The 249971-nt window shown below is 42.8% G+C and overlaps 3 protein-coding genes across 5 annotated transcripts; all 3 read left to right on the top strand.

Moving 5' to 3' along the window:
* The first annotated feature begins 61948 nt into the window (after nucleotides 1–61948).
* On the top strand, nucleotides 61949–113310 carry ABCB10 (ATP binding cassette subfamily B member 10). Its single transcript, XM_049881188.1, has 13 exons — nucleotides 61949–62617; nucleotides 84985–85185; nucleotides 86044–86246; nucleotides 88412–88546; nucleotides 89259–89405; nucleotides 90337–90472; nucleotides 92975–93070; nucleotides 94707–94916; nucleotides 98095–98174; nucleotides 99553–99733; nucleotides 102241–102284; nucleotides 110801–110835; nucleotides 111295–113310. The coding sequence occupies exons 1-13, from the start codon at nucleotides 62092–62094 to the stop codon at nucleotides 111524–111526; spliced, it is 2226 nt and encodes a 741-aa protein (XP_049737145.1). The 5' UTR covers nucleotides 61949–62091; the 3' UTR covers nucleotides 111527–113310.
* Nucleotides 113311–119640: 6330 nt separating this feature from the next.
* Nucleotides 119641–179620, top strand: NUP133 (nucleoporin 133). Of its 3 annotated transcripts, XM_049881186.1 has the most exons (27): nucleotides 119915–120004; nucleotides 120900–121166; nucleotides 121682–121800; nucleotides 126978–127081; nucleotides 128354–128461; nucleotides 130018–130152; nucleotides 130744–130914; nucleotides 133309–133464; nucleotides 133607–133677; nucleotides 139015–139162; nucleotides 140471–140618; nucleotides 141633–141790; nucleotides 143358–143449; nucleotides 148924–149087; nucleotides 153878–153972; nucleotides 155736–155960; nucleotides 157292–157414; nucleotides 158191–158290; nucleotides 158815–159066; nucleotides 160183–160316; nucleotides 163558–163716; nucleotides 164348–164483; nucleotides 167799–167917; nucleotides 170505–170585; nucleotides 173306–173370; nucleotides 174667–174755; nucleotides 178929–179620. In XM_049881186.1, exons 3-27 carry the CDS (start codon nucleotides 121698–121700, stop codon nucleotides 179063–179065), a joined length of 3273 nt encoding a protein of 1090 aa, XP_049737143.1. In that variant the 5' UTR covers nucleotides 119915–120004; nucleotides 120900–121166; nucleotides 121682–121697; the 3' UTR covers nucleotides 179066–179620. The 3 variants fall into 3 exon arrangements, with proteins under 3 accessions (XP_049737141.1, XP_049737143.1, XP_049737144.1); XM_049881184.1 differs by lacking the exon at nucleotides 120900–121166 and having other exon boundaries at nucleotides 119641–120004; XM_049881187.1 differs by lacking the exons at nucleotides 119915–120004; nucleotides 120900–121166; nucleotides 121682–121800 and adding an exon at nucleotides 127580–127724 and having other exon boundaries at nucleotides 126995–127081.
* A 4412-nt stretch (nucleotides 179621–184032) lies between these two features.
* On the top strand, nucleotides 184033–187004 carry ACTA1 (actin alpha 1, skeletal muscle). The gene is made up of 7 exons (XM_049881183.1): nucleotides 184033–184111; nucleotides 184890–185030; nucleotides 185141–185465; nucleotides 185780–185941; nucleotides 186033–186224; nucleotides 186320–186501; nucleotides 186616–187004. Exons 2-7 carry the CDS (start codon nucleotides 184902–184904, stop codon nucleotides 186757–186759), a joined length of 1134 nt encoding a protein of 377 aa, XP_049737140.1. The 5' UTR covers nucleotides 184033–184111; nucleotides 184890–184901; the 3' UTR covers nucleotides 186760–187004.
* The last annotated feature ends 62967 nt before the right edge of the window (nucleotides 187005–249971 follow it).

Raw genomic sequence — 249971 nt, 5'->3', positions numbered from 1 at the left:
TACCTCTTACAGCTGAATTTCTTATGAGAGAACCAAGTGAAGATACCAAGCAGGTAATTGGATAGACGTGACTAGAGCCCAGAAGAGATGTCCGGATTTGAGATATTAATTTGCAAGTTGTATCCATTGGAATGCTTTCTGCTATAAGGAACAGAAATCTGACTGAAGGTAGATTTAAAAATAAGAGATTTTATTGGTTCACATAATTAGAAGTCTAGAGGCCAGGTGGGTTTCATATGCAACTCACTAAGGGCCCCACCTCTGTTCTGTAACTCAGCTCTACCCTCTGCGGTTGGCGTTATCCCCAGGCTGGCTTTTACTGTGGTTTTGAGAGGACTACCAGCAGCAACTACGGCCGGAGACTCCCTCACTCATGTCTAGTGGAATGTGGCTCAAATTCAAAACCATCTGTCCTTCAAAAGACACCACAAGAAGAATGAAAAGACAGACTACTGAGTATGAGAAGATACTTTAGCAAGTAAGCAACAAAGGACTAGCATCTGAATAGCACTGTCCAGCAGAATTTGCCGTGGTGATAGAAGTATTCTGTAATTCTGCCCTGTCCAGCAAAGCAGCCACTAGCGACATGTGACTGTTGAGCACTTGAAATGTGGACTGAATTTTTTATTTTATTTGTTAATTTAAATTTAAATAGCCACCTGAGGCTGGTGGCCACCAGATTACACTGAGTAGGATTCTAGAATATGTAAAGAACTCCCACAAATCAATAAGATAAACTCACAATCCAATGAGAAATAAAGGGCAGAAGTCTTCAATCAGAGAGGTACTTCACAAAAGAAATTCAAATGTCCAGTAAACAAAATACTACTCAACCTCAGTAAACATGGAAATGCAAACTTAAAACAATAGGAGACCTCCATACGCTCATCAGATTAGCAAAAAATAAAAAAAAACAACAATGTCAAGTGTTGTGAAAGATATGGAGCGTCAGGAGCTCTCATACGCTGCTGGTGAGCCTGAATTTGTGAGTACTTTGTTGTTTTTTTTTTTTGGCAAACAGCAGTATTACACAGCAAAGTTGAAGAAAAACACTCTGTTCTAGGCAGCAGTTCCACCCCTGGGTCTAGACATGCATGCTTATGTTCACCAGGATGCGTTTACAATAATGTCCATGACAGTGTTGCTCATAATTCCCCCAAAGCGGAAACAAACTAAATGCCCCATCAGTAAGAAGGGCAAATTATTGAATATTCCCGTAACGGTAAAATTTACAACAAAAGCGAACAGTTTAGACCTACAAGCAACTACATGAATGTATCTTACAATGTTGAGTGGGGGAAAAATTTCTACAGAATTCTTTTACGTAGAGTTCAAAATCAGGCAAAATTATATATATTTTTAGGATTCTTACAAACATGATAAAGCTATAAAGAAAAGGGAAGAGCAAGGGGCTTGGTCAGGAAAGGGTATTTCTGGAGTACCAATAATGTCTATTTCTGGACTTAGGTGCTGGTTACGCCAGCATTTGCGTTATAACTGTTAAGTGGTACTATGTTAAAAAGTTTTTTTAAACAGTAAAATGGAGATGAGGAAGTAGAGAGTGGCAATAGCAAGTACAGACAATTCTTCTGAGAGCTTGGTCATGAAAGGAAGCAGAGAGAAGATACGGCCCAGACTCTGTTAGCCCAGAACCGAAACCATTCCTCTGTTAACCCAGAACCAAAACCATTCCTAGATTAGAGTGGTTTGTAAGACATAAAATGATACACGTGAAGAGAGTGCTTCTTAGCTCAAGTAGATCCATGAGACTAAATGGGCAGCTCCTGTCCAGAGGCGAGATGAGAAGGCAGAAAGGGACAGGAGCTGGTTGAATGGATATGGGAAACCCAGGGTGGAAAGAAGGAGCGTGCTGACACCTTATAGGGAGAGCAACTAGGGTCACATAACAATGTGTATATAAATCTCTGCATGAGAAACTAGTGCTGTAAACTTAAAGCACAATTAGAAAAAAAAAAAGGTCACCCCCAGACACACTTTTAACTCAGTAATGAAGTCACTCCTGAACATCACCCTTCAGCCGAAGATTAGACAGGCCCATAAAACAAAACAAGACTGAATGGGCACGCCAGCCCAGGGGCAAAGCCAAGAACGCAGGAGGGGACAGGAAAGCTGGTAGTGGGGAGGCCAAACTCCAAAAGGGGAGTGTTGACACGTCATTGGGTTGGCCACCAATGTCACAAAACAATATGTGTATTAATTGTTTAATGAGAAACTAATTTGTTCTGTTAACCTTCATCTAAAGTACAATTTAAAAGAAAATACTAAAAAAAAGGTGCTGGTGGCGGGCCCAGCCTCAAATTGCAGGGGCCGTTCCTCAGTGTTTCTAGGTGGGAAGAAGGGGCCAAGGGAGGGAGGTTGTAAATAGAAGGATACGCTTATGAACCAATTAGGCCAACACTGACTTAATAACCAAAGTGATTTATTTTGGTTCGGTTGGATTAATATTTCTTCATTAGGTTGTTTATAGCACTTATTTTGGACCACAGATACACTGACTGGAGCAAGCTATTTAACCTCTTTGAACTTGAGATTTTCTCTTCAAAACATAAAAAATTATATTAAAGAAAAAAGCCCTATCGAGAGAATTCATCTAATGCTGGCCATTTTGCCTGGGCAGAATGACAGCGCTCCTGACCCGCTCAGCCGGGCGAGACAGTCCCATAGGCCAGCAGCCTTAGGAGAGTCAGTAGGATGGGCAGCGTTCTCCCCACAGCAGGGCAGACTCTTACTTCGGATGTTATGAACTGCGCCTGTAAGAAAGTCTTTTTTTGTGGGGAGAGGGTTATTTAGTGGGTTTTCTTTGTTTGGCAGGTACACAGTAGTATGGATTGATTTGTGTCTCCCCCCGCCCCCCAAAATATGTGTTGGAACCCTAACCCCTATACCTGAGAATGTAATCTCCTCTGGGAATAGGGTTTTGCTTTGTTATGCTAATGAGGCCTACTCGTTTAGAGTTACAAAAGAGCAGATTAAGCCCAGAAGCCAGCACAAACTGGGGAAGATAAGAAAGCCAGTGAAGATCGCCAAGGAGCCCAGGGACACTGGGGCTACAGAAGCAGAGACAAGGCTCTTCCCCAGAGCTGACAGAGAGAGCCTCGTCTCAAGCCAGCAGCCTGAATTCGGACTTCTAGCCTCCTTAATGCTGAGAAAATTAATTTCTGTTCTTTAAAGCCACCCACCTGTGGTATTTCTGTTCAGCAGCATTTGCAAACTAAAACAAAAGGGGCGGGTCCCAGTTTTTATTTGCAGATTATGGAGCACCGAGGCATGATGTAGTGTGACTATTCCTCTATTTATCCATTTACTGATGAGGATCCTATTTCTTTAGTATTAATTTAGTATAACTAACTTCCAATTAGTAGGCTTTGGTAAACCCAAAAAGAAATAATTAACCTTATAATTACGCTACTAACCAATACTACACTAACATCACTAATAGTTCTAATCGCATTTTGGCTACCTCAGACATACGGTTAAATCCTAGCTCCAGTGAAGTGTGCCATGGCCTTGAGTAAGTTACTTGACCTTTCTGAGCCTGTTTGCTCATCTATAAATGTGCATGTATTTATACCTAATGAGTTTGTTGGCAAGATTAAATGCAAAAAAGTATATAAAGTGCCCAGGCCATAGAAGGTACTTACTGTTAATTTTTCCCTTCTTCACAGTGACTAATCACTTGGAGTAGCTTTTTCAAAATGCAGGTGCCAAGTGACTTCCACCAAACTGTCCCAGAATGGCCCAGAAGGAGGAGAGCTTGCCAGTTTCAAACAGGCTCTCTAGGGGACTGTGATGTCCCTCCTGACTTTCCAGGCCACTAGACAAGATCTCCCGCTGTATTCACCTATCTGTTCATCAGATGTTTGGGCACCAGTATGTGTCAGCATCATCCTAGGCAGTGGGGACACAGTGGAGGGCAGAATCAGCCATGATCCCTGTCCTCCTGTCCTCGTATAAACTACAGGCTGTCTCACCCCTGCCCTTGGTGCTTTGTTTTATTCCTAGCTGTGTCTGAAGATGTTCAGTGAGAATTGACAGTGGATTTGGGAAGCAAAGAGAAGTGATGCATCTGTGAGAAAATGAAAAAGCACAACACTTTTAAAATGATAAAGCAGCCTTCAAATGTATGTATGTAGTTATTATATAAAGCCCTCTATTCTTCCTTCCTTCCTGAATAATTTAGCCCACAAGCCACTAAGTAGGTTTGAGCAAGATAGGCATCCGTGTGCCAGCAGATGGGGGTGGGGGGGTGGTGATAACAACAGGAGTTTGATTATGTGAATAAATATATTGAGAATAATGAGGGCCAGGTTTCCAACTGTTGGAAAAGAGAATTACAAATATGCAAACAGGGAAGACTAGAATGAACTGTGATGTTGAATTGGAAGTGTGAACTCATGGTTTTTTACCCACATACACAAAAACACACACATAGGTGTGCATGTTATGTAGGTAGGAGGGTAGTGGATGGATGGGGTGTGTGTGTGTGTGTGTGTGTGTGTGTGTGAGTGCACGCACACTCCATGTATATATATAATCCCTAGCGTAATCAGCTGAGGGGACTGGGTTCAGGAACACTCCATAGCAATGTGTAACCTGGTGCTTATATCTTGGTTTCTAAATACCATTCTTCACCAAAAAGAACAAGCATTCCTTGGATAAATGGCTAATTCCAGGGCTGGATCAAGGAGTGTATAAGATGAGCCTGAAACATCTCATGCCAGAAAGACAGGAAGTGCTTAAAAATGATGGAGACATGTCAAGAGGACACAGAGGCCAGCTGGAAGGGGCTCACACCAGCTAAATCTGGGGCAATTTGAGCATTCAAGTAAATAATAAATATAATAGATTATAATATTTTAAATAAACAGAAATTCAGGAATTCATGACTTGTCTTTCCTGGGGAGAAGAGAAAGTCCTTCCTTATAGTAAAATGCCAACTAATAGTTAGAAAAATATTTGGCAGCCATTGTAGTAATAATGCATCCAAGAAACCTAAATGGATACTAAAACTGTCATTGTTAGGTGCCATCAAGTCAGTTCCGACCCATAACGACCCTGTGTACAGCAGAATGAAACACAGCCTGGTCGTGCGCCATCCTCACAATCATTGTCATGCTAAAACTAGGGGGTGCAATTTTCATGAGAAACTCAAAGTACTTCCTCACAAAATACATATTAATTATACAAGGAAAAAGTAACTTTACACTAGAGAAATCAGTCAGGCCTCGTCTTAACCAAGTAATCAATAACAGGCAAATGGAAATTGTTTACCCCCAGAAGAACACGGCATCACTTCTGTGATACTCCTGCCAAAAATGCACAGCCAGAATCTAATCATGGGAAAACACCACACAAACGCAAACTGGGAAACATTCTACAAAATAATTGGCCCATAATCTTCAAAAGCGTCAAGAAAAGACTGAGAAACTGTTTCAGACTCAAGGAGACAAAATAGACTTGACAATGAAGCATAATATGTGATATTACTTTGGATACTTTTGGTATAAATGATATGTCTTAGTCTGGGTTCTCTAGAGAAGCAAACCAGTGAAACATATATATAAACAGAGAGAGACAGATTTACTTCAAGGAAATGGCTCGCCCAATTGTGGGGGCTGGCAAGTCCCAAATCCACATGTCAGGTGGCAGGCTGAATAATTCTGCTGGCTCACGTGGCTGCAGGGGCTCAAAATCTGCAGGTTAGGTGGCGGGCTGGAGGCCTCTGCTGGCTCAAGGGGTTGTGGTGGCTGGTGAATCCAAAACCTGAAGGTCAGGCAGCCGGCAGAAGAATTCTGCAAAGCTTACATACCAAGAACTGAAAGTCATGCAATGAGAAGAGTCGAGAGACAAAGTGTGCATTGCCAGAGCATCCATTTACATACTAGAGGTAGGCCACACTCCCAAGGAAACTCCCCTTTCATCTGATTGGCTGATCACATCATGGAAGCGATTACATTATATTACATTATGGAAGAGCAATAAGTCCATTGTTGACCAAACCGCTGAGAACCTAACCAAGATGACACATAACATTAATCATCAAAGTCTACCCCTTTGCAACTTAGCACCTAAACAAATATGCTCAAATCATACATAATCTCCAAATACAGACAATTATAAAGCCATACTTGCACCTAACATGATACAACTAAAATCCGTACAACCAAAAACATGCTAACCTGTTTTATAATAAATAATGAGATAAGGTAGGGAAGAAAACACATATATATGTTTATATATATTATATTATGTATATGGAAACCCTGGTGGTGTAGCAGTTAAGAGCTAAGGCTGCTAACCAAAAGGTCGGCCATTCGAATCCACTAGACACTCCCTGGAAACCGTATGGGGCAGTTCTACTCTGTCCTATAGGGTAGCTATGAGCTGGAATCAACTTGACAGCACGCAGCAACAACATTATGTATATATACATACATATATGTATGTGTATATATACATGTACATACATACACACATACATATACCAAAAGAAGGAATAAACATCACAATTACAGCCCTTGTTTCTGCAACTGATCATGTGGTCATAACTGGTATTTAGAACTACCTCCTTCCACCACCCATTTCACATTCCCTTTGCCCTCAGCAAGCACTTCAGGCGGTCATGGTTCTTTGCTGGTGAGGTGAGCCACACCTCCATTCCTGATGGGTCTGGGCCATTAGTAGTCATGCCTGAATTGGGTTGTTGTAGTTTTCCATTGACTTTAATCACAGGACATGGTAGCACTAAGAGATGCCCGAAAGGATCTTCTGCATTCCAGAATACTCTTCTTTACCTCCATTACGTAATAGCGTCCAATTTCCCCTTGGTAATGAGGTTCAGTCACACCAGCCAATATGGTAACTCCCTTCTTTGCCTGTTAATTCAGAGACATGAGATGCCCAAAATGGCTGTGTGACATTCTTAATTCCTAGTTCAATGGAATCACTGTTGTGTTTCCTGGTAGGAGCATTCCTCCCTGTAGAACTAAGACCTCTAGACCTGCAGAGCATAGAGCTGTGGGACAGGAAGCAAAAATTTTGCAAATGGGTCACTATGAGTAATGTTGAGTGGTGCCGCTCCCATTTCCATCTCTTGATTCCTGGACCCGTGGATCTTGGCTATGGGAAAAGAACACCATATATTGGATGCTGATTTATACAGCCTCCTGGAGAACATTACCCCAGCCCTAGCTGGCACTATAATTGAGTCTTTAAAAGACCATTCCATGACAGGGAGCACAACAGAGAACCCCTGAGGGAGCAGGAGATCAGCGGGATGCAGACCCCAAATTCTCATAAAAAGACCAGACTTAATGGTCTGACTGAGACTAGAGGAATCCCGGCGGTCATGGTCCCCAAACCTTCTGTTGGTCCAGGACAGGAACCATTCCCGAAGACAACTCATCAGACATGGAAGGGATGGACAATGGGTAGGAGAGAGATGCTGATGAAGAGTGAGCTACTTGCATCAGGTGGACACTTGAGACTGTGTTGGCATCTCCTGTCTGGAGGGGAGATGGGAGGGTAGAGAGGGTTAGAAACTGGCAAAATTGTCATGAAAGGAGAGACTGGAAGGGCTGACTCATTAGGGGGAGAGTAAGTGGGAGTATGGAGTAAGGTATAAAAATATATAAGTTTATATGTGACAGACTGACTTAATTTGTAAATGTTCACTTAAAGCTCAATAAAAATTATTAAAAAAAAAAAAAAGACCATTCCATCCTTCTATCAAACCACCTGCTTCAGAATAATGCGGAACATGGTAAGACCAGTAAATTCCAGGAACATGGGCCCATTGCTGCGCTTCATTTTCTGTGAAGCTAGTTCTTTGATTCAAGGCATGCTGTGTGGGATACCATGGCAGTGGATTGGGCATTCTGTAAGTCCACAGATGGTAGTTTTGGCTGAAACATTGCATTAGGGAAGGCAAATCCATATCCTGAGTAAGTGTCTATTCCAGTAACAACAAAACATTGTCCTTTCCATGATGAAAGCAGTCCAATATAATCAATCTGCCATTAGGTTGCTGGATGATTACCCCAAGAAATGATGCTATATAGGGGACTCCATGTTGATCTCTGCTGCTGGAAGACCGGGCACTCAATAATAGCTGCAGCCAAGTCAGCCTTGGTAAATGGAAGTCCACATTGCTGATCCCATGGGTAACCTCCATCCCTGTCACCATGGCCACTTTTTTCATGAGCCCAGTCAGCAATGACAGGAGTGATTGGGGGGAAAAGCTGACTGGTATCCATGGAACACATCATTCTATCCAGTTTGTTGTTAAAATTCTCCTCTGCCGAGATCACCCTTTGGTAAACACTCACAGGAGACAAAAATTCACTTCTGTGGCACTTTGAGAGAGGTCTATCCACATACCTCTTCCCCATACATCCTTGTCTTCAATTTTCCAGTCATGTTCATGCTAAGTCCCAGCCAAACCATCATCCACAGCCCATGAATTGGTATACAATCACACACATGGCTGTTTTTCTTTTCAAGCAAAATGAACAACCAGGTGTACTACTCGAAGTTCTGCCCACTGGGAGAATTTGCCTTCACCGCTGCCTTTCAGGAAAGTCCCAGAGAGGGGCTACAGTGCTGTAACTGTTCACTTTCAACTGGTGTGTGCACCTCACACAGAACCATCTCTAAACCAGGCATGAGTTATCTCTTCCTCAGTCGACCAATCATGAGGCCATAGGTGCAGAATGGGAGAGGGAAGGTAATGTGACACGAGTGGCGGCCAGAGGAATTGGACCACTTCCTCATGTAACTTACCTGTGCCTTCAGGGCCTGCTTGGGCATGATCTCATACTTAGCACTTCCATTTGATGATGGAGTACTGCTGTGCATGTCCAACTCTATGACTCTGTGAGTCAGACAACACCCAGTTCATGATGGACAGTTCAGGCTGCATGGAAACGTGGTGGCCCATGGTTAAGTGTTCAGTCTTTACTAAGGCTCAGTAACGAGCCAAAAGCTGTTTCTCAGAAGTAGACTAGTTATCTGAAGAGGATGGTGGGGCTTTGTTCCAAAATCCTGAGAGTCTGTGCCATGATTCATCAATATAGGCCTGCCAAAGATATCAAACAGCATCTCTATCTGCCACTGACACTTCAAGCACCATTGAGTCAGCTAGCTCATACAGCCTGAATGGACAACACCTTGAATGGCAGCCTGAGCCTGTTGCAGAGCCTTCTCTTGTTCTGAGTCCCACTCAAAACTAGCAGCTTTTAAGTCACATAGTAAACAGACCAGAGCAGCACACCCAACTCCCATGCAACTGTCAGTTTTTCATACTGTGGAGGCTTGCGTGTTGCCCTGATGCTGGAAGCTATGTCACCGGTATTCAAACACCAGCAGAGTGAACCATGGTGGACAGGCTTCAGCTGAGCTTCCAGACTAAGACAGACTAGGAAGAAGGACCTGGTGCTCTAATTCTGAAAAAAAAATTAAACAGTGAAAATCTTACGAATAGCAGCAGCACATTTTCTGATACAGTGCCAGAAAATGAGCTGCTCAGGTTAGAAGGCTCTCAAAATATGACTGGGAAAGAGCTGTCCTCTCAAAGTAGAGTCAACCTTAATGATGTGGGTGGAGTCAAGCTTTCGGGACCTTCATTTGCTGATGTGGCACGACTCAAAATGAGAAGAAACAGCTGCAAATATCCAATAATAATTGGAACATAGAATGTACGAAGTACGAATCTAGGAAAATTGGAAATAATCAAAAATGAAATGCATAGACATCAATATCCAAGGCATTAGTGAGCTGAAATGGACTGCTATTGGCCACTTTGAATTAGACTATATCATACAGTCTAGCATGCCAAGAATGACAACTTGAAGAGGAATGGCATTGTATTCATCATCAAAAAGAACATTTCAAGATCTGTACTGAAGTACAATGGCATCAGTGATAGGATAATACACATAAACCTATTATTCAAGTTTGCACACCAACCACTAAGGCCAAAGATGAAGAAATTGAAGACTTTTATCAACTTCTGCAGTCTGAAACTGATCAAACATGCACTGATAATTACTAGTGATTGGAATGTGGGAGTTGGAAACAAAGAAGAAGGATCAGTAGTTGGAAAATATGACCTTGGTGATAGGAATGACGCTGGAGGTCACATGATAGGATTTTGCGAGACCAATGACTTATTCATTGCAAATACCTTTCTTCAACTACATAAATGGCAACTATACACATGTACCTCACCAGATGGAGTACACAGAAATCAAATCAACTACATCTGTGGAAAGAAACAATGGAGAAGCTCAATATCATCAGAATAAGGCCAGAGGCCAACTGCTAAACTATCAATTGCTCATACACAAGTTCAAGTTGAAGCTGAAGAAAATTAGAGCAAGTGCACAAGAGCCAAAATACAACCTTGAGTATATCCCACCTGAATTTAGAGACCATCTCAAGTGTAGATTCTATGCATTAAACACTAATGACTGAAGACCAAAGGGGTTGTTGAATGACATGAGGACATCATACACAAAGAAAGCAAGAGATCATTAAAAAGTCAGGAAAGAAAGAGAAGACCAAAATGGATGTCAGAAGAGACTCTGAAACTTGCTTTTGAATATCAAGTAGCTAAAGTGAATGGAGGAAATGGTGAAGTAAATGAATTGAACAGAAGATTTCAAAGGGCGACTCAAGAAGACAAAGTAAAGTATTATCATGATGTGCAAAGACCTGGAGGTAGAAAACCAAAAGGGAAGAATAAACTTGCCATTTCTCAAGCTGAAGTACTGAAGAAAAAAATTCAAGCCTTGTGTTACAATACTGGAGGATTCTATGGGCAAAATACTGAATGACACAAGAAGCATCAAAAGAAGATGGAAGGAATACAAAGTCACTGTATCAAAAAGAATTGGTCGACATTCAACCATTGCAGGAGGTAGCATATGATCAAGAACAGACGGTACTGAAGGAAGAAGTCCAAGCTGCACTGAAGTCCAAGCTGCACTGAAGACATTGGCGAGAAGCAAGGCTTCAGGAATTGACAGAATACCAACTGAGATATTTCAGCAAACGGTTGCAGTGCTGGAACTGCTCACTTGTCGATGCCAGGAAATTTGGAAGACAGCTACCTGGCCAACCAACTAGAAGAGATCCATATTTATGCCTATTCCAAAGGAAGGTGATCCAACTAAATGCAGAAATTATCCAACAATATCATTAATATCACACAGAAGTAAAATTTTGCTGAAGATCATTTCAAAGTGGTTGCAGCAGTACATCAACAGGGAACTCCCAGAAATTCAAGCTGGGTTCAGAAGAGGACATGGAGTGATGTCAGATGGATCCTTGCTAAAAGCAGAAAGTACCAGAAAGATGTTCACCTATGTTTTATTGACTATACAAAGGCATTCAACTGTGTGGAATGTAACAAATTATGGATAACATTGCAAAGAATGGGAATTCCAGAACACTTAATTGTGCTCATGAGGAACCCATACTTGAATCAATAGGCAGTCATTCGAAAAGAACAAGGAGACACTGAGTTTAAAGTCGGGAAAGATGTGTATCAGGGTTGTATCCTTTCACCATGCCTATTCAGTCTGTAGGCTGAGCAAATAATCCAAAAAGCTGGACTATACGAAGAAGAATGGGGCATCAGGATTGGAGGAAAATGCATTAACAACCTGCGATATACAAATGACACAAACTTGCTTGCTGAAAGTGAAGAGGACTTGAAGCACTTACTGATGAAGATCAAAGACTATAGCTTTCCGTATGAATTACATCTCAGCATAAAGAAAACCTGGACCAATAAGCAACATCATGATAAATGAAGAAAGAATTGAAGTTGTCAAGTATTTCATTTTACTTGGATGCACAATCAACACCCATGGAAGCAGCAGTCAAGAAATCAAATGATGCACTGCATTGGGCAAATCTGCTGCAAAAGACCTCTTTAAAGTGTTAAAAGCAAAGATGTCACTTTAAGGAATAAAGTGCGCCTGACCCAAGCCATGGTATTTTCAGTCATCTCATATGCAAGCGAAAGCTGGGCAATGAGTAAGGAACACCAAAGAAGAATTGACATCTTGGATTATGGTGTTGGCAAAGAATATTGAATATACCATGGACTGCCAAAAGAACAAACAAATCTGTCTTGGAAGAAGTACAGCCAAAACCTCCTAGAAGCAAGGATGGTGAGACTTCGTCTCACATACTATCAGGAGAGATCAGTCCCTGGAGAGGGACATCATGCTTGGCAAAGTAGAGGGTCAGTGAAAAAGAGGAAGCCCTCAGCATGATGGATTGACATAATGGCTGCAGTAATGGGCTCAAGCATATCAATGATCATAATGATGGTGCAGGACTGGGCAGTGTTTTGTCCTGTTGTACATAGGGTCACTAGACGATGGAACTGACTCACCGTCATCTAACAACAGCACACCCAAATGAGGGATAAGTTGTCTCCAAAATCCAAAGAGGCCCACCAGGTGTTGTGTCTCCTTTTTAGTTGTAGGAGGGGCCAGGTGCAACTACTTATCCTTCATCTTACAAAGATCATCTCCATAAGCCCCACACCACTGAACTCCTACAAATTTCACTGGGGTGTAAGGTGCCTGAGTTTTTATCAGGCTTTATCAGGTACATTCTCCAGCATGCAAATGCCTTACCAATAAGTCTAGAATTGTTGATAGTTCTCCCTTACTAAGTCCAACCAGCATAATGTCATTAATGTAATGGACTAGTGTGATATCTTGTGAGAGGGAAAGGCGATCAAAGTCTCTGTGGACTAAATTATGATGTAAGCCTGGCGAGTTGATACACTGCTGGGGTAGAACGGTAAAGGTGTATTGCTGGTCTTGCCAGCTGAATACAAACCGCTTTTGATGGTCTTTACAAACAGGTATTGAGTAAAAGCACTTGCCTAGTGGTTAAGTGCTATGGCTGCCAACCAAAATGTCAGAATTGACTCGACGGCAACAGGTTTGGTTTTTTTGTTCCAGATGTGGTTTCATTGCTTGAGCAAATTAATATATCTCCTGGTACCTGGTATGCAGCTTTGATCTAAAAAAGAAAAAAAAGCCCGTTGCCATAGAGTAGATTCTGACTCATAGTGACCCTGCAGGACAGAGTAGAACTGCCCCATAGAGTTTCTAAGGAGTGGCTGGTGGATTCAAACTGCCAACCTTTTGGTTAGCAGCTGTAGCACCTAACCACTACACCACCAGGGAACAGCAGCTGCAATTATAGTAACCATCTGGTTAACTTTATGATAATCCACTGTCATTCTCCAAGATTCATCTGTTTTCTGCACAGGCCAAGTAGGCAAGTTGAGTGGAGATGTGGTGGGACTTACCACCCCTGCATCCTTCAAGTCCTTGAGGGTGGCAGTAATCTCTGAAATCCCTCCAGGAATGTGGTATTGCTTTTGGTTTACAATTTTCTTAGGTAGGGGCAGTTCTAATGACTTCCACTTGGCCTTTCCTAGGATAGTAGCCTTCACTCCATGTGTCAGGAATCCAATGTAAGGGTCTCCTGGTTGCTGAGTATGTCTACTCCAATTACGCATTCGGGAACTGGGGGAATCACTACAGGATGGGTTTGGGGACTCCCTGGACCCAATGTGAGATGGGCATGAGCTAAGACTCTGTTAATAACCTGATCATCATAGGCCCCTATTCTGACTGTTGGACAACAGTGGCTTTGTGGGTCTCCTGGAATTAGTGTCTGTTCAGAGCCAGTGTCCAATAATCCCTCCAAAGTCTGATTGTTTATTTCCTTTTCCCCAGTGAACAGTCACTCTCGCAAAAAGCTATAGAGCCCTTTGGGGAAGGCTGGAAGAAAGATGAACAGTATAAATTTTTGGCAGTGTTGTGGGTCTTTCCTCAATGGGACCCAGCCTCCCCTTCTTTCAAGGGGTTGTGGGTCTGTAAACTGGCTCAAGTCTGGAAATTGAGGGGCCACGACTCTCGATTTTGTTGATTCAAATTATACTGCCATCCACTTCAACTAAAATTATTCTGCTTGTACAGATCAAGTAAATATTTAGTAGGCTTTCTATCTATTTCACTTCTAGGGACACCATGACTGAGTAGCCAATGTTATAAGTCCATGAGTCAGACTATTCTGATTACTGCTCTGACTCTGCTGTCCATTACGGTAACCATGCCCATCTTGTCTTTGGTGATTAAGTGCACCATTTGTCCCCTGCTACCCTGGTATCCAATCATCCCCATTGTAGTTAGCCTGCCCAATTCAGTGAGGGCATCTCCCACCGTAAAATCTAACCTACGTAGAAGAGCAATCACAGCCATCTTCAAGGATTCTGGGGCTCCTTCACAATTTTATTCCTTACAGTTGTGGTGAAAGTGTGTCTTCTGGGCACTCCCTGGGTGGGTTGATGGGCCCCGATGTGATAAATCCACTCCAGCATTCCAATTCCCTTAGCCACTGGATATCTTCTTCTACAGTATACCAAGGTAGTTCTGGCATTTCAACTTCATTTAGTACAGCCCTCCTTTTGATTTCAGTCAGCCAACCAAATAAACTCTCAGATCCTTTTCTAGCCCCTCAGGCTGAAACACTGAATGAAGAATCTCTGCTTAGTAAGCCCACATCAGTAAACTCAGACTAATCCAACTTTATGTTCCTTACATCTTTATCTCACACCCTTAATAGCTATTCCCACACATATTCCCCAGATTTCTCTTTGTATACATTAGAAAAATCAAGCAGTTCTTACGGAGGGTAGTGTACCTCCTAATGGGTCACACTTTGTACCTCACCTCTTGGAGTTGCAGGGACTTGAGTCTAGTTATAGGCCTAGAACCAAAACTGGTGAGTCCTGGGGATATTCAACAATGCCTTGCAAAGCATCTGTCTCAGGTGAAACCCTCAGGCAATGACCCAGACAATGCCCCAGGTGATGCCTCAGGCTAGGACTCCTCAGACCAGACACATCTGGGTTAGCCTCATCACATGGGGTTGGGAGGGCTAACTTTGCTGGCAAAGGTGATTTAGCATACAAGGCTGGGTTAACCTCTTCAGATGGTTGTGGAAGGGTTAGTTCTGCTGCCAAGGGTGACTCAACAGAATTTAGGGGCTCAGTGTCCCCTGCTTTATTGATATCTGCCCATACATCTACATCCAATTTTCAGGATCCCATGTCTTCCCAATCAATGCCCACACTTCAACTTCAGATACATTTTGAGGTTCTCAATCGGCCATGTAATTCAGCCACCCTTTGAATAAGTCTCTGGGTTTGGTTTTGGGTGGTATCAGCTCTTTTAATACAAGAAACATAAGGATTTCTTTAAGGGCACAATTAGCAACTTTCGGATCCTTTATGTGGCACTTGAGCTGGTAATCTGAAGCCCTGAGCTCTTCCTTTTCTTTCTAAACTTTGTCTAGTGAAAGTAGGACCTTCAGCCAGCTTCATTATACTTCTCAGTTTTACAAAAATATTGAAAGGTATCAAATACATGATCACCCAAAGCCTGGTCCCTCACAAACATTTGATCCATGGTGGTGATATTTTGTGATGGCAACAGTTTTGGTTATTGCCATACCCCACCATGGATTAACAGTGACCTCTTTACTACTGGAAATAGAATCATTAGTGCCTTTAAATCTAGCCAGACTTGAGAACCAGGTCAGAAAACTCTTCCTTAAGATTCTATTCATCTAGACCCACACTTGATTCCAAATGTCTCCTCTAGAGGAGCAAAACCAGTGAAGCATAGCTGGCAATTTCCATATCCATGAATCAGGCAGCAGGCTGAAGACTTCTGCTGGCTCTCATGGTTGTCCTGGCTGGCGAATCCAAAATCTGCAGGTCAGGAGACAGGCTAAAGACTTCTGCACGCTTACATCCTGAGAACTGGTGGCCAGGCAATGAGAAGAGAGCAGGGTCAAGAGACAGATCAAGCCTTGCTGGATCATCCATGTATATACCAGAGGCAGGCCACACCGCCAGAGAAACTCCCCTTTCAACTGATTGGCTGATCACTCAGATCACATCATGGAGGTGATTACATTATAAAGAGCAACCAGTCAAATGTCTGCCAAACCACTGAGAATCATAGCCCAGCCAAGTTGACACATAACATTAACCATAGCAGGACATCATTGGGGCACTTGCTGGAACTTGAATGGGAGCTGTGATTTAGATTATAGTGATGTGTTGATGTTGATGTCATGATTTTTGATGTTTGTCTTGTGGTTTTGTGGGATACTGTGCTTGTTTGTATCAAATACACACTAAAATATTCATGAGTGATGAAGCATCATGATGGCAACTTACACTCAAATGGTTCATTGAAAAAAGTTATTTGTTCCATTCTTACAACTTTTCTATAAATTTGAAATCATTGAAAAATAAAACCCTTTTTTTTTTTATTTCCTTAGACCATATGAAGATTAAATTCACACTTGGGGATAAAAAAAATTGAAATAACATTTAAAAGAGTTACATTTTAACAGTCAAGAATGTTGCAGTTACATACTTAGGTATGTTAAGTGAAAAATCTCCCATATCTCTTAGCAAAAATGTGGAAAAGTCAACAAGTTTGCCTGGAGGAAACAACTTTTAAATCTGATTTGAAAGTGATGAAAATGCTGTAAATTAGATAAGCTGGTGGTTGCACAACTCTGAATATATTAAAAACCACTGAGCTGTATACTTAGAATGGGTGAATTGTGAGATATTTGAATTACATACAGAGAAAGCTGCTACCGAAAAAATTCAGAAGGTAAGATACTGCCTCCAAATGATGTACCTGGCCTGTGGTTAGCACTCAATGCTTATTGAATGACAGATTAACAAATGCATAGCAAGTGGCAGCTACACATTCATAGGATAATACGACAGTCTGGGTCCCTTTTGACTTTGAGAAGATTTCAACTAAACTACCTGCTGGACTTAAAAAAATGAATTTACTGGAGAATGGTTACAAACATTAACTAAATGCATCAAGTTTTGTATTTTTGATTGTTCTAGATCCTTTTGGTGTTTTAAAAATGAGATTTATGTTTCCTAAAAGTGTCTTTAAAATTTTTTTGAAATGCTATTTTTGATTAAGCCAATAGTCTCTGTCTATAAATAGTCTCTGTCTATAAAATAAAGTTCAAACCTGAATTAACCTGCAAGTCATTCTGATGGCTCCTGAGTTTATGTTTGTAAATACTTTGGTCTCTCAAAATAAAACCATGGGTAACCACGAGAAGGGACAAGATGCTATAAATTCTATTTGAGATAAAAATCATAAACTGATGTGGTGAGATATTAAGCTATCAGCGAATGCCCAGAAATGCATGACAGTGCACTGCACACTTAATCTACTCCACTCTCATCAACTTTGCTCTGCTAAGGGCTAATTATATAAAGAGACAACAGAGAAGTCAAGGAACCCATTTCATAAAAGACAGAACATTAATGTCTCCTTAATTATAAATGTTTAATTATAAACTTTATTTAATCTTCAAAAAGGCTAAGATTCCTAGATTCTAGTGTTACTGAGAATCCGTCACACCCAAGGTTTAGCTCACTCCTTTTTCTTTTTTATTTAATAATTTATTTTACTTCGTTGTTGAGAATATACACAGCCAAAAATAAAACAATTCGAATTTCTATACGTACAATTCAGTGACATTGATTACGTTCCTCAAGTTGTGCAACCGTTCTCACCTTCCTTTTCTGAGTTGTTCCTCCCTCGTTAACATAAACTCACTGTCCCCTAAGTTTCTTACCTTATTTTTCTAGTTGGTATTGTCAGTTTGATACCATATAGATAGATCTTAAAGAAGCGTAATGCTCAAGGCACACATTCTTTACTAGTCAAGCTAAACCATAGAAGAGTTCAGGGAACGCTTTTGATTTCAGGTTTAAAGTTTATTTTAGGGCAATAGTTTTGGGAGTTTATCCAGCCTCCATGACTCTGGAAAGTTTGGAGTCCAATGAGAATTTGAAATACTGTCCTGTATTTTCCCCTTTTGATCAGGATTTCTCTATGGGATCTTTGATCAAAATGTTCAGTAATGGTAGACAGGCACCATACAGTTCTTCTGGTCTCATGGGAAAGGAGTCAGTTGTTCATGGATGCAATTTGCCACACATTCCTTTTCCTTCTCCTATTCCTGACCCTCCTTTTCCCTCTGTTGTTCCAGGCAGCTAGTGACAAATTGTTGTGCCTTGGGTAGCCCCTTACAAGCTTTTAACACCCTAGGCTCTATGCAACAAATTAGGAGGTGGGACAGAATCAAATCCCAGGAGATGTTTGGTTGTACATAAGCAGCTATTCTTCTTCTTCTTCTTTTTTTTATGTCTTTGTTGTAAATGTATCTATCACACAACTTTTACCAATTCAATATTTACAGCTGTACGACTTATTGACAATAATTACATTAATCCTCTGTGCAACCCTACCCTTAATCAATGCAATTTTTCCATCACCATAAACTGAAACTCAGTATTTTATAACTGACAACCAGTGGTGTCACTGGGAAGGGTGGGGGGGGGGGAAGGGGAAGGAGGAGAGGCCACATTGGGTGACACTGTCAAAGGGGTGATACTAAAATAAAAAAAACTGTCTATAAAATACCGTGTAGTTAGTTATATCACCACTTATCTGACAGTTTATTGTACCATGGTGGCTTGCATGTTTCTGTGATGTTGGAAACTATGCCACAGGTATTTCAAATACCAGCAGGGTCACCCATGGTGAACAGGTTTCAGCAGAGCTTCAAGACTAAGATAGACTAGGAAGAAGGACCTGGTGGTCTACTTCTGAAAAAAAATTGACCACTGAAAACTTTATGGATAGCAACAGAACATTTTCTGATACAGTGCCAGAAGATGAGCCCCTCGGTTTGTAAGACACTCAAAATACGACTGCGGGAGAGCTATCTCTTCAAAGTAGAATTGACATCAATGACATGGATGGAGTCAAGCTTATGGGACCTTCATTTGCTGATGTGGCAAGACTCAAAATGAGAAGAAAAACCTGCAAACAACCACTAATAACCAGAAAGTGGAATGTGTGAAGTAAGAATCTAGGAAAATTAGTAGTAGTCAAAAATGAAATGGAAAGGAGATGGGGCTAAGATGGGGGAGTAGTCAGATGTTTCTTGTGGTCCCTCTTACAACAAAACCCCCAAAACAAGTGAATCAATTATATATGACAATCTAGGAACATCAAAGAAAAAGCTAAGGAATTGGACTGAGTGGCAGGGGGAGGACGAGATGGTTCAGAAGCAGCGAGGAGTTACCAGACCTGACCCAGCCAGTACTGGCACCCTGCAGGCTGGATTGGCTGGCATGAGTGGTGAGGCAAGCAGTGGCCCTTGGGATGTGTTTTCCACATGGGGAGAGACCAAGTGGCATAAAGTTGTCTCAAAACTCCAGAACCAGCAAGAAACAGCACTCAGTCAGTGAAAGATGAACATCTAACCTACCATGTGGATCAAAAAAAAAAAAAAAACTTTTGGAAAGTACCTCTCCCCCATTTACCAGCCCCCCTCCCTGCTCTGATCTGGGTCCATCTGCTCCAGCAATTGCTGTACTTCCTGGGCCAGAATTAGGACTCATCGTGCACCCTGTGCCATTTTCCCAGTTTGGAGAGGGAACAAATTAGGAAACAGGAAAAAACAATCTGCCAGCTCCCCTAAGCCAGGAACTCAGGGTACACACAGCCCCTTTGCAGAGGCACAGGCATAAGGGGTCCATGGACTTTGAATGCCTTTCACCCTCTCATAGACCTGTGTGGGCCCATTTCAGCAGTGTAGGCCCTCATTAGCACAGTATAAAAGATACAGATACAGGTTTTATCTGTATCTGCTAAAAGGGGGAGTAGCAGATTCATTACATTTTAAACCATGCTACCTATTAAGCAGGGTCCTCAACTACCCACATCAGGGGCCTGAGGACTGATGGCTCCACCCACTCCACCAAGCCACCCAGAAGCAGGAGTCCAAGAATAAATGGTGATTCCCAGTCCTTACAGCCAATGGTATTGGGTGCGTATAGTCTGGCTACAAAATCCACCTACCTACATGCTGTAGGGAACAAGGGCATGCCTTCCACCCATCACTCAGGGGTACAAGTCAGCCCCCTGCCTTGATTAGCACATGGACTCCCTACTGCAACCAGATACGTGTGCCTACTCCAATCACCCTTGCCCATCTAAGGCTGTAGGTGAGAGCTTGCACCACATACTCAGTGACCAATGACCTGGACACCTGAGCTGAATCCACACAAGAAAATTAAACAGACTCCTGGGCTCACATATGTAGTAACAGCTCTAGCCTCCTAGAGACAAGAAGTGACAACATCAAAGACACCAACAATCAAACTAGCTTACATGACCAGCCTATTTGGGCATATCAAAACAAAACAAGAAGGTAGGACACAGTAAGCAAACATAAAATAAATAAACATAATAACTTATTGATGGCTCAGGGGCAAGTCAATATCAAATCACATAAAAAGGCAGACCATGATGGCTTCAGCAAGCCACCAAAACAAAGAATCAAGGAACCTTCCAGAGGAAGATAACTTCTTGGAATTACAGGAGGTAGAATTAAAAAAACTAATATGCAGAGATCAGGAAGGAAATCAGACAAAACACAAAACAAGCCAAGGAGCATACAGAAAAAGAAATAGAGGAACTTAAGAAGGTTATACAAAAGCATAATGATAAATTTAGCAGGCTGCAAGAATCCATACAGAGACAGAAAACAAAAATCCAAAAGGTTAACAATAAAATTTCAGAACTAGACAACTCAATACAAAGTCATAGGAGCAGAATTGAGCCATGAATTCAGAATTAGTGAGATTGAAGATAAAACACTTGACACCAACTTGTTTGAGGAAAAATCAGATAAAAGATTTTTTTAAGTGAAAAAAACCTTAGGAATTATGTGAGACTGTATCAAGAGGAATAACCTATGAGTGACTGGAGTAACAGAACTGGTGGAGTAACAGAGAATACAGAGAGAATTGTTGAAGATTTGTGGGCAGATGAGAAAATATCTATCCAAGAAGCTCATCAAACCTCACATAAGGTAGGTCCCAAAAGAAAGTCACCAAGACATATTATAATCAAACTTGCCAAAACCAAAGATGAAGAGAGAAGTTTAAGAGCAGCTAGGGATAAATGAAAAGTCACCTACAAAGAAGAATCAATAAGACTAAACTCTGACTACTCAGCAGAAACCATGCAGGCAAGAAGGCACCAGGATGACATATATAAAGCCTTGAAGGAAAAAAAAATGCCAACCAAGAATTATATATCCAGCAAAAATGTGTCTCAAATATGATGGCAAAATTAGGACATTTCCAGATAAACAGAAGTTTAGGGAATTTATAAAAAACCAAACCAAAATTACAAGAAACACTAAAAGGAGTCCCCCAGTTAGAAAATCAATAACATCAGATAACAAACCAAAACTAAAATACAGGAGAAAGCAACCAGATACCAACTCAGATAGGGAAGTCAAAAAATAAATCAAAGCTAAAACACTAAAAATAGGGAAACAGACGTCAATATGTAAAAGATGACAATGTTAAAACAAAAAAGAGGGGTTAAAAGATGTAGTCATAGATCTTTCATATAAAGAGGAAGTCAAGGCAATATAAGGAAATAAAAGATTGGTTTAAGCTTAGAAAAATAGGTGTAAATATTAAGGTAACCACAAGGGAAACTAACAGTCCTACATATCAAAATAAAAAACAAGAAAAACCTAAAGACTCAGCAAATACAAAGTCAACAACAAATGAAAAGGATGAAAAGAAAATACATTTAAAAAATTGTACTCAGCATGGAAAATTAAGTGGAACAAAGTATCAACAACATATGCAAAAAAAAAAAGAAAACCATCAAAACGACAGAATGAATAATTACACTGAATGTAAATGGACTAAATGCACCAATAAAGAGACAGAGAGTGGCAGAATGGATTAAAAACATGATCCGTCTATATGTTGCCTACAAGAGACACATTTTAGACTTAAAGACATGAACAACCTAAAACTCAAAGGATGGAAAAAAATATATCAAGCAAACAACAACCAAAAAAGAAAAGAAGTGACAGTATTAATCTCTGACAAAACAGACTTTAAAGCAAAACCCACCACAGAGGATAAGGAAGGACACTATGTAATGACTAAAGGCTCAATACACCATGAGGACATAACTGTAATAAATATTTACACACCTAACGACAGAGCTCCAAAATATATAAAACAAACTCTAACAGCAATGTAAAGAGAAACAGACAGCCCCACAATAATAGTAGGAGACTTCAACACACAACTTTTGTTGAAGGACAGAACATCCAGAAAGAAGCTCAATAAAGACATGGAAGGTCTAAATGCCATCATCAACCAACCTGATCTCATAGACATATACAGAACACTCCACCCAACAGCAGCCAAGTATACTTTCTTTTCCAGGGCACGTGGAACATTCTCTAGACTAGATCACACATTAGGCCATAAAGCAAGCCTTAACAGAATCCAAAGCATCCAAATATTACAAAGCATCTTTTCTGACCATAAAACCGTAAAAGTAGAGACCAATGACAGAAAAAGCAAGGAAAAAAAATCAAATACATAGAAATTGAACAACACCTTGCTCAAAAATTACTGGGTTATAGAAGAAATCAAGGATGGAGTAAAGAAATTTACAAAATCAAATGAGAACGAAAGCACATGCTACCAAAACCCTTGGGACACAGCAAAAGCAGTGTCAGAGGTCAATTTGTACCAATAAATGCACACATCCAAAAAGAAGACAGGGCCAAATTCAAAACATTAACCCTACAACTAGAAGAAGTAGAAAAAGAGCAGCAAGAGAAGCCCTGGGGCACCAGAAGAAAGCAAATAATAAATATTAGAGCAGAATTAAATGAAATAGAAAATAGAAAAACAATTGAAAGAATTAACAAGACCAAAACTTGGTTCTTTGAAAAGATCAGTAAAATTGATAAAACACTGGCCAGACAAAAGAAAAACTCGAGAGGAAGCAAATATCCCTAATAAGAAATGAAATGGGTGATACCATGACAGACCCAACTGAAATTAAAAGAGTCATAACAGAATACTGTGAAAAATTGTACTCCAACAGATTTGAATACCCAGAGGAAATGAACAAATTTCTAGAAACACACTACCTACCTAAACTAACACAAACAGAGGTAGAACAACTGAATAAACCATAACAAAAGAAGAGATTGAAAAGACAGTTTTAAAAACTCCCAACAACAACAATAAAAAAAAAGCCCTGGCCTTGATGGCTTCACTGGACAGTTTAGCCAAAGTTTCAGCTAAGAGTTAACACCAGCACTACTAAAGTTGTTTCAGAGCATAGAAAAGGATGGAATACTCCCAAAATCATTCTGTGAAGCCACCATAATTCTGATACCAAAACCAGGTAAAGACACCACAAAAAAAGAAAATTACAGACCTATATCCCTCATGAACTTAGATGCAAAAATCCTCAACAAAATTCTAGCCAATAGAATTCAAGAACATATCAAAAAAATAATTCGCCATGACCAAGTGGGATTTATATCAGGAAAAAAAAAAATTTTTTTTTTTTTATGCAGGGATAGTTCAACATTAGAAAAACAATGTAACCCATCAGATAAATAAAACAAATGGCAAGAACCACATGATCTTATCAATTGATGCAGAAAAAGCATTGGACAAAGTCCAACACCCATTCAGGGTAAAAATTCTCAGCAAAATAGGAATAGAAGGGAAATTTCTCAACATAATAAAGGGCATTTATACAAAGCCAACAGCCAACATCATCCTAAATGGAGAGGGTCTGAAAGCATTTCCCTTGAGAATGGGAGTAAGACAAGGATGCCCTTTATTACCACTGTTATTCAACATTGTGTGGGAGGCACTAGCTAGAGCAATTAGGCTAGACACAGAAATAAAGGGAATCTAAATTAGTAAGGAAGAAGTAAAAGTATCCCTATTTGCAGATGATATGATCTTCCACACAGAAAACGCCAAAGAATCCACAAGAAAACTACTGGAACTAATAGAATATTTCAGCACAGTATCAGGATACAAGACAAACATTAAAAAATCAGTTGGATTCCTCTACACCAACAAAGAGAACTTCAAAAAGGAAATCATCAAATCAATACCATTTATAATAACCCCCCAAGAAGATAAAATACTTAGGAATAAATCTAACCAGAGACATGAAACACCTATACAGAGAAAACTACAAGGCACTACTGCAAGAAACCAAAAGAGACTACATAAGTGGAAAAACATACCTTGCTCATGGATAGGAAGATTCAACATCGTGAAAACGTCAATTCTACCCGAAGAGATCTGCAGATACAATGCAATCCCGATCCAAATTCCAACAACATTTTTTAATGAGATGGAGAAACAAATCGCCAACTTCACATGGAAAGGGAAGAGGCCCCAGATAAGCAAAGCATTACTGAAGAAGAACAAAGTGGGAAGCCTCACATTACCTGATTTTAGAACCTATTATACTGCCACAATAGTCAAAACGGCCTGGTCCTGGTACGACAACAGATACATAGACCAAAGGAACAGAATTGAGAATTCAGACATAAATTCATCCACATATGAGCAGCTGATATTAGACAAAGTCCCAAAGTCAGTTAAATGGGAAAAGGATAGTCTCTTTAACAAATGGTGCTGACATAACTGGATATCCATCTGCAAAAAAAATGAAACAATACCTGTACCTCACACCATGCACAAAAACTAACTCAAAATGCATCAAAGACCTAAATATAAAATTTAAAACAATAAAGATCATGGAAGAAAAAAATAGGGACAATGCTAGGAGCCCTAATACACGGCATAAACAGAGTACAAAACATAACTTACAATGCACAAACACCAGGAAAGAAACTAGATACCTGAACGCTCTAAAAAATCAAACACTTATGCTCATCAAAAGACTTCATCAAAACAGTAAAAAGACAACCTATAGACTGGGAAAAAAATTTTGGCTATGACATATCTGATCAGGGTCTAATTTCTAAAATCTATAAGATACTATAAAACTTCAACCACAAAAAGACAAATAACCTAATTAAAAAATGGGCAAAGGACATGAACAAGCTTTTTGCCAAAAAAGACATTTAGACGGCTAAAGGATACATGAGGAAATGCTCATGATCATTAGCCTTTAGAGAAATACAAATCAAAACTACGATGAGTTACCATCTCGCCCCAACAAGGCTGGCATTAATCCAAAAAAAAAAAAAAAAACACAAAACAATAAGTGTTGTAGAGGTTCTGGAGAGATTGGAACACTATACGCTGCTGGTGTGAATGTAAAATGGTACAGCCACTTTGGAAACTGATTCGGCACTTCCTTAAACAGTTAGAAATAGAAGTACCATATGATTCAGCAATCCCACTCCTTGGGATATATACTAGAGAAATAAGAGTCACCACACGAATAGATATATGCACACCCATGTTTATAGCAGCACTGTTCACGATAGCAAAAAGATGGAAACAACCAAGGTGCCCATCAACCGATGAAAGGATAAACAAACTATGGTATATTCACGCAAGGGAATACTACCCAATGATAAAGAACAATGATGAATCTGCAAAATATAACATGGATGAATCTGGAAGGCATTACGCTGAGTGAAATTAGTCGCAAAAGGGCAAATATTCTATGAGACCACTATTATAAGAACTCAAGAGTTACTAGGGTGGGGAGGGAGGGAGAGGGGTTCTGACTAACTGGATAGCAGATAAGAATTGTCTTAGGTGAAGGGAAGGATATCACACAATACGGGGGAAGTCAGCACCACTGGGCTTAATCAAAAGCTAAGAAGTTTTCTGAACACAACCAAACACTTTGAGGGACAGTGTAGCAGGGGGGAAGGTCTAGGGACCATGGTTTCAGGGGACATCTAGGTTAATTAGGATAACAAAGTTTATTAAGAAAATACTCTGCATCCCACTTTGTTGAATGGTGTCTGGGGTCTTAAAAGCTAGCAAATGGCCGTCTAAGATGCATCAATTGGTCCCAACCCACCTGGAACAAAGAAAAATGGAGAACACCAAAGACACAAGGAAAATATTAACTCAAGAGACAAAAGGGGCCACTTAAACCAGAGACTCCATCAGCCTGAGACCAGAAGAACTAGATGATGCCTGGCTACCACAAATGACCACCCTGACAGGGAACATAAGAGAGAGTCCCTGACAAAGCAAGAGAAAAGTGAGGTACAGAACACAAATTCTAGTCAAAAGGCCAGACTTAATGGTCTGACTGAGACTGGAGGAATCCCAGAAGACATGGCAAGATGAGAAGACAGAAAGAGATAGGAGATGGTTGAATGGACACAGAAAATCCAGGGTGGAAAGCAGGAGTGTGTGTTCACATTATAGGGATAGCAGTTAGGGTCACACAACAATGTGTGTATAAATTTTTGTATGAGAAACTAACTTGAGCTGTAAAATTTCACCTAAAGCACAATAATAAAAAAAAAAAAAGAATTGGAAAAAAAAAAAAGAAATGGAACACATAAACATTGAAATCCTAGGCATTAGTGAGCCAAAATAAACTGATATTGCCCAGTTTGAACCATACAATGATATGGTCTACTATGCTGGGAATGACAAATTAAAGAGCAACGGCGTTGTACTCATCATCAAAAAGAACATTTCAAGATATATCCAGAAGTACAATGCCGTCAGTGATAGGACAATATCATACGTCTACAAAGAGAACCAGTTAATATGACTAATATTCAAATTTACACACAAACCACTAATGACAAAAGTGAAGAAACTGAAGATTTCACCAACTCTTGCAGTCTGAAATTGATCAAACATGCAATCAAGATGCACTGATAAATATTGGTGATTGGAATGCATATGCTGGAAACAAAGAAGAGGGATCAATACTTGGAAAATATGGCCTTGGAAATAGAAATGATACTGGAGATCATATGATAGAGTTTTGCAAGACCAACAACTTACTCATTGCACATACCTTTTTTCAACAACATAAATGGAAGCTATATGGGTGGACGTCGCCAGAAGGAATACACAGGAATCAAATTGACTACATCTGTGGAAAGAGATGATGGAGAAGCTCAGTATCATCAATCAGAACAAGACCAGGGGCCAACTTCAGAACAGACCTTCAATTGCTCATATGCAAGTTCAAGTTGAAGCTGAAGAAAATCAGAGCAAGTGCACAAGAGCCAAAATATGACCTTGAGTATATCCCACCTGAATTTAGAGAACATCTCAAGAATAGATTTGATGCATTTAACACTAATGACCAAAGATCAAACGAGTTGTGGGATGACATCGAGGACGTCATACATGAAGAAAGCAAAACGTTATTTAAAAGACAGGAAAGAAAGAAAACACCAAAATGAATGTTAGAAGAGACTCTGAAATTTGCTTTTAAATATGCAGTAGGTAATCAACTGCAGAAAGACAAATAACCCAATTAAAAAACGGGCAAAAGATATGAATAGACACTTCACTAAAGACGACATTCAGGTAGCTAACGATACATGAGAAAATGCTCTCGATCATTAGCCATTAGAGAAATGGAAATTAAAACTAGGATGAGATTCCATCTCACTCCAACAAGGCTGGCATTAACCCAAAAAACACAAAATAATAAATGTTGGAGAGGCTGTGGAGAGATTGGAACACTTATACACTGCTGGTGGGAATTTAAAATGGTACAACCACTTTCGAAATCTATTTGGCACTTCCATAAAAAGCTAGGAATAGAACTACTACCATACAATCCAGCAATCCCACTCCTTGGAATATATCCTAGAGAAATAAGAGTCTTTATACAAACTGATATATGCACACCCATGTTTATTGCAGTACTGTTTACAATAGCAAAAAGATGGAAGCAACCCAGGTGCCCATCAATGGATGAATGGATAAATAAATTATGGTATATTCACACAATGGAATACTATGCATCCATAAAGAACAGTGAGGGATCTGTGAAACATTTCGTAACATGGAGGAATCTGGAAGGCATTATGCCGAATGAAATTAGTCAGTTGCACAAGGACAAATATTGTATAAGACCACTATTATAAGAACTTGAGAAATAGTTTAAACTGAGAAGAAAACATTCTTTTGTGGTTACGAGGTGGGGAGGGATGGGGGGTGGAAGAGGGTTATTTACTGATTAGATAGTAGATAAGAACTACTTTAGGTGAAGGGAAAGACAGCACACAATACAGGGGAGGTCAGCACAATTGGACTAAACCAAAAGCAAAGAAGTTTCCTGAATAAACTGAATGCTTCGAAGGTCAGCGTAGCAGGGGTGGGGCTTTGGGGACCATGGTTTCGGGGGACATCTAAGTCAATTGGCAAAATAAAATCTATTAAGAAAACATTCTGCATCCCACTTTGAAGAGTGGCATCTGGGGCCTTAAACTCCAGCAAATGGCCATCTAAGATGCATCAATTGGTCTCAAAGGAGAATGAGGAACACCAAGGACACAAGGTAATTACAAACCCAAGAGACAGAAAAGGCCACATGAACCAGTGACTACATCATCCTGAGACCAGAAGAACTAGATGGTACCCGGCTACAACCGATGACTGCCCTGACAGGGAACACAACAGAGAACCCCTGAGGGAGTAGGAGAGCAGTGGGATGCAGACCCCAAATTCTCATAAGACCAGACTTAACAGTCTGACTGAGACTGGAAGAACCCAGTGGTCATGGCACCCAAACCTTCTGTTGGCCCAGGACAGGACCGTTCCCGAAGCCAACTCTTCAGACATGGATTGGACTGGAGAATGGGTTGGAGAGGAATGCTGGTGAGGAGTGAGCTTCTCGGATCAGGTGGACACTTGAGACTATGTTGGCATCTCCTGCTTGGAGGGGAGATGAGAGGGTGGAGGGGGTTAGAAGCTGGTGAAAAGGACAAGAAAAGAGAGAGCGGAGGGAGAGAACGGGCTGTCTCATTAGGGGGAGAGTAATTGGGAGTGTGTAGCAAGGTGTATATAGGTTTTTGTGTGAGAGACTGACTTGATTTGTAAACTTTCACTTAAAACACAATAAAAATTATTAAAAAAAATAGAGAGAGTATGTAAAGAGAATGGAAGAAGTAATGAAGTAAAAGAGACGAGCAGATTTCAAAGGATGGCTAGAGAAGACAAAGTAAAGTATTACAGTGAAGTATGCAAAGACTTGAAGTTAGAAAACCAAAAGGGCAAAAGATGCTTGGCATTTCTTAAGCCGAAATAAATGAAAAAATTCAAGCCTCATGTTTCAATATTGAAGGATCGTATAGGCAAAGTATTGAATGACCCAGGAAGCATCAAAAGAAGATGGGAGGAATACAAAGAGTCACTGTACCAGAAAGAATTGGTTGATGTTCAGCCATTTCAGGAAGTAGCACATGATCAAGAACTGATGGTATTGAATGAAGAAGTCTAAGCTGCACTGAAGGCATTGTCGAAAAAGCAAAGCTTCAGGAGTTGATGGGATACCAATTGAGGTGTTTCAACAAACAGATGTAGGATTGGATGTGCTCACTCATCTGTTAAGAAATTTGGAAGACAGCTACCTGGCCAACCAACTGGAAGAGATCCATATTTGTGCCATTCCAAAGAAAGGTGATCCAACAGAATGCTGGAATTACCAAACAACATCATTAATATCATACACTAGTAAAATTTTGCTGAAAATAATTCAAAAGCAATTGCAGAAATGCATCAATAGGAAACTGCCAGAATTTCAAGCCAGTTTCAAAACAGAATGTGGAATGATGGGATATCTTTGCTGATGTCAGTTGGATCTTGGCTGAAAGTGGAGAATGCCAGAAAGATGTTTTTCTGTATTTTACTGTCTATGCAAAGACATATGACTGTGTGAATCATAACATATTATGGATAATATTGTGAAGAATGGGAATTTCAGAACACTTAACTGTGCTCGTGAGGAACCCGTACATAGATCAAGAGGCAGTCGTTTGAACAGAACAGCATGGTTTAAAGTCAGGAAAGGTATGTGTCAAGGTTGTATCCTTTCATCACGGTTATTCAACAGATGAAATAGCCAGCTTTTGCCAGGAGCCACCAAAGAATTGGGCACTGAAATGAAGTGATGATAGTGGCAGTGACAGATGCTACACATGGGTTCAACAGCATGAACTCCACCCACCAAGGCTGATCTAGCTCTTGCTGCCCCCAAATGTCCACCCTACCAGCAATGGAAAACATCCAGGAAATTAGTGGCAAGTTTATCACATTATCACATTCAACCTGGAAATTCCAGCAATTTGTCCTCACAAGAATAAGTACTTATTCCACACAGGTTTGCCTTTCCTGCCCACAGAGCCTTAGCCGGCACCACACTTGGGGATTTAAGAAGCACCTCATGCACATAGCACCCAACCAGGGGACTCAAGACACCACGCCACCCCATTCAGAAGCAGCTGGCATGGCTGTGTGCAGGAAAACGTGCCAACAGCACATATGAACTACCAGCTTGGAAGTCACCCTCTTCATTGCCATCTTCCAGATTATATGCTCTGAACCAGAGACCTCTATATGGCACTGTGTCTCCACTAGGAAGAATGCAAGGGTTCAAGAACCAAAGGGTGGAATGGGAGTGGCCCATTCACCATTATTCTCAGTGATCATGGGAAAACTTTGTGTTTCCCATGCCTCCTACTCTGTACTCTGCAGTGTCAGAGGTCACAAAGGGGCACGCTCTTACCAGGAGACACAATGAAAGTCCATTAAATACAGCTATGGCTGCTACCTGGTCACCCTGTACTCCTGTGTTCAGAGACCAGAAGGCACCAACATGAGTGACCTCAACATTGACTCTGATCATTAGGAGGAATTAGAACACACCATGGGCAGGGCTCACTCAGGTGGCCCTCTTGGGTACCATGAATACTCCTTTCCCAATTGTGACTGTGGATGATCAAGTGCAGCAACCTTGACTGAAGAAAGTTATGGTTACCAGAGAGCACATCGCAGGAATGAGAGTGTGGTCACACCACCAACTAAGCCACGAAGACCAGTAGGAATGGGGCTGTGGACAAGGGAATTTAGAATAGACAGTAAATCATGAGTATCTTTTGTGACCCTGAGATCAATAGCAGTGATGGGTGCAGTGTTCACTCCATTACTCCCCTTCCCCCCATCTTTTAAGTGCCAACTCAAGAGGAATGTACCACAGAACCCCTGGAGGAGTTGCCTCCCAAGCACATGTGGAAAAGTGGGGCCATGTGGCACAGAGATGGACTGTGGCAACCATGGAGACATGCCACATGGACCTTCCTGGAGAAAGAACTTGCTGTGCAGTTGTAAAGAGGGCAGTTAGCTGGCAGCCTCCAGCTTCTATGTCTTCAGAATCCACCTCAGTTTTCAGTCTGAGGCCATGCTCCTACTGGGCAGCCCCAGACAATTACTGAGCATTGTCCTTTTGCACAAAGTGAGATTTCCATAATGGACCACCTTGGCTCAGAAGCTCCACACTGTGCTGACCAGTTTTATCAGATTTGCATCACAGTTTACAGCTCTTCCTGCCCAATATTGCTTTCTCCCCATTTTTCTTTCACATGTGTCAGGCCTGCCTTGTAATCTGAAAACTTCCCCTGCTCAGTTCTGCCTTCTCTCCTTGCATCTTATACTCAGAAACTTCCCAAAGGTCCCAACATACACATAAAGTAAAAGGTAGATGGCTTAGTTTCCTAGGGCTGCCATAACAAAAAATACCGCAAGTGGATAGCTTTAAAGAAGGGAATTTATTGTCTCATAGTTCGTGAGGCTAGAAGTTTGAATTCAGGGCATCAGCTTTAGGGGAAGATCCTTCTTTGCCTCTTTCAGCTTCTAATAGCTGCCAGCTATCTTTGGCATTCCTGGGCTTGTACATACACCTGAATCCATCTTCACATGGCATCTTCTCCCTGCTGTATGTTGTTGTATCTGTACTCTCCTTTATAAGACACCACTCAGAAGGGATCAGGTTTAGAAGTTGCTCTATGCTGTTATGGCCTCACTAACATAATAAGAGAAAACCCCTATTTCCGAAATGGCACTGGTCAAAAAAACATTACAAGTGTTGGCGAGGATGTTGGCGAGATTGGAACAATTATCCATTGCTAGTGGGGGTGTAAAACGGTACAACCACTATGGAAAACAGTATGGCATTTCCTTAAAAATTAGAAACAGTTCTACTTTATAACCCAGCAATCCCACTCCTAGGTATATACCCTAGAGACCTAATAGAAGTGACACAAACAGACATATGCACACCTATGTTCGTTGCATCATTACTCACAATAGCAAAAAACTGGAACAGCCTAAGTGCCCTTCAACAGATGAATGGATAAGCAAAATGTGGCACACATGTACAAAGGAATATGATACAACCATGAAGAACAATGATGAGTCTGTGAAACATATTATAACATAGATGGATCTGGAGGACATAATGCTAAGGGAAGTAAGTCAATCACATAGGACAAATGTCGTATGATCCTACTTTTCTAAGAAGGCAAGAACAGATATATATACAGAGACCAGTGTTCATTGGTGGTTACCAGGGATGGGAGGAGAGGGGGAATCACTGTCTAGATCGTAGATACTTGTTTTTCTTTGGTGATGGGAAAAGTAGCACAGAATATAGGTGTAACGAGCACAGCTTCACCAAAGTAAATGATGCCACTAAGAAGAACACAAGAGAAAAGGATATTTGTGCTAAAGAATATGACATGTAAAATTAGGCAACAACACAAACAATAACCAAAACTTGAGTATATGGTCATATATGTGTGTGTATAGGCATATATGTATATGGGTAGGTAGAGGTGAGTACATATGTGTACATAAATAAAAGTATTGTATCTGTACATATGGATATGTGTGTGCACACACATATATTCATAGAGGGCACAGTTGCTGATACTTCTCAGACATAACCACCTTGCAAGATTGGTTTTCTGTGTTTGACGGCTTAGGACTTTAGTCTCATGGGTCAACTCAGTCAACTGGCATAATATAGTTCACAAAATTCATGTTCTGCGTCCTAGAGAGGTGAGTAGCACCCGGGGTCTTAAAAGCTTTCTAGCAGTCATCTAAGACACAACTATTGGTCTCTACTCATCAGGAGCAAAAAGAGAAAGAAGGAAACCGAAGTCTCAGAGAAGAAACTAGCCTACAGAGCTAATAGTCTACACAAGCCACAGCCTCATCTACCCTGAGACCAGAAGAACTAGATGGTGCCTCGCTACCACTACTGACCATTCTGATCAGGGCCACAATAGGTGGACCCCGATAGAACCGGAGAAAAGTGTGGAACAGAACTCAAATTCATAAAAAGTCCAGTCTTACTAGACCAGTAGAGACTAGAGGACTACCTGAGACTATCATATTGAGGTACTCTTTAAACATTGAACCAAAACTATCTCCTGAGGTCACCTTTTAGCAAAATAATAGATTGGCACACAAAATAAATAATATTACTGGTGAATACGGTGCTCCACTAAAAAACCATCTATATGTGGCCAAAAGGTCAACAATTACTCAAAAGCAAAGATAAAAAGATAAGGGGCAGGAAAACTAGAGTACTGAAAACAGAACAACAAGAATGCAATTAAAGAGAAAGTTGACACATTGCGAAAAATATGAATAATGTCGCTGAACAATTTGTATAGAAATTGTCAGATGGGAACCTAATTTGCTGTGTAAACTTTCCCCAAAAATACAACAAAATGTTATTTAAAAAAAAAAAAAAAAGCCTATTTCCAAACAGGGTTACATTCACAGGTACAGGAATTAGGACTTTAACATATATTTGGGAGGAAAAAAAATTCAATCAGTAACAGTAGGAAACACGTCATGGTGTTTACATGGTGGATTATTTAATCTTCTAGAAGAATGCATCTGTGTTTGAATTTGTTATTTATTACTTGATTTACCCCAGACAATGTGAAGCACTTTGAATTGTAGATTTCTGTCGGATAGATAAGATAACCCCAAAAGTTACAATGTTAATGCCCTGTAGGATTTAACCAGATGTGCATCTATTAGCAAATTTATTTCAGCACTCTTTGACTTACTATGTGTGACGGTTAAGGTTGTGTGTCAACTTGGCTGGGTTATGATTTTCAGTATTTATGTGTGATCAACCCCATGATGGAATCTGCCGTGAGTAGCAAATCAGTTGAAGGGGCATTTCCTTGGGAGTGTGGCCTGCATCCCAATATAAGCATACATTCTGGCTTTTTGCTTGCTCTGGATCCTGCAGCTGCCTCCTGTTCGTCTGACCTCTGGCTCTTGGAACTTGAGCTATCAGCTTATCTGTGAATCTTGAGATTCATCGATCTTCACAGCCTGAGAGCAGGAACTCTGCTTTCTGACCTGCAGATCTTGGGTTCGCCAGCCCCTGTGGTTACATGAATAGCCTCTATCCTGATCCACAGACTTGGGACGTTCCAGCCTCTACAATCGTGTGAGCCGTTTCCTTGGTATAAATCTCTCTATATATATATTTATACACTTCACTGGTTTTTCTTCTCTAGAGAACCCTGCCTAAGACACTATGTAAATCTCCATTCCTCAAATTCTCCTTTGAATCAGACTTGTCAGTTTACAGGTTCCCTCATTAGCTATTGAGTTGAATAAAACCTTAGACATGCATTCTTTTTATATTTGTTTGAAAGTCATATTTTATCTTTTTGAAAATTTAGACTTTAACATCCCCTTGGGTCTCCTTATGACCATGAACTCACCACGTGCCTCCATTCATCTCTCCTCCTAGGATTCTTTGGCAAACCAAACTGAAAGAACAAAATTCTCTTGGCTAGCCTTGCAGAAAAATCACTAGACCATAGTCTTCACACTATTAATACTTTATGACAGGGTATGAGATAAACACATGTCCATTGTGTTTTAGCATCCGCCAAATCTACGAGGTTGATGACTAATAGGAAATTAAAGAAGGCAATGTACAGATTTATTTGTTCAGATTCACAGATTTTGTCTGCTAGAACATGAGCTACTTACATTTACAGAGTGCTGTACTATCTAACTTAAACCTCACTGTGAGAGGCATTACACTCATTTTTTTTTAAATAATTTTTATTGTGCTTTAGGTGAAAGTTTACAAATCAAGTCAGTCTCTTACATAAAAACTTACATACACCTTACTACATGCTCCCAACTACTCTCCCCCAAATAAGACAGCACTCTCCCTCCTTCCAGTCTCTCTCCTTGTGACCATTTTGCCAGCTTCTAACCCCCTCTACCTTCTCATCCCTCCTCCAGGCAGGAGATGCCTACATAGTCTGAAGTGTCCACCTGATGCAAGTAGTTCACTCCTCATCAGCATCTCTCTCCAACCCATTGCCCAGTCCAATCCATTTCTGAAGAGTTGGCTTCAGGAATGGTTCCTGTCCTGGGCCAACAGAAGGTTTGGGGACCATGACTGTTGGGGTCCTTCTATTTTTCATTCAGACCATTAAGTCTGGTCTTTTTATGAGAATTTGGGGTCTGCATCCCACTGTTCTCCTGCTCCCTCAGGGGTTCTCTGTTGTGTTCCCTGTCAGGGCAGTCATCGGTTGTGGATGGGCACCATCTAGTTCTTCTGGTCTCAGGATGATGTAGTCTCTGGTTCATGTAGCCCTTTTTATCTCTTGGGCTCGTAATTACCTTGTGTCCTTGGTGTTCTTCATTCTTTTTTGATCCAGGTGGGTTGAGACTCATTGATGCATCTTAGATGGCCACTTGCTAGCGTTTAAGACCCCAGATGCCACTCTTCAAAGTGGGATGCAGAATGTTTTCTTAATAGATTTTATTTTGCCAATTGACTTAGATGTCCCCTGAAACTATGGTCCCCAAACCCCTGCCCCTGTTTCGCTGACGTTTGAACCATTCAGTTTATTCAGGAAACTTCTTTGCTTTTGGTTTAGTCCAGTTGTGCTGACCTCCCCTGTATTGAGTGTTGTCCTTCCCCTCACCTAAAGTGGTTCTTATCTACTATCTAATTAGTAAATATCCCTTTCCCACCCTCCCTCCCCCTTCTCATAACCACAAGAGAATGTGTTCTTCTCAGTTTAAACTATTTCTCGAGATCTTATAATAGTGGTCTTATACAATATTTGTCCTTTTGCAACTGACTAATTTCACTCAGCATAATGCCTTCCAGGTTCCTCCATGTTATGAAATGTTTCACAGATTCCTCACTGTTCTTTATCAATTGTGTGGATATACCGTAATTTACTTATCCATTCATCCGTTGATGGGCACCTTGTCTGCTTCCATCTTTTTGTTATTGTAAACAGTACACTCATTTTACAGATGATGAAACTGAGCAATTTAATCAGTCTCAGAATTACCAAATGGCACAGCAGGAACCTAAGTCCATATTTCCAAATTAGTTCTCTTTGATGTGAAGATAATCAATGAAAAAACTACACCTGCTGTGTACTTGGAAACCCAGGTGGTGTAGTGATTAGGAGCTACGGCTGCTAACCAAAAGCTTAGCAGTCTGAATCTACCAGGGACTCCTTGGAAACCCTGTGGGGCAGCTCTACTCTGTTCTTTAGGGTCACCATGAATCAGAATTGACTCCATAGCAATGGGTTTGGTTTTGTTTTTTGCTGTGTAGTTACCTTTCTGAAAGTTGTATATAACATATGTTATATCCATGTTGGAGCTGTGTTTGTGAATCTAATAATGATGTTTATACAATATGACATCTAGCAGGAGTTTATAAAGTAAATACCAGCATTCTTTTTCTATATCTCAGCGTAATGTAAATCATTATTAACTCTAATTTTTTTAATAAAAGGGTAAAATATTCCACAACCCACTTCTTTGATCTGTGAATATGTATGGGTGTGGTAGTTGTAATTTAGCCTCTTCACTCAAGAGCTGTTTAATAGAAAAGTTTTTTTTTTTTTAATTTCAGATGGAAGTGTCCTTTTACTTGCTTTTTTTGTTATTAGTATTGAACTTTATTGCATTGTAATCATAGACTGTAGTTTGTAACAATTCTATTTTATGGAATTTACTTATGCTTATGTTTTCCGATGGACAATGAATAAGGAAGATGGAAGAAGAATTGATATCTGTGAATTATGATGTTAATGAAGAATATTGAATACACCACGAGCTGCCAGAAGAATGAACAGGTCTGTCTGTTTGTCAGCAAGATAGATCTTGGCTGAAAGCAGAGAATACCAGAAAGATGTTTACCTGTGGTTTATTGACTATACAAAGGCATTTGACTCTGTGGATTATAACAAATTATGGATAACATTGTGAAGAATGGGAATTCCAGAACAGTAAATTTTATTTATGCAGAACCAGTACATAGAACCAGTCACTTGAACAGAACAAGGAGCTATTGAGTGGTTTAAAATCAGAAACGTTGTGTATCAGTGTTGTATCCTTTCACCATGCTTGTTCAATCTGTATGCTGAGCAAATAATCCGAGAAGCTGGACTAGATGAAGAAGAATGCAGCGTCAGGATTTGAGGGAGTCTCATTAACAACCTGCGATATGCAGGCAGATGACGCAAACTTGCTTGCTGAAAGTGAAGAGCACTAGAAGCATTTACTGATGAAGACCAGACTACAGCCTTCAGTATGGATTACACCTCAACATAAAGAAAACCAAAATCCTCACAGCTGGACCAATAAGGAGTATCATGATAAATGGAGAAAAGATTGAAGTTGTCAAGGATTTCTTTTTTCTTTGATCCACAATCAGCACCAAAAAAGGGGCAGTCAAGAAATGAAATGATGTATTGCATTGGACAAATCTGCTGCAATACAACTCTTTAAGGTGTTAAAAAGCAAAGATGTCACCTTAAGGTCTTAGTTTCGTTTGACTCAAGCCAAGGTGTTTTCAAACGCCTCATATGCATTCAAAAGCTGGGCAATGAGTAGGAGAACTGAAGAATTGATGCCTTTGAATCATGGTATTGATGAAGAATACTGAATGAACAAATCTGATTTGGAAGAAGTATATCCAGAATGCCCCTTAGACGCAAGGATGGTGAGACTTCATCTCACTTACTTTGGACATGTTATCAGGCGGGAACACTCCCTAGTGAAGGACATCATGCTTGGTAAAGGAGAGGCTCGGCAAAAAAGAGGAAGACACAGTGGCTGCAACAATGGGCTCAAACATAGTAACAATTGTGAGGATGGCGCAAGAACCAGGTAGTGTTTAGTTCTGTAGTACATAGTGTCACTAGGAGCTGGAACCAACTCCATGGCACCCAACATCTATATCTATATAAAAATATATATATATATATATACACACACACGCGGAAACCCTGGTGGCGTAGTGGTTAAGTGCTGTGGCTGCTAACCAAGAGGTCAGCAGTTCGAATCCGCCAGGTGCTCCTTGGAAACTCTGTGGGGCAGTTCTGCTCTGTCCTGTAGGGTCGCTATGGGTCGGAATTGACTCAACGGCAGTGGGTTGGTTTTTGGGAATATATATATACATATATATGAAACCCTGGTGGCATAGTGGTTAAGCTGCTAACCAAAGGGTCAACAGTTTGAATCCATCAGGTACTCCTTGGAAATTCTATGGGGCAGTTCTACTCTATCCTATATGGTCGCTATGAGTCAGAATCGAATCGACGGCACTGGGTTTTTTTTATATATGTACATAATGATTTATTTGCTGTTTGTCTACAGAATGTGTTTACTTTGGTTTTTTTATCTTAAATATTCTTGTAGGATTTAGAAAACTTTGCAGTTTTTAATAAGAGGTTACTTTTGTACTTCTACCTTTTCTGATGTTCTTAGATCCTCTTCTACTTTCTGCTTTGTCAACATGTATTGGCATTTTTGACCCCTATACAATGACCAGTGAGCTTCTTTCATTTTCCTCTCCCTTCTCCTCTATTTTACTTGCTCAAATTTTTACTTAGACCAAAAAACATTTATATATTACTATTTCACCTTCATTCCAAACTTTGTTTTAGCCTTAAATTTAAATTCTTATTAAGCACTCATCATCAGTCCTTCTGCTAAAGTTTTGTCTTAGTTTTTTAAAGCTCGTCCTCTAATAGACTCCTCAAGAAAGGTTTATAAGTGATGTATTTCTCTTTTCGCATGTTCAAAACTGTTTTTCTATAGCCTTAATAATTAAAAGGCAACTTGAATGGCTATAAAGTCTTCAGTTCACACTTTCTTTCCTTGAGTTTCTTTAAAAAAGTATTGCTCCATTGTTACCTCACTTTGTATATTGCTTTTGACAAGTCTAAAACCAGTGCAATTCTCTTTCCCTTGCAAGTTACTTGATCTTTGGCCTGGAGACCTTGGAGATCTTTTTTTCTTTATCTTTACAGACTAATAGTTTTACTAGGATTATGTCTCAGGACTGATCATACCCTGTCAATTTCCTCAAGTAATTGGTAGCTAGATTCAGGTCTTTTTCTTATTTCTATTTATTATTTATTGGATTATAGGTTTAAATATTTGTTCTGGTCTATTGTTTTGTTTTTCTTCTCCAGGGACTCCAGTTATATGGATTTTGGGCCTTCTTTGCCTATCTTCCTGTCTTAGTCTGGGTTTTCTAGAGGAGCAAAACCAGTGAAATGTATACATAAAAATATAGAGAGAGATTTTCTTTGAGGAAATGGTTCACACAATTGTGAGGAAATGGCTATACGATTGAAGGGAGCTGGCAAGTCCCAAATCCATGGTGCAGGCATCAGGCTAAAGACCTCTGCTGGCTTACATTCCAAGAACTGGAAATCAGACCATGAGACTAGTACAGGGTCCAGAGAGAGTAAGCTTTGCCAGAAAACCTGTTTATATACTGGAAGCAAGCCACACTCCCATGGAAACTACCCTTTTAACTGATTGGCTCATCACATCAGACTACATCATGGAGATGATTACGTTACGTTACATAAAGGGAGAGCAACCATTCCAGTGCCTGCCACAACCACTGAGAATCATAGCCTAGGCAAGTTGACACATCATATTATTAACCATCACACTTCCATTTCAGCCATTTACTCTCTAGCCCTTTTTACTTCTTTTTTTTTTTTTCATATTTTTATTCTCTTGATTGTTTTCCTGCCTGTCTTCAATGCTACTTACTAAATTTTTATTTAAAAATATTCTTCCTTGGGTACGTTGCCATTTAGTCTTCAAGCCTGATACGATTGTTCATTTTTTTTTCCTGAGTTCAATCAATACTTATTTCCTTTCTCCTTTTCCTTCTCCTTCTTCTTCTTCCTGTTTATTTGTTCTTAGTTTATCAATTTCTAATACAAAGTGATTTTTGTATCCCAAAATGCTTATTTAGAGATATTTAATTCTATTTGGTGTATTGAATTAAAATATTCTTCAGCTTTGTGGTTATTTTAGGGGGAGAAAATTTTATCAGCTGAAATATTTTTAGTTACCTCCTCTTTGTTTCTTTTTTTTCACTGTGCATTGGGTGAAAGTTTACAGAGCAAATTAGATTCCCATCCAATGATTTGTACATAAAGTGTTTTGTGGCCTTGGCTTCATTCCTGACAATGTGTCAGCACTCTCCGCATTTCCACCTTCAGTTCCCCATTTCCTTTTGTCTTAATTTTCTACCCCTTCCTGCTTTCTCATCTTTGCTCTTGGACAAATATTGCCCTTTTGATCTCGTATAATTGATTGTTCAAAGGGGCATGTTCCTCTTGTTTTTGATTATTTTATGGGCTTGTCTATTGTTTGGTTGGAAGGTGGTCCTCTGGGAATGGTTTCAGTTCCAGATCAGAAGAGTATCTTAGGGCCATAGTTGTGGTGAAAGGTGTGTTCTCTGGGCACTCCATGTGTGGGTCTGTGGACCTAACCTGAAAAATCCACTCTAACATGTCAATTTCCCTAAGTCATTGAATAACTTCTACAGTATACCAAGGCAGATCTGAAGAATATGTGTGGGAAAGACTATTAAGGGTATAGGATAATGGTGCAAGGAACATAAAGATGGATCAGTCTGAGTTTATTGATGTGGACCCACTAAGCACAGATTCTTCATTCAATGCTTCAGCTTGAGATGCTAGTAAACGATCTAATAGCTTATCTGATTGAGTCACTGAAGTATGGATTATGTGGTGGCCTGCACTAAATCAAGTTGAAGTACCAGATCTGCCTTGGTCTGGAGTGCCCAAAGGACACACCTTTTGCCACAACAGTGAGGAACAAATTTGTGAAGAGAGCCCCAGCATCCTTGAATATTGCTGTGGTTGCTATTTTATGTAAGTCAGATTTGACAATGGGAACTGCCCTAACCAAATCAAGACACCTAACTACAATGGGACTGATTGGACCCCAGGGTAGTAAGGGCCAAGTGCAGCGTTCAATCAACAAAGATAAGGTGGGAGTGGTTACCATAATGAACAGTGGAGTCAAAACAGTAATCAGAATAGCCTGCCTTGTAGGAACTTATGGCATTGGCTACTTAGTCATGGTGTCCCTAGGGGTGAAATAGAAAATCTACTAAATATTCACTTGATCTGTACAAGTGGAAGAATTATAGGTCAAGTGAACAGCAGTCTAATCCAAACTGCCAGAATAGAGACTCACAGTCCCTCAATCAATTTCCAGACTTCATCAAGTTTATAGACCCACAACCCATTGAATGAAGGGGACTCCACTACACTGCCAAAAATATTTACTGTTAATTTCTCCCAGTCTTCCTGAAAGGAATCTACAGCCTTTTATAACAGTAACTGTTCACTGGGAAGACAGAAATAATCAGACTTTGATGGGATTACTGGATACTGGCTCTGAACTGACACTAATTCCAGGAAACCCAAAACATCACTGTGGCCCAGCAGTCAAGGCAGGGGCATATGGAGATCATGTTATTAATGGAGTCTTAACTCATGTCCGTCTCATAGTAGGTTTGGTGGGTCCCTGGACTCATCCTGTAGTGATTTTCCCAGTTCCAGAATGCATAATTGGAATAAATATACCCAGCAACTGGTGGGACCCCCACATTGGATCCCTGATAAGTGGAGTAAGGGCTGTTATGATAGGAAAAGCTAAGTGGAAGCCATTAGAGCTGCCCCTAGCTAGGAAAATAGTAAACCATAAGCAAAATCGCATTCCTGAAGGGATTACAGAGATTACTGCCACCATCAAGGACTTGAAGGATGTAGGGGTGGTGATTTCCACTACACCCCAATTCAACTTGCATATTTGTCCTGTGCAAAAAAGAGATGGATCTAGGAGAATGACAGCAGATTATAAAAAACTTAACCAGTTGGCGATTCCAATTGCAGCTGTTGTTCCAGATGTGGTTTCATGGCTGGAGCAAATTAATATGTCTCCTGCTACCTCATATACAGCTAATAACCTGGCTAATGTCTTTTTCTCCATACCTGTTTAGAAGGACCACCATAAGCAGTTTGCTTTCAGCTGACAATGCCAGCAATACACCTTCAGTGTCCTACCTCAGAACTATAGCAACTCGCCAGCCCTATGTCGTAATTTAGTCTGCAAGGATCTTGATCACCTTTCCCTTCCTCAAGAGGTCACACTGATCCATTACATTGATGACATTATGTATTGGACCTAGTAAGGAAGAAGTATCAATGATTCTGGACTTATTGGTAAATTAATCTGACAAAAATTCAGGCACCTTCCACTTCAGTGAAATTTCTAGGGGTCCAGTGGTGTGGGGTATGTTGAGATATTCCTTCTAAAGTAAAGGATAAGTTATTTCATCTGACCCCTCCCACAACTAAAATGGGGGCACAATGCCTGGTGGGCCTCTTTGGATTTTGAAGGCAATATATCCCTCATTTGGGTGTGTTACTCCAGCCTACTTATTAAGTGACTCAGAAGGCTGCTAGTTTTGAGTGGTGTCCACAGCAAGAGAAGGCTCTGCCACAGGTTCAGGCTGCCATGAAAGCAGCTCTGCTACTTGGCCATATGATCCAGATGATGCAATAGTGCTTAAAGTGTCTGTGACAGATGGAGATGCTGTTTGGGGTCTTTGGCATGTCCCTATTAGTGAATTACAGCACCAGTCCTTAGGATTTTGGAGCAAAGCTCTGCCATCTTCTGCAGATAACTACTTCCCTTTTAAGAAACAGCTTTTGGCTTGTTACTGTGCCTCAGTAGAAATTGAACGATTAACTATGGGCCATGAAATCACCATGTGGCCTGAACTGGATGTTGTCTGACCCACAAAGCCATAAATTTCAACATGCACAGCAGCACTCCATCAGTGGTATATACAAGATGAGGCCCAAGCAGGACCTGAAGTCTCAAGTAAGTTGCATGAGGAAGTGCAAAAATGTCCATGGTCTCCACTCCTGTCACATTACCTTCCATCTCCCAGTCTGCACCTATGGCCTCGTAGGGAGTTCCTTATGATTGCTTGACTGTGGAGGAGAAAACTTGTGCCTGATTTACTGATGGTTCCGTGCAATAAGCAGGCACCACTCAAAAGTGGCCAGCAGCAGCACCGCCTTTTTGGGACTTTCTTGAAGGACAGTGGTGTGGGGAAGTCCCCCCAAATGGGTAGAACCTTGAGCAGTGCACTTGGTTGTTCTCTTTGCTTGGAAAGAGAAATTGCCAGATATGTGATTGTATACTGATTCATGGGCTGTGGCCAATGGTTTGGCTGGATGGTCAGTTATTGGTAGGAACTTGATTGGAAAATTGGAGACAAGGAGGCATGGGGAAGAGGTATGTGGCTAGACCTCTCTGAATGGGCCAAAGAAGTGAAGATACTTGTGTCTCCTGTGAATGGTCAGGAAACCCTGGTGGCATAGTGGTTAAGTGCTACAGCTGCTAACCAAGAGGTTGGCAGTTCAAATTCACCAGGCACTCCTTGAAAACTCTATGGGGCAGTTCTACTCTGTCCTATAGGGTCACTATGAATCAGAATTGACTCGACAGTAGTGGGTTTCATATTTGTTTTTTTGTGTGTGTGTGTGAATGGTCACCAAAGAGCGACTTCAACAGAGTAGGATTTTTATAATCCGGTGGATAGGATGACTGTGTAAACCATTCTGTTTCTCCAATCGCTCTTGTCATTGCCCAATGGGCTTGTGAACAAAGTAGCCATAGTGGCAGGGATGGAGCTCATGTAGGGGCTCAACAACATGGACTTCCACTCACTAAGGCTGACTTGGCTAGAGTCACTGCTGAGTGCCTAATCTGCCAGCAGCAGAGACCAACACTGAGTCCCCAATATGACATCATTCCTCAAAGTGATCAGTGAGCAATCTGGTGGCAGGTTGATTACAATGGATGGTTTCCATTGTGCAAAGGGCAGCATTTTGTTCTTACCGAAATAGACACTTACTCTGGGTATGGATTTGCTTTCTCTGCAAGCAGTGCTTATGCCAAAACTACCATCTGTGGACTTACAGAATGCCTTACCCACTATCATGGTATCCCACACAGCATTGCCTTGGATCAAGGGACTTACTTCACAGCAAATGAAGTACGGCAATGGGCCCATGCTCATGGAATTCACTGGTCTTACCATGTCATCTATCATCCTGAAGCAGCTGGCTTGATAGAATGATGGAATGGCCTTGTAAAAACATAATTACAGCGACAGCTAGTTGGCAATACCCTGCAGGGCTGGGGTAATATCCTCCAAGAGGCTCTATATGCTCTAAACAAGCATCCAATATGTGGTGCTGTTTCTCCCCTAGCCAGGATTCATGGGTCCAGAAATCAAAGGGTGGAAATGGGAGTGGCACCACTCACTGCTACCCCTACTAATCCACTCATAAAATTTTTGCTTCCTGTCCCTGTGACATTATGCTCAGTGGGTCTATAGGCCTTAGTTCCAAATGGAGGACTGCTCCCACCTGGGGCACATGTCACTGATTCCATTGAACTGGAAATTAAGAATGTCACCTGGCCACTTTGGGCTTCTTATGGCTCTGGATCAACAGGCAAAGAAGGGAGCTACTATATTGGCTGGTGTGATTGATCCTAATTACCAAAAGGAAATCGGACAGATATTACATAATGGAGGTAAAGAAGAGTATGTCTGGAACGCAGGATATCCTTTAGGATGTCTCTTAGTACTACCATGCCCTGTGATTAAAGTCAACGGAAAACTAAGCAACCCAATTCAAAGATGACTGTTAATGACCCAGGCCCTTCAGGAATGAAGGTTTGGGTCACCCCACCAGGCAAAGAGCCACGACCGGCTGAGGGGCTTGCTGAGGGCAGAGAATACGGAATAAGGTGGTGGAAGAAGGTAGTTCTAAATACCAGTTAAGACCACGTGTTCAGTTGCAGAAATGAGATTGTAATTGTTATGAGTATTTATTCCTTGTATGTGTGCATCAAGTATTTTTGTTTTCTTCACTTATAAAACATAAGATGTAAATAGGGCTAGCGTGTTTTCAGTTATACACGTGTTAGTTGTATCATGTTAGGGCAAGCATGACTTCATAATTGTCTTTATTCAGAGATTATGTATGGTTTAAGGAGATGTGTGTACATGCCAAGCTGACAATGGGTGGGCTGTGATCATTGATGTTATGTGTCAGCTTGGCTGGGCCATGATTCTCAGTGGTGGCAGCTATGACATAGTTTGGTGGTTGGATAATGGTGTAATCACCTCCATGATGGGATCTGATATAATGTGATCACCTCCCTGATGGGATCTGCTATGAGTAGCCAGTCAGTTGAAAGGGAGTTTCCTGGGGGATGTGGCCTACATCCAATATGTTTGAACTTTCTGTCAAAGCTTGCTGGTTTTTGCTGTGCTCTGGATCCTACATTCAGCTTGTAAGCATCTCACCCCCAGTTCTTGGGACTTGGGCCAGCAGCCTGCCTTCTTACCTGCTGATCATGGATTCGTCAGCCTTTGGAGCTGTGAGCAAGCAGCTGCTGTCTGACCTGTAGATCTTGGGATCATCAGCCTCTGCAGCTATGTGAGTCAGGAGAAGCCTCCAGCCTGAAGCCTGATGCCTGACTCATGGACTTGGGACTTGCCAGCCTCTACAATCACGTGAGCCATTTTCTGGATATAAATTTCTCTATATATATACACATATATATTTTTTTGTGCTTTACTTGTTTTGTTTTTATAGAGAACCCAGCCTAAGACAAAGTGACAAGCATCTCTGCCCCAGTGGACACCCAGTCCCTCTGAGCAGTATGCTCCAACTTCCGCCATTGCCCTGCCCCCCTGCCTGGACAAGATGGACTGCAAGCTTGGGCTAAGAGGAAGAAATGTACTAAGTGGGGTCAAATTACTCCCCATCAGATCACAGGCCACAGGCCAGGGAGAGTTTGTTGTGCTTCTTGTGCTGTGTCACTCCATGTACTCCAGCTCCTGCTGTCTAAATCTACTCCCTTGCCAGTCCTTTGAGAGGGACAATAACCAGGAAGTGGAATTGCTCTTGAAGTAATCCCACTGCCCTCAAGTTTCAATCAAAAGAAGTCCTTTTTGAATTCAACACCTGTTGGCCACTAAACCTATTAAGAGTCTATTCACCGGGGGTAGAATTTACCTCTTGATGTAGTTACACATCCACCAAGAGCACTTTCTTTCATTCTTGTGGGCAGGATTTGTTTTTCATCTGTTCCCTTGGCATTAATGCACAGTTTTTTACCTTGTACTATTAATCCACCTCACATCTGAGCAGCTTGCTTCTTTCTTTCCCAAACATACCTTAGAGATTTCTTGCCCTTCTTGGAGTCCAAGAAATATTATCTTAATCTCCAAAGAAGCTGTGAGAAGTTATCCTTATTTTCAAATGAGATAAGAAAGTCACAATAGTGTAAAACAATAACTCTCCTATATGTATGAGAATCAGAATATATATATATATGTACATACACACTCGTGTATTGATTTTCATTCAAGAGTTTATCCATCAATTGGATTCATCGTGTGTGTGTGTGTGTGTGTGTGTGTGTGTGTGTGTGTGTGTAACGGCCATATAAATCCAAGTGATCCTTCTGATAATATTTATTGCCCATAATATTCTTTTTTTTTTTAAGAGCCTTGAACTTTTGATTTAGATTGTATGCGTTAAATGCAAGTAGGAATGGTAGCATCAGAACCTGTCTAACTTCAGGGGGTATAATGACCAGGATCAGCCCAAGGCTGATCCCTACAAGGTAGAGGTCAGACATACCTCCTCTCTCCAATCTTCTTACCAATTCTGACACCAGCTGTCCCTCCCATGTCACTCTCTCCTTCTCTTCTGGGTTTGATAATCCATTGCAATGGCCACACAGAACTCATATACCATACTTACAGTTTAAGTAGTTTATTACGGAAGCAGTTTATCAAGGCTCAGGACCAACAGGCTACAACTCATAATCGGGATCAGGAAGCATGTAGGTAGATCCTCCCTTCTTCAGTGGAGCACAGCTCTCTAAGCCCCTTTTAGCTGTGCAGGCCTACTCACAGCCCCTTGAGGACAGGTTCCTCTTGGCCCTGCTATCTGTCATCATGGATTCTGCCGCTGGGCTCCTTCCAAGCCTGTCATCACTGGCTCTGCCACTGGGCCCCTTCCAGGCCTATTGCCATCTTCAGTGTTACAGCCCTTGGCCAGTGCTACAACTCTTTTAGGAGGTTCCTTGCCTCCTCTGTCTCTCTGCTTTTTCTCTCTTCTCTTTTCCTTCTGCTTTCTGTCTGAAAAACCTCTGTGGGGCTGGTTGCAAATATATATATCCTGTCAATTTCAAGGCATGGCCCTCCAGTGAGGACCACAAACTGACCAATCCCCTCTCAGTAAGCCACAGATGCTTCGTTTGCATAGTAGGCTACAGACACTTCATTTGCATAGTTAACTGACTAATCCCTGTAAGGTACATATCAACCAAAGGGCAGGAGGCAGCCCAGGACCAGACAAAAAGTATCAAAACGGGAGTTGTTTACAGCTTACCCAGGAAGTAACAAACCCTCCGGTGTAGAAAACTAGGGCAAAGTATCTCCTTAGGACTTAGGAGAAAAATCTCTCAAACTGTTTTTCCAATGAACCAAGGCAAAAGGCCACATAAAGGAACTCATTTCACCACATTATGCTAGTAGGTAATTCTTGTCTTGCATGTGGTTAGCTGAGTGGGATCTTTTTTTCAGCATGACATTTTTGTTGGCGATAATTATTGTTCATATTATTTCCCTGACTGAATTTTAAAAATGTAAACAACATAGAGAGGGTGTGTGTGTGTGTATATATGTGTTTTTATGACCCTTCTACACTAGAATTAATTTTCTGGAGACTCCGGGTTCCAGAGTGCACTGGTTGAAAAAGTCTGATGGAAGTCATGGTGGGGAAGGCAGGAAGTGAAGGCCAGTCCACCTTTCTCTGGTCCTTGCAACAGCAAGATTTTCTGGAAAGTAGGAAAAAGAAAGAGGAAGGTTAGATTTGAGGGGAGATTGTCACTTTCTCTCCAAGTGGGTGGATGTCTTTCCTTGACATTGCTTCAGCTGGGCTCACAGAGGAGCTGGTAGGATGTATGTATGATGTCAGGGTATGAGCTACGATCCCGCTTCTTTTCTGAAGTCGCCTAATAAAACCTTCCGCAAAGGGAACATACAAAATACACCCATTGCCGTCGAGTCAATTCCAACTCATAGCGACCATATAGGACAAAGTAGATCCGCCCCATAGGGCTTCCAAGGGTCGGCTGGTGGATCCAAGCTGCTGACCTTTTTGGTTAGCAGCCGAGCTCTTAACCACTGTGCCACCAGGGCTCTAAAGGGAACATACCTACTCATACTTACTCATAAATCCATGGAGCTGACTTCAAATTACACCCTGAATTCTAGATGTTCAGAATTTAGACACCAGTAAGAGGCTACCTTAAGTCAACTTGGGAGCCTCAATACCTTCCTGGGTCTAAGAGGTTGGAGTTTAGGGGATGACATGCTTCCTGTTCACTTCACACAGGCATTTAAGGCATGTTTAACCTCGCACTATCTTTCTATTGTCTTTGCCTCAAATATTTTGTGCTCCTTACTACCAGCCAGGATAGGGTGAGGCATGTGAGGCATTCTCCCCTGGGGTAAACTTTGCTGTTGTTAGGTACTATGGAATGGCTTTCGACTCATAGTGACCCCATGTACCACAAAATGGAACACTGCCCGGTGCTGCAACATCCTCAAGATAGTTGTTATGTTTGAGCCCGTTGTCACAGCCACTGTGTCAATCCATCTTGTTGAGGGTCTTTCTCCTTTTTTTTGTGCTTTAAGTGAAAGTTTACAGCTCAAGTTAGCTTCTGATACAAAAATTTATGCACACGTTCTTATGTGACCTTACTTGCTCTCCCTATGTCAGCACACTACTTTCCACCCTGGATTTCCCATGTCCATTCAATTAGCTCCTGTCCCTTTCTGACTTCTCATCTCGCCTCCAAACAGGAGCTGCCCATATAGTCTCATGTATCTACTTGAACTAAGAAGCACATTTTTCACAAGTATCATTTTATGTCTTAGAGTCCAGTCTAATCTTAGTCTGAAGAGTTGGCATCAGGAATGGTTTTAGGTGTGCGTTAACAGAGTCTGTGGGCCATGTCTTCTGGGATTCCTCTAATCTCAGTCAAACCATTAAGTCTGGGTTTTTTACTAGAATTTGAGATCTGCACCCCATTTTTCTCCTCCTCCATCAGGGATTCTGTTGTGTTCCCTGTAGCCAGCCACCATGTAGTTCTTCTGGTCTCAGGCTGATGGAGCCTCTGGTTCATGTGGCCCTTTCTGTCTCTTGGACTAATATTTTCCTTGTGTCTTTGGTGTTCTTCATTCTCCTTTGCCCCAGGTGGGTTGAGACTAATTGATGCTTCTTAGATGGCCGCTCACTAGCTTTTAAGATCCCAGACACCACTCACCAAACTGGGATGCAGAACATTTTCTTAATAAACTTTGTTATGCCAGTTGACCTGAATTGTCCCCTGGAGCCATGGTCCCCAGACCCGCCTTGGCTAGGACCTCCAGCACAACATTGAATAAGAGTGGCGATAAACGGCATCCTTGTCTGGTTCCCTTTCTCAAGGTGGAATGCTTTCAAAATCTCCCCATTTAAGATAACGTTGGCTGTTGGCTTTGTATAAATACCCTTTATAATGCTGAGGACTTTTCCTTCTATTCCTATTTTGCTGAGAGTTTTTATCATGAATTGGTGTCAGACTTTGTCAAATGCCTTTTCTGCATCAATTGATAAGATCATGTAGTTCTTGTCTTTTGTTTTATTTATGTGACACAAGGTAAATATGAGCCCAAGAGACAGAAAGGGCCACATAAACCAGAGGCTCCATCAGCCTGAGACCCGAAGAACTAGATGGTGCCCAGCTACCACTGATCACTGCCCTGACAGGGAACAAAACAGAGAATCCCTGATGGCGCAGGAGAACAGTGGGATGCAGATCTTAAATCCTCATAAAAAGACCAGGTTTAATGGTCTGACTGAGACTGGAGGGACCTTGATGGTCATGGTCCCTGGACCCTTTGATAGCCCAAATTTGGAACCATTTCCAAAACCAACTCTACAGACAGGAATGGAACACTGCCAGGTGCTGCAACATCCTCAAGATAGTTGTTATATTTGAGCCCACTGTCTATAAGACAGACAATGATGCTGGTGAAGAGTGAACTCTGCGGCTCAAGTAGACGCGAGACTATGTGGGCAACTCCTATCTGGTGGCGAAATGAGAAGGAAGAGGATGACAGGAGCTGGATGAACGGGCACGGGGAATACAGGGTGGAGAGGAGGAATGTGCTGTCTCATTAAGGGGAGAGCAGCTGGGAGTGCATGGTGGGGTGTGTATGGCTTTTTTTTTTAATTAACTTTTATTGAGCTTCAAGTGAACGTTTACAAATCAAGTCAGACTGTCACATATAAGTTTATATGCACCTTATTCCATACTCCCACTTGCTCTCCCCCTAATGAGTCAGCCCTTCCAGTCTCTCCTTTCGTGACAATTTTGCCAGCTTCCAACTCTCTCTATCCTCCCATCCCCCCTCCAGACAGGAGATGCCAGCACAGTCTCAAGTGTCCACCTGATATAATTAGCTCACTCTTCATCAGCATCTCTCTCCTACCCACTGTCCAGTCCCTTTCATGTCTGATGAGTTGTCTTCGGGGATGGTTCCTGTCCTGTGCCAACAGAAGGTTTGGGGACCATGACCGCCGGGATTCCTCCAGTCTCAGTCAGACCATTAAGTATGGTCTTTTTATGAGAATTTGGGTTCTGCATCCCACTGATCTCCTGCTCCCTCAGGGGTTCTCTGTTGTGCTCCCTGTCAGGGCGGTCATCGATTGTGGCTGGGCACCAACTAGTTCTTCTGGTCTCAGGATGATGTAGGTCTCTGGTTCATGTGGCCCTTTCTGTCTCTTGGGCTCTTAGTTGTCGTGTGACCTTGGTGTTCTTCATTCTCCTTTGCTCCAGGTGGGTTGAGACCAATTGATGCATCTTAGATGGCCGCTTGTTAGCATTTAAGACCCCAGACGCCACATTTCAAAGTGGGATGCAGAATGTCTTCATAATAGAATTATTTTGCCAATTGACTTAGAAGTCCCCTTAAACCATGGTCCCCAAACCCCCGCCCTTGCTCCGCTGACCTTTGAAGCATTCATTTTATCCCGGAAACTTCTTTGCTTTTGGTCCAGTCCAGTTGAGCTGACCTTCTATGTATTGAGTGTTGTCCTTCCCTTCACCTAAAGCAGTTCTTACCTACTAATTCTTCAGTAAAAAACCTTCTCCCTCCCTCCCTCCCTCCCCTCCTCGTAACCACAAAAGTATGTGTTCTTCTCAGTTTATACTATTTCTCAAGATCTTATAATAGTGGTCTTATACAATATTTGTCCTTTTGCCTCTGACTAATTTCGCTCAGCATAATGCCTTCCCGGTTCCTCCATGTTATGAAATGTTTCACAGATTCGTCACTGTTCTTTATCGATGGGTAGTATTCCATTGTGTGAATATACCACAATTTATTTAGCCATTCATCAGTTGATGGACACCTTGGTTGCTTCCAGCTTTTTGCTATTGTAAACAGAGCTGCAATAAACACGGGTGTGCATATATCTGTTTGTGTGAAGGCTCTTATTTCTCTGGGGTATATTCCTAGGACTGGGATTTCTGGGCTGTACGGTAGTTCTATTTCTAACTGTTTAAGATAACGCCAGATAGATTTCCAAAGTGGTTGTACCATTTTACATTCCCACCAGCAGTGTATAAGAGTTCCAATCTCTCCGCAGCCTCTCCAACATGTATTATTTTCTGTTTTTTAGATGAATGCCAGCCTTTTTGGAGTGAGATGGAATCTCATCCTAGTTTTAATTTGCATTTCTCTAATGCCTAATGATCGAGAGCATTTTCTCATGTATCTGTTGGCTGCCTCAATATCTTTTTTAGTGAAGTGTGTGTTCGTATCCTTTGCCCACTTCTTGATTGGGTTGTTTGTCTTTTTGTGGTTGAGTTTTGACAGAATCATAGATTTTAGAGATCAGGTGCTGGTCGGAGATGTCATAGCTGAAAATTTTTTCCCAGTCTGTAGGTGGTCTTTTTACTCTTTTGGTGAAGTCTTTAGATGAGCATAGGTGTTTGATTTTTAGGAGCTCCCAGTTATCTGGTTTCTCTTCGTCATTTTTGGTAATGTTTTGTATTCTGTTTATGCCTTGTATTAGGGCTCCTAGGGTTTTCCCTATTTTTTCTTCCATGATCTTTATCGTTTTAGTCTTTATGTTTAGGTCTTTGATCCACTTGGAGTTAGTTTTTGTGTTTGGTGTGAGGTATGGGTCCTGTTTCATTGTTTTGCAAATAGATATCCAGTTATGCCAGCACCATTTGTTAAAAAGACTATCTTTTCCCCAATTAACTGACACTGGGCCTTTGTCAAATATCAGCTGCTCATATGTGAATGGATTTATATCTGGGTTCTCAATTCTGTTCCACTGGTCTATGTGCCTGTTGTTGTACCAATACCAGGCTGTTTTGACTACTGTGGCTGTATAACAGGTTCTGAAATCAGGTAGAGTGAGGCCTCCCACTTTTTTCTCCTTTTTCAGTAATGTTTTGCTTATCTGAGGCTTCTTACCCTTCCATATGAAGTTGGTGATTTGTTTCTCTATCACCTTAAAAAATGACATTGGAATTTGGATCAGGAGTGCATTGTATGTATAGATGGCTTTTGGTAGAACAGACATTTTTACTATGTTAAGTCTTCCCATCCATGAGCAAGGTATGTTTTTCCACTTAAGTATGTCCTTTTGAATTTCTTGTAGTAGAGCTTTGTAGTTTTCTTTGTATAGGTCTTTTACATCCTTGGTAAGATTTATTCCTAGGTATTTTATCTTCCTGGGGGCTACTGTGAATGGTATTGATTTGGTTATTTCCTCTTCGATGTTCTTTTTGTTGATGTAGAGGAATCCAAGTGATTTTTGTATGTTTATCTTATAACCTGAGACTCTGCCAAACTCTTCTATTAGTTTCAGTAGTTTTCTGGAGGATACCTTAGGGTTTTCTCTGTATAAGATCATGTCATCTGCAAATAGAGATAATTTTACTTCCTCCTTGCCAATCCGGATGCCCTTTACTTCTTTGTCTAGCCTAATTGCCCTGGCTAGGACTTCTAGCACAATGTTGAATAAGAGCGGTGATAAAGGACATCCTTGTCTAGTTCCCGTTCTCAAGGGAAATGCTTTCAGGTTCTCTCCATTTAGAATGATGTTGGCTGTTGGCTTTGCATAAAAAAAAAAAATGCCCTTTATTATGTTGAGGAATTTTCCTTCAATTCTTACTTTGGTGAGAGTTTTTATCATAAAAGGGTGTTGGACTTTGTCAAATGCCTTTTCTGCATCAATTGATAAGATCATGTGGTTTTTGTGTTTTGTTTTATTTATGTGGTGGATTATATTAATGGTTTTTCTGATATTAAACCAGCCTTGCATACCTAGTATAAATCCCACTTGATCGTGGTGAATTATTTTTTTGATATGTTGTTGAATTCTATTGGCTAGAATTTTGTTGAGGATTTTTGCATCTATGTTCATGAGGGATATAGGTCTAAAATTTTCTTTTTTTGTAATGTCTTTACCTGGTTTTGGTATCAGGGAGATGATGGCTTCATAGAATGAGTTGGGTAGTATTCCGTCATTTTCTATGCTTTGGAATACCTTTAGTAGTAGTGGTGTTAACTCTTCTCTGAAAGTTTGGTAGAACTCTGCAGTGAAGCCGTCCGGGCCAGGGCTTTTTTTTTGTTGGGAGTTTTTTGATTACTGTTTCAATCTCTTTTTTTGTTATGGGTCTATTTAGTTGTTCTACTTCTGAATGTGTTAGTTTAGGTAGGGAGTGTTTTTCCAGGAATTCATCCATTTCTTCTAGGTTTGCAAATTTGTTAGAGTACAATTTTTCGTAATAATCTGATATGATTCTTTTAATTTCAGTTGGGTCTGTTGTGATGTGGTCCTTCTCGTTTCTTATTCGGATTATTTGTTTCCTTTCCTGTTATTCTTTAGTCAGTCTAGCCAATGGTTTATCAATTTTGTTAATTTTTTCAAAGAACCAGCTTTTGGCTTTGTTAATTCTTTCAGTTGTTTTTCTGTTCTCTAATTCATTTAGTTCAGCTCTAATTTTTATTATTTGTTTTCTTCTGGTGCCTGATGGATTCTTTTGTTGCTCACTTTCTATTTGTTCAAGTTGTAGGGACAGTTCTCTGATTTTGGCTCTTTCTTCTTTTTGTATGTGTGCATTTATCGATATAAATTGGCCTCTGAGCACTGCTTTTGCTGTGTCCCAGAGGTTTTGACAGGAAGTATTTTCATTCTCGTTGCATTTTATGAATTTCCTTATTCCCTCCTTGATGTGTTCTATAACCCAGTCTTTTTTCAGGAGGGTATTGTTCATTTTCCAAGTATTTGATTTCTTTTCCCTAGTTTTTCTGTTATTGATTTCTAGTTTTATTGCCTTGTGGTCTGAAAAGATGCTTTGTAATATTTCGATGTTTTGGATTCTGCAAAGGTTTGTTTTATGACCTAATATGTGGTCTATTCTAGAGAATGTTCCATGTGCGCTAGAAAAAAAAGTATACTTTGCATCAGTTGGGTGCAGAGTTCTGTATAAGTTAATGAGGTCAAGTTAGTTGATTGTTGTAATTAGGTCTTCCGTGTCTCTATTGAGCTTCTTACTGGATGTCCTGTCCTTCTCCGAAAGTGGTGTGTTGAAGTCTCCTACTATAATTGTGGAGGTGTCTATCGCACTTTTCAGTTCTGTTAAAATTTGATTTATGTATCTTGCAGCCCTGTCTTTGGATGCGTAAATATTTAATATGGTTATGTCTTCCTGATCAATTGTCCCTTTTATCATTATGTAGTGTCCTTCTTTATCCTTTGTGGTGGATTTAAGTCTAAAGTCTATTTTGTCAGAAATTAATATTGCTACTCCTCTTCTTTTTTGCTTATTGTTTGCTTGATATATTTTTTTCCATCCTTTGAGTTTTAGTTTGTGTCTCTAAGTCTAAGGTGTGTCTCTTGTAGGCAGCATATAGACGGATCGTGTTTCTTTATCCAGTCCAAGACTCTCTGTCTCTTTATTGGTGCATTTAGTCCATTTACATTCAGCATAATTGTAGATAAATAAGTGTTTAGTGTTGTCATTTTGATGCCTTTTTATGTGTGTTGTTGACAATTTCATTTTTCCACTTACTTTTTTGTGCTGGGACGTTTTTCTTAGTAAATTGTGAGATCCTCATTTTCGTAGTGTTTGACTTTATGTTTGTTGAGTCGTTACGTTTTTCTTGGCTTTTATCTTGAGTTATGGAGTTGTTATACCTCTTTGTGGTTACATTAATATTTACCCCTATTTTTCTAAGTAAAAACCTAACTTGTATTGTCCTATATCGCCTTGTATCACTCTCCATCTGGCAGTTCTATGCCTCCTGTATTTAGTCCCTCTTTTTTTGATTATTGTGATCTTTTACATATTGACTTCAATGATTCCCTGTTATGAGCATTTTTTTTTAATTAATCTTAATTTGTTTTTGTGATTTCCCTATTTGAGTTGATATCAGGATGTTCTGTTTTGTGACCTTGTGTTGTGCTGGTATCTGATATTATTGGTTTTCTGACCAAACAATATCCTTTAGTTTTTCCTGTAGCTTTGGTTTGGTTTTTGCAAATTCTTTAAGCTTGTGTTTATCTGTAAATATCTTAATTTCGCCTTCATATTTCAGAGAGAGTTTTGCTGGATATATGATTTTTGGCTGGCAGTTTTTCTCCTTCAGTGCTCTGTATATGTCATCCCATTCCCTTCTTGCCTGCATGGTTTCTGCTGAGTAGTCTGAACTTATTCTTATTGATTCTCCCTTGAAGGAGACCTTTCTTTTATCCCTGGCTGCTTTTAAAATTTTCTCCTTATCTTTGGTTTTGGCAAGTTTGATGATAATATGTCTTGGTGTTTTTCTTTTTGGATCAATCTTAAATGGGGTTCGATGAGCATCTTGGATAGCTATCCTTTCGTCTTTCATGATGTCAGGGAAGTTTTCTGTCAGCAGTTCTTCAACTATTTTCTCTGTGTTTTCTGTCCTCCCTCCCTGTTCTGGGACTCCAATCACACGCAAGTTATCCTTCTTGATAGAGTCCTACATGATCCTTAGGGTTTCTTCATTTTTTTAAATTCTTTTATCTGATTTTTTTTCAGCTATGTTGGTGTTCATTCCCTGGTCCTCCAGATTTCCCAGTCTGCATTCTAACTGCTCAAGTCTGCTCCTCTGACTTGCTATTGCGTTGTCTAATTCTGTAATTTTATTGTTAATCTTTTGGATTTCTACATGCTGTCTCTCTATGGATTCTTGCAACTTATTAATTTTTCCACTATGTTCTTGAATAATCTTTTTGAGTTCTTCAACTGTTTTATCAGTGTGTTCCTTGGCTTTTTCTGCAGTTTGCCTTATTTCGTTTCTGATGTCTTGAAGCATTCTGTAAATTAGTTTTTTATATTCTGTATCTGATAATTCCAGGATTGTATCTTCATTTGGGAAAGATTTTGATTCTTTTGTTTGGGGGGTTGTAGAAGCTGTCATGGTCTGCTTCTTTATGTGGTTTGATATGGACTGCTGTCTCCGAGCCATCACTGACTGGGACGCTGGCTCCAGGCTCCGAAAACAGTCGCTGCTTCCCCGTATTTGTTCATTCTCCGTCTCTAAATCTGTGTTTGTTGTTCAGGGTTCGTAGATTGTTATGTATGTGATCGATTCACTTGTTTTTCCAAGTCTTTGTTGCAAGAGGGATCCGAGGTAGCGTCTACCTAGTCCGCCATCTTGGCCCCGCCTCTGTGTATGGCTTTTTGTATGAGAGGCTGACTTGATCTGTAAACTTTCACTTAAAGCCAAATAAATAAATAAAAAGGAAGATGGAAGGAATACTCAGAGTCACTATACCAAAAATAATTGGTTAACCTTCAATGGTTTTAGGAGGTAACGTATGGTCAGGAATCAATGGTGCTGAAGGAAGAAGTCCAAGCTGCACTGAAGGCATTGGTGAAATAAAAGGCTCAGAGAATTGATGGAATACCAACTGAGATGTTTCGAAAATCGGATGCAGCCCTGGAAGTGCTCACTCCTCTATGCCAAGAAATTTGGAAGACAGCTTCCTGGCCAACTGACTGGAAGAGATCCATATTTATGCCTATTCCCAAGAAAGGTGATCCAACCGAATGTGGAAATTATTGATCAATATCACTAATATCACATGCAAGCAAAATTTTGCTGAAGATCATTCAAAAGTGCTGCAGCAGTATATTGACAAGGAACTGCAAGAAATTCAAGATGGATTTAGAAGTGGAAGTGGAACCAGGGATATCATGGCTGATGCCAGATGGATCCTGGCTGAAAGCAGAGAATACCAGAAAGATGTTTACTCATGTTTTATTGAGTATGCTAAGGCATTCAACTATGTGGACCATAACAAATTATGGATTACATTGCAGAGAATGGGAATTCCGGAACACTTAATTGTGCTCATGAGGAATCTGTATATGGATCAAGAGGCAGTCCATTGAACAGGACAAGGGGATGGTGCAAGGTTTAAAGTCAGGAAAGGTGTGTGTCAGGGTTGTATCCTTTCACCATACCTATTCAATCTGTATGCTCAGCAAATCTGAGAATCTGGACTGTATGAAGAAGAACGGGGCGTCAGGGTTGGAGGAAGCCTCATTAACAACCTGCATTATGCAGATGACACAACCTTGCTTGCTGAAAGTGAAGAGGACTTGAAGCACTTACTGATGAAGATCAAAGACCAGAGCCTTCAGTATGGACTACACCTCAACATAAAGAAAACAAAAATCCTCACAACTGGACCTCTAAGCAGCATCATAATAAACCGAGAAAAGATTGAGGTTGTCAAGGATTTCATTTTACTTGGATCCACAATCGGCACCCACGGAAGCAGCAGTCAAGAAATCAAAAGACACTTTGCCTTGGGCAAATCAGTACAAAAGACCTCTTTAAGTGTTGAAAAGCAAAGGTGTCACTGTGATGGTTAAGATTATGTGTCTGCTTGACTGGGCCATGATTCTTGGTGTTTATATGTGATCACTCCCATGATGAAATCTGAGTAGCCAATCAGTTGAAGGGGAGTTTCCTTGGGGGTGTGTCCTGCATCTGAATGTAAGCAGACATTCTGGCTTTTTGCTAGTTCTGGATCCTGTGGCTGCCTCCTGTTCTTGGGACTTCAGCTATCAGCTTATCTGCCAATCTTGGAATTTGTTGATCTTCACAGCCTGTGAGTGGGAGCCCTGCCCTCAAACCTGCCGATCTTGAGCTCACGAGCCCCTGCAGCTATGTGAATCAAGAGAAGACTTGTGGACTTGCCTGCCAATCTTGGGATTTGTAGATCTTCACAGCCTGTGAGTAAGAGCCTGCTCTCTGCGACCTGCCCATCTTGGGTTCACCAGCCCCTGCAGCTACGTGAATCGAGAGAAGCCTTTATCCTGATACACGGACTTGGGATATTCCAGCCTCTGCAATCACATGAGCCGTTTCCTTGATGTAAATCTCTCTCTGTATATATTCATATGCTTGACTGGTTTTGCTTCTCTAGAGAGCCCAGTCTAAGACAGTCACCTTGAGGACTAAGGTGCACCTGACCCAAGCCATGGTGCTTTCAATCACCTCGTATGCATGCATAAACTGGACAATGAATAAGGAAGGCTGAAGAAGAATTTACGTCTTTGAATTGTGGTGTTTGCGAAGAATATTGACTATACCATTGTCATGGATTGAATTATGTCCCCTAAATGTGTGTATATCATTTTGGCTGACCCATGATTCCCAGTATTGTGTGGTTGTCCTCCATTTTGTGATTGTAATTTTATGTTAAAGACGATTAGAGAGGGATTGTAACACCTTTACTAAGGTCACATCCCCGATCCAATGTAAAAGGAGTTTCTCTTGGGTGTGGCCTTCACCACCTTTTATCTTACAAGAGATAAAAAGAAAGGTAAACAAGCAGACAGTGGGGGACCTCATACCACCAAGAAAGCAGTGCCGGGGGCAGAGCATGTCCTTTCGACCTGGGGTCCCTGGGCAGAGAAGCTCTTAGTCTGGGGGAAGATTGATGAGAAAGCCAACAGAGAGAGAAAGCCTTCCCCTGGAGCTAAAGCCCAGAATTTGGACTTTTAGCCTACTTGATTGTGAAGAAATAAATTTCCCTTTGTTAAAGCCATCTACTTGTGGTTTTTTTGTTACAGCAGCAGTAGATGACTAAGACAACCATGGACCGCCAAAAGAATGAACAAATCTGTCTTGGAAGAAGTACAACCAGAATGCTCCTTAGAAGCAAGGATGGTGAGACTACGTATCTCATACTTGGACATGTCATCAGAAGGGATCAGTCACTGGAAAAGGACATCATACTTGGTAAAGTATAGGGTCAGGGAAAAAGAGGAAGATCCCCAATGAGATGGATTGACATAGTGCTGCAACAATGGGTACAAGCATAGCAACAATTGTGAGGATGCCACAGGACCAGGCAGTGTTTCGTTCTGTTGTGCACAGTGTTGCTATGAGTCATAATCAACTCCAGGGCACCTAACAACAACTGACCAGAGTGCATGAGAAGGTTCAAAAAGTAAATTAGCCTAGAGTTTTAGCCCTGTAGGAATATTGATACATATAAGCTAGGCTTGCAAAAAATGTTTTTGTTGTTTTAACTACAGGAATATTTTTATAAACAATAATAAATTTACACTGAAACACTGCACAAAAATTTTATAGACGATCATTTTTGTGTGACCCCCTATGGCATCACCACCTGGTGTGGCTGCACACACACCTTCCCCTCCCCCCCTTATGGAGCAGTTCTACTTTGTCACTTAAGGCCTCTAATGACTAGGAATCCATTTAGCAGCACCTAACAACAACCCTTCCCCCACGTGTCTGTCGGTTTGTTGTACTGTGGGGGCTTGTGTGTTGCTGTGATGCTGGAAGCTATGCCACCGGTATTCAGATACCAGCAGGGTCACCCATGGAGGACAGGTTTCAGCTGAGCTTCTAGACTAAGACAGACTAGGGAGAAGGACCCTGCAGTCTACTTCTAAAAAGCATTTGCCAGTGAAAACCTTATGAATAGCAGCGGAACATTGTCTGATATAGTGCTGGAAGGTGAGTCCCCCAGGTTGGAAGGCACTCCAAAGAGGACTGGGAAGAGCTGCCCGGCAGTTTCGTTCTGTTGTGCATAGGGTCGCTATGAGTCGGAACCGACTCGACGGCACCTAGCAACTACAACAACAACCCTTATGTAAGAACCAAGCGGGTTCCCTCTCTGTCCCTGAAACACAGCACAGAGACACCCCCACTGTGTAAAGTCTCCTTGTGTCCCTTGTGATCTGGTGGATTTATTTAAAACCCTCTTCTCTGGCTCTCCTTGCCAGTGTATTAAAGCACTTGTCTGTGAGATTAGATGAGAAGCTTAGGGGGCAGTGAGTCTAAATCAATGGTGAGAACGTTTGCACGGCTTGAAGAATGAGATCAATGTCAATGAGCTGTACATGCAGAAATTGTCGAAATGGTCGTGACTGTGTATGTTTTTTCTCTCTCTCTCACACACACACACACACACACAGACACAAACATTTCCTTCTGAATGCTCTTCTCCACTAGTCTGAGCAGCTGGGGTGCCTTGCCCATTTCTGCTATTGCACTTTTACGTACTTAGGTTATGAAATGATCCCTGCTCCTTTCTCAAGTTGTCCACGTTGTAATACTCGCCAACCACTCCTCCACAAAGCCTTTCAGAACAGAACTGCATGGGCCGCCGCGATTTCCCTCCCGGCGGCCGTCTCTGCACTGCAGCCTTGGGCGCGGCGCTGGGCCAGGGGACTGCAGGCGGGGACCCAGGCCGTGCCGACCGAGGCTCCGCTCCCGCGCTCTCCGAGCTCGTCGGCTTTTCGCCCCATCCTTGTGCCGGGCATCGTCTGGTCGCGCCTGCTCGCTTCACGGAGTTCTCCGGCGTCAGGAAGGGCTCGTGGGCGCCCCCAGTTGGTGCAGTAGGCGACGGAGAGCGTGGAAACCTTCCTGCAGCTGTAGTGAGCTGCAGCGGCGGCGTTGCCGGTTCCTCCTGCAAGCCCCGGGCCTGGTCTCCTTGGTGGCGCGGGAGTGGCGCCCCGTCTCCTTTTTCTGCCTGGGCGGCGCGCCGGTGCAGGAACTGCAGGGGGCGCTGTGGACGCACGCTTCTCAGGGTGTAGGGTGTGTGGTCTGGTCAACGCCCGAGGGTCGCGCGCGGCGATGGAGTGGCATGGAGCGCGGGCCCGTACGCTCCCGGCGGCTCCGGGCGCGTGCCGGAGCGCGGTGCCAGGGAGCCACGTGCGGATCGCGCCCGGCCCCCGACAGGAGGTGACAGCGCGGAAGGCGGGGCGGCGGGAGCGTTATCGGCGGGGACCAGCGCCGGCCGCGGCAGGCAGGGCCAGAGGCGCGGCGCGCACGCCCAGCCGCTCGGGGCCCGGATCCCGGCCGCGTCGCCGCCTGCCTGCGGAGGGGGGCCTCGCTGTGGGCGCGCCGGGCTAAGGCCGGGGGAGGAGCCTCGGGGCTCCGCCGGCGCCCGGCGCCGGGGTGGAGGCGCAGAGGTCGGGGAGGAGGTCCAGCTCTCGGCGCCATGCGCTGTGCCTCCTCTTGGCAGCTGTGGCTCCTTCCGGCCGCCTCCGCTGGGGCTCCGGCTACGGCCGGTGCCCCCGGGCCCTGGCAGCCTCTGGTGGGCCTGGGGCGGCCGAGGCCTTGGGGCGCGGGGCTGGGGCTCTGCGGGGGTCTCGGAGCCGCACGCCTGCGCTGCTGGGGAAGTGCCTGGCCCGGCGGAGGCCTGAGTTCCAGCCGCGGAGTCCCCAGGCCGCCGGTGTCCGTGCCGGGACCAACGTGCGCCCCCGGGAGTGCAGCAGGCATCGCGCGGCTACTAGGGCTCCGCGCGCGGCTTTCTGGCGCCTGCAGATGCGGGGCGCGCACGAGACTCCCGAGCGGCCTGGCCGCCTCTTCCCGGGCCGGGGGCGAGTCCTGGCGGCGTGGGTCGGCGGCTCCAGCAGCAGTGGCAGCTCCCGGAGACGACTCAGGGCTGCAGCCCTCGGTGGCCGGGCGCTCGGAGGCGAAGAAGCTCCTGGGGTTGGCGTATCCTGAGCGCTGGAGACTGGCAGGTAGGGGCGCACCGCGCCGTGTGTCTAAGAGGGGCCCGGCCAGATCTCTGCCCTTGACGCTTTTCCCCCATTCTCAGCGTTCCTTCCTCCTTCCTTCCTACTCTCCTCTGTCAACCTGCTGGAACAAGAGCTGCTTGTTCCAGAGCCACCTGGAGGGCCATTGAAGGGGGAGCAAAGACGACAGGGAGAACCTGTCACCACTTTCTCCTCTCACTAGGCTAGACCACTTTTTAAACTTTGAGGAGGCACTAGGACAAGTGCTGACCAGGGAGCTCACTTCAGAGATCTGCATGCAAAAAGTTAGGGCTTTCAGGTTAGCTGGCGACGTTCTCCGATTTGGTTTGTTTGTTTTCCTGACTTGTTGATGGATCCAAGTGGAGCAGGATCTCGGTAGAGTCTTGGGATCTGCTCCACCACCAACTTAGTGAAAACATCAGTTCTGGCGTTGGCAGCATTTGCAGAAAGTGCGGTTTTTTTCTGATTAAAAAAAAAAATTCTAACATAAAACATGCTTGTATTACGTATTTATCCTGCTTTTGAAAACATTATTTCTTTTAGGCAAGTTTATCAAGTAGCCCACAGTACTGCTACAGCGTGAAGCAAATGATGAAAATTTCTGACTGGTCTCCTGGACTGTTCCTGCCTCCCTGAGCGGCAAAGCTACAGTTTATAGAGCCTTTTCAGAACAAGCAGTATTGCTCAGAGTCAGTGATCCATACATTACTGACGCTTTGAGAACCTGTAGAGCAGGACCTAAGGAAATCAGAATTAAGTGTTTTTTTTTTTTTACATAAAAATTATTCTGCTTTTAGAAACAAAATCCAAATGAATAAAACAATTTTCTATCGCTCCTCACTTGTAGCAGTATTTGGAGGACTGCTTTAAATGCAAAGGCCTTGTAAGATCTAAATGTTTTTGAACTTTCTCTAAGTTGTCCTCTTCTTTGTGTAAATATTTACTGAGCCCTTGGTGTGCTGTGCCCTGGTGTTACATTGGTAACCAGAAGTATGGTCCCTCATCCTGTGGGGGCTTCCAGCTTAGTGGCCAGAAAGCATTAAGGAAATAATCATATGAGTAGAAATAACTTGTGAGGAGAACGCAGGAAGAGGGTCTGTGAAGTTATCAGGTGTGACACTGATGAAGAAATCCACATACTTTGGTAGGAACCCATGGCTATAGAAAGGACTGATTTGTAATTTAGGACAGGGTCATGCTTTGGAGGGCAGTTACCTTCTGATTGGGTTTGAATATTAAAGCTCAGGGGGAGTCTTAGACTCAGTAAGGTATTAAAGAGGATCATTTCATAATTCAGTTGGTCGTGTGTAGAGTCTGATAGAAATAAGAATCTTTTCTCTCACAAAGGGAAATTCTGAGCCTTGGTGTTCTTACAGGGCTCTGAGCTGCTTAAGATGGGGCTATGCCTGATGGTCTTTCTGTCCCCAGCTCTCTGTGGGGTGGGCCACAAAGCAGGAGTCCTGCCAGAGTGCTTTGAGAGAGGAATAAGGGACTGGACAGGCAGGCCCAGTAGGCTTTCAGAGACCCAGGCACACAGGGTGTGCCCAGCACCCCACCGTGTAACTCAGAGTAAGTGTAAGGACACCCAGTCTTGTCTTGTTTTTGAAATATTGGATGTCAGAAAGGTTTCTTAGGTGTCAGGATTTGGTAGTGCCTGCGCATGCTTACAGTTGGCACAGGGGCTGCAGCAGTGGGCTCGAGCATAACGGTGATGGTGAGGATGGCGCAGGACCCGGGCTCTGTCGTACATAGGGCCGCTGTGAGTCGGAACCAGCTCAGAGGCACCTAACGACAACAATAGCACGTGCTTACACTGTGTCCTGGGCACTTCACATCCTTTTATTTTAAGATTGGAAACCATCTTCATCTGCCCTGTTGAAAAGTTGTGAATATGTAATTTGAGGAAATAAAACTGGGGTTGGTACACTAATTACTTTTGTTTTTTACTTTTACTTTTTAATCAGATGATAAATCCATATTGTATGTTATACGGACGGGACCTGATGAAAAGCTTATTAGGACGTGTGGTTTCCTCAGAAGTCATTACGTGTAATATATTGAAGCCATTCTGAAGGGTGGCGTCTGTGGGATTAAGAGGAAGTGGGCATTATCAATTTGTCAGTTAGCATCATGAGAGCAGCCTCAGACGTTGGCACATCTCTGAAATGCTGGAGATAAAGAGCAGTTGTGTGTGGTGGGTGGGTGAGTGGGGCTGTGCATGTGTATTTTTTCATCAAGATACCCAGAAAGATGAGTTGAAGAGAATGAACTGCAATGTTTATTCGTTAATTTTTAGAGAAACAAATACAAAGCCCTTTCTAGAAAATTCAGCTTTGTATTTCAAGAATATTACTTTCACCTGTCTTCAGCAGCTTGCTCAGTACGCACCTGAGCTGTGCAGCCAGAACACTTTGATGTTAACTTGGATGAGAAACTTTTAAAAACAGGGCCTGCCATTTGAAATGTTTGCAGATGTGTGTTGGAACAGTTTTAACATTATTTCCATTCCTCTCCCGAGAATGAACTGGTGCCCTCTAACCTGCCCTTTGCCCCTTTTTCTGCTTTGCTTGCAAATTGGCAGCTGTCTTCCTGCAGCTCTGGTCTGCAAGGTTGGTGTGGAGCCTGTTTTTCACTGCTAACTCTCCATCTTATCACCTTGTCCAGAAGGAGCCTTCCAAGCCCAGTGTGGCTGGTTGGGATAAGAAGTAATTGTCACAGTCTCTTGCTGTGCCTGGCAGATAGGAGAGGCCACGGGGGACTTTAATCGCTCCGGCAGTGGGGACCGGTGGACCCAGTGCATAAAATCGGGTCTTGTGAAAAGTGAGCTGTTGGGCCCTCAGTATGTTGTGAGACTATAAACAGTGATGTGAACCTGGAGGTCATTTGGGCTGTGGGGCTTGGCCCCCAGAGGCAGCTTCCAGGTTAGACTGTGGAAGGTACAAACCCACCCGTCTTCTTCAGCCCCAACAAGTTAGTGTGCATGTTGGTGACTTGGAAGGGCATGTATCACTTAAATTGTGATAGGGTTGTGTGGTTTGAAGTCAGGGCAGTTTTTAGAAGGTGGTGCCTGCCGAGAACTTTTGCTGAACTTGTAGTTAGTTGTGTTTTCTGAAGAGAGACAATTTAAGTCCTACTGTAAAGGGACCAAAATGAATAGACTGATAAAGCCACTGAATGCAGTAAGCAAGGAGAAGTTACCTTAGAATGACTGTGTTTCCTGAAACCCACGTTAGGACCCAGCTTCTGACAAGTGCAGTGACTTACGGGGCAATGAGGCTGAACCTTTGGAACTAGGATTGTTTCTGAGAATCATGGTTGTTTGCTGTGGAATACCATATTTCAGAGAAAGTATTAACATTCTGTAGCTGTGCTGTGAAATATGGCTGGTTGGAATTGGTTTAAGTGTAAAATACACCCCGAATTTTAAAGGACTTAAAAAAAAAAAAAAAGAACTTAGTAGGAATAAAAGAATATATATTATTTATTGATTACATGTTGATAATATTTTGACTATATTGGGCACAGAATAAGTTATTACAATTTATTTCATCTGTTTTTACTTTCTCTAGTGTAGTGACTAGAAATCCTGTTTCTCCAGGGCAGTGCTGTCCTGCAGCCAGAGGCCAGCCGGCCTTTCTGTTGCTAACGCGGCGCACGTGCCTAACTCTGCAGCCCGCACCGACAGCCTGGCCTTGCACTCGCTGTGCGTGCCATGTCAGATCTCTGCTCTTCAAATTCCTCCCTGAAACTCCAAAAATTTCCTAAACTCTCTGAGCCTGAGTTTCCTCATCTGTTTTCTTCTAATTTACTAGCACCTCACGTCGTGACTTCCTCCTCTCTCCAGCTTAGACACCAGGTTCCTTCACTGCAGCCTCTGTCTTTCAAACACTCTTCTTGTTTGTCCCCTGTTATACTCACTTGCGTCCACTAAAATGTCTCCCAGACACCTGAAAACTCAACGTGCCTAAAAACCAAGCTTACCTTCCTCCCCAAACCTGCATTCCCGCCTCTGTTCCTCGTCTCAGTAGATAGAGCCATGGGTAGACCCATTTGCCCAAGCCAGAAACATGGGCCATTCTTGCCCTCTCCTTTAATGATAACAGTAATAAAAATAATGCCTAATATTTATTGAGTGTTGACTAGATACTGGGCACTGTGTGAAATGCTTCACATACGTTGTCTAATTTAATCCTCACAACAGTTCCATGAGGGAGGTGTTATTTTTGTTGCCATTTTACAGCTGATGAAACCAAGGTGCAGAGAAGTCGAGTGACTCACCCAAGGTCAAAGAGCCAGAAGATGATAGATCTAGGCTTGTAGTTAGTCCTATCAGTCCCCATGTCAGAGCCGGCCTTCCTAACCTGCTTCTCAAATCAAAGCAGTCGTCATGTCCTGTAGGTTCTAATTCTTAAAAATATCTCAGATCTTTTTCATCTCACTCCATCCCCTCCACCACCTCCCCGCTTACCCTAGCACGTCTCTTGCCCAGATGACCAGGGCAGCATTCTGACTGGTCTCCCCTCTAGTCGTTGGCCTCCAGTCCTCTCCTGTAAAAATACAAAATTTGGTTGTATCACTCCCCAACAGCCTTGCTTACAGCAAAGTTCACATTCTGTGTGATAACCTGGACCCCACTTACCTCTCCACTGTGCCCAGATCTCTGCTCCAGCAAGCCTTTATACCCTGGAAGCCTTCGGCAGTCCTGACCGCCAGGCCCGGCTGTGCTCTCCACGTGGAATGCTTTCCTCTCCACCTCCCTCCACCCAGGTGTCGGAAGGTTGAGAGGACAAGCTTGGCTCAGAAGGTCGGTCTGCAGCGTATGAACTGGGTGACTTTGGACTTCAGCTTTCTCTCTGAAAAATGAGGATAGGGAGAGAAGTCATATAAAATACCTCAGGTAGTCGTGGGGGACGCATCATAAGAGCTCAGTCCCGAGTGACGGGGTAGCTGAACCTGCCCAACACAACAGTCATGTGAATCGTTAACAGATACGCACACGTGTGCAGGTTGGTGGGTTGTAGGCGCAGTGTACATCTTTCCCCGCCTCCCCCAAGCTTCTGTCCTCGTTGTCAGTTGCCATGGAGTTGGCCCCCAAGTCACGGCAATCCCATGTGTGCAGAGTAGAACTACTCCATAGGATTTCATTTTAAGTAAAAGCTATAATATTTAATTTGAATGGAAAACATCAATGCGATTAGGATTTTTTTCTCTTTTTATAAAAACGTGTTTCCTAGCTTTGTCCATGAAAAAAGGCCTGAGAGTAATAACCCAATAGCAATTGCAACGTTAGTACAGATTGTGTCTCTGATACCGTTTCTCATCAAAAGGAATCAGGGTTCCTAAGAAAAAAGTCTAATTTTATGTCTGTGGCAGGAATCGTAGAAGATGAGCCAAAAATACTTTGGGTGAAAGCAAGAGATACTGCTGAGATGATGTGAGGAAGCCACAGGAGCCAACTTAAAATGGGTTCCACTGGGCCAAAGATGGCACAATTTAAACATCAAAAAGAATAATTACATCAGTGGGTTCAAATATACCAAATATGTAAAAATATGTAAGAATTTGTAAAAATACCACCTTGATTGGTCATCTCCAGCGTTTGTTAGGATACCAATGCATTGTCCTAAAAGTTTGTAAAAATGTAGGCAATCAGTATTCTATCTTGCATTCTTGTAGAAGTTATATTTCAGATAACCAAATAGTTGGTGAGGGAATGCTGTTTATAGATGAGTTCCAGCTAGTAAATGCAAAAGGTGTAATAGACATAGAATATCCATGTTTTACAATTCATAATCACACAGTATTTCTAGGCACCACGTATCAATGGCTGCTAAGCCACTAGGAGAAAGATTGGTAGAGGATTTTGCAGTGGTTGGATTAGGCTGGCAAAACCTGAACCAGACATTTCAGCCCCCCAAATATAAGGCAGTAAGTACACATCCTCACCCATGAATTATTTTTGCCAAGGGAGGAAAAAGGCTGAATTTAACCAAGCCACTATATCTAACCACCAGTTTACAGGAATTATAAAGAATAAGGTTTCTATTAAACCACAATTAGTCAAAGCTGTAACATGGGAGCTCTTTAAGACAAATGATCTGGTTTCTTCAAAAGATACTTGCCGTAAAAAGAGAAGAAGAACGCTTAAAAGAAGCACACCAACTAAATGTAAGGTGGACTTGTGGACGCTCACTAAAAAAAAAAAATAAGTGTAACAAGATTTTTGAGCTGTATAGATGGTGAGCTCTATTAGAGGGTCTATTAGGAAGACTCTCAACGAGGTGTATTGACACAGTGGCTGCAGCAACAATGGGCTCAAGCATAACAATGATTGTAAGGATGGTGCAGGACCGGGCAGTGTTTCGTTCTGTTGTGCATAGGGTCGCTATGAGTCGGAAGTGACTCAACGGCACCTAACAACAACAACAGCAACATTAGATGGTGTTAATGAATTATAGATAGATAAATAGCTACCATTGGGTTGACTCCAACTCATGGCGATCTTATGTACAACAGAACAAAATGTTTCCCAGTTTTGCATCATCCCTGCAATCACCAGCATGTTCCAGTCCATTGTAGAGACGATTGTGCCAATCCTTCTCAACTGAAGATCTCCCCTGTTTATGCTGGTCCTCTACTTCATCCAACGTGACGATCTTTTCCAGCAGTTGATCCCACCTGATGACGCACCCAAAGCAAGCAAGTCTGACAGTGTTCTGTTTTGATCCATAAGGTTTTCATTGGCTAATTTTTAGAAATACATTGCCAGGCCTTTCCTCCTAGTTGGTCTTTTTTTTTTTTTTTTGAGACTATATACAGCAAAACGTACTCCAATTCAACCATTTCTGCGTGTACAACTCAGTGACGTGGTTTACATTCTTCGAGTTGTGCAGCCACTCTCACCCTCCTTTTCTGAGTTGTTCCTTCCCCGTTAACATAAATTCACTGCCCCCTGAGGTTCCTGTCTAATCTTTCAAGTTGCTGTTATCACTTTGATCCCAGAAAGTTCTTAAAACAGCCTAATGCTCGAGGCAGACATTTTTTTTTTTTACACTAGTTTAGCCAGACCATTGGGCTCCAAAGGGTTTTCATGGCTGTGAAGTTTCAGAAGCAGATTGCTAGGTCTTACAAGGTGCCTCTGGGTGAGTTCAAGCCACCAGCCTTTCAGCTAGTAGACAAGCTCTTAACCATTTGCATCCCACCGTAGCTCTTCTACTAGCAATCTACATTTTAGATTTTCTTTACCTTTTTGTTTTTTTTTTTTTTTTTTTTGAGGGATGTTTCTTTTCTTCCTTGAATGCTGTGATTCAGCAGAATGAGAGTGACAGAAAGACCCTTGAAGGTCTGATTAAGAGACACAATGGTAGATTATATAAGCAGAAGTTCTGGGGTAACGTTAGGCAAGGATGAGGCAAGAGGCTTAACCACGGGGAAAAGATAGAGAAGAATTCCAGAAGAATTGCTGTGTGCTCACTGTGTGCTGGTGGTGTGCGTCTAACTTGCTCATTGGTGTAGGAGAGAGTGATGTTCAGGGAAACCTTGGTTAACAAAAATCCAACTAACCAAAACTGAAAAGATCTTATTTTACTTTTTTTCCCTAAATTTTATTTATTTTGTTGTTGAGAATATACACAGCAAAACATAAACACCAATTCAGCCGTTTCTACATGTACAGTTTAGTGACAATGATTACATTCTTTAAGTTGTGCAAACAGCTTTTCAGGTCACTTGGTAAATAGGCCAGAGTAGCATACTAAAATGAGGGATATGTTACCTCCAAAATCCAAAGAGGCCGACTAGGCATTGTGCCTCCTTTTTAGTTGTGGGCGGGGCCAGATACAATAACTTATCCTTCACTTTAGAAGGAATATCTCAACATACCCCGTGCCACTGAACCCCTAGAAATTTCACTGAGGTGGAAGGTGCCTGAGTTTTTGTCAGATTAATTTCCCACCCTCTAGCATTACAAATGTTTTACCAGTAAGTCCAGCGTCATTGACAGTTTTTCCTTACTATAGGGTCGCTATGAGTCAGAATTGGCTTGACGGCAGGGGGTTTGGTTTTGTTCTTAGGTCCAGTCAGCATAATGTCATCGACGTAATGTACCAGTGTGACATCTGAAGGAAGGGAAAGGTGATCAAGGTCCCTGTGGACTAAATCACGGCAAAGAACCAGAGTGTTAATATAGCTCTGAGGTAGGACACTGAAAGTGTATTGCTGGCCTTGCCAGCGGAAGCAAACTGCTTCTAGTGGTCCATCAAAACGGATAAGGAGAGAAAGGCGTTAGCTAGGTCAGTAGCTGCATACCAGGTACCAGGAGGTGTATTGATTTGCTCAAGCAGTGAAACTGCATCTGGAACAGCAGCTGCAATTGAAGTTACCCCCTGGTTAAGTTTTTGGTAATTTGCTGTCATTCTCTAGGATCCATCTGTTTTTTGCACAGACCAAATTGGTTAAGTTGAATGGATGTGTGGGAATCTCCACCCTTGTATCCTTCAGGTCATTGATGGTGGCAGTCCCTTCAGGAATGCAGTATTGGTTATGGTTTACTATTTTTCTAGGTAGGTGTCTTAGACATCTAGTCATGTTGTAACAGAAACACTGTAAGTGGATGGCTTTAACAAAGAGAAGTTTATTCACTCACAGTCTAGTAGGCTAGAAGTCTGAATTCAGGGCACCAGCTCCGGGGGAAGTCATTCTCTCTCTGTCAGCTCTGGAGGAAGGTCCTTATCATCAGTCTTCCCTTGGTCTGGGAGCATCTCACCACAGGAACCTCAGGTCCAAGGGACACAGTGTGCTCCCAGTGCTGCTTTCTTGGTGATATGAGGTCCCCATGTTTCTCTGCTCATGTCTCTCTTTTGTACCTCGAAAGAGCTTGGCTTAAGACACTAGGTAATCTTGTAGATCTCATCAATATAACTGCTGCTAATCCATCTTACTACGTCATAGTGATAGGATTTACAACATATGGGAAAACCACATAAAATGGTGGACAATCACACAATACTGAGAATCATGGCCCAGCTAGGTTGCCATATTTTTTGGGGACACAGTTCAATCCATGACAGTAGGGGTAGCTCTAATGGCTTCCACTTGGCTTTTCCTATCTTAATAGCCCTTACTCCACTTGTCAGGGATCCAATATGGGGATTCTGCCAGTTGCTGAGTATATGTATTCCACTTTTTATTTTGGAACTGGGGAAATCACTTCAGGATGGATTCACGCCTGCTGTGCGATGGATATAAGACTCTGTTAATAACTTGACCTACATATGCGGCCACTGTGACTGGTGGGCCACAGTGACATTTTGAGTCTCCTGGAATTCGTGTAGTTCAGAGCAAGTGTCCAGTAATTCCCGAAAAACTGATTACTTCCTTTTCCCCAATAAACAGTCACTCTCATAAAAGGCCGTGGATCCCTTTGGGGAAGGGTGGGAGAGAGATTAAGAGTATAAATTTTTGGAAGTATAATGGAATCCTTCCTCAAGGGGACCCATCTGCCTGTTTACTCAAGGGATTGTGGTTCAGTAAACTGGCCAAGTCTGGGAATTGATTGAGGGGCTGTGGCTCTATTCTGGCAATTCAAGTTAGACTGCTGTTCGCTTGACCTAGAATTCTTCCGTTTGTACAGATCAAGTAAATATTGAGTATGTGTCCTACTATCTATTTCACTCCTAGGACACTATGACTAAGTAGCCAGGGCTATAAGTCCATATGAGTCAGACTATTCTGATTACTACTTTGACTATGCTGTCCATTATGGTAACCATGCCCACCTAGTCTTTGTCAGTTGAGTGCCACTACTTGGCCCCTACCACCTTGGTGTCAAATCAGCCCCGTTGTAGTTAGATGTCTAATTCACTTAGGGCAGTTCCCACTGTCAAATCTGGTTTACACAAAATAACAATCACAGCAGTCTTCAAGGATGCTGGGACTCCCTTCACAAATTTGTTCCTCACTGTTGTAGTAAAAGGTGTGTCTTCTGGGCACTCCATGTGTGGTCTGTGGGCCTAACCAGATAAATTCACTCTAACCTGCCAATTTCCCTAAACCTTTGGATACCTTCTTCTGCAGTATACCAAGGCAGGTCTGGTACTTCAGCTTGATTTAGTGTAAGCCACCGTGTAATCCATGCTTCAGTGATCCAACCAAATAAGCTATTAGATCCTTTCCTAACCTCTTGAGCTGAAACACTGAATGAAGAATCTGTGCTTAGTGGGCCAAAATGGGTGGTGGGGATGTGTTTTGAGAACATTCAGCATTGTCTTGTAAGGCATCTGCCTCAGGCGATGGATGCCCCAGACAATGACTCAGGCAAAGGCTCTTTAGACGCAGCTGGGTTAATCTCATCAGATGGGGCTGGAGGGGCTAATGGTTTTACTAGAGAGGGTGGATGTCTTAGTTCTAGTGCTACTGTAACAGAAGTACCACAAGTGGATGGCTTTAACAAAAAGAAATTTGTTCTCTTGCAGTCTAGGAAGCCAGAAGTCCTAATTCAGGGTGCCGCCTCCAGGGGTGGGCTTTCTCTCTCTGTCACCTCTGGAGGAAGATCCTTGTCGTCAATCTTCCCTGGTCTAGGAGCTTCTCAGTGCGGGGACCCTGGGTCCAAAGGACGTGCTATTCTCCTGGCTCTTGTTTCCTGGTGGCATCAGGTCCCCATGTCTCTTTGCATGCTTCTCTCTTTTATTTCTCAAGAGAGATTGACTTAAGACACAACCCAGTATTGTAGACTGAGTCCTGCCTCATTAACATAACTGCTGCTAATCCCACCTCATTAACATCATAGAGGTAGGATTTACAACACATAGGAAAACCACATCAGATGACAAAATGGTGAACAGTCACACAATACTGGAAATCATGGCCTAGCCAAATTGACATACATTTTCGGGGGATACATTTCAAGTCATAACGGTCCATCCTTTGACCCCCCCCCCCAAATCCATGTCCCTGTCACATGTAAAACACATTTATCCCATCATATCATAGCAAAAGTCTTTAACTCCAAGTCTAAAATCCAAAAAATTACTCTTCATCTATGAAATCTAGCATACAAGTTATTTGCTTCCAAAGTACAGTGGTGGAACAGGCACAAGCTAGACATTTCCATTACAAGCGGTAGAAATTGGAATGGTAACAGGCAACAAGCAAGTCAGCTGAATATATTACATTGCCCTCAAGAATTGAAAATAATCCTCTGTTCTCTGAGACCATTTACACAATGGCTGTGACCTCCAGACTGTAGTGTTGGCCACACTCTCAGGATTCTGAGCGGGGCGCACTCAGCCCTGGGCTTCAGCTCTGCCTTCCAGGCCCACTGGAAAGCAACACTGCTTCCTCGTATTTAGGCAGCTCCATTCTCCTAGTCCATCTGAGTGGTGGTTCCACCCTTTGAGACCCCAGAGGTTGTGTCCCTACCCTTTGAGACTGAGGCAGCTCTGATTCCTGTATTCGTTGTCTCTTCAGCTTTTGCTTCCTGGTTCCTTGGCCTCTAAGCCCCTTGGGCCTCACCACCTGCATCTGCTCTGCTGGGCCAAGTGTTCCAAAGCCCCATATCTCCATTGATAAGTGCCTGCAGGCACCCCAATCCGCCAGTCAACCTCAGCTGGAAGGCACTCGGCTCTCTAGCTCCGTGGGCTGGCAAACCTAGCTCCACTGATAAGTGCTCCAAGGCATCCCACTCTGCCAGGGAGCCTCCTGCGCAAAGCCATTCAGCTCTCTTGCTCCATGGGTGGGCTCCGGTGCTGTCTTGCACTGGTCGCATGGTTCTGCTGCTACTGTTTCTCTGTTGCTGCTGTTTTTCTGCTGCTGCTTCTCCCTGTCTCTGCTGTCTCCAGTTTAACAACTCTCCTCACTTCCTCCTGGGTCCTCACCAGAATTGCCTTTGATATCCATAATTCCCCCAGCAGTCTATTCAAGGTAATTTAGGCCTTTACTGTTAGGCACTTTAAAACACTTCGAGCCCCTACCCATTCAAAGTTTCAGTACCTCTTCTACATATTAGGTATGTGTAGGGGAGCACCCCACTCTCCTGGTATCAGACTGTCTTAGTTACCTAGTGCTGCTATAACAGAAATACCACAAGTGAATGGCTTTAACAGAGAGAAATTTATTCTGTCACAGTCTAGGAAGCTAGAAGTCAGAATTCAGGGCACCAGATCCAGGGGAAGGCTTTCTCTGTCAGCTCTGGGGGAAGCTCCCTGGTCGAGGAGCTTCTCAGTGCAGGGACTCGGGGTCCAAAGGATACGCTGTTCTCCTGGTTCTTGTTTCCTGGTGGTGTGAGGTCCCCATATCTCTGTTTGCTTCTCTTTTATATCTCAAAAGAGATTGACTTAAGGCACAACCTAATCTTGTTGATTGAGTCCTGCCTTATTAACATAACTGTTGCTAATCCCACTTCATTAACATCATAGAGGCAGGATTTACAGCACATGGGAATATCACATTAGATGACAAAATGGTTGACAGTCACACAATAATGGGAATCATAGCCTAGCCAAGTTGACATACATTTTTGGGTGACACAATTCAATCCGTAACAGTGGCTCAGCAGACAAAGTTGGAGTAATCTCTTCAGATGGGAGTGAGAGGGTGGGTCTGTTGGCAGGACTGAGTCAACAGAATTTAGGGGCTCAGTGTCCCCAACTTCCTGATTATTTGCCCATATTTCTCCATCCCAAGTTTCAGGATCCCATTTTTTCCCAATTAATGACCTCAAGTTAACTTCAGACACTACCCGAGGTTGGGAATTCAGTTGGTGTTGCAACAGCTCTGTTACTACAAGAAATAAGGCTTTCTTTCAAGCGCCAAGTGGAAACTTTTAGGTCGTTTATGCAGCACTTGAGCTTTGACTCTGAAGCCCTGAGCTCATCTCTTTCATTCACCACTTTGTCTAGCAAAAGCAGGACCAACCAACCAGCTTCCATATGCTTCTCACTATGATGAAATTGTAGAAAGGTATCAAACATGCGATCACCCAGAGCCTTGCCTTGTACCAATACCTCATCTGTTGGTGGTGGTATTTTGAGTATTTCTACTGCCACCTCACACCATGATTAGCAGTGCCCTCTTTATTACTGAAAACAGACTCATCAACATCTTTAAGACTAACCAGATTTGAAAACCACTTTAGAAAACTCAATGCGTAGACAATTTTGTTTCTCTAGAACCACTCTTGGTACCAGATGTCTTAGGCTGGGTTTTCTAGAGAAACAAAACCAGTAAAGCATATAAATTTGTACAGAGAAATTTATATCAAGAAAATGGCTCATGTGGTTGTAGAGGCTGACAAGTCCCAAGTCATGGTTCAGGCTGGGGGCTTCTCCTGACTCGCTTAGCTGCAGGGGCTGGCGAACCCTACATCAGCAGGCCAGACAGCAAGCCTCTGGCTCACAGGCTGTGGAGTCCAGCGTATCCCAAGATTGGCAGACAAGACGACAGGTAAGCTGCTAGCTCAAGTTCCAAGAACCGGAGGTCAGACAAACAGGAGCCATCTGCATAATCCAGAACAAGCAAAAGCCCACGGGCTTAGCCAGGAAGTCCACCTTTTTGGATGCAGGCTACACCTCCCAGGAAACGTCCTTTCAACTGATTGGCTGCTTATAACAGATCTCATCATGGAGGTGACTGCATTCTATCAAATCTCATTATGGAGGGGATTACATTATTACGTAGCTGCCAAATAAATCATAACTGTCAAACCACTGAGAATCATGGCCCAGCCAAGTTGACACACAACCTTAACCGTTCTCAGTGTACAGACCTTTTATTGGGTTTTTATAATAGTGGTCTTATACAATATTTGTCATTTTGTGATTGACTGATTTCACTCAGCACAGTGCTCTCCAGATTCATCCATGTTGTGAGACGGTTCGCAAATTCATCCTTGATCCTTATCATTGCATCGTATTCCACTGTGTGTATGTACCATAATTTGTTCATTTATCTGTCGATGGGCACTTACGTTGTTTCCGTGTTTTTGCTGTTGTGATAATGCAGTCAACATGGGGGTGCGTATGTCTGTTCATGTGACTGCGCTTATTCCTCTAGGGTGCATTCCTGGGAGTGGTATTGCTGCATCATATGGTATTTCTAGTTCTAGTTTTTTAAGGAGGCACCATAACATTTTCCATAGTGGTTGTACTATTTTACACTCCCACCGGCAGTGCGTAGGAGTTCCAATCTCCCCACAACCTCTTCAACTATTTATTATTTTCTGTTTTGTTTTGTTTTTTTTTTTTTTGGTTTATTTGTTTTTAATTAGTGCCAGTAACGTCAGGGTAAGATGGTATCTCAATGTAGTTTTGATTTGCATTTCTGTAATGACTATTGGGAGCCCTGGTGGTACAGTGGTTAAGAGCTATGGCTGCTAACCAAAAGATCAGCAGTTCGAATCCACCAGCCACTCCTTGGAAACTCTAGGGTAGTTCTACTTTGTCCCATAGGGTTGCTATGAGTCAGAATCAACTTGATGGCAGTGAGTTTGGGTAATGGCTAATGGTCACGAGCGTTTCCTCATGTGTCTGTTAGCTGCCTAAATGTCTTCTTTGGTGAAGTTTCTGTTCATCTCCTTTGCCCATCTTTAAATTGGATTATTTCTCTTTTTATAACAAAAAGAGAAAGTGTTGAAGTATTCTATAGGTTTTAGAGATTAAATCCTTATCGGATTTGTCAAAGCCAAAATTTTTTTCCCAGTCTGTATGTTCTATTTTTACTCCTTTGTGAAGTCTTTTGGTGAGCATAAGTGTTTAATTTTTAAGAGCTCCCAGTTATCTAGCTTATCTTCTGGTATTTATGCATTGTTAATTATGGTTTTTATTGTATTTACGCCATGTATTAGGGCGCCTAGCATCGTCCCCATTTTTTCTTCCATGATCTTTATCGTTTTATGTTTAGGTCTTTGATCCATTTTGAGTTAGTTTTTGTGCATGGTGTGAGGTATGGGTCCAGTTACATTTTATAACAAATGGACATCCAGTTTTGCTAGCACCATTTGTTAAAAAGACTTTCGTCCTTTGTCAAAGATCACCGTTACTCTTTAAGAACGAGTGTTCAGAATTAGAACTGTGAGGAATTCCGTTGGGAAATGTGCATCCTTATTTTGAATTACAGGTTTGATTTAGAAACTTGAGGAGGAGGGGAAAGGCATACAGCTTTATAGCACTTTCCATACATTCTGCTTTCGGAAGTTTTTGATAAGGCACCAGATTAAACCAGTGATATTAGCTGCTGATTACTCCTCTGTTCATCAGAAGAATCTACTCTGGTGCCTACCTGCTCGTGGAGACACCATTGTGCCGGCCTCTGCACAGAACCCTGAGTTAAATACTTTACCTGTCCTTTGGGCTTTCATTTCAGCTTGGGCCTTATTGTCATGAGCATGACGCTTTGAATCAAGACCCCAAGGTCTTGCATAGTGTCCAAAACCTACATGTGCAGAGAAACAGCAGAAATTAGTGTAACCAGATATATTTATTGTGAGTAGATACATTTGAATCAAGTGGCATCAAACTGAAAGTATTGGAAATGTGCTTGGAAGAGGGGATAGTGAAAGCTGGTTATATAGGTAACAGATTTTCACTGGGCGACTGCCATGAATTGAATTGTGTCCCCCCAAAAGTGTGTGTAGCAGTTGGACTGGGCCATGATTCCCGGTATTCTGTGATTTTCCTCTGTGTTGTAGATGATGCCTCTATGATGTTAATGAGGGAGGATGGCTGGCAGTCGTGTTAGTGAGGCGGGACACAACCTACGAGATTGGATTGTGTCTTGAGGCAATCTCTTGGGATATAAAAGAGAGAAGGAAGCAGAGAGACGGGGGAACCTCATACCACCAAGAAAGCAGTGCTGGGAGCAGAGCGTGTCCTGTGAACTCAGGGTCCCTGCGAAGAGAAGCTCCTAGTCTGGGGGAAGATTGATGAGAAGGCCAACAGAGAGAAAGCCTTCCCCTGGATCTGACACTGAATTTGGGCTTTTAGCGTACTTTACTGTGAGAAAATAAATTTCTTCTTGTTAAAGCCATCCACTTGTGGTATTTCTGTTAGGCAACACCTGATAACTAAGGCAGTGACCTTTGAATATAGGTCAGTATTTGTTTGTCAAGAATCATATATGTTAATCCTCAAGGTGGTCAATTCTTAAGAATTTAAAGTATTGGGATATGGGCGAGGTAGTCTCCTAAAGGCCATTGTAAACGCCTCATGTCGGCTTCTCGGGAGATGGAATCAGAGTACATGCAGACTTGCAGGGTCAGTCATTCGTAAAAACAGTCATTAAGGACATGCCATGCATCAAAGCACATCTGGAAATTTAATCATCAAGGAATTTTGCTTTAAGGGAAGTTTCTTGTTCCTGACCTGTAGTCGGCCTCTTTCAGCTAGCCCAGCACAGCCCGTTTAGGATTTTGGGGTGTCTGCACTTCCCCTTTCTGATCATTGTCTCAGATGAGATTTATGATCACTTTAAGCTTGGTGAGTGTTTCTTCTGTGTAGACTTCCAGTTATAAGAGTCACCACTTATCATGGTCTGGTTTCATAGATTCCTTGAGCATTTACAGATCCTCAGATATTCTCTGTGCCATCTCTTTACACTCTTGAGTCAGGGCCTAGTGTAGACTTGAGCCGAATTGTAGGAACGGTGCTGGTTTAGAACTTGAGAAACTTCAGAAAAGTTTGAATCAAAGGCTCAGAGATGATTCCTCAAGGCACATCAAGTGCTGCACAGATCTGGGAACAGTTGGTTTGTAGCAAAATTGTTGAAACAGGCTGAATAAAAGTACAACATGGTAAGCAACAACGGAAACATAATAGGATGATAACTGTGCAGTGATACGTAGAGATTTCTTCTGGACTTCCCAGCTTGAAAGCCATTGTTGGAATAGCTCACCTAGACTGGGAGTAGGATCAGACATTTGGTTAATTGCGTTCTTCATGTCTGAAACATATTGGGTAACGTTACTGAATTCATCAGCAATATAAGTACAGCACTCAGTTTTAATTATAGCACAAGTTCCTCCTGGGGCGGCAGTCAGGATATATAATAGATTCGATTTTGAAGGACAAACTTGCTCATTTGGATCATTTCAGTGTTTAGAGCCAGAATACTCTTAGAAGTAACATTCAAGACTGATTGAGTTAATTTATTTAGAGTTTCAGTGTGTGCAATAACATCTAACTCGATAGAGGATACGAATAAAGCAACCAAATACCAATAAAAACAGAGCAAGTCCTTTCAGCTCAAAGGGGAGGGGTGTTGTGGTAGGGAGCTAACCATCCCATTTGATGGGCTCTGTCAGGAAGCTGTTGTTTGGTGTGATTACATTGTTCCCAAAAAAGACAGGTAGTAGTACTTAGGGAACCATATCCTGGAGTTAGCCATACAAATCCATCCCACAACTGCCAGACAGTGGTTCTGCTGGTGGTTCTGTTTCTGGGAGCATTTCTAGCAGTTTCTCTGGCCATTTGTAAGGTGCAGCTGAGAGAGAACGTATATCCACGACTAGGTTCACTCAGGGTATGATTTATGGACCACAAATAAGGATTATCAAGAGTTATGGTTAAATTTAGTATGTTAGATTCCTGTTTTTCCTCGGGTATAAACTTGGCAAGAGAGACCCAGTGTTTCCCTTGCCATCGGGGAAGACCCACCAGAGGAGCTGGAGGTGGGCGTAAGGCCACAGATCCAGCAGTTTGTCTGATTTAATGTTTGTGCAAATAAATGAGCCCATTGAATAAAAACATTGCTTCTCCAAGGGTGAATATAAGGAGTTCTTAGAGAAAAATACGGGAAAAAGGAGGCTACTTTCATCGAGGTCAGAAGAAAGGGAAAAGAAAAGAAAAATAGGAAAAGAAAAAAATTAAACTCATTTAGGTGGAATCTTGGTCTGATAATCTTGGGATAAGTGTCTACGTCTTAGACGTTGTCTACTTTGGAACGTCCTCAGCAGAGACAAAAGTGGAGGTCACCAGTAACTTCGCTTGTCCCAGGGTTTGGTGGAGCTCTTTTGAGTTGGGAAGTGTGTACGTAGGGTTTTACTGCGCATTGATTTGTAAGCAGGACTTGGTGAGGTCTTTTCCAATGAGGTTCTGTAGAGCGTTTTCATTTGCAAGTTTTTCCAAAATACTAGATCTCCCGGTGCCAACGGGGGGTCATTTTCAAGATTGAAGTCATCCTTTTTTTCCGGCGAAAGTTTGTTACACCCGTGTAAACATTTATAGGAGTTCAGCATATCAGCATTAACTAATTGAGAATCAATATAAGCAGTGTGACTTCAAAGTAAGGGTCGTCCAGTCACAGTCTCAGGAGGAGTTAATGTTTTGCAGAAGGGGTGGATCTGAGGTTGAGTAAAACTAGGGGCAGTACCTTTGGCCATGGCAGATGTGTGATTTGGTTAATTTAGTTTAATACCATGTGTTCTTTCAACCAAACCAGGTGATTGGGGGTGGTACAGGGTGGGCAAATGTTGAGTAATTGGAAGTATCTGGGAGATTTCTTTGATTTCTTGTCTGATGAAATGAGTTCCCTAATCACCATGCAAAGTGGTGAGGGTACCCCAAGAAGGAGTGATGTCTTCCAAAAAATTTTTTGCAATGAAGGTGGCAGTTGCCCTTTAACAGGGACGAGCTTCAGGCCAATGTGAACACATACAGGTAGGGAGCAGAACATACATATATGGAAGGAGGAAGCTGAATGAAATCCCTTATCAGTTCAGTAGGTGGGGGAAATTGTCCAAAGGAAACCTTTAATGGCTTCTCTGCATTACGTTTGTGGCAAGTTGGGCATGAAGCATAAACGTGTTTGTCAAAGGGTAGAACTTTTCCCCACTAAGGTAGCTCCATAATCTGGATCATTTTGTCCGCTGCAAGCTGGATTAGGGAATGTAGAGTGCAGACCATGGAAGTTGTTCAATTTTGAGACAATACTGGTTTTTTGTTAGGTCCTGATTCAGACAACATCCTTGGGCTTCCTGTTGTTTTCTTCCAGTGTCAGGAACGAGACTGCTATGCTGGATTTTTAATTCTTCAGGAGTGGCTGGCAGAGTTTCGTTCACCTTACGCATATAAATAGGAATGACCTCATTTAAACTGGCCACAGCTTTTGCAGCTTTACTGGCCAGTGCATTCCCTTTATGTTCAGTACTTTGTTTACCAGTATGGGCTTCAACCATAATGACAGCAGTTTCTTGAGGCAAAAGAAGAGCGTTGAGTAGGTGACTACCTTGAGTCCAGCTCTTTATGTTATACCCAGATGAGGTAAAGAGTACTCGTTGTTTCCATGGCATTCCAAAGTCATGAATGAACCATGCCGTATACGTACCTGGAACCTGCATATATGATGACGGTTAGGCTCTGAGCGAGCTGGCTTTACGGTTAGAGCTGTTAATTCTGCTTGTTGCACAGAGCTAACCTCCAGCAGAGACTGCTGCTCCAACGCTTCGGTATCGGTAGTGACAGGTACCCAGCTGTATAGCTTTCTAGGGAGTTTTTTTTAAATCAGAACCACCAGTATAGAGAATGAGATTGGGTTTCGTGAGAATGCTATCCTTGAAGTCAGCTCTGAGAGTCAACAGTTGTTCAGTTAAGTCTAGGTGGTCCTGGTATGGTTCACCTTCATCAGATAAGGGAAGAAGAGTAGCAGGGTTAAGAAGATGGCATCTGGGAATGTGCAGATGAGGTGAGGAAAGTAAAAGGGTCTCCCAGGAGAAAAGTCAGCTGGTGGACAGATGTTGGGGTAAGGCAGAGCTAAGTAAGGCCCCTCGGAATGAGGAACAAGAGCTTTCAAATCGTTCCCCATCACTGCTGCATTTTGCAAATAACACATCCACGTAAATAACGTGCTCACACAAAAATAACACGTTGGTGGGGGGTTGCACGTTGGCAGAATTATTTGTGTGAAACTACGGGTAAGTCTGCAGTGACTGCTGCTAATTTACCGGTGGCAGCTGCTGCTTATAACCAGGGAGGGTAGACCTGGGCCGCCGGGTCAGACTTGGAGCTCTGATAACCAGTAGGTCTTCTTTGGTTTCCATGTTTTGGAGTCAGATCTCCTAGTGCATTTCTGTTTCTTTTATGTATAGATAGGATAAAAGGCTTGTCATAATTAGGGTTTCCCAGGGCTAGGGGTACAGATAGGGCCCTTTTTAGCTCCTGGAACTGATGTTTCCTTTCTTTAGTCCAAACAAGAGGTTCAGAGGTTTCAGTTTTCAATAAGGCATAAAGAGGTTGGGACATGAGAGCAAAACTGGGGATCCAAGTTAGGCAGTGTCCACACAGGCCCAGGAACCCCTCTAAGCTGTTTGTTCGTATGGAGCAAAGGAAAGTCGCAAATGGTTTTTAAACGAGAAGGGTCCAGGTGAATACCTTGACTAGTGAGGAAATGTCCTAGATATTTAACTTGGGAAGGACTGATTATAATTTGTCTTTAGAGACTTTATATCCCTTATGGGGCACCTGGGTTAGCAGATAAACAGAATCCTTTTCACACCTTTACTTAGATTTGGGACAGTTGTCCACGTACTGACTGAGGACAGCCTTACCGGGAAATCTGAATCGCCTAGGTCCACTTTTAACACTTGAGAAAAATAACTAGGGGACTCAGTCAGCCCTTAAGGCACAACTGTCCAGGTGAATTATTGCCTTTCCCAAGTGAAGGCAAACAAGTATTGGCTTTGTAGATGGACAGGAATATTAAAACAAACAAACAAACAAACAAACAAAAACTGCATAAAGTCAGTGATAGTGTAAATTGTCCCCTCAGGGGTACTTGGTATAAAAGTAGGTGGGGCAAGTTTAATTGATGAAGGTCTTGTACAAATCTCCACGCTTTGCCATGGGGCTTTTTAACAAGCAGGATTGGGATGCTGCAAAGACTAATACGAGGTATAATAAATGCCTTATTTAGGAAATCTTTATAGGGGTGAGACTTTGAATGGCCTCGGATTTCAAGGAGTATTGAGGTATAGCAGGGAAGAGTTGAAAGCGGTCAATTTGGACTTTAATAGGTTGGGCACTTAGTATATTCCTTATGTCAGTGGAAGAGATTGTCCACACCTGAGAAGGGGTAGCAGTTAGTGGGGGGTGTTCTGTCTCCTAGAGTCCCTTTTCTATGGCAGATTTAGGGGTGGGGTTTTCTGGAAGTTGAAGAATTACGTTCCCTTTCATTTCCCAGTCTATGTGATGTCTTCTGATCGGGGTGGCTCATTCAGGTTGAAGGCCATTAACAAACGTAGAGTTAAAAGCTATCCCAGCGCTATTTATTTCTAGGCCAGAATGTTCAGAGAAAGTTTGGTTATGCATTCCTGGAAATTGTATACAGTTGAATTTTGGCCCAGTCAGTCTTTCAAGGAAAGGTTTTTGGTATAGCTTCTAACAGTTTATGAGCTGCAGCCTTAGAGTCGTTTAAAAATTCAGCTGGGGTCACGGTACCAGTTTCTAAACTTCATTCAGCATTTTTTCATTCCACTAACTGAATCCAGTTGGGGGCTTCTCCTGGACCCACTAGAATGTGTGTTAGCTGATATAAGTCAGGGAAGCCTGGTGGGGTAGGCTTAAATTAGTATATATCCTGAATTTCTCTGTGACTTTCCATGGGTCTTCCACAGGGTTAGAAAATTCCTTTGCTACAGCCCTTACCTCAGCTTTGGACCATGGAGTAAAAGTAATGACTGGTGGGTTTTGTTTTTGTTCTTCCCGTCCTTCACAGAGTTTTTGTGTGTGTGTGTGTGTGTATTTGTTTTTTTTTTCACATCAGGCTGGTATTCTGTGGATTTATTCCCCAAAGCAATACTACTAAGAAGGAACTTAACCACATGTGTCGTGGGTGCCCATAACTGCTTTTCAAAGGTTACATAAAGGGTTTGAAATCCTAGACATAAACAAGAGTTTTGCCTAGATAGTTGATCTTCAAGCTAAGGTATAGTTAGGCTCCAGGGAGGATTAATGTATCACATGCATGTGGGAAAAATAGGATCTGAGATGAACACCAAAACTAAGAAGCAGGGAAGAGGCCAGAATGCATTTTATAGTTAGCTCTCTATCATGCCTGGTAAGGAAAGGCTAGTCAGAGCAGGGTGAGGCAGAGTCATTTCATCTGCCTGGAGTGATCAGTCAGGTCCTCACAGCCACCTAACTCCTTCTGGCCTTAGATCCCATTTTGTGCTTCCCTTTAGTTAGGGATCCTGGCACCAAAGGAGGAAGTTCCTAGCAACTGATACCAATACATACTCTGAAGACAAGTTTATTTAAAAAAGAAGCATTGTCAACCCAGTGTCGGGCAAAATTTGCAAAAAAGAAAGAAGAGTAAAACCCCAAGCTCTCCTGAAGTGCTGACGGCATGGTGGTGCTCTCTCCTTCCAGCCGCTGTGGGGTTTCTGGCCGTGTCCAGTGTCATCACCATGTCTGCGCCTTTCTTCCTGGGGAAGATCATCGACGTCATCTACACAGACCCCGCTGTGGACTACACCAGCAACCTGACCAGCCTCTGTCTCGCTCTCAGTGGTGTGTTTCTGTGTGGAGCTGCTGCTAATGCCACCCGTGTCTACCTCATGCAGACTGCAGGTACGAAGCCCTCTGTCTTGGGCGCACAAAGAAATGCGTGGGGATCCTGTGGATTTGGTTTGGGCCTCCAGCTCCGTGTGCTTTGTGGCTCCTGCGTCTCCTCCCCAGGCATCACGTTCAGGGGGACAGACCCCCAGTCTGGCCTGATGCTGGAGTTATGGGGTGCTTTATATCGGGCACTAGCTTCTCAACTCTTTTACGTGAATGGGTGGGAGCTGCAAGGGAAATAGCCATATCTATCTTATGGGGAGGTTTGAGAAGAGGCTCTCAGTCATGAGACTGGGAGTTCTGGAGCTCTTCAGGTAGCTGCGATCACCCATTATCTCCCCTGTGCTTTTGTTTGCCCTTCAGTATTTCCCTGAAGAGGCCTAGTTGTTAATAAGGCAAATAACTATCACAGTAATGACAGAGCTTGGGACACCAACTCTTAGTCTGTTGCCTGCCATTAGCTGATAAAATACTCTGTAGATCATTAACCAGTTCTCGCTATTTGTAGGTTTAATACAGAAAAGGGTTGCCAAGGAGTAGCAAAATTAGCTTTTGAGGAGTTAATGTAGTGAAACTTGAGTGTAAATAGTCATTTTTTTTAAAAACCTCTCAGTCATATGCTGTTTATTACTGCCTCCTCTCCCCAGCATCCACAGTCTGTAGTTACTAAGGGAAAATTAATATTCCTCACCCATATGACTGTTCAGATGCCATGGCTGAGGCAAACACCGTTTCCACTGATGCGACATGGTGCCCTAGACATGCCTCAGTGGCTACAGGGCTTAGAAGGTCTTACGACACCAGGCCAAACTGCTCCAGACAAATGGCCGTACCCATGTGATGTGATGTGATCTCCTCTTGCTTTTGCAGGTCAGCGCATTGTGAACAGGTTGAAAGCTTCATTGTTCTCCTCTGTTCTGAGGCAGGAGGTTGCTTTCTTTGACAAGACTCGCACAGGTGAACTGATTAACCGCCTTTCCTTAGACACTGCTCTCCTGGGGCGCTCAGTGACTGAAAACCTCTCGGATGGACTCCGGGCAGGGGCCCAGGCCTCTGTTGGCGTCGGCATGATGGTATGTTGGCTGGTTCTCATTTGGTGCCTTCTGGCTGAGGCTTGGCCTGTGCCAGCCTCCTGAGCATGAGGTGAGCTTCCGGGCACTGCTCCTCGCCATTCTGTGAGCATGTAGAGCCAGGAGCACCGCCACCAGGCCCCAGGGTGTACACATCACCTCCTCCTTTGGGGTCTTGCTGTGTCCGTCACATCTTGCTGAGACTTCAATCCACCGATCCTTGAAAGACAGCCCTAACTCTCCTTCCACTTGTCATTGTTATGTGTCCCAGTCCTCTTTCAACTGTTTGTTGTTAGAGGACATGGAGCTTTTGGTTTCTCCGCCATCTTGATCACGCAGGGGATGTGTTGCTCTGGTTGTTTAGTGCCCTTGAGCTCATCCAGAGTGGAGTGTAGGTAGTCCCCGACTTAGAATGTATTCTAGTTATGACAAACCATCTGTTTTTTTTTTTTTTTTGTACATCTTATTGTTAGTCATATGTACTACATACAGTGTTGCAGCTTGTAATCTGCTGGTGGTGTCACTCCCAGATGTTCAATGTTATGATTTGCTGTTCAAAGCTGTATAACAGGCTATGAAAACTTAAAAAAGCAAATAGAGGTATTTGACTTACATCAGAACTGGTTTATGGCAGCGTCATCAGAACAGAGCCAGAGCCAACCCCATCATAAGTCAGGGACAACGTGTACAGAATTCCTGGCCTCCTCCGTATCTGTTGTAGAAAAGCCAGGTCTAGTGTGTTCAGGATTGGTCCAAGGGTACAACATTTCCATCCTCTGTTCAGAAGCTCTCTGTCAGGTGACTTCTGTATGGTATGCTGAATACTCGTGGCATTTTTTTTTAAGATAAAAATGTCTGAAAAGTTTTGCCAAAACAGGCTTTACATGGTGATTGAAAATTGGCATTGATTAAGGGTCGGGTTGCACAGCTGATTATTCTAATTGCTGTCAGTAAGTTGAATAGGCAAAAGTTGTGTGATACATTTACAATGACGACAAAGAAAAGAGTACCTGCTGAGGCTGCTTATGTACAACCAAAAACCTCACAAGATTTGGTTTCTTCATTTGGAGGTTTACTGTCATAGTTTCACGGGACATCCCAGTTAATTACTGGAGCCCTGGTGGCGCAGTGGTTAAGAGCTCAGCTGCTCACCAAAAAGGTCTGCAGTTCAAATCCACCAGCTGCTCCTTGGAAACCCTATAGGGCATTTTTACTCTGTCCTGTAGGGTCACTATGAGTCAGAATTGACTTGACAGCAACAGGTTTTTTTTTTTTTTTGCCAGTGAATTGGCCTAATAACATGTTTAGCACTTCTGTTCTACTTCCTAGTTCATCGCATAGTGCCTGGAGTGTCTTAAAAACTTGCAACAAAAAATTATTGGCCATCCAAGGCACAACAATTGGTCCATATTCACCTGGAGCAACAGAGGAAGAAGGAGCATCAGGAATACAGGAAATGGAATGTACGGCTAATTGCCTGTCTGCACTGCTTCTTCTGCCATGAGACCAGAAGACCTGGACGGTGCCTGGCTACCATTACTAAACATTTTGATCAAAGATTCTATAGAAAAATCCTGATCAAAGGGGGGAAAAATGCAGAACGCAATTTTAAATTTTCGTGGACTCCAGATTTCTTGGAGCCATGACGGTTGGATGAACCCCTGAAACTACTGGACTGAGATACTCTTTAAACCTTTAACTAAAAATATCCCCTGAAGTCTTCTTAAAACTGAACAATAGTTCAGCTTAACTAGTAAAAGAATGTCTGCCTTGAACATTATTCTCTTTTAAGAACTGTTTATATAGGCTCAAATTGCCAACAGCAACTCAAAAGATTAGATGGCAACCTTAGGGAGCAGTGAATTTATGTTAATGGGGGAGGATCAACTCAGAAAAGGAGGGTGAGAATGGTTGCACAACTTGAAGAGTGTAATCAAGGCCACTAAATGGTACACGTAGAAGCTGCTGAATGGGTGTATGTTTTGCTGTGTATAGTCTCAACAACAAGAACAATATAAATAAAATTAAAAAAAACAGGCTATACAACTTTGCGATAGCACATTTGAGCAGGCCTGTTTACTAAAAACAACAACAACTACATAAAACTGCAGTAGGTAATGAGAATTTCTTGCCACTCTGTAACACTTTCTGGCTTTTGTTTTGGACAGTTTTTTGTCTCGCCTGATCTGGCCACTTTTGTTTTGAGTGTTGTGCCTCCCATGTCCATCCTTGCTGTGATTTATGGACGATACCTACGGAAACTGACCAAAGTCACGCAGGATTCCCTGGCACAAGCCACCCAGGTAAAGGTCCTCTTGGTCTTCTGTAGAATAGGTTCACAGCCAAGTTTCTAAGGGGCAGACCCTAAGGGATGGCTTAGGCTTTCCAAGTCCTTTCCCTGTTTCCTGAAATCATCTGCTTTTACAGTAGACTACTGCCCACATCTCAGAGTAGATCTGACTGGGCTGAGTGCCATGTGAACGTCTTCTTATCGTCGCTGTTTCTCATAGGGCAAAAAGCTAATTATGTTTGAAATCATCTCTATTAATTTATAAAGTTAGTTTTGCTGTGCTCTGTGGTATTGTCGTTAAAAAAAAAAATTAAAAGTAACTTTTTATGTTTTCACGTTACAAAGGCCATGCATGTTTATAATGCAAAACTTTGAAATAGAGATAAGGAGAAAAAACAAAAACACACATAATCCCGTCTCTCAGAGTTAATATCATTAACAACTCAGAGTTTGCCCTTTCAGATCTTCTTACCACGTAAAAATGTATTTCTGTATCTTTGTTCCTATTGATCTGTCTATATGATGTGTATATTTATATACTTTTTTTTTTTTTTAACAAGAATAGGATTCTGTATACTCTGCTTTGTAATCTTTTTTTTTTAGTCTTGTATCATGGGCAGCTTTCCATTGATAGCGTCTTAAAGAGGAGAATCGTATTTTAATTTTGCCTGTTGAAACTTCAAAATCTAACCCCTCACATGGAAATGTATTTATTTTTCTCCCAGCTAGCTGAGGAACGTATTGGGAACATAAGAACCGTTCGAGCTTTTGGGAAAGAAATGACTGAAATTGAGAAATACACCAGCCAAGTGAACTATGTGATGCAGTTGGCGAGGAAAGAGGCGTTTGCTCGGGCTGGCTTTTTTGGAGCAGTAAGTACAGCGTTTCAGGAAGAATGGAAGGGCAGATGTTAAGATTGTCAGAGAATTCTCTGGCTCTTGCCGTAGGTAAAAATAATTTTTCTACTTTGACACTAAGAATTACTGTCTCAAATGTATTTTTGTGAAAGAAGAGGACTCTGTCGGGAGACTACACACTGTCTGAGATAAGGCACTGGTTCTCACGGTGTGGTCCCAGGTCAGCGGCACCGGCACCACCTGGGGACTTCCCAGCCTGGGCTTTAATCAGCCCCCGGGTCATCTAGTGCCCGTGACAGTGAGAACCACTGAGGAATAATGGAAAAAACCCAGTGAGTTTCAGGAAGGAAGTGTGGAACACCAATCACAGTGAACACAAGTACAACACTGAACTAGAAAATCACCACAAGGACAAATTCATACAGTAAAATGAGCATCCTGGGAGACCTGTAGAGGTAATTCAGTAATTGCCATCATCTATTTTTTTTTCACCAGATGAGGAAACAAAGAAAAAAAAATATCGTTTTTTTTACCAGATGAGGAAGCAAAGGCTCAGAGAGGAGGGCACTGTGACAGACCAGGTCACAGGGAGAAGACTCTAGCTGTTCAGCCAGTGCCTTCACCCACTGTGTGTCACTAAAGTGCATAAGTGTGTGTAATACATACTTAACTTGTTTCCTCTAGTTGGGGAAGAAATCTTTAATATTTTGTCTGTTGCAAACTGAGTAGGTTGAGTCAAACTAGGAATTCGATGGGTGACTGAACACCTATGTTTTCATGGGAATGAGGCGATTGCTGTTAATATTGCAATATTTCAGTACAGCATTTATTTGAAATTCAGATTGGATTTAATATTTCAGAGCGATTGTAGAAGTGTTTTAAAAAAAGCCTTGTTGCTCTCTTTTGCAGCCTGTCCCTCTGACGCCTGTGTTTCTTTCCCCTGCAGGCGGGGCTTTCCGGGAACCTGATTGTGCTCTCGGTGCTATACAAAGGAGGGCTGCTGATGGGCAGTGCCCACATGACAGTGGGGCAGCTCTCTTCTTTCCTTATGTATGCTTTCTGGGTCGGACTGAGCATTGGAGGTACATAATCTAACCAGGTGTGGAGAGTTTCAAATGAAATATAAGGTGTATCATTTACAAAATAAAACCTTAACTCTCACATGACTCTACCTCTGGGCAATTAACTTCATCTGAAAAAATGTGCTAGAATGTTATTCCAACTTAGCTTTTAAAGAAAAAATTATGGGTGTGGTCCTTTCATGTAGGCAAGCAGTTTCTTGGTTGGAAAGTTGTGGATCTTTGCAGGCCTGCTGCAGCTCAGCTTCTTAACTTTTGACTGTAGGGTGGAGGGAGGAGGAAGGGTAGCTGCTGAACAGAAATGTGTAAGGAAACCCACAAGCTATGGCTGTGATGCTTTCACGATTGGCACATCCCTGGGGAATAAAATTTCTTTCATACAAAGTCAACCAAGTTAAAAACTAATGAATGATACAAATACTTGTAAATTATAAGGCACATGAAGCAGAGTTGCTTGTTTTAGTCAGAAATCTGAGTTCAGCTTATTGTCTGTTTCTGGGTGGAGGGAGGTAAGGCCCACCGAGGCAAAGTGATGTGAAGTCCGCGAAGTATTTTTTCTGGACCTTTCCTGCATTCTCCACCAGCACGGCACAAATGATTTCCTGTTCTTCGTTTTCCTTCCTCCTTTCCAAAGTGAAGATGGAAGGGTTAGGTAGACAGCTTGGTGTCTGATTGACAGAACTTCTGGTTATCGTACAGTGTTACTCAGCCAGAGGTTTTGTTTTGTTTTGTTTTTTTAAGGTCTAGTTGTAGATAGAGACTTTTCCTTAGGCACTACAGGCAAGTCAGGGCATTTCCTGGAGTAAGATTTGCAGAGACTCCTAAAAATAGCATTTTAGTTCTGCTGGCTGGTCTCAGAGTAAAACCCTGGTTAAGACATTCCAGGGTGCTGACTGATCTGGGAATTGAGAGGGTTCATTCAGGAGAGCCCGAGGAATGACGAGTTGCTCTTTTCTCTCGGTCCCCTGGTTGAGCCTGCTGGAGCTGGAGTCCCAGAATGTGCTGAGCCAGGGGTGCCTGGATCCCTTTGTGGTTGTGTTTCTGGAAGACCTGTCCCCTGTCCTGCCATAGACTGGACTTGCCTGCCACCACTTCTCCTCCCCACGGCCTTTCTTCCTACAGTCCATGCCTCACCACAGCTCATGTTTCTACCCTGGCCTCGTGTTTTCTGCCATGTTTGACATTCTCCTCCTTAGCCACCCTCCCTTTTTTTCCTACTACTTGACAGTATAGAAGCTGTCTCTGTTTTGATATTCTACTGCCCTGCTTTTATTCTGACAATGTATCTTGCACAGAAATGGGTTGGAAAACACAGCTGTGTACCATCAGTAGTCAGTGACCTCCCTGGGTTATTGAAGGTGCTGACGAGGCTCTGTCTAGCTGCAGAAATTGGCTTGCTTGGGTTTCTTAACCACCACAGGTTGTACCTCGCCCCTGGCCAGCTGTCTGGTAACATGCATGCCATCTCGAACAAGGAGGGAGGAGTGGAAGCATGGGTGCATCGTTGTAGGTCTAGCACCACCAGATATCTCTATGTTTACAACCTAGACGGGTACTTAAAGGTTATGAAAACATATTGAACAGGTTGACCTGGATTTTAAATGCTTTTGTAAAGCTCAGTGTTTAAAGTGATTCTGTGATGAATCTGCAAAGCAAGAAAGCTTTATTTTATTTATTAAATACATTGGGATTTTCATGTCTTACACTAGAAACAAAACTCCCAAGTCCATTGGCTGCTGAGAGGGTTTTGGGAGTGTCGTCTGAAGAAAAGCATGCTTGTTTGTTTTGAATCACTGCGGCTCTTGCATCTTCCTCCTGAGCTCCAGTAAACTGCACTGTGTCCTGCACAAGTGTCCCTGTGCTGTAGAAAGAATGTCTGCATTGCGCTCTGCTGGCATCCTTGCTGAGGGGAAATACCACAAGCATATGTTCTCTCAGCCGGACATGGACCACCGCTTGGAGTTTCTTTGTGTTGAGCCATTAATTAAATCCTGTTCAAAGCTGACTTTAAAAACAGATTGCTGGAATATTGAGCATTACAGAATTCCTTCTCATTTTCTAAGCTATGTGAAGGAAGTATTCACCGGGGTGCCTGAAGTAGGTTTGACTTTGTGGCTATGTCCTTAAAATAAATATTGGGTATTTTGTACTCCTTTTACTATGGGATAAGTATTATATTTTATTTATGCTGTTGTGCTTTTTGACTGGGTGGACTAGCCATAGCACCATGGTTTTAATTCAGTGGTTGATTAGTATGGCTCTATGTATTTGTAAATTTCCTGATCAAAAATTAAGTCCATATTAGAAGTAGTCAGTGAAATTGAGGAGAAGAATCCATAAGAAAACAAGGGTATGAGACAGAGGGAACTTTGAATACAGATGCCAAGATAGCTGCCTTAAATTCTTTATGGAAAGTAACAGATGTTACTATTCCAGTGGAGTGGGAGGAGCCAGGGCCATTTCCTGGTGTCCAGTGATGTTTGTGGACTTTGCTGTTTTTCCCAGGCCTGAGCTCTTTCTATTCCGAGCTGATGAAAGGACTGGGTGCTGGAGGACGCCTCTGGGAGCTCCTGGAGAGAAAACCTGAGCTTCCTTTTGACGGTGGGTCCTCTGTAGGTTTGTTCTTTGCTGGGACAGATGTGGCTTTGGGAAGTTAGACAGCCCTGTCCTCCATGTGAACAGTGAGCCACCCGGGGCGCTGGGCACACAGACGGCTTCAACTCAGCTTGCAGTGGAGCAGTCACGTGGCTTTCCCTGTCTTTGTCAGTTTCGTCCCTGGTATCTTCTGTACTTTCCTAGCTGTTTTTTGCTATGAAATATGCTTTTTTCACACCAGTGGGCGAAAACCAAACCAAACCAAACCCACTTCTATCAAGTCTGTTCCGACTCATAGCTTCCCTAGAGGACAGAGTAGAGCTGCCCCCATAGGGTTTCCAAAGAGCACCTGGTGGATTTGAACTGCCAACTTTTTGGTTAGCAGCCGTAGCTCTTAACCATTATGCCACCAGGGTTTCCACACCAGTGGGTAGTAAATTAATTATCAATCCAACTCTTTTGTTACTTCCACTTATACAGTAGGCAAGGCACGTCTCCATGATGTAAATGATTATGCCGGAGGCTGATAAAATGGGAAATGTAATGAAGGGCTGGACAGAGTCCTGCCATGCTGAGGACTAGAACACCTGAAGGCTGTGTGGCAGGAGGACAGTCCACGCTTCCTGTCAGACAGAAGGAGGGTGGTCACAGAGAAAGGACATTGTTGGGGCATTACAGGGCCCCAGGATGCTTATGGGAGGGGTGTGGGCTAGCCCCTCATGGGCTTCCCACTGTGCCTCCCTGCAGATGGTGTGTTACCCATGAGAGCAGGATAAGTGTGTGGCCCCAGGCTAGCCCACTAGATTTGTCTTCCCTAGTGATTTTGAAATTTGTGTGGGACGGTAGGGTGGGGAGGAAGGGGCAGGGATCCTCTCTATAAAAGCCTCTAAATTTTCTGGCATTTTGGGGTAGGGTGGGGGTTATTGGTACCAACTGGATATTGGTCCTGGTTTCCTAGAAGCCCCTAAGCAGGGAGATACGGGGACCTGGACCAGTTAGCGAAGACTCAGGAGGAGTGGTAGAGTTGTAACCACTCCCCATTATTCACTGACTCCCAGAAAGTTGTTTGTTAGCCCCCAAGTCGATGAGTGAAAGCCTGTGTTCTCCAATATGACAGGCTTAGAAAATAAGCCCAATTGAGGAAGACTGAGTGGTTTCTCCCAAGTCAGCAGCGGCAGGTGACTGCCAGGACAGAGTAGGTCTCTGCTTTCCCCAGTTCTGGGCTGTGTGCAGACTTTTTGTCCTCCCCTCAAACATTTATTGAGTGTAGGTTTGATGCTAAGATAAACGCTGGGCAGGGGAGCTACGTAGATGTAGTGTGGCCAAGTGGGAAGGTAACTGGGCTTGAAACCAGACTGACCCAAGAGCAGACCTAATTCTGCCACTTGTTAGCTTGGGTGAGTTGGTCGACCTCAGCCTCAGTAAGACTGGGTAACGTTTCTCCCTCTCAGGGTTGTTGAACGCAGTAGGTACAGAGCAGGCCGTGGTAAGCATTTGGACATAGGCCTGCACCGACTTGCCCATCAAGAGCTCCTGCTCCAGGACCATAGCTGGGGTGGCCATTCAAACTAGCAGGAGAGTTAAATTCAGCTATGAGTTTGATTTTTACTCTAAGTAATTGGTATTCCATCTTGTGTTTCAGAGGGGGTCAGTTTAAAGGAGAAAGACTTCCAGGGTGCTTTGGAATTTAAGAAAGTGCATTTTGCCTACCCGGCCCGCCCAGAAGTGCCGATATTCCAGGATTTCAGCCTTTTTATCCCATCAGGATCTGTCACAGCACTGGTTGGCTCAAGTGGTTCTGGCAAATCAACAGTGGTTTCGCTCCTACTGAGGTTATATGACCCCATTTCAGGTAAGTGTTTCACCATATTGTAAGGTGGGAAGATCCTCCTGTGCCTTGGAGAGGATAATACGTAAGGGCAAGGACTTCTCAGCTTTAGAGTCCTAAATGCCAGAGGGTTTATTCCCAGCAAAGATGTCCTTTGCAGCTGATTTGCCCAATGGAATGCGTCGTTTGATTTCTTGACAGCTCCTTCCATGAGTGTTGATTATGGATCCAAGTAAAATGAAATCCTTGGCAACTTCAATATTTTCCCCATTTATTGTGATGTTGCTTATTGGTCCAGTTGTGAGGATTTTTGTTTTCTTTATGTTGAGGTGTAATCCATACTGAAGGCTGTAGTCTTTGATCTTCATTAGTAAGTGCTTCAAGCCCTCTTCACTTTCAGCAAGCAAGGTATGTCATCTACATAGCGCAGGATGTTAATGAATCTTCCTCTAATCCTGATGCCCTGTTCTTCTTCATATAGTCCAGCTTCTCGGATTATTTGCTCAGCATACAGATTGAATAGGTATGGTGAAAGGATACAACCCTGACACACACCTTTCCTGATTTTAAACCACACATTATCCTGTTGTTCTGTTTGAACGACTGCCTTTTGTCCTATGTACAGGTTCCTCATGAGCACAATTAATGTCCTGGAATTCCCATTCTTCACAGTGTCATCCATAGTTTGTTATGATCCACACAGTCAAATGCCTTTGTGTTGATAATAAAACACAGGTAGACATCTTTCTGGTATTCTCTGCTTTTAGCCAAGATCCATCTGATATCAACAATGATATTCCTTGTTCCATGTCCTCTTCTGAGTCTGGCTTGAATTTCTGGCGGTTTCCTGTAGATGTACAGCTATAACTGATTTTGAATTATCTTCAGCAAAACTTTATTTGCGTGTGATATTAAGGATATTGTTTGATGGTTTCCGCATTCTGTTGGATCACCTTTCTTTGGAATGGGCACAAATGTGGTTCTCCTTTAGTCATGTGGCCAGGTAGCTGTCTTCCAAATTTCTTGTCATAGATGAATGAGCACATCCAGCACTACATCCGTTCGCTGAAACATCTCAGTTGGTATTCCATCAATTCCTGGAGCCTTGTTTTTCACTAATGCCTCAGTGCATCTTGGACGTCTTCCTTCAGTACCATTAGTTTTTGGTTGTATACTACCTGCTGAAATGGTTGAATGTTGACCAATCCATCTTCTTTTGATGCTTCCTGCATCGTTGAATATTTTGCCCGTAGAGCCCTTCAATATTGCAACTCCAGGCTTTACGTTTTTCTTCAGTTCTTTGAGAAATGCCGAATGTGTTCTCTTTTGGTTTTCTAACTCCAGGCCTTTGCACATTTCATTATAATACTTTATTTTGTCTTCTTGAGCTGCCCTTTGAAATTTCCTGTTCAGCTCTTTTACTTCATCATTTCTTCCATTGGCTTTAGCTCCTCAACATTCAAGAGCAAGTTTCAGAGTCTCTCCTACCATCCATTTTGGTCTTTTCTTTCTTTCCTGTTTTTTAACGATCTCTCGCTTTCTTCTTGTATGACGTCTTTGATGTCATCCCACAACTTGTCTGGTCTTCGATCATTAGTGTTCACTGCATCAAATCTATTCTTGAGATGGTTTCTAAATTCAGGTGGGATATACTCATGGTTGTACTTTGGTTTTCATGGACTTATTTTAATTTTCTGTAGCTTCTACTTGAACTTGCATATGAGCAATTGACAGTCTGTTCCATAGTCGGCCCCTGGCCTTGCTCTAACTGATCATGTTGATCTTCTCCATTGTCTCTTTCCACAGATGTTGTCAGTTTGATTCCTGTGTATTCCATCTGGCCAGGTTCATGTGTATAGTCACTGTTTATGTTGTTGAAAAAAGGTATTTGCAAGGAATAAGTCATTGGTCTTGGAAAATTCTATCATGCAATCTCCAGAGCCATTTCTATCACCAAGACCATATTTTCCAACTACTGATATTTCTTGTTCCCAACTTTCATATTCCAATTACCAATAATTATAAATGCATCTTGATGGCATGTTCGATCAATTTTAGACTGAAGAAGCTGGTAAAAATCTCCAGTTTCTTCATCTTTGGCCTTAGTGATTGGTGCATAAATTTGAATACTAGTCATATTAACTGGTGTTCTTTGTAGGCATATGGATATTATCCTGTCACTTACAGGGTAGACCTTGCAGTGTTCTTTTTGATGATGAATGCGATGCCATTCCTCTTCAGTTTGTCATTCCTGGTATAGTAGACCATATGGTTGTCTGATTCAGAATGGCCAGCATCAGTCCATTTCAGCTCACTAATGCCTAAGATATCGATCTTTATATGTTCCAGTTCATTTTTGACAACTTCAAATTTTACTAGATTTGTACTTTGTACATTGCATGTTCTGGTTATTAGTGGATATTTGCAGGTGTTTCTTCTCATTTTAAGTCATGTCACATCAGCAAATGAAGGTCCCAAAAGCTTTACCCCATCATGTCGTTAAGGTTGACTTTACCTTGAGGAGGCAGTTCTTGTCCAGTCGTATTTAGAGTGCCTTTTTTCCAGCCTGAGGGGCTCGTCTTCCAGCACTGTATCATACAATGTGCCACTACTGTTCATAAGGTTTTCAGTGGCCAGTTTTTTTAGAAGTAGACCACTGGGTCCTTCTTCCCAGTCTGTTTTAGTCTAGAAGTTCTGCTGAAACCTATCCGCCATGGATGACCCTGCTGATATTTGAAATACTGGTGGCTTAACTCCCAGCATCACAGCAACATAAACAAGCCACCACAGTACAACAAACTGAAAAACAAATGATGGATGAGGAGTTATTAGACTTGGATAATCCAGAAGTCCCCTTTAACTCTAAAGTCTCATGAAATACATTGTATTTAGATTCTGTTTAGAGATTTTACGTATATTTTTAATCTTTAAAAAAAATGAATCTGGGATTTTGCCACCAAATTTTGCCTGTTTGGGAAAGCTGGTAATAGGGAACCCAGGGTTAAGAAGGGAGAGTGTTGACATGTCATGGAGTTGTTAACCAATGTCATAAAACAATATGTGTCCTAACTGTTTAATGAGAAACTAGTTTTTTTCTGTAAACCTTCATCTAAAGTACAATAAAAAATAAAATAAGAACAATTTCTTCCTGTTTGTATTAGTCCCGTGAAGCTCAGTGACCCTTTCCTTTCCTTTCTACAAGGAACTATCAGTCTTGATGGTTGTGACATCCGTCAGCTAAATCCAGTCTGGCTGAGATCCAAGATTGGGACAGTGAGTCAGGTAAGAAGAGTGTGTTCCATTTTTATTACACATTCTTTTTATATTGCTTTCGTTGTTGGTTTTTTTCTTGGTCTTGAACCTCGAGAGAGAGAAGGAATGGCAGTTTCTAGCGGTAGTAAACTTAGCTTGCGTGGCAGGCTGTTTGGGTTTGGAAAGTAGTACTGTGTCCTGAAGACATCAAGCACTTTAAGCAGTTGAAAGACTGACTTTTTATCAAACACTAGGGAATGGTATTACTTTGTGATGCAGACAGTCTGGAGGGGGAAAATGGTAAAATTCTTTAGCTTATTGCCTCTTGCCTAGTTCCCCATTTTCGTTACTACTACCCTGTTACCATGGAGTCGATTCCGACTCCTGGCGACCCTATAGGACAGAGTGGAACTGCCCCCTAGTGTTTCCAAGGAGCAGCTGGTAGATTCAAACTGCTGACCTTTCGGTTAGCAGCCTGACCTCTTAACCACTGTGTCACCAGGGCCCTTTTCATTACTAGCCACAGTGTATTCTTTTGCATAATGCATTTGAGGAATTGGCAAGCAGAGGCTATGGCAAGAAGCAGACATCCCTTTGCAAAGAGGTTGCATATTTCAAAGCAGAGTAATTTATTTAATATGGACATTTGCGAGGCTATTTTCACAAGGCCATTTGATGCAGGTAAATTTTGACACAGCTGTTGGTATTTTTATTTCCGAGTTATATGCACAGTGGATAAATCTGAGCTCTCCCCGTCCCCCATTTCTGGGCCTCATCCCCCTAGTAAGCATCCCCCATACCTTATCCTCACCCAAATTCCACTGGGAATGGGGTGGGGGCAGCAGTGGGGACACTCAGCAGTGTGAGGATATCAGGGGTGCATATTATTTAGCGATGGAGAAAAGAAGCTGGAGTTTGTTTACCTTTTAGGACTATTCATAAGCGTTCTGTCAAAATGCGATGTTCCTATCTGGTTTGTATATTTCAAAGAGCAATGGTCAGAGCTGGATTACCTCCTTTTTCCTTAATGAAGGCAGGCAACTGAGAAATGGAAATGAGCTCCGGTTCATCCAGTACCTCCTGATTCCTAAGGGCAGGGAGCTCAGGATGTACCTGTGTGCCAGGCGCTGTGCAAACACTGGACGTGGTGTCTCACTATCTGCAGGGTGGTAGGAACTACATATGAACAAATCAGTTCCATTCATGGTAAAATGTGAATTTTCAAAGAGTCGTCTGGGTGAATTTCTGGAGAAGTAGGCAGCAAAGTCAAGAAAATAGCCTATTCTTTAGGAGCAGTTGAATACTTTGTTATATGTAAGTACTGTACTAAGCTCCACTCTGTTTACCAGAGATGTTTGAAAACTGCTTTGAAATTTATGATAAATAATGTTTCGTTTCCAATTCGTAGGAACCAATTTTGTTTTCTTGTTCAATTGCTGAGAACATTGCTTATGGTGCAGACAACCCTTCCCTGGTGACTGCTGAGCAGGTGGAGAGAGCAGCTGATGTGGCTAACGCAGCTGTTTTCATTAGAAATTTCCCCCAAGGATTCAACACTGTGGTCGGGGAGAAGGGCGTTCTCCTTTCAGGTACGTTTTTGTGACTGCTTTGTAGCAAAAACTGTTCCAAAGAACTCTCTGAGCATTTCCGTATTGCAGAATTATTTTCTGAGCAGGTTTTTGTTCCTAGGGTTTACGATTAGCCACACCACCTTCTAACAGCTACCCTGGTTTCCTCCACTTTCAGCCCCATACATGTTCCCCAAATTACCACAGAGGATCCCCAGCTGCAGCAAGCTTTCATCTCATTTTAGAAAAGATTGTTTCGCAGCCCAGCATCTTCAGAGATTGTAGAAAATAAGAGATACAGGGTGGTGGGGTCTCTGCCTAAAGAGGCAGGGAGTGAGGCAGGAACGTAACAGACCTTCAGAGAGGTCTTTACCACCCTGCGTATTGACATACTAGACAGGGGGCCAACAGACTTCTCCTGCAAATGGACAGGTAGTAAATATTTTAGGTTTGATGGGCCACATATGGTCTCTGTGGCATATTCTTTGTTTTTAAAGTATAAAAACCATTCTTAACTTGAGGGCTGTACAGAAAGGGCTGGGCTCCAGATTTAGTCCACAGACCACAGGCTGAAGCTGCCTTGTACGAGACTAATGGGAGAACTCGGACCGAGAGGCAAAGCCTCCTGTTCTTCGGGATGGTCAGACCACACCTAGCAGGTTGCATCTCATTTTGAGTACCATCTTTTCAGGAGTTTTGTATTTCACTAGAGAGCAGAAGTGGAATCAATGAGTAGAACTTAAAGGGAAATAAATTTTTGGTTAAACACAGTTATTTTTCTCATTACAAATATTGAAATGTGTTTCCTGCCAAGGTCCCCTGTCGTTGGAAGTATCTGAGCAGAGGAGGGTGCCTCTGTGTCAGAGCAATGGCTAGCAGGGTGGACTCGATGCCTTTGAACAATAGTCCTTACCAACTCTAAACTTTTTGCTTGAACTTAGAAATTTAAAACAAAGATGCTTTAAGTTTACTGTGTGAATATGTTTTACCATAGGAAGCAGATAAAAAGATGTTTTTGATAGATATGGGGAGCTCCAGGAGAATCACAAATTTTATCAAATTTGCTGTGTAAAAGTTAACTGCTTCTCCATCTCTGAAACACACCCCTAGGCAGGACACCAACTAGACATGGCTTAAGCTGCTCACGGCGAAATCACTGAGCATAGAGGGGCAGGATTGTGTAGCAGCGATGGCTTGCTCTCCTAGCCCTTCACCTTCTCCCTTGGAACAGATTGCTTTCTGGCCTTCCATCTAGCAGCATTCTCAAGCTGCCTTTCACAGTGAACTAACCAGAGATGTCACTCTACCCTCACTTCCTGGGAGGAAAGAAGGATATGCAGCAAGAGATTCCTAGTGCACTGTTGGCACCAAGGATTTCTCAGAGCTCACCAGAGTCATCAGCTGGCTGCTCTGATCACTGAGACACGCACACCGACAACAGAGGTTCAGAGAGAAACACCTTTCCTCTGCCTACCCTCATGGTGTGCGCTGGTTTGTCTGTTTGAGGACTGCATTTGGCAGCAACATACGTTTCAGTTGTAAACGACCCACCTTCCTCTCAGCCAAAATAATATAGTGTCCAGCAATTCCTATACATAATTATGTTCAGCTAATGAAATTAATTAAAAAGGAATGCTTGTATCATCAAAAATGGAATTGGGTTTTTAAACAACTTAAGTTGGGAGGAGTGAATCCTGAGCACTGTCCGACTTTATAAGCTGTAATTTAGGAGTAATGTGACCCTGGGGAAGAGAAGAAAGAAGGTATGAGGAAAAGATGAGGATGGAGAAACGATCATCTTTCTGCTTACCTCTATCTTGTCTGACTTTCCCCACTCCTACCCCCTAGTTTGTTCCTTTCCTTTTGGTAGAATTTGAGTTTAAAAGGTGGTGGGGGGGTGGTTAGAGTGGTTTATTCTGAATCTCTAGTCTTACACATGCATGCCTCCTGCCATATGCACCTCTCTGCAGGTGGTTCTCTTGGGCAGGGAAGATGAGAGAACAACATGAGAATGGAAGTCATGACCAGTAGGTGCCATGAAGTACAATGGTAGAATTAACACTGCTGGCATCATTGATGCCCTTTGTTTCCATCCATCTGAAATACTGTTTGAAAACTTCAAATATTCGAGTTTCTGGTTTCCTTGCTATATTGGATATTCTACTAGGGAGGCAAGTATGTATGGGTGGGGGTTAGAAGCATAGCCTTCCCACTGCTTGAGTTCAGATCTTGGCTCTGCTTCTTACCTGCTGTATTAGAGTAGTTACTCTGTGCCCCACTTTTCATCTCTCAGTGGGAATAACAGAATCTACCCAATAGGATTTGCTTAAAGATTACATGGCATAGTATCTTTTGAGATTGATGGGGAGACTACTTTTTTTTAAAATAGCTTTCCACTTTACCATCTCTCTGTGCTTTGGCTGACTGGAAGAAGTTACCTTCAAATTGCCTCATGGTTTAACACAAACGCCTATACCAAGAATTTGTGTTAAAGCTTTCAATTTAAAAAAAAAAAATGTCTTTGTCAGGTGGACAGAAACAACGGATTGCGATTGCACGTGCTCTGCTCAAGGTAAGCCTAAAGCCACTTGGCGGGGTTTTTTGGTATTCCTTTCAATTTATTAAAAGTGTAATACTATATTTTTAATTTACTACTTTTGTTATTTTCCTTGTTTTCTTTTTTGGAGGGGAGAGGTTAGATGAAAGGTTGATCGTTCTGGTTCCATTCAGGACATGTTGTACAAATTTAACAAATATTTCTTGGGTATTGGGACCCCAGTCTAGGATTGTCAGAGGGGGAGAAGTTCAACACGTGGTCCCCATCACACAGTGTACGGTCTACCTAGTGATGGTCACAGACAGAGAAGTTTAACACATGGTCTCCATCACGCAGCAGACAGTCTAACTAGTGATGGTCACAGGGAGAGAAGTTTAATACATGGCCTCCATCACGCAGCAGACAGTCTAACTAGTGATGGTCAGAGGGAGAGAAGTTTTAACACGTGGCCTCCGTCACACAGCAGACAGCCTAACTAGTGATGGTCAAACGGAGAGAAGTTTAACACGTGGCCTCCATCACGCAGCAGACAGTCTACCTAGTGATGGTCAGAGGGAGAGAAGTTTAATACGTGGCCTCCATCCCGTGGCAGACAGTCTAACTAGTGATTGTCACAGGGACAGGAGTTTTAACACGTGGCCTCCATCACACGGCAGACAGTCTAACTAGTGATGGTCACAAGGACAGAAGTTTAATACGTGGCCTCCATCACTCGGCAGACAGTCTAACTAGTGATTGTCACAGGGACAGGAGTTTTAACACGTGGCCTCCATCACACGGCAGACAGTCTAACTAGTGATGGTCACAAGGACAGAAGTTTAATACGTGGCCTCCATCACTCGGCAGACAGTCTAACTAGTGATTGTCACAGGGACAGGAGTTTTAACACGTGGCCTCCATCACACGGCAGACAGTCTAACTAGTGATGGTCACAAGGACAGAAGTTTAATACGTGGCCTCCATCACTCGGCAGACAGTCTAACTAGTGAGTGTCACAGGGAGAGAAGTTTAACACGTGGCCTCCATCACACAGCAGACAGTCTAGTGATTGTCATAGGGAGAGAAGTTTAACACGTGGCCTCCATCACACAGCAGAAAGTCTAGCGATTGTCAGAGGGAGAAGTTTAATACGTGGTCTCCATCACACAGCAGACAGTCTAACTAGTGATGGTCAGAGGGAGAGAAGTTTAATACGTGGACTCCATCACGTGGCAGACAGTCTAACTAATGATGGTCACAGGGAGAGAAGTTTAACACGTGACCTCCATCACGCGGCAGACAGTCTAGTGATTGTCATAGGGAGAGAAGTTTAATATGTGGCCTCCATCATGCAGGAGACAGTCTAACTAGTGATTCTTAGAGGGAGAGAAGGTTAACAAGTGCTCTCCATCATGCGGCAGACAGTGTAACTAGTGATTGTCACAGGGAGAGTAGTTTAACACATGGCCTCCATCACGCAGCCGTCTAACTACTGATGGTCAGAGAGAGAGAAGTTTAATACGTGGCCTCCATCACGCGGCACACAGTCTAACTAGTGATGGTCAGAAGGAAAGAAGTTTAATACGTGGACTGCATCACGCAGCAGACAGTCTAATTAGTGATTGTCAGAGGGAGAGAAGTTTAATATGTGGCTTCCATCACACGGCTGACAGTCTAAGTAGTGATGGTCACAGGGACAGAAGTTTAATACGTGGCCTCCATCACGCGGGAGACAGTCTAACTACTGATGGTCAGAGGGAGAGAAGTTTAACACGTGACCTCAATCACGCAGCAGACAGACTAACTAGTGATGTCACAGGGAGAGAAGTTTAATATGTGGCCTCCATCACACAGCAGACAGTCTAGTGATTGTCAGAGGGAGAGAAGTTTAATACGTGGTCTCCATCACACAGCAGACAGTCTAACTAGTGATGGTCAGAGGGAGAGAAGTTTTAACACGTGGCCTCCCTCACACAGCGGACAGTCTAACTAGTGATTGTCACAGGGAGAGAAGTTTAATATGTGGCCTCCATCACGTGGCAGACACTCTAACTAGTGATGGTCACAGGGAGAGAAGTTTAATACGTGGCCTCCATCACACAGCAGACAGCCTAACTAGTGATTGTCACAGGGAGAGAAGTTTAACACGTGGACTCCATCACGCAGGAGACAGTCTAACTAGTGATGGTTGGGGGAGAGAAGTTCAACACGTGGCCTCCGTCACACAGCAGACAGCCTAGCTAGTGATGGTCAGAGGGAGGGAAGTTTAATACGTGGCCTCCATCACGCGGCAGACAGTCTAACTAGTGATGGTCGGGGGAGAGAAGTTCAACACGTGGCCTCCGTCACACAGCAGACAGCCTAGTTAGTGATGGTCAGAGGGAGGGAAGTTTAATACGTGGCCTCCATCACGCGGCAGACAGTCTAACTAGTGATGGTCAGAGGGAGAGAAGTTTAACACGTGGCATCCATCACGCAGGAGACAGTCTAACTAGTGAGGGTGAGAGGGAGAGAAGTTTAATACGTGGCCTCCATCAGGCGGGAGGCAGTGTAACTAGTGATTGTCACAGGGAGAGAGGTTTAACACGTGGCCTCCATCACACGGCAGACAGTCTAACTAGTGATGGTCACAGGGAGAGAAGTTTAATACGTGGCCTCCATCACACAGGAGACAGTCTAACTAGTGATGGTCACAGGGAGAGAATTTTAATACGTGGCCTCTGTCACGCGGCAGACAGTCTAACTAGTGATTGTCACAGGGAGACAAGTTTAACACGTGGACTCCATCACGCAGGAGACAGTCTAACTAGTGATGGTCGGGGGAGAGAAGTTCAACACGTGGCCTCCGTCACACAGCAGACAGCCTAGCTAGTGATGGTCAGAGGGAGGGAAGTTTAATACGTGGCCCCATCACGCGGCAGACAGTCTAACTAGTGATGGTCACAGGGAGAGAAGTTTAACACGTGGCCTCCATCACACGGCAGACAGTCTAACTAGTGATGGTGAGAGGGAGAGAAGTTTAATACGTGGCCTCCATCACGCGGCAGACAGTCTAACTAGTGATTGTCACGGTGAGAGAAGTTTAATACGTGGCCTCCATCACGCGGCAGACAGTCTAACTAGTGATTGTCACGGTGAGAGAAGTTTAATACGTGGCCTCCATCACGCGGCAGACAGTCTAACTAGTGATTGTCACGGTGAGAGAGGTTTAACACGTGGCCTCCATCACGTGGCAGACAGTCTAACTAGTGATACTCAGAGGGAGAGAAGTTTAACACGTGTCCTCCATCACACAGCAGACAGTCTAACTAGAGATGGTCAGAAGGAGAGAAGTTTTAACACGTGGCTTCCATCACACAGCAGACAGCCTAACTAGTGATTGTCACAGGGAGAGAAGTTTAACACGAGGCCTCCATCACGCAGCAGACAGTCTAACTAGTGATGCTCAGAGGGAGAGAAGTTTAACACGTGGCCTCCATCACGCGGCAGACAGTCTAACTAGTGATGGTCACAGGGAGAGAAGTTTAATATGTGGCCTCCATCATGCAGCAGACAGTCTAACTAGTGATTGTCACACGGAGAGAAGTTTAGCATGTGGTCTCCATCAAGGCAGGCAGCCTAACTAGTGATTGTCACAGGGACAGAAGTTTAACACGTGGCCTCCATCACGCAGCAGACTAACTAGTGATGGTCACAGGGAGAGAAGTTTAATACCTGGGCTGCATGACAAAGCAGACAGTCTAACTAGTGATGGTCACAGGGAGAGAAGTTTAATGTGGCCTCCATCATGCGGCAGTCTAACTAGTGATGGTCAGAGGGAGAGAAGTTTAATACATGGCCTCGATCACACGGCAGAGAGTCTAACTAGTGATGGTGAAAGGGAGAGAAGTTTAACACATGGCCTCCATCACGCAGCAGACAGTCTATCTAGTGCTGGTCACAGGGAGAGAAGTTTAACACGTGGCCTCCATCACACAGCAGACAGCCTAGCTAGTGATGGTCAGAGGGAGGGAAGTTTAATACGTGGCCTCCATCACACGGCAGACAGTTAACTAGTGATGGTCAGAGGGAGAGAAGTTTAATACGTGGCCACTATCACGCGGCAGACAGTCTAACTAGTGATGGTCAGAGGGAGAGAAGTTTAACACGTGGCCTCCATCACACAGCAGACAGTCTAACTAGTGATTGTCACAGGGAGAGAAGTTTAGCACGTGGCCTCCATCATGCAGCAGACAGCCTAACTAGTCATGGTCAGAGGGAGAGAAGTTTAATACGTGTCTTCCATCACGTGGCAGACAGTCTAACTAGTGATGGTCAGAGGGAGAAATGTTTAATACGTGCCCTCTATCACGCAGCAGACAGTCTAACTCGTGATGGTCAGAGGGAGAGAAGTTTAACACGTGGCCTCCATCACGCAGCAGACAGTCTAACTAGTGATTGTTACAGGGAGAGGTTTAGCACGTGGCCTCCATCATGAAGGAGACAGTCTAACTAGTGATGGTCAGGGAGAGAGAAGTTTAACACGTGGCCTCCATCACGCAGCAGACACTCTAACAAATAATTGTTAGACGGAGAGAAGTTTAACACCTGACGTCCATCACACAGCAGACAGTCTAACTAGTGATTGTCACAGGGAGAGAAGTTTAACACGTGGTCTCCATCACGCAGCGGACAGTCTAACTAGTGATTATCACAGGGAGAGAAGTTTAGTACATGGCCTCCATCACGCAGCAGTCTAACTAGTGATTGTCACAGGGAGAGAAGTTTAGCACGTGGCCTCTATCACGCAGGAGACAGTCTAACTGGTGATGGTCAGAGGGAGAGAAGTTTAACACGTGGCCTCTATCACGCGGCAGACAGTCTAACTAGTGATGGTCATAGAGAGAGAAGTTTAACACGTGGCCTCCATCATGCAGGAGACAGTCTAACTGGTGATGTTCAGAGGGAGAGAAGTTTTAACACATGGCCTCCGTCACACAGCAGACAGCCTAACTAGTGATGTTCACAGGGAGAGAATATTAATATGGGGCCTCCTTCACGCGGCAGGCAGTCTAACTAGTGATGGTCACAGGGAGAAAAGTTTAATACATTGCCTCCATCACACAGGAGACAGCCTAACTAGTGATTGTAACAGGGAGAGAAGTTTAACACGTGGCCTCCATCACGCAGCAGAGAGTCTAGCGATTGTCAGAGGGAGAGAAGTTTAATATGTGGTCTCCATCACGCTGCAGACACTCTAACTAGTGATGGTCAGAGAGAGAGAAGTTTAACACGTGGCCTCCATCATGCAGCAGACAGTCTAACTAGTGATTGTCACAGGGAGAGAAGTTTAGCACTTGGTTTCCATCATGCAGCAGTCTATCTAGTGATGGTCAGAGGGAGAGAAGTTTTAACACGTGGCCTCCGTCACACAGCAGACAGCCTAACTAGCGATGGTCACAGGGAGAGAATTTAAATACGTGGCCTCTATCACCCGGCAGACAGTCTAACTAGTGATGGTCACAGGGAGAAGTTTAACACGTGGTCCTCATCACGCAGAAGACAGCTGAACCAGTGATGGTCAGAGGGAGAGAAGTTTAACACATGGCCTCCATCACGCAGCAGACAGTCTAACTAGCGATGGTCACAGGGAGAGAATTTAAATACGTGGCCTCTATCACCCGGCAGACAGTCTAACTAGTGATGGTCACAGGGAGAAAAGTTTTAACACGTGGCCTCCATCACACAGGAGACAGTCTAACTAGTGATTCTCACAGGGAGAGACGTTTAACACATGGACTCTATCACGCAGCAGACAGTCTAGTGATTCTCACAGGGAGAGAAGTTCAACACGTGGCCCTCATCACGCACCAGACAGTCTAACTAGTGATGGTCACAGGGAGAGAAGTTTAACACGTGGCCTCCATCACACAGCAGACAGCCTAGCTAGTGATGGTCGGGGGGGGAACTTTAATACGTGGTCTCCATCACACGGCAGACAGTCTAACTAGTGATGGTAAGAGGGAGGGAAGTTTAACACGTGGCCTCCATCATGCACCAGACAGTCTAATTAGTGATGTTCAGAGGGAGAGAAGTTTAATACGTGGCGTCCATCACACGGCAGACAGTCTAACTAGTGACGGTCACAGGAGAGAAGCTTAATACGTGGCCTCTATCACGCAGCACACAGTGTAACTACTGATTGTCTCAGGGAGAGAAGTTTAACATGTGGCCTCCATCACACGGCAGACTGTCTAACTAGTGATGGTCACAGGGAGGGAAGTTTAATACATGGCCTCCATCACGCGGCAGACAGTCTAACTAGTGATGGTCACAGGGAGAGACGTTAACACATGGCCTTGATCACACAGCAGACAGCCTAAATAGTGATGGTCAGAGGGAGAGAAGTTTAATACGTGGCCTCCATCACGCGGCAGACAGTCTAACTAGTTATGGTCAGAGGGAAAGAAATTTAATACGTGGCCTCCATTACGCGGCAAACAGTCTAACTAGTGATGGTAACAGGGAGAGAAGTTTAATACGTGGCCTCCATCATACAGCAGACAGCCTAACTAGTGATGGTCACAGGGAGAGAAGTTTAACACGTGGCCTCCATCACGCAACAGACAGTCTAACAAGTGATTGTTAGACGGAGAGAAGTTTAACACGTGACCTCCATCACGCAGCAGACAGTCTAACTAGTGATGGTCAGGGGAGAGAAGTTTAACACGTGGCCTCCATCACGCAGCAGACAGTCTAACAAGTGATTGTTAGACGGAGAGAAGTTTAACACGTGACCTCCATCATGCAGCAGACAGTCTAACTAGTGATTGTCACAGGGAGAGAAGTTTAACACGTGGCTGTCATCACAGTCCAGACAGCCTAACTGGTGATGGTCAGAGGGAGAGAAGTTTAATACGTGGCCGCCATCACGCGGCAGACAGTCTAACTAGTGATGGTAACAGGGAGAGAAGTTTAATACGTGGCCTCCATCATACAGCAGACAGCCTAACTAGTGATGGTCACAGGGAGAGAAGTTTAACACGTGGCCTCCATCACGCAGCAGAGAGTCTAGCAATTGTCAGAGGGATAGAAGTTTAATACGTTGTCTCCATCACGCAGCAGACAGCCTAACTAGTGATGGTCACAGGGAGAGAAGTTTAATATGTGGCCTCTATCGCGAAGCAGACCGTCTAACTAGTGATGGTCACAGGGAGAGAAGTTTAATACGTGGCCTCCATCCCACGGCAGACAGTCTAACTAGTGATGGTCACAGGGAGAGAAGTTTAATACGTGGCCTCCATCACGCGGCAGTCTAACTAGTTATGGTCAGAGGGAGAGAAGTTTAATACGTGGCCTCCATCACGTGGCAGTCTAACTAGTGATGGTCAGAGGGAGAGAAGTTTAACACGTGCCCTCCATCACGCAGCGACTGTCTAACTAGTGATGGTCAGAGGGAGAGAAGTTTAACACATGGCCTCCATCACGCAGCAGTCTAACTAGTGATGGTCACAGGGAGAGAAGTTTAATACGTGGCCTCCATCACGCAGCAGACAGCCTAACTAGTGAAACAGTGGCCGTTAACATCATATCAGAATAGTACACTTGATTGCATAATCCGTAGTTAACTGCTAAATTGCGTAGAAGAATCTTTAAGTATTCAGATGAGAATCGTAAGAGGAGGAGAGAGCCATTTTCGCTTAAAGTTGTAGAAATTCTATTTTTTAGGAAAGTATACCCTTCCCTTTTGTTATATAACTGTTCTCAGGTTTTTATATGATATTTTTTAAAACAGCTCTATTGAGGTACGTTTTATAGATCATAAAATTTCTCTTAATAAAATTCCTGGTAATAAACTTTACAGTTGTGCAAGTATCATACAACCCAGTTTTAGGGCATTTCTGTCTCCCCAAAAAGATCCTCCTACAGTCATTCCCTGTTCCTGCCCGAAACCAAAAAAAAAAACCCAACCCATTAACATCGAGTCGATTCTGACTTATAGGACCCTATAGGACAGAGTAGAACTGCCCCACAGAGTTTCTGAGGAGTGGCCGGTAGATTGAAACTGCCGACCTTTTAGTTAGCAGCCGAGCTCTTAACCACTACACCACCAGGGCCACCCCAACGTACCACTAATGTTCTTTCTGTCTCTATAGATTTGGCTTTTCTGGACATTTCAGATAAATGGTATCAGGCAACATACGGTCTTTTATGTCAGCCTTCTTTCACTTAGTATGTTTTTGAAGTTTGTCCATGTTGTAGGAGGGAGCCCTGGTGACACAGTGGTTAAGCACTCAACTGCTGATCAAAAGGTTGGTGGTATGAACGCACCCAGCAGCTCTGTGGGAGAAAGACTTGATGACCTACTCCTGTAAAGTTTACAGCCTAGAAAACACTATGGGCAGTTCCCCTCTGTTACATGGTGTCGCTGTGAGTTGGGGTCTATTTGACAGCACCCAACACCAACAACAACCATGTTGTAGTATGTATCAGTATTTTACTTCTTATTGCCAAAGACTTGGTGTTTTTCTAGTATAATTACTGTTTCTTTTTTCATTTTTTTCCTTCTTCAGAATCCCAAAATTCTTCTCCTAGATGAAGCAACCAGGTGAGGATATCTTAATAATATCTGTAATTGTTTAAAACAAATGCCTGTTTTGCCAGAAACTTTTTATTCTGTAATTCAAGGTGCTAAGAGCTGAAAATGCTTTTTCCCCCTTACATTTTAAAGTTAATGAATCTGAATTAATAGTGGCATTTGGAAAGCAGACAGCCATGACTGGAGGGCCCTAGTCCCAGTTCGGACATGCTTCTGATGACTCCTTCATCGCTCTGTCATCAGCAGTGGTGCAGAATGCTTTTCTACTTACGTGACAGTTTTATGAAGATCAAGGAGTCCCAAGCTTCTTTTTTATAATGTCTTTAACCCAAGAAGTTGAAGAAATCTTGACCACAGTAAAAATTCACTGTTATTGAAGGGCCACTGTATACGTAATAGGAAATGTGTGGATACACAGCATGCATGGCACTGAAATCTTTGTTTTCTCGTGTTGCTTTCCTGTAAAAGTGCACTGGATGCCGAAAATGAGTACCTGGTCCAAGAAGCTCTGGATCGGCTAATGGAAGGCAGAACGGTGTTAATTATCGCCCATCGTCTGTCCACCATTAAGAATGCCAATATGGTTGCTGTTCTCGACCACGGGAAAATTACCGAATGTGGGAAACACGAAGAACTGCTTTCAAAACCAGATGGGATATACAGAAGATTAATGAACAAACAAAGTTTTACGTCAGCATAATGAAACCATTACTTGTAAATTGAAATAGGAGATTTTAAAGCAAAACAGCACTGCAAAGGAAAAAAAAAACTTGGAGATTGTATGAAATCTGTAATCAACTTCAAGTACTGAATTCTTTTCCCGAATGTATAAATATTGTTTTGAAATGTACCTGTCCTCAAGATCTTTTCATTCAGAGTTTTAATAATTGTAAGTTTCTAAACGTCCATAGCACTGAAGTTATTTTCAGGTTTTGTGTTTTATCTTGGAATATTGTGATTAACGTAGTGTGACATCTTTTGCCTGCTGTTATAGACGGAAACTACGTCAAATGACAACTTTTAAGAGGGAATTATAAAGAAAAAGCCTGATTATTTTAGGCCAGTTTTCTAGGCACTGTGTAATTCTCTCGGTAGTATTCTACCTGCTTTGTGACTAATTTTACTTGGTAGACATAAAATTTGCTCGTGTCTAATTTTTGTAGAAGATGGAAATCTAGCCCTCTTTTTAAACCTTGATAACCTCATGAAGTGAACCTACCTACTATACGGAAATAGCTTCCAACAGATGAAGAGAAGGGATAATTTCTATTGCTAGTCTGTGACGTAGAAGGTGTGTGAGCTGAGGAATGTATGTTCATATGGGATGTGATTGTGTCTGAATGCCTGTGGTTTTCAACATTTCTGCTACATGTGACCCTGATGAGTTTTTAAAAAGGGAAGAAGCCCCATCCTTCAAATAGGAAACCTTCTCTTTTCTTTATTCATATATATGTTTCTCTGAGTACTTTGGAAAGCAAGGAATGAAGTGCCAGGTATTATCAAGAAAGATGGAAAGAATTAATTTTACATGTAATTTGTCTGAAGGCATGCATTTTGAAAATTATCTTTAAAAAAATTTTAATTCCCAGTCAACTTGTATTTTACAGCTTTTTATCAGTCATTTAAGTACTTTTGAAGCTTCACTCAATGAGGCTAAAATCTGAGTCATAGAACTTTAATTTTCAACCTTATAACATTTGGGGAAAGTTTAGACATTGTTAACTGTTCCACAGAATAACAAGAAACCTTAAGAACTTGTTACTGTACCGAAAAGACAAGGTAAATAACTCTTTTTCTTTTATTTATGGTTATAGTTTTATTTGCCTAAATGTCTCAAAATCCCTAAACAATGCTGACAACCACTGGATTTGCTGTATTCCGTATCCGTGCTGTTAACTTGCTGTTGCCTCAAGAAAAAAAGTGCCTTTTCTCCACTGGTGATGCCAGAACCTAAGAAGTAATTATGCTTATGTAATTAAAATGAAAGATACGAGCCTGCTTCCGTAAAGATTACAGCCTTGGAAACCCTGTGGGGCAGTTCTCTCTGTCCTAGAGGGTTGCTGTGAATCGGAATCGACTCGACATCAGCAGCTTTGGCTTTTTAGTTTTAAGTTATCACTTATTCCCTAATTGTACTGGCGGGGGAAACCACTATTTCATGATGAGCACTGAGTATTTCATTCTACATAAGGGAATTTACTAGTGAATAAAATGAATTCAGTGTTCTTTGTATGAGTAAACAGTACATCTGTGATGATCATTTAAACAGGCTCTACCTGTATTCTTCATACAGTTGGCTATTATGGTATGGTTCTCCAAAGGCAAATAGCACAAGTAAAAGGCTGAATCCGGGAAATCTCTCTGTGCCACAGAAGTATTGACAAATTGAATTTGGTCATTATATATTTTTTTCTAATACAAGATGTTCAATTGTGTTTTTAAGGAACGTTTTATATCATGGATTAAAATTTATAGTGAACTTTATTTGCGTCTGTCACTTGTAAAATTTTTTACGACATTCTGTTGCTTACTAGAATTTGACTGTGGAGATTCAGGAATAAAGAAAAAACTAGCATTACAAATACAGAAATGTAATTTCAATTTCCACTCCTCTCCTCCTTGTCTAAGATTGTTACTGTCCTCATTTGTTTGCTATTTGTAAACATCCTGTTGCTTCGATACAGTAAATACGTATCACCTGCCCCCACCTTGGGCCAAGAACAGTATCAGGTGTGGTGGAGCTGGTGACAGCTGGGGAAAGGCATATTCTCTTCTCTCAAGGAGCCTGTAGTTCAGGAGAGTTAAGGCAGAGAAAAGTGAATTACGAGAAAATAGTTACCTGTAGTGCTGCTGACACCGTGTGCTAGTACCACTTTTTTGTTTCCAGAGTGTCTGCACATGTTACCATATTTGAAGCTCTGGACAGTCCTGTCATTTAGACAAGTGCCTGTCATCCCCACTTCACAGGTGAGGAAACAAGCACAGGGAGACAATGTGAGGCAAGGAGTGGTAGAAGATGTTAGAGAGATAGGCAGGGGCCAGATCCTGGCACGCCTTCAATGCCATGCTGACAATTTTAGCTTTTCTCCTACATGCATGGAGAGCCACTGAATGGTATGTATGTTTTCCTTATGATCAATACAAAGTTCATGTAGGCAATTTAGAAAATAAATAAGCAAAAAAAGAAAATACCACCTGAAATCCCTCACGAGAAGATAAACTGCACATTCTTGACCTCAGCATTTTGTTGCACATCCAGACTTGTCTCTGTGTACACAGGTCTCCCCTGACCTTGCATGTGACCACTTCCCGGAAGTAATCACAAGTCAGAGAAACACAGGCCAAATGCTTGTAAGTGCACCTTATGAAGGCAGGCTTCACTTTGGGAAGCCTGTTTTATTCCATAAAATTGCCAAAGCTGATCACAAAAAGAAATGTAATTGTTACAAGCTAAGTATATAAATGAAACAAGTCCATGAAAATGACATTGTAAATGTTCCTTTGGTGATGTTTTTCTGTACCTGAGGCCTCCTGGCATTTCCTGGTGATCTCCATAGATCAGTTCAGTCAGACATTTATTGGGCATCTTCTATCCTGGTAGGTCCTGTGGGAGGTGCTGGCTGCCTCCCTCACGGAGCTCGGGCAGCAGGTACCAAACTATGGCCAGCTGCCTGGTGTTGTATGGCCTGCAAGCTAAGGATGGTTTTCATATTTTTAAATGGAAAAAATCAAAATGATAGTTCCTAACATTTGAAAATTATATGAAAGTTAAATTTCGGTGTCCACAAACAAGGTTTGATTGGAATGCAGCCCTGCTCATTCCTCCACATACTGTCCATGGCTGCTTTCTCCCCAAATGTGGGAAACACGAAGAACTGCTTTCAAAACCAGATGGGATATATAGAAGATTAATGAACAAACCACAGAGCTGAGTAGTTGTGACGAAGAGTGTGTGGCCCACAAGCTGGAGATATTTACTGTCTGGCCCTTTACAGAGAGTGCTGAGCCCAGAGCTAGTGGCAAAAAAAATGCATTCTTCGCTTTTAAACTACACTGAGATTTACAGTCATGACAAACCTTTCCTTTGCCAGTTAGATGAGGATTAGATGAATGCCCCTGAAGATAACTCGGAGTGGGCAATTTACATGGTGAGTTCTTCAGTGCTCTTTTGCTTTTCCATTTTAATAATATCTTAATTACAGAGCTGCTGTGAATGAGATTCTAACAGTTCTATCCCATCCGCAGGAAGTAATTCTGACTACTTTCCTGCTGTTGACTGCACTGATTAGTCTCACATAAATCAAATTTGGTCTTCACTAGCCAAACCAAACCCACTGCTCTCGAGTCAGTGCCAACTCAGTGACCCTATAACAGAACAGGGTAGCCCCATAGAGTTTCCAAGGCTGTAATCTTTACGAAAGCAGACTGCCACATCTTTCACGGAGTTGCTGGTGGGTTCGAACCACTGACCTTTCAGGTAGCAGTCGAACTCCATGCTATCAGGGCTCCTTGATCTTCACTGAAAGGGCTACATTTCAGGGAAGGTTGAGCAGAGGGGAAGCACATCCAAAAGTTGAGCCACAAATCAGACGTCTCCCACACACATACTTGTCTTTTTCTTTTTTTTAAATAAAAATGGACATACTGTTTTTTAATCAGCCTGCTTTTACTTGACTACATAACAACTACTTTCCTACATCTCTGAGTATTCATTAACACACCCACACATACTGTTTTGCATATATAACATTCCATTATGTAAATACACATTATTTAATAAATCTGTGGCTGGACATTTACATCACTATTTTCATTGCTATTATAAACAATACTGTCTATATACCTTTGCAATTTCTTAGGTTTTTTTCAGACAAATTGCTAGAAATGAGAATTGCCAAGTTCAGAGAACCTGCATGGTTATAAGGCGTTTTGATACAAATTGTCCACTTAAGAGACTGTACTTATTTATGATCCCACCGGAAGCCTACACAAGCAAGCAGTGCCAATTGCCCCCCAGTCTTTTCAACATGAGCTGTTTTCATTATCTTTGCTAACTCAAGAGGCAAACAATTCTGATGGTTGGTTTAATTTGCATTTCTTTAATGACTAGTACAGTTGAAACTCTTTCCATGTGTTTTGGTAATTTCTGTTCTTCGATCTAGTGCCAGGTCACGCCTTTAAAGCATTTCTGTTTTTGTTTTTTTTTTTTCTGTTCGTGAAGATTTCTTTCACTTACTGTTTTTGGGTTGTTTTTTTTTTTTAAGAGTACTCTCTTTTTGGAAGCATTTTGTTTCTTCACTTTGCTTGTCTTTCTATTATGTTTGTATCTTCTGACACGCAGAAATGTAGTCAACTCTGTATCATCTAATTCTCCCAACAGTGGTACTATTAATAGTCATTCTACAGATGAGATAGTGGAGGCTCAAAAAGGAGACAGTAAATACCAGAGGTGGGATTCGAAGCAGGTTCTGTTTAATTTCAGAGTCTATACCCTCTCTTCAGCACTACGCCAGTGGTTATCAAAATACCATCCCCAGACAGCAGCAGCAGCATCACCTGGACACTTGTTAGAAACGTAGATCCTCAAGCCTCAGTACAGACCTCCTGAATCAAACTCGTGTGGAGCCCTGTTTTAACAAGCCCGCCAGCTGCTGCATGTTTAAGTTGGAGAACGACTACAGTACACCATGGCCGGGATGGGGCGTGTTTCCTTCTGTCGTACGTAGAAAAACCCAGTGCGTAGGGTCGCTATAAACTGGAAATGACTTGATGGCACCTAACAACAGCAACAGGATCTTGCTTAGTGGAGCCTTCACGGTCCCCTTAGCATTTCTCTAATTTGTTCTACTTTTAGTGTTTTTCAGGTTTCTTTAAGTTTCCTGAAATGCACTAAACTCCTTGCTGCTTCAGGACCTTTGCCTAAAACACTATTCCTCCTACTCTTTGCCAGCCTAGCTGCTACTCATGCTTCACGTCTCAGCTTCAATGTCCTTTTTCTCCCAGCAGCCTTTCATAGACCACCCTTCAAAATTGGGCACTCCAAATTATTCTCCCATATACCCTACTCTTTTCTTTCATAGCATACATCTTAATTTGTAGTTGTATATTTATTTGTGTTCATTTGTTCAGCATCTGTCCTTCTCATTGGTCTATGACCTCCATGAGGGCAGGGCCCATGTCTGTTTTGTTTAGTTATAAACCTTACCACTTTTCAGATAGCCTGGCACATAGTAGGTATAAATAGTAGATAATATTAAATGACGCAGGAAGCATCAAAAGAAGATGGAAGGAATACAGAGTCATTACACCAAAAAGAATTAGTTGATGTTCAACCATTTCAAGAAGTGGCATATGATCAGGAACCGATGGTACTGAAGGAAGAAGTCCAAGCTGCTCTGACGGCATTGGTGAAAAACAAGGCTCCAGGAATTGATGGAATATCAATTCAGATGTTTCAACAAACAGATGCAGTGCTGGACATGCTCACTTGTCTACGCCAAGAAATACAGAAGACAGCTTCCTGGCCAACTGACTGGAAGAGAACCATATTTATGCCTGTTCCCAAGAAAGGTGATCCATCTGAATGTGGAAATGATAGAACAATATCATTAATATCACACGCAAGCAAAATTTTGCTGAAGATCATTCAAAAACGGCTGCAGCAATATATAAACAGGGAACTGCCAGAAATTCAGGCCAGTTTCAGAAGAGGACATTGAACCAGGGATATCATTGCTGATGTCAGATGGATCCTGGCTGAAAGCAGAGAATACCAGAAGGATGTTTACCTGTGTTTTATTGACTATGCAAAGGCATTTGACTGTGTGGACCATAACAAATTATGGATAACATTGTGAAGAACGGGAATTCCAGAACACTTAATTGTGTTCATGAGGAATCTTTACATAGATCAAGAGGCAGTTGTTTGGACAGAACAAGGGGACACTGATTGGTTTAAAGTCAGGAAAGGTGTGCATCAGGGTTGTATTCTTTCACCATATCTATTCAGTCTGTATGCTGAGCAAGTAATACGAGAAGCTGGACCATACGAAGAAGAATGGGGCATCGAGATTGGAGGAAGACTCATTAACCTGCGTTATGCAGATGACACAACCTTGCTTGCTGAAAGTGAAGAGGACTTGAAGCACTTACTAATGAAGATCAAAGACCACAGCCTTCAGTATGGATTACACCTCAACATAAAAAAAACAAAAATCCTCACAACTGGACCATAAGCAACATCATGATAAACAAAGATTGAAGTTGTCACGGATTTCATTTTACTTGGATCCACAATCAACAGCCGTGGAAGCAGCAGTCAAGAAAGCAAAAGACGTGTTGCATTGGGCAAATCTGCTGCAAAGGACCTCTTTAAAGTGTTGAAGAGCAAAGATGTCACCTTGAAGACTAAGGTGCGCCTGACCCAAGCCATGGTATTTTCAATGGCATCATATGCATGTGAAAGCTGGACAATGAATAAGGAAGACCAAAGAAGAACTGATGCCTTTGAATTGTGGTGTTGGCGAAGAATATTGAATATACCATGGACTGCCAAAAGAACAGACAAATCTGTCTTAGAAGAAGTACAACCAGAAAGCTCCTTAGAAACAAGGATGGCGAGACTGCGTCTAACATACTTTGGACATGTTGTCAGGAAGGATTAGTCCCTGGAGAAGGACATCATGCTTGGCAGAGTACAGGGTCAGCGGAAAAGAGGAAGACCCTCAAAGAGGTGGATTGACACAGTGGCTGCCAACGATGAGCTCAAGCATAACAACGATTGTAAGGATGGCTCAGGACTGGGCAGTGTTTCATTCTGTTGTGCATAGGGTCGCTATGAGTCGGAACCGACTCGACGGCACCTAACAACAACAAATAAATAAAAATAATAATAAATCCACAATGAATGAATGAATGACTGTTACTATGCTGTCCATTTACCACCCTTCCATAGTCATGCATCTGGACCCCAGGGAAGTTCCTGCTCAAAGGTGTGGGCAGTCATTCTAGCTCCTGAAAATAGCAGTTTTTATAACTGAATGGTGGGCAAATCACAAATCAGTCCAGCAAAGCACAGGAACAGAATTTATCCCACCAATCCCCTCTCAGACATGACTACTCTCCATTCCCACCGTGCACTCCCAAGTAGGAATGAAACCAGGAGGAACTGCTCTGGGCCATAAGACTCAAAGACACGCTGCAAAGCTGGGCTATAATCCTAGGTAGGAGGAGTAAACCAGTTTGCTTACATAACTTCGGCAAGATGACCAAAGACGCTATTAAGTTGCACAGAAGAATGATTTCCCAGGGAAATATCACCATCTGACACCCACACTGTGGTTTCCCACATATGATACGCCAGTGTTTACTTAACTATTACCTTACTTCAGCAAAAATTTAGGGAAGGTTTACTATGCACCTGTTGTAGTGTGCACCGTCCCTGCTTTGAGAGACAGTTAATGAAAACATTAAACTATTATGAGGATAAAATATAAATGCCCCACGTGCAGGAGCAGAGGGGCAAAGGATAAAAGGACACCCAACTCTGTGTAAGGCTTCAAGGTGGAGGCAGCAGAGTTGGGAAGTTCCACTGGTTTTCCAGTTTGACTCCCCTGCATGATCCGGACGCCCGCCGCACTGGCCCAGGAAACTCCGGCAGCAACCCTAAGCCCCCACCCGCTAGAGGACTCCGCTCCAGGGGGCTCGGCCCTGCGCCTGAACGTCATCAATGGCCGCCACTCCCGGTCAGCCTCCAGGGGCTCCGAGCACGCCCCGCGAGCTCGGCGCTGCGCTTAGACGTCATTAACGGCCGCCGCCCCGGCCCAGTCTGCTCGGAAGGCTGCGGCTCCCGCAAGGCCCGCAGGCCCGGCTCGGCGCTGCGCCTGGACGTCATCACCGCGAGTCCTCCCGCCCCTCGGTGTTCAAGCTCCGCGCGCGCCGCGTCTCAGCCGCACAGGCCGGAGCTGTCGGGCTCCCCGCCTCCGCTCCCTCGCATCATGTTCCCGGCTGTCTCTTCCCCTCGGACCCCCGGTCCCGGGTCCCGAAGGGGCCCGCTTGGCGGGATGGGGCCAGGCTCCACACCCCGGGCGGCAAGCAGGAAGGGGCTGTCCCTGGGGTCTGCAGTCAGCTCCCCCGTGCTCTTCTCGCCGGTCGGCCGGCGGAGCTCGCTGAGCTCGCGGTAAGTGTTCCTCCCCAGGCAGGTCCGACGACCGGTCGGCTCAGGGGTCTCGGTGGGTCCAATGGGGTAGTGTCTCCCCAAGCCTCTGGAACCTTGGGCGGAATTCCACAATATTGGGAAAATAGACCTTTTCCGCTCTTACCAGTTGCTATTTCAGCCCCCCCTTGGTTAATCCATCAATTGAGAACGACTACAGTACACCATGGCCGGGTGTACACCATTGCTTTTCACTTTTCGTGGAAATTACTTTTGTGGTGAAGAATAAAGTGAATTTGAATCAGTGATCACCCCTCTCCCCCTTACTACCTCTGTGACCCGGGGTAAGTCACTCGGATTCTTCTCACTAGTGAGATATCTGACCTGGAGCCTGCTTGACTAAGGCCAAGGGAGTCCTGAAGTGCCACGATGCAGATGTGATGGTGGTACTGGGGACCTCCAACCCTAGAAAACCATTCTATAGTGCCTAACATCCTAGGCCGTTAGTACCTCTAATAACTAAAGGGCTTTTAGCTACAGAATTTCACTTTGTAGCTAAATAGGGAAAAGGCTTTCCATAAGGAATAAGATAATAGTAGTTTTCTAGCCAAACACAGATGTACAACAGCTGTCCACATCCCCCCCTCCATGTTCATTAATCAAGCTAGAACTTTAGAAGAAAGTAGTATCTATTTCGAAGTAGTTTCCTCTGAATTTGTCTATTAAAAATGAATTTTTCCCCTGGAGGAAAAATGGTAATGCTGGGTCTGGAACTCATGGCTAAGTTTTATGTATACAGTGTTGGCAGTACTTTAAAGGAGAAATGATTTTTAAAGAATGCGTTATAGCCTTGACTTCTGATGCTTGATCTTGAAAAGTGCTTTTGAAAGTGATGTCACTATTTTCTGTTCCTTTTTAGAAAAACTGGAGAATAAAAGCTGTTTTATTTAATTAAAAAAAATCTCTTACCATCTGTTGATCGTTCAAAGAAAAATCTTGTTATAATACTTCTGTCAAGAAACAAAGCCATTCTAGCTATAGACCACTCTATGTGCCTCTCCTCATTTAATCCTAAGAAGAGATAGGATAACTTTTATAATGGTGGCTTTACATCATGATTCTGAATTTGAAGAAGAGAGTGAGAAGGGAATATAATTCTACTGCTATATCTACTATTGAAGACCAGGTAACTGCAGATGCTTGCTGCACAGACCTGATAGGTTCTTAGAATTTTAGAGCTAGATGAGAGCTTACTGATCATCTAGCACAATGTTTGTCAAACTTTTTGACCACAACATGTGATAAACTGTATGTATTTATATATATATATATATATATATATATTTTTTGGAAAATATGTTGACTGATACCCTTAAACTGACCTGCATTTTGAAAAACACTGATCTAGTCCAGCCCTCCTATTTGACAGTTAAGGAAGCAGAGTTATAAAGACTTTAAGTGACTAGAGGCATCTGTCCAATTACTAGAGCATAATGGTCTGAAAAGCCAGGTTTTCCTAAGACCCCGATAGTATTTTTTTTTTAACAAAAATTACATTTGATTACACAAGTATGCATAAGCCAGAGTTCTTCCCATTGTCACGCCTCTTCTTCCATGTGTCTTATTTGTCAATGAACTCTTTAATTAGAAATTATATACATGAAAATTTATGAATAAAGTAATGTGATTGCTTTTCTTTAGAGGAACACCGACACGAATGTTCCTGCACCACTCCGTAACTGAGTCTATGAACTATGATGTGAAAACGTTTGGATCTTCTCTCCCTGTTAAAATTATGGAGGCCCTAACGTTGGCTGAAGGTAGGTCTCATCTTTCCATTTGCCTCTATTACCAATTCAGCATGAAGCCTAGGTCTGACTTGATGATCAAAATTTATGTATTCTCTGGTTTACGTATACCTAAATGGAGAGAAACAGGTAGTTGATCTAGTTTTTCACTATCATTGAGAAATGTAATAAATTTGAGGAGCAGAATGAGTTTATTCTAGCACAACCAAATTAGGTCTTTGATGGTTTCAAATACTGCATGTCCAAAATTCAGTTCGATTTCAAGAGTTACTTAAGTATATGAAGTTTAAAAACAAACCAGTCATTTTTGGATTAATGATGCTGTAAAATCAAGTCCTACCTCCATTAGATCATATATATCCCAGAGTCTGTTCACACAAATCAGTGATAACTACCAGTGTGGTTACATTTAGAAGGTTCTGTTGACAGAGAATTAAAGTGGAAGTTGGGAAGACCCAGTGAGCATACGGCTCAGAAAGGCAACATTAAGAGTGAGGGGTTGGGTGCCTGGAAGAGCGAAGTTCAGAGCATCTGCCTGAGTCATTGTTTTTAAGGATTTAATGATTCTAGATCTTTGTGATTTTCTTCAGTAGTGTTTTTCAAACTGTAGGTTGTGAGTGAAACCAGCTTGGTGGTTTGTGGCCAGCATTTTAAAAAAAATGAAATAGAAAAGAATGGGAAATATCAGCATGCATCTCCTATAGTAAGGTTAGGTAACTTTTGTTTCAGTTTTATTTAAATTGTGTGTAAGTGCATCATGCTGTCAAATGTGTTTCATACCCTGAATGGCAATCAAATAAGCTTACGGTATTCCATTGTAGAAGAAGGACTATTTCTCATCAACTCGAACTTGCACATTTTGCCTGTAAGTTCTTGGGAGCTTTAGGACTGTTGTTTTCGGACAACTAAACTTGTGCCACACATTTTGTTTAGAAATATATATACACCCACTCCTCACTTATCGACTGTCTCGTCATCAGACATTTTGCATTTACGTCAATAGTAAAAAAAATCTATCAGACTATTTTGTGCATTAACGGGAGGCAGACACGGCAGGAACAGCTGCAGAGCATATTCTTCAAGGAGGGTTTCTGGGTGGCCTCAGGGAAGCTGGGCCTTGCCACCCGACGCTGCCCTGCACCCCTCACTCCTTCGTGCTGGTAGGGTTGCTGCATCCATTGTAGGGCCAGCCTCCGCAGGGGCCACTGCCTTCTGCTAGGTGCACAGGCAGCACCAAGCCAGTGGGCACCTGTTCTAAGCTCCCAGCTCCTATGCGGCCTAAGGCCGTGCAGCTCAGAATTGCTTTAGGGTGGGAAGAGAGGGAAGAAAGAGTCATTAGAGAGGGCGTTTGGAAGAAATGCATGGGAGTTCAGTGACATCCCAAAGTGAGCTGAACTGGGCTGAAGCCTCTGCCTCGGTGGAGCCTCTAATCTACTTTCTAGTGTGTCCGAGGGCCATACTCAGGGGATTTCTCCAGTCTCTGTCATACCAGTAAATGTGGTCTTTTTTGTGCTTGTGAGTTAGATTTCACTCTACGTATTTCTCCTCCTTTGTCTGAACCGTATATTGTGATCGCTGTCAGAGCAATCAGTGGCCGTAGTCGGACACCATCTAGTTGTGCTGGCCTCAGTCTGGTGGAGGCTGTGGTCGTTGTGGTCCCTTTGTCCTTTGGACTAATCTTTCCCTTATGTTTTTGGTTTTCTTCATTCTCTCTTGTTCCAGACAGGGTGAGACCAGTGGACTGTCTTAGATGGCTGCTCACACTCTTTTAAGACCCCAGGTGCTATTTACCAAAGTAGGATGTAGAACATTTTCTTTATAAACTATGTTATGCCAATTGAGCTAGGTTTTCCCCATCTACTTTTTGTCTTTATGCATTTGTTTATTCTAGATATTTCATATAGGTGGAATCATACAATTTTTGTCATTAGTGTTTGGTTTATTTTACACAGCATGAACCCTAGTGGTTAAGAGTTTGGCTCCTAACCAAAAGGTTGGCAGTTCAAATCCACCAGGCGCTCCTTGAAAACCCCATGGGGCAGTTCTGCTCTGTCCCGTAGGGTCACTGTGAGTCAGAATTAACTCCATAGCAATGAGTTAATGTTTTCAGGGTTCATCTGTGTTGTAGCATGCATCAGAGCCTCATTTCTCGTTATGGCTGAATAATATTCCATTGTACGTATATACTGCATTTTGTTTACCTGTTCGTCCATTGGGTGGTTTCCAAATTTTGGCTGTTGTAAATAATGCTGTGATGAACATTGGTGTATAGGTATTTATTTGAGTCCCTCTTTTCAATTCTTTTGGATATATACCTAGGAATCAAATTACTGAGTCATATGGTAATTCTTTAACTTTTGACCCACCACCAAACTGTTTTCCACAGTGGCTACACCATTTTACCTTCCCACCAGCAATGCATGAGGGTTTCGATTTCTCCATGTCCTTGCCTACTCTTGTTATTTTCTGTTTTCCTGATACCTGCCACTGTATTGTATGGGAACTGACATCTGTTGTGGTTTTGATTTACATTTCCTTAATGATTAATAACTTTGAGCATCTTTTCATGTGCTTATTGGCCATTTATATGTCTTCTTTGGAGAAATATTTAAGTCCTTTGCCCATTTTTTAGTTGGGTTGTTTGTCTTTTTGTTGTTGAATTGTAGGAGTTCCTTATATATTTGAGATATCAAACCCTGATCAGATATATGGTTACCAAATATTTTCTTCCATTCTGTAGGTTGTCTCTTTACTTTCTTGATACAGTCCTTTGAGGTATAAAGTTTTAAATTTTGATGAAGTCCAATTTATCTTTTATTTTGTTATTTGTGATTTTGGTGTCATATCTAAGAATCCTTTGCCAAACACAAGGTCCTTAAGAGTTACCCTTATGTTTTATTCTAAGAGTCATGTGGTTTTAGCTCTCATATTTAGGCCATTGATCCATTTTGAGTTAATACGTGTGTGGTATAAGGTAGGAGTTCAACGTCATTCTTCTGCATGTGGAAATCCAGTTGTCCAAACACCGTTTGTTGATGGAATTATACTTTCCCATTAAATGGATGTAACAGCACTGTTGAAATCATTTGACCACAGATGTATGGGTTTATTTCTGCACTCTCAGTTTTATTGGTCTGTACATCTCTGGTGCCCTGGTAGCACAGTGGTTAAGAGTTTGGCTGCTGACGAAAAGGTCAGCAGTTGGAATCCACCAGCTGCTCCTTGGATACCCTATGGGACAGTTCTACTCTGTCCTGTAGGGTTGCTATGAGTCAATGAACTCAATGACAACAGGTTTGGTTTTGGTTTTATATGTCTGTACTTATGTCACTACCACACTCTTGATTACTGGAGCTTTTACTTAAGTTTTGAAATTGCCAAATGTGAGTCCTCAGACTTTTTTTTTCCCAGATTGTTTTTCCTGTTGCAATTCCATATGAATTTGAGGATTGACTTTTCCATTTCTGCAAAATAAGCTTTTGAAATTTTGATAGGAACTGTGCTGAGTCTTTAGATCACTTTGGGTGCAGTTAACATCTTAATACCGAGTTTTCCAATTCATGAACAGGAAATGGCTTTCTATTTATTTAAGTCTTCTTTAATTTCTTTCAACAATTTTTTGTAGTTTTCAGCATTCAAGTTGTTCACCTCCTTGGTTAAATTTATCCCTAAGTATTTTGTTCTTTTTAGATGCTATTATAGATGGAACTGTTTTCTTTTCAGATTGGTCATTACCGGTATGTAGAAACACAACTGATTTTTCCATGTTGATTTTATACCTTGCCAACTTTGCTGCATTCGTTTATTAGGTCTAGTGGATTCTTTGGCATTTTCTATATATAGGATTGTGTCATCTGTGAATAGAGATAGTTTTACTTCTTCCCTTCTAATTAGGATATGTTTCGTGTTTAAACCTTTTATCATACTCCTTCTGGTTCATGCCACCAGCCTCTGTTAATAACAAATAATACACAGCCTCAAATGTAGAAGCTTAGAGGAGAGAGCCCCTAGAAATCACGTGTGTAAACTGAAGAACTGTTCTCCACGTGAAAGCCCACCAAGGACTGTGTTAAGTCAGGACCGCAGCAGCTCACCAGTAGAGGAGCTGGAGATACTGTCGTGCTCTCAGGAAAAAAATACATTAAGCAGATACTCCATTTCAAGAAAAAAGCCCACACTTAGCCCAGACAGGATTTGACATTTTAGCTTGTACCTTCTTAGTGCCTTGAATTTTGTCCCTCAACCCTGTGTTTAAGTCAAGAGCAAAGCTCAAATTAATTAAATATCTAGAATTATTAACAAGTTTACAGAGGCCTACCACCAATGCTTAAGATGTAGCAATATGCCAATGTAGTTTTATCACTTAAGAGAATGTAACCCTTTATGTCTTTATAAAAGGTAGTAATTTATCTTCATTTTAAACCAAAAAAACCAAACCCAGTGCTGTTGAGTCAATTCCGACTCATAGCGACCCTATAGGACAGAGTAGAACTGCCCCATAGAGTTTCCAAGGAGCGCCTGGCAGATCTGAACTGCCGACCCCTATGTTAGCAGCCGTAGCACTTAACCACTACACCACCAGGGTTTCCATCTTAATTTTAGCCAAGTCTTATTTCAAAATCACGTTCTTTTGAAGGAGCATGATTTTTCTTTAAATGATTTATATAGTTGCTGAAGGTTTATTATTTATGTTACTTTATCAAACTAAAATCATGAAGGCTACTGAGTTTACTTATAGAAAGTAAGATGTTTCTTTGTAACAAATATCAGGCCCAAAATATACTTTTTGCCTTTAGAGTTAGTTCTAAAACTGGTGGTGGTTGTTGTTGCCTTGTGCTGTCTAGTAGTAGTGCCCAGAGGGCTTCCTAGGCTGTCGTCTGTCCAGGAGCGTGTTGCCAGGTCTTTCATCCCGAAGAGCTGCTGTGTGGGTTCAAACTTCTAAGCTTTTTTTGTTTAGTAACCAAGCATTTAACCATTGTGCCACCACAAGGATCTTTTGTTTTTGATGTTGATTATTCTTGAATTTCTATATTTTTCTAATTGCTTATTTTCTTTTGTCAATTACCTTTTTTTTGGTGTGTGTTAATTACTTTTTTTGGTGAAGCGTATGATAATAAAGAAGACTTTGGTGTAAGGAAATTTTGACAGTCTCTCATATGCATACTTTAATGGTGCACTTTTTTCTTTAGTTGATGATCAGCTGGCTGTTCACATAGATGACAGTGGATGGGCTTGTCTGGTCTGCAAGGAGAAACTCATTGTTTGGAAGATTGGTCTCTCACCTATTACTAAGGTAATGGCCCTTCGGAGAGCTGGGAGGAGACGGAGCAGAGGGATACCAGTTGTTTCTGGATTTCACCCTAACTTTAGGATTGATAGAGGACGGCAGTCTGACCCTACACAAGCATTAGGGTTTGCATTTTCATAGTGATACGAAATACTGAGCACGTGTACACATTTATGCACTGGGCACAAAGTTTCTCTTCTTTAACAGTTTTAATACAAAATCCATGTCATTGGCATTTAATAAGATTAGAAATGTTGGAATTTTTAGTGAATGTCATGCTACCTGGCCTGCCTAATGAACTCTAAGATGAAATGCTATCCAGATAAGCTAATGAACTTATGTCTAAGAAGATGGGACTGTAGTGCGTCAATCTAGTGAATGATGCTTAATAAAACAAGAAAAATAGCCGTAACTGCTGGTTTAACTTTCAGTTGTTAATTCCCAACAGAGGGGTTGTGTGTCTAGTAACTTATCCTTAGTAACTTCTTTTTCTGTTCGTTACAGCTTAGACATACTGTCTTGTATTACTCATTACTCACTGAGCCATCGTTCCGTGGGAACTCAGGCTCCTGCTCACCTAAGCTCTTCACATCTTCTGGCTTTGTGCCACCACCGCCTGGAAAATCGCATTTGTAGTTAGGAGCAGTAGGTGAGGGAAAAGTCCTGGGGGACATGGCTGAGTTAGCAGAGGGAATCTGATACTTGGCTGAGAGTGTAGGAAATTCAGTGCAATTAAACTGTAGTCACGCTGATTTTAAATGTCAAATAACAAATCAAGACTAGCATGGAAAAGTTCCAGAGGAAGCCTAAGCACTTTCCTTAACCAGTGCCTTTCTTTAGCTTGGGAAAAAATTAGTTGATAATCACCATCTAGCCTAGTGCTTAAAAGTTGCTGATTTTATATCCCTTAAGATACTTTGGAGCCCTGGCGGCACAGTGGTTAAGAGCTATGGCTGCTAACCAAAAGTTTGGCAGTTCAAATCCACCAGCTGCTCCTTAGAAACCCTATGGGGCAGTTTTACTCAGTCTTAACAGGGTTGCTATGAGTCTGAATCAGCTCGATGGCAACAGGTATAAGATACTTTGTTTTTAACTTACTGAAAGCCATGATGAAAACCTGATCAAAAGGAGATGTGAGAAGAAAGAATATTTATAGGATGGTATTTCCAGCAATGAATCAGACCTAAAATATTCAGAGAAAGGAAATAGGGGAGTCAGCTGCATATTTGAAAAGTTGGATTTCCCATGAAAGACTTTCTGTTTCCGTTTGTTCTGCAGTTGTCTCTGTGTAAAGAACTTCAGCTGCCACCTAGTGATTTCCAGTGGAGTGCAGACCTGGTGGCTCTTTCTTCGTCTGCCCTCACAGGTGAAGCACACTCGATTCAGGTGGGTGATTTTAATGCTTATTGAAATAAACCATTTAAAATATGGAGGAATCACCCGATCCAATTTTAAGACATAACTGTAAAGCTACAGAAATCAAGGCACAGGTATTGGCAAAGACACACAGGTTAATGGAACAGAATAGAGTACAGATATAAACCCAAACAAATATGGCCATTTGATCTTTGACAAAGATACAGAAGCAGTTTAGCATTTCAACAAACGATGTTGGAACAATTGGTCATCTGTATGCAAAAAAATGAATTCTCCTCTGAACCTCATACCTTATACAAAGACTAACTCAAAATGGATCATAGATCTAAATATAAAATGTGAAACTATAAAACATTTAGAAGAAAACATAAGAGAATCTTTGTGACCTGAGATTAGGCAAAGAGTTCTTGGAAATGACACCAAAAGCATGATCCATAAAAGAAAACAGTTGATAAATTGGACTTCATCAAAATTAAAAACTGTGCCAAAGCTACTGTCAAGAAAAGGAAGAGACAAGGTACAGACTTGTAGAATATATTTGTAAATCATATGACCAACAAAGGACTTGTATCCACAATATAAAAAGAACTCTTTAAGCTCAACAGTGAGAAAACAAACAGCTCAGTTTTTACAGTGGGCATCAAACATTTTTAAATAGACACTGCCACAGAGGATATAAGTTAGGCAAATAAGCACATGAGCGTCGTTGATCATTAAAAAAAATAATAAATATTTTTTTTTTTTTAATGATCAACGACGTTCATGTGCTTAAGGGAAATGCAAATTCAGAAAAGACAACACCTATTGGAATGGTTCAAAAAATAGCCACCAAGTACTGGCAAGGATGTGGAACAACTGGAACTTTGAGACACTACTGATAGGAATGTAAAACAGCTGTTTGGCTTGGCACTTCCTTATAAAGGTAAACATACACTTCCCATACGAGCCGGCCATTTTTTTCTGGCTATTTACCCTAGAGAAGGCAAAGCTTAACGTTCACACGATAGCCAGTACCCGAATGTTATAGCAGCTTTATTTGTGATATCCAAAGCTGGAAACAACTCACATGTCCTTTAGCAAGTGACTGGATAAACAGGGTACATCCCTACAATGGATAACTACTCAGCAGTAAAAAGGAATGGACACCTGAGGTGAATCTCAAAGTGAGTGAGATAAGCCAGTGTCAAATGGTTACATACTGTATGATTCCATTTGATTGACATTCTTGAAAAGACAGAACTGTGATGATGGGAACACTGGTTGCCAGGGGTTAGGGATGGCAGGAGAGTTAGCATAAAGGGGTAGCACTAGGGAGTTGGGGTGGGGGTGGGGTGGTGGAGCTGTTCCGTATTGTGATTATGGTGGTAGTTACACGAATCTATACATGTATTAAAATTCATAGAGCTAAACACCAAAAAAAAAAAGTAAATTTCAATTTAGAAAAAAAAAAGTTTTCGTTACTTGAATAGTAAATTGCCATGATTTCTTTATCAGTATCATCAGACTTCCAAGTTTTGAATCATTCTTTTATTAATCAACACAATGAGTTAATGTTTTATTTCAAGGATGTTGCTGTAATGGCTGCCACCAGAGAAGGATCTATCCGCTATTGGCCAAACCTTGCTCATGAAGACACCTACACAGAGACTTCTGTAGATTTAGGAGGTGACAAGACTTATAATTTTCTCACAGCAGTGCAGGTAAGCTATAGTTTGGCTTGTAAATGGAATTTGAGTGACTAAAAATGTACTGTTTCGAACAGACCGTACAGGCCAGGGAAGGATTAAAAAGAGACAAGAGAAAACTTTAAGGGTCTAGAATTTGAACAGTAGGCCAAAGGGAAGCCCTTCTTACAGGACTCTAACATCAATCTCAGATAATAGCCAATTGTATTTGTTTCTTTCAGAGATGTTCTAGGACAGTGACGTAAAAACCGTTTGACACTGTAAAGAATGGTTTGCTAATTTATACTCAGCAAGTTTACCAAAGAAATAAAATCTGATATTTGGTTTGTTGAACCTGCAATGTGGTGAACCTATAATTTAAAAAAAAAAAAAAAAACTTTTTCTGCTATAAAAGTTTTTTTGTTTATGTAGCATTAATAATAGTAAGTGGGTTCTTAAGTAAATTGTTTTAATAAAATAATACTGCTCCCATTTTTTATTCTTTTAGATTTGTTTAAAGGTGCAGATGGTTTTTCTCTGTATTAAAACATTACTTTTTGTTAATTTTTTAAAACTACTTCAGTGTTATATGTTCCATTGAACTAATCTCACAATGTTTGCCCCCAGGGAGGAAGCTTCATCTTGTCTTCGTCAGGAAGCCGCCTAATCCGGCTGGTACCTGAGAGTTCAGGGAAAGTCCATCAGCACCTCCTGCCTCAGGGGCAAGGCGTGCTTTCAGGAATCGGCCGGAAGGTTTCTTCTCTTTTGGGAATTTTGTCTGCTAGTAGTGATCTCACAGTAAGTTTATAAAATAACTTGGTTAGTAGTGATCTCACAGTAAGTTTATAAAATAACTTGGTTTTACAAATTCGTTTCTTGAGGAAATCAGTAAGTTGAAAGTTTCTTGCAGCGTCTCTATTGCCTCTGGTATGAAAAATGATGTACGTGAATCAGAACCTTTGATCTTTTCATTGAATCATTTTTACTGTGATGATTAAAAGCATCCGTACTAGCTTTCCTCTCCCACATCTTGTAATGTCAGGGTCTTTAAATCAGGCAGATTTTCTTATAAATATACGTTTTTATAGAATTAAAACTATTTTGTAAAATTTAAAAGTGTTTCCTCCCTGGGCACCCTTATAGCTCAGTACTGAAGTCACTCCTGAGGTTCACCCTTCAGCCAAAGATTAGACAGGCCCATAAAACAAAATGAGACTAAAGGGGCACCCCAGCTCAGGGGCATGGAGAGGACAGAACCCAAGGTCAAGAAGGGGAGAATGTTGACATGTTGTGGGGTTGGCAACCAGTGTCAAAAAAAAGTGTATTAATTATTTAACAAGAAACTAGTTTGCTCTGTAAACTTGCGTCTAAAGTACAGTTAAAAAACAAGTTATAAAGCTCATTGATGGTTTATAGAGCACTTTATGAATAAATAAAATACTTTATAAAAATTTAAAAATAAATAAAAGTGTGTACTAAGAACTTCGTGTTCTGGACTGAATCAGAACTATGTTCACCAGTTGCACGATTCCAGGTATGTGTGTAGACAACTCAAATCTACGTCTTTAGGCTTCCAGTTTGGCCCCAAGCTCCAGAACAGTGAAGGGAAGGGTGATGGGAGCTAAATTTATCCAGCATCTCCTCCGTGCCGTGGGCTCCCTGTTTACAATCTCATATGATCATTACCACAACCTGTAAAGTAGATCACTATACCTCCAATTTACAGGCAAGGAAACAGGCTCACTGAGGCTAAATCAGCTGAATGGGGTAACTTAACTATTAAGTTGCAGAGCCGGGATTTGTACCCAGTTCTGTCTGAATTTAAAGCACGTTCTTTTTTTTCTGTACAGTAGTCCCCTCTTATCTGTGGAGGACACATTCCAAGACCTCCTGTGGATGCCTGAAACCGATGATAGTACCAAACCCTATGTATAGTATTTGTCTTATACATATATACCCATGATAGAGTTTAATTTATAAAGTAGGCACAGTAAGAGATTAAAAGCAATAACTAATAAAATAGAACAGTTATAACAACATACTGTAATAAAAGTTATGTGAGTGATGGAGTGGAACAGCGCGGGGCCTCATCTTGCTGCGTACTTGTTTCACATTTTCGAGCCAAGGTTGACTGAGGATAACAAACTGGAAAGCAAGACCGTGGATAGGGGGCCCTACTGTACTGTTTTTCCTCTTATTTTATATAGCTGTCATCACCTGCTTCCTTTGAATATTCTTTAAGCCTAAAACTTAACATGTCTAAAAACAAATTTATTAGCTTCCCTCTTCTGTCCTATAGACTCCACACTTAACCTTACAAAACTCATTTCTCTTCTGATCTGTCCCTTTATGTTAGTAGCCCCATCGGTTTTTCAGTGATGTAGGTTTAACGTTTTTGTATTTCCTTGGTATTCCTTCTCCTTCTATAGCAGATTGGTTATGTACTAGCCATTGTAGATTTAACTTCTGTCGTATCATTTCCCTCCCCAGCTTTCCGTTTCCCTTGTTATGCCCTAGTCTGTACTTGGTAAATTTCACCTCAGCTCCTGTTGCTAGTTCAGTTTATTCATCGTTGGCACCTCCTGCCCTGTAAGTGGCTAGAGTCATGGTGACAGGAGAAACGAGATGTTAGGGTTTTAACACAAAACATTCATGTATACCTAGCTTAAAAAAATACACATCTATACTTCCTAAGCAAATATGTACTTAAAAAGTACAACTACACACATCTCTGCCAGATTAATTTTTCTATAACACAGCTCTAGGTTGTCACACCTCTGCTCAGAAGCGGTTAATAATATCTCCCTTGCCTATTAGATTTACAAACTCACTCACCTTCAGGACTCTCCACTGTGTGCTCCTGACTTTTCACTCTAGCCTTAATTTTGCTCCTTTTCTACTTAGAGTCTAAATTCCAGTTTAACAGCACTACCTCTTGCTCTCTGAAGACCCTGTCACTTTCCTGCCTCCCCAGCTTTTGGTTCTTCCTTCATCTTCCGCCTTTGTATTGCTGCCTGTGGTAACCCTACTGTGCTTTCAAGGTCTGTTTCCGGATCACACCTTCCTTCAGATCCTGAATGAAAACTTCTGCTAGGATCACTAATCAAATAGTCATAAAACATGCAATTTGAATTTCAGAAGAATTAGAACTTAATAATGCATAAATTTGATCTTTTTCTTCTCTTCATATAGCTTTCAAGTATCCTTTGGGATAGAGAGAGGTCAAGTTTGTATAGCCTTACAAATTCAAACATCAGTAAATGGGAGTTAGACGATTCTTCAGAAAAACACGCACAGAGTTGGGATATAAATAGAGCCCTCAAGGAGAGCATTGCTGATGCTATTTGGGTAAGGAACAAAAATTTATACGTTATTCATTCAACAGATGTTTCAGCTACTGTCAGCGGGGTACTTTATGAATTGCTGGGGATACAAGGGTGACAATGATTCCTGCACTCAAGGAGCTTACATTATTGATGTCTTCATATAGGGATCTGAAAGTAACTATGAAGCTATTAAAGAGGGTGTCAACATTCGCTATTTGGATCTGAAGCAAAACTGGTAAGCAATTAATTTGTCATAAAGAATATAGATAATAGCTTGGAAAAATAAATTTGCAGTACTCCAAAATGATGAGCAGTCTTGCTGTCTGTTCTTCTAGTGCCTCTGGTGCTGATCTTCTCATGTCCCCTATTGAGCCTTGCTAAGTGGGCTTGTTATGTCTTTACCTAGTGATGCTAGTTAGAAATATAGGCCGCTGTCAACCTTGCCGTGTATATCCTGACACGTGTTGTCTGCCTTGGTTAGAGGTGTATCTCTTCTGGTCTCACAGCTGGCTCTTCTCTCTTCGCTGCCAAGAGACACCCGAGGGTCTGTCCTTGGCCACTGCAGTGGTGCACTTGGTGCTGGGAGCATTCTCTCCTAGAGAGGCAAGCGCACTTTTCCTGCCCTTTTCCTGTTGCTGAAGGAGCTTTGGTTAACTTACTTTTGTGGCTATACTGAGTAAAAGAAGAGTAGGGTAAGATTGTCTTGGCAGTACAAGTTGGAACTTAATTGTGGTTTGTACTCAGTGAATTTCCTCTTACAAACAGTGCTCTAAGTGGTACTTACGATCCCAGGTTAGTCTGATAAAGCTAATTAATCCCATAATATTATTATTATAATTTTTAATTTTATGTGTTTTGTTGTTGAGAACATACACAACAAAACATACATCAGTTTAACAGTTTCTGCTTGCACAGTTCAGTGACATTGATTACATTCTTTGAGTTGTGCAGCCATCTTCACCCTCTCTTTCTGAGTTATTCTTGCCCATTAACATAAATGCACTGCCCCTAAGGTTCCTGTGTCATCTTTTATGTTGCTCTTGTCTATTTGATCCCATATAGATAGCACCTAAAAGAGCATAATGCTCAAGACAGAACTTTTTATACTAGTTAAGCTAAACTATTATTTGGTTTTAAGATTTCCAAGGGTATTTTTGGTTTAAGGTTTAAAGATTATCTCAGGCCGGTAGTTTCAGGGGCTCATCTGGCCTCCATGACTCCAGAAACTCTGAAGTCTATGAGAATTTGAAATTCTGTTCTGCATTTACCCCCTTTTGATCAGGATTCTACTGTAGAATCTTTGATCAGAATGTACCGGTATCAGTAGCTGGACACCATCCAGTGTTTCTGGTCTCATGGCAAAGGAGGCAGTTGTTCAGGAAGACAATTAGGCACACATTCCATTTCTTCCTCCTATTCCCCGACTCTTCTTTCTCTGTTGATCCAGCCAAATAGAGACCAATTGTTGTGCCTTGGATGGCCACTTGCAAGTTTTTAAGACCCAGGCAGTAACCAGTGAACTAGGAGTTAGAACAGAAGCACTAAACATGTTATTAGGCCAGTTAACTGGGATGTCCCATGAAACCATGACCCTAAACTCCCAAACCAAGGAACAAATCCCATGATGGTTGTACATAAGCAGCCTCAGCAGCTACATTTTTCTTTTGTCATTGTTGTAAATATGTCTATCAGTTTTTGCCAGTTCAGCTTTTTATAGGTATACAACTTACTGACAGTAGTTATAGTAATTGACTACTAACCTTCCCTAAAATGCCATTTTTCCATCACTGTAAACCGAAACTCAACACTATATAAGCAGTAACCTTCCTCCCACTAATAAACTTTGGTCTCTACATTTGCCTTTTTTTATCTTTTTATACGAGTGAGGTCATGCACTATTTGTCTTTTTGTGATTGACATCATGTCTCAGCATCATGTCTTCCAGTTCTATCCATGTTGTAGCTTGTATCAAGACTTCATTTCTGCTACTAGCTTAGTAGCGTTCCATTGTATGCATGTACCACATTTTGTTTATCCATTCATCTGTTGTTGGCCATTTAGGTTGTTTTCACCTCTTGGCTATTGGAACTAGTGCTGCAGTGAACATGGGTGTACAAGTATCTGTTTGAGTCTCCACTTTCAAGTCCTTTGGGTATATACCTAGGAGTGGAATTGCTGGATCATGTAGTAACATTCCCACCAGTAATGGATAAGGGTTCCAGTTTCTGACATCCTCGCCAACATTTGTTATTTTCTGTTTTTGTTTTTCCATTTCTGTTTAAGAAGGCTGTTGGAATTTTGATTAGGATTACATTGAATTTTAGATCGCTTTGCTTAGTATTGACATCTTAACAATATTAAGCTTTCCAATACATAAACATGGAACATCTTTTCATCAGTTTAAAACTTCTTTAATCTCTTTCAGCAGTTTTTTATAATTTACATCATATAAGTCTTTCATGTCCCTGGTTAAATTTATTCCTAGGTATTTTAGTTTCTTGGTGCTATTGTAAATGGGATTGTTTCCCTAATTTCCCTTTGTGATTTCTCATTGCTGGTGTATAGAATCCCAACTAATTTTTGTTTGTTGACCTTGTACCCTGCAACTTTGCTAAATTCCTCTATTATCTGTAGAAGTTTTCTTGTGGATTCTCTGAGATTTTCTGTATATAAGATCATATCATTTACAAATAGAGATAATTTTACTTTTCCAATCTGGATACCTTTTATTTCTTTTTCTTGTCTTATTTCTCTGGCTAGAACTTGTAATACAATATTGAATAGAAGCGGTTAGAGTGGGCACCCTTGTCCTCTTCCAGATTTCATGGGAAAAACCCTCAGTCAGTCTTTCTTAATAAAGTTTAATGTGGGCTTTTCATATATGCCCTGAGTCATATTGAGTAATTCCATATTATTATTTAACTTTAACACTAAAGTTCAGATGACACTTAAATACCATTTGTAACATAGATTCTATGAGAAAGCTCATGAGTTCATATATGTGACTTGTAATCTTTTGAAACACAGCTTTTCAGAAGTTAAGGACTATTTTTTGTTTTAGAGTAATTTTTACTGTGTTCTTGTTATGTGTCACTTTAGTTCAGCAGAACAGATTCTTCTCGTTCAGTGGAGGATTCTGCTGCTCTTTTGTGTATATTTTTGTCCTCTTGGGCTTCAATGACTGTCGGTAGCATCCTCATTACAGTTTTTAAGAACTTTATAAAAGCTATCAAAGATATAGAAATAATAGTGTTTATTTATTTTCAGTGAGCAGTTTAATTATAGTTTATCTGTTTTCATTTATCTTTATCAGACTCAGAAAGCTAGGGCTGCTGCCGAGGACACAACCCACGTGGCATGTAATGTGGACATTTTTTTCACATGTAGTTCAGGATTGGAGACATGGAGGTTGAGAATAGAAAAGAGAAACATGCTTAGGAATTGCTCTCCTGGGTCAGACCCAGGGCTTATCCCCATTGTGTTGTCATGGTAACACAATCCTCGGGGTGGCTGGTAAAGCCATAGCACTCAGTCTTATTTATCCTCCTCCTCACCTTTACTCCAGATTACCCAGTTATCACTCTCTTACGTATTGGAGGTGTAGTGATCAGAACCATACAGAGTGTTACATCTATAGCTGTTTTTCTTCACTTTAAGAGTGGAGTTTGTCTTTCTCATACTCATGATTTGTTACCGATTTTGACTAGAGCTGCAACGTAGGCTTAGATATTAATTGACCAGAATGTGTGGCTTGTAAGTTCTTTTACTAGATGATTACTGATGCAAAGCTCAGAATGTTCGTTTTAGATGTAAAACTTGGGTTTTTTATTCTTAAGTTTATTACCTTGTATATACCCTCATGAAGACTTACTTGTCCAGTTTTTATTGACTTGGCAAATTCTGATTGTCTTCCCATCATCTTCATTACCTAAAGTAACTCCGTGTTTTTTCAAGCCTGAAGATTTGTTTAGAAAGGTGTCAGATGAAACTGATCCTGTCACCACTGTAAGAAATCCTGTTTGTTAGCTATGTCTCCATGACTTCGTGGGCACACCCAAGGTGTGATTCTGCAGTACTCCCCTACCCCCTGTATCTGTGCAGAAAAATTGTGCACAAAGTACAGAGAGTTCCAGTATGCTCCCTACTACCTACACAGTGTTTCTTCCATTACTGTCCAGTGTGGTACATTGTTGCCGTTGATGAACCAGTATTGCTGTACCTTACTTGGTATAGAGGTGAGATTCTCAAGACTACATTCTTTGAGTCCTATCTCAGTTCCTTCATATGTGTTCTTATATATCATCTATATGTAACAAGTTTGGGCCAATATCCTTGATTTACTTTGAATACTTCAAGTGGAAGTGATAAGGTTTGGGGAGCTGGGAGAAGAGAATAGCGAAGAAGGAAATCAAAGCTATGTTAAAATTACTTGACCTGAGTAATGTGTAATTCAGTCACTAACTTTTTTCTTACTGTTTAGCGATTGACTTTTTTTTAGTTGTCAGTAGAGGCGCTTGCTACCCTGTTAATATTTCTGAACTTGAATGCAAGTTGCTAATAATGCTACTAAATGTTTTGGAAGGGTTGAGATTAGAGATCATTTAATTCTTTGTTGGGAGCAACAACTCTGGTAGACTAAGAGGAACGTAGAAACTTTAAGATGGAAAAAAGCTTGTTTCCACATAGACAGCAGCTTAAAATTTCAGTAACTAATAGTTAAAATAAAAAAAATGTTTTCCTTGGGACAAAGGTGACTGATTAGATCAGGGATTGACACACCTTTTCTGTAAAAGGGCCCCCCAAAAAGTCTTTATTGCAGCTACTCAACTTTGCCATTAGAGCATGAAAGCATCTGTAGATAGTATGTAAATGAATGGGTATGACTGTTTCAGTAAAACCTCACTTAAATAACAGGGCATGGGCTTGGATTAGAGAATTTCTTGATTTTTTTTTTTTAGATCACGTTTGTCGCGCTATAATTTATATACAGTAAAATTCGCCCTCTTTAATGTGTAGTAATTCTGTGAATTTTGGCAAATGCATAGTCATTTAACTACCACCACAATTGATGTAGAATAGTTCCATCACTCCCGAAATTCCTTTGTGCCCGCTTGTAGGCAACTCCCACCTTTACCCCCAACTCCTGGCAATCATTGATCTGTTTCCTGTCACTCTAATTTTGCCTTTTTTTAAAAACGTCATATAAATGAAATCATGTAGTATAAAGCCTTTTGAGTCTGGCGTCTTTCACTTAGCATAACACATTTGAGGTTTATCCAATAGTTTCTTACCTGTTATTGCTCAATAGCATTCCATTGTATGGCTGTACCAAGATTTGTTTATCTGTTGAACAGCTGAAGGACATTTGGGTTGTTTACAGTTTTAGGCAATTATGAATGAAGCCACTGTAAACATTTGCACAAAGGATTTTGTGTAATGAACATAAACTTTTATTTCTCTTGAGTAAATACCTAGGAGTGGGAGTGCTACGTCATATGGTAAGAGTATGTTTATCAGAAACTGCCAAACTGTTTCCCAAAGAGGCTGTAGATCTTTCCTTTTCCTTGACTAGTGATGGGCTCCTGATTTTGGCGGCAGCCTGGCATCCAGCAGACACGCCATGTCTCGTGTATTACTCTCTGGTAACAGTGGAAGATGATGGCTGCCAGATGGCAGGTGCCGTTACTGTAGAAGTCACTCAGTATAACCCACCTTTCCAGGTAAGACTTAACGTCTGACAGCTGATGACCCACATGGAGTTCTTTTTCTAACCATTGCAGGGCCGGATTCTAAGAGATTGACCTAGGGGGCTTAGAAATATTTTCAGATTGCTTGGTTTTAGACGTTGTTGCATTTTCTTTGCCGTCTCTGAATCTCATTGGTTCAAGAAAAATGAGAGTGGAATCAGCCAGCAGTGAGCCATTTGTTTCTTCTGCTCCCTCTCTTATAACTGGGTTGTTGTTTCTGTATTAGTGATTAGAAAGGAATATTGACCGTGAGCTACAGGATGAAGGTAAGAAAGAAACCTGATAGGAATTGGAGTTTGGCCTCAAGCCCTCTGTATTACACGAAAAAATCACTTTTTGCCCAAAACAGGATCATATTTGTAGACAACAACATTATATACTTATTAAATTTTCTTACAATCCATCAAAAGGTAGGCTTTCTAAATTTGAGTTATTCAGAGCAATTTAACATATATCTTAATAGCTGCGATGTTCATGAGGAAAACCTTGACAGCTGTAAATTCGTTTCACCGATCTTGTGTAGGATCTAATTCTTTTCAGTCCTTATTCTTAATATGACTTATTTAACTAAATCCTGTCCGGAAAACTTTTAATTTGTTCTTTTATTTTAAACAGAATAAGCCTTATCATGTTTTCTGATTATGAAGGGAAAACATGCTGTGTTTAAAAAAAAAAACTTTTTTCAGACAATGCAGCAGAATATAAACAATTTGAGAATTAATTAAAAAAAAACCTAGAATGCCACTTCTAATGTGTTATTTCTAACATTAGTTCTTTAATAACTCATTATCATTTAATTTAAAATTATCATTTTAGCATTTGCTAATTTTATCGTTTAAGTCATTTTTATTGTCTGCCTTTGAGTTTCTGTATCAACTTGGACAAGTTAACTTGTTTGTGCTTTATATCTTGACAGTAAAATAACCACAATGTTTATTTTTCAAAGATTGTTTATAAAGTATTTGTCAGTTCTAAAATAATATAATGAATTAATGCTTCTATTTTCTCGCTCTCATTTGTTACAGGCATTTGTTGTAACTCAACAAATGATTTCCCTAGTTGATGTTTATAAGCTTACTCTGTCATTTTTTTTTTTTTGGTAAATCAGCCTATGGGTAGTATTCAGATTAGGTTTTTACTGGTGAGTTGCCTGTTTAGCATTTTTATGAGATAATGTTGTTTAAAAAAAACATGAATTATTAAATCATACAAACCAGTATTTTGGTTTGTGGTGTTTTGGTTTGAGTTCTCCTTAAATATAACTTTGTGTTTAATTTTCAGTCTGAAGACCTGATAAAGTGTCGGTTGGTAGTTCCGAACTTTTCAAACCAGACTGCCTATCTGTGTACTGAGAATGCAATCTACGTGTGCTCCACGGGAAATGGGAGGCTTTCTCTTCCTCGGGAGAAAATTGGCTTTGCAGCACAAGGTAAGGTAGCAGTTCTAGAGAGCATGATTAGTGAACTCATTAGTCAGTCTGAGTAGTTTTTATTCTCTTTTCTTAACTGTTGCTTCTGGCATGATTGATGCCTACAAGTATTTCTGAGACATTCAGTAACATACCTACAGTAATTGAAGTCACAACCCTACAGAAAAACTAAAAATGTGGTAGAATTCCCAAACTGTTATATTCAGAGGCAAATAATAGTAGCATTTTTCCCAGGAGAAGAGGCCAAGAAGGAAAGAACAGACGCTAAGAGAAGTAATTGCTTATTCTGAGTTAATAAGAGTGGTTTAGTCTGAGTTGATGTTCTTTAAATATCACTGGTCCAGACTCCTGGACAAGAAGAATCCCGGATGTAGACTCATGCAGGGGGACTGAAACGGGTGCAGGGGTGGGGCTGGAGGGAGACTGGTCAGGAGTGAAAGAGGGCAAAATCCAGATGAGGCAACAGGATGGAGCCTAGGTTTTCTAGTCTCAGGATAAGAGCCTTGACTTTGGGTTCAAAAACCAAACCAAACCTATTGCCATCGAGTCGATTCCAACTCATAGCAGCCCTATAGGTAGGAGTTATTAAGAGCAGGCTTAGTTTTTTTTTTTTTTTTCCTTTACGTTTCATTGGCTGATCCAATAAGGTAAAGACAGAGTGGGCAAGAGGGCTCCATGGGATTAAAAAAGCTGTTATTCTCAGTTTTGCAGAATGAATAATTTTCGCTTTTGGCTTACTTGTAGTTTTAGGTCTATTGTCATTACTCTTTCACGAGGCTAGTTTTTGTTGTCCTTAAAGCCGGAGGACACAGCGCCTGCTTCTTCAAATAACAAGAGGTTCTTGACATTTGATTTTAGGATTTAAAAAGCTGAGGTCAGAGAGGAATAGTACTATAAAGGGGGGAAAAAAAACTTTAAAAAAAATGTTCAAGATGATTTTCTGCTTAGGCTGGCAGATTTTGGAAAACGTTTTGTTGTGTATATTTAATTGTGTATTTTTTTTTTTATATTAAGGAGATAGCATTTTAGGAGCTGGCTCCTGTGGTGGTGTTCCTATCGTTTTTTCTAGAAACAGTGGATTGATGGCTATTATGTTGAGGGAAAACGTGTCCATATTAGCAGAAGATCTTGAAGATTCGCTGACATCTTCAGTTGCTGGCCCAAACAGTGAGGTAAAATGGTCCCATAAGATTTTCAATTTTTATTTTTATCAGAGTATTTTACACAAATGTTTTAAAAAGTCAAACTGTTTTAAAAGGTTTATGATAAAAGTATTAGATCTTTTCTCTCCCTCATCCACTTTGTCCTTTTTCCCAAAGCAACTACTTTTAAGTCTTTTTAGTTGTTTTTTCTGGTATTTTTTCTCCATATTTATAAGTAATACATATACTTCTGTCTCTTGATTCATCATTTTAGAGCTCTGTTGACTTCCTGTTATGGAAGCTGAGGATTTTGGGTAGCTTACACTCTTTCTCCTGCCTTCATCATCCCAGTATAAACTTTTTCACTATAATGACAATGTGAATATTGCTTACGGTTTGCCAAGCCAAATAACATACAGATTATATTTCCTTTATGATACAGGTTTGTGTGATTCTTGGAGTTAATTGACTCATTTTGCATTTCCTTACTTTTTCTTTACTATTGGTCTCACTCTTCCCATACCTTCCAGCAGCTCAATAAAATGCCTCTCAGTACAGTTTTCCTATTGTCACACTTCGCAAACCTAGCAGCCGCACAGGTCTCACCCTGGAACTTCCCGCCTCCATTTCCTCCAACTTCTCGTCGACACTGGTGCCCATGTCACACTCTCAGCTTTGTCTCCTCTTTGCCCCGCCGTTTGCCATGCTTCTTGTTTCCAGTGTCACGTGTTAGGGTTAGACTCACGGAGGTTTTGGTGGAGGTTGTGTTTCTTTTTCTTATTGTTGTTTTGGGGTGATTTGAGAGGAATAGTGGAATAAAAGCCATTATTTTTTGTCATCTTGAAATCATATCCATAAGATTTTTTTTAGTTGTGCTGCGATAAAATATATATGACCAAAAGTTTGCCATTTGAACCATTTGTAAGTGTACAGTTTAGTGGCATTATTACATTACCATGTTGTGTGACCGTCACCACTGTTCATCTGCAAAATTTTTACATCACACCAAGCAGAAACTCGCTACAGCATCCATCCATCAGATTTTTTTATAAGATACTAAAAATAATTAATACTGCTTAGAATTATTTCATTTGTATAATATGTGAAAATATGGACTATTTTTATAATTCAAAATTAGTAATTTGGTACAGTTTCAAGAAAAAAATTTAATCGTATGGATATTGTAATACTGCTGTATGTTCTCAAGATATCTTACAGTGCTCCATTTCCTTTAAATTTTTCTAAATCTTTGTTTAAACTTAGAATTTATAATCAACCGTTGTACTTAGTAATATACATTGTGATTAGTTGTATAAGAGCAAACTTATAAAAAGATTGTACTGGTTATGATGAAATCCCCAAATAATTTTATCACAGTATAATTCCTGAATTATTTGTGCCTTCTCTTTAGGACTTCAGTTGACCATTTGATGCCGTTTATCACGTTTCCATGAACATCTTCAGTGTATAAACCATTGGTGTAGTCAGTATGGTTAAACAGTGTGTGTTGATGTCTTAAGTTATATCTGGCTTTTAGTCCAGTAATTGAGAATATTCTGATACCTTCACCTCTAACCTGTAGTTTGTTATTTTACAGAGTATGGTTTTTGAGACCACTACAAAGAATGAAACCATAGCTCAGGAAGATAAAACCAGGTTGCTAAAAGCCGCTTTTCTCCAATACTGCAGGTATTACATGTTTTTAAAATTACGGTTTATTTTTTTCTGAGGGCATGTTTTACTGATACATACTACTTATTTGTTGAATGGTAGGAGTGGGAGAAATTATGCCATCAAGAGGAGAATATTTTTTTTTTTTTAGTTTTATTACTTTAACAAAATATTATTCTTAACTTGGTAGCCACAGTAGGGTTCCAAGTAGGCTAGGAAAAAAAAATATGATCTCACATAACCTCTCCACTTAATAGAAGACAGAGTAGCCATTAAAAATAGTGATCATGAAGACAGTGTGGAAGAGTCATGTATGTTAAGGAAAATAAATTGAACACAAAATTCTGTCAGTACATTAAAGGAATTAGGCTTGGTCTATTAAAAAAAAAATTAAAATCACCACAAAAACTAGTGACTTAGTTAGTCTAGCTTACAATTCTGCAGTTTGGCTCTTCGAGGCAGGGCTCAGGTGGCGGTGTTACTAGTTTCGGGTGGGCTCATTGTCTGTGGTCAGCTGCCAGGCAGCTGGCAGTCAACTATCTCTGTTTTGTGTCATCTCTCATCAGCTAGCAGGCTACCCTGGGCGTGTTTTTATATTGCTTTATTTTTTTTTTTGACTCCAGGAGTGGCAAGATCAAGTCTCAGTGCATACCACTTTCCAAGTCTTTGCTGTGTCATATTTGGTAATATTCAGTTGGCCAAAGCAAGACTGCCATTTTTGTATGGCCTTTCTTGCCATGGTCTCAGAACTCCCACCAAGTGATTGGGTGGGGCTATGCAAATAAGGTGGTTGTTGGTTTGGCCCACAAAAGGGATTGGATAGCTTTCTAATAATGCAGGTAAGGTACATGGCACCCTTGTGGGTGTAGGACCATACAAATAAAGCATGTAGAACCCTAATGAGGGAAGTGGTCAATTTTGCCATCCTGCTGGGCTTAAGATGAGCCAGCCCAGAGGTGGCTTCGTGGGGGAGTGGGAGGGTGGGGGGGGGCCTCACTAGCACCAAGAAGAAGAGATGGGAGTGAAACAGATTCTTTGGACCCAGGGTTCCTGCCCTGAGAACCTCCTAGACCCAGGAGACAGAGAGCTGCAACACAGGAGACGGCGAGAAGCAGCAGCAGAGAAACAGCGGCAGCAGGACCAGGAAACTGGCAGGAGACGGCACAGTGGGCTTCCTGGCCCACAGAGCAAGGCAGTTATAGTGGGTTTGCTGACCCAGAGAGCGCGAGAGCTGAGAATCTTTGGGCAGGAGGCTTCCTGGTGGAATGGGGTGCCTCTGGGCATTTGGTGGAACTAGGCTTGCTGACTCACAGAGCAAGAGAGCTGAGTGCCTTCAGGCCAAGGCTTACTGGCAGAGTGGGGTGCCTCCGGGCACTTATTGGCAGAGCTAAAGAGCTTTGTAACACTTGCCCAAGCAGGGCAGAGGCCAGGGCCATGGCCAGGGAGAAGCCTGCCTGTGGCATGGCTGAGAAGCTCTCCTGAGTTGTTACTGATCCTGAATTGTAACCTGTTCCTTCCCTAATAAACCTCATAACTGTAAGTATGGTTTGTGAGTTATGTGGGCCCATTGCAGTGAGTTATCGAACCCAGCAGAGAAGTAGAAAGGGAGGGACAGTTGGTATCAGAGTTGGTCAAGGTGGCAGAGAGAGGAAGCATGTCTGACCCCCGCCTCCTAGGGATCAGCCTTGGGCAGTTGCTGATGGTGATTCTGTCTCCCCCTCGTGAAATTAGATGCCCCTGCCACGTCATCTCTTACAGAGTCACAGGAGAATAATTGCTGGCCGTTGCTGACCTAATATCTCTTCTGTTTTTTAAGATGAATCCAGTAATTTCAGTTTATCCTATACATGCATTCTGTATATCATGTATTCTTGTACCTTCCTTAAAAGGTGTAATAAATTTGTATTTGAATGAACTCAGGAAAATTCATCCAGCCCTTGCTCTCTGCCCCTAAGTAGCTGCATGGGACATTGGGCAGGTTGCCTGAGATCTCTGGGTTCTGTTTCTTCATCTGCAAAGTGTTGACTGAGGTGGAGGTTGAAATGGACAAAGTATCTGTTAGTTTATCTAGCAGATCTTGGTTTCGAAGACATGTTTAGGGTTGACTGCCTCCATGGCCCCCGATGCTCGGTTTATAATCCCGTAAGTCCATTGACAGTGATATCTAGGTCTGATGGAAACTCGAAGTGGCTCACTCTCACAAGAGGTGACAGGGAATTAGACTCTGAAGTGCTTTTGGGATTTTAAAATTCTGTGCTGTTGTAATGATCCATTTTAGTTTCTTGTCCACAAGAGGGCAACATTAGACAAGTTTTTTTTTTTTTTTTAATAGTGTTATTCTTTTAATCTTATTCTGTTGTATGGTCTTCAATTTTACTGCCAAGATTTGGATTAAAACACCGTGGTTTTCTCTTGCACAGTATGTCTTTTCTACGTAATTCTGGCAGATTGTGGCATCTCACATTTTAAATGATAGTGTGGCAGGTCACCAGGGTCGTTGTCTTTGTTTCCTAGAGCTCTCATGGCAAATTATCACAAACTTGGTGGCTTAAAACAACAGAATTTATCTTTCACAGAGGCTAGAAGTTTGAAATCAGTGTTGACAGGGCTGTCTCCCTCTAGAGGATCTAGGTGGAATCCTTCCATGCCTCTCCCCAGCTTCTAGGGGCTGCTGACAGACCTTGGTGTTCCATGGCTTACAGCTGCCCCGCTCTGGCCTCTGCCTCTGTCTTCAGGTGGCCCTCTTCTCCGTGTCTGTGTGTCTTCACGTGGCCCTCTTCTCCGTGTCTGGATGCCTTCACATAGCCTACTTAGATTTAGGGCCCACCCTAATTCAGTATGACCTTACCTTAACTAATTATATCTGCAAAGGCTGTATTTCCAAATCAGGTCGCATTCTGAGGTTCCAGTGGTATAAGAACCCAATCCAGTACAGTTATTTTTAAATGTTTTATAAAAACCAAAAAACCAAACCCACTTTCGTTGAGTCAATTCCGACTAATAGCGACCCTATAGGACAGAGTAGGACTGCCCTGTAGAGTTTCCAAGGAGCACCTGGCGGATTCGAACTGCCAACCTCTTGGTTAACAGCTGTAGCACTTAACCACTATGCCACCAGGGTTTCCAGTGTTTTATAGGGGAAGATAATAGGCACGAAAAGGGGTCCCTGACCTTAAATTTTGAGAGTATAGTAACCTTAAGGACAGAGTAATTACCACAGCTCTGCCCGTAGAATCATTCTCTTTAGCGTGGTTGAAGTTCCCTGGGGTTAATAAGTTATTATTTCTAAGGTAGTGTCAGCCAGTAGTCTTAAAACATTACTCTTCACAATTGGAGTTGTAGTACCTGTAAAGTAGTATTTCTCAACACTGGCACTGTTAGCGTCTGGGGGCAGATAATTTTTTTTGTTCTGGGTGCTGTCCTGTGCATTGTACGATGTGTAGCAGCATCCCTGGCCCCGGCCCACTAAATGCCAATAGCACCCTTCCCCCCAGGTCCTAACAACCAGAATCATCTTCAGACTTTGCCAAATGCTCTCTGAGGGTCAAAACAGACAAATGACACTTTGTGTTATCTGTGTAGTTTTTTACTAAGGTATTATTACTATTTTTATAGTAATATAAATTATTTTAAATTAATTTTTATATTATTTTGGTTTTTATTTTACTTAGCTCAAAAAATATGAATGTAAATTCTTTTTTTGATCAGAGTTTTAGGAAACTTACTCTGTTGACTGGAATCATTATGTTTGGTTAGACCTTGCCACAGAAAACTTTGTATTCCCGTACCCTACAATGTAAGTACATTTCAAACTTCCACTTGGCCAATAACACTTCTAGGCATTTGTTCTGTGTTTCTGTAGTCAGCTCTACTGGAGCTCCCATTCTTTACAGTGTTACCCATAATTTGTTATGATCCACATAGTCGAATGCCTTTGTACAGACCATCTGTAGTTGATCATATTTAATTCATCATTTAAAAAAAAAAATTATTTGACTTTGTGTCCTCTTTTGAGCTACCACGCTATCTGTTTATTCCTCTTTATAGCTAATCTGTTTGAAAGGTTGTCTGCATTTGCTGTTGTCTACCATATGAATCGAAATCGACTCGATGGCAGTGGGTTTGGTTTTTTTTGGGTACCATATTCCTCTCTCTCTATACTCCCTGAATGATGTTTTCTGCTCCCTTAGCTTCATTTGCTGAATAAACCCAGATGTACCCAGCCCTGGTACAAATAGATGATGTCTGAAAGCAGCTTATATCTCACAGGCACCTCAGCGTCAGTGTATCTGAAATGGAACTTGTCTTCTCTGCGTATTATTCCTTCCCTACCCCCCGTTCCAGTGAAGAGCATTACCGTCCATTCAGATGTTCAGAGCAAAAGCTTGGGAGCCATCCTTACATGTCTGTTACCTTCGCTCCTAGATGCAATCAGTTGCCAAATTCTACCTCATACAGCTGTGTTTCTTAAGTCTGACTGCCTGTCTTCATTCCCCACTGCGACCACTGCTAGCAGAGACTGTGATCTTCTCTTGCCTAGAATTCTGCAGTAACCAAGCTGGATTTCTTTCCCTTTCGTCTTATCACCCTCTAATCCCTTCTGTATATCATAGTTAGAATGATCTTTCTGACTAGATCGAATCACAACACTTCTTCCTTTAAAGTCAGTGACTTTGCGTTTTCCTTAGGTGGAAGGTCACACTCTATAACATGGTTTTTACAGAGCTCTTTGTTCTCTCATTGTGTGATTCATCCACTCTGAATTTATGAACCATGCCTGATCCTTCTTGGGTTCGTGGAAACGTCGTTTTCCTCTAATCTCTCTGACCAATTTAGAAGAACCCAATTCTTTTTATTGGTGGTATTCCTAAGGACTCTGCCCTGGTTTTTCCCTGTCCGCTCCCTGGGTGGTCTGAGGAAACATATATCCTTATCTCTAGCTTACCTCTCTGTTTCCTGAGCTGCAGACTGCCTCGTTTGCAGATGTTGGCACATGCTCCTATGTGGAACGATATTCCTTCCCCATGCTGTCTGTGGTCTTGCCTGACCAACCCCTTACCTTTCAGGCCTCATCTTAACCCTTACTTCCTCCAGGAAGTTTTCCTGCCCTCTCCTGGGTTTGATCTCCCTTCTGTGGGCTCCATAACCCTCTGTTTCTTCCCTGTTGTATTGCGTTGTTATCTTGCATGTGTAGGTAGTTGTTTACTCATCTAATCCCTCCATGACATTGCATATTTGGTAAAGTCCAGGACTGTCTTTAACATCTGGTTAACTGCTCCATTTCTTCTCTAGGGCTTTACATATTGTGTTTAATATATATTTTGCTGACCTAATGAATGCAAATAGTTTTCTCCCTTTTAATAAATTTTATTAAAAATAATTAACTTGGGGCTAAAACCTATAAATGGGACTTTAATTTCACAACTTTTTCATGGTGAGTTTTGAAAATGTTTTGCCTGCATTAATACTTTTGTTTTCCACTTGTTTTTCAGAAAAGATTTAGGTCATGCTCAAATGATGGTAGATGAGCTGTTTTCCTCCCACCCTGATTTGGGTTCCGATTCTGAACTAGACAGAGCTGTGACCCAAGTCAGCATGGACTTGGTGGATGACTATCCAGCGTCTGATCCGCGGTGGGCTGAGTCTGTCCCTGAAGGTAGGAAAATTTTCAGTTTTAACGTGATGGAATGCTCTGTTCTGAGAAAAATATTCTAATTTTTTATTAAAGGTATCTCTCAAAGAGTATGTTTTAGTTTCTCAAATAATTTAGTATAAATTTGATGTTTTTTAAAAAATTGTAACTTTTGAGGTATTACAGTGTTTAAGATTGTATGGCAACTTGGCTAGATCATGATTCTCAGTGTTTTGGCAGTCGTGTGATATTGTGGTCACTTCCCTGTTGAAATTTGGTATGTGATCACCCCCGTGATGGGATCTGCTGTGAGCAGCCAGTCAGTTGAGAGGGAGTTTCCTTGGGCTTGTGGCCTGCATTGAGTGTGGGCACATACTCTGGCAGGGCTCAGGGGCTTTTGCTTGCTCTGGATCCCACAGCTGGCTCCTGTTCAGCTGACCTCTGGTTTTTGGAACTTGAGCTAGCCTGTGAGCAAGAGCCCTGCTCTCCAACCTGCTGATCTTGGGTTCATCAGCACCTGCAGCTACATGAATCTCTATTCTGACCCTTGGGACTTGGGACATTATAGCCTCTACAACTACCTGAGCCATTTCCTTGATATAAGTCTCTCTTTCTCTGTACATATACATATTTATATGTATATATTTATACACTTTACTGGTTTTGCTTCTCTGGAGAACCCAACCTAAGACAGGTATGTTTTGAAAAAGGCTCAGAATAAAGAGAACTCGGAAAAAGAAATCAGGAAAACAATACCATTTACAATAGCCCCCCAAAAGATAAAATACTTAGGAATAAACCTAGGTAGTGACTGGGTTAGTGATCTGAAAGACTTATATACAAAGAAAACTACAAAACATTACTGCAAGAAACCAAAAGAGACCTTCGTAAATGGAAAAACATACCATGCTCATGGATAGGAAGACTTAACATTGTGAAAATGTCAATACTACCCAAAGCAACTTGTAGATACGATGCAATCCCAACCCAGATTCCAACAACATTCTTTAATGAGATGGAAAAACTAATCACCAACTTTATATGGAAAAGAAAGAGCTTCCGGCTAAGTAAAACGTTACTGAAAAAGAAGAGCAAAGTAGGAGGCCTCACACTACCCAACGTCAGAACCTATTATACACCTCCAGTAGTCAGAACAGCTTGGTGCTGGTACAACAGCAGACACACAGAGCAATGGAACAAAACTGAGAACCCAGAAATAAATCCATCCACCTATGGGCACCTGATCTTCAACAGAGTTTCCAAGTCCATTAAATGGGGAAGAAAGAACCTCTTCAACAAATGGTGCTGGCAAAACAGGATATCCGTTGGCAGAATAATGAAACAGGATCTATACCTCACCCATACACAAAATCTAACTCAAAATGGATCAAAGATCTAAATGAAAAATCTACAACTATAAAGTTCATGAAAGAAAACATAGGGGCAACACTAGGGGCCCTAGTTTATGGCATAAATAGAATATCAAGCATAACTAAAAATGCCTCAACTCCAGAAGGTAAACCAGATAACTGGGACCGCCTAAAAATTAAATACTTAAGCTCATCAAAAAACTTTTCCAAGAGAGTAAAAAGAGAACCTACAGACGGGGAAAAAATCTTTGGCAACAATGTATCTGGTAAAGGTTTAATGTCTAAAATATACAGAAAACTTCAACAACACAACAGTAAAAAGACAACCCAGTCACAAAATGGGCAAAGAACATTAACAGACACTTCACTGAAGAAGACATTCAAGCTGCCAACAGATACGTGAAAAGACGCTCCCGATCATTAACCATTATAAAGATGCAAATCAAAACCACAATGAGCTACCATCTCATGCCTGCAAGAATGGCATTGGTCAAAAATTTCAGAAAACAATAAATGCTGGCAAGGTTGTGGGGAGATCAGAACTCTCATATGCTGCTGGTGGGAGTGTAAAATGGTACCAGCACTATGGAAAACAATATGGTGCTTCCTTTAAAAAGCCAGAAATAGACATACTGTATGATCCAGCAATCCCGCTCCTAGGAATATATCCTGGAGAAATAAGAGCTGTCACATGAATAGACATATGCACACCCATGTTCATTGCAGGATTGTTCACAATAGCAAAAAGATGGAAACAACCTAAGTGCCTATCAGCAGATGAATGGATAAACAAACTATGGTACATACACACAATGGAATACTACACAACGATAAAGAGCAAGGTAAATCTGTAAAACGTCTTACAACATGGATGAATCTGGAGAGCATTGTGCTGAGTGAAATAAGTCAATCACCAAAGGACAAATATTGTGTGAGACCACTATTATAAAAACTCAAAAAAAGGTTTACACACAGAAAAATACAATCTTGATGGTTACGAGGGAGGGGAGGGGTGGAGAGGGGAAATCACTAACTAGATAATAGACAAGTGTTAACCTTGGTGAAGGGAAAGACGATACCCAATACAGGGAAAGTCAGCACAACTTGACCAAGGCAAAGGAAGACACTTAGAGGGACACAAGGAGAAAAAAAAGAGCAACCACAGTAAATACTATAGCATATACAACCTTAGAACAACAGTAAAAAATAATAACTTAAGCGCAGATACATAGGCAGATACGTATGTTCAATAGGGGTGGAGGGCGTAAAGGAATATACCTATGTACATATATAGGTTTGACCGTGGATATTTTTACATACGTATATATTTGTATGTGCAGCATATATGTTCATATATATAATAGAGCACAAAAGGGTTACAGTCATAGAAGCTTCCTACAGAGATCCAAGCAGCTCAAGGGACCAAGTTACTTGGGCTGAGGACTGGGGACCATGGTCTTGAAGGACATCTAGGTCAACTGGCATAACATAGTTCATAAAGAAAATGTTGTACATCCTACTTTGGTAAGTAGCGCCTAGGATCTTAAAAGCTTGTGAGCAGCCATCTAAGATACATCTGTTGGTGCCATCACATCTGGAGCACAGGAGAATGAAGAAGAGGAAAGACACAAGGAAAATACTAGTCCAGAGGACTAGTGGACCACATGAACCACAGCCTCCACCAGCCAGAGCCCAGAGGAACTAGATGGTGCCCAGCTATCACCACTGACTGCCCTGACAGGAATCACAACAGAGGGTCCTGGACAGAGCAGGAGAAAAATGTAGAACAAAATTCAAATTCACAAAAAAGTCTAGACTTACTCATCCGACAGAGGCTAGAGGAACCCCCAAGACTGGCCTCCGAACACCATTGTGTCTCAACTGAAGCCACTTCTGACATTCACCTTTCAGCCAAAGATTAGACAGGCCTATGGAGCCCTGGCAGAAACCCTGGTGGCGTAGTGGTTAAGTGCCACGGCTGCTAACAAAAGAGCTGGCAGTTTGAATCTGCCAGGCGCTCCTTGGAAAGTCTGTGGGGCAGCTGTACTCTGTCCTGTAGGGTCGCTATGAGTTGGAATCGACTCGACAGCACTGGGTTTGGTTTTGGTATGGATCCCTGGCAGTGCAATGGTTAAGAGGTATGGCTGCTAACCAGAAGGCTGGCAGTTCAAATGCACCGGCTTCTCCTTGGAAACCCTATGGGGCAGTTTTACTCTGTCCCGTAGGGTGGCAATGAGTCAAAACTGACTCTTTGGCAGGAGGTTTGGGTTTTGTTTCTACGACAAGCAGTAATACATGTGAGTAAGTGCTTCTCAGATCAGTCAAGTATATGAGACTAAATGGGCAGCACCTGCCCAAAAGCAGAGACGGTAGGAAGGGACCGGAAAACTGAACGGATGAATGGAAAGTGGGAACCCGGGGTAGAAAGGGATGAGTGCTGACGCATTGTGGGGATTGCAACCAATGTCATGAAACAATATGTGTATAAATTTTTGAGTGAGAAACTAACATGCCCTGTAAACGTTTATCTAAAGCACAATTAAAAATCGGGGGGGGGGGGCGCGGCGGTGCTCAGAACAGATCTGGATAATAAAATAGAAACCGGGGAAACATTAGAGCCAATCCTAACTGTTGTAGCTGAGACAGTCTAATTGACGCTGCTTAGCTTTCTTGGGAAACCCTGGTGACGCAGTGGTTTACTGCTATGGCTGCTAACTAAAGGGTCAGCAGTTCGAATCTGCCAGGTGCTCCTTAGAAACTCTATGGGGCAGTTCTACTCTGTCCTATAGGGTCTCTATGAGTTGGAATTGACTCGATGCACTGGGTTTTTGGTTAGCTTCCTTGGCATTTTATTTCTAAAAGGAGATTGATGGTATAGTTAGACATTTGGCCCTTATTTGTCCCCAAATTAAATGGTAATTTTGGCACAATCACTTTATTTGGCTAAGAGAAATGACGCGTTCACCTGAGAGGGGCCGTAAGCCGTCTCAACAGGTGGAAATGGGGGTATCACGTCCTCCTGCCTGCCCCAGGTGACTCCCCTCTTTACACTTGCTCCCCACTGCTCTGCAGCATCAAGGACACTTGAGGGGTTCCCAGTGAACTGTCTGAAACATACGTTCTCTCCTCATTAGAGGTTCATGAAGAAAACCTCAGTGCTTACCTTCTTCCTTTGACTTTCTCTTCAGCTCTCAAGCTTAGGATGGATTAAACAGTAACTTATTTTGCATTTTGAATACAGTGTGAATTCAAGTAAAGAATTATATCAAACCCCCAAAACTTTCCCCTAAATTTTTTTAACTCTTGGGTAAACGCTGTAAACAATTATACTGAAAGGTTGTTGCTTTCCTTTGTATAGGCTTTCTTCCCTTTTTATTTTGATGGCAACAGTTACTGTAAAGGCAGTATGTTGTGTGCTTCAGTTTTGTTATTGTGTTTCAACAGAAGCGCCTGGCTTCAGCAATACAGCATTAATTATTCTGCACCAGCTAGAAGATAAGATGAAAGCCCATTCTTTCCTTATGGACTTCATTCACCAAGTAAGATTCCCAGTGGCTGAGCACCAGGGATGGCCGGACAACTGCCTTTACCATCGCCCACTATAGGGGGAACCCCCTTCTCTTATTCTGAGGCATTTTGTTGGGTGGGGCATGACTAATGTTTTCCATTTTCTGTGCTGATTTAAAAGTAAACAATTCCAGGGCTGTGTGGAGGCTTGTCATTCAGTATAAAAAACTACATTGGAAATAAGATTAAAAGAAAAAAAATACTTTTAAAAGCAGAATTTTATTCATATTTCTTCTGTGCTTTTATGTAAAAGCAGGTTTTCATAAATTGGTTTTGTATTAGAAAAATAGGAATAGTGGGGTGAAGACAGATTTATGTATCTGGATTTTAAATTTGGAAGTGCAATTAAATTCAAATCCTAATTTAAATATTCTATTGTTTGTAAAATTCATATTGAGTCTAAATTAGAAAATGCTTTTGCTGCTGGACAGAATTGTTACACAAAGTTACCCATCCTTGCCTTGCCAACAAATGGTGATTCCTAGGTACATACCCAAATTCATTAATGTAATCCTGGTTTTGCTTTTCTTTTTTTTTAATCAGTAATGCCCCTGTTTTGAGGAGACCCTAGTCAGTGCTGTTCAGTAGAACTTTCTGTGTGGTGATGGAAATGTATTCTATCTGTTGTGCCCAGTGTGGTGGCCACTAGCCACATGGGGTTGTGGTTATCGAGCCCTTGAGGAGCTAAGTTTCTTAAAAGTTAATTTTAATTAATTTACATTTAAATAGCCATTAAAACCACCAAACCAACCAAAATGGAAACCCTCGTGGCATAGTGGTTAAGTGCTACATTACCAAAAAAAAAATCAAACCCCGTTGCTGTCCAGTCAATTCCGACTTACAGCAACCCTGTAGAACAGAGGAGAACTGTCCCGTAGGGCTTCCAGGGAATGGCTGGTAGATCTGAACTGCCGACCTTTTTTTCAAAAGTGCTTTAAGTGAAAGTTTACAGTTCAAGTCAGTTTCTCATACAAAAACATATACACACATTATTATGTGACCCTAGTTGCTCTCCCTACAATGTGACAGCACACTCCTCCTATCCGCCCTGTACTTCCCATGTCCATTCAACCAGCTCCTGTCCCGCTCTGCCCTCTCATCTCGCCTTCAGAGAGGAGCTGCCCACATAGTCTCATGTGTCTACTTGGAACTGTCGACCTTTTGATTAGCAGCCGAACACTTAACCACCGTGCCACCAGGACTTCAAAATTTAAATGTATATTAATAAATGGAGAAATGTAAATGTGATAGTGGCTACCCCTTTGGGCACTGGGACCACTTGTGTAACTGCGTTAGCTAGAGGGCAGGCTGAGCTGAAGGGCCTGTCATCAGAGTTGGTGGCTGCTGAGTTTCTAGTTCCCAGAAGTCTGGAATGTAGCGTAGTTAATTGGTATAGAAAGAAAAGAGCAGTTAGATCATCTTGATAACCATAAACCATAAGTAATAGTTTGGTAATAATGATGGGTAGAAACAACAGTAGTGGACAGAAACTCTGGCATGGCTCTGATTTTAGACAGGAACTTTTATGCTTTCTTACAAATATGAACAGCCCTGACTGACTCGTGTGTGTGTAGTTGGAAACAGTTGCGGTCAGAAGGAGAGACGGCTATAAATGCTGTCTGGGAGTTAGAGCCAGAGACTCCATACCCAGTGTGCTCCTGGTGAAAATGTGACTGCATTATTTTGTATGTTGCTGTCAGTGCTTTCTAAGAATATCTGTTTGTCTTTTGGCAAGGTTGGCTTATTTGGACGTCTCCGCACTTTTGTAGTAAGAAGAACACCAATGGCAACTCGACTGTTGCTCTGTGAACATGCAGAAAAGCTGTCAGCTGCTATTGTTCTCAAGAACCACCATTCCAGGCTTTCTGACCTTGTGAACACAGCTATATTAATTGCTTTAAACAAAAGAGAATGTGAAATTCCATTCAACCTCACTCCTGCAGATGTCTTTTTTAGAGAGGTAAGATAAGTCCTTTTTCTTACCCTTAATATAGCCTTGTAGAGCTGTGCCTTTATACTGGTCATGCCCCAGCAGGGGAAGGATTGAAAAAAATTTAAATTATGAAGGTCTTGCTGAAATTTTAAATTGGATTCCATATTCTCTGGATGAAGTATCACTCGAAAAAAATTTTTAAAGCATCAGTCATTTATTGCTTAATCCTATAGATTACAGCTTGCAGCGTTGACTGAGATGTACTCCCAGTTGACCTTGTGTGCTGGGTTTTCTCTCCACGCCCACTCTTGACTGAGACGCTGCCAGAAGGTCAGAGGCGGAAGCCTTAGCCCCTCAGCCTCCTTGCTGTAGGGTTGCTACAGTTTGCTACAATTTCTGACTTACTTCTCTCTCTCTGGGTGATTATTTTCTATAATACATGCTTTTGTTATTTTTTCCTTTTAAGAGTATAAAAATTTTACTTTTAATCTTACAAATTAAATGTGCAGATATGAGAGGTGAAGGAAGATTTTTTGCTTGGGCTGTTAGGATGCTTTGTGCTAACATCAGAAATATACAAAAGGAAGAACAAGGTTTGTGAGAGAGTAATTCATTGTGGGTGATGGCGTGTCTGTGTGTGGTTCCTTCTGCTAGTTTGTGAGCCCCTCGAGGACAGCAGATGGATTTATCTCCTTTCATCTCCAAGTGCTCGATGCTGTGTAAACTGTAAATAATAAATATACATTTACTTAATGAATAAAGGGAGAAAAGCTTAACTGTGGGCTGAAACTGGAAACAACAGTTGAAATACTTAAGGAAATTTTTGCATCATATATTAATTAGTGAAAAAATAGAAAAGTACAGTTAGATGTTATATATTTAGTTAGTTGTTTTCTTATATACTACTATTCTTCAAACTTTTCTGTTATGGCTAAAAAGGGGGTAATCCTCAAAGATAGAAATCAACCAGTTCATTAGTTTGGGGGTCATCGTTTGGCTTACATTGTATTACTTTGTAAAGTGAAGTCATTTGTAACCTAGCACAATTTAAAGGTTACACTGAGTACTAATAGCTATAATAAACAAATATTTCAGTTACTTGGTATTTAAATAAAAAATCTACTCGATAACAATCCAGAATTTGCTGATTTCTAAGAATTATTGGGGTACTCTTTCAGGAGGCTCTAACTTTTCTCGGTTTTTAAGTATGTTTTCACCGTAACTGTTAGTAAACCTTCTTCTGTATAATGAGCTGAAGGTATGACTTAGTTAGTAAAACCCAGTGAGTTAGATTCAGGCAGTTGTTACCATCACCGTAGTTTTTGTGGTAAGCGGTTGACTTCTGTGTACTCCTTCAGGTGTCCCAAGTAGACACCATCTGCGAATGTTTGCTGGAGCACGAGGAGCAAGTCTTGAAGGACACGTCACTGGACTCTGTTGAGTGGGCTGAGGTGGTGATCAATGTGAATCATATCCTGAAGGTACAAAAATGGAGTGATGGTTTCAGCAAATCCAAGCCTAGGGGGCGGATAGAAAAGAAAGAAAGCGACTTCCTATTCCTACTCTGCACCCCAATGAACTATAAGGTTTTAGCCATTTGTTAGCTCCAGAAAGTTAGAAAAATAGCATTTTATTAATCTCTTAACAAATATTTTGAGTGTTTGTCTTATGCATATAAATAAGTGTCTATAATCCTGAGTTTCTGCTTGGTGGGATAAACTTTTTTTTTGGAGGAAGATGTTTATATCACTGCAGATGTATTAATGTAACTGTCTAAATGTTCTTCACTTTTATTTTTTAATTGTTTCAAAGCTTGCTACTTACATTACTCATTTGGTGAATGAAGCCAGTAATGTTGTTGGGTGCTGTCGAGTTGATTCCGCCTCATTGTGACTCCACGTGACAAGAGTTGAACTGCCCCATAGGGTTTTCTTGGCTGTAATCGTTAAGGAAGCAGAGCGCCAATTTTTTCTCCCGCGGAGCAGCTGGGTGGATTTGAACCTCCAGCCTTTCAGTTAGCAGTCAAGTGCTTAGCCATTGTGCCACCAGGGCTCCAAAACTGGTATTAGTTTTCCGAAATTGAACATAAGTTATGGAGCAAAACAGATTTTAAATTCAGGAGGCCCCAAAAAGGAATCTTACAGACCCATGCTGAGTGTTTTTCATGTTAACAGCGTTTGATAGTTCAGATTGTCTTCAGAAACACTACGATTCATGACTTTCTGCATGTGATAACACATTTCACTTTTTTCCCCAGGATATGCTGCAGGCTGCTAGTCATTATCGTCAAAACAAAAGCTCCTTGTATAGAAGAGAAGAACCCCTAGAAAAAGAACCTGAGTATGTTCCATGGACAGGTGAGATTGAAGCATTAAGCTCATGTATACTGATTTACTAACAATCGCTCCAAATATATTTCTAGGGATGCATCGTTTTTGAATGCTTGTATTACTTCCCTAATGAAATGAAAAATAACGTGCCATCTTCAAAAAGTGAACTCTTGTCAAAATCACTTTATTCCTGTGGAATCATTTATAGATCTCTGTAATTTATTTGTTTGACTGGCACTTATGCTTCTACTAGGTTTCAGTATACATAGTTATTCCTAGAAGCAGGTTCTGGCCTGGAGATAATTGACTGTATGTTGATTTAATACAAGAAAGCGGAAAGTAGAGTAGTTTGAAAGGAATTTAGAAGGAAAAAGGATCACGTTTACTTGGCGTTGCTGAGGACATCTTCATAGAGAAGGTGGGGTTTGAGCAGGACATAGATAACAATTGAACATCTGTTTGATTTATTTTTCAAGCAGCAGTGAAGTGGCATAATTTTTAGGCAAGTTACAGAACCTTAATTTACCATATCACCTTGTGTGATTTCACAGCAACGAGTGGTCCCTCTGGCATTCGCACAGCAATAGTGCGCCAGCATGGGACCGTCCTGAAGGTGATTTATCCTCAAGCGGACAGCACCCTCCGGAACATTCTGACGGAACAGCTGGTCGCACTGACTGATTGCTTCTTGGACGGTTATGTTTCTCAGCTTAAGTCTCTGGACAAATCCAGTGATCAAGAGAGATACAACAATCTGGAAATGGAATACCTGCAGAAGAGATCAGATCTTTTATCTCCTCTTCGTAAGTTTGTGATGTTTAGTGAGGCCTAGCCGTGAGTTGGAATCAATTAGACAACAACTGAAATTTTTTTTTTTTTGGATAGGTCTTTGAGGGATCTCTGAGTGGTGCAAACAGGTAGCACACTTGGTTGCGAACTGAAGGATTGGAGGTTTGAGTTACCCAGAGGCACCTGAGGAGAAAGCCCTGGCGACCTCCTTCTGAGAATTCAGCCACTGAAAACCCCATGGAGCACAGTCCTGCTCTGACGCACACGGGTTGTCATGAGTGGGGATCCACGGTAAAGGGAACTAATGACCAAAAAAAAAACCAAACCCGTTGTTGTCGAGTCGATTCCTACTCATAGCGACCCTGTAGGGCAGAGTAGAACTGCCCCATAGAGTTTCCAAGAGCACCTGTTGGCTTCAAACTGCCACCCTTTGGTTAGTAGCCATAGCACTTAACCTCTGCACCACCAGGGTTTCCAGTGGAACTAATAGGTCTTTAAATTTGCAGAATAAATGAAGGAGTCAAATAGTTAATGTACTTTATTCAGTGTAGTATCATTAATCTAACTGTAGCCAAGGATTTAAGGCAAAACAAATATGTACAGCTTTCTGTGTTCATTTATTCAGTATTTTTTCAGGTGCATGTGCCGTTCAACCTTTTTCTAGGTAGACTGTCATGGAAGATGCTGAATATGATTTAAAAATGAATATATCAACATATGAAGACTGTCCTCAGAGAGCTTATCTCAAAAGGCAAACCAGACTTTACATGAGTAGCTAGGCTGCAGAGTAGAGTATGATAAGAGCTGTTAGTTAGAGAGGTACAGAAGAGATATTATGGCTGGGCAGTAAAGGACAAATTATTTTCAAGGCTAGAATTAGGCAGAGTTGGATGTTTTGTGAGCCCATGAAAGAAGGAAGTAGCGTTTTGGTAGTGGTGAAACAAGGAACTGTATTTTCATTTTTAATGAGTTTATGTGGGTTATGAAACTAACTACCAGTAAGTGAAAAGGTTTCCATACCATTAATTATTTTTAGTATATACAAATAAAGGTACAACTTTAATTTTTTTTGATTATACAGTTTGTTTTTGCTAACGGTGTTTTTTCCCCATCTGTTCTCATTTCCGTAGTTACATTAGGCCAGCACCAGTGGGCTGCATCTTTAGCAGAGAAGTACTGTGACTTTGATATCTTGGTGCAGATGTGTGAGCAGACTGACAACCAGACTAGACTACAGCGGTACATGACCCAGTTCGCTGAACAGGTAACAAATGTTGAATATTTAGGCAGTGGATTCTGTAGTGAGGCTTTAACATTTCATATCTATGATTAGGGTTTTAATTTCTTAGTGCTGCTGTAGCAGAAATACCACAAATGGGTGGCTTTAACAAACAAATTTATTTTCTCACAGTTGGGGAGGCTCTAAGACCGAATTCAGGGCACCAGCTCTAAGGGAAGGCCCTCTCTGTGGGCTCTGGGGGAAGATCCGTGTCTCTTTTCAGCTTCTGTTCCTGGGTTCCTTGGCTGTCTTCACGTGGCATGGCACTTATCTTCCCCATCCATGCTTCTTTCCTTGTGCTAATCTTCTCTTTCATATATCACAGGTGACTGGCTTAGGATACACCCTCCACTGATAATGGTCTCGTTAACGTGACAAAGAAAGTCCTGTTCCCAAATAGGATTGTATCCACAGGTATAGGGGTTTAGGATTTACAGCCCATATTTGTGGGGGACACAATTCAGTCCATAACAAGAATATAATACAATCCTTTTGTAGTTGTAATCCTTTTAAGGAGATATTAATTTGTATATTATGTCTTTTGTAAATTGTAAAACAGTTCATTATACTGTATATAAATATTACTGAAAGATTCTTTTTACCTTTGAAAAATATGTTAAAATTTTCTGTTCTTACATTTTCAGTTGTAATAAAAGTACTGGGTGCATGAATGTTGGTAAAGTTTTAAAGATTTGCACAGAAGGTACTTAGGAGCTTAGGAATCCTACTCAGAGCTCAGATTTACGTACAACTAAGGTTACTATTTTCCTTGGGTCTCACATCATGTTCCCTGTTTTTTAAAAAATTTCACATTATGATGTCATGTAGGTAAATTTAAGTTGGTCATTAAACCAGTTTACTTAGTTGATTTTTACACAAAACTTACTTTTTTTCTTGTTGTTAGTACCATCGAGTCCATTCTGACTCACAGTGACCCTATAAAACCTGTTGCTGTTGAGGTGATTCTGACCCCTAGTGACCCCATAGGACAGAGTTAAGCTGCCCCATAGAGTTTCCTAGGTTGTAATCTTTATGGGAGGAGATTACCAGGTCTTTTCTCCCAAGGAGTGGCTGGTGGACTTGAACCACCAACCTTTTGGTTAGTAGCCAAGCACTTAATCATTTTGCTACCAGGGTGCCTCTTTTTTTTTTTTTTTCCTTCTTATAAAAGTAATAGTATATGAAATTGAGAAAATCCCTATAAGCAAAGAAGATAAAATCATCCAAATTCCACTACCCTGAGATAACCTTTTTTAACATTTCATTTATATTCTTTCAGTCTTTTTTTACTCAATATTATTACAAATGAACATATTTTGGTAACTGCTTTTTTCACTTAATGTATCACAAACTTTTGTCCATATCATTAAATATTCTATAGCAACATTTTTTTTTCCTTTTGCAACTCCTTTTTTTTTTTTAATTTTTATTGTGCTTTAAGTGCAAGTATACAGCTCAAGTCAGTCACTCATACAAAAACTTATATACACCTTGCTATGTTCTCCTAGTTGCTCTCCCCCTAATGAGACAGCACATTATTCCTCTCCACCCTGTTTCCCCCATGTCCATTCAGCCAGCTTCTGTCTCCCTCTGCCTTCTCAACTCCCCTCCAGACAGGAGCTGCCCACATAGTCTCATATGTCTAATTGAGCCAAGAAGACCACTCCTCACCAGTATCATTTTCTGCCTTACCGTCCAGTCCAATCCCTGTCTGAAGAGCTGGCTTTGGGAATGGTTCCAGTCTTGGGCTATAGAAGGTCTGGAGACCATGACCTCCGGGGTCCTTCTAGTCTCAGTCAGACCGTTAAGTTTGGTCTTTTTACGAGAATTTGAGGTCTGCATCCTGCTGTTTTCCAGCACCATCAGGGGTTCTCTGTTGTGTTCCCTGTCAGGACAGTCATCAGTTGTAGCTGGGAACCATCTAGTTCTTCTGGTCTCAGGCTGATGTAGCCTCTGTTTTATGTGGCCCTTTCTGTCTCTTGGGCTCATAATTACCTTGTGTCTTTGGTGTTCTTCATTCTCGTTTGCTCTATGTGGGTTGAGACCTATCGATGCATCTTAGATGGCCGCTATATAGCAACATTTTTAATGGTGTTGTATTTCGTTGACTGGGTGTAACTTATTTGATCAGTGCCCGATTGTTGGACATGACATATCTACTATTTTACACCATTGCTGAAGTAAATACTTTTGCATAGATCATGAGTTTTCAATTTTTTAAACTAGATTCTGCTTCTCTGTTGACATTTTCCATTTATCCATCCATTTTTGCTCTTTTTTTTTCTAAATTTTCTTTAGCATACTTAGTAGCCCTTTTGAAGTCCTTTTGTACTAAACGCAAATATGATCACTTCTGAACCTGCTTCTTTTGCCTACTTTTTATCTTAATTTATTAATCATATTTTCTGCTTCTTGTATCTTGTAATATTTTAAACGATATTTTGGACATGGTGTATTAAAGAACCATAAGGATCCAAATTGATGTTATTTTTCCCCTGGGAGGGTTTCCCTTTTCCTCTTTTAGGTAGAAAAGGTGAGAGGCAGATCATTCAATCCAGTCAGAAACAGGTGGGCCAGGGCTTGCTTGCAGTTTTGTCACGTTTATTTTATTTTTGGTTTCAAAAGTATCAAAAAGAGAGACTGATGTTTGTTGCAGAATCCCACATTTAGTGGAAAAATCTGATCTCAAATGCTGTGAGACTGCGGGACATTTTATTTACTCTTGCTTCACAGCCCAGCCTCTGCACCACCCCAGTGTACCACTTTATCACCTAGTTCAGGCTTCTACCCTGAGAGTATGAAGTTACTGTGACTGTCACTTTCTGTGACAATGGAGATGTTTTATATACATGTGCTCTCCAAGGTGGTAGCCACTGGTAGCTGTTGAACAATTAAAATGTGGCTAGTGTGACTGAGGACCTGAAATTCTTCCCTTTAAGTTAAAACATCTGCGTGTGGCTAGTGGCTACCATAGTTAGTGATCACTGGTCTTGAGCAAGACATCCTTTCTAAATGCGAATTTACTCATTTGTCAGATGAGGTGATAGAATTAGGTAATCTTTGAGGACGCTTCCTAATTAAATCCTGCAATATAGGAAATTAGTGTTTAAAACAAGATTTCTATTTTGGAGCCTAAGACCTTTGGAAGAAATGACTATTTTATTATCAGAAATGTATTTTTAAAACCATATTACAGATATTAATGGATTCTTGTCTCTGTTCATAGAATTTTTCAGACTTTCTCTTCCGCTGGTATCTGGAGAAAGGAAAGCGAGGCAAACTCTTGTCTCAGCCCATTTCTCAGCATGGGCAGCTGGCGAGCTTTTTGCAAGCTCATGAACATCTCAGCTGGTTACATGAAATTAACAGCCAGGAATTAGAGAAGGTAAAGGAGAATTTAGTTATATGGAGCAGATTTATGCCATTTTTATTTGGTTTTCATTAATTTTTAGTTATTATACTACTACTACTGTAGATGACTTAAAACGTGTACCTTTCTCCCGTTCTCTCATATAATTGAAATAAAACATTCTTTTTAATTTTTGATGATATCGTCATTCCTTCTCATATCTCAATCATAAATTTAGTGTATTCTGATAGGACTACTGTTACGGTAAAATAAAGCACAAAATTTTTACTAATGTGTAACAGTCATTGACTGTTTTGTAGTGAGTATTTTCTTGTAATAAAAATGGTCATATTATGAGTAAAAACGGCACACACATTAATTTTACAGTTTGTTCTTGGCTGGAAGTGGCAGTGAACATATGAATGAGTACAGAGCAGCTGTCTTACCCGTGTCTCTCTCCCTGATCAATGGTGCGGTCGGGGTTTCCTTTCTGATTACCCCTAGTGTTGTAGCACGGATAACTTTTTAGGTTTGCTAATTACTGAATTGATTTTTCACTGATAGACAGCTTGGCGGGGGAGACTAGTTTGGGACAGGCTTAACCTTTATTTCAACTTGAATTAGTACCCAGGATCTTACCACGGTTTTCATATTTTGTTTATTGTAGGCTCATGCAACACTTCTAGGTTTGGCAAATATGGAAACCCGTTACTTTGCAAAGAAAAAAACCCTTCTTGGCTTGAGTAAATTAGCTGCCTTAGCCTCAGACTTCTCAGAAGATGTACTGCAAGAAAAAATTGAAGGTAAAAAGAATTTGAACAAGAAAATAGCCAAACCAGCCATGCTATCATTTAATGGTATCTGTTAGAAACGGGATTTCTCTCTCCTTTCAGAGGAATGCTTTTTTATTCGGTTTCCATATAAAATTAGTTATGTACTTGGATTTTTTTTTTTTTTAGAGAAAAGTACTTTATATTTTAAATAAGAATTCCTAAAGAACAAGTTCAAATAATGTTGAACAGGGTGTTCTGATTGTACATCCTTAGTGGCACATGTTCTAAAGGCAAAGAACTGCGAAGACGTCTTGGACTGTAGTCAGTAGATTGGTTGTGGGTAGTGGTATTGGTGTAGTAATCGCCAACTATTTTGTGATTGTTGTAGGCAGTGGTATTGATACAGTAATTGCCAACTACTGTGTGTATATTGTAGGCAGTGGTATTGGTGTAGTAATCCAGCTATTTTGTGTGTATTGTAGCTAGAGAAATATGTTGTATTTTTGAGAACCAAGAAGAAGGGAAATACAATCAGAAGGGACATAGAAAGAATCCTCTGTTATTGCATTTGAATTGGAGATAGCAAAATGGAATCATGATTTTTTTTTAAATTATATTTCTAGGTTCTGTCCACTGAAAGGACCTAGAAGTAATGAGATCCCAGTAACATGAGTATGCCTAGTCTCATATTTTGGTTTCTAATGACCATTCTCCACTTAAAGGAAATTAGGGTTTACTGAAAAATGATTGTGGAGGGTTTTGCTGGGCCAGAAAGCAAGGTTGATGGAGATGCCGTAAGGGCACAGAGCTTCCAGCAGCTCCCACTGGCCAAATACGGGGCTAATGTGAACACCAGAAAGAAAGATGGTAAAGGAATTTAATTCATAGTTTAAAAACACCCGTGAATCTGTAGTGACACCCACAAGGGAAAAGGGCGCTGAATTGCTTCTTTACAGAAATGCCAACAGAGAAGTATAGGAAGAGTGACACTCTTAGGAAATCACCATTTTGCAACCCCAGTGAATAATTGGTCATCAGAGGACGCTAAAACCTCTGAAAGGTTGGGGGAACACAGGTTATTCGCGTGTTTTCAGAGCAGCATTACGAAGATTATTTCTCAAGTACCCGGACCTGACAGATACCAACAGGGAGACAAACACAGCCTGTACTTCCTGATGTGGTGTAACGTGGCCGTCTGTAACATCACCTGAGTGGTAGTTTTGCCAGTGTGCAGCCTAAATCTCATCACGAGAAAACAATCAGGCATATCCTGGTCGTGGGATATCTTGTAATGCAGTTGGCCTCGGCTCTTGAGAATTTAGCAACATGAAAGACAAAAAAGGGGGGAGGGTCTTGTTTTAGATGAAAGGAGTCTAGAGCCATGCGCTGTGAGATTCTTGACTAGATTTCTAAATCACCCCAATAACCAAAACTACGGTAACAAGCCTCTTGGGAGCAACTGGAGAGATTTGAACATAGTTGCCAGTAAGTGCTGTTACATTGATGTTAAATTCTTTAGGTCTGATATTGATTCTGTGGTTGGCGGTTCTTGTTCTCAGGAGAGAATGTGCTGAAGTATTTAGAAGTGAGATAGCGTGCTGTTTGCAGCTTTCACGTGATTGGGTGGGGGGAGGACATACCTATATATAAAGGTAGGGAGATAAAGCAAAGGTGGCAGGACGTTAGCAGCGGGTGACTCTAGGTGGAGGGCATGCAGTGTACATTGCATTCTTCTTTAGAATTTTCTGTAGATCTGGAAGTTTTCAAAATAAAAATTAGAGGGGGGATCTCAGCTGTGTGATCAGGGGGAAATGTATACAGATATGGATATTTGGTTGCATGGCTTAGCCACAAAGAATCCAGCCTCTGAGGTCTGGGTTCAAATTATACTACTGTCATTTTTTCCCTCTGAAGGAGCGGGTGTAGTAAAAAGAATTTGGAGAGATACTAGACAGATCTGATTTCAGAGCTTTTCTCCAGAGCTCCTAGCTTTGTGACCTTGGGTAGCTGATATACCCTACTGAGCCTCAGTTTTCTCATCTATAAAATGGGTAGTTGTACAAACTGACAACAGTATATATTCCTTGAAAAGGCTATTAGCATTTAAATCTTATTATTAAAATTATGTGTTACCATTTAGGAGAACCTTCCTTCAGTCTCTCATATTTAATAGCTGGTAGGGCTTCTTGTTTTAGAGAAATGTGTATATATCCTGTAGGGTTGGCTGACAGCCTGCGAGAAGAAGCCCTGAGTTTTTAATAACAACATTTTAAAACAAAGTGTTATTATTTTGTACTTTTTTTTCCTCCAGATAACATTGTAACTCTCGTAATTTTTTTGCATCGATCACTTCTTAGCTTCTGCTTTGTTAACATAATAGTGATATTTTCAGATCTCTAATCGTTGTTATCACAATGTAGCTAAAGTTAGGGAGTAAGGTTTTTTTTTTTTTTTAATTTTTTTGGTTATATAAATAATTCTTTATGGAAATTTTGTAAATTATAGAAAAAACACAACAAAAAGTTGTCTATAATCTCATGTCTCCAGAGATAACTGTTTTATGTGTATGGTCCCAGCCTGTTTTTCTAGGTACAGAAATGTCTGTAAGTGTTTTGTTTCATTTTTACAAAATTGGGATCATATGGAATGATATTTCTGTTTTGGTCATTCCATTTTGCTTTAACTTCTGTATTTATGAGCCTGCATAGCTATTCGCAACACTTCATCCCCTCTAACTCCAGACAGCCTCTTGGACATCACCAGTTAATGGGTTACAGCCTGGATAGTTGATGGCCATACATGATAGAGAAAGGAGAAGCCCCTGTCATCTCATCCCATAGAGAGAACTACTGCTAGTTGATAGGTTTGGTGTATGTTCTTCCAGTTTTTGTTTTTCCCGTACTATGGTCATCGTGGCTTTTAAATAGATCATTCTTCTTTTGTGAATGAGACTATGCTATAAACTCTGGTGCGAGGAAGCCCTTCGCTGGGTTACCGTATTACAGAACTGAGAGATCACACATTTGGGAGCTTGTAAGTCATGAATAGTTGTCTTCTCTACAGCTTCTCCAAGCAGTAGAATGTATTTCCTTAGCTCTTCTCTCCCTTCCTATTTCTGGTTGCTGTGATAATGCATATGACTTGGATCAAACCATGAACGTGTTGTTAATGTAATCGAGAATAAGCAGAATTAATAGCATTCTGAGATCATCAAATAGTGATGGGATTGCCTTTGGAGATGTTGCCTTTTCTTTTTAAATTCAGATTTGTTTTACGATAGAGCAAAAGTGAAAATTATGTTATTCATTCGTATTTATATCCCTTCTCTCTCGTTTTGAATACTAGAAATGGCTGAACAGGAGCGCTTCCTGCTGCACCAGGAGACCCTACCTGAGCAGCTGCTAACAGAGAAGCACCTAAATCTGAGCGCGATGCCCGTGCTGGCTGCGCCGCAGCTCATCAGCGTATGTGCTTTCCAAGTTCTTGCACAGTTTCTTAGTCTCAGGACATCCTCCGTGTTGGGGGCACGTAGTATAGTTTCTGAGAGGAGTTTCTGCCTCCTACCGTCCTGATTACTTTCCCCCAGAATAAGCTGTTGGAAGCTGGGAGCAGAAAGCAATTGATAAGCTTCTGTCTCCCCATCTCTCTCCCCCTGTTCCTAAAGGAGCTTATCCCGGTGACCAGAAGAAATTGGTTGAATTTTGCTTTTCTAGTGTAGGACATACCTGCATGTAAACATATGTATAAATGTACCACTGAGGCACTTTCGTCCCAGAATATTACCTTTAAGGCTCTTCTCTAAGAATGGTATGGGGAGCTGGGTTTACATGGCCTGAAGTGCAGTCCTCACTCTTCTCCCTGTAACCTAGCACATTCTTTCCTCGGGGCAGAGCTAGATTATAGGCTGTAGCCTAGATAACAAGAGTTTCAGTGGTATGTATCCTTCTAGCCTTAACTCTATAACTTTCTCTTCCACTCAAGAAATCATTTCAAATGCAAGAATAATGTTGTAGAAGTGCCTTGAATTTGCTCTGATTATGTTAAAAAACCCAAATAATTCAAAACTTTTGAACAATAGCCGTTATTAGTAACAGATTTCGTATAACTGAGCTTATAGCAGCCTCTCCTAATATACCCAAAAAAAAAACAAACCAAACCTGTTGCCATCGAGTCAGTTCAGACACACAGTGGCCCTATAGGACAGAGTAGAGTTGCCCATAGGGTTTCCAAGGCTGTAATGTTTATGGAAGCAGACTAGCACATCTTTCTCCCAAGGAGTGGCTGGTGGGTTCAAACCACTGACCTGTCAGTTCACAGCCAAGCGCTTAACCACTGCGCCACCAGGAGTCCTCCTCCCTTGATATAGCATACTTAATTAAATCTAAGCTGTGATTGATTGTAAAGCTTACCTTTATTTTATGTATCATTAAGAAGGAAAAACTAGGGCCAATTTTACTGTGACACACCGTTGGTTTTAAGACATATTCCAGTTTCAGAGATGTTAACTTTGTGGAGAAAAAGAGTGTTTAAAATGATGAAATACAGTGTTGTTTCTTAAGTTTTGTAAGACGTAGGAAGCAATAGCCAGCTGTTTTTCTGAAAATGGTTTGAATATTGTCTTTGCTATTAAACAGTCATATGCAGTCTTTTAAAATGAAGTTTGTTGTATTATAAATAGTGGTTGGAAGAGGGAGATAGGAACAATTCAAATTGATATTTTAAATAAAGCAGGTATTTTTCTGATCATAAAATTACAGAAACTTTGGAGATTACAGAAATGAATATAGCAGTCACCTGTAATCTAACCAACCAGGGATAACCATTGTTAACACATTGGTGTATTTTTGCTTGTCTTTTAAGTGAACTGTAGACCAACTGCATACTTTATCATGAGTTTCAATTTTTTTTTTATAATTTTTATTGTGCTTTAAGTAAAAGTTTACAAATTAAGTCAGTCTCTGACAGAAAAACCCATGTACACCTTGCTACACACTCCCCCTAATGAGACAGCCCGCTCTCTCCCTCCACTTTCTCTTTTCGTGTCCATTTCACCAGCTTTTAACCCCCTCCACCCTCTCAACTCCCCTCCAAGCAGGAGATGCCAACATAGTCTCAAGTGTCCACCTGATCCGAGAAGCTCACTCACTCCTCACCAGCATGCCTCTCCAACCCATTGTCCACTCCAATCCATGTCTGAAGAGTTGGCTTTGGGAATGATTCCTGTCCTGGGCCAACAGAAGGTCTGGGGGCCATGACCACCAGGGTCCTTCTAGTCTCAGTCAGACCATTAAGTCTGGTCTTATGGGAATTTGGGGTCTGCATCCCACTGCTCTCCTACTCCCTCAGGGGTTCTCTGTTGTGTTCCCTGTCAGGGCAGTCATCGGTTGTAGCCGGGCACCATCTAGTTCTTCTCGTCTCAGGATGATGTTCATAAGTTTCAATTTTAAAAACTGTTTTGATAGCTAGCTTTTAAGTGCAGGGGCAGCAATTTATTTCAAAGAATATGCTCAAAAGAATACTGAAATGTATGTACTATGTTCTTGGTCCTAAGAATATAAACTTACTGGCATATTAGAAGTATATATACCTGTCACCCTTGAGTGTTGCATTAAAAAATTATGTAAGATCAAAGGGTCAAGGGCTATTTTAAAGCAAAGACGAGAAAGGTGGGGGGCAGGAAGATTAAGTAAACGGAAGTTTCTGTTCCAACTAGAACAGAAATAACGAAAATGTTGACACAGTGTGAAGGATGTAACCAGTGTCACTGAGCGTTATGTCCAGAAACTGGAATGGGAGCAGGTTTTGCTGTGTATATTTTCACTAAAAAAAAAAAGTGTACAAAATTTTATAAATGAATTACTAATTTTAACATGTGCATTTTGAAGAACATAGTTTGTTGTAAGGTATGTGGAATCCGATTCTGAAATATGACACTGTTCTTTGCTGTAAAGATACCTATAGATTACTTGGAAGACATGCTGGCTTGTTTTCTCCAGTACTGCTTGTATGATTACTTAGAATAATCCTGTGCCTTATGTTAACTCGCCATAGCTATATATCTGTGAAGAAAACAGAAGAGCTAATGAGTATGATTTCAAGAAGGCTTTGGACTTGCTGGAATATATTAATGAGGTAAGAAAAATCACTTGAGATGATTTCTCATAGGTATCACGATACAAGTGTGTACAGCATAACATGCATTCCGGCAAGTTCCACCACATACACGTCCGTGGTCTCATGAGGTTAGAATAGAGTTCAGAAAATTCTGACCAGAGAACAGGACTAGTGGGCCTACTTTGCTAAGTACTGTAGATCCTATCTGTCTCGATAGCTTTCCAGGTCCTACATCAGTCCTGGCCCTGGGGGCTAGGGGAGGTGGTCCTGGCACCTACCTGCAGCTGCCTGTCCCACTGCTGCTCTCAGGAAGGGACTACGCAGACACCACTGGAGCCGCTGAGGGGAATGCCTGTGAGACTGATGCCCCACTTGGCCAGGGTGCCCTGCGCATGACACCTGGCTGAGACTGCAGCCCTTCCCATGGTGGCAGCCACCTGAGTGTTCAAGCGTTGGGGCTGTGGCAGTGGTAGGAAGGCAGAGTGGGAGGCAGAAGCGAAGGAGGGGCAGGCAGGGCTGGAAGAGTTTAAAGCCCATTGGAGGGGGGTGGGGAAGGCAGGCAGAGAGAAAGGAAGAAAAGGGAGCCAGTGAGCCTGGAGGTGCCCAAAAGGGCAGTGAGTGCACACTGGTGTCACAGCTCTTGGAGACCAGGCGGCCACCATGTAGGACCAGCCTCAGGGAGCTGGCTTTCAGGCAGTCATTCAGCACAGCGGCAGCAGTGCAGGTTCCAGCTTCCTGGTGACCTCCTTGTGCGCCTCTCTGCTGTAATACAGTGTTTGCACAATGTCTGAATCCCAGTGTTCTATTTTGCACGTCGCATAAACCTGTATATATAATATATACACATACAGAAAGGGAGGGCAGGAGCATTTTTTAGCCAATCATGAAAATGTATTAAAGAAAAGAGGCTTTATCACTGGTTCATCTGCCTTTAACTCTTGAAACATATGTATAAGCCAAAAACAGTTGCTGAGGAGTCAATTTTGACTCACGGCAATTCCGTGTGTGCGGAGTAGAGCTGCTCCATGGACCTTTTGGCTAGTAGTATCGTACTTAACTCTTTGTGCCACCCAGGAAAAATAGCCATCAAGAGAGTCCTTTCATGATAATTTTCACACGTTCCTACATGTCTTTTCCACGCACAAGTAAAAATTCCCACTTTTCAAAGTCTGCAGGTATTTTTTCTTTTTCATTAAGTGATTATGGGTTCTTGGATCTGACATGTCGCTTTATCAATTTATTCTTCATAGTGTCCACCCTGAGAGGAGCTGCTTCTCAGCCTTAAAAAGGGATGTGGTGAAAATTCCTTAGTTGTTTATTATAGTAATTTATATCATATATCAAGATGTATAAATGTGTGCTTATACAAATGTAATAAATTGGGCAAAGATGTCACTTTGAGGACTAAGGTGCGCCTGACCCAAGCCATGGTATTTTCAGTCACCTCATATGCATGAAAAAACCTGGACAATGAATGTAAGGAAGACCAAAGATGAACTGATGTATATGAATTACCATGTTGGTGAAGAATATTGTCTATACCACGAACTGCCAGAAGAACAAACAAATCTGTCTTGGAAGAAATACAGCCAGAATGCTCTTTAAGAGGAAAGATGGTGAGACTTTGTCTCACATACTTTGGACATGTTATCAGGAGGGACCAGTCCCTGGAGGACATCGAGTAGAGGGTCAGTGGAAAAGAGGAAGACCCTCAGCAAGATGCATTGACACGTGACTCCAGCAGTGAGCCCAAACATAGAAATGATTGTAAGGACGGCGCAGGGCCAGGCAGTGTCCCATTGTGTTATACACAAGGTCAGCATGAGTCAGAACTGACTCAGTGGCACCTGTTTTAGGCTGGGTTCTCTAGAGAAGCAAAACCAGCAAAATGTATAAATATCTGCATAGAGAGATTTATATCAAGTAAGTGGCTCATGTGGTTGTAGACCCAAGTCTGTGGGTCAGGCTGAAGGCTTCTCATGATTCACATAGCCATGGACTGGTGAACCCAAGGTCAGCAGGTCAGACAGCAGGATGCTTGCTCATAGACTGTGAAGACTGACGAATCTCAAGATCGGCGGGGAAGACCCAAAATAAGCTCTTAGCTCAAGTCCCAAGAACTGGAGGTCAGATGAAGAGGAGCCACCTGTAGGATCCAGAGCGAGCAAAAGTCTGAAAACCTTGCCAGAGAGTCCATCTGTTTTGGATGCAGGCCACAGCCTCAAGGAAACTCCCTTTCAGCTTATTGGCTACTTACAGTGTATCACATCATAAAGGTGATCCCATTATACGAGATCTCATCATGGAAGTGATCACATCATCATATGACTGCCAGACTACATCATAACTGCCAAACTGCTGGGAGAATCATGGCCCAGCCAAGTTGACACGCAACCTTGATCACAGCGCCTAAGAACAAAAACAACAATATAATTTATATATCATGCAATAATCTGTTAAAGTGGTTTGGTAGATATTAAAAATATAATAGATTGGTTTTTATGTTACCTTGTTTGAGATCTTAATCTTCTCCAGGCTCCTGAGAAAATCAGATTATTACAGAGTAATCTGAAACTAATTCGCTATTCTTCTAAGCAGTACTAACATCTTACAGAACGAAAAGAGTTTTTTTTAAGAAATTATAAGATTTATGCAGAATTAATGAGTTGACATAACTCAATTTTAAGCATGTATTTTTTAAAATTAGGATTTAATGAGCTTTTTTTTTTTCCTTGAAGGAGGAAGATGTAAATATAAATGATCTAAAACTGGAAATCCTTTGCAGAGCTCTTCAGAGAGATAAGTACGTTTTCGTAGTGTGAATCTAAGGTGTTGTGGCTTTGGAAGGGGCTCTTCTTTAAGAGCGTTATATTATACATCAAATTGTTTTAACCTTCTAACTGTAATGTGTAATATACTACAAAATTTTTAATGGTTGTATTAGTAATCTTAATGTTTTAATTCAGTAATTAAAGACTTAGGACCACTGGCATAATAAATTACTACTTTTGATTTTTAAATTTAGACAGTTTGCACAGAAATACGTTCTTTTCTTCATTTTCACAGAAGTAGAACCAGTTGTGCCAAGGCAGAAACAAAGCTACATTTTTAAGAATAAAAAATTACTATGACTTGAGGGTCAGTACTCTCTTCTGAGTTACTGAATACCTCTTTTTCACAGCATCTTGATACAGAGGAGGATTTCCATGTACAGGGGTGGTCATTTTGAGACTCGGTGGCAAAGAAGGATTAACAGTGGTCAGTTGCAGGGGTGGGCTTTTTCCAGGAAAACAATTTGAAGAGATTGTGACTTGACTGCTAAAAGCCTTCCCCTACTCACAGTGTTCCTTTCTCCTATGGTGTTGAGAAATTGCAGTAGAACTGTTTCAACCAAAGTGTTTTCTTCTTTCTCTTATCACCCCCAAGTAGTTAAAATTGTTGTTAACTTTGGTCTTAGAGGGCACCCGTGAAGCCTAGTGCTGCGCTTACGTACTTGGTTCTATCCCTGTCTCAGTCATACAGAAAGTATGCTGTCAATTTGACTGGGGTTCCTTCCTCTGGCTTCTTGTTGAAAGTTTTTTAAGGCAGTGTGTGGGCTATATCCATTTATTTCTGCACAGCAGTGGTTCTGTGTGTTCGTATTTTAGTAGTAGATAGTCTCAACTAGATAAAGCAAGCTTCTCTATTGTTATGCCTCCAAGCTCAGATACTGGTTGCCATTTTACTGTGATTGAAAAACAGTATGTTTTAACATATCGTAACTACTGCCTGTGCTATGAAAGAGCATACTTTGGGGACCATACTAGATTTGTTACTTACTTACAGAATTTTCTTGGGAAAGGTACCCCACTGCGTAGTTTCTGAAATCAAAGACATGGTGCTTTATATTGGATGAAGAGCTACCTAAGACTGTAAGGGTATCCAGCATTTAAAGCTCCCTGTTTAAATGATCTAAAACAGAATTACAAAACTCAGATTCTCCACCCACCGCCACCATCAAAACAAAACGATAGCAAACAGTGTTTTTTTGTTTGTTTGTTTGTTTTTGTTTTAGTTCTGTCTGTGATTTCATTTTCACCTCAGTGCTTTTGTTTTCTAGCTGGTCCAGTTCAGATGGTAAAGATGATCCAATTGAACTATCTAAAGACAGTATATTTGTGAAAATCTTACAGAAACTTTTAAAAGATGGTAAGTGGTTTGTTACTATTAGAAGTTACAGAAGCGCTCTTCAGTTTTAGAAACCTTAAAGTAATGGGGATTTGCCCAAGATGTCAGATGACAGGGTGATTTAAGACTAAATAGTATCATGCTCAAAATTAGAAAGATTTGTTTAGAATAAAACAAGAACCTTTTCCTCCCTCTACAATTGGGGAAGTACATATCAAGGTGAAGCCTTTATCCACCTGAGTCTCTGGGTAACTGCAACAGGCAAAATCTGCATGCTGATTCAGGATGCACAAGGAATGCCAGTCAGGATCCAGGAAGGGGCCGGTGTCAGGATCCTGGGGAGGGGCCCGTGTCAGGATCCGGGGAGGGGCCCGTGTCAGGATCCTGGGGAGGGGCCCGTGTCAGGATCCGGGGAGGGGCCCGTGTCAGGATCCTGGGAGGGGCCCGTGTCAGGATCCTGGGGAGGGGCCCGTGTCAGGATCCGGGGAGGGGCCGGTGTCAGGATCCTGGGGAGGGGCCCGTGTCAGGATCCGGGGAGGGGCCGGTGTCAGGATCCTGGGGAGGGGCCCGTGTCAGGATCCTGGGGAGGGGTCCGTGTCAGGATCCTGGGGAGGGGTCCGTGTCAGGATCCTGGGGAGGGGTCCGTGTCAGGATCCTGGGGAGGGGTCCGTGTCAGGATCCTGGGGAGGGGTCCGTGTCAGGATCCTGGGGAGGGGTCCGTGTCAGGATCGTGGGGAGGGGTCCGTGTCAGGATCCTGGGGAGGGGTCCGTGTCAGGATCCATGGAGAGGCGCGTGTCAAGATCCTTGGAGGGGCCCGTGTCAGGATCCATGGGAGGTACATGTTAGGATTCATAGGAGGGGCAAATGTTGGTTATGATACTGAGAATCTATAGTGGTAGAAGTATTTATTTCCTTTAATTTTTCAATTAAGTCTTTTGTGAAGATTAAAAGCTTGAAATGAGATAGAAATTTTTTTGGTACATCCCCTAGTAAACTTACTGTACCATATTTAAGAACAAATTAAAAATGTTTACAAGTCCATTTTGGATATCAACACTCTAAAATTCATTATAGGAACAAAATAAAAAGAAACAAGAAGGAAGTATGTTTTGTACTTAAGACAATGAGCAAAATTTCATTTGCTGATAAAGACACAGATAGGTAAAGAAACTTATGGATAAAAAGCTCTCAGGGAAAAGATAAATTTGAGAAGGCTTACTTTATGGAGAGTGTTACACTAGAGATAAGAGATTTTGTACATTTTATAAATGAAAACAAGTACGACCATGTTTATTATAGATTATTAGATCAAAATATGTGATACTAAAATCCAGGCAATGTGCAAAATAAAATAGGCTTGTCCATTGTTGACCAATCTCTGAAAGTACAAGGACACTCTTTTTTAATATCACATTGAGAAACACACAGTGACAAACAGCCATTTTGAATTCAGCAGTCCTTCTAAATGAATGTGAATTTTATTCATCGTGTTGACATCTGCATACATTTAAATGTATGTATATATACACATGTATATATATCTACAACATGCATTATTTAATCTACATGAAACATGTCCAGCCCAGTGCCTGGCACATAGTATTTGCTCAATAAATATTTGTTCTTTAATGCATAGACTTACTTGCAGATTCATAGCCCTGAGCCCTTTGTAATGGACTCTTCTGCCTCTGCCCCATTGGCCGTATGTCTGCAGCTCTGTTTAAAATCACTGGCTTAACCACATGAAATGACGGGACTGTTGGAGAAGTGTTACGGACTGACTGTGCCATCCAACAGTCTAAGATAAAGAGAAGCAAACGCCCAGTGTTTGAGCTCCAGGAGCTTTTTGCATGGGTCCCCTAGTGTTGTTTTCCAGGGTTTGGTCTCCTGTTACAGCTGACAAATGTAAATGCAATTCTGTAACTAGAATTACTTGAAACTTGCTCAACTGATCTGGACCTTTATGTATGAAAAATGGATATACTTGATCACCCCAAACTGACATAAAAGCATGTTCAATTAGTGCTTTAATTTTCAAAAATGGTTAATTAAACATTTTTATTGTCAAAAATAAAAAAATAAATGAGAGGGTATAGCAAAAACATCTTTAGCTTGAAAATATTTGAAATTTAGAAAGGGAATAAGGTAGAGCCCTGGCAGCACAGTGGTTAAGTGTTTGGCTGTTAACCAAAAGGTCGATGGTTCGAATCCACCAGCCACTCCTTGGAAACCCTGTGGGGCAGTTCTCCTCTGACCTATAGGGTCGCTGGGAGTCGGAACCCACTCAATGGCAACAGGTTTGGTTGTTTTTTTTGTTTGTTTGTTTTAATATATCTGTAAGCCTTTCTTGTTTCTATATTTGGAATTAAGGAAATAACTGGATATGGATAACTTTTCTGTACTTGTTAGGTTCTCCTGTTGAGCCTAATAAATTATTAGAACATGCTTTGCACGTAAAAGTGCCACTGAACTGAATGGTGTCTAAGTATCTAATGTTATTTTTGGTTTTGCTTATTTTCAAAACACTGTAAACAATTTACAGCGAAAATGATCCAATTTTGGCTACAGGACAAAAAGCAGTGGAAATTTTTATATAAATAAAAATACATAGATAAAAAACCCATTGCCACCGAGTTGATTCCGACTCATAGCAACCCTATAGGACAGAGTAGAACTGCCCCATGGAGTTTTCAGAGAGTGCCTGGTGGATTTGAGCTGCTGACCTTTTGGTTAACAGCCAAACACTTAAGTGCCAAAGCACTTAACCACTACACCACCGGGGTTTCCACATAGATAAGAGATACCTTTATTTATTTATTATAACAGGGCAGAGGCATTTATTTTTAGAATCCTTTTAATAATACAGCTTCTGTGTACAATAGCACTTTTTAAAATTTGCCAACACCAGACTGAAATATTTACATGGCAGCTATCAGCTGGAGCTGAGTAGTGCTGTCCCTTTAAATATGTCATTTGTTCTTCAATTTACCAAGCTCCCCACCCCCACAGCGACCCCCACCCCTGTGTACTCTATTACCTGCCAGGCCTTTGAAGGCATTTGCTTTAAAGAAGTGAATCATCAGATATTTCGTCTAAGCAGAAGGAATGCATTTTAAAAAGTCAAATAGCCAACAAAACCATACACATTGCCATCGAGTCGATTCTGACTCATAGCGACCATATAGTGTAGAGTAGAAGTGCCCCGTAGGGTTTCCAAGGAGCGGCTGGTGGATTCAAACTGCCAACCTTTTGCTTAGCAGCCAAGCTCTTAACCACTACACCACTAAAAACAAGAAAAAAAATTTTTTTTTTCTTCTTTTAAAAAAAAAAAAAAAGGCCCCAAAAATCAAGTAAAATTTTTTTTTAAAGAATTTATCTTTTATAAATGTATTTTCACAAGTATAATAGTATTTTACTCAGAAAGTTTTTACTGAAAGTATGTTAATTATAGTAAATGATACGTAGACTGACACAGTGCATATTTAGTCTCATAACATTTATCAGCCCACATTTTTAGTGTATAACAGCAAGTACAAAAAATGGTGTTGGACACTTTGAGAGTACTGAAAAAAACCCTGATTTTAAGAACTTTATGGTAATGTAATAAGTTATAAAATAATATTGTCTTATTAAGATTTTTTTTTCCAGTTTTCTAAATCAAGTGAGAAAATTGTATATACTTTTTTTTTTTTTCTTCTGACTACATGGAACTCAATTTAAACAGTTCACGTAATCAGTGTTGATTGGCATTCTTACTCTGTGGCTAGCATTGTGGTGAAGTACTTCTTTCACCTGTCCAGTTTTAGACGTAAAACTAATACATGAGATATTGTAGCTAGTTTTCAAGATAGTGTTTCCTCCAAATTCTTTGCCAAATAGATGAAAATAAAGTTGTTTGAAATATTTGTTTTAAAGTGATTATTATGTAAATAGCTTCCACGTTGAACGAGTGTCTTAAGCTGTGGGGGAAAGTGAAAATATTTCAGATTTCATTAAAGACTTTAAATAGATTGACTATTTTAACCACTGGGGAGGGGAGGCAAACTCAGGTAGCATCTTAGTACAGAATGTCGTATTGTTAGACTTAGCAGAGCAACACAGTTTAAATAGGAGCACAGGTGTTTTTGTCATCAATCATCTTAATTCATTTGAGAGTTTTTTGAAGATCAAAAATGCTCTGTTTGTTTCTGCAGGTATTCAGCTCAGTGAATATTTACCAGAGGTGAAAGACCTACTACAGGCAGATCACCTTGGAAGCTTAAAGGCCAATCCCTACTTTGAGTTTGTTTTGAAAGCAAATTATGAATATTATGTCCAGGGACAAATGTAACTTTTTCTAAAAATGGTCATTGTTTCTGAAAATTTGTCTAAGTGTGTAGTAGTGATAAAAAGTTTAGGTCTTAAGCATCTAGAAGTTTATACTTGTATAGCAACTTACATGGTTGAGTTTTTTTGCTTTATAAAATAAAGTTCTGTGACTATAATTTTGGTTTTCAGTTCAAACATTATTTTTTTTCCCTCCTGTTTTCCATCTGAAAATTGTTGGTTGTTGTATCCATCCTTGCTGCCCTTCCTTTTTGTCTCACTTTGTCAGGAGTCATGGAGTCCTTGACCTGGCTGCACCAAAGGCTGCTTGTATAGTGTGGCCGGATCATGTCTAGGCTTTGGTCTCTGTAACTCCAGAAACTATCAGATTGCACTACAGTGTCTCTGAAATCTCTGTGACTGCGTATTGTGCACTTGAGAGAACGAGGTGTGTAGTGTATGTTTTGGTTGGGGCTAGGAAATAACGTAAATGTCAAAGTGTGCTGATTTATTCTGGGACTAAAAGATGAAATGGTGGACCTGATTCATGTGAGCTTGATAACTGGCCAATTCATTGGGAAATTTTTAACTTTTCTAAATAAATAATAAATGACTATTCATAAAAGTATTTTAGCCAATAAGACATGTTTATCTGGCTTCCTAACCTATCTATTAATTAGCATTGATAATAAGCTTATGGTGTTTTCATATTAGTTGTAACCTTTCAGCCTGGGCAATCAGTCAGCCTGTGTATCTTCAGAATGGTTTACACTGAATTCCACTCTTACTGCAGTCTGCTTAGGCAGTCAAAAGCCTATGTAATTCTAGAAACTATTATGGGCTTTCCTAACATGGCAACTGATTTGACTGAAAGCCAGTGGCTCTCTTAAAGCTCTGCCCTGACCAGTGTCATGAGACACATTTCGTCTGGCTTTAAATAAAAACTAGAATGGATGGGAAATGGCTGGCATATCCATACTTTGGCCCAGCTGGATGCTCGCTAAATAACTCGATCCAACAGCTGAAAAGGTCATAAGTTAACTATGGTGAAGAGAGTCCAGTTCCTGGTTTTAAAAAGTGCAGCCATCATGCCTGTTCCTTCAGGTTTACAGCCCAACCATTGAACTTACTAGGAAGAATGGATTCGTGGAGCTATTTATGTTAATAATTAAAGGAAAGAAATGGGCAGTGTGTCCTTTTTGCCTTTACAGTTTGTGTTATGACATCATCAGGGCCCAGGTTAAGAATTAGTAAAGAGCACAAAGAAAAGTTAGGAAAAGTAGCTTGTCAGATGGCTAGTAATGAAACATTGAACATGTGTTACAAGACTACGCTTTGGTTTTACACAGAAATCAGGTCTTGCCTTTAGGCTTCTTGTCGGGTAATGTGCACTGGGAACAGGTACCACCACCAACCGCATTCCTAGTGTGACAGGAGAGGACAGACCACTGATGGGGACCAGACTCCACTGCCCAGATGTGAAACCGCTGTGCCCACAGTGTGACGTACACAGAGATTGTTGGGTTTTTAGAAAAAAAATTAACAGTAAAAGTGAAATTAAGTCCTAGGATTTTGAATATTTTTTCTCCTAAATTTATAAAATTGATTCCACAGTACAGTCTTAGGAAAGAATTATTGGTGGTGGTTGTGTAAGGCGAATAACTGATAGTGAAAATCTAAGCCTGACTGCCAGAGTTAATGTGACATTTTAGATGTGTAGCTTGTGTAGAGAACGAGTTTGTTTTTTTCCTTTATCCATCTGGTAATGGGGATGTTTGTGGCTTTTGGTTCAGCCAGCCAGCCTTCCTTGCTTTCTTTTTGAGACAATCCGTGATAGTTGCTGGGGAAACCATGACTTGTCGTTTTCGGATACCTCTGGCTCTTCATTGGAAAGGGTCCGTTGAGGATCTGTTCTGCTGCCAGAAGTGCACCAAGTGTTTCTGGAAATTAGAATAAGACGGAAAGCAGTCCTTGCCCTACCCCGGCCACTCCTGGTGGGACGGCTGGGCTGGCATGTCAGGCCCTGCCTCCGCCACTTACTGGATGCAAAGTCTTGAACGTACTTGGCTCATTAAGCTTCCATTTTCTTTAGAACACACACACACACACACACAATTAGAGTGAATAAAACCCATTACAGTCGAGTCGATTCCAACTCACAGCAACCCTATAGAACAATGTAGAACTGCCCTATAGGGTTTCCAAGCCTGCAGTCTTTACAGGAGCAGACTGCCACATCTTTCTCCTGTGGAGCAGCTGGTGGGCTCAAACCTCTGACCTTTCAGTTAGCAGCCGAGCACTTTAACCACTGCACCACCAGGGCCCCAAGACTGGAATGAATAGTACCTATCCTATTTACCTCAGGATAGAAGTATTCATTGAAACAATATGAAGTACAAATATGTTTAAGTTGATAGGAAGCACTATAGGAAAAGGCTTAGACTGTGAGGAGTTTAGGGGACAAGGCTGAAGTGAAAGGAAGGTGAATACCCCGGCTTAGTTGTAGTAGAAGGGCCATGTAAGAATATCAAGAGCTGAGGCTGCACCTGAAAATTTAGAAGCATAAGCTGTCTGTCAAGCATACCCTACATGGCTGACCTTTCATTACTGGTAGTTCTCAAAAGGGTATTCAGGCAACAACCAGCTTACTCAGGCAAGAGCAGGCGCTGGTTTGCTCCCCAAAAGAGTACATGTATGGAGATGCAGCTTTCCTACACGCTCATTAGTTCCGTTCCCTAAGCCAATGGGAATTCACGGGGGCCAGAATGGGCCTGGGAGGGCCCTATGGTGGTACACTGAAGACTTTTTAAACTGGCATCAATCATATTGAGCAGAAAGCAGATGTCTCAACTGGCTTCATCGGAGTCTGTCTCCCCAAGGTTTGCCGTATTAGCAGATTTCCATTAGCTCGTAAATGTTTTATTCATAGTCGGCTTTTAATGTGTGCTTGGATCCAATACGCTCTGAGCTTAGAAAATCTTGCTACAGGAGAAGAGTTGTGCTGAGCGAGGGTCAAAAATATTGGCAAGGGCATTCCTCTCTAAAACGCCAACAAATTCTTAGGTATCCAGTGAACAACAGCACATTTCTTCCTGCTTTCAAGGCCAAAATATAAGCTGTTCTCTTCAAATTGCACATACAGGTTATTTGCCAGATCATTTTTTCTAGCGTCCACTCTGCATTGACACAGGAAGATGTAAGGTGTTAACAATGCAGTGTTCTGTCCATTGTTCACTCTCCATAATTGGAGGTTTCTTATTTATGTAAAACCACCATAGCCTTTAACCATTGACCCTTTATACTCACAACATAGACCCAACTAACCAAATTTTTTTTTTAATTGATTTTGATCATTTTTAAGAAGAGCTGCCATGGTGCGGGTTACAGAGAATGGCTTACATATGCTCTTATATCCCTTGTCAGGAGAGCCCACACCTGTTCCAGCTGCTGAGTTCCACCACCAAATGTGAAATGCAACTATTCTGGGAACACTTGAGCACATCAGGAAAATGAATGATTCTATTCTGGCTCAGACCAGATCATTGATGTACCCACTTAAAGCATGCCACTGAGTTCATCACAAAAAAATTGTTTCTCCTTGTGCCATCTACAGCAAGGTTAGAACTGCCCTTGTCCAGGGAAAAATACTATGAGACAGGCACCAACTGGATAACCTCTGACCCTCACACTACTTTACCATAAGTGGATCCAAATCCTTCTAGAAAATTAAAAGGCATATCCCCATATATCAGTGGTATAAATAGAACTGCTCCTCGGTCTGGTATATGGTGCCTTTCCAAAGTTGATTGGAAAGCAGCCTGGTCTTGCCAAGGTCTCATCCTCTAAATATAAAGATGAGTTTGTTCAGCCTGTGCAAAAGGAAAAAAAAAAATTTTACCCACGCTACAGTGTAATGTCCTTGTCCTCTTTACTGGGACAAAGGACGAGCAAACCATCTAGTAAGACCCGCTCGCCCCTGTCTCCACCTCTACCACCTGCAGGTCTAGTGGACGTAGATTTGACCCTCGTCTTTCCGCCCCAGCGACGTGCCAAGGAGGTGGGGAGGGGGCTCAGTTCAGCCCACCCACCGCTGGGGCTGGTCAGTACCTGTGGGAGGGAACGCACACCCCCAAACCCACTCCCTTCACAGGCGCCGGAGTGCTCTGCTTGCTCCCGAGGCGGGTGGCTCTTCGAACCCTGACTGCGCCCGGCGCCGCTAGAGGCACAGCCTGAGCGGTCCCGGGGAGCCCCCGCCTCCTCCGTTCCGCCAGTTGTCTGCGCTGGACAGCTGCGCACCCTCCGGCCGCCTTTGCCCTGTCTCCGTGGTGGGAAAGGGCGCTGTCTTCTAGATTTGGAGAGATTAGGGGTGGGGAGGAGTTCACTGGAAAGGGTCTCTTTACTTCCCTGCCTGGGGTGACGGCAGTAACTGCTTTGCCAGTCCTCCCACCCCGCCACTTCCACCCGCTGCCTCTTCCCTTAGCCACGCGCGGGGTGGGGAGTGTGCGGGGAGGATTGCTAGTCTTGAGTATAGGACCCAAGAAGGGGTGAATGTGGGAGGCCAGGGAGCAGGCCACCTTCCTGAGCGCCCAGAGCGGACAGGGGTGGGGAGTCCTTTCGGACAGGTGCAGCTCCTGGGAGGCGCAGGCGCGCACAGCGCCCACCGGGCACTCGGTGACCCTGGCCCCACCCATTCCCGCCTGCGGACAGCTAGGCTGGGGCCGGAGGGGCGGACCAGCCGGGGAGACACTCCATATACGGCCTGGCCCGTGTTACCTGGGCCCCGGCCAGGCCGCTCCTTCTTTGGTCAGCGAAGGGGACCCGGGCGGGGACCCAGGCTGACAACTCGCCGGAGGAGGGGGCTCTCGTGCCCAACACCCAAATATGGCTTGAGAAGGGGAGCGACATTCCAGCAGGCCGACTGGGGGCGGCGCGGGGGGAGTGACTGCGGTCTATATAAGACCTGCGCAGGCCAGCCGGCCACCACAGCGGACAGCGTCCGGAAAAGCCTCGCCTCCTTCCCGCGGCGACCCAGGGCTTGAGCCAGAAAGCAACAGTTGTAGCCGCCGCCCAGGTAGGGCGGGAGTGAGGAGGGGACGGGGACAGGTGGACAGGGCACCGCTGAGGGGAGCCTAGAGGACTAGCCCGGACTGTTTATCTGAGCCCGAGGCCTGCGCCCTGCACACTGCACCTCGTCCCTAGAGCCACATGAACTTTAAAGAGGAGACAGTGGTCCTTTGGAAACCTCTCCAAATTGATCCCCAATCCCTTTAGGCTGCTCTACCTGGCATTTGGGATATGCCGAGGTAGGTTAGTTTGGCTTTAGTCTGCTGAGGCCAGTTCCCACCCAGCGGAGTGCGAAAGCCAGAGGGCAACCAGGGTAGCTCTGCTTGGCCTCGCCAGCAGGGAGGGAAGGCCTCTCTCTGCGCCTGGAGGGTCCTGAATTTTCGTAACTGGCCATCCCTCTTTGGATTGAAGACCTAGGCGCCTTCTCATCACCTCCTTCCTTCCTAACATTCACCCAGTGGGCAGGCAGGGCTGCCCTTAAATCTCCTACTTGAGGCACAGAGAGGTTGCTCTTGGAGCAGGGAAGGCAGAGAAGTCTCACAGTGATTTCCCCGCGGGATACCCTCTGAAAGAATTCCTGATGGTCCCCACAGACTCTGGGCCCTCTCTCCACAGCGCAGCAACCCTGAGTCCCCAGGGCGGAGGGAAGCCCCGCGCGGCTCGGGGCTGAAGGTGTCCCTAGGTCCCGGGTAGGAAGGGCTCTTGGGTCGGCCAGGGTTCGCCTATGGGCCCCCAGGCTCCTGCACTAACGCGCCCTTCGTCTCCGCGGTCTCCCATCCTTGCAGAAACCAGACACCATGTGCGACGAAGACGAGACCACCGCCCTCGTGTGCGACAATGGCTCTGGCCTGGTGAAAGCCGGCTTTGCCGGCGACGACGCCCCTAGGGCCGTGTTCCCGTCCATCGTGGGCCGCCCCCGCCATCAGGTCAGCCGCCCCGTCCCGCCCTGAGTGCCCGCGTTGCTAGCGCTCTGCCCCCCGCGCCGCCTCTGCACCGCCCACTGCAGTAATGTGTGCGTGGTCCGTCCGTTCTGCAGGGCGTCATGGTGGGCATGGGCCAGAAAGACTCCTACGTGGGCGACGAGGCGCAGAGCAAGCGAGGTATCCTGACCCTCAAGTACCCCATCGAGCACGGCATCATCACCAACTGGGACGACATGGAGAAGATCTGGCACCACACCTTCTACAACGAGCTCCGCGTGGCCCCCGAGGAGCACCCCACCTTGCTCACCGAGGCCCCCCTCAACCCTAAGGCCAACCGCGAGAAGATGACCCAGATCATGTTTGAGACCTTCAACGTGCCCGCCATGTACGTGGCCATCCAGGCCGTGCTGTCCCTCTACGCCTCCGGCCGTACCACCGGTGAGTGCTCGAGGCCCCTGGCCGGGTCGCCGCTGAGGGCCCCCCTCTCCCGACGCAAGGTCCCTCCCAGCCCCCCAGTATTGGCGCACCGACCACTCCAGGCCTCCGCAGCCATTCCCCCGCGCCCACCCAGTTCCGGGTACCTAGCACGCGCTGCACTCGGGTCAGAAGGGCCCAGGGCCAATGCGCCCAGGTGCACAGTCTCTCAGACCTGGGGACTAAAGGCCCGTCCTCCCCGCGGCCACCTCGGTCCGCCCCAGCTGGCCGGTAGCCGCTCACTTGCTGCTCGTCCCCGCTCCCTCCACCTCGCGCAGGCATCGTGCTCGACTCTGGCGACGGCGTCACCCACAACGTGCCCATCTATGAGGGCTACGCCCTGCCGCACGCCATCATGCGCTTGGACCTGGCCGGGCGCGACCTCACTGACTACCTGATGAAGATCCTCACCGAGCGTGGCTACTCCTTCGTGACCACAGGTGTGCGGCGCCCCAGGGCCCCTTCAGGGTCGGTGTGCTGGATGGCGCGCCCCTCCGCCCAGGGCTCACCCCCCACCCCTGCCGCCCGCAGCTGAGCGCGAGATCGTGCGCGACATCAAGGAGAAGCTGTGCTACGTGGCCCTGGACTTCGAGAACGAGATGGCGACTGCTGCCTCCTCTTCCTCGCTGGAGAAGAGCTATGAGCTGCCAGACGGTCAGGTCATCACCATTGGCAACGAGCGCTTCCGCTGCCCGGAGACGCTCTTCCAGCCCTCCTTCATCGGTGAGCGCCTCTGGCAAAGCCACCCCTCGGGCCCGCCCGCCCCCGCCCCCGCCCCCGCCCTGGGCCCAGTCTCACGCTCCGCCCGCCGCCCGCAGGCATGGAGTCGGCCGGCATCCATGAGACCACCTACAACAGCATCATGAAGTGCGACATCGACATAAGGAAGGACCTGTACGCCAACAACGTCATGTCTGGCGGCACCACCATGTACCCTGGGATCGCTGACCGTATGCAGAAGGAGATCACGGCCCTGGCGCCCAGCACCATGAAGATCAAGGTGGGCGGCGCGGTCTGCTTGGCGCCTTTGCGCTCCTCCCAGGGCCTCCCCCGCTCCCCGGGGGCGGGCCTCTGCGCCTAAGGCTGCTCCTCACTGCGCGCTCTTGCCTTCCAGATCATCGCCCCGCCAGAGCGCAAGTACTCCGTGTGGATCGGAGGCTCCATCCTGGCCTCGCTGTCCACCTTCCAGCAGATGTGGATAACCAAGCAGGAGTACGACGAGGCCGGCCCCTCCATCGTCCACCGTAAATGCTTCTAAACGCGGCTCCACCTCCCACGTGCGAATTCTTCTCAGGATGACAAATCTGCGAAAGTTTCAGGTGGCTGAACTCGAGCTACAGCCAAGTACCTTTTTCTCGTAACGGCTTCCTTGACTATTGCTGCAAACTGACACAATGTTTATAAAGTGTACATACATTAATTTATTTTTCCTCCTTTTGTTATTTTTAAAACAAAACCCTGTGGAAGGAAATGGAAAACTTGAAGAAGCATTAAACTCAGTCATTCTGTCATGCTGCATAAGGTTGTTTGTTGTGCTTATGTATCTACTGGGGTGAGGAGCGGTGGGTTGGGAGGGGAGAAGGAAGGAGCACCCTACCCTTTCATGGCACTTTTCACAATACTCCCAAATGATAGGCCCCCTTTTCAAGACAAAACTCAGAATCTTGCCTTCTCGATCGGATCCATCCAAAACACTAATAGGTTCGTGGTGTCCTTCAAACAAACAAACAAACAAACCCGTTGCCCTCAAGTTGATTTCGACTCATAGCGACCTTACAGTAGAGTAGAACTACCCCATAGGGTTTCCAAGGAGCGGCTGGTGAATTCAAACTGCCGACCTTTTGGATAGGAGCCGAGCTCTTGACCACTGTGTTACCAGGGCTCCTTATTTGACCTCAGTGTGAGGCATCTTTCTCCCTCACTAGGCACAAAGATTGCATAGGTACACGTTGCTGGGAGCGACTGCGAACGCACCGCCCTGGAGTACCAGGCAAGCGCGGGGCGCTGACCATGGTGCTGTGCTCTGGGGCGCCGTCCTGCACAGCGTGGTTCAGCTCCGCGTCCTCCTTGCTTAAGAAGTTTCATACTGAACCTCGAGATCCAATGGAAAGAGTTGCATTCTGCATTTCGTAATCCAGTTTTAATGTGTAAGTGAAGATAATCGTTTTATCTTCCATATCTGGAATTCCTTTGCTTGTACCAGATGCTGGCAGTATAAAGAGCCTCCTCCTCCAGCACAGGACAGGGGAGCAGCCACACAGGGAGGTGGGAGAGGGCGAGGAAGTGCCAAGGGATGGCTTCAGAAAGGACAGTGTGCGCCGGGGTGGGGAGGTCCCCGAAGACGGGCCAGCAAGAAGTGCCTGGAGGGAGGAGACCTAAGACCCACCCTTGAAGAAAAGGACTTATGCAAGGGGAGAAGGAACACTCCCCCAGAAAGGGAAGGACAGGAAATTCAACCAAAGCTGGAACTTCTGTAGGAGAGCTTAAAGTTTCCTAGTCAAGATTCCCGAGAACTGTTGTCCTTAAATAAAACAGGTTCTCAAAGGTAATAAAAAAAATCATTCAGAAATACACTTACAGGTAGATTAGTAAGATAGCACTGACCTACGTGCCCCAAGCTGTATGTTTACGCCCCCTTTTCTGGCCGATTGAAATGCTTCAGGAATCTCTGAGGCCTCCAAGGCGGTAAGACTGCCAAATCCAGACATCAGGAGATTCAGTAAAGTTTGAGATTTCATAAAACAAGTGTAGGATTCCATGCCCAGGTTGGATAAAATTAGCTAAATTCTAGTCTTTCAGAGAAAGCCAACATTTAATGATCATAATAAACATAGATAGGAATAGGTGAGTTAACAACACACAGACATACACACACACAGAGGCTGAATGTATCATGTAGCCAGCAGCCTGGAAAAATGTCAGAATTACATGAATTAGTTAGCCTGCATGTTAAAATATTTTTACCAGAACCCAAAATCATTTAATCGGGATTTAAGTAAGATATTAAGTTATGGCTGCTAACCCAAAGGTCGGCAGTTCGAATCCGCCAGGCGCTCCTTGGATACTCTATGGGGGCAGTTCTACTCTGTCCTATAGGGTCGCTATGAGTCGGAATCGACTCGACGGCACTGGGCTGGGTTTTTATGAGGACGTGGCTCAGTGGTTGAGCATTAAGCTGCTAACCAAAAGGTCAGCAGTTCGAATCCACTAGCTGTTCCTTGGAAATCCTATGGGGGCAGTTCTACTTTGTCCCATAGGGTTGCTATGAGTCAGAATCGACTCAATAGCACGGTTTTGGTTTTATGTAATGAGGTAATGACCCATTTCTTCTGTCATCATAATAAATGACTTGTGATATTTTAGAACTGATGAAGATTTCTATAGAATTTGGTGGCATTTCTTCAAGTTCCAATTAATTTTTAAAGCCCACCTTTGACATTATTCTTCTACTGAAATGTAAGTGCAAAATTATGAATTATATGATTTGACTGGAAATGCACCAAGTCTAAAAATGACCTTTCCTTTTTTGACACCTCTCTGAACAGAAGCAAGCATCAAGAATTTTATCAGTGTTCTGTATCTTTCCTGCTCTTGTATTAGGCTATGGTTATGGGGACTTAGTAAATTATGTTACCTACATTAAGCCTGAGGAAGCCCTGGTGGCCCAGTGGTTAAGTGCTACAGCTGCTAACCAAAAGATTGGCAGTTCAAATCTGCCAGGCGCTCCTTGGAAACTCTGTGGGGGCAGTTCTACTCTGTCCTACAGGGTGGCTATGAGTCAGGCTTGACTCAATGGCAAAGGGTTTTTTTTTTTTTTTTTTTTTTGGTTATTAGCCCTGAAAGAGGATTTTCATGTGATGTAGGAAGGAATGTGTCTTTCAAAACATATTTAAACACCTGTCCTAGGAGAGGTGAGAAAGAACCCTTTCAGCCACTGTGTGAGTGTTTGTGGTAATAAGAAGCAAGAGCCCCCATGCAGGGATGTTACAGTGGACTCCTCATTGAAAAGCCATCTCAGAGAACCTGTTTTCTTGGAGCTGTGAGATAATTGAAAACCAAGGATTTCCCCACCAATTAATTGCTTATGGTGTGCTTGCATGCCTGCATGAGTTTCCTTAAACTTAGCAAAAGGGCTTTTCAGGACTGGCTACCCAACTGGAGTTATTTCCTTCCCAAAAATGCCCATTAAATTGCCACCATTTTCTTTTCACTAAATTGACTTCACTGGTGTCCATTGTAAGAAAAACAGGACAAAGGAGAAAGTGGGAGGATAAAGTGTGTTAGGGTTAAAAACGGGCTGGGTTTGACTTGGGAGCATGGAAGGACCTGGGGCAAGGACAGCCTGGGCTCTGTGATTTCAACCTTTGGAATCTGACCATGGAATATCAGGGCTCTTCCAAACTGCATCTGCATGTCAGCCCACAAGGAGTTGGTTAAATATTTTATTGCTTACCTACTAGGTGGCTAAGAGGTGCAGAGAAGGCTAAGGTATGAGGGCATCGTCCTTGGGAGCCTGCTGCCACGGTCCCCCCACCATCACTAGCTGCTTTTAAGCCTTACCTCTGTTATTACCAAGTAGCCCATTAGAGGTGGCTGCTGGCTGTGAGGGAGGCAGGGGCACACCCTGGACAATGAACCATTCAGATTCTGTGGCCACTGTGGCTGTGTCTCGGTCTGTTCAGCCACTTGTTACTATAAGCCTGGCTTTCTGACTGCTCAACATTGTTCTCTGACAAGGCTGAATGGCTTCCAGATATTGGTTCTTGTTGGGGAGAACACATCCCCTCATTGTGTTCAAGAAGGCCTGTTCATGCCCCTGGCCCTAGGTGGGGACACAGAGAGTGGCACTGCTTCTCACCCCGCGATGACTCAGTCCTGAGCAGTGGAGGAGGAAATGATGAGCCTGGGCACAGTGCCACAGGTCAGCTCAGTCCATGCGCGGCAGTTTCTTGGTCAGCTGCTGGTCTGCCTGCCTTCCTTCCTTCTTCCTCTCACTGTGTGTCACTCTTATTTCCTCTCTGTGCTGCGTTTGTGGCTGTCTGCTCCCGAAGGCACCAGTTTCAGCACTATGGACATGTCACAGTCCATTTGAGGAGTTACCACAAAGCTAAGGATCTGTGCCTCAACTGTGGCCCTCAGAAAAAAGCTGAGAAAATCTGGCTTTGGTGGCACTCTGTTTAGCTAGGCACATGGTGGTGCCATAGAGGTTCCATACCCACCTTGTTACCCACAACCAAGCAGTCCATGGACTGCAGCTTACAAAGGTGGGGATGGGGCACAGAAAGCAGCTCCAGTTTATGAATGAGAAACATGAGTGAGGAACATGGGAGGTTTCACTGAAGCCTGCCCTGTCTTGCAGGACGCTGGTGGGCCCACCACTTGTGTGAAGGCTCCCTGCACTTCCTATTGACCCTTTTCTCCCTTATGAGTTACTTAATGGCTTATCCAAACATTGAACAGATTCTGGGGATGATGAATGTGTGAAAGAAAAGTTTTAAATGTGCAAACATGACTTTGGTAGTTCCATAAGTGTGAATAGAATCAGAATGGCCTTTGGCATGACAATAATCTGGGGTTTCCTGAACTATAAAGAGGCCAACAGGGCATAGTCCCTTCCCTCAGAGAGCTTCCAGGTCTTAGACTGTGTTGGTCACCAGGGTTGGTCTCAGGAGTAGTGGGTTCCCTATACATCACCAGGCAAGGGGCAGTCGTAAAGCCCTCTGATCCGTATTCCACCCCATCTTCCCAAATTTGCCACATGATATGTAAGAGGCCACCGTTAACAATTCATTCCAGTGGGTCATGAATCTCTTAAGTTAATATTGTGCCTTATGCTCTATAAAGCACTTTCACATACATGAACTTATTTTATCTTACAAGGTAGCTAGGGTACAAATAGGCATTATCAATTCATTTTTATAAATGGTAAAAGTGGTGCTTCAAGATTAGGATCATAGTCTCATGGGACATTTCAGTCAACTGGCATAATATAGTTTATAAAGTTATGTTCTACATCTTAGTTTGATGAGCAGTGTCTGGGGACTTAAAAGTTTGCGAGCAGACATCTAATATACATCTATTGCTCTCTGTTCGTCTGGAGCAAAAGAGTCAGAAGGAAACCAAAGACTCAAAGAAGAAACTAGTCCATAGGACAAATAGTCTACATGAAACATGGCCTCATTTACCCTGAGACCAGAAGAACAAGATGGTGCTCAGCTACTGCCACCAACCATTCTAATCAGGGCCACAAGAGATGCAATCTGATAGAATGGGAGAAAAAGGTGGAACAGAGCTTCAAATTCCTGGCGGGGGGCGGTGGGGGGGAACCAGAAAAACCCAAACCTACTGAACTTCTTGAGACTGGAGGACTTCCCTAGATGCTCTTCAAACCTTGAATCAAAGCTGAGCCCTGAAGTCACCTTGTAGCTAAATAGCAGATTGGATCACAAAGTAATGAATATCCCCGTAAGCACTGTGATTCTTTTAAAAAAATCACCTATATGAGACCAAATGGTCAATAGTTATTTTTTAAAACAAAGATGAGATTGTAAGGGCATAGGGAAACCAGATTAATGCAAATGGAACAACTAGAACAGAAGTAATGAGAATGTTCAGACATTGTGAAGGCTGTAAACAATGTCACTGATCAACTTGTATAGAAATTGTTGAATGGTAAACTGTGGTGTAAACCTTCACCAAAAACCACAACAAAATATTACTTTAAAAGAAAAAATGAGGCTTCAAGATTGAGTGACTTGCTCCAGTTTTCAAAAATAGTAAGAGTGGTGAGGCAAAGGCTTAAGCTTAGAACTCTTGATCCTATTTTATATTCAACCTTGGTGTATTCTTATATTTTATATGTATTTATGGTAAATAGTGTATGTTCAATAGTTTTTCTAGTTTGACTTCTTTGTCTTTTAACTAGATACTTGGTCCTTTTATATTTAATATAACTACTGATTTAATTGAGTTTAAAACTACCGTTTTTTCTTTTTTATTGTGCTTTAGGTAAAGGTTTACAGAGCAAACTAGTTTCTCATTAAGTAATTAATACACATATTGTTTTGTGACATTGGTTGCCAACTGCACAACAGGTCAACACTCTCTCTTTCTCAACCTTGGGCCCCCATTCCCATTTATCCAACTTTCCTGTCCCCGCCCCCCTTGCCTTCTCATCCTTGCTCCTGGGGTGGTGTGCCAACAGCCTCGTATACATGGTTGAGCTAAGTGTATTATTGTTTGTTTTATGGGCCCGCCTAAGCTTTGGCTAAAGGGTGAACCTCAGGAGTAATTTCAATACTGAGTTAAAAGGGTATCCAGGGGTCGTACTCTCAGGATTTCTCCAGTATTTGTCAGATGAGGAAGTCTGGTCTTTGTGTGTGTGTGTGTGTGTGTGTGTGTGTGTGTGTGTGTGTGTGAGTTTGAATTTTGTTCTACATTTTTCTCCAGCTCTGCCTGGGACCCTCTATTGTGATTCCTGTCCGAGCAGTCAATGGCGGTAGCTGAGTACCATCTAGTTGTGCTTAAATCTTCCATCTTATTTTGTGCTGTTAGTTCAGTTTGTTCAAACTCATACTTTTGTCCTCCTTCTGAACAATACAAGAACCTCTGGAGGCTATTAAACCGTTTACTTTCCTCCTGACTTGTTGTCATGTATTTTAATTCTCTTTCAAACCACCAGACGTTATTTGTTATACATCAGTTATGGTGTTAACCTTCTTAAGACATTATAATTGTTTGTGTAGTTTACAGTTACCTATATATTTTTTTATATATATTTACTTTTTCAGTTGCTCTTCATTTCTTCTTTCCTATTGAACCTCTTCTTCTGCTTGAAGTATTAAAAAAAGCAAAACAAAAAACCCAAACCCATTGCCGTTGAGTTGATAACGACCCTACAGGACAGAGTAGAACTGCCCCGTAGAGTCTCCAAGGAGCTCCTGGTGGATTCGAACTACGGACCTTTTGGTTCGTAGCCATAGCTCTTAACTACTACACCACGAGAGTTTCTGCTTACAGTCTTTGAAATTTCCTTTAGTGAGGGTCTGTTGGTGGCAAAGTCTCTCAGTTTTTATTTGCCTATATATCTTTATTTAAAAACATTTTTGAAAGACATTTGCTCTAGATATAGAATCCTTGGTTGGCAGTTAATTCTTTTGACACATTGAAGACAGCATTCCTCTGCCTCCTGAGTGTCATTTTTGCTATTGATAGGTCAATGGTCAACCTGTTACTTCTTTGAAGTCAATCTGTATTTCCCTCTCTAAACCTCCAAGCTTTTTTTTTTTTTTTTAAGATTTTCTGTATATTTAATAAACTGCCGTTTCTCTATAGTATATCTATGTGTGGGTTTCTTTTTATTTATCCTGTTTGGGGTTTATGGGCTTCTTGAATATGTGGATTGGTGTCTTTCAACAGATTTGGAAAATTATCAGTTGTTCCCCCCCCCAAATATTGCTTTCAATCCCATTTTTGCTCTGTTCTCATTCTGAAGACTTGATAAAATATGCTTCACCAAAATTAAAATAGTTGCTCACCAATGGACACCATTAAGAAAATGAATAGGCATGCCATATAGGTGAAAATAATTGCAAAACATATGTATGACAAAGAATTGATACTCTTACAACTCAGTATTAGGTTAAAATCCGATAAAATGGGCAAAAAAAGTTCACAAAAGAAAATATACAAATGGCCAATAAGGTAAGGACATGAAAAACTGCTCAAGATCTTTGATGATCAGGCAAATACAAAGTAGAAGAACAATACAATATTACTATACATCCACTAGAATGGATAAATTTAAAAGACTGATGACACCAAATGTTGGCAAGCATGTGGAGCAACTGAAACTCTCATATTTTGTGAGTGGGAATGTAAAATGGTACAACAACTTTGAAGAAATGTTTGTCAGTTTCTTACACAACTAAACATACATCTATCCAGTTGTCATTAGGTGCTGTTTGTTTCTGACTCACACTGAGCCTATGTACAACAGAACAAAGTACTGCCCAGTCTTTCTCCATCCTCACAATCGTTGCTATGTTTGAGCCCATTGTTGCAGCCACTGTGTCAATCCATCTCATTGAAGGTCTTCCTCTTTTTCACTGACCCTGTAGTTCACCAAGCATGATGTCCTTCTCCAGGGACTGGTCCTTTCTGACAGCATGTCCAAAGTACGTGAAAAGAAGTCTTGCCATCTTTGCTTCTAAGGAACATTTTGGCTCTACTTCTTCCAAGACAGATTTGTTCATTCTTCTGGAAGTCCATGACATATTCAATATTCTTCACCAACACCATAATTCAAAGGCTTCAATTCGTCTTTGTTATTCCTTGTCCAGCTTTTCCATGCATATGAGGCAATTGAAAATACCATGATTGGGTGAGGCACACCTTAGTACTAAGAATTACGTCTTTGCTTTTTAACTCTTTAGAGGTCTTTTGTAGCAGATTTGCCAAGTGCAATACATCCTTTGATTTTTTTTTTGTACTTTAGATGAAGATTTACAAAGCAAACTAGTTTCTCATTAAACAATTAATACACATATTGTTTTGTGACATTGGTTGCCAACTCTATGACATGTCAACACTCCCCATTTCTCAAAATTGGTGTCCCCATTACCAGCTTTCCTGTCCCCTCCTGCCTTCTTGTCCTTGCCCCTGGGCTGGTGTGCACCTTTAGTCTCATTTTGTTTTATGGGCCTGTCTAATCTTTGGCTAAAGGATGAACTTCAGGAGTGACTGCAGTACTGAGTAAAAGGGTGTCTGGGGACCATGCTCTTGGGGTTTCTCCAGTCTCTGTCAGACCAGTAAGTCTAGTCTTTTTTTTTTTTTTTTTGTAGGTTAGAATTTTGTTCTACATTTTTCTCCAGCTCTATCCAGGACCCTCTATTGTGATCCCTGTTAAAGCAGTCATTGGTGTTAGCCGGGTACCATCTAGTCGTGCTGGTCTCAGTCTGGGGGAAGCTGTGGTACTTGTATTCTAATAGTCCTTTGTACTAATCTTTCCCTTGTGTCTTTGGTTTTCTTCATTTCCCCTTGCTCCAAATGGGGTGAGACCAGTGGAGTAGCTTTGATGGCCACTCACAGGCTTCTAAGGCCCCAGACACTACTCATCAAAGTAGAATGTAGAACATTTTCTTTATAAACTATGTTATGCCAATTGAGCTATATGTTCCCCGAGGTCATTTGAATTCTTGACTGCTGTTTCCATGGGCATTGATTGTGGATCCAAGTAAATGAAATCCTTGACAGCGTCACTATTTTCTCCATTTATCCTGATGTTGTTTATTGGCTCAATTGTGAGGATTTTTGTTTTCCTTATGCTGAAGTGCAATCCATACTGAAGGCTGTAGCAAGTGCTTCAAGCCCTCTTCGCTTTTAGCAAACAAGGTTGTGCCATCTGCATATCACAGGTTATTAATGAGTATTCCTCTAATCCTGATGCCATGTTCTTCTTCATATAGTCCAACTTCTTGGATTATTTGCTTAGCATACAGATTGAATAAGTATGGTGAAAGGATACAACTCTGACACACACGTCTCTTGACTTTAAACCACACAGCATCCCCTTGTTCTGTTCAAGTGACTGACTCTTGGTCTATGTACAGGTTCCATGTGAGCACAATTAAGTATTCTGGAATTCCCATTCTTTGCAATGTTACCCGCAATTTGTTATGATCCACACAGTCGAATGCCTTTGCATAGTGGATAAAACACAGGTAAACATCCTCTGGTCTTCTCTGCTTTCAGCCAAGATCCATCTGACGTCAGCAATGTTGTTCCACATCCTCTTCTGAATCCGTCTTGAGCTTCAATGTACTGCAGCAACTTCTTTTGAATGATCTTCAGCAAAATTTTAGTTGTGTGTGATTTTAATGATATTGTTCAATAGTTTCTGCATTCTGTAGGGTCACCTTTCCTTGGAATGGGCACAAATATGCATCTCTTCGAGTTGGTTGGCCAGGAAATTATCTTCCAAATTTCTTCATATAGATGAGTGAGCACTTCCAGTGCTGCATCTGTTTGTTGAAATATCTCAGTTGGAACTGTGTCAATTCCTGGAGCCTTGTTTTTTGCCATTCCGTTCAGTGCAGCTTGGGCATCTTCCTTCAGAACCATTGGTTCTTTTTTTTTTTAATTTTTACTGTGCTTTAAGTGAAAGTTTACAAATCAAGTCAGTCTCTCACAGAAAAACTTATATACACCTTGCTACATACTCCCAACTGCTCTCCCCCTAATGAGACAGCCCTCTCCCTCCCTCCACTCTCTCTTTTTGTGTCCATTTCATCAGCTTCTAACCCCCTCTGCCCTCTCATCTCCCCTCCAGGCAGGAGATGCCAACATAGTCTCAAGTGTCCACCTGATCCAAGAAGCTCACTCCTCACCAGCATCCCTCTCCAACCCATTGTCTAGTCCAATTCCCGTCTGAAGAATTGGCTTTGGGAATGCTTCCTGTCCTGGGCCAACAGAAGGTCTGGGGGCCATGACCACCAGGGTCCTTCTAGTCTCAGTCAGACCATTAAGCCTGGTCTTATGGGAATTTGGGGTCTGCATCCCACTGCTCTCCTGCTCCCTCAGGGGTTCTCTGTTGTGTTCCCTGCCAGGGCAGTCATCGGTTGTAGCCAGTACCATTGGTTCTTGATCATATGCTACCTCCTGAAATGGGTAAACATAAACCAATTCTTTTTGATACGATAACTCTGTATTCCTTCCATCTTATTTTGATGCATCCTACATTGTTCAATACTTTGCCCATACTGTTGTTAGGTGCCATTGAGTCAGTTCCAACTCATAGCGACTCTATGTACAACAGAACAAATCACTGCCCAGTCCTGTGCCATCCTCATGATCTTTGTATGCTTCAGCCCATTGTTGCAGCCACTGTGTCAGTCTATCTCGTTGAGGGTTTTCCTCTTTTTCACTGACCCTCTACTTTACCAAGCATGATGTCTTTCACCAGGAATTGGTCCCCCTGATAATATGTCCAAAGTGTGTGAGACGTAGTCTCGCCATCCTTGCTTCTAAAGAGCATTCTGGCTGTACTTCTTCCAAGACAGATTTGTTCATTCTTTTGGCAGTCCATGATATATTCAATATTCTTTGCCAATACTATAATTCAGAGGCGTTAATTCTTCTTCGGTCTTCCTTATTCATTTTGCCCATACATATATTAATAATATTATTACATATAATATATAATATATATAATAATAATAAATTATATATAATTTATTTATATATAAATTTATATATTTACTTATAATTTATTAATTTATATATTATTTATATGTAAATTATATTTACATATAATTTATATATTAAATTATATTTATATAATTTATATAATACATTAATATTATATATTAATAATAATAAATTGTTATTCATTATATATTAATAATAATAAATTATTATTCATTTTGCCCATAGAGTTCTATAATATTGCAACTCGGGGCTTGAACTTTTTCTTCAGTTCTTTGAGTTTGAGATTCCTGGCATGTTCTTCCCCACTGGTTTTCTAACTCCAGGTCTTTGCACATGTCATTATAATACTTTGTCTTCTCAAGCTGCCCTTTGAAATCTTCTTTTCAGCTCTTTTACTTCATCATTTCTTCCGTTCATTTTCACCACACTGCATTTAAGAGCAAGTTTCAGAGCCTCTCCTGACATCCATTTTTGTCTTTTCTTTCTTTCCTGTCTTTTTAATGACCTTTTGGTTTCTTGATGTATGATGTCCTTTATGTTATTCCACAACTCGTCTGGTCTTTGGTCATTAGTGTTAAATGCATCAAATCTATTCTTGAGATGGTCTCTAAATTCAGGTGGGATATACTCAAGGTCATATTTTGGTTCTCATGGGCTTGCTCTAATTTTCTACAGCTTCAACTTGAACTTGCATATGAGCAATTGGTGGTCATTCCGCAGTCGGCCCCTGGGCTAGTTCTAACTGATGATATTGAGCTTTTCCATCATCTCTTTCCACGGATGTGATTGATTTGATTCCTGTGTTTTCCATCCTGTGAGGTCCATGTGTATAAAACCCATTGCCGATGAGTTGATTCCAACTCATAGCAACCCTATAGGACAGAGTAGAACTGCCCCCACAGGGTTTCCAAGGAGTGCCTGGTGGATTCCAACTGCTAAACTTTTGGTTAGCAGCGGTAGCTCTTAACCACTACACCATTGGGGTTTACAGGAACCCCAACTCAACATTGCCATTGAGTCGATTGTGACCCTATAGCAACCATATAGGACAGAGTAGAACTGCTCCATAGGGTTTCCAAGGAGTGGCTGGTGGATTCAAACTGCTGACCTTTCACTTAGCAGCCAAATGCTTAACCACTGCGCCACCAGGGCCTCATGTGTGTAGCTACTGTTCCTATTGTTGAGAAAAGGTATTTGCAGTGAGGAAGTTGTTGGTCTTGCAAAATTCCATCATGCGGCTTCTGGTGTCATTTCTATCACTAAGGCCATATTTTCCAACTACCAATCCTTCTTTGTTTCCAATTTTCATATCCCAATCACCAATAACTATCAATGCATTCTGATTGCCTGTTTGATCAATTTCAGTCTGCAGAAGTTGGTAAAAAATTTTCATTTCCTTATGTTTGGCTTTAGTGGTTGGTATGTAAATTTGAATAATAGTCATATTAACTGGTCTTTCTTCTAGACGTATGGATATTATCCTATCACTGACAGCGTTGTTCTTCAGCATAGATCTTGAAATGTTCTTTTTGACCATGAATACAACACCATTCCTCCTCAATTTGTCATTCCCACCATTAGAGACCATAGGATTGTCTGATTCAAAATGGCTAATACCAGTCCATTTCAGCTCACTAATGCCTAGGATATCAATCTTTATGTGGTTCATTTCATTTTTGATGTCTTCCAATTTTCCTAGATTTGTACTTTGTATATTTTGTGTTCCAATTATTAATGGATGTTTGTAGCGTTTCTTCTCATTTTGAGTTGTGCCATCTCAGCAAATGAATCTCCCCAAAGCTTTCTCCACCCATGCCATTTAGGTTGATTTTACTTTGAGGGGGTGTCTCTTCCCCAGTCTATTCTGAGTGCCTTCCAACCTGCAGGGCTCATTTTCCAGCACTATACCAGACAATGTTCCACTGCTATTCGTAAGATTTTCACTGGCCAATGTTTTCAGAGGTAGACTGTCAGGTCCTTCTTCCTAGTCTATCTTAGTCTGGAAGCTCAGTTGAAACCTGTCTACCATGGGTGACCCTGCTGGTATTTGAAAACCATGGCATAGTTTCCAGCATCACAGCAACACGAAAGCCACCACAGTACAACAAACTGACAGACGTGTGGGGACATTTATGCTAACATCCAATAATTCCACTCCTAGGAATTTACTCATGAGGAATAAAACTACGTGTTCACAAAAGGACTTGTGCAAGAACATTAAAAGCAGCTTTGTTCTAGTAGTAAAAACTGGAAACGACTCAGGTATTCATCAGTAGGAAAATTGGAAACAAACTTATACAGATACAATGGAATGCTACTCGGCTATAAAAAGAATGAAGTACAGATAACCCACAACATCACAGTTGAATCTCAAGAACATGGTGAGTAAACAAAACTTGCACAAAAAAGTATATCCTGTAATATTTGATTCATATAAAATTCTAGAACTGGCAAAACTATGTTAGAACAAAAAATCGGAACAGTGGTTGCCTCGAGGGAAGGGAGTGGAGATTTACTGATAAGTGGAACTTTCTGGGATGATGGAAATGTTCTCTATCTTGGTAAAGGATTGAGTTAAACAGATCAAATTCGGTGACTGCACTCAAGATTTGTGCATTTCATTTTATGCACATTTTAATCAAAATAAATTGTAAGCAAAAAATAGAATAACAGAACTTCTGACAGCCTCCATATTTTAAAAATTATTTTCTATGTTTTCCATTTTGGGGTTTATTTGAATTGCATTGTGGGTGATTTCTTCTAATTGACCCTCCAGTTTAATAATTCTCCCTTAATCTGTCCTTATCCTACTCTTAAATTCATTCACTGAATTTTAACTTTCTGTTACTGAATTTTTTCATTTTTAGAAATCCTATTTTGTTCTTTTCCAAATCCACTATGTCATCTTTTTAAAATGTTTTCTGTTCCCTGAGGATATTTATTAGATTGTCTTTTCTTTTAAAAGAGCAAGCATAGTTTTTCTGTAGTACAGATCCAAGAATTCCAGTAGCTGAAGTCTTTGCATTTGTTTCTAATATCTGTGGTTTTGCTTCGAACTCACACTGCCTTATTTCCTTACGTACTTGGTAGTGTGATGCTCAAGGTCCTAGAAAAATTACTTGTGAGACACTTGGAAACCTAGAATAAAGGTGACTTTCTCCAGGGAGGATCTGTGTTTCCTTCTGCCAGGGGTCTCCTAGGATACTACTAATCTGAGACCTTGTTAAACTAAATCATAGTCTGAGGTCTCTTGGCCCCCCAGGTGATGTGAATTTGAGCTTCAAATACGAATGAGGACTCATCTTGTGTTTACAAGTTCCCAGAGATCTGCATTCCAACTCTCCCCACTATCACCATCGCCACCCCACCACCTCCAACACCCTCCCCTCCACCACATGGTCAGTGCCAAGGCAACTTAACTTACAGACTCTTGAGTGTTAGTTTGGGGTCATTCTTTCACTTTTACCCTGTGTTGTAGCCTTCAGGGTCCTTGCTTCATGTAGGAAGCCCCCCAGATTGGTCTTCTGTGCCCGTCACTATGCATAGCTGTTAAGACTCTAGTGTAAGGCAGTTGGGATAAGCAAACACTCTCAGGCAAAGAACCGTTTCCAGGATCTCTGCACTTCTGGTTTCCTTTAGATTTGGGTCTAATAATTTTTTACTATTGTTTCAACTCTTCAGTGGTTGTAAGATTTTTAAAATACTTTATCCAGCATTTTAAATTGTTTTCATCAGGAGAGTTGGCCCAGGGAATTTAGCCAGCAATATTCCCTAAAAATAGAACACAACATCCCTTACTTCCCAGTTTTGTCTTTTAGCCTCCCCTGAAAAACAGCCCACATCTCACATACAGGCTTAAGGAGTTTCTTACAAATTTGGCTAGCTTGTTTGAAAGCTGTTTTTTCCCTGGGCCTGAAAATGCTCTGGGTCTGAAAAGTACCCCAGGTGACAGGGTACCAGCTGGGAGGCTGAGAGGCCTAGAGCCCTTACAGTCCAATGCTAATGTGCCATGTGTCAACAAGGACCAACTGAGCCATGAGTGAAAAAATAAAAAAAGAATGAAGGGCAAAAGGAACAAAGGAAATAGGGCAAAGTGATAAATCACTATGACAGCTTCTGTGGAGTGGGCTTATGTGCGCCTTTTTTCCTGCCTTTCTTACACTTCAATGTTTCTCCCAACTTTTTTTCCTACCATAAATATATGTTATGTTACTACTCAAAACATTAGATGAAAAATTTTTTAAATTTAATAAAAAGAAAAGAAATGGTGCCCCTGGCCCAGCAGCCCAAATTGTATTTTTGGTAGCAGGGATGATTTGGGCATCAAAACCCCATGGTGACCAGAAGCTTGGCTTACAAGACACTTGGAGGATGTTAGGGGTGTGGGCTGGGCAGTGGGTCGGAGACCGTTGCATCATATATGGCCCCAAGGAGGCACCAGCCCTAGTGCTCCCTGCTCCTCTCATTCCTGAGGAACTGGGCGGACTTGGCAGACAGCAGTGGGAAGAGAACCATCTGGGGCTCCAGAAACTGAGTCCTAACCCAGGCTCCGTGACAGTCTTCTGTGCAGCCTTGGAGGAGGCCTTGTGGTGTCAGAAGTAGAGTGGAGGACAAAAGTGTGAGCTGGGAGAAGGAGGAGAATCAGCTGCTACTAATGAGCTTCTCCACGTGGATACTCATTGCTGAGTTCTGAACAGGCTCCGTTTCACACTTTCCTCTTCCTAAGCCAAACGGACACAGCAGGCACCAAGAGGCACTTTATGGGATACCTTGATCGCACTGCTTTCAGATAGACACTTAAATGGGTACCCAATCCATTTCATATTTGTAAGTCTCTGTAAGTTTCTCTGGAATCCAGATTTCCTTCTAAGTTTTGATCAGGCCTCTCATGCTCAGTCCAGGGCAGTCAGGTGGAAACATAGAGATCCCTAGACATTGCAGCGGCTCTGCCAGCTTGGGTCTCTGGTACACTTAGGAAGAGCTGGGCATTTCCTCCTGCACCTTGGTGGGCCAGCCAGACCAGGAATTTGGAAGCTGGGGGCCACGGCACCTCTGAGTCCACCACCTATGGGCAAGGCTGACACAGGGCAGGGACTGGACTAGGGGGAGGCCAGAGAGGCTGGCCCTGTGTGTGCACCTCCTTACAGAGAGTGCTTCCTTAATTCTGCACCCTGGGTGCCTCATTTGCTGCATCTTGGTCCCAGCCCTGGGTGGCTACAATTTTTCAGAGGGAAATAAAGACATGATAAGTCACAGTGCGTTCCGGGCCATAAGAGAGCACAAACTTTGTAACTTCTGCCAGGGGAGGGGCCTATTAATCTACTTTTCCTTCCATTCAAGTAGGCAGCTTGGGTGCTGCGGTTCTCCTCAGCCTAGTAAGTAAAACCCATTGTACTCGAGTGGATTCCAACTCCTAGCAACCCCGTAGTAAAGACAGCCATAATCTAGTTCCGATTATTCTGCTGCTCATTTTCCAAACGAATTCAGAGCCTGTCACTCCACTGTTACCTTGCTTATTGCGCCCCCCCGTCATCAAGTCACCCACTTATTTAACAAACATTTGCTGAGCTCCTTCAGGCCAGGCATGGGAGAGACAAGGGGAGCAGAATAACCAGGGCCCAGGCTTCAGGGAGCTCAGGGTCTAGTGTGGGAGACAGGTTTTAATCAACAACAGGGACCGACCCCGTGTAAGCCTGCAATATGACACTGGCTACAGAGGAGACGGGGAGGGTTGCCGGAAGAAGTGAAGGTGTAGCTGCTCAAAGGCCCGCAAGAATTATTACAGGTGAAGAGGGGGCGCCTGTGCAAGGCCCTGGGGCGGCCGGATGGAGAGTCCAAGACCTGAGAGGTGGGCAGTGTGGCCCTGGGCGGAAAGCGGGGTGCGGGAAGGGAGAGTGGGTGACCCGGCTCAGCAGAACCTCCGGTGTGTATACACTTTCATCTTTATTCTAAAAGCAATAGAAAATCATTGAACTGTTTTAAGCAGAGAGAGAGGGACAGAGAGAGAGACACAGGGGGAGACAGAGAAGGGGAAAGGACCCGGCTGGCTTTGGTGTGGAGAGGGGCGGTCCCCGGCTTGCCCCTTAGATGGCCAGGGAACCAGGGCGCGGGGACGGGAGGCGTGAGCTGGCCGGGGTGGGGAAGCCGTGGAAAAGAGAGGGGCTTGGGCGCCCCGAGGCGCCGGGCGGAGGGGGCTGCAGCTCCAGGCCGCCGGCCCCGCAATGGAGCCGCCCTGGCACCGCCTGGGCTCTGAGCCCCCTGGCGCCTCGGGGCCGGCAGGTGAGGGGTTAGGACTGGGACGTCTTGTCAAAGCCCGGATGGGCGGCGGGGGAAGGCGGGCGGGCGCCACTTTGGCGCCTCCCCCGCCTGGTGCCCTCAGACAGGGTACTGAGCCTGGGAGGGCCCTGCCTGCACCGCACTGCGTCCCGCGGAGACCTGCCCGGAGCGGGGCTTGGAGCTCTGGGGGCGGGGAGCCCGGGGCGGCGGGTGGCTGCAGCTGTCTCCCGGCCCCCTGTCGCCCGCCCGCCGCCGCTCTGTGCGTCACGGTGCTAGCTCCCCACAGCCTGTCTCTCTATTTTTATATCAGAGCCTGCTTGCATCTGACTCGTTAAATAAGCCTTCCAAATGGTGGCTGGAAGGCTTATGGCAGAGGATGAGGACAGGGAATAATTTAGCAGTCTAAATAGGAATTATGCAGAATCGCACTCTCTTATTAGGAGATCTTTGCCTTTCTAATAACCAGGCTTTCAGCTGCAGCGGGTGGAGTGTGAAGAGTTGCCAGCCCCCAGCAGCAATAATGATCCTGGGAAGGAGAATAAAGAAGCCCCAGGATAACAGCCTGGGCTTCAACATTAGAGATGAAGGCAGCTGGTGAGAGGGCTGGGGGCGGGGCGGGGGGAGGCTGTGCTAAAAGGCATAGAAATATGACATCCAGTGTAACAGGGCTTCAAAAGGGACAGCTCGAGGCTGCTGTTCTTCATGGTCCCTGTGATCCAAGCCCAGAAACAAACCTAAGATGGCAGGATTGCAGCCAGGTGCCCTGGGTCCCAGCTCTTCCATTTTACACACCACGGTATCTTTTACAAATCATTCCAGAACCTTGAGCCGTGTTCCTCGCCTGTAAAAGGGCCAACTCCACCAGGCTGTTGGAGGATTACAGCTGCTGCAAACTTAGAGACACTTAGGGCAAATGTTGGCAGACATCATCCTTCCCAGCTTGGTGTATCTGAAGCTGAGCTCCGCCTGGCAGTGCTTTGAGTTGCTCTTTCTTGGTTGATGATCTGTAGGTAAGCCTTGGGCAGGTCACTTACAGGGGTCAACGGCAAGAGGTGCTCTGCCATGTCCCTTAGTCAAGTCTTTCAGGCCCTCTGGGGCTCAGTTCTCACCAGAAAAAGAAGACGTTGGGTGCTCTAAAGACTACATTCTACCACTGAGGCGCCATGATTTCAGCAACCTGGTTATTTGGTGCAATCTGGTTATTGGGGCCCTGGTGCCTGACCTTGACTTGTTTTTATCAAGTCAGAAGATGGATATTGATTATGAAGGTGTTAGGAAGAGGACGATTAGGGTTTACTCTCTCTGGGGCACTTGGGGTGAGTGGGGAGAAATATGCCATCCTCTTTTCCATGCTTTGCCAAGGGGTAGAACAGCTGGTGCTATGGCTCGCTTGCTCCTGTGTCCCCAGGGTGGACACTCACCCTGCAGTTTCCTCCCAGTTCCTGGGCTGGGTACAGAAAGAGCATGAGCAGCTCTGGGCATGTCCTCGCCAGGCATCATCTCATCCTCAGTTCAGAACAGGACCCCAGGCACCAGGACCTCAGAGCCAGGCTGGGGGTGCTGAGTCCTGACCCCCAGCACAGCTCTGAGTACTCCGAGGATCATGCCCGCAGATGCAGGCTGTTGGCTGCTCGCCTCTCCTTTCTGGGGACTCCTGGGACAGGCAGCTGTTCTCTCCCTCACACACATCGCCTGACCCTAGAAGGAAGCAAAAAGACATTGACAAATGCCCTGTTCTTTTTCTTCTTCTTCTTGGGCAAATAAGCACAGCCCCTGAGAAGGAAACTCAACCTTAGAGCTGAGAATGGCTTTGGTGGGCGTCTAAGCAGGAGGCTTACAACATGGGAGAAACAGGAGCACACGAGCCCTGTCCTGGGAGGACCTGGAGTAACCTTGTACATTCCACAGCCTGTCCCTCTCCCTGCCCACTTCCAGTCCCCTCTCCCTGACAATGCTGCCTGGCTTCTCTGAGAGGGTAGCAGGGGCCCTTCCCGTGGGCACTGCCTCAGAAAGAGCCAGGGGTCACTTCACAGTGGGCCCTCTACCCTTTCTTATCAGATATTTGCGATTTTCTGCCTTTACTGAGCACATGCATAGAGCTGGCAGGTGCCTGTCCATGACCCTGGCAGTTTACCTGTCCCTGGTAGGGAAGCTAACTTGCCTTGAACTGCCCCAGTCCCTAACTTGGGTCCTGTTCATCTCAGGGGCTCCTGGAGAGCAGTGGCCAAGTGTCCCTTATGATGTGGGCCCAGGGCCCACGCAGTTCCTCAGGCCCCGGGCTTGCTCAGGGAGGGCCTGTGGATATGCAGCAAGTCATCCAGTACCACTGCCCATCATAAACTGGGGTGGGGGATTAATTGTCCCTCTGTGGCAGATTGAAAACGAGGCTGGTGCCTGGTTGTAAGTCATGGGCTCTTGTCACATGCAGAAGCCTGTGTCTTCAGCCTGTTACTGCTCTCCAGAGTCGTGGAGGCCTGGGATGGATGGGTAAGTGGGCGTCGCAGGAGGCTGAGTGAAAGAGAAAGGGGGCGTTTCTTCCCTAGACCCCCAATTACTGTCAGAGCTGAGGTCAGTGCCCTTCCTGCAACAGGTCTGTAACCTGTCTCTCCTGTCGGTGGCCTCCACACACTCTATACTCCTCAAATTCTATTTCCCCCAGATGTGTGTGGACCCGCACCCTTACGTGCACCCTATCTGGTCTTCCCAATTAGATCAAAAGCTCCTCTGAGGCTCCAGGGCCTGGGAACTGCAGGGAGGGTGTGGGCTGCAGCCACCGGGCTGGCTTCCTAGGACAGCTGGGCCGCATGCCTGCCATTCCCTCCGCACGGCTCATCCTCTCAATATAGGGTGCTACTGGCATGCCCAGTGCAGGGTGCCCTACTGCTTTAGGGTAAGCCCAGCGGGACAGGCTGGGCTGGTGTCCGCTTTCTTCCTCTCCTTGAATGGCCAGGGCCTGCAGTCTGCCTTCTGATTTGTGTGTATTATTAGGTCCCTGGATGCCTTTGGCCAAGTGGGCGCCCCTGGCTGTGGAGGGGCCTTGTCCCTGAACCACCAGAGGCTGAGCCCTGTGGGGTACTTCCAGCCCACTTCCCCCTCCAGGCAAAATGGAGAGGGAAGGAGGTGACGTTAGCTTTTGGTACTATCTCTTGCTGTACCCCAAAGTGACCCTCCTGTACTCACTGCCCTGGGCTCACCTCTGTCTATGAATTTGGGCTGACAGGGGCTGGGCTGTTAATGCCACCACTTAACAGGACAGTTCATTTTGGCAATTAGGGCTCCGTGGCACCCGGAGGGGGTATGAAGAGCCCATCTTGCTCCCCATGTGCAGGGTCTGGTCGTCTGAACTTTGTGGCTGGAGGAATGTACAGTCTCTTTCCTTCACCCCCCTTCTGACTATTAGACAATGGCTCAGGGTAGGAGAGGGGTGGTGCGGCTTGGGGCCTAGGTGGAGGGAGATAACAGGCTGCTTAGGGAGGTAGACAGGAGGCTGTGGGCCCAGGCAGCCAGTGTGCTCCATGTGGAGACCAGCCTGCCCTGGTTGGCCACAGCCAGAGCTGACCAAAGGGGCTGCCCACAGAGCTCCCATTGTGGGGTGGGTCTCTGCCTCCTCAGGACCCCAACCCTCCTCCCCTCTGCCTCCTAGGTGGGCAGGTCTGGTTGGTTTGATTAATTCTGTGAGCGCTGAACATGGAGAAGGTCCCTGAACAGCTGCATGAGAAGCCAAGAGCATTCCATGTGCAGGGAGATGGTGAAAGGAGTCGGCTGTAAAGAGCCCTTCTTTCTTGTGGTCGGTGAGCTCCTGGTCTGTCTGTGGGGGCAGAATTCTTTCACCAGTGAGCTTTCACACAAGCAGGAGCAGTGTGCTGGCCAGCCTCCTTGCGGTCTCCCTGTCTCCTCCATCTCCCCCTCACTCCTGCTGATCCCCTCGTGTGAGCTCTGAGGTGTGGTCCGTGTCCAGGGTTGACAGCTTGCCTTCCCAGCCTTGGCCCTAGAAGGCCATTTCTGTGGCAGTGAGTGGCCTCCTCTATCTGCTCCTCTCTCAAGGAGCAGAACGGTAATCTCTAGGGCCCCTCTCTCCCTGAAGTTCTAAAAAAAACAAAACCAAACTCATTGCCATCAATTCCTACTCAAAAAGACCCTGTAGGACAGTGTAGAATTGCACCATAGGGTTTCCAAGGAATACCTGGTAGATTCAAACTGCTGACCTTTTGGTTACCAGTGTTAGCACTTAACCACTGCACCACCAGGGCTCCCGAAGTTCTAAGGTCCTGCCCAAACTGCCATCCTACAGCTCTGGAAAACACATTGCTCCTGGTTGCCACCGTAGACTGTGGCAGTTCTGGCAGAGCCCCAAACACAAGGGGAGAATGTTCTGTGTCCTTGACTCGCCAGGTGGAGCATCAGCCTTTTAGAGCGGCATTCGTCCAGGGGCTTCTTTCATCCTGGGCCAGCCAGGCCTTCAGGCCCTGCACGCTGTTCTCTGCCAGGTCAGCGGCCGGTCTCAGGCCATGTCTATGGACTGTGAGAAGGCAACTTATGGACGTCTCCCCTGGCACGTGCACTGGTTAAAACAAACCAGACCCACTGCCGTCGAGTTGATTCCAACTCACAGTATCCCTATGAGACAGAGTAGAGTTGCCCCATAGGGTTTCCAAGGCTATAAATCTTTATGGAAGCCCACTGCCACATCTTTCTCCTGCAGGGCAGCTGGTGGGTTTGAACTGCCAACCTTTTGGTTAGCAGCCAAGCACTTTAACACTGCACCACCAGAACTCCTCATGACTGATTACCAAAAAAACCAAACTCATTGCTGTTGATTTTGACTCAAAGTAGGACAGAGTAGAACTGCCCCACAGGGTTTCCAAGGAGCAGCTGGTGGATTTGAACTACTGACCTTTTGGTTAGCAGCCGAATGCTTATCTATTGCTCCACCAGGCTCCATGGACTGGTTTAAAAACCAAAAACCAAACCCATTGCTGTCAAGTCGATTCCGACTCATTTTGACCCTACATGGCTAGGAGACAGTAATAAAAAAAAGCAGCTAAACCCGTCAGCATGAGATATAACCAGAAACTGAGTAGAAGGGGAATACAGAGGATGAAAGAAGAGAGAAGGAGGGAAGACGGGAAGACAGAGACAGGAGGAGCTACAAGGTGGAAATGGCCAAGTAACATCTTTTGAAAGATAAGAGATATCTGATACTCAGTTTAAAATGGGGTTTCTGTGATGTTAAAACCTTTTCATTTTTGCAAACTTTCAATAAAGTCTGCCATACACACAAAGGTTTTGTGTGAATGAGTTTGCTTTGTTTTTTTGTTTGGGTGGCAACCAGGGAGGGGCTGGGACCAGCCTTGGCTGATATGCGGCAGAACAGAGACAGCAAACTTGAGGTGAGACGTTGTGGAGTGTGTGGTCAAGAAATGCAGGGCTATAGATAAAGAACTCCTACAACTCAGCAACAAAAAGACAAACAACTCAATGAAAAAGTGAATAGACATTTTCCAAAGAAGATATACAAATGGCCAGTAAGCACATGAGAAAATGCTCAAGATTATTAGGGAAATGCCAATCGAAATCACAATGAAGTACCACTTCACTCCCACTAGGATGGCTATTGTCAGGAAAATGGAAAATACAAAGTGTTGATGCGGATGTAGAGAAATTAGAACACTTATCTAGAATGTGTAATTGTGCTCATGAGGAACCTGTACATAGATCAAGAGGCAGTTGTTTGAACAGAACAAGGGGATACTGCATGATTTAAAGTCAGGAAAGGTGTGCATCAGGGTTGTATCTTTTCACCATATTTATTCAATCCGTATGTGAGCAAATAATCCCAGAAGTTGGACTGTATGAAGAAGAACGGGGCATTAGGATTGGAGGAAGATTCATTAACAACCCTCCTTATGCAGATAACACAGCCTTGCTGCTGAAAGTGAAGAGGACTTGAAGCACTTATTGATGAAGATTAAAGACTACAGCCTTCAGTATGGATTACACCTCAACATAAAGAAAACAAAAACCCTCACAACCTGACCAATAATCAACATCATGATAAATGGAGAAAAGATTGCCGTCATCAAGGATTTCATTTTACTCGGATCCACAATCAACACTCTCGGAAGCAGCAGTCAACAAATCAAACAACACATTGCATTGGGTAAATCTGCTGCAAAAGACTGCTTTAAGGTGTTAAAAAGGAAATATGTCACTTCGAGGACTAAGATGCACCTGATCCAAGGCATGGTATTTTCAATCACTTCATATGCATGTGAAAGCTGGACAATGGGTAAGGAATTTTGAAGAAGAGTGGACCCCTTTGAATTATAGCATTGGCGAAGAATACTGAATATCCCGTGGACTGCCAGGAGAGTGAACTAATCTGTCTTAGCAGTATAGCCAAAATGCTCCTTAGAAGTGAGGATGGTGAGACTTTGTCTCAAATACTTTGGGCAGGCTATCAGGCGGGACCAGTTCCTGGAGAAGGACATCATGCTTGGTATCGCGAAAGGTCAGCAAAAAAGAAGACCTTCAACGAGCTGGACTGGCACAGTGGCTGCAACAATATGGTTCAAGCCTAACAGTGATCATGAGGGTGGTGCGGGACCTGGCAGTGTTCGGTTCTGTAGTACATAGGTCACCCGCTGTGAGTCAGAACCGACTCCATGGCACCTAACAACAACAACAACAACATCCATTGTCAGTGGGAATGCAAAATGGTGTAACTACTGTAGAAAACAGCTTGGCGGTTCCTCAAAAAGTTAAATATAGAATTGCCACATGATCCAGCAATTCCACCCTTAGGTATATACCCAAAAGACTTGAAAGCAAGGACTCAAACAGGTGTTTGTATATGAGTGTTCATTGCAGCATTATTCACAATAGCCAAAAGGTGGAAACAACTTAAGTGTCCATCAGTAGATTACTGGATTAAAGAAAAAAAGTGGTGCATACATACAATGGTGAAAAGATACAATCCTGATGCATACTTTTTCCAGTTCTGAACCACGAATCATCTTGTTCTGTTCAAGCAACTGCCTCTGAGCCATGCACAGGTTCTGCGTGAGCACAATTCAGTGTTCTAAAACTCCCATCCTTCCTCATGTTCTCAATGATTCGTTATGATCCACCCAGTTGAATGCCTTTGTGTTGCTGGTAACACAGTAAACATCGTTCTGGTATTTCTGTTTTTGGCCTAGATCCTCTGACAACAGCAATGACATCCCGCATTCCGCATCCTCCTCTGAATCCAGCTTGAACTCCTGGCAGCTCCCTGTTGATGTATGGCTGCAACCGTTTCTGAATTATCTTCAGCAGAATTTTGCCAACATGTGATATTAATGATATTGTTTTATAACTTTTGCACACTGCTTGATTGCTTTTCTTTGGAATAGACCTGAATATGTAGCTTTTCCAGTAAGGAGCCCTGATTAAATGCTTGGCTGCTAACCAAAAATTAGTGGTTTGAACCCACCCAGTGGCTCTGGCTTCTTGGAAGAAAGACCTGGTGATCTGTTCCTGAAAGATTACAGCCTAGATAACCCTGTGGGACCATTCTACTCTGTCACATGGGGCTGCTATGAGTCGAAATTGACTCAATAACACCTAATAACAACAACCAGTTGGTTAGCCAGGCAGCTGTCTTCCAAATTTCTTGACATAGATGAGTAAGCACTTCCAGTGTTGATTCTGTTTGTTGAAGCACCTCAATTGCCAATTCCCGGAGCCTTGTTTTTCACTAATACCTTCAGTGTAGCTTGAACTTCTTCCTTCAATGCCATCAGTTCTTGAATGTTGACCAATTCTTTTTGGTACCACAACTGTGTATATTCCTTTCATCTTCTTTTGATGCGTTCTGAGTCATTCAATTTTTTCCCCATAGAGGTGCCACAGGATTTTACCTCACTTTCTTTTTACCCACTGTGTATGTTGAACAAATAACCCAAGAAGCCAGACTATTTGAAGAAGCACACAGCATCAGGACTGGAGGAGACTCATTAACAATTCGTGATACTCAGATGACACAACCTTGCTTGCTGAAAATGAAGATGACTTGAAGTACTTGCTGAAGAAGATCAAAGAGCCTTCAGTAAGCATTACACATGAACATGAAGAAAACAAAAGTCCTTACCACTGGACTGATAAACAACATCATGATAAGCAGAGAAGAAGTTTAAGTTGTCAATGATTTCATTCTACTTGAATCAACAATCATTGTTCATGGAAGCAGTAGTCAAGAAATCAAATGACATATTGCTTCAGGAAAATCTGCTGCAAAGGATCAAAAAAGCAAACTTTTTTTGCCTAAGCTGCATCTGACCCAAGCCGTGATCTTTTCAGTCTCCTCATATGCATCCAAATATTGGATAATTAAAAAGGAAGACAGAAGAAGAATTGATGCATTCAAACTGTGGCCTTAGGGAAGAAGATTGGACATACTGTGGCCTGCAAAAAGAATGAACAAATCAGCCTTAGAAGAAATACAAACAGAATGTTCCTTAGAAGTGAGGATGGCTAGACTTTGACTCACTGACTTTGGATACATCATCAGGAAAGACCAGTTGCTAGAAAAGAATATCATGTTTGGTAAAGTAGAAGGTCAGCGAAAATGAAGGAAACCCTCAATCAAGTGTGTTGACACAGTAGTTGCAACGATGGACTCAAACATACCAACTACCATGAAGATGGAGCAGGACTGAGCAATGCTTTGTTTTATTATACACGCGGTCTCCATGAGTCAGAGCTGACTGGACGGCGACTAACAGCAGCATCACACAATGGCGTATTGTTCAACCATAAAGAGAAATGAAGTTCTGATACATGCTACAACATGGGTGAACCTTGAAAACGTTATGCTGAGTGAAATAAGCCAGACACAGAGGACGAATACTGTATGATCCCCCTTATGAAATATCTAGAATAGACAAATATAGGGAAACAAAAGATTCTTAGCGGTTACCAGGGGCTAGGGGTTGGGGGAGTGGTGACTTAATGCTTAAGGGAGACAGAGTTTCTGCTTGGGGTGGTGAAACACTTGGAAATAGGCAGTGGTGTAGGTTGCACCTGTCCCTGGCACAGTCCCTGGAGAAGGACATTAGTTATACATAGTGAATACAACAAATGTCACTGAATTGTAACTGTAAAAATGGTTTAAATTACAAAATTTTTTTGTTATATATATTTACCAGGGATCACTGGGTGGTGCAAATGTTTTGCTCTTGATTACTAACCTAAAGGTTGGCAGGTTGAACCCACCCAGTGGTACCAGAAGAGAAAGGCCTGGTGATCGGCTTCCATAGTGATTAAAACCCCAGTGCCGTCAAGCCGATTCCGACTCATAGCGACCCTATAGGACAGGGTAGAACTGCCCCATAGAGTTTCCAAGGAGCGCCTGGTGGATTCGAACTGCTGACCCTTTGGTTAGCAACCATAGCACTTAACCACGATGCCACCAGGGTCTGCTTCCATAGTGATTACAGCCAAGAAAACCCCAGGGCGCAGTTCTGTTCTGTAACACATGGGTTTGCCAGGAGTTGGAATCCACTAGAAAACAGGGATTTTTTTTGCGGGGGGGGGGGGATATATTTACCACAATAATAATAATAATAAAAAAGAACTCAGGGCTAGTACCATTCATTAGATGTGATAATAATGACATCATAATGAGGAGTTAAACATTTGTACTGTGCTTAGAGTAGTGCCTTGAACAGGTTAAGTGCTTGTTACAGACTGAATGTGTTCCCCAAAATATGTGTTGGAATCCTACCTACTACACCGCTGGGTGTAATCGAATCTAATGTAATATAATCAACCAGCCAGTTGAGGTCATACCAGTGCAGAGTGGATCCTAAAGGAAAACCCTTCTGAGTTATACAGAAAACAGTGTAGACACGGGATGGGCATGTAAATGGGGGGGGGGAGCAGATGCCATGTGAAGGTCGCCAAGGAGCCTAGGAATGCCGGGGCTACAGGAGCTGAAAGAGACAAGGATCTTCCCCTAGAGTCGATGCCTTGAATTTGAATTTCTAGCCTCCTGAACTGTGAGAACTAAACTTCTGTTCTTTAAAGCCACCCACTTGTGGTTTGTCTGTACAGCAGCACTAGAAAACTAAGATAGCGCTATATATGTGTTTGTTGGATACATTTTTACAGGAAAAATTTAACAACCTCAATTAGAGCTTTTTTAAAATAACCTTTATTTTGGAAACACTTTAGATCTATAGAAAAGTTGTGAACATACTACAGAGAGCTCCCATGAACCCCACATCCAGCTTTCCCTGTGGTTAACCTCTTACACTGCCCTGGTAAGTTTGTCACAGCTAAGAAACCCATCTTGGTCGGCTACTATTAGCCAGGCTAAAGGCTTTATTTGGATTTCACCAGTTTTTTTCATCAATGTCCTCTTTCTGTTCCAGGATCCCATCCAGGCACCACCTTACATTTAGTGATCATATGTTCTTAGTCTCCTCTGGTCTGTGACAGCTTCTAGTCTTTCCTTGGCTTTTGTGAACTTGGCGGTTTTGAGGAGTATTTTGTAGAACGTCCCTCATTTTGGGTTTCTCTGATGTTTTTCTCGTGCTCAGACTGGGGATTTGGGTTTTGGGAAAAGGATACTACAGAGGAGAGGTATCATCGTGTGGGGGCTGCCTGACAGCCACCTGACATCACTGGAGATGTTCACCTCCATCACTCAGTTAAGGGGTGTTGGTGGCTGTCTCCACTGCAAGTCCCTGTCTTTTCCTTCTCCCCCCACCCCGACCCTGGCTTTTTGGAGGGGAAGTTAAGCCCCACCCCCTGGAGGGGGACTATCTGCACATGCTATTTGGAATGCTTTTGTAAGTAAGGTTTGTCTCTTCTCCATTTATTTACTCATTTATTTCTTTACATCAGTAGTAGGGTCCATCACTATGGGCTCTGATCTGGTACAACAGGGTTCTGTTGAATACATTTAAAAAATAATCCATAAAATAGTTTAACATAACTGAAACCCTCTGCAGCCAGAGTCCATTCTGGCTCATAGCGACCCTATAGGACAGAGTAGAACAGACCCATAGGGTTTCCAAGGAGCAGCTGGTGGATTCGAACTGCCGACCTTTCTGGTTAGCTGCTGTAACTCTTAACAACTAAAAAAAGAAAAAGAAAAAAACCGTTGCATGGGGTCGATTCGGACTCATAGTGACCCTACAGGACAGAGGAGGTTTCCACAATTCGCTGCTTAATCCCAGAGCTACACATGAACACGGAAGCTGAAGACTCTCCATTACTGCGGGGCAGGAGAAGGACGTTGCATTTTTCACAGGGTGGAGTGAAGGTCTGAGCCTATGCTATTTCAGCCTTACATGGCCAAAGGACCTCAGCTGACATCCAGACTGAGAGAACATCCGACAACGACAACTCCCAGTGTCTGCCGTCACACTGACGGAGACAGACACCGCAGTGGCACATTCACGCTCTTCCTGGGGCCAGCTCTGTTAAGGGTGGGTGGGGGGGTGGTCCAAGCAGGGGAGCCTTCCTATTCTAGGGTATCTCCCTCTTCATCTTTGAACCCCCCACTACAGCCTGCGGTCCCCTGCAAACGTCAGATACTGCAACCTGACACACTGCAACCTGACACGGTGCCTTCAGCCAGCTGTCTCTCCTCTGAAGTATCTGGGTGCCCTGGCTAGTTCATTACCGCCCCCGGCTCTGATCTTTTGGGGGGAGGGGGACCCACTAAGTACAACCTCTAGAAACCCGATCTTCGATCTTCGCTCCTACAGGAAAAGGTCATTCCGGTTATTTACACGCTCCCCTCCCAGCTCAGCGCAGCCGGCTCGGTGGTCCTGGGATCTGAGGCTGCCGGACTTCAGTGTCACGCCCCAGGTCTGCTGTTACCTTACCGAGCAAACAGCAGCGATTGGTCGCCAGCGACCAGGGCCTATTTTTAGGGGTCTTTGTGGGCCAGTGGTTAGAGCGGCGGCCCAGCTCCCCTTACCTGCGCCTCCTTCCTATGCATAAAGACAAAAGGGCTGTGCTTCCTGGGCTGTGGGTCTCACTCTTTAAATAGAGGGGACAGAAGACACAGCTGACAGGCACGTAAGGAACACGGGCCCAGGAAGCGTCTGGATTAAAGGGAAAGGAACCTGGGTTTGGACGCAGCCTGGGGACGAAGCGTTGGGAGTCTTGGGGGTGTGCCTGGTGTGAAGAATATCTCCTCCCCTCCTCTGCCCCGCACCGGGGGTCCCGGCGGCCAGGCCCTGCACGGGGTGCCAGCCTGCTCCTCCGCGAACTTGCTCGCTCTGCAGACAGAAAACCCAACCCAACCCATGGCCCTGGAGTCGGTGTCTGATCCGAAGCAGTTAAGGCAAGGTAACCGGCACTTTTTGAGCGCCCGCAGTGTACCTGACCCTCGACTGGCCACTGGGGAGACAGAAGGGGGCGGGGACACAGCCTCGCCCCGAGAGGCGCACAGTCCCTGGGGGAGGACACTGGCAGGAAGCCACCGGCTGTCCCCAGCCGGGCCTCGCGGCCCAGAATGCCGGCGGTCTGCGAGCTTGTGCGCCTGCAGCTCGGCCTCCGGGGTGGGCGGGCCTGGGCTCCCGCCGAGGTACAGCCTGACCGCTGTGACTCCTGGCAATCTCTTCCAGAAGCGTGATCTCTGGGCAGTTACCCGCGCCCCTCCAAGCCTCCTCTCCCTTGTGTATCAAAGGAGAAAAATACGTGCGAGACTCTGCTGAAAATGAAATGCGATGATGTCTCTATAACCATCAGTTGGGCTTCAGGCCCAGGCTGCCATTCAGTTACTGGTAGTAACCAGTGTTAACTGTTGAAAAAGGCAGGAAGGAACCAGCCCCCTAGCCTTGCCTCTCCCACCCCCCAGCTCTTTGCATCTTCAGAGCCGCCTACTGCAATGCCCTCTTGGGCTCTGCAGGCCAGAGGAGCCAGTGTGCCAGCCTGAACGCTCTGCCCCACCCAGCCGAGACAGCCATTTCCCTTGCTGTAAGAGAGCAATCTTGACCGCCTTGCCCCAGTGCTCTTACCTCAACCTGGAGCAAGTGGGGCTCCTTATCTATCCCCTTTGAAGCAGGAAAGGCTACCGTGTGGTAGACTGAATGATGCTCCCTAAAGGTGTTCACCTCCTGATCCCACCAACTTGAGCACACGTTATCTTACATAGGAAAAGGGACTTTGCAGATGTGATTAAATCAAGGGTCTTGGGATGGGCGATTACCCTGGACTAACCGGTGATCCCAGTGTAATCACGTGGTCCTTTATAAAAGGGAAGCAGGCAGATTAGAGTCCTAGCAGGAGATGTAAGGATGGAAGCAGAGGTCAGAGTGAGGTAATGGCTGGAGAGGACCATGAGCCAAGGAATGCGGGCAGCCTCAAGAAGCTGGAAAAGGCAAGGAACAGATTCTCCGTTGTAGCCTCTGCAGGAATCTTGAGACCTATTTCAGATCCCCAGAAGCATAAGATAATAAATTTGTGGTAACTCATTACGGTAGCCATAAGAAACTGACTCAAGTGCCTTTTGGAGAATAACTCTTGCCTGGACGGACTTCCCTCTTCCTGGCCCTGGCCAGCTTTTTTCTACAGAAGCGGTAGAGACCACTCTGTTAAGCGAACGTGTCGTTGCTTGGAATCTGTGTTAAAAACATGTCACCCCAGGATAATTAACATTGAGGCTTATGCTGTGTTTCAACCACCTCAACATCAAAAGCAAATTTAGTAACTGTGTCAGCCTTCGTTGGATGGAGGCAAACTTCCTTTCCTTACTTTCAAGTTCTTGCTGAATGTCCTTTTGAAGGCAGTAATTATCTGCCTTTGCTATTTAGAGTTTGTTCACTTCCTGAGTATTGGGATGACAACAATGTCTTGTAGAGAGATCTTCTGCAGCCTGGAGGTTTATTTTCACACATTACTTTTCCTTTTTAAGTAATAAAGCATCAAGAGGAAAAGGCAGCTTCCCTGAACTGGGCACCAAGATGGAGACGTTCCTGTGTTTCCAGTGAGTGTGAGTGTGTGGGTCCAAGTCTTCTATACCTCTGCAGAGAGAAGGGGACCGGCCTTCAGTGTGATTGAGAAAGCTTTAAAAACAAAAACAACAACAACAAACCCCCACTCTATTCTTTGTCTCTGTAGCTGGTTTAAGACTGAACTAGAAATACATTCTTTCATGTAAGGCTTCTGTGCTGGCAGAAACTTTAACAGATAGGGGTTCCTGGTCATCTCGTAAGGTCCCTGGGTGGAGCAAACAGTTAAGTCCTTGGCTTCTTACCCAAAGACTGGCAGCTTGAACCACCCAGAAGCACTTCAGAAGGTGATCTGCTTCTGAAAGGTCACAGCCATGAAAACCCAAAGGAGAACAGACGGGGTTGCCATAAGTTCCAATAGACTCCATGGGGCTCTTTCAGGCCCTCAAACAAGCCGTCTCTTTCCTGCCTTAAGGCCTTTGCACACGTTGTGTCTTCTGCCTGTAGTCCTGAGACACCCCACCCCTGTATCTGGGCGTGGCTGGCTCCTTCTCATCCTTCAGAAAAGGGCTTTAACACCAGCTCTGCATCGAGGCCTTCCTGGAACTCCACCCTGCAGGCCACCCTCCATCTCTCTACTGTCTGATGTTGATTGGATAGTCTATCTTTTCTCCAGTTTTGATGCTGCTTCCATTAGAATGCAAGCTCTGGGGGAAGGGGCTGCACCTGTCTTGTTCACTAGGGTATCCCTCAGTGTCTAACCAGTGTCTAGAACTTGGTAGGTACCTGGTGAATGAATGAACAAATGAGTAAAATTGTATGTTTGCTTTGCAAACGCTGCAATTTTAGGTCTATCTAACTAAAGCCCTAATTGGTGTGTGAATGTGTGTGTGCGTGTGTTCTTTCACTCCTGTTGCCCTTCCCTGACTGCTGCAAGATCTCCCAAATGTTTTGAGAAATGTCCCCCATGACTTCAGGAATCACGTGCTGCCTGGAGGACCAGTAGGGCATTAGGTGGGTAGGTGCACCTGCAGCCCACATTCTGTTTTCTCTTCACCTCCTTTTTTTTTTTAATTGGCATTTTTTACTTTGAAAGTAGCAACAGAGAGTGGGGAGACTGTGCTTTTACTGAAAGGATGTGTCATCTTGCTGAATTTTTTCTAGACCAGGTCTCTCCTGGGAAATAATGCTCATGCTATTCCTGTAGCATAAAACTCCCTGACCACATAATTATCCAAATTGGCCTACCATGTAGTTGCTATTTTCCCCAAAGAAGGGTGAATTCCCATTGGCTCGATAGGCTTTGGAGCCAAACATGTGACTTCTGGGCTCCAGAGAAAATAATTACTCAAAATATGACTTGAATAAGCTGTCAATCCCTAGGCTGCAGAAAAGAGAAGAGAGGAATGTAAAAGTGAACTGGTGGGTGGTGCTGTGTGAGGATGGGAGGGGGCTGAGCAGGCCCGTTGTCATCCAACGGAAGCAGAGTGAAATCTGAACCCTTCTAGAAGAAACTTCACCCTTCCTCTCTTCTCATTTTTACTTTACTGTTTGTTTAATACTTTTAAGTTCCCATAGCAGAGCCAATATTTAATTAGGTGACCTTTACCTGCCTAAAAAGAGGTGAAGGAAACAGAAAAATCCCCGTTCTCAGGCTCCTGACTGCTCTGCTAGAGTGTGGAGTGAGGATCTGGAAGGGAAGGGAAGGATTCCTTATTCTCGCCTAGAGACAGCTGCAGGGAACTTTCTAGATGAAAGTATGTGATTGTATGTCAAGGAAGAGACAACAGTATTCTGTCTTTTTGTTAGATCCTACGGCAGACCCGTGTGTAAATAAAAAACACACCTGAAAACTGTGGTTACCACTGGCCTGGGACGGTGCTCCAGGGATTAAAATATAAAACCTGTGAAAGGATAGATGAGGATGGATAGTCCATATGTGAGCACGTGGGATCATTTAAATTCACGTATTCCTTCAACACGCCTCCCACACTGGTTAGGATTTTTTTTAAAGGAACTTGATAGATGAAAAAAGACATTGTTGACTTTATTTGTATTTCTTTGGCTACTGGTGACATTGGACTTTATTTTTGTGGGAGGTCATTTTTTTCTTTTGTGGCTGGCCTGTTTATATCCTTTGTCCATTTTTTTGAACTGTATGTCCATTTTTCTTACCGGCTCATAAGAGCTCTTTACCTTCCTCGTTCTGGGCTGGTCTGGATGTTTTGCATCATTTTTTGTGGCTCATCGTTGAGAAGCAGCTCCTCTTTGAGTGGTAAAGTCCAGCTGGATTTGCAGTTATTTACACGTTATCCGTTTGCAAAGGTGTGCATTTCTCTGGTTGGAACCCTTTTTTGAATTTCACACTGGCAAGAAAAACTCTTGTCAGTAGGGATGATATACGTGCTTTCTTCAAGTGTCTCTCATTGGAAGGGGCCTTAGCAGCTCTTATGCCACCCTTGCTGTTGGGTGAGGAGAGAGAAGCATTAGGCAGCTCAAAGCCCCGGGTGACAGGAGAATGAACGAGGAGAGTTTACACTGAGAGGCAGAGCTGCCTCACTGGCAGAGAGATCTTGGCAAGAAATTGCGTTTCTCTGGGCTTCAGTGTCCTCATTAAAGACATGTTTTTAGTTGATTGAGATGTGGTGTTTAGGGAGTTATACTTCAGATTTTACATGGTTACCTGTGGGGAGAGAACTGGAGGTGGGAGATGGAAGTGAAAGGGAATTTTCCTTTTCCTCTGTAGACCTCTGTATTACTTCAGCTTTTTATAACCTGTATTAATGTGCATTTTTCCAATATTTTATTATGGAAATTTTCAAATAGACAGAAATGTTGCAAGAATTGCACATGAAGGCCCGTATGCCCATTACCTAGACATTACCACTAGCATTTCACTGTGCTTGCTCTATCACATGGCCACTCGTCTATCTGCCCTCCTGTGCACCCATCGGTTCACTGCATTTTCAAGTAAGTTTGTGGATATGCATCCATAAAATATTTTTGTAGCTAGTTTTTTAATAAAGAGAAGTGCTTAAATGAAAAGATGCTTAAGGTTATATCTGGCCTCAAAGATTAAAAATATGGCACTCTTTCAGAAATGTCTCCTAAGAAAAAGATTTCAGGCCCCACCCCGATGAATGGATTTTTCCTTAATCTTTTTGATATAAGTAAATTTTTTTGTTGTTGTTGAAAATCAGAAAATAGAGGCAAAAAGAAAAAAATTTAAAATCACTCAGAGATCCAATTTTGCTGTATTTAGCCCTGGATTTTTTTCCAGTTCAAATATCTATAAGTAAACGAATGGTATTATACTTTCTTAACCTTATCAATAGTTTTTTTTTTTTTTACTAGATTGCCATGTAAATAGATGCATATTTGCAGCACTATGTAAAACTTACTTCTCACAACAACTTATTGCAGGAAATACTGCTATCATCCCCATTTTACAGATGAGGAGACTAAGGCTGAGAGAGATGAATAGACTTGCCCAACATCACACAGTAAGTAAGTGGCAGAACAGAGATTTGAATGCAAGTATTGCTTAATTTGAAGTACACACACTTAACTACTATATTTCTTTACAACCAAAAAGAAATCAGCATTCCTGTACTCATACCAAGAAATGGTTAGATGTTTTTGAACTACGAGAATTGTTTTCAGCCATAAAACTAGTATTTGGGGTTATTTATCTACATTAAAAGGAGGAGGCGTATGTTAAGCGATTTGGTAGCAAGTGTAAAGAAATCAGCCCAACTAGCTTAAGCAAAGTGAGGGAGAGGGTATTAGAAGCCAGACCTCAAAAGAGGTCTGGGCAAGAAAACGGGAAGGACCTTGGGACCTTTCCCCATTACTCGGTGCTCCTTCTTTCTGACCATCTGCTTTGCTCTTCTCTTTCTACAGGTGGTTTTCTCTGCTCATCTGGCCTACCTAAGAGAATGAACACTTTCAGCTTCAAATTTATGCTTACGGGCCCAGTGACAGGCAAAGGCTCAAATTCTTAGTTCTAACTGAAAATTCCAGGAATAGGAAACTCTGATTGGCCTGCTCAATCAAGGTCTCACTCACGGTCCAGTCATCAATGGCTGGAGGGAAGAGTCCTCTGGTATTAACATGGCCAATGAGAGCTTACTTTCACAGATAGGAGGAGAAAGAGAGGAAATTCCCCAGAGAAGAAGGTTATTGGCTTATGGGCTGGGCAGACAGCCCAACAGGTAATCCTCAGAAGAACTGATGGAAAAGAAGGCTCAGCAATCAGAGAGCTGAGACCCGATGTGAAATCTATTCCACCACTGTGGTGCTCTCTTCACCCGCAGTGAAAAGACTAGTAGGATGCACGAGGTCTTTGGTGATCCGTGGACGTGAAAATGGGGTAGACTTAAGTATGCTCTGGGAACACCTGTGTGTATCATGAGATGAAGGATTTGAAGGGATCTCATTGGCTCCTCTCTGAGTCTTCCTCCAAATTAAGTGGTGGAATGAGGTCCAGTTAGCATGATGGAAGTGTGGTATCCCCATTAGCATTACCCTCAGTTTGAGCTCAAAATATGTTCTTGAATTTTCCATGTTTGTCAGAGATCCAAAGTCAACACAGTCTCCATTTTGGAAGGGATGAAATGAATGTTTAATAGCTCTTTGTTCAATGAATTTATGAAAAACACAAGGGACTTCTCAGGGGCTACAGGGTAAGCAGTGAAGGAACTAGGATCAACATTGGGTCTTCTATGCAGAACAGGCCCAAGTCCCCAACCCAGAAAGTTTCTCTTTCCTCTCATGTCCTCTTCCAGACCTATTTGTGTGGGGTGGTGGTGGTGGTAGTAGTGGAAATGGCGGTATTCCTTTTGCTCTGAGTCCTTTGAGACTCAAATGCCCTTATTATCCTTCTCAGAAAGTCAGATGCTTTTAAATAAAAGTGTTGCCTTTTAAAAGTCTGTCTCTGAGTCCTTGGTGGAGCAGGAGAAAAATGGGGTGCAGAATTCAAATTCTAGTAAAAAGCCCAGGCTTAATGATCTGAGTGAGACTGGAGGGACCCCAGAAGACATGGTCCCTGGACTCTCTGTTAGCCTAAAACTAAAACCATTTGCAAAGCCAACTCTTCAGACAAAGATTAGACTGGGCTATAAGACATAAAATGATACTTGTGAAGAGAGTGCTTCTTAGCTCAAGTAGATACATGAGGCTAAATGGGCAGCTCCTGTCCAGAGGTGAGATGAGAAGGCAAAAAGGGACAGGAACTGGTTGAATGGACATGGGGAATCTGGGTGGAAAGGAGGAGCGTGCTGTCACATTGTAGGGAGAGCAACTAGGGTCACATAACAATGTGTGTACAAATTTTTGTATGACAAACTAACTTGAACTGTAAACTTTCACCTAAAGCACAGTTAAAAAAAAAAAAAAACTCTATCTCTGGTATGGGTGTCAAGACCCTATTTTAGATGTTAAACCTAATTATTGGAATCTGCTGTCTCCAAGCTCAGCCTTCTGAAGCAACACACCTCAGTCTCTTTAATGATGAGAGTCACAGAGTAAAAACAAAGTAACAACAATAACAGTATTTCAAGACATTTTCTGCTTCATTAAGATCAACAGATCTAATTATTCATTAGAGGATGTCAGGGAATAAGAAAAAAAGCTGAAAGGGCCATAATTAAACAACCTGGGAAACACTTTGTCTCTTTTGACTTCTTTAATGTGAAATGACCTTTCTCATTTTTGTTTGAGCCACCTTACTTTCTGGTCCTTGTGAACTCTCTGATCTGAGTAGAAGAAAAAAGTGTCATTTTGAGAGTGACGCTGAATTTGATTATGTAATGAGAAAATGGATAAAAATGTAAACACATGATTCATTATGTGGAAGCAAAACTGCCACCATTTTGAACAAGTATCTATACTACATTCTACAGTCTGAGAAAAATAAGATACTTGATATAAAACAAAAATAGTAGGGTCACTCTGTCTGGTTTTGGCCCCCAGATAAGAAAATCTTGAGCATGTCCTGTAAGCCTGGACTCCCTAGCTGACACAACTTCCTCCTTGACTTCTGCAGGGTTGGGGTCTGAGGAAGGTGTACGAGGTTGTGGATAATCGTGCAAGAAGTCGATGAAATTCCACCAGGAAAAAACAATGTAAACATCGTAATCTTGCAAGGTTTTTTTTTTTTTCCTAACCTTAAAGGCTGTGTGTTTTATTGGGGGAACTACTCTTTCAGAAGCTTGGCTCCCTTGCTTTTTTTTTTTTAAATAAACTTTTTTTTCTTTTTGAAATGCCTTTTGTCTCTGAAAGTTCCCTTGACAAACATAGTAAATGAATCTGATTTCATAATTTTAAAGAAGCAATATGTACATGGGGCTGTCTGCCAGAGACATGGTGATGGGAAGAAGGGTAAAGGGTCACTGGAGCCACTCAGTGCTTGGTTTGCCCCAGCGCATGCCCGGGCTCTTGCTCTCCTTCCCCATACAACACACTCAGGCCTGTCTGCCTAGGCCCAAGGGGCAGGACTGGCTTCATCAGAGCAGGGGGACACCAGGCCCTTCCTGCTCTGGCCATCTGCACTCCATGCAAATGAGGGTCCTGGTTAATCTACCTGACAGAGTGTCAACCCTGGGAGCTGCAGGGGCAAGGAGATGTTGTAGTTATGGAGAACTTTTGTGACCCACCAATCAATTCTCATGATGTAGGACCATATGTATGGCATCCATGTATTTGGAACAAAATATTGGGATGCATGGTCTAATGTCTGGACCAACTAAGACCAAACCAAATGCCTTGCTGTTCAGTTGATTCTGATTCATAGTGATCCCACAGGACAGAGTAGAACTGCTCCATAGTGTTTCCAAGGAGCTGCTGGTGGCCTGGAACTGCCAACCTTTTGATTAACAGCCAGACTCTTAACCATTGCGCCACCAGGACTTCGATTTCTGGACCAGTCATAACACATTTGAAAGCACCCTTGCACAAATCCAGGGCTTGTGGTGGCTACAATTGGTGGCTCCTTATTTCTATCTGGGCTTGTGGAACAGTGCTAACTGGGCTCTTATCTACAACAGGGTGCTGTCCTATCAAGGTATTTATCTTTCAACATGAAAGCCCTGGAATTCTAATGGCCCTTCTTACATGCCCTGCCTTCGCCCAGCAAAAAAAGAAAAGCCAAACCCGTTGCCTGGAGTGGATTCCACCTCATAGGACAGAGTAGAACAGTCCCACAGGGTTTCCAAGGAGCGCCTGGTGGATTCGAACTGCCGACCTTTTGGTAAGCAGCTGAACTCTTAAACCACTACACCACCAGGGTTTCCATCCCCCGGCCGTTGTCCTTATTTAGCCCGTGTTACATCTTAATTTAAAACGCCTTCCACAACGGCGAGGCGTTTCTGGCAGAGCGTGTGCTATGCTGCTGCTGTTGCTTGGCTTGAATGAGAGAACCTCGGCGCTCAAGCTCCGCACCAGTGTACCCTCAGGTGGAGGGAAAAGGCAGATAGTTGAGTGGCTCAGGCAGGTGCTGTCCCCCTCCATTCCCTCTCCCAGAGGCACCCCTCCTGGGACCTGGAGCACTCTGCTACATTGCGCTCGCGGTCTGGGTCTAGCCGGGTCAGAGCGACTTGAGGACCGCGGTGCAGCACGCAGGCGGCGTGGAGGCCACCGTGGTCCCCGCCACGCTCACCGCGTCCCTGAACGGCCAGAGCGCAGCGCGGTGCTGAGACGCGGCCGCCGAGCCCACGCGCGGAGGAGCCCAGGCCGGGCTCTGCGCGCACAGCGGCCGAGCCAGGGTCCCGGCTTCCAGCTGCCTCGGGCGCTCCTTCGGAGCTCAGCGTCGCTGCGCATTCCCGCAGGGTGCCTGGAGAGATGGCAGCTTTCCCTAATGGTAGAAGGCCCACAGCCACTGAGCGCTGTCATTTGCGGGAACACTCGTTAGCCGCTCCTGTGAGACTCCTAACAGCGGGGACACTGGACCGAGTGTGGCTTAGCGTTTTCAGAAGCCATCAGTCTTCATTTTCTGAATTCTCTGGGCACTCGAGGTGGGTCAGCCAGAGATTTCTCCCCACTGCGCATGAATAAATGATAGACATAGATTGGGTAGCTGGAAAAGGTCCAGGTGTGTGGAGGGGAACCTCAGGGAGTAGCCCCTACCCACCTCAGAGGATACAGAATGGCCCCCTCCCCTTCCCAGCCCACCCTCAGAGGAGACAATTAGATGGCTCCTTGTTTGGGGGACAAATGTGACTCGAGTCACAACAGGGGTCAGTCAGTGAAGTCAACGTTCTGGTTTGAACCATCATCTAATACTGTCCGGGGGAGCAGTCGCCTGGTCTATTCTGATCCAGAAGGAGGCAGCGGAGTGTTGCCTGTGTGATAGAAGCCCCTTCCCTCACACATGCTTTGTTACTGTGTGTGTCTAGTGCAATTCAGACTGCCTCACAGAGAATAAAAAGGAAAGGAAAAAGCAAATATATAAGCCTGAAAAAGATGCTTTCCACAGTTCATGATGTCATTGCATCTGATGTTGAAGAAGCTACTGTAACAGTTGTTTCAGTTGCCAAGTGCTGCTGTAACAGAAATACAAGTGGGTGGCTGTCGTGGATTGAATTGAGTCCCCCCAGAATATGTGTATCAGCTTGGCTAGGCCATGATTCCCAGTATGATATGGTTGTCCATCATTTTGTCATCTGATGTGATTTTCCTAGGTGTTGTAAATCCTGTCTCTATGATGTTAATGAGATGGGATTAGTGGCAGTTATGTTAATAAAGCAGGACTCAATCTACAAGATTAGGTTGTGTCTTAATCAGTCTCTTTTGAGACATAAAAAATAGAAGCAAGCAGAGAGACAGGGGGACCTCATACCACCAAGAAAGCAGTGCCGGGAGCAGAGCTGTCCTTTGAACCTGGTGTTCCTGCACAGAGAGGCTCCAAGATCAGGGAAAGATTGATGATAAAGACCTTCCTCCTGGGCTGACAGAGAGAGGAAGCCTTCCCCTGGAGCCGGCACCATGAATTTGGAGTTCTAGCCTCCTAGACTGTGAGAGAATGGATCCCCCTTTGCTAAAGCCACCCAATTGTGGTATTTCTGTTATAGCAGTACTAGATAGCTAAGACAGTGGCTTTAAGGAACAGAAATTTATTTTCTAATAGTTCAGGGGGCTTAGAAGACCTAATTCAGGGTGTGGCTCTAGGAGAGGTCCTTTCTTATCTATTTCAGCTTCTGTTGTTAGTAGCCTTGGAATCTCATGCAGGACCAGATCAGGCCGTGGTGCTCCACAGGGTTTTCATTGGCTGATTTTCAGAAGCAGATCATCAGGCCTTTCTTCCTAGTCCGTCTTAGTCTGGAAGTTCCACTGAAACCTGCTCAACAGGATGGCAACAAGCAAGCCTCCACTGGCAGGCGGGTGGTGGCTGTGCTTCAGGTGCACTGGCTGGGACTCAGACCTGTGTCACGGGGAAGGCGACAAGTCTGCAACTGAAACATCCCTGTCTCCCAGTAGCTGACAATCTGTGGAGTTCCTGTGCTTGTAGGATGAGTCTGCCAAGTGTATCTGTCTGTGTGTGGCATCTTCCACTGTGTGTCTCTGTGTCTATTCTGCTCTTTTTATAACTCAGAAGTGACTCGGTTTAGGACCCACCCTACTCGAATATGACTTCATTAACATAACAAAAAGAAACCCCTATTTCCAGGCAGGGTCATGTTTATAGGTACAGGGGTTAGGATTTCAATACATAGTTTTTGGGACACAAATCGATCCATAAGCTATTACTCATGTTAGATACAGGTTGGGATATTGCCTATTTCCTTGCAAGTCACCCTAAGTGGGAGATTTAACTGCTTCTCAGTCAAGTTCAAATTTTCCTCAAATTATTTTGTAAAACATTGGCCCCAGAGTTCCCCAGAGGAGAAAGAACTTACCATATTATTTTACAGAGATGCAAACGGAAACCAAGAATTCCTTTCTCCTCAAGCCTGTGTCCACCACACACTTCCCCAACCCTTACCCCCATGTCTGCCAATGAACCACAGCAGAAGGGGTGGGGTGGGGGGAGCATCCTCTCTTTCCAGGTTGCATGCTCATTTATAGGCCTCCGAGTCTTTTAGGGCACAGATGAAAGACAGATGAAATGTATTCCTAGACACACACATAGGCCCTAATCCAATCTAATAATTATCACCAAGTTAACTATGCATTTTGCATGTGACCATGATTGTATCTACTCGAATGGCCCCAGGTCATCAGTAGGCAGAGCCCAGGAGGGCCCTAGAGACAAAGGTTTATTCAGTCACCCTGAATAAACCTGTGAGGACTGCCCTTAAGGTGTTACTTTGGACAAAAAGACTTCTTTAAAGCTTTAAAAAGCAAAGATGTCACATTGATAACTAAAGTGCACCTGACCCAAGCCATGATTCTTTTAATCTTCTCATATGCATGCAAAAACTGGACAATGAAAAAGGAAGAACGAAGACTTGATGCCACGGACTGCCAGAAGAACAAACAAATCGGTCTTAGAAGAAATAAAACCAGAATGCTCCTTAGAAGCAAGGATGCACGTATTCGTCTTGCTTACTTTGGACATGTCATCAGGAAAAATCAATGGCTAGAGAAGGACATCAAGTTTGGTAAAGTAGCAGGTCAGAGAAAACAAAGGAAAGCCTCAATGAGACGGATTGACATCACAGCCACAACAATGGACTCATATACACGAAGGACCATGAAGATGGCGCAGGACTGGGTAACGTCTCATTCTGTGATCCCTAAGGTCACCACGAGTCAGAGCCGACTTGTTGGCAACTAACAGCAACAGCCACACAGACACACCCTCATTTGGGTTTCCACTAGCCTTCCTCTGGGTCTTCACTAGACCTTGTATTTATTCTTTTTTTTTTTCTCCCTTCTGTTCCCTATTCCTTTATTAAAAACCATCATTTCTAAGGTGAGGGGAGGGAGGTGGAGAGGAGGAAGTAGGCTTTCTTAGTGCATCTTATCTTCATTTTAGTCTGAGAAATAAGCAAGGGGTTGATTTCAGGTTATACTGTCCCACCTTCAGCCTTGACAAGAACTGTCCATTCTATTGCCCCAAGCTGGAGAAAATGCTATTTATCAGAAGTTCTCTTTGGAAGCACACTTGCAGAAGCTAGTTGGCCCAGACGATGACATCCCCAGGACCTGGTCAAACAGATTTCAAAGCTGATATGAGGACAGAAGTATTTGCTTTGTTTGGTGAGTGAGTGGGGGAGGGGCAAGAAAGGATTAGAGGGCTGGGGCCAGTGAAATGCTGAGCCCTCTTTATGATTCCTGAATCTTCAATCAAGGTGGCTAAACAAACAAAATGCCCGGGTGAGCGGACTTCTGGGGGACAGCTGACCTTTTGCGTGGGGCAGGCACGTGCAGCATGTGCTATGTAGGAGTCTGGAGGTAAAGGGGCCGTGAGGGTGCGTGCACAGGGGACTAGCAGAAGTCTTGAGGAGGCCATGGGGCTGATGGTGGGGACTGAGCGTGGATCTGAGCCAAACAACTTAGACCTTCGTGGGGCAGGGGGACTCCAGCTGACATCTGGGTTCTGACACAAGTAAGCAAGTGATTTTTGAAATGAAAAAGCAGAATCAACCTGCATTTCCCTTTTATACGACTGGAGAGTGTCACCCATTCCTGCCCTGCCCACAGAAATCTGTTAACACCTACATTCCCACCTATGGCAAACCGAGAACCTCTGTCCTTGACTGAGAGAATTCACACCCTGGAGAAGGAGCACATCAGACCTCCAAACATCTCCAACTTTTCCCAGGGTGACTTGTGCTTTTTGATGAATCTTACGGGACCTGTCTTTCTCCTTCTCTCCTTATTTCCTCTTCCATAGTCAGATCAGTGCGTCTCAGATGTTAACGTGCACGAGAATCACCCGGATTGAGTTGTGTCCCCCAAACTTACGTGTTGGAATCCCAACTCTCATAGCTGTGGATGAATTCCCTTTGGGAACAGGGTTTCCTTTATTATGTTAACAAGGCCATATCAGTGTAGAAGCAGATTAGACACAGAAGCAAGCAGGAATGGGGGAAACATAGATGCCTGGTGGAGAGATCCAAGGAACACCAAGAAGAATCTAGAGAAGCTGAGATGAGGATATTTCCCCAGAGCAACAGAGAGAGGCTTCTAGAGCCAGCACCCTGAACTTGGACTTCTAGCCTCTGAAACTGTGAGAAAATAAATTTTTGTTTGTTAAAGCCACCCACTTGGGATATTTCTGTTACAGCAGCACTAGGAAATGAAGACACCTAGGAATCTGTTAAATGCAGAGTTTGATTCACTAGGTCTTGGGTGGCCTGAGAGTCTGCACTTCTAACAGCCCCAAGGTGAGGCCAGGGCCGCTGGTCTATGGAGCCTCCAGGTTGGCTCAACCCACTCAGCCCAGGGAGGGCAGTGTTTCTCAATGTGTGGTCCTCAGATCACCTGCATCAGAAATCCCTGAGATGCCTGTGAAGTGCACATTCCTGGGCTCTGATCCAGGCTTACTAAACCAAAATGTAAGGGATAACAGCTGGGATCTTATGCAGACTAATGACCCAGCCTTGGCTATCATGACCAGGGGCTTTTCCTGCTTCTGTGCACGTGGCCTCCTAGGCAGATGCTCTGGCTACTGGCGCCTGGAAGTAGGAGATCTGCTTCCTGGGATGGCTAGAGTAATTAGCGCTTCAGTTCTTGGCATAAGGAAGCCTTAGAAGGGACTGCCATCTTGAAGAGAAATAACCCTTGAGGGCACTGGGAGGAGAAACAAAGCCTATAGGAATCCCTCCCCTCACTTTGTCTCACAAAGCACCCTCTCACCCCCAGTACTGGGCAAGGAGAAACCACCTGGTCCTGGCATGGCTGGTGGCCCTAAAGTGCTGCAGGCAGAGAGGCCCTACAGATGCCCCATGGTGGTGGACCAGCAAAATACAACTCACCAGCTTGACTTCAACCACTTTGATGTCACCCAGGAGACCTATGATTGTACCTGGTGAGAAACGTGCTTTAACCCAACAAGTTTGCTCGTGCATGTGTGAACTGTGCTGAGCCTGAATACTCTACATGCCAAGTACAAATCCAAGGGCATAGCCCCCGGTGAATTACAGAGCAGATGGTGTAGCCCCTCGATATTCACACCAGGTGGCTGCTGGAAACCCTAGAAAGAAGGTGCAATTAGAAAATAAACCAGCCTTGTTCATACTTTAATTTCTCTTGCCAAGTGAGAAATTTCACCCTTCAGGAGTGGCTTGATCTCCTCTGAGCGTTGTGTTTGTCTGCTTGCTCTGTGTGAGCCTTTACAGAGTGATTCTGACTTTAATTTTTAATGTATATGATAATAAAACCAAACTAAACCTGTTGCCGTCGATTCCTACTCATAGTGGCCCTATAGGACAGAGTAGAACAGCCCCATAGAGTTTCCAGGGTATGGCTGGTGGATTCAAACTGCCAACCTTTTGGTTAGCAGCTGAATTCTTAACAACTGTGCCATGAGGGCTTCAAAACCCACTGCCATTTAGTTGATTCTAACTCATAGCAACACTATAGGGCAGAGAACCACTGCACCAGGGCTATATGATACTAAAAAAATCAATAATGATGACAAAAAACAAACCTATTGCTGTCGAGTCAATTCTGACTCATAGTGACCCTACAGGATAGAGTAGAACTGCCTCATAGGGTTTCCAAGGGTGGATTCGAATTGCTGACCTTTTGGTTAGCAGCTGAGCTCTTAACCACTGTGCCACCAGGTTCCAAAACAATGCTATTGTTGTTGTGGTGTGCTGTTGAGTCCATTCTGACTCATAGCAACCCTATAGGACAGATTAGAACCGCCCCATAGGGTTCCCAAAAGTGGCTGGTGGATTCGAACTGCTGACCTCTTGGTTAGCAGCATGAGCTCTTAATCACTTTGCCACCAGGGCTTCAATATGATACTAACAACCCCAATATTACCAATTTTACCAACAGAAATGATTCCTGGAATAAATTCCACTTAGTCATGGTGTATGACTCTTTTAATACGCTTTGGATTCTGTTTGATAATAATTTGTTGAGGATTTTTGCATCTATATTCATAAGAGATATTGGCCTGTGGTTTTCTTTTCTTGTGGAATCTTTTTCTGGTTTTGGTGTCAGGGTCATGTTTGCTTCATAGAATGAATTAGGGAGTATTCCTTCCTTCTCTATCTTTTCGAAGAGTTTAAACAGAATTGGTGTCAATTCTTCTCTAAACGTTTGGTAGAATTCACCAGTGAAACCATCTGGGCCGGGAGTTTTTTTCTGGGAGGTTTTCAATCACTGATTCGATCTCTTCATCTCGTTATGGATCTGTTCAGACTTTGTATTTCCTCTTGAATCAGTCTGGGTAGGTTGTGTACTTCTAAGAGTTCGTCCATGTCGTCGAGGTTAGCCTGTTTGTTGCTGCACCGTTTTCAGATGTCATTTTGTTGTTGTTAGCTGCCATCGAGGTGGCTCCCGACTCTGGGTGACCCATGCCCAATGAAACAAAATGCTGCCTGGTCCTGCGCCATCCCCACGGTCAGTTGCAGCCTGGACCGTTGTCATCCGCAGGGTTTTCACTGCCTGGTTTTCAGAAGTAGATCACCAGGCCTTTCCTCACAGTCCGTCTTAGTCTAGAAGCTTCGCTGAAACCTGTTCAGCATCGTAGCAGCACACAAGCCTCCACCGGTAGATGAGCTGTGGATGTGTTTGAGGTGAACTGGCTGGAAATCAAACCCAGGTCTCCTGCATGAAGGAGCGCTGGTGGCGCAATGGTTAGGAGTTTGGCTGCTGACCAAAGATTGGCAGTTTGAATCCACCAAGTGCTCCTTGGAACCCTACGGGGCCCTTCTAGTCTCTCATGTAGGGCTGCTCGGAGTCAGAATTGGCTTGACGGCAATGGGTTTTGGTTCCTTGCGTGAAGGGTGGGAATTCTACCACTGAACCACCAATGATAACGATAATGTTGTTGTTGTTGTTAGATGCCATTGAGTCGGTTCCGACTCACAGAGACCCTATGCACAACAGAGCGAAACACTGCCCGGTCCTGCGCCATCCTTACAATTGTTGTTACACTTGAGCTCATTGTTGCAGCCACTGTGTCAATCCACCTCGTTGAGGGTCTTCCTCTTCTCCACTGACCCTGTACTCTGCCAAGCATGATGTCCTTCTCCAGGGACTGATCCCTCCTGACAACAGGTTCAAAGTATGTAAGACACAGTCTCGCCATCCTTGCCTTTAAGGAGCATTCAGGCCGCACTCCTTCCAAGACAGATTTGTTCGTTCTTCTGGCAGTCCATGGTATATTCAATATTCCTCGCCAACACCACAATTCAAGGGCGTCAACTCTTCTTTGGTCTTCCTTATTCATTGTCCAGCTTTCACATCCATATGATGTGATTGAAAATACCATGGCTTGGGTCAGGCGCACCTTAGTCTTCAGGGTGACATCTTTGCTCTTCAGCACTTTGAAGAGGTCCTTTGCAGCAGATTTGCCCAATGCAATGTGTCTTTTGATTTCTTGACTGCTGCTTCCATGGGTGTTGATTGAAATGATAGTAGCAGAGTTTAATAAGTCATGGCACATGATATAAAATGGACAATTGTTCAATCACTAAAAGTACATACTCAGATTTTTAAATGATATGGGAAATGATCATGGTATAATAATAAATTAAAAACCAGTAGTTTAACTATAAGATCAACGTGTTCCCAATTTTATGTTTAAAAATGTGTATGAGTATTCATTTAAACAAATACTGGAAGGAAATCTGTTCAAATGGGGAGATGATAAGTGTTTTTTAAATGTAATTCCTGTACCTTCCTGGGCTTTGCCAATTGTCTACAATGGTATTAAACAGCCCTGCAACACCCATGAACGGGCAATGCGTTGGTGCTGATACTAGGTGTGCTGGGCAGATGGAGTAGCATGTGGCCCTGGGGCCCTGAGGGTTCTGTGTGGGCTGCCCCGTCTCCCTGGAGAAGGACCTGAGTGGGGGTGGCTGCTCTGTGGTTTCTGGGGTGAGGAGAGGCTTCCCACTTCTCTCTGAAGGGGAAGGCAGGGACTTAATGTGACTGGGAAGCACTTGAAAGGGGCTCCGAGCCCCTCCTCTTCTCCTCCCTGTCCCTGTCCCTGTCCCTTCCTCTTTCCTACCTCCACACTCTGGCCTTTGAGGCCTTGGTGATGTTACCCACCAATCAGCAACCTCCAAGCTGGTATGCCGTTTGGCCCAGTGGGCTGATCCTAATGCCTGATTACCGAAAAAAGGGAGCTTGCTGTGCTAACGCACACTGAGACCTGAGTAGTGAGAGACCGCCTCTGCTGAGCCAGGCTCCATTGTACTTTAAAGTTGAGTGGCTGCAAAAGAAGAAGAAGTCTTTATGGAAGTATTCCAGGCCATGGGCCAGGTCAACAGGGAGAGCTTTAGGGGTGTGGGAGTACAGGATAGGACCTGGCCACTTTCTGGTGAGGCTGATGACAGGCACTTCTTTACCTTCCTGCCCTGTAGCAGGGGTTGGGGAGTGTGAGGCCCAGGCCAGAGCTGACACACTGCGGGTCTGAAGGGCGTAGGGAGTCATTCTGAAGTTCTGTCCCAGTGATCCCACGGCGCTATCTGGGTCGGGATCTGTTCTGGGCCACAAAGAGCAAGCCTGGGGTAGCCTCAGACTTCCCTAACAAGCTGACTTATTCTTGGGTTCAATTTGTTTTAGGTCAATGTTTGCTACCCATATTCGCCGTGTGCTAGGCACCTACTTTGTCCTATAGGGCTGCTATGAGTCGGAATCGACTTGACGGCACTGGGTGAGTTTTTAGGCACCGTCCTAGGCCCTGGGTGTATCTACAAGGGCAGGGGTTTCATCTTTCTTGTTCCCGGCCATATGCCCAGGGCGTACGATGTGTCTGCCACAGAGTATGCATGATTTCAGGAGCAGACCCAGGTTTTACAGGCCTGAAGCTTATACGATTTTGTTGGGCCTCTTTAAGAAAAAGAAAAAGTTTAAAAATCAGTTTCAAAATAAAATGTTTTATTTAGAATGAGAACTCATAACAAATTATGAGTTTTTAAAAGTCAAAATAAATATCACAAAATATAGGAAAATAACATAATTTTTAAAAATTAATTAGCTGACTGACATAGTTTTACACTGGGTGGTGCAAACAGTTAACAGGCTCAGCTGCTATACTACAGGTTGGAAGTTCAAGTTCACCCAGAGGTGCCTCAGAAGAAAGGCCTGGCAATCTACTTCTGAAAAAATCAGTCATTGAAAACCCTGTGAAGCACAGTTCTACTCTGACACACATAGGAGTCGACCCCACAGCAGCTGGTAATGCCCATGTTTTTCCTGGCTTGGCTCCTTAGAACATGTGTGTTGTGGTACCTGTGCCTTGGTGGATGGGTCCATGAGTCGGCACAGTGGGTAGAAGCAGTCTCAGAAGCCTCTCCTGAGAGGGCTCGTATAACTCAACTACTCACGGAAGTGATTGTGACCACATAAACACGTCCCATTAAACTCAAACTAATGCAGCCCCATCTCAACATCCCCTTAGCCAGGTCTTCAAATCACCTGCAGCTACCAGACCCCCTCTAGGGAAATGTGATGGAGGGAAAGTTGTAGTTAAAATATTTCACTTTTGCAATTTTTACTAAAACATATGACCTTATAAAGGCATTGCTAGGGTTCCTCCCAGTCTTGAAAGGGACCTCTACAAGAGAGACCCCCTGAAACTTCATCAGCCTTACTGCAAAGCCACCTCTGTGTGTAGTAATATCTTGAACTGAGTAAAAGACATGGCTCTTGAAGAGCTCACATTCTAGTGCAGCCACCCAGACTTGTGGGATCCAAGACATCTTGTCCCAAGCTGGATCCCTGAGCTAACTGGGGATCGCTTGTTTGGCAGGGACCCTAAAACTAACCTCACAGCTGGGGATGGTCTGGGCTTGATGTGGTCATTTAGAAAGTCAGACGTTATTCACCATAGGTGCTTTTTGTCACTGTTCTAGTGTCTTGCTCCAGGTGTAGAGTCTTGCACTTAGATCTCAAGAACCTTGGTCAAAAGGCTAGAGGTTGAGGGCTGCTGGTGACACCAGGGTCTTTCCTCCCACTTTTCCAAGCAGTGAGGCATTGGAAGGTGAGTGTGGGAGGCAGCAAGTTTATGCAGGTGACTTGGCCCCCAAGAGACTGTAGGATCAAATCACTGAGCTAGCTCGGTTAGAGCACTGTTGGGATCTTGGGGTTGGAGGCAGAAGGGACGGGCAGACAGAAAGACAGTGTTTTCATGGATACTTGGGAGTGTTGGGAACCAAAGTCCTTAAGTAGGTTTTAACATGCTTGCCTGCTAAGAAAGGTCGGGGGCTTGAGTCTACCCAGAGGTGACTTGGAAGAAAGGCCTGGGGATCTACTTCCACTGAAAACTCTATGGAGCACAGTTCTACTCTGACACATGGGGTCACCATGAGTGGGAGTTGGCTAGATGACAACTGGTAATCATGATTTAAATTGTAACTAGCATAGAGGAGGAAGGAGTAAATGGAGTCAGAGCCAGCCTGAGAGACGAAAGCCAACGCGTCCCCAGTCTGCTTTCCTCTGTTTCCTATCCTGTCTGCCTCTTCGGCAGCAGGCTCTGGGTAGTATCATCCAGGACTTCTAAGGGATTTGTTCCAGTTTGAACCCCTGCTGAGAACTTATATTTCTAACAAGTTCCTTGCTGATAATTTGCATTTCCTGCAAGTTCCCAGCAAGTTACAGGTAAGAATGACCTCCGGATCTTGTTAAAATGTAGATTCTGATTCAGTATATCTGGGGTGGAAATGAAAATTCTCAGCAGGGGTTCCAGCTGGAATGAACCAGTTCCAGGCCCTGCTTACAATCAACGCTCCTCCTGAACACATACCCCGAAGAGGGAAATGAGCCCTGCTCCAGAGCTGGTGATGCTGTGGAATTTTTACTGGGCCCGGGCCCCTCTGCGTGCTGCAGGCAGCTTGACGGTGCCCAGTGCTGGGTAATGAAGTGCCTCTGAGGATGTTCTAAGGATCAGTATTGATAGCAGGGAGGCATAGAGAGTGGGGCTTAGAAGGGGATATTTGCCTCCAGGCCTAAGTCCAAAGGGGGCTCCAGACAAGGACCAGCCGACAGGTGACTCACACCCCCCACCCCACACTGTTTGACTGGGGGATGCAAACTTAGAGATTGCCCCTGGGCCCTACCCTTGCTATAACTCTGCCAAAGCAGTGCTGTTTTTGTGGATTGAAGTAGATACTTACAGCCACTTCCTGTTTAGCTCCCAAGCCCAGTCCAGCAGAGCACCGAGTCAGTATTTCCTCTATGTCTTAGACCTCAGACTTGGTGGTACGTCTTGTGTCTTGGTGCTTTAGAGCCGCAAGTGAAGTCCTTGTCTGGGTTTGTTCATAATACCACGGGGTGAGGGCTTTGTGTCAGCGTCAGTTCTGCTGACCACTCTTCAGATAAGTTCCCTAGTAAACTCCCCCCTTGCTTCTCAGGTGCTGGACTTAGAGCTTCAGTCAAGGGGTCAGTGAGAAGGTGCTGAATCTGACCTCTCTGTGGAGCTCCAGCATTGTCCAGATTGACAGCAACGGCAAATTGAAATCCAAGGCATTTTCGCAGGTTCTCAACTACATTGGGTCATCAGCCCATTGAGGAACTAAGTCGTATTCTCTTTAGCATCTCAACCACCTTCCCTTAGTTTACCAACTTCTAAGGAACTTTCTAGCCAAGAGTTGACTGAGCCATTGTTATGATAAACCTCCAAATGGGACTCCAAAAGGAAATTAATCTGAAGACCCCTTGTTTCATAATGGACTTGGTTTGATGTTTTCATTTCCTGTAAACCAACTGCTGAAAAAGAAATGGAAAAATTTTCCCCTTTCTCATCTTGGCAGGGGCCGCCTTGATCCATCAGCAATGCTCAGTGCCATTTGCAAACATGACAAGTGGTAGCTGAGGCCATGACAGGTGGGTAACACAGAACTGGAAATTTCAGGAGGAGGAAACAGATACCCAAGTCTGATTCCAGCCATGAATCATTTGCCCCATAATCCATGTGATCCACAGCCTAGGGAAGGGAATCTCAGCCATGGACAGGAAGTCCAGTGTCTGAGGATCCCAGCTGGTAGGTTTGGGAATGTCTGGACCTGCAACCTGCACTAAGGCTAGAGAAGAAAACACCAAGTGCTTGGTTTTCTCTGTCAACTTACGCCCCAAAGAAGCTTTCACATTTTACAATGGAGCTTAGAGTTTCCCTTTGCCTCACCACCATTCTGCATGCACCCTTTCAGATAATCTCATAGTTAAGTGTAGACCAACATCTTTAATTGAATTTAAGACTCTAGATCCAGACAATCCACAGCTGGGAATTCGAAGATGCTGCTGGATATAACCTGGAATGCCTCTTCGGTGATTTTGTTTTTAAAATAATTTTTATTGTGCTTTAAGTGAAAGTTTACAAATCAAGTCAGTCTGTCACTTATAAACTTATATACACCTTACTACACACTCCCATTTACTCTCCCCCTAATAAGACAGCCCGCTCCCTCCTTCCAGTCTCTCCTTTCATGTCCATTTCACCAGCTTCTAGCCCCCTTCACCCTCCCATCTCCCCTCCAGACAGGAGATGCCAACATAGCCTCAAGTGTCCACCTGATGCAAGTAGCTCACTCCTCATCAGCATCTCCCTCCAACCCATTGTCCAGTCCAATCCCTGTCTGAAGAGTTGGCTTCAGGAATGGTTCCTATCCTGGGCCAACAGAAGGTCTGGGGGCCATGACAGCCAGTGTCCTTCTAGTCTCAGTCAGACCATTAATTCTGGCTTTCTTATGAGAATTTGGGGTCTGCATCCCACTGTTCTCTCGCTCCCTCAGGGGTTCTCTGTTGTGTTCCCTGTCAGGGCAGTCATCGGTTGTGGCCAGGCACCATCTAGTTCTTCTGGTCTCAGGATGAGGTAGTCTCCAGTTCATGTAGCCCTTTCTGTCTCTTGGGCTTGTAATTATCTTGTAAGCTTGGTGTTCTTCATTCTCCTTTGATTCAGGTGGGTTGAGACCCACTGATGCATCTTAGATGGCTGCTTTCTAGCGTTTAAGATCCCAGGCGCCACGCTTCGAAGTTGAATGCAGAATCTTTTGGGTGATTTTTGAGGAATCATGGAGAAAAATGGAAGTATCAAAAGCTGGAATTAGGCAGGCATTTCTTCATTTTTTGAAAAAGAAACATATGGTAGATTCTAAGAAACTGGAAGTCTGCTTGACATTGCTTCCCAGAAAACTACTGGGACTGAGAATCAAATATATGATTTGTGACCATCCATGAAAGAAGATAGGGACCACTGGGAGTCCTTGCTGCTCAGAAAGAGCACGTCATGCCAACTCACATCATTGTTTGTGTAGATGGTGCCACTCAGCTGTATACCAGGGGAACCCCATGGGTAACATGTTTTAATTGCGTGAGGCATTTGACATGAAATCCTTTTGTGTAAGATACAAAGATGTGGGCTGGGTGGTAACTCAATTAGACAGGAGAGCGATAAGTTGGCTGATATGTTACATTTAAAAATGAGTAGGGCGTTCTGTTCTTGCTTCTCAGTGTTTGGAAATAGAAAACTTGCTTGCTAAATTTGTAGATGTTACAAAACTGATAGGAAAGCTAGTACATAGATGAGCAAACTCAAACTAGAAGGCGGACAGCCTGGAGTGCTGGACTCCAATCAGAGAGCTCAATGCCAGCCAGGATAAATGTCAAGTCTTAGGTTTGGATTTTTAACATGGGGAGTATCTTGGCAATTCACGTGGAAAATGTTTGAAGAGCTAGCTAGAGCACAGTGATGTGATGGTTTAAAAAGTGTATGCAGTCTTTGAGCTGAAACTAACCTGAGGTCACCTTGTAGCTAAATAACAAACGAGCTAAAAAATAATGACCATCACCCATAAGTACTGTGCTCCGTTAAAAAATCACCTATATGAGACCAAACAGCCAACAATGACTTTAAAACAAAGACAGAATGTAAGGGGGCAGGGAAACTAGATTAATGGAAAGGAACAACCACAACAGAGATAATGAGAATGTTCATGCATTGTATAACCAATGTCACTGAACAACTTGTGTAGAAACTGTTGAATAGGAACCTAAACTGCTGTGTAAGCCTTCACCAAAAACACAATAAAATATTATTAAAAAAAAAAGTGTACATAGCCTTAGATCACCTTATGGAAATATTTATATTGCAATTATGTCTAGGTCATTATACATAAAATCATTTTCTATCGTATTCCTCTTAAGCCACATCTCAGCTCGATTCTGGGATCCACATTTTAAGATCCAGGAAAAGTGATAAGCCAGAAGATGTTAAAGGAGGGTGACCAGAGAAGTGAGGTGTCTGGAAGCACGTCATACACACACATACTCACACAAAGAAAAAACCCAAACCTATTGTTATCGAGTTGCTTCTGACTCATGGTGACCCTATAGGACAGAGTAGAACTGCCCCATAACATGTCATACAAAGAAGAGTTAAAGAAACTTTTTAATGTTTAAAATATATGTATGCTTTTAGCTTTTCACTTTAAAAAAGAAAAAGCAATGGATAAAAAATACCCATATCTCCACCAAGGACTAAAAGTCATTTTAAATTGGAGGAAATGAGACTGAAGGGAGAGAGGAAAAAGCATTGGTTAGGAACCAGGAAAGCTGACTTGGCATCTGAGGTTCAGTTTTCTCATCACCAAGACAAGGAGCTGAGTAGATGCTTCTTCAAGCCACTTCTAATTTTACAAATGATTTAATGATAGGATAGAATTCTCTTCAAATAGTTCAAAGGCTATAAGGTAATGAAAGAGAGTGAACTTGTTCAATCTTGTTCCAGATTCCAGAAGATGAAACCAGAGTCAATGGGTGGAGTTACAATTAGGTAAACTATGAACTTTATTAAAAAAAATTACACTAATAATTGTTGTTATTAGTTCCTGTTGAGTCAGCTCTGACTCATGGTGACTTTATGTGTAGCAGAACAAAATGTCGTCCAGTCCTTCTCCATCACCATGATTTTTAATATGTTTGAACCCATTGTTGAGGTTATTGTGTCAACCCATCTCATTGAGGGTTTCCCTCGTTTTCGTTGATCCTTTACCAAATATGATATCCTTCTTTAGCAATTGATCTTCCCTGATGACATGTCCAATGCAATCAAGAGTAAGTCTTGCCATCCTCGATTCTTAGGAACATTCTGGTTGTATTTCTTCTAAGACTGATTTGCCCACACCACAATTCGAATGCATCCATTCTTCTTTTGTCTTCCTTTTTCATTGTCCAGCTTTCAAATGCATATGAGTTGATTAAAAAGACCATGGCTTGGGTCGGCACACTTTAGTCATCAAAGTCATCAAATACTAATAACTAGAATTATTATTATGAATTAGAATTATCCAAAAGTAGAGTACTTATCAAGTACTGAGCACCTATCATTGGGGTAAACTGGATGCTTGTCTATGGGGGTTTTATGAAGAGACTTCTGTACAGTGAAGAGAGAACTTCTAAAATTTCTTCCAACTCTAAATTCCATGAGTCCAAACTCCTAAAAATGCCTCATTAACTCTGACCCCACTTACTGAGAAATTGCATTTATTGAGAAAGGAACTTCTTGTGGACTAGGAATTTTGAAATAATGTTTTCTTCTGCATTTTCATAATCTAAAATATGAAAAAGAAAAAAGTTATCAAAAATCAGGACTTTCCCAAAGGGAGCGCTCAATAAATTGAAGATCTTTGCCACACACTTTCAAGTCCCTGGCCTAGCTATGAATGTATGCATATGAGAGAATGTTTTTCTGTAGCCTATCATTGCATAATACGTCTAACCAGGAAAATGTGGGTGTGTTAATCAGGTAATTAGCTGCACCCAGGTACAGTTTAATTTGTATTATATGTTGCAGTACCATCCAGAAAAATAGAGCTCTTTAAAAACTCTGAATGAAAATTTTTCACCGTTTGTTTTTCTCTCCTATTGGCCTTTTCACTGCTTCTTCCTTTCTGCTTTTACCTTTACAATAAGAAGAGGATTTAGTATATTTTAATATACAGTAGAAAACCCTGGTGGCGTACTGGTTAAGTGCTTCAGCTGTTAACCAATAAGTCGGCAGTTCAAATCCACCGGCACCAATCTAGGTACAGAGGTTAGAACTCTGGAAACTCTATGGGGCAGTTCTACTCTGTCCTATAGGAGCTCTATGAGTCAGAATGAACTTGAAGGGCACGGGTTTTACGGTTTGAAAATACAGTAGGATGTAAAGTGGTGATTCACATCGACAACTTTGGTATAGTTACAGGGTGAGAACTTTTAAATGATGTTCAGGGAGAATAGAAGAATTAAATGAGCTTTTTTTTTACTTGGTTCCTGCCTTCAAAGACTTCTCCATCTAGTGGCATGTAGGAAAACAAACAAGACCCTTCAAAATCTGGTCCCACCTGTCTCTGCTCCTTCACCCCCACACTCTGCTGGTCTTTCTTCCTCAGGCTTGTGTCACATTTCCTCAACATGTTGTCGCAGTCCGGTTTCTTCTCAAACAGCACCTTTTCAGAGAAGCCCTTATTCTCAATTTATGTTTTCTTTAATACCAGAATTAATTCTATTTCTTTTTCACCTGTTTTTATTCTGCCTCCTCCACTATAAGGTGAGCTCCTGAGGGCATGATTTGCCTGTGTTCTAACCTCTGTACCTAGATTGGTGCCGGGCACGCAGCAGAGGCTCAATCAATATTTGCTGAATGAATGTGTTTGGCTTCTGCCTCAAAGACCTCAGAGCCATTTAGGGAGAAACAAGCAACTATGACTCAGAATGCTAATTCCTCAAATGCAAGCAGGTGCCAAAAAGAGTCCAGGAGAAGAACCATTCGGTGTTTCCTACGAGAACTTTGCAATGGTCACAGGGGGAAATGTTTGAGCTGACTTTAAGGACAAGTCAAAGCTTGCCCAACTGACAACAAAGGAGGGTGTCTGGATGGAACAGTGTGTTCAGCAGAATCTCAGGAGTGAGGAAAGACCTGTACTTGAAGAGCCGGATTACTGACCTTGGCGGACTTAATGCTCAGCGATACTCCTGTGCTCCCCTACATTTCCCAACATTCTTTTTAGCTGGGTTGAGACCACTTGACTAGATCTGGCAAGTTAACTGTGAGCTAAAGTGATGAGTCCCTTCCTGGCCAAGGCTGTTAAGAGTTGGTGTTTCCTCCATCCCTTGCTCCTTCTCATTGTGGCCATGGAGGTGTCACAAGATGAAAGGATCGTGGATCTCTGACTCACAGCTGAGAGGACAGTCCCCTCTTTGTGTGAGTGAGAAATAAACTTCTACTGCTTTCAGGAACTGAGATTTTGGAATATATCTACTGCAGAAGCTGGTGGTCACTTACCCAGTCTAATACACTAACCAAGTAGGAAATGCTCACGTGAGCTATTACTCTTATCCAGATGAGCGGAGCAGGAAATAAAGCCCTCTTGCAGACTTCTGTCAGTAGAGGCTTGCGGGTTGCTAGGATGCTGAACAGGTTTTAGCGGAGCTCCAGACTAGGACAGACTAGGAAGAAAGGTCTGGTGACTTACATCTGAAAATCAGCCAGTGAAAATCCTATGAAACACAATGGTCTGGTCTGCCATCCATCATGGGCATGGTGCAGGACCGGGCAGCATTTTATTTCATTGTGCGTGGGGTCCACCATGAGACGGTGCTGACTTGACAGCAGTTAACAACAACAAGCAGTGTCTAAGTTTCAGGAGGTCCATGAAAGGAGATTTGTTATACCCACCCCATCCCACCACCAGCAGTGTTTCTAATTTAATTTTGCGGCCCTGATTAGAAGGCTCATATACTTTTCTCTCTACCACTAATGTCTTGATAAATTGTGTCAGTGTGTTTAATCTCTAGTAGAAAAGTTCTTTTAGATGAACTTGACAAGGCCAGTCTTTTTTATTTTGTTTTCTATTTGAGGCCAAATGAAAAGTGATCTCATAATCAATAACCAATACATTTTGAGTATCTACAATTGTGCAGGAAAAATCCTGTGTTAGTTGATGGCATGTTTTACCCTACAATGTCTTGGCCGTGTCCCCTCTTTGGCAGAAGGCCATGGGCTATGACATGCTTGTATGCACCAGCATCCACAGACTGGGTGGAGATATGGAGGGTGGTCTCCCCTTGACCACTCAGGTGCCAAAGTTCTCACCTGGCTTCTGATCAGAATTCATATTTCTGTCATGATTGTTCATTCCCAGGTTCGGAAAGGAAGGCATGGTGAGGTGTGAAACACAACAGCCTCAAAATCTGCAGTGTTTATTTGTCACTGCTATTTGGTTCCCCCCATGTACCCACTGCCTCCTTTCTCCTGAGGCTCAGAGATGAGGTGGCTCTCAGGTTCCCCAGACTAAGTCCTTGGCCTGTGCATGGAGCTCCATCTACCCCACTTTTACCCCTTTTTCTCTTCAGGCTCCTCCCCATCTCCAAATATGTACAAGTCACTCCTGTCTTTGATAACCATTTTTTTAGTACCAATTTTGTTAGGCTTTTTTTTTTTTTTAGAATAAATGCATGTCAAGGATTTATCTCATTTTTAACCTAACAACAACAGGGCTATAATAAACTCTGGGGTTCTCTTTTTCACAAGACATAAATCATTTGCATCTCTATAGAACAAATTCGTTGAATTGCTATTGGACAAAAATAATTTGCATTTTTATAAGTTAACACCAACCCTTATGGAGTTGAAAATTTCCTAATTAATAGCCAAACAAAGACCATACCTCTAGAACAGGGCTTCTAAACTCCAGTACCACTGACACTGACATTTTGGGCCAGGTAATTCTTTTTTTTTTTGAGGGGGGGCGCTGTCCTGTATATTATAGGATGTTTAGCAGCATCCATGGCCTCTACCCGCTGGATGCCAGTACCATGCCCTGCGCCCTTCCTCCCCAAGTTGTGAGAGAGTGAGATTGTCAGATGTCCCCTGGAGGGCCAAAATTATCTCCAGTTGAGAACCAGTATCCTAGGCTAATAAGAATTCTGGAAATGCTGACTCAGTTCCCTGACACAGTTGTCTAAGCAGCATCAGCTTGAAAGCCTGTATCTGTGAATCTATTCCTGGAGGTATCAATAATTAGAAGTACCTGGTACAGTCCTTTCGCCAATACCTTGTGAATGTCCTTCTTTGCTCTAGATCCAATTGCTAGAGTCTCTAGCTTATAGCAGAGCCAGTCCACATCTCAAAGAACTGTTCTCCTTTCCAGTGGGCATGAAATATCTCTTAATTGATTTGAGCTCATAAATAGACACACAAGCAAATGAAAAAAGGCCACTAGCTTGATTCTCTGTTGTATCTCACAGGACAGAACAACTTCCCCTCTTCCTGCTAGAGATTACAAAATGATTAGACCATTAAACCAGATTCCTAATCATTGCTGCCACCAATGCAGAACAAATTATTGGCCATGTGCAAACCAGAACCAGAAACAAACTAGTCCAAGGACCAGAAACAGAAACAAAATCACAACATTCTCAAAAGAGAAAAGCAGAGAGTCAGAGAAGATAATAACCTCTATTACCATGTGGGATTTGCTCCAGAAGCCAAGAAAAGATGTCCGTGGGTCTAACTAGCTGGGGAGGGGAGCTTTGCAGGGCAAGGAAGTTTAATTGGTTCTGGAAACTGAGCCCCCTTGACATCTCAGGAAGATCTCCCAAACAGTGAACATCATGACTATCTTACAAATACAGGAAGAATGCATGTCAAAGATTAATGAATCAATGAGAGAAGCAGCATGACAGTCAAGCTGGTTCCTCTGCTAAACTTTTAAAATTAGCACTTTGCATCAACCCTAGTCATTTCCTCACTACTCACACACTCCTTAACTTCCCAAGATTTGGCTTTAATCCCATCACTATAATGACACCTCATTCTTAAATCTCACCACTAAACAAACCCTTGCAAGTCTAAAAAAAATTTTTTTTTCATCCCTCACTATCCTAAATTACTCAATACTAGGCACTACTGGAAACCCTGGTGGCATAGTGGTTAAAAGCTATAGCTGCTAACCAAAAGGTCGGCAGCTCAAATACACCAGGGGCTCCTTGGAAATTCTATGGGGTCTCCATGAATCGGAATTGACTCGATGGCAACAGGTTTTTTTGTGTGTGTGTGGTGTAGTCACTACTATTAATTTGGGGCTTGAAAGTCCTGAGCTTGTCCTCTGCCTGCCTCTCTGGCCAACCTATCCTTTGTCGTTCTTCCTCCCACTTGTAGGCATCCCTCATCCCTGAGGGACTGCTTTCTAATAAGGACAGCTGCCATATTTATTGATTACTTAATAAATACAGACACAGTTTTAACTACTTTATAAACTATAGTTTTATTCAATAATCACAAGAACTATTACCATGTCTATTTTATGCTTAGGGACAATGAAACACCAAGAAGTTACTTGACCCAGGTCACAGAGTTGTTGTCAAAGTCAAGATTCAAACCCAGGCAGCTGGCTCCAGTGCCTGGCATACTGAAGCCTTACATGGCATGGTCTCCTGCCTCAGACTGCCTCACGGCTTACACTAGTCCAGCTTCTTTTTGTCTTTACTAACCCTTTTAGCAATGCGAGTATTAACTCTAGGGTCAGACATACTTGAGTTCCAATTCTCCTTACTAACTGTGTAATCTTGGTCAAATTATTTATCCTCTAATCCTCAGTTGAAAAATGAGCATAATGATGGCTTCTATCTTACAGAGTTGTGAGAACTGAGATAGTGTGAGTAAAATTCCTGACATATAGTAGGCACTCACTACTAGTTCTACGAGGCATCTGATAGTATATCATGAGGATAGGGGTTCTTTTCCTGGAACCCATAAGCCAGTGGTGGAGGAGAGGTAATAAGGCATTTCTCTGTGTGTATACCCCTATTTTTTTCTGGGGAGAAAGTCCATAGCTCTTAGCACATTCTCAAGAGAGTATGTGGTGCCCCAAAAGTTGGGAACCACTGAACCTTAAGAAGATAAATGACACTGCTTGAAACCTGTGTATTTGACATGTTCTTCCCTGAGCACAGTGCTGGGCACACAGCAGGCTCCCTGTACATGGGCATGGAGTTGAATTCCCATTGGAATTTAGTATTTAGACAAAGGTCTTAGAGCAGCGGGCTCCCTGAGGTTACCAGTCGTCTTTATTCACATCATTCACAAAGATGCTCACTCTGAAAAGATCTCCACAATCGCTTCTTTTTCAAAGCCGATATTCCAAATGCTACATTGGAAAAGGATGCTGGTTACACCCTTCAAGCCTCCAGCTGGCTTCGTTCTCCACTGGAGGAGAGGTGCCTGTTCGCATGGCAGGTCTGCATGAACCCTGCTGGCCCTGGTTCACTCTAGCACCTAATCATAACAACTGCTACCATTGAAAACAATGGGAACACACCTATTCATTTTTATTTTGAACCATCCACTTGTGGTTTATTTTGTTGTTGTTAGTTGCCATCTAATCGGTTCCACCCCACTCATGGAGACCTCACATGTGCAGAGTAGAACTGCACCATAGGGTTTCCATGACTGTGACCTTTTGGAAGCAGATCACCAGGCCTGTGTTCCCAGGCACCTCTGGGTGGGTTCACGCCACTAACCGTTTGGCTAGTAGTCGAGCACTTAACTGTTTGCACCACCCAGGGACTCCTGGTTTGTATATACCCTCTGTCAATTCAAAAAGGATTTAAGCATATTTAGATATTGATTTCCAATTAAGATAGTATATTTTGCCTTCCCATGCGAGATCTATAGTTTTTATGTTACGAACTATTGGAAGTCTCATTTAATTAAAACGTAAAAGTTTACATTTCTCATTCATTCTGGAGAATTAATAACAGTTATTTTCAAACAGTTAAAAAAATGATTTAAGTAAGCTTTCCAAAATAGATGAAATACAAGAGGATAAAATTAGTAAGAAAGGAAATCAGGGCAAGAAAAAGACAGGGCCAGAATGTAGAACAAAGTCACAGGCAGGTTAGTGCACAAAAGTGGGCCACCAATTTGGCTTTATATCGTCTAGCAGCCAAAGCAAAGGAAAAATACAGAACTCACAGTGTTTGCAATAAAGTACTGAGACAAATTTCTCCTCTAGATTTTCACAGGAGCTATGAGTGAAATAGTGGGCTGGCTCATAGCACTGGCCTTGCATAGATTTCACACAGTTCAGGCGGCTGCTGCCTGTGTGGTGCCTCAGTGAAGCCCATAGTCCAGCATCAGAGGCAATTCAGAAAAAGCCATTCTCTCAGGTGCCAGAGCCATGCTGACGTGTGCTGTTTTCTAATAGATTGGCTAGAATGCCAGGGAAAAAGTAGAATTTGGAATATCTAAGATGGCCTGATTGCATATCCATTAGGCAAAATCCTCCCTGGAAAATATTTTCTTGCTTCCCACCCTAACAGAGTTGGAGGCTCTATTCCCTGGGAAAAAGCTGGAGTGTAGCTATTCTATGCTGGTACCCTCGCCGGTACATGGACTGATGGAGTATATGCAGATTGGGCCCAGAATTCCTCAGAAACACAAACCAGTAGGCAAGCAGGGGCCCATGTTTGACCCCATGGAGCAGGACAATTGTGATCTTCGTCTGGGCAGCCTTTCAAACCAGATGTTACCCATTGCAGCCCAATGAAACTGCACATGGAATTCCATGGTCTGACAAATTGCCATGGCAATCACACTGTTTTTCTGGATATGATGGCTTGTTATCTGGTAACACAAGGTAATTCAGGGGATTTTTGCCTTCTTTTGTTAGATGAGTCCAAGAGTAGGGCACATCAGGGAAAGGATTGCTCTGGAGGGAGATGGAGGCACTGTCCTGTAAGGCTTAGAGGGAAGGGTAGGAAGCAGTTTAAGAAGAGAAGGACTGTCTGAGACAGACAGTGAGTGAGAGCAGGAGCAAAAGAGAGAGAAGGAGGGAAAGAGTGAGTACTTGGTGGACTGCTCAGGGAAGGCCAGTTAGCTAATTGCCTTCAAGTCCATTTCAACTCATGGTGAATCCCTGTGTATCAGAGTAGAACTGCACTCCATAGGATTTCAGTGGCTGATTTTTCTTAAGTAGATTGCCAGATCTCTCTTCCAAGGTGTCTCTGGATGGACTCAAACCTCCAACCTTTTGGTTAGCAGCCAAGCATATTAACTGTTTGAACCACTCAGGGATGCTTAGGGAAGGCAAGTGATAGGCAAAAGGCAGCAGTGGAGGAGGAAGGGCGGAGAGAGTCAGTCTTCACCTGAGGGAGCAGGAAGTCAGTCCCAGGGCTGAGCAGCCCCTCAGGGAGGAGCTGGTGGTCAAGGTCAGGATCTTGGCCGGTGATAGTGGGTTATGGCGGAGAGCACCTCCTTTGCCTTTCTGCACAGAGACTGGCGTGGGTGGTGTTTTCTTTCCAGCAACCTTCTTCCCATTAGCAGTGTGTTAGGAGGACTTACGAGGGGAGGCACTCAAGCTCTCTAGTGGGGTTATTTCCCCAGGCTTCTTGGTAGGAACTCAAGCTAAATACTGTTATGTTTTTTATGCTGCATACCCTTGGTTCCTCCTGTGGCCAGCATGGCCTTGTGAGATCAGATAAGACCACCGGGAATAATTCAGTAAAACAAACGCTTAGTCAAAATCTCGTCCGTATCTAATGCTCCGTATGTATTTTCCTATACGGTATCTCCTGATTGACATTGTTGGCTGAAGGGAGAGAGGGCAGTTAAACAGTACTGAACTGTAGCTGAGAGTTTTTTAAACAGTTATTTGCTCACATTAAATAGTGTGGGTCAGCCTGGTGGCCCTATCAGCAACCTGCTGAGCCGCAGGCTTGGCTTCTCCTGGGAGATCCTGAGTCTGGCGGTCCAGCTTGGCCTGCCCCATGCTGTAGACCCTTTGTGTGGATTTGGTCCTTGTTCTCTCCAGAGCCATGAAGGGGCTTGATGCTTGTGACTGGCCCTCACCACAGGTGATAAGGTGGAGGGATAGACATAAGAGACATTGTCTGACAGACATGACTCACCTTAGTAAGTGGTTGCATG

Source organism: Elephas maximus, chromosome 3 (genome assembly GCF_024166365.1).
Source record: "Elephas maximus indicus isolate mEleMax1 chromosome 3, mEleMax1 primary haplotype, whole genome shotgun sequence".
Classification (NCBI taxonomy): Eukaryota; Metazoa; Chordata; class Mammalia; order Proboscidea; family Elephantidae; genus Elephas; species Elephas maximus.
Note: the sequence above shows the minus strand (reverse complement) of the source record. Positions and strands in the feature narration are given on the sequence as shown.

Bases quoted from the DNA above. Each gene is read 5' to 3' on its own strand.
- ABCB10 (XM_049881188.1), top strand. From the start codon at position 62,092: ATGCGCTGTGCCTCCTCTTGGCAGCTGTGGCTCCTTCCGGCCGCCTCC. The intron at 88,547-89,258 runs GTAAAGGTCCTC...TTTTTCTCCCAG, and splicing joins CCCTGGCACAAGCCACCCAG to CTAGCTGAGGAACGTATTGG. The intron at 110,836-111,294 runs GTGAGGATATCT...TTCCTGTAAAAG, and splicing joins CTCCTAGATGAAGCAACCAG to TGCACTGGATGCCGAAAATG.
- NUP133 (XM_049881184.1), top strand. From the start codon at position 119,823: ATGTTCCCGGCTGTCTCTTCCCCTCGGACCCCCGGTCCCGGGTCCCGA. The intron at 130,915-133,308 runs GTAAGTTTATAA...CTCTTCATATAG, and splicing joins CTGCTAGTAGTGATCTCACA to CTTTCAAGTATCCTTTGGGA. The intron at 157,415-158,190 runs GTACAAAAATGG...TTTTTTCCCCAG, and splicing joins ATGTGAATCATATCCTGAAG to GATATGCTGCAGGCTGCTAG.
- ACTA1 (XM_049881183.1), top strand. From the start codon at position 184,902: ATGTGCGACGAAGACGAGACCACCGCCCTCGTGTGCGACAATGGCTCT. The intron at 185,031-185,140 runs GTCAGCCGCCCC...TCCGTTCTGCAG, and splicing joins TGGGCCGCCCCCGCCATCAG to GGCGTCATGGTGGGCATGGG. The intron at 186,502-186,615 runs GTGGGCGGCGCG...CTTGCCTTCCAG, and splicing joins CCAGCACCATGAAGATCAAG to ATCATCGCCCCGCCAGAGCG.